At 40.2% G+C, this 242,007-nt stretch overlaps 12 protein-coding genes and 1 long non-coding RNA gene across 29 annotated transcripts; 6 read left to right on the forward strand and 7 right to left on the reverse strand.

Annotated features, from left to right (window-relative positions):
* Window positions 1–7,410: 7,410 nt before the first annotated feature.
* On the reverse strand, window positions 7,411–10,868 carry LOC146517524 (rho-related GTP-binding protein RhoU-like). 2 transcript variants are annotated; one of them, XM_085164386.1, is made up of 4 exons: window positions 9,459–10,868; window positions 9,158–9,216; window positions 8,983–9,012; window positions 7,411–8,109 (listed from the first exon to the last, which is right to left on the reverse strand). In XM_085164386.1, exons 1-4 carry the CDS (start codon window positions 9,727–9,729, stop codon window positions 7,618–7,620), a joined length of 852 nt encoding a protein of 283 aa, XP_085020512.1. In that variant the 5' UTR covers window positions 9,730–10,868; the 3' UTR covers window positions 7,411–7,617. The 2 variants fall into 2 exon arrangements, with proteins under 2 accessions (XP_085020512.1, XP_085020513.1); XM_085164387.1 differs by lacking the exon at window positions 8,983–9,012 and having other exon boundaries at window positions 9,459–10,867.
* A 13,557-nt stretch (window positions 10,869–24,425) lies between these two features.
* On the forward strand, window positions 24,426–30,844 carry dla (deltaA). The gene is made up of 11 exons (XM_085164346.1): window positions 24,426–25,175; window positions 25,320–25,622; window positions 25,897–25,957; window positions 26,051–26,308; window positions 27,207–27,267; window positions 27,372–27,502; window positions 28,070–28,239; window positions 28,497–28,713; window positions 28,803–29,571; window positions 29,661–29,769; window positions 29,868–30,844. Exons 1-11 carry the CDS (start codon window positions 25,107–25,109, stop codon window positions 29,871–29,873), a joined length of 2,154 nt encoding a protein of 717 aa, XP_085020472.1. The 5' UTR covers window positions 24,426–25,106; the 3' UTR covers window positions 29,874–30,844.
* A 4,853-nt stretch (window positions 30,845–35,697) lies between these two features.
* Window positions 35,698–48,699, reverse strand: zbtb45 (zinc finger and BTB domain containing 45). 2 transcript variants are annotated; one of them, XM_085164351.1, is made up of 6 exons: window positions 48,574–48,699; window positions 46,088–47,438; window positions 45,579–45,713; window positions 42,496–42,636; window positions 40,096–40,369; window positions 35,698–39,788 (listed from the first exon to the last, which is right to left on the reverse strand). In XM_085164351.1, exons 2-6 carry the CDS (start codon window positions 47,144–47,146, stop codon window positions 39,370–39,372), a joined length of 2,028 nt encoding a protein of 675 aa, XP_085020477.1. In that variant the 5' UTR covers window positions 47,147–47,438; window positions 48,574–48,699; the 3' UTR covers window positions 35,698–39,369. The 2 variants fall into 2 exon arrangements, with proteins under 2 accessions (XP_085020477.1, XP_085020478.1); XM_085164352.1 differs by having other exon boundaries at window positions 46,088–47,435; window positions 48,574–48,671.
* Window positions 48,700–51,687: 2,988 nt separating this feature from the next.
* LOC146517527 (hexokinase-1-like) lies at window positions 51,688–71,047 on the reverse strand. Of its 2 annotated transcripts, XM_085164337.1 has the most exons (19): window positions 70,852–71,047; window positions 70,651–70,746; window positions 68,290–68,452; window positions 65,360–65,508; window positions 64,325–64,444; window positions 63,942–64,037; window positions 63,751–63,850; window positions 63,128–63,311; window positions 62,615–62,770; window positions 62,290–62,523; window positions 61,622–61,926; window positions 60,114–60,262; window positions 59,722–59,841; window positions 59,408–59,503; window positions 57,307–57,406; window positions 56,861–57,044; window positions 55,194–55,349; window positions 53,688–53,921; window positions 51,688–52,915 (listed from the first exon to the last, which is right to left on the reverse strand). In XM_085164337.1, the coding sequence occupies exons 2-19, from the start codon at window positions 70,711–70,713 to the stop codon at window positions 52,765–52,767; spliced, it is 2,760 nt and encodes a 919-aa protein (XP_085020463.1). In that variant the 5' UTR covers window positions 70,714–70,746; window positions 70,852–71,047; the 3' UTR covers window positions 51,688–52,764. The 2 variants fall into 2 exon arrangements, with proteins under 2 accessions (XP_085020463.1, XP_085020462.1); XM_085164336.1 differs by having other exon boundaries at window positions 70,651–71,047.
* Window positions 71,048–79,077: 8,030 nt separating this feature from the next.
* On the forward strand, window positions 79,078–110,760 carry myom2a (myomesin 2a). Of its 9 annotated transcripts, XM_085164328.1 has the most exons (39): window positions 79,149–79,247; window positions 80,120–80,248; window positions 81,627–81,716; window positions 82,089–82,224; window positions 82,777–82,931; window positions 83,085–83,177; window positions 86,029–86,117; window positions 86,196–86,234; window positions 87,702–87,866; window positions 87,971–88,132; window positions 89,673–89,814; window positions 90,877–91,076; window positions 91,158–91,211; window positions 92,840–92,967; window positions 93,926–94,109; window positions 94,387–94,404; window positions 95,088–95,262; window positions 95,972–96,093; window positions 96,319–96,336; window positions 96,715–96,902; window positions 97,027–97,153; window positions 98,451–98,629; window positions 98,732–98,846; window positions 99,438–99,597; window positions 100,186–100,292; window positions 100,383–100,427; window positions 100,516–100,652; window positions 103,810–103,954; window positions 104,100–104,159; window positions 104,273–104,340; window positions 104,488–104,601; window positions 104,667–104,754; window positions 104,859–104,897; window positions 106,357–106,462; window positions 106,979–107,142; window positions 107,299–107,335; window positions 107,424–107,446; window positions 107,844–107,899; window positions 109,426–110,760. In XM_085164328.1, the coding sequence occupies exons 2-39, from the start codon at window positions 80,142–80,144 to the stop codon at window positions 109,930–109,932; spliced, it is 4,542 nt and encodes a 1,513-aa protein (XP_085020454.1). In that variant the 5' UTR covers window positions 79,149–79,247; window positions 80,120–80,141; the 3' UTR covers window positions 109,933–110,760. The 9 variants fall into 9 exon arrangements, with proteins under 9 accessions (XP_085020449.1, XP_085020450.1, XP_085020452.1 ...); XM_085164323.1 differs by lacking the exon at window positions 80,120–80,248 and having other exon boundaries at window positions 79,078–79,247; window positions 81,624–81,716; XM_085164324.1 differs by lacking the exon at window positions 80,120–80,248 and having other exon boundaries at window positions 79,078–79,247.
* On the reverse strand, window positions 92,382–241,752 carry LOC146517529 (uncharacterized). 2 transcript variants are annotated; one of them, XM_085164305.1, is made up of 6 exons: window positions 241,666–241,752; window positions 240,260–240,313; window positions 240,004–240,121; window positions 238,335–238,504; window positions 227,890–238,046; window positions 92,382–92,500 (listed from the first exon to the last, which is right to left on the reverse strand). In XM_085164305.1, exons 2-5 carry the CDS (start codon window positions 240,260–240,262, stop codon window positions 229,968–229,970), a joined length of 8,370 nt encoding a protein of 2,789 aa, XP_085020431.1. In that variant the 5' UTR covers window positions 240,263–240,313; window positions 241,666–241,752; the 3' UTR covers window positions 92,382–92,500; window positions 227,890–229,967. The 2 variants fall into 2 exon arrangements, with proteins under 2 accessions (XP_085020431.1, XP_085020432.1); XM_085164306.1 differs by lacking the exons at window positions 238,335–238,504; window positions 240,260–240,313; window positions 241,666–241,752 and having other exon boundaries at window positions 240,004–240,120.
* Window positions 110,875–136,950, forward strand: LOC146517530 (uncharacterized). Its single transcript, XM_085164334.1, has 5 exons — window positions 110,875–111,148; window positions 111,632–112,116; window positions 121,926–122,090; window positions 131,654–131,778; window positions 133,595–136,950. Exons 2-5 carry the CDS (start codon window positions 111,682–111,684, stop codon window positions 135,639–135,641), a joined length of 2,772 nt encoding a protein of 923 aa, XP_085020460.1. The 5' UTR covers window positions 110,875–111,148; window positions 111,632–111,681; the 3' UTR covers window positions 135,642–136,950.
* Window positions 141,840–153,275, reverse strand: lgsn (lengsin, lens protein with glutamine synthetase domain). 3 transcript variants are annotated; one of them, XM_085164349.1, is made up of 4 exons: window positions 152,949–153,275; window positions 144,599–145,283; window positions 143,787–143,953; window positions 141,840–143,225 (listed from the first exon to the last, which is right to left on the reverse strand). In XM_085164349.1, exons 2-4 carry the CDS (start codon window positions 145,239–145,241, stop codon window positions 142,032–142,034), a joined length of 2,004 nt encoding a protein of 667 aa, XP_085020475.1. In that variant the 5' UTR covers window positions 145,242–145,283; window positions 152,949–153,275; the 3' UTR covers window positions 141,840–142,031. The 3 variants fall into 3 exon arrangements, with proteins under 3 accessions (XP_085020475.1, XP_085020474.1, XP_085020473.1); XM_085164348.1 differs by lacking the exon at window positions 152,949–153,275 and adding an exon at window positions 145,528–145,809 and having other exon boundaries at window positions 144,599–145,303; XM_085164347.1 differs by lacking the exon at window positions 152,949–153,275 and adding an exon at window positions 145,528–145,806.
* LOC146517532 (uncharacterized) lies at window positions 153,351–155,407 on the forward strand. The gene is made up of 2 exons (XR_014874770.1): window positions 153,351–153,530; window positions 155,312–155,407. It is a non-coding gene; the product is annotated as an uncharacterized LOC146517532 (long non-coding RNA).
* ptp4a1 (protein tyrosine phosphatase 4A1) lies at window positions 155,877–159,614 on the forward strand. Of its 2 annotated transcripts, XR_014874766.1 has the most exons (6): window positions 155,877–156,011; window positions 156,658–156,750; window positions 157,414–157,544; window positions 158,166–158,240; window positions 158,422–158,510; window positions 159,268–159,393. XR_014874766.1 is itself a non-coding variant. In XM_085164389.1 (5 exons), exons 1-5 carry the CDS (start codon window positions 155,907–155,909, stop codon window positions 159,383–159,385), a joined length of 522 nt encoding a protein of 173 aa, XP_085020515.1. In that variant the 5' UTR covers window positions 155,877–155,906; the 3' UTR covers window positions 159,386–159,614. The 2 variants fall into 2 exon arrangements, 1 of the variants encoding a protein (XP_085020515.1); XM_085164389.1 differs by lacking the exon at window positions 158,422–158,510 and having other exon boundaries at window positions 159,268–159,614.
* Window positions 165,684–187,975, reverse strand: col9a1a (collagen, type IX, alpha 1a). Its single transcript, XM_085164350.1, has 32 exons — window positions 187,565–187,975; window positions 186,878–186,952; window positions 186,374–186,412; window positions 186,229–186,291; window positions 183,843–183,896; window positions 183,649–183,684; window positions 183,389–183,412; window positions 182,891–182,944; window positions 182,660–182,713; window positions 182,472–182,504; window positions 181,607–181,663; window positions 181,479–181,532; window positions 181,333–181,386; window positions 181,171–181,224; window positions 180,010–180,063; window positions 179,875–179,928; window positions 179,650–179,703; window positions 179,201–179,254; window positions 179,045–179,098; window positions 178,915–178,959; window positions 178,743–178,796; window positions 178,477–178,530; window positions 177,171–177,224; window positions 174,818–174,889; window positions 172,585–172,620; window positions 172,437–172,481; window positions 172,152–172,184; window positions 171,708–171,854; window positions 171,341–171,395; window positions 170,969–171,157; window positions 169,390–169,467; window positions 165,684–166,557 (listed from the first exon to the last, which is right to left on the reverse strand). Exons 1-32 carry the CDS (start codon window positions 187,637–187,639, stop codon window positions 166,352–166,354), a joined length of 2,064 nt encoding a protein of 687 aa, XP_085020476.1. The 5' UTR covers window positions 187,640–187,975; the 3' UTR covers window positions 165,684–166,351.
* Window positions 191,407–204,461, forward strand: hyls1 (HYLS1 centriolar and ciliogenesis associated). Of its 2 annotated transcripts, none has more exons than XM_085164358.1 (13): window positions 191,407–191,618; window positions 191,994–192,147; window positions 192,875–192,994; window positions 193,080–193,153; window positions 193,369–193,571; window positions 194,819–194,874; window positions 195,499–196,323; window positions 197,734–197,903; window positions 198,323–198,368; window positions 198,450–198,504; window positions 199,839–199,920; window positions 200,137–200,163; window positions 204,280–204,461. In XM_085164358.1, the coding sequence occupies exons 2-13, from the start codon at window positions 192,048–192,050 to the stop codon at window positions 204,403–204,405; spliced, it is 1,884 nt and encodes a 627-aa protein (XP_085020484.1). In that variant the 5' UTR covers window positions 191,407–191,618; window positions 191,994–192,047; the 3' UTR covers window positions 204,406–204,461. The 2 variants fall into 2 exon arrangements, with proteins under 2 accessions (XP_085020484.1, XP_085020483.1); XM_085164357.1 differs by having other exon boundaries at window positions 191,409–191,618; window positions 192,010–192,147.
* mrpl4 (mitochondrial ribosomal protein L4) lies at window positions 214,589–219,712 on the reverse strand. The gene is made up of 9 exons (XM_085164374.1): window positions 219,513–219,712; window positions 219,172–219,253; window positions 218,813–218,984; window positions 218,665–218,716; window positions 218,136–218,253; window positions 217,825–217,931; window positions 217,134–217,243; window positions 215,916–215,989; window positions 214,589–215,664 (listed from the first exon to the last, which is right to left on the reverse strand). Exons 1-9 carry the CDS (start codon window positions 219,558–219,560, stop codon window positions 215,519–215,521), a joined length of 909 nt encoding a protein of 302 aa, XP_085020500.1. The 5' UTR covers window positions 219,561–219,712; the 3' UTR covers window positions 214,589–215,518.
* Window positions 241,753–242,007: the final 255 nt, after the last annotated feature.

A 242,007-nucleotide genomic window follows, 5' to 3' on the forward strand; every position in this document is an offset into this window, starting at 1 on the left:
TAGATCTCCAAACACAAGACCTGACATGGAAAGCTGCCTGTGAGCTGCACTACAGTCAGCGGTTGGACATGCAGAAGTAAAATGATAAAACAAATCATCAGCTTGATCTTATAATGATATTTACCAGCATTAAACAGTATAAACTTGATTATAGTCTTCCCTTACGTAGCACACATTTGCAGCATTTTCAGCTGTCCTGGAATGAAACTGTTAAAATGCCAACAGTGAGTTGAAAATGAAGAAATACCTTAAGATCACTTCCTCTTTACAACATTTATTACAGTTATACTTTCAAAATTAAGTAACTGTCTGAGTTGAGGATTCTGTTTTGTATATTGTACAGTGTCACCCATCCAGACTTTGAAATCACAACATTTAGGAGGTTAGATGAGTGTATTTATAAAGTCCAGCTATCAGCTAAGTTCTAAAAAAATGCAGTTTACCAAAATTTTACATATGATGACTTTAAGATAACATGAACTCTTGCTTTTTATTCTGTGAACATCCATAAGTTCATCATTCATCACATATGAAACTCTTAAGTCATTGAATGTGTTTCAGTGTGAAATGTTAGCTGATTATACAAAAGTTTGAATTTTGCCTCCCCATCATTTGAGGTGTAGATTTAAAATGTAACTTTGGTTCTATATGTTTTGTATGACTCATGTTGTGTTAATGGTCCAGGTTCAAATTGAATACAGACAAGTAACAATTTGAAAAAATTTAAATCATAGACACACGTTATTAAAATATACTTATAAGATAAGCTATACTATGGGCAAATGGTTATACATGAAAATATAGAGATTTATTTTTTTAATAAAGTGCAGTGAGAGTGATAATGTATACACATGTATATTTTCACATGTATATTTTAATCGGAAACTTCCCCATCACTCTCTCAGGCGCTGCTGCTGCTCTGGTCATCACACTACTCTTTCTCTGGCTCTGAAGTAGGTGGGATGTTGTTTATTTGATTTCTCACCCAGATACATTTAAAGTCCACTGACGCTTAGTTGGCAGTATCATTCACAAGTTTAGAAATCCTAGTACAAATTGTGAAACTGATAAATTAGGACAGATTATAAGAACATGATCAGTGCACTTGCTACAAAAACATATTAGCCCAAAGTTTGTTAAAGACTCTAGCCTAAAACATAGGATTGACCATATCAGTGCATTGATTTAACTCTTTTTGAAAATCTTTAGCACAATGTAAGAAAAACACCATCAGCAAGGAAACTACAGAATTGACCTTACGACCTTAGAACTGAAGAAGCTTCTCGGATGAGAGGTGAAACGTCTTCAAGTAACTTAAAGAAGTCCAGATGCTTTTATTTGCAAGCTCCTTTGACTACGATGACCTGGATGACTGAGAACCTTCACAGAAATATTTGTGAGCAAAAAGCTTTTACATGAGAAGCTGGCTAGAATTTTAAGATTCTGCGAGAGCTGCATACAGATGAAACATGGCCTCATATCTAATGTTGACTTCTTTTGAATGTTTATCCTGACCTTATCTGGTATATTTATGTTACAGTTTATCTATGGGCTCAAATTGTGGTCATAAATATTTTGTACTTGTAAATCAGTTTTGTATGTGTAAAAATAATTTGTGTGTGGACTTAGCCAAAAAATACTTGAGAAAGTCTGCACTCAAGTTTCAAGTTACAAGTACGAAGTTTGACCCTATTTTTCTTCCTTTGATCTGATTGGCCAATGTCATGTCAATCACATGTCCAATCAGAGAACAGATGGGTTTGGCTGTCGGAGGGACGCTTTTTTGAACTGCAGGTCCTTGAAGGGAATAAATGCTCTTTTACATGCCACACACACTTTTGTCCACACACAAATCTTTTTTACGCACACAAATCTTTTTTACACATACAAAACTGATTTACAAGTACAAAATATTTATGACCACAATTTGAGCCCATATTTATCCTCACAACTTCACTTTTTTGTACATAAGGTAGGTTTAATAATTTAAACTGCAACAATAATGTTGTATAAAGTTTCTGTTAGCTTTAACCATTCCTCTTCTTCGTACTGTCCAGTCTTATGTCACTGGACACTTGCATGCTTAAAACATGAATCCTGTTTTTTGTTTAACATGTATTTTATTATCTACTCAGAAGGCCACTGAAACAACAATCAGAGGCTGCAGAGAGGCAAGACAAGAGAGCACAGGTGAGTCACGCTGTGTCACCCATCGGCTCAAACCCATCACACAGGCTGATTACAACAACTGTATCTATGGACACTTTGTTCACCCATATTATTCACCTCCACTTAATTAACAATGCTACTCACTGGAGCTTTCAAGTGTCAACACGACCCACGTGTCCATCAGACGGATGAGATTCATTACGCTGCTGTACAATTCGCTTCAACCCAGCCAGACTCTGTTAACTCCAACTTTAACCGAAGTCAGCGTGAGAGAGACCAGGATGAAAGTGTTGTATATTACACCACTAATGTCAGCAGTACTAGAAGGTGAGCAGCTCGTTACACAGGAGAACTGTTCTTAAAGTCAGACTATACTGTACCTCAAGTTTAACCTTTTAACATTTGTTCTGCAGTAGTTGTGTCGCTTTATTACTTCACATATCAAAACATCAAGCCTCTGTGGAGGAGGCCTCTGCACAGCACAGTAAACAAACATCTCAGAGTGTGAACACAGCCTGGATCTGCTGTGTGTTTCTTCGGGAGTTCCCGACCTGCGATGAATGTAACTCATCACCATGAGCATAAAGCTCATTTTAGAAAATTTTTTCAATCTAATTTGAACAAGCGTCTCATTTTATGTTTGTGTATTTTTATTGCTTTGTCATCACAGCTCATTAATAACTGACTGCTTTGCTGTAAGTACTGATCTACTTTGAAAGTTGTCTTTATACTTCCAGTGTGAATTTCTATTCCTTTATCTCACGAGCGGTCAGATTCTATTTTATTTAACTGTCATTGAAATATCTTCTTTAAAGTTGTCTTTTTATTGCTGCGATACAGAAAAAAAGAACGAACAAATTGTAGAATGGCCAGTTGAAAGAGGAGATTCAGGTTAGTGAGCTCTGGCGCCACCTTCAGCCCAAAACGCGTTGTCTCAGTGTAATGAAGGTCTTCTCCATTAGTTTATTAGTTTACAAGCTTACGGCTCAGACTGTCACAGGAAGTGATGAACACACACTGACAGTATTTTCAGAATTTTATGACGCAGGTGGATCTAGAGTTCAAACTTCTGCTTATACAGACTGCTTTTATCCTGGAGACATCATCTCCTTTGCTTTCACAGGATATGAGGATTACCGCTCTCCATCTGTGTGTGAGTTCACTTCACTGTGTCTCCAACAACACGTCAACAATGTGTGTTTGCAATGTGAGAGGTTCATGCTTTAAAGGCAGCCATTAATGCAGCAGCTAATTACACTTTGTACAAATGAAAGAGGAATCTTAACCTGCAAAGACACGACTTCTCTGTATATCATGAATGTTTTCACTACTGATGGAGTTTAAACTGGAAGACAAAATATCAAGTTGTTAAAGTTGAGCCAAATTATTATTAGAGCACATTTAAAATGATCAGGCTAGAGGCTACAATATAACTGATCGTGCTTCAATTACATCATCAATCTAAACATGTTTGCTCTAAATTCTCTGAAACCTCCTTTTTTTGCTGGTGAGTCCCTGCGAGGAGGCAGCAGAAGTAGCAGTGATGCAAACCCAGCTCTAAGCAGTGTAACTAAGGGAGGGTCAGCTGATCGAGCCCTAACCGGCTGCAGGAGAACGGTCTGCCTCCTGAATCCAAACTGGGAGCTGGTTCCACAGAAGAGCGGCCTGAACTGAAGGCTCTGCAGTTTGTTGCTTCATTCTCTGGTCAGTGTGTAACTCTGGGCCTTTGCACAAGATGTCGTCCCCCTTTTACTCACTCAACTAAACTTTAGTGAAGAACATCCAATTACTCTGACACCTGTTCAGTAGAGTCTCTTCATCTGCTGGCCTCCTCCTACTCATCCTCCTCTATAATCTATAGATGACGTCAGAACAATGTCTAATCAAATTAAAAGGATTTTGAAATGCATTTTCATAATTTTTATAAGTATTTGCAACAACAATCTTCTGTTTTACAGGTAAAGGAAGACAAAACAGAGATTATTTCAGCAAATTTCAAGGTTTCAAAGCACCAGATTCACTTCTTGTTGATGCTACTGACACTAAAACTGCTTGAGCACCTGAAACTTGGGTGTGATTTTAGATACTGGGCTTGACCTTGAAAAGCATATGTTCTTCAGGGCTGCCTTTTATCATTATTTCTAAAGTGTGCTGGTTCCAGTCTCGGACTTTTCAAACAAAAGGCATTCATTGTCAATGTCCAGGGTCATTTGACCCAGTGCTTTGAGTTCTTGTGTTTTGATGTTGTTTTGTATTATAGTTTACGTTCATTTTGTTAGTCATGAGTTTATTCAATATTTTTAATTGTCTCCCCATTAAGTTCTTGTCTATTAGTTTCCCCTTGTGTCTTTGTCCTCTGTGTCCCTCTCGGTGTGTTCAGTGTTTATGGGTCTGTCCTTGTGTCTTCTTTCCCTGCTCTGCTGCCATGTTCCTCTCTTTGCGTTTCATTCCCTGTTCGCCTCTTCTATCACGTTTTTCCATGTTTCCCCAGCACCTTATGTGTGTCTCGTTCTGTCTCTGTCTGCCTGCTTGCTCATTTAGTTTGTGTGTATTCCCAGTTTAGTTACTTTGTATTTTTGGTGTTCAGCAATAAAGGTGTTTTTTGAGTTCAGTCTGTCTCCGTGAGTCTGCCTTTGGGGTCCAGTTCATGACATGCATACATATTTTAGATTCTCTGTAATTCTCAATCTTGTTTTAAGCACATCTGTTCATGTTGTGGAAATATCCCATTTAAATGGATTAATTTGTTGCAAGCTATTACCCAACTTTGTGCCTGAGGTAAAACAAAAAATGAACTCAGAATCACAGTCCTTTAACTTCCACCACACTCTTATCAGACTTCAGACTTCACATCATATTAAGACAACATGTTATACCTCTAAAGAGTTATTTATATATGTGTGTGTGTGTGTGTGTGTGTGTGTGTGTGTGTGTGTGTATATATGTATATAACACCCAGCACGCCCCTGCGGGCAGTTTATCCTTCAAGCTCGGGTCCTCTACCAGAGGCCTGGTGTATATATATATATATATATATATATATATATATATATATATATATATATATATATATATATATATATATATATATATATTTGCAGAGAGAGAGAAAGAGAGAGATGTATATGTATAGCATCTTTTGATTGTTATTAACATGTTTGTTTTGGTGCCAAACAATGTCCAACATTGTCTTTCCCCTAATAAACATCACAGCCTGAAAAAGTTATCAAAGTTTTCAATCAGGATTATTTTTAAACCTAAACTTGATATTTCTGAAAGGCTTCTTCTTCTAACTGAAGCAGGAAGTTGTGTAAATTTTCAAATAGATTATGGGTAGCTCTCATACAGTCTGCTGAATCAGGACTATATGTTCTTCAGGGAAATCCTGAGGGGATGAGCATTAGCACCCAGATTTCCAGAGAGCAAATCACAACACCTGCCTGTAAAATCTCCCAAGCTGTTTGTGCCTCTGTGCTGGGGAATTTAGGCCAGGTCAGGTCAGGCTACCTGTTAAACTTCTGGTCACCATGCTGCCGAGTGGTGGAAATAAAAAGAAGGCAATAAACTAGTCGAATAAACATCTAGGTAACATATGCTAAAAATTTACTTTTATTTTACCGAATGATTAAAATAATAAATTTTGAATAGAATTGTATTAATCTGAGCTTTTTAGTCTTCTGGTTACATGCTACAATTTTCTAATAAAGTATATTTTTTCTTTAATTTTCTTTAGTATTCCTGTAGTTCCCACATTTCTGATCACTGGATTAATTATTTTTTATGAACTATAGCTGTATATTTATGAATATGTGTGCATGCATATATTTAACATTTACAATAGTAAACTTTGACTGACTGTCAGTTTTAGAGTTTAGGTTAAAAGTGGGTTAAAACTCCTGAAAATGAAAGTCAAAATGCATATTGTGTGTGTGCTGAGCAGTCTGTGTGTGTAAAGTGCTGTAAATGTTTTTCTTACTTACAGTTTGCACATGAGATTTTGCTAAACCAATGAAAGTGTACCAATCTGCTTTTCCTGCTTCTTGAGGTGTGAGAGAGGCGCGCCTTCATGTGAAGAGAAACAGGCTCCATATGCTGCTCTAATCCAGTCCAGGTGGTCCTGTCTGCTTCTATTAGAGGAGGCTGCCAGTGGGGGAGACTCCACCAGGCTCACAATGAATCCAAAGGCTGGCTTACCAGCTTACTAGGAGTTGCTCTCTGGCTGCCTGCTTTCAAAACCAACTTCTAAGGATAGAGATACTTTTTATCCATGTAGGTTCACCTTGTCAAGTGTTGAGTTGTAGAGTTTGTAGAGTTGCTTAGGTGGACCAAAGTGCTAAATACGCAATCAGCAACACTTAATTCAATCAACAATTAATGCTCTAATTTGATATTGAGCTTTCTGTTGAAAGATAAAAGTGCAAAAACAAATCATTCAAGTTTTGTCCTACGATTTCTAGTCCTTTATAAGTGACCTTTGTTTCGTTCTGTTGTTAAAAGAAATGATCTTGCACAGGTGTAATAAACTTTTATTCAAGGCTTCTGAGCATATTTCATGATCAGGAATGGCATTCAAATCAATACATATAAACACACAATAAATAATCTACAACTAACAAAGAGTATATAATGTTTGGGTGTAAAAGTGACAAACAAACCAAATACATTTATAATTTTTTTTACCCTTTAGATGAGTGAGGCTAATGAAATCAGGACTAAAATATGAACCCACAATCACAAATCTACCCTCAGATTCTGCTCGTTTCTCAGTCCACAAGTCAGGAAAAATGATTTAGAGTACAAATGATTCTTACATGCATCCTTCGTTCATTGTTTACAAAGTGCATTTCATATTAACTGTTCATTACTTTCATTATTTTATTAAATATCTTCGAGTCCTTGTTGTGTTTTAGGAACTTTTTGCACACTGAATGATCTGCTGAATATTTCTCCTTGCAACCACCTTCTTTTGTTGATGGCAATTATGTAGTTGATGGTTTAGTAACAGGACTCCAGTGCAGTGCTCCTGCAATGCAGTGCTGCACTTCAATAAATTGTCAAAAATCAACGCAGCACAAAAACATCTTTCCATAGCTGGATGATTGTACATGCATCAAGACTACAGGTACTACATTTCTACTACGTAATGCAGTTTACTAAAATCTGTCTTTATACTCTAGACACCTCATAAATGACAAGGACTCTTTACACTGACTGTGCAGCTCATTTTCTATGTACTCTAACATGCACTTATTCAATTGTTGGGGATCTATTAACATTTTTCTAGCAGAATTTTCCTGTCAGTTTGAGAGTTTTTAACTGCTATTTGAATTATTTCAGGAACTTGTTGTGTTGCTCTTTGTGTTGATAATGCCTACTCTACTGGCATTATCTGTCACCTGGTCAGCTCTGTAAAAGACAACATCACTCAGGTTTGTAATCAAACTGTGTTCATTTGAATTCACAGCTCTGCTCTCCCATCAGGCAGTTGATTTTCCTCCACCAGGTCTCTGAAAGGCTCTTGATCTTATCAGGGGTCTTCTTCCTGAGCGTTAGCCTCTTCTGCTGCTGGACGTTGTTGCTCTCTGTGTACTGGATGCTAGCTAAGATAGCCGAATCAAAAGTGTCCTTCAGGTTTTTCTGAGTCAGTGCTGAGCACTCTGCAAAACTCGCTGCCCCGAGCTCCTGGGCAAGCCGCTGGCCCTCCTCTGTGGACACTGGCTGCTGCTGGTTCTGTGCCAGGTGGATCAGTACTTGAACATCTTCTCTCAAGTCCAGCTGGGTGCCTACCAGGACCACGGGCATGCTGGGACAGTGCTGACGGATCTCGGGAAGCCATTTGGTAGTGAGGTTACGGAAAGAGCAGAGACGGACGACGCTGTAGCAGAGGAGGAAGACATCAGCATTTTTGTAGCACAAGGGCCGGAGGCTCTCCAACTTCCCCTGCGTGAATATGAAGACAAACCAGATTATAATCGAGCGGATTTGTTTTACAGACAGACAGGTGGCTTCATTCAGCGTTTGTGTCAGTTATTCCCACAAAATCAACATCAGCGGCGTATCTGTCTCGCCTCATTTGTGGCTCTCAGGTCCAAGCCTGCTGACTCCACTGAGGAGATATTCCTTATGGAATAATTATTCTTTTATAACCCTGTTACAGAAATATTATGATTGCTGGTTTTCACTCATAAAAGAAACACAGATAAAGTATAATATATAGAAATAAATAATATAGTTTATTTATTTACACTGATCAGAACTGAGCACAAGTACGGCTGCGAGCATGGCTAATTCCCAACTTGATTCTTTAATGAGTGTTTTCAGCAGCTTCTGTTATGCTGATGTTACTGCTATTGGTCTTCCTCATACAAGATTACATTTATGGGGCCATTGATCTGTACATCATTTACGGTGATAAGGACACTCTGCGTGGAAAAGGGTTTTGTTATAAGTTGGATAGCCCAACCCTATTATTTATTTTATAAAGAACAAAACAACCTGGGTGTAAATCTTTGTCCAATCTATCACTGATTAGTCTATTAGAGAAAGGATGAAGATAAGGACCAAAAACAAACAACTGAAATACAAACTCACTTATTCCTGCAGGGGGCGACATAAACTGGGGGCTTACAGGGACATACTTGGGATTGGTGGGCAACTCAAACTGAAGGGGTGATAAAGGATTTAAGTCCAGGACTTGCTTTTACCTCTGGACTTAAATCCTTGTGTACTCTGCAGGGGGCAGCCAGCACAAACAATAACTGCTAATTTTGGATCCAATGACTGACAACTACTCATCGATCACTGATGACTTACGTTAATCGATCCATCAAGCAGCCCCCATTTCTATCATGGCAACGCATTATAAGGAAGAGAGGAGTAAACTTAATTTACACCGCATGCATCAATATTTTGACTCCAGCTCTCCGATTCATCGTATTGATTGTTAGCTTTTTAAAATAAGAAACTAAAAAGAGAAGCCGATGCTCACCTGTCCAGCCATGTCACAGAGCTGCAGCCTCACCGGCTTTCCGTCAACCACAACCATCGCTGAGAAGATCAAAAGACAGCTTACAGTGTGTTTTGAGCTATGATGCTTTGCAGCTTCAGTGAGCTTTGCAGCAATAAACGCTTCTTGTGACCGAAAATGTGGATAAACGACTAACTAAGGTGTGTGTGTGTGTGTGTGTGTGTGTGTGTGTGTGTGTGTGTGTGTGTGTGTGTGTGTGTGTGTGTGTGTGTGTGTGTGTGTGTGTGTCGCTGGATCAGCTACATTAACGATCAAAATTTACCGGTAAAGTTGTCAAACGCTGTGGGGACATATTCTGTTGGGTATCCATTGGTGGTGTAGCTCACGATGAGGCTGGTCTTGCCCACCCCTCCGTCTCCAACCAGGACGCAGTGCACCTTGCGCTCGGGCGCGGAGCCGGAACGAAGGCGCTTCATGCTCAGGGGAAAGTCCCGGTTCTTCAGGCGCAGAGGCGGGACCGGGGGACAGTCCCCTCCGCACACCGGGTCCGACACATGGCGAGGCTTCTGCTTCCCAATATCCTGAGGGAGCATGGCTCTGCCTTTGCACAGAAGAAGATCCGAAGTTTTATGGCGGTTCAGATTAGTTGGATGCTTCCCGTTTGCTCCATTTTCCTGAACACTGTTTCTTCTGACTGGGCTTCTCTACTGCAAATCTAAAACGCTTAATGGTACTTCGGAGATTTGTGTTAACCATGTCAGGTATTTGGAGCAGGCAGTGGCACAGCCGTCGGGTTTCTCTGCTCAGCAGGAGCTCCTGATTGGCATTCTCCCTGCATCTGCTGTGGTCGTGTCTCCTATAAGAGGCTTACAGAGCTGAGCGCCATCTGAAGCTGCAGAGCTCTCCAAGTGAAATCAGCTAAGCTTACTGGAAACGTTTATCCCGCAGAGGAAAATACGGATTTGATTTCATTCCTATATACAAAAAAGAAAAAAAAAAGAAATCATCTTCGCAGATGGAGCGCCGTGAAACTCCTCTGCTGAATAAATGTTAATGTTGACGAAACATAATAACATACATAGCAACAAAAGATAAGTACAAATGCTGACTCACTGTTACTGTGACATCAGTTCATTTCTGCCAACCTGCTGCTTAGTGAAAATGAGAAAGAAGCGTTGCTATGCCCTCTGGTGGTTAAATCGTTTCAGCTGTGGAGACTGAAGCAAATCATTACTCACACAAGCTGTAGACTGCAGGTCTAATGCTTCAGCAGAGAAAGAGAGGGAAGGCTGAAAACATCAGAAGTGGAGAGAGGAGGCTGCATATCGTGGCGGGGAAAGCTGTTATAACAGCCTCAGTAAAAATCACAGTGACCATAAATATTATAAATATTCATAGTTATCTAATTCAGCATTTATTTAAAAAGGGAAATTGTCTCTGATGTGTGTGATCAAAGTAACATGAAAGTTTTGTGTTTTAAGGTCAAACCCTTGAGATTAGTTTCCAAATTAATTTGGATAAAAGTATGAAGCACTGGACCAGTAATAATAGTCTAAAAACAAATACGTTTTTCTCCTTTATGGAGTCAAACAGGGAACTTTAATTCTTGCAGATTATGATTGATTTTAAATATTATACTAGGATTACAGCTGCCCGATGAAATAAACTAACCTTGATTTATTCTGTCGTCACAGACGAGGTGAGAAACTGCTTCACTAAGCCCAGCCGGCACCTTTGTGTGAAGTGTGTGATTTCTGCACAGCAGTCTCCTGGAGAAATGTGTGGGAGGCAGAATGTGGGAGGCAGAATGTGTTGCCATGCATTTAACAGCAACAGCACCCCACAGAGTGAGAACAAGAATATATTTCTTAGGGACACGTTGCATGAAGTGTTCCTGTTTCTTTAATGGCAATCGGCATTGTTGAATTATTTGTCCAGAGGACGTCCTTTTACAATCTCTCTCCCAGCACAGAAATATCAGGTGTTTCTGTCTTTCTCTATATGCAAAGAAAACACTTTGTTTCCTATTTTTTTTCTCAAAGAAGCTGTGTTTTTATCAAAAATTCAAAAAGAAGAGCAAACTCCAAGAACTTAATACCTCAGGATAAGAAGATATTTCCAACCACTCCATGCATGAGCTGAGGAAGTGGAACCAGAAGGATGGTATTTATTAGAGACTATCAAGATGACGTCCTCCAGTTGTTCTTATTTCTGTTTGATATAAAGTTGTGAAGATGTGACACAAAATGTAAAATGCTTCAGAGCCATATTGACAGGTGGACTCCAAAAGGTAAACACTTATAAAAACAATCAAGCCACATGTTTATTTACAATTCAATCCAAAAAGGCGAATTTTCATCAATTTACTTTTATTTAATCTATTGTTTTACTTATTTTAATTTGTGTGTGTGTTTGATAATCTGCATAAAAATATGAATAATTGTAGGCAACAAAAGTGTGGAAGCAAAAGTTCTCATTTTCTACCCTTACAGAGGATTTCTGAACATAATGCAGTCTATAAACTGTGATCAAGTCATTACACCAAACCAGTTTTTTTTTTTTTAAATTGTCATCTGCAAAAGATATTAATGCTTTTAAAAAAGTTTGTCTTCAAAGTCAGACAATTCGTTGTCCTGAAGGCAGACGACACATTGCTAAGAAATCATCTTAAACCAGCGAAGGACACTGTTGCCTAAAAGGATTAACAAAGAGGAACGCACCACAGATCTACCAGCTCGGTGAATGGAGACGTGGGGCAGCGTCTGAAGCTGGCAGCGCACACACAAACACATAAATCTCATCAACACAGAGACACAATCGCACACACACACCTAACATACAAAGCTGCTATTCTACTCATGTACAAACAGTCTCCCCTACACCCTCCCCACCCTCCAACATCTGATAAACTAGACACCTAATCAGAATCTTTGGGGACCCCAGGCCTCCTTTTGGAGTATGCAGACCAAGCAAATACATTAACTCAATTTAGAGTTTGGGATTAAGGGCCCACCGCTCCCCCTTTATGAACACACACACACACAACATCCCTCCTCTTTCCCCTTACTCTGCCTTTCCTCGATCCCTCGTCTCTCTTTTTGATGGGATCAGCTGAGCGCTACATTCTCTTCTTCTCCTTCTTCTCTAGCAACGTCTCTCTCTCTCGCTCTCTCTTTCTATCTCTATCTGTCACACTCTCTCGCTCTCTCCCTCAGGGGACCGGGGTGCATGGACTCTATAGTTATGGGCCGGGGCCATCTGTCAGCGTGCACATTCACGCAGCCACCAGAAGGCCGCAACATGTGCAGATTTAAATGGAGAACCCAACTTTCCCAGGACACACAGTCCTGACCCCGGCAGCCGCTGCAGCTCCCCCTCCTCTTCATCCTCTCTCCCATCACCCCGTGCCTCCCTCCTCCTCCTGTTCTTTCCTCCATCCCACGTCCGGGACCACTATCCAGCATCCCTAAAATACAGACCCCACCCACCTGCCACACCCTCCTCCACCAACACCACCAAGAAATACTGTCTGCATTTGAATCAGTGAATTAAAGTCCCCCACCCAAAACCTCCTGGACCAATCAGGCCCCAACCCAACACACCCCAAATAAGTGTTTGCATGCATGTGTGTTTGTGTGTGTGCATTGTAATGGCTGAGCAGCATGCACAAGCACCTTCTTTACACATAATGATGGATTTCCACCTTACATAGCAGCTGATGGAGAAAGAGGGGAGGTTAAGGAGGAGGTGGGCGGAGGGTGGGGAGGGAAGGAAGGCAACACTGGTGGGTGTGTGAGAAAGGGAGCGATCAGCTGATTGGTAAAACTGATCATGGAGGAGAGGGAGAAAGGATGGAGGGGAGTGTTAGGCAGCAGTGTGTGTTGTTGGATGTGGGCGTGGGGGGCATGGGGTGGGAGGGTAACAGGATTGGTCTTGTCTGTGGGACCCATGGGGAGGACAATGGGAGCGGCGGGGGTAGGGCGAGTGTCACACGCTTTTGCTTTGTGGCACGGTCAACAGGCGTGTGCCACGGGTGTCGTCTCGCCTCCCCTTCGCCTGCTGTCCAACTCCTGGGGAAGCACCGGCAGCCATGAGAACCAGGGCCCCAGGGCCTTTAATGAGGGGCGTGCTGTTTCTTATCAAAGATGGACAAGCCATCATTACAATCATCATTAGAAGCTGCACAATGGAGCATACCTCCCTTAGCTATGGATGGGAAAATCCTCCAGCAGAGCAGAGGAACTGATGGCAGCAGTGGGGGGATGACATTTCTTTTTTAAGGGTACAAAAAGTGAGTGCGAATGTGTCGTTTTAATGAATTTTCAACAGTTTCTCCTGGTGAGGCAGCACAGCTCATTTTGCGCATCTCCATCATTTTTTTGTCAAGATAAATCGTTTCAAATAGATCAAACATGAGCGAGAAAGCCATCATCTGCCTTGTGCATAAAAATAATTTTGACTGAGAAACGCCTTAATGTTTTCACTTTTCAAAATGTTTGCTAATCATAAAACGAACTAATAAAATTAAGCAGAGTAAGAAGAAAGAATACATTGAACAATATCTCTGCTGGGGCTCTGATGTCGAATTTACATTTCACATTTACGATGATCAAAAAACTCCAGTGACCATGTTTATATTTTACTCAAAATGCAAGTGCATGCAGATGTTGAGATACTGTTTTATACTCTTTTTCATAGCAGTAAAAAAGAAACTTACAAAAAGAACAATTACACAGTTGCTTGCAATGATATTATATGTGCATTACTGCAAATTATAGAAATTTCTCTGTTGATCCAACATTTTGTGGAAGCTGCAGCAGTTATTGTGTCAGGGTTTTTGGATACATCTTTACCACAGGTCAGTCAAACAAGGCCAACAGGGTGAAATTGCTAAAATTCAGTTATATACATGAATTTCAGCCATTTAGACCACTCCTCCTGTTTTTTAAGCTTTATCTCGCTGGGTATGAAAAATCTGTCAATGACCATCTTCAGCTGTGTCCTGGACATTGGCTGGGCCACTCAAAACAGTTAGGTACTCACTGTGACTGGAAAGTCTGTGGCATTTCCTGTGCTGCATGCTTTAGCTCAGTGGTCCCCAACCCCCGGGCCACGGACCGGTCCGTGAGTCGCTTGGTATCGGGCCGCGAGAGTTGTGAAATGTATGGTTTTCAGGGTTTTTATAGGTTTTTAGCGTTATTTTGTTATCGTTTTTATCGTTAACTGGATTTTCCTGGGTCTTTTCACGTGTGTTATGAATAAATCTTTATTTTTTCGGTACCGGTACTAGTTTTATCTTGTTGTATTTATCCGCGACACCTTAAAGGTCGGTCCATGAAAATATTGTTGGGCATAAACCGGTCCGTGGCGCAAAAAAGGTTGGGAACTGCTGCTTTAGCTGATGGACAGGTGAAGTGTTGACATGGTCAACTTCCATTCAAGAGCTCATGTTACTCAAGGTTGGACTTAACATGTTGGGAAGATGTCTTGCTGACCATCTGCTATCAATCAGCACAGTTGCAGCATGAAAACCAAGAGGGTAGTACAATGTTTTCTAATTTTTGTAGTTCACTTTCTTTTCTGGCCAAAAAGGTTTTGCAACGTTGTAGGATTTTACAGAAAAGCAGGTTATTGTCTAGTGTTTGCCAGACACTATGCTTAAAGCCGAAGTAGCTCTATTTTTGACTTTCTTTTCATACTTGCAAGTATAAAAAAACAACTTTGAATTGACCATTTGGGGTCTCATCACATCCCTGATTAAGGACCTGCTTAATAAGACACAATAATAAGACACTTACAAATGTGGATTGCACAACACTGGACATTATATTCTTCATTTCCAGTTAATACTTGTACAGCTGCTGTTATTGTGTATATATATATATATTTATATTTCTTCATACATTCTTATATACTTCTATACTGTGTATTGTGTATTTTGTTGTACAGTTATTTTATTTTCAACTTTAATTTATATATTTTATCTTATTCTTTCCCAGTTAAATTTACCCTTCATTCTAATTTGTGTTGTACAGTTATTTCATTTTTAACTTTAATTTTTATATTTTATTTTATTTTATTTTATTCCTTCCTAGTTAAATTTACCCTTTTTAATTTTCATATTTATTTCCTATCTTATTCATAGCCTTTTCTGTTTTTTTCTTTAGGTCACGAGCAGTTGTCTAAACATTTCACTGCATATTGTACTGTCTATGACTGTGTATGTGACAAATAAAATTTGAATTTGAATTTAATAATTAATTGGCTGTGATAACCAACTCTCTGAAGAATCATAATATTTTTAAATTTCCCTCATTTTCCATATTTTAAAAGTACTGCTTTAAGCTTTAAAGATGGTTTTTATATAGTTTTATAAAGTTATTTTTATCCACAACTTACCACATTTTTATCATGGGTGATAATCAGAATTATGCCCTGACACAGAGTGTGTATTGTGGACTCTTCAAATCATTTCAGTTCAATTCAATGTAATCAATATAGTGCTAAATCATAGCACCAGTTCCCTTAAACTGCTTTATATTATAAGATAAAGACCCTACAATAATGCAGAGAAAGCCTCAGCAATCAGATAAACCCCTATGAATAAGCACTTGGTGACAGTGGAAAGGAAAAACTCCCTTTTGACAGGAAGAAACCGCCAGCAGAACCAGGCTCAGGGAGGGCCAGGCAGCTGTCACAGGGAGACACCAATCCCCGTGCTACAGATGAATCCTAGTCACAGATTACTGAAGTAACCTGTGAGCAAAAGCAAAATAAGACATTTCAGTTTACCCTATAAAATTACACTTACATTTGGGTCATGTGATTACATATATGGTCACAGGATTCTTGGAGTTTGTGTTTTGATACTTTAAAGACTGTGAATACCCACTCAATTCTGGTTTACTTTGCATTTTCAAGTGCTAAGTTGCACATGCCTGAGCTTTCAGAGAAACAACTAGATTACATAACACTAAGATACAAGGTGCAGTTCGTTATTTTGATAATACCGTATCATACAGTTAACTAGCAGTCATATAGCTGAACTTCATCTAAATGGTAGTTTAACCATTTAAAGCCTCAATCATGAGATGATTTTTTAACATAAAGTGTTTATTGATAATTTGATCTGATAATTATTAAAACATTTTAAAAAGTAGATATTAATTTGCATACATGAGCTTTAATTTGTACCATATTTGATACATCTATCACTGTTTCGTTTTTTTTGCATAAAAAATGTATTGTGCAAGTTTTTTAAGGGTTTTTTTTCAATGGAAAAAAATCACACTGATGATGTAGAAGTCTCAAAAACTGTATCTATCAAATATGATAAACACTAGGTGTTAAGGGGTTAACAGCGTAATCGCGGTGTAGTCTAGAGACTGTAGCTCTGAACTGACGGGGGTGGGTGTCAAATACGTAAAGAGACTAAGCCTTAGTTGATAAGATAAGTGTAATTACCTGACGAACGACTGATAAACTGTGCGGATTTTATGATTCCCGTCCAAAGGTTTAAATAAGGATCTGATTTTATACAACATGATACTCAAAGTGTCTCTTTCAGAGTGAAGAAAGTCCAGGCTGGGACTGTACCTTTAAAGTAAACAAAAAAGGAGCACGCTGAAGACTCAGAGGGAGCTTCAATCCCTGCATCATCTGCGGTAAGTTAAAAACGATCACACTAAATCTTTCGGTGTTTCTTTTCTCGGTTTCCGTCTCTCTGGGCGGCTGGCTGTCAGATTTGTCCAGGTTACCGTGTCATGCACTGTAGCCCACTTTTGAATTTGTCATCATTAATGTTTGTCCAAAGAATGTGTCGCTCCACTGTGGCCTTTCTCAAGTGTCTCCTTCAAATTCTTTTTAATGCTCTTCGCTGGCCTCTGGCCGCGACTGCAGGGAGCATTGTCATGTTGCTAAAGGTGGAGGCGATGTAGGGAGGAGGTGTGTGTGTGTGTGTGTGTGTGTGTGCGTGTGTGTGTGTGTGTGTGTGTGTGTGTGTGTGTGTGTGCGCGCGCGGAGGGTGAGGGGGGCATGACGCTGCAGCAGTGGCAGCTGGCGGCCCAGCTTGCAGGGGCCATCTCTTCACAATGGAGAGCCTTCCCTCGGGGGCCAGTGATTTAGGACAGGGCTCTCTGGACAGGCCCCTGAAGAGGGGAAGAGAGGACACTGGCTTTGGAGGAACACACTCGCCCTCTCTCTCTTTCTTTCCACCTCTACCTCCCCTCCTTTTTTGTGGCTTGTCCTCTAAAGCTTCCCTGCTGGTTCCTGTACAACCCCCCCCCCCCACACACACACACACACACACACACACATACACACTCTTGACACAATCCCATCATCCCACCATGGCTAAGCTCTCTCCTGGGACGAACAGGCAGGCCTCTGGACAGGGAGCATTCCTGAGGTGTAGCACACTAATGTTCACTGGACACAATAGGGGACGACAACAGGTGCGTGTGGATCCTCTGTCGTCCAGCGGCAGCTGAGAGATAGGAACACGGGGCTATTATGGCGCCATTATCCACTGCTGCTCTACCGGTGGGCTGTCGGAGCTCTTTTCTCCAACAAAAACAAGGCTTTTTATGTGTAACCTGGTCTTGTACCCACCCAGCTCCAACAAGCCTCTCTTTCATCCTACTACCCCAGCTAGCACCTGCCACCCTTACACTCTCCAAAAAAGCCTAACAGCCACTTAACCATATTCAGTTCACTCGAACCCCAGCTGCAAGAAGACCTAAGCTCACTTGTTTAAAACATCTACCACTTCACTCTGGAGCTGCAAAAATTGTCCAGACAGCCATCTCTGTACACCACCCGACTCCCCCTCTCTCTGCTCCCTCCCTCCTACATCCCTCTGAATTATGTTATGTCTCAAATGAGCAGTCATATAGCAGATTGTTTGGTGCACCCACTTGATATAACTGGTGACAATGCCTCTAACAAAACGAGTGTCCTGAGGGGATAGGCAGTATTTGGTTACTGCATCCCTGATCTCTGCCCCATTGTGGTGGGCTCTGGGTCCCATAGAAGGTTGAAAGGGGGTTTGAGGAGGGGGACATGTGCGCATATGTGAGCCCACAATGCAGGTGCCTACATCTGTTCATTTCTGGGCAGATGCTCGTGGTTGTAGAGATAGAGAGGGAGAGAGTTAGAGAGGGAGGGGAGATGGACTTCCTCCATTTACTCTCTCATCATTCACACTGGTGATTAAGCTTAAATGGAACAAAATAAGAGTAGACCTAAGAATGAAAAATGATGTGTTGCACCCCTTCTGGGGGAAAAAGAGAACTTTCAATGTTTGAATTTCATATACAACGCTGCTCAGATTGTTCTGGGTCTGTCTTTGTGTTTTGACCCAGGCACCAGTTCAGGGAATACTCAATGCTGTAGCTTAAAACAGTGTTTGATCATGCTTTGAGCTTTCTGGCAGCCATTTTTTGCTTTAAAATAGCAATTCCACCAGCAACAGTTGCCTCCTAATCCCATCAGAAAGGTGAAAAATGAAAGGAAGACAAGGCCACGGCCGTGCAGTAAATTCTGTGAGGCTGGTCTTTCTTAGTATAAAATGCTACCAACAAAGCTAGCATGTATTTGAACAGGTAATATATACAAAGCTCACAAATAGCATCATGTGATTGCTAACTAGCACTGAACACCAAGTACAGCTCTTGATTGATTTTGCAGATATTTGGTAAAAAAAAAATTTAAAAAAAGTCTTACAAATGAAACTGATCATGTGATCTTAAATAGGTGAAATTTAAGGGCATGTAGTATTTTACACTTTAATATTAATAACCATTGTTAATAAAGGGAAAAATAATTAGTTACTGTCAGCAAAGAATACATGTGTTCATCTTTACTAATATGTTAATAATTGGCTTGTAAACTTTCTAAACCCTTCACCTGGCATCACTGTAAAGCGGCAACTGATGTAAAAAAATTTTTTTAAATGATCTATAAGTGTCATTTGATTTAATATTATAAAGTTGCAAATGATGTTTGCAATAGCAGATTATCAGTCATTTCAAATGATAGGTTCGCCCCTGCTGTTAAGTGTTTAATGACTCTATCAAACAGTAAATAGTTCTCTTTCCAAACATGAACAAAACAGTCCACGTCGACTTGTTCCACTGCATCACAAATAAAAGCGGGTGGAATGAGGAAAAGGTTCAATTCAGGGTAACACAACAGGTCAAAAGCCAAAAATGGCATTAACATTTGGCAATCATTAACAAACACGTGATGTAGTATATGAAATGCTAGGCGTGTGACAATAGTTGTAGGACAACAGACGACTGGAGGAATCTTTGCTGGTCTAATGAGACTTGACTTCTGCTGTGACATTCAAAGGGTACTGTCAGAATTTGGCATAAACAACATGAAAGCATAGCTCCATCCTGCTTCGTATCAATGATTCAGGCTACTGGGAGCAGTGGCGTCTATCATGTGGCGGATATTTTCTTACCAAACTGCCAGACCATGTCCATCCCTTTATGACTACAGTGTACACGTCTTCTGACGGCTGCAAACGTTGCCAGTCGACCGTGTCACCGTGTTGCAAAGCTCAAATCATCTTAAAGTGGTTTCTTGAACGTGAAAATGAGTCGACAGTATTCAAACAGGCTCTGCAGTCACCAGGTCTCAATCCAACAGATCAACACTGGGATTTGGGTGGAACGGGAGATTTACATGACAGATGTGCAGCTGACGAATCTGCAGCAACTGTGTGATGTTATCATGTCAGCATGGACCAAATTCTCTGAGGAATATTTCAAGCAGCTTGTTGACTTTAGGCCTCAAAGAGTTTAGGCAGTTGTGTAGGCCGAAGGGGTGCAGCCCAGCAGCAGCAGCAGCTGATGAAGTGGCCACTAAGTACACTGTCTATCTCCCTTCTTTTATGATACTCTGAAAGTGCATATTGTTTCATAACACTTACGGTATAATTTGCATTTTCCAGTTGTTACTCACTCCAAATTCAGAACAATTAGGTGGGAAATTGCACTATATAAGTCACAAAGTCACATGAAGCCACTTAAATATAATTCACCCTATTTTCTTATTCACTACACTCCCATGTCAAACCACATTAAAACTAAAGCAGAGTTATAATCTATTTAAAAAGGTCTTACTTGCTTTTACCCATTAAGTGCTTTTAATTTTATTTTTTAACCCTACATCCATGTATGTATCCTCTTGACTGTGTATATTTTGTCTGTTTGTTATTTATTCCTGCTGTCCTGGTGGTATTTATATTTTATTCCTGCACGGTTGGTGTGGAGCACCCATAAGTTTGTTGTACATGTACAATAACAACAAAGGCCAATTTTACTCTATTCTACTATTCTGGTTGCTGTTGCACAAAAAATATTATAAAACAGGCTAAACTTTAATTCATTTTTCTATGTAAATTTGATCATTTTATCATTAACTTTTGACAACTATAAGTTTATATTTATTAAAGGTTTGTGATTGTTTAATCCTTCCTCTACTCGTCATTACGGTAGGACCGTGGGTGTGTGCATTAACATGAGTATATGTGTTGGGTAAACGTGTGGCGCACGGTATCAGTTGTGGATTTATCGATTTTATTCTTAGGGACCCGCGTGTGTTGTTGTGCGTCACCCCAGGGTGCGCAGCAGATGTGTTTTTATAAACACTGGCACGCGACTGGCCACGTACAGCTCGCTCTTTACCTCCCCCTTAGGTCCCCGATGCCTACACACACACACTTGCAGGCGCGTCTCCGGGCCTCCCACGTAATTACTGCCGCACTCTTCCCATAAACGTAAACTCAGCACGTCTCCACCAACAGCAAAGTATGCAAATGAGACAGCAGGCCGGACAGGGAGCCTCGAAGAGCCGTGGGAAGCCGTGCGGAGCCTCGCGGAACCCCGACAGGCCCTGGGGAAACGCGGGTCTGGCCTGTGGCCCCCTTTTCGAGCAGCTGGCCACAGTAATCTGATCTGGACACAAAGGAGCCTGTTGATCTCTGCGTCTGAGCAGGTAGAACAAGCGGACCTGAGCGAAGGCAGTCCAAGTCTCCTCAGAAATCCCAAGTCTCCAAAGAGCCTTAAAATGGTCCGAATATAATAACTGTTTAGCAAAACTAAATTCTGATGGGATGGTCTTCCAAACTGATTATAAAACACTGGTAAAGTCACACAAAGGAATTGTATTTCTCCATATTGTTGCTAAGGTGTTTTTCCCCCGTAAGCTATTACGCCTGGAGGAGGAATGCGTAATAGCATCTCTCACGAACGTGCCCATTCAAAACCTGCCATTTCCTTTAGGCTTTCAGCGCTTACACGGGTGGCCTCTATCCCCTCATCCTCCTCCTTCTCCTCCTTAGCGCCCCCCTCCCCCCCCCCCCCTCTCCTCTCAGCTGCATCCAGCAAGAGAACATTGATTCTGCACCTTTTCCTTTTCATTCGGGGTATTGAACCACCAACCGTAGCAGCATCATGTGTGCATCTTTGACTCCAGGTGGAGTCTGCAGTCATATTTTCTGCACTGATGAGATATTACTGTAAATAATCAGTTGATCATCACGCAGCATCACCCTCCCTTCTCCCCTTCCCCGATCACCGCCTCTTATGATCGATATCGTGTGATGCTCGCTGTGTTTACGTTCCCACGAGTGACCATGTGGTGTCTCCTCTTCTGGGACCAAGAAAGGAAAAAAAAACTCTCCTGCTTCCCCCTCGCCATATGGCCCCGGAGGGCCCATACCGTTACAGGTCCTTATACATGCTTCCAGTTGAGTGTAGATGGAGCCCAGTGGACAGAGGCACATAGAGATGTGCGCTTCAGGCCGGAGGAGGGAGGGAGGGAAGCAGGGAAATAAACGTCGTTTTCTGGATATGCAGGGGAGGGGGAAGTTAGTGGCAGATGGCTTGTAAGGGTCTGTCCGCGTCTGAAGGCGTGTCGTGGTCCTTCACTGAAGACCCCCTTCCTCCTTCCCCCCTGCATTCACAATCAATGGAAATTAAAGCGCAGAGAATGGATGAATAGTCAGACCCCGAGTCACCCTTTTTTGTTTGACGCAGCTACTGGTGGGCAGGAGTTAAACTACAGCAGCCCCCTACAGTAGCACTTTGGTTAAACAGCCAGAGCCCAGTCAGCACCATCTTTTCGATGGACAGTGTCCTAATTGTGTTCTCTGTTTTTTCTGTTTTATTTTTGGTTGTTGGTGGGGGGCGGTCTACTTTTCTGGTTTTGAGTGTAGAAACTCAGCACTTCACTCCAGGTGAAGTGCAGCACAGCAGCCAATGTATTAACAGTAAATGGCCCTTCAGTTAAAGTTTCTGATAAATATGACGGACATTATGGGGGTTCAATATAGCCTAAAAACGTGTCTGTGTAATTTTACCATGTCGGTACCAAAAGTTCAGTATTGCACCCAGATGCACCCTCCATTCCCCCACCCCAAGGACTGATGAAGTCTCCCCTATCCCTGAGTGTAATAGATGTTCTTGTCTCAACCGGCTTAATTGTGATGGTCATGGTTCAGCCGGAGTTTACTTTGAGAAAGAGTTGAGAGTTTAGGTTTATCAACAGAGGAAGACGTTTTGTTTGATTGTTGCCAATGAAATAATACGTAACACAGTTATGTGACGTATAAAGTGAAGGTAATTGTGGGGGAACGTAACACTTTTTCATGGGGAGGGCCCCTCTGACAGCCGGTGTGTAGGACGGACCGTGGCAGCAGGTAACGAAGTCGGAGAGAGGCGCCAGAAAACAATAGTCGTGACGTACATATCTCAACACAGTGACGCAATGTACGTGCATGGTGCGTTAGCCCGCGCGTGCAGTTCCAGTAGACCCTATTATACAGCAGAAAAATCACACATCTAATGAACAACCTAATTAAGCAACACCCCTCACCACACCCCCCGTCCTCCCACTCCTTATTCATATGCGCACCACATACGATTTTGGACGAAGAATAGTTTTCCCTTCTCATACACAGATCATATATATATGTTCTCATATATATATATATATATATATATACATATATAAAGTTGTGTATATATATATATATATACCAATATATATATATATATATATACCAATATATATACCAATATATATATATGTATATATATATATATATATATATATATATATATATATATATATATATATATATATACACATATATAAAGTTGTATATATATATATATACCAATATATATATATATATATATATATATATATATATATATATATATATATATATATATATATATATATACATGAAGTCTGTGTGTGAGGTTGTGTACGCGCCCAGGGAGAGTATTGTGTGTTAGATGTGTGCGCGCACGCTCAGCCAAGTGAGGCGTACACGCGCTGTTATTGAGGAGAAGAGAGCAGGTGCTGGTCGAATTACCATACAGCTGAGGGGGGAGAGAGAGAGAGCAAACTTATTCCTCCACCACACACAACAACAAAAGTTCCCCCTTATGTTGGCCACGCGAGCGACTACGGTGCGCGCGCGCCTCTGTGCACGCACACACACTGCCACCTATAAGCGCGCAAACACGGTCTCTTTTTTTCATCCTAGTGCGAAGAAAGAGAAGAAGGCGAGAGCAAAATAGAAAAGCAGGAGTCCAGCCCCTCATGTCGTTTACCTCATTGCGCAGCTCTGCCAAGGAATGTTTTCTTCGGTCTTTTCAGTCAATTCAAAGCATCAAATTCTTCCCACAGATACAAATACCAAAATTTAGAGCGTGTGTGTATGCTGAGAAAGAAGGGGAGAAGGAAGAGAAAAGGGGGGGAGGTGGGCTGAAAAACAATTAACTGAGTCAGAGTTTGACCAGGAAACGCTTTTTCTTTCTTTTTGGGGGAGATTTTTGAATCAGCTTCACACTGTTAATTGGCACTGCATCCAAAACATCTTAGGACGCCCACAACAAAGGAGCTGGTGCAGTGATGCAACAGCTGGATGGATCAATTCAGCCGCATGCCGTCCACAGCCCAGGGGGAAATCTGGCAGCTGTACGATGCTGAAAACTCTTAAAAGGTGTATAGAACATATCCATGTTACCACTTTAACACCTTTAGTTTGTCTTTCATGTATAGGAGAGGGTCTGTGATGTCAAAAGACCAACAACCAAAAGTCAGCCCAATTCTTTTTCTTCTTCTTATGTCTTCTTAACCGCTTGACTGTTAAGTTTTCCTGTTTAGTGTTAGCAGAAAACATGTTTTAATTAATCTTGTCTCCCGTCTTGTCCTGTAGGAGTCTTACAGAAGTTTTCACTTCTTAAATACTTCCACACAAGCTTATTTGAGCTCGGGTATTAACACTGTATGAGGGGTTACAGGAGGAATAAGGAGGATGGTGGTGGGGTACTTGTATGGGATCCCATTGTAGAGAGCCAAGCCAGATTGGGAGGTGTAGTCGGGCAGCAGGAGGAGGGGGTCCATTTGCATGCTATTACCATAGCATGTGTCAGGCCGTATATAACAGGCTGCAGGCGGCCTTGGCTGTAGACAGACGCACAGTTCACAGTGAGGAAAGACATCAGGCAGTAGAAAGAAGCATGTTGGACCAGTGACAAATCTGTCCTTGGGTTAGACCAAGACCTTCACACACAAAACAAAAAAAGCTTCGCCCTAACATTCTTGCTGTAACAAACAAGGAACACTTCGCTTTTTCCTCTTTACGCACTGGATTATAACTGAACTTTGAGGACTGCTTTTCTTTTTCAACACAGCGCAGAAGTTTACTCCATTTGTTTTTGTGATTTTATTTTTTAAGGTTTCGGATTTATCCTTTGTCTTTTTGTGCCTCGGGACATGAGTGAAAACGGCGTGGCTGATATCCACAGCAGTTGATGAGAAAACCCTGTGAGGCGACAGAAACGTGCTCAATGTATCTTCCTCAGACGGACTGAACAGGAGGAGGCACCCTGACGACAAGCCGAGCCCCAAGACTTTTTACTCTATTTATTTACTATTTATTATGTATTTATTTAATATGGGGCGCGTCATCCTGCTGACTCTTGCCGTCATGTCCATGTTGCTGTGCCAGGTAAGCTTCTAAATCAAACATTTTCCCTCCAAACAATGAACCATCACCCTCCCCTGCCTCCCCTGCCCTCCCATCACAACACGCACTCTCACACAAGCGGTACTATGTGTGCACTTGATGATAATAAGCCGCTTTCCTCCGCAGGGGTTTTGCTCGGGAGTTTTTGAGCTGAAGTTGCAGGAGTTTCTGAACAAGAAGGGAGTACAAGGCAACAAAAACTGCTGTAAAGGAGGTCTGGCTTCGTCTTTCCAGCAGCAGTGCGAGTGTAAGACCTTCTTCAGGATCTGTCTCAAGCACTATCAACCCAACGCTTCCCCAGAGCCCCCGTGCACCTACGGCGGCGCTGTGACACCCGTCCTTGGCTCCAATTCATTCCAGGTCCCAGATGTCATCCCGGAGAGTTCGTTCACCAACCCCATCAGGATTAACTTCGGCTTCACGTGGCCGGTAAATACAACCATTCATGTAGAGTAGGAGTTAAGGCTGAGAAATCGCGCCAATTCTTGTAAATGCGTGCGTGAAAAGAGCACCTTTTTCCCTGCGCACAACTTGAAGGCTCAGAGAGCACACAAAGTTTACAGGTATTCAGTTTCATCGGATCAGGTTAGGCAGTTTGCATTCAGCACATTGAGTGTATGGCACAATCGCCTCGGGCCTTTACTTGATGTTATCGCCACATCTCCGCTGGCCACCTGTCTCATGAAGCCATTTGTGTTCCCAGGGGACCTTCTCGCTGATCATTGAAGCATTACACGCCGATTCCAAAGACGACCTCTCCACGGGTAGGAACTAAATCTCCTATTTCAGTGTTGTTGTTGTTTTCACATTTACACACTTTCTCCTCCTCATCTTGTACTTCTACATGCACATTTCAGAGAACCCAGACCGGGTTATCAGCACCATGACCACCCAGAGGCATCTGACTGTGGGAGAGGAATGGTCCCAGGACCTGCACACCGGGGGAAGGACCGAGCTCAAGTACTCCTATCGATTCGTGTGCGACGAGCACTACTACGGGGACGGCTGTTCAGTGTTCTGCCGGCCGAGAGACGACGCCTTCGGCCACTTCACCTGTGGAGAGCGCGGGGAGATTGTGTGCGACGCCGGGTGGAAGGGGCAGTACTGCACTGAACGTGAGCTGCAGAGATTTTTCCCGTTATAGAATAAAATATTTTGATTAGACGAGAGACAAAAAACACAGAAAGGAAAAAGAAAAAAGTTAGAGGTAAAGAAATCGTTTAAAAAGGAGAGATTTAAAACTAATTTGAATGTTTTTTTAGTGAAGGTAAAGTTCAAAAAGTTTTTATTTCCATGTATCTATAGTCAAGTTCTCTGAGTGCCGTTAGAAGGCAATTTAGGGCGTAAACACCACGCGCACCCCCTCCTCTCTCCTACCCCCCCCCCTCACACACACACACACACACATACACACACACATACACACACGACCACTTGATTTATTCTAAGGAAAGTTTTTGAGAATAATCTCACGCGTGCCATAAATTTACATGCTACCTTCCGATTCGTTACTCTCGAAGTGGGCCGGTCGGTGATTGGCTGAGTTGGGGGAGGTATTGTTTGAAGTGGGCAGCTGCCGGCAGAGAGGAGACAATGGAGCAGCTGTCGCGCACTGGCAACACACTCGCCAGCTGTCCACTCTTATCTACCCCAATCCGAGACATTAAGGGGAGTATGTGTGTGTATGTGTGTGTGTGTACACACACAGAATGAATAAAAGAGTTCTGACCCGCAGTGAAGAAGAAAAAAAAAAGAGGGTGGTGGGCTGAGGGCCTCTGTGTGTGTGAGTGCGTGTGTGCACTCTGGGGCACACACGCATGCACACACTCCCTCCTTTGTCTCTGCACTATGTTAAGCAGAAAAATCTTCCACGATGACAAGCTAATGGGTTCAGAATCCACTGCTTTACTTCATTTTAATCACTTTCTTTGGATTTTTTCATCTTTAAAAGCAAATCTTAAAAACAAGTTGCCTCAATGTTTCTAAAAAGCAAACTCTTGTTTTCCTGTACAGCGATTTGTCTGCCAGGATGTGATGAAGAGCACGGGTTCTGCGAGAAACCCGGGGAGTGCAAGTAAGTTTTCTCCACAAGTTCACTGGGGCATTAATTAATTAGTGGATTGCGTGAAGTAATGCGAGTGGAGTGACCGGTGTTCCCTCCTAATTGGACAACAACAGGTGCAGAGTGGGATTCAAAGGGCGCTACTGCGATGAGTGCATTCGTTACCCGGGCTGCCTCCATGGGACCTGCCAGCAGCCCTGGCAGTGCAACTGCCAGGAGGGCTGGGGTGGACTCTTCTGCAACCAAGGTAAGGAAAGAGTCTGGGAAGTAGGGACAGAGAGAGAAGTGGTTTTGTTGGATGAAGGAAGCCACAACACGTAGGGTAAAGCAACAATTGCTTAGACGTTTTCCAGATATCTAGGCTGCATCACAATTTAAAAAAACAAACAAATAAAAAAAACTATTTGAAATGTATTTGAAACGTGCAGCTTAGACGTAGATTTCATGAACAGGAAGATAACAAATTAATGCTTAAACAACTTACAAATGCCCTGCTTATTTGGTGGAAAGGTGACAAAATGTGGACAACTTGTTCTTGAAGGTTTTCCATCACTGGTTTGTCATTTATTCAAACCACAAACTTGGTTTCAAACAAGCCAGTAAAAAGGTAGACTGAAGCGAAAGAGCATCAGCACTCCAGCAACAGAGCAGCAGTTGTTTCAGCAAAGACAGGAGGCAAGGAAACAAAAAACCACTGGCAGAAGAGAAACAGTCAAGTGTGCCTGAGGACAAAAGCGCATACTGTCGCCGCTGCTTCTGTCCCGCCATGTGTTGTGCTCTGGCTAATCCACATGTGCTGCTGTGTTTTTTCCAGATCTCAACTACTGCACTCACCACAAGCCCTGCATGAATGGAGCCACTTGTAGCAACACTGGCCAGGGCAGCTACACCTGTTCCTGCAGGCCTGGCTTCACTGGGGCCAGCTGTGAGATTCGGGTCAACGAATGTGCTGGAAACCCCTGCCGCAATGGAGGAAGCTGCACTGTGAGTGCTCGTGGGTCTTCTTAAATGAACTTGGAATAAGAATAGAGACATCTTGTTAACTGCGGCTCAGCACTAGCGATGCCTGAATGCATCAGCCTTCATTCCTTCTCATCTATCTTTTCTGTTTTCGATCATTCTTCAATTCATATTAAACCTAAAAAAAAAATCAAGACATACAGCATGCAGCAAGCTGGAAATGCTGCAGATGCAGCACCACACAGATCTTGATGTCAAGTCTGTTCTATTTTTTCCCACAGGATTTGGAAAACACATATACCTGCACTTGCCCTCACGGTTTCTATGGCAACAACTGCGAGCTAAGCGCCATGACGTGTGCTGATGGGCCTTGCTCCAATGGAGGCCGCTGTACTGACAACCCTGACGGAGGCTACTTCTGCCAGTGCCCCACGGGGTATGCAGGGTTCAACTGTGAGAAGAAGATTGACCACTGCACCTCCAGCCCCTGCTCCAATGGTAAGTACAAACAGAATAAGGGTTTGGTCTTTGAGATGCTCGGTCTGCACGAACTGAACACTCATTCATGACTTCATCTCTATTCTCAGGTGCACGCTGTGTGGATCTCGTGAACTCCTACTTGTGTCAGTGTCCAGACGGCTTCACCGGCCAGAACTGTGACCACACCGGTGATGAGTGTTCGTTGTATCCTTGCCAGAATGGTGGCACGTGCCAGGAAGGTCCTGATGGCTACACCTGCACTTGTCCCCCGGGATACACGGGTCGCAACTGCAGCTCCCCGATCAGCCGCTGCGAGCACAACCCCTGCCACAACGGTGCCACCTGCCACGAGAGAAACAACCGTTATGTCTGCGCCTGTGCTCATGGATACGGTGGCAGAAACTGTCAGTTCTTGCTTCCAGAGCACGCTGCCATCCGGGGGTCAGAAGTTCCCTGGATGGCCATTGGTTCCGGGGTGGTTCTGGTGCTGCTGCTATTGGCAGGCTCTGCTGTTCTGGTTGGCTTTTTCCAATCAAAAGTCCAGCATGCCGGCCAAGTAGAAACTGTAGGCGAAGCAGAGACAATAAATAACCTTACTAACAACTGTCACCGTAGTGACAGGGACCTGGCCATCAGTGTGATGCCGATGCCAGGTGTCAAAAACATCAACAAGAAGATGGACTTCTGCAGCGGGGACCCCGATGAAGGATCTCCACCAGGGAGGAGCAGCTACAAGAGCCGCCATCTGCCTGCAGATTACAAGCTCGTACACGAGGTCAACTATGAGCAGGCGGCCAAGGAGGCCATGCTGGAGGCGGCCTGCGAGGACAAGGACTCATTTGAGTTTGAGGAGAAGCGCAGCAAACGTTTAAAAAGGTAAATAACTGACGCTATAAACGTCTGTCAAACACAAAATCAGAGTGTGGATGTCCACAAATCTAACGTGTTTTCTCACCTTCCTACAGCGATGCATCAGAAAAGAAAGCCCCAGAAATGTCTGCATGTGCGGACACCAAGTACAAATCTGTGTTTGTGATGTCAGAGGAGAAGGACGAATGTATAATTGCAACTGAGGTGAGTTCTTGTTTGTTGAGAGATACGATTTCTGCGGTCATTTGGAATTTAAAAGAACAAAAACTAAAAATCTCTGTCTTTTTGGTGTGTTTCCCCAGGTGTAAGAAGCCACCAATGGGCTGCCCGTTGTTCATTTACTCTATAGGAGAGTTTTTATGCTCCTTCAGATGCTGCTCTAAACCTAGGGGGAGGTGTCCCGCCTTGAGACTGCTGCTGATACGTTTAACTGATATTCAGAGTGAGCTGGTTCTCTACTGGAAACTAAGCGCAGGCAGTGGCGGCCTGTGGGATTAGAACTGGCAGGGTAAAAAAAAAAAAGTTTACAGTTCAAAGTAAACTGCTTCTTAGCTTTCTGTTCTGCCTGTTAACAGGGAGTGGGGTTTTTGTAAAAAATAAGAAAAAAGAAGAAGAAAAAAAAAGAAAATATAAATGAACGCTGTCCCGTAGCGATGATATACGAGTTTTGTTTTGCAACATTTGCACCCAGGCCTTTTCTCTAACCCACACGCCGTTGCTGAGCGCAGGAACTGCATCAAACGGTGGATGTTTGGCCATACTGGCCTGTTCTTCACGAGGCTGTTCTCGTGGGCTGTGCGCCCATCACTACACCTGTGAAGACTGTATGTATACTTGATCACTGTGTTAACTGAAGTGCATTTTCTTCCCTAAGCCCTCCAAACCATTTTATGACATAGTATTGTTCAGTTCTTTTCTTCTTCGGGATATGAAAACTTTGTGTCGGTTAAAAGAAAAAGAAAGTTGCTTTTTGATACTGATTTTTGTAAAATAAAGAAAGAAAAAAAAACAAGTTATGATTTAAAATTATGATTTAATTTAAGTTAATTTAATGATTTTGTGTTGTTTTTTATTTTGTATTATATACTTGTGATGTTTGTTATGATTATTTAAGTTGCTTTTTTTTAATGATATTTGCAAAGGCACTTCAGGTCAATGGGATGGTTTTTCTTTGTTTTGTTTTTTTTAAGAAAATGTTATTTAAGAGGGATTGTACTGTACAAATTGTTATGTTACCCTTTCCTTTACCGTATTTGAATGAAGGAATTAGCCAAGACTATTTTTCCAAATAAATATTGCTAAATGTGAACATTTGATTGCGTCCAACTTTTGTTTTGTCCATCTGCAAGCACTCTGAAAAACACTTCTTTAGGGGTCTGTGAGCAAAGTTAATCAGTAACATCTGTTGTCTTCCCCTGGCGACCCCATAGTGGGCTTTTCTATGCCGACACTGTTGGCTACTGCCAGAAGTTGAAAGTGTCTCCCTGGAGACGAGAGAGGGGGCCCTATTCATAAAAAACAATACCCCTACGCTAGATTTACCACTCCTGTTTCTCCTCCTAAAGACCAGGTCAGGTAATTCATGGCTCCGATATTCGCCTACTGGACCACTTTAGGTTTGGTTTTCAAACCTTGACTTCCTGTTGCCAGAGAAAAAGCTATTAAAAAAACAAACAAACAGCAAAGTTTGGTCACATCTGAACATAAAAGTCATACAGTATAAAATCAGTTCCTCAGAGTTCTCTTTCTTAATTGCCCCACAAAGATACAGATTGTGTTTGGACACAATAACTGTAAATCATCAGGCCGGTAGAGTTTGTCCTTTGGAGGGGTTTATAAACCCACGGCCTTATGGGAACAGACTTCAGCAGACAATGATGGAATTGACAATGGGGCACACAAAAGGCCACCCTTGGGAGAACCTGCGTGTCCCTCGGCATGCTGGGAGAAAGAGAGTAACAGGAACAGATGTTGTTGAGTAACAGATGCCTTCTGGCCAGAGTTCAGCCACAACCAGCCAGACCTTCAAAGGCCGGGAGCAGCAGTAAAAGGAAAAAAAAAAAGATTATCTATGGGCCTTCAACAAACAACAGCTTTTGCATTGTCTTCCTTTCTGATAAATTTGTTGGGATTTTTGAGAAATGGTCGACACAAGAGAGAACCTAAGATGACTTTTGTGCACAGTGAGGGATACAAAGACACTACAGCACTCAATCAGCAGCCTGAGAAATTCAGCGTTTTCATATTTAGCTTCAGCTATGTAAAACTCGCAGAGCAAGAGTGATAAAGCCTTATAAAAAAGAAACAATTTAAACTAAAAACACGTTTTTAAACTGAGCAAACACAGTGATACACCAGTGTCTTTCTGAAGACATACTTATTATTATTTATCCCCTGCTGAATATGTAAATTTGCCCACTTCCAAAGACATGAACAGTCTCTAGCTTTTATGACAGTTTCATTTTAATGGAGACAGAATATCGACCAAATTACATAAAAGCTTTAAATTGATTTTCTATAAACTGATGTCTTGACACTGGCAGCTCCATAGTCTTAACGTGATTCTTCTTTAGCCACTCCTTTGTTGCTTTGGGTCATTGTTATGGTTGAAGACTCATCCACAACCCACCTTCAGTGTTCTGACTGAGAGAAGGAGCTTCTCATCCAAGACCTTATGGCACATGGCCCCATCCATTGGCTCTTTGATACTGTGAAGTCATCCTGTGTCCTTAGCAGAAAAATAGCCCCACTTCTTCCAGTTTCATGCTTAATGGTGGGGATGGTGGGTTTTTTTTTGGATCATACTCAGCATTCCTCTCCACCACAAACACAGCTGGTCCAGTTAAACTAAAGAGTCTTGGTTTTAGTGGACCAGAACACTTTCTCCCAAGTCTTTTTTGACAATTTTCACCTTTGCACAAAGCTTCATGCTGACGCTCATTTAGCCCTTTCTCGTCTTGTACAGGTCTACAGTCTTGTCCCTGACATCATCTGACAGCTCTTTGGTCTTGCCCATGGTGGTGGACTGGAAGAAACTGACTCTGTTGACAGGTGTGTTTTATACACATAAAGAGCCGAAATCAGGGGTGCCTATAATTAATGGTTTAATTGCAATCCCTGCACACAGGCAATCTGTGGGACCCATAATTCCGGCTTGGTTGAAAGGAATCAAATACTTTTTTCACTCGATAACATGCAAATCAGTGAATATCTTTTCTGTAATGTGTTTTCTCCCCTAAATGTTTGGTTGATATTCAGTCTCTCTCCGTTAAAATAAAATGACCTTAAGAATTAAAGACTTACAAAATTACAAACTCTGAAAACGAATCTCAGATTTGAGGACAAAAACCGATATGGCCATCAGTGAATGTACTGTTATTAGCTGATACACTTACATTTGATAAAAGGTTCACGGTTGCTTTATTTATACCCGAAGGTAAATTTGCTTTACAGAAAAATTATAGCCATTCGGCATCCCTTCACAAGCTTTGTGTATCCCTAAAAACAGGCTTTTAACCTCATTTCCAGCTCCATATTTTAATTCTCGAGCACTTCTGGAGTAGAGCTGTGCGACATAATGACAATAAATATATAGTTGTGATCAGAGGTTTATATACACACACCATGGGAATGAAAGTCATGGTAGTTTAAGATTTTTAATGATTTCTTAGAATTGTTGTTTTTCCTGAAATGACTGTACAGCACACATCTTTAATGACTTTAATAAAGAATAATTCAGTGCAGAAGTTTGAATTTATTTGGGATTCTCTCTAAAGGTAGGGTCAAAAGTATCCATACAAGCTCAAATATGTGCAGACACCCCGACTAATATTTAGTAAAATGTCATTTCACTGAAAAGGATTCAACTGAAGTTCTTTGAGTGCTGAGATAGAATAGAAAAGCACTAATAGAACCAGTTACCATTTGCCTGCTTTATTCATGTGTTTTTGTTCCTGTTGGAGCACTCGGCTGTGGTGTTTCAAAGTTCATAAACCAAATAAATACCAACTGATAAAACATAATCTGTCAAGTGTAACAGTTGTAGGAAATCTTTCATGCTATGAGGGTGGGTTTATTTAAGCAAAAGCACAATTCTATGTTTTGCTTCCAACGAGTCAGACTTTCTTGCAGTTTTAACTTTGCGTTGAGCTGAAGTTCACTAGACTTTCAAAATGTTCTTCTTTGGACATTGGCTGATTATGCACCTGATCGTTTTTAGAGAGCTGCATTTTTGATATGTTCACCACTTCACACCTGACAAGTGTTTCATTTTAAATGATATCTTTAGTTTGTTACTAGCGGCAAAAACAAAAATAATCTTCCCAATTCTAAAGTCGAAAAAAAAAAGTTAAAGATAACAGTTGTGTTATCTTATGGAACAAATTTGAAATATATTTATATTGAAGTATATATGAAGGAAGGCAGCACGGTGGTTAGCATTGTTGCCGCACAGCAAGAAGGTCCTGAGTTCAATTCCACCATCAGGCCGGGGTCTTTCTGTGTGGAGTTTGCATGTTCTCCCCATGTTTGTGTGGGTTCCCTCCGGGTACTCCGGCTTCCTCCCACCGTCCAAAGACATGCAGCTTGTGGGGACAGGTTAATTGGATAATCCAAATTGCCACTAGGTGTGAATGTGCGAGTGTGAATGGTTGTCTGTCCCTGTGTGTTGGCCCTGCAACAGACTGGCGACCTGTCCAGGGTGTACCCCGCCTCTCGCCCTATGACAGCTGGGATAGGCTCCAACGCCCCCCGCGACCCTGAAAAGGATAGAAAAAAAAAAAAAGCGGAAGCGAATGGAATGGATATATGAAGGATGCCCCGACAGGGAAAATTGACTCTTCAGCCACTTCTGTTCAGCTCCGATAAAATCCAAGCAGGGAGGGGCGGGACGTTGTTTTTTGATGGGTACACCATGTGGCCAATCACGAATCAAAGAAAGCAAGCGGTACAGGCCAAGTACACCGAGCGATAGAGAGACGAGGAGCCGGATTTAAGTCCAAGCATGTCGGGTGAAAGGAAGAAATGAGCGAGAACAGAAAAGCAGCACCAACTGGCTCCATTTTAGTGATATTAGAAACTAAAGATGAGTGTGAATTTGTAAAATGAAAATATGCTTCAGAGCAGGGTCAACAAGAAGAAACTTGCACAGATGTTTAAGAACCATTCACCAGCCTGTGCAGCCTGAGGAGAGCTTACCCTCTCTCCTCCAGCTGCCATCCACTGGCCCTGGAAAAGTGTCCTGTTGGACTCTGCAGCATCCGCCTTCTTTCAAAAAACTTCTGAAAAATCAAACCAAGACATGTACATTTATTCCAAAACAAATGACCCCAGCCAAACGTGTTGACGAGGAGCTGGCTGACATGATGTTTAGTTATTTATTTGTTAAGAACAAAAGATTTCAAAGTTTTGTCCAGGACTTAAGCTCCATGTATATTCTTCGAAGCAGCAGTAAGTGCATAAAAATACGTCACAATGAATAAAGCAAGCAAGCAATTCACAGTTGCTAAATTAGGCTAAAACTGAAGATACAGAGTGATACTCAATGAAGAGCCAGGACACCATCGTCCCATTCCACCATCGAGGGGCGGGGGTCACAAAATACCAAGAGATAGCTGTGCTTTCACAATAATGGCCTCTAATGATCTCAGCACCTGAATGTACAATGTCTGATCAGGGACAGTTTATAAATATATTAAATATATGTCTTTATATATTCTTTAACGTTAATAGTTTATCATGTTTACACAAACTGATTTTTAATTTCATATGATTGTTGGGTTTTTCTCTGGATCTATGAAGCGCCTTGAGGCGACTTTGTTGTGATTTGGCGCTATATAAATAAAGTTGAATTGAATTAATTGGAGATTTGAATGGAAGAAGAGTTTTGCATGTACGGGTTGTATGATTTACACTGTGTGATGAGCAGCGCTGGATACCTGGGTAAAAATACCAACATCAAACGGCAGCTTTGATGCCTCGTGTTTCAAAGAGAACTGAGGGCGTGTGCAAAATAAGAATTGTATATCTGAATTTGCCCACAAGACATGCGCAGAAACAAACACACATTTAGGGTTAAAAAAAGAAGGAGTTAAAAAATAAGTTATTTTTAAGAAATTGAGATCCACAAAGAGCAGCTGGCCCAGAGCCATAGAAGACTTTTTATTTGGAGAAAGAAATCTTTGAAATCACTCATTTTTAAAATTCAATTAATTCATCGAGTACGACATCTAAGTTCTCAGAAAAAGTTAAAATCATGCCTTTAGTCTTTTTATACATAAAAGATGTAGTTTTACAATGACAAGTAACTTTTTTTTTTTTATAAAATGACTTTTTCTTCTTCTGACATATTTAGCTTCTGTTAAAGAAATAATGTAGAAAAAACAATTATCATCCCTCTCAATAAAACAAAAGTACAGAAAACAAAAAAGGCATAACACAGTACGATACAATGCGCTGACATGGCTTCAAAGCACACATAATACAGTACTGTACAAGGGTCCGCCTCAGACAAAATGCACCAAAACCACTTTCACTGCTGAGGATTGATCAAACCTCAGAAACAGCTCAATACTGCTTATTTACCAAACCCAGACCACAGCGTGGTGTTGGCATCTATCAAATGAGGTAAAGATTTCCAAAAAAGCACCAATGTTTTGGCGTTAACATTTATACACACACACATATATATATATATATATGTATGTATATAGCTTATAACCAACAGGCAGTTGGAGGAGTTTCAGTCCAGCATCTCTTCTTCTATCCACAACACTGGAGAAACTAAGTACAGAGTCTGCAAATTCACTTGCAATGTTCAGAAGCCAATGAACACATGCTGCCAGGACTGTTCTGTGTAAATAAGCAGTCGTTTTCCACATTTACGTGGGACATTTAATGTCAATATTTATAGTGAAGCCCAGGCAGAAAGGATCCAAATCTGTATCTTTGCTGGATTCACTTTTTTAAAAGACGTCTACATTAAAGAGATTTTTTTAAATGTCAAATTATCTAATCACTTGCAAAGTTCTCAAGCTCAAAATGTCTCACTTTTGAGAGGTTCACTTATAAAATCATGCCAATTAGAAGGCTCTTACAAAGCTTAAGTAAACTACTGAATATCATATAATGCTTCAGCTAACAAACATTGAGGAAAATGAGCAAAAAGCAGGAACACATAAGGTCTTTTTATGTACCTTTAAGGTACTGAAAAAGAAAAAAACAATCTCAGGCCAAATATTTTAGGGGACAGCAACATTAGGTCTAAGTAACATGATGTGCAAACTTAACTGTGCATAGAGATCAAATCCTAATAAATATTAATGTGATAATTAATATTATCACTAGTTCGACTTGGTCAAAACTTGAAGGGGTGATTGTACAGTTTTATGATTAATTTAGTCTTACTAAAACATCAAAAGTTGGTTTTTTTTTTTGTTGTTTTTTGTTTTTATAGTGCTGTAAGAAAAGCTTTTATTTTTTAAGCAACAAACACTTCCCATTTATTATCAACCAGAGCCCCAAAAGACAAACAAAACCAAACACTTAATAAAAATCCTGATAATAGTCACTGATTTGTCATTGATATTCATCCAAGTTTAACTTCCTCTGAATGGCTCTTTCGCTTTTAGGTTGTTTTTTTTTTCTGCCTTATTTTTGCATCAAAGAATCACATGAGCGACAAATAACAAACTGAGCGTTATAGTGATGTACAGGAATTTTACACATAAGTACTTTAGCAAGCTTTTAAAAAGTATATGGATCTATCTTAGCTTTAGTTTTCACTGTTTCTTCGTTTGATGTAGCTTAAAAGATGTGAAGCATAATGCCTGTCTTTGGACCACCGAGGTAATTGTAGGTGTGTGTGTGTGTGTGTGTCTGTGTGTAAAACATGCTGAAATGTTTAGCAAACATTTCAAATGAGTAACTAGTGTCCCTCTGAGCCATCGGGGGCTCGTTCTGGTTCGAGGTATATGATCCTGGTGCCGACCGGTGGCGCCTGTGGAAAATGTTACAAAGCGGTCTGATGGATGATGGTGAATTTCATTCACACTGCTGTGCATCGTGCAACCCGCCTCTTCCTCCCTCCCCCATTCCCTGCTGTATTCTCACTCTTCTCAGACTATTTTCCTTCTTCCTCGATTCATTCATCAGCACGCTTCTTTGTCTTCAAAGGTTGCTCCTGAATAGTGCCGGGCTCCATTCACATTCAATTCAATTAACTCAGTAAGTGTATTCTTTTTTTTCAAGTTTAAATACGCAAAACTCAAAACAGGGTGAAAAAAAAGAGGTGCTGAGGGTGTTTTTAAAGTAAAAGGCAAGCAAAACGTTTTGCTAAAGAGAATGCGCCCATGTGTACGTTACTCCTGAGAACTGATGTGAGAACCATAAACTTCAGCTGCTGAACAACACGTAATCAACACTTATTTCTTTATTTTTAAATCAACGTCAGTGCTCTTAAGTTGTTTAAATTATTATTTTTTCCTATTATTGTCCAACTTGATCTAAAGTAATGCACTAAGCCAAACCATAAATGTAGAAGTTCCAGGTAAAAATTATTCTATATAAAACTATATAGAAAGTCAGTGTTGGCTTTGATGAAAACAAACAAACAAAAACATTACCACCACAAAAGGTAGTTAAACAGCAGAGAAAGAAGTGATAATTCTCTGAATATTGCTTGCAAATAACTTTAACTGTTCCTTGCAAGTACTGTTATACATGCTAGCATAGCTAAATGTGGCTAATGCTATCATTAGCTTTTAATATTAAACAAATAGCTAATGGAATTGAGAAAACTTTTAAATGATTTAAAACAAATAAGAAAAAAAGACAAAACTGAGACTGTATTTATCTGTTAGCTTCTATGCTAAAGTGCTAGCTAAACCTCTACTAGCCGTCTGCATTGGGTTAGCTTCTCCTACTCTGCGCTCACATGTAGCACATTCACTGTTTTCTAACAATTTATTACTTTAATTTTTCCCTTTTCTGTAATATTGACTTTATAGCGGCACATTTAAATACTAAATTAAAAAAAAACCCTCAAGCACTTTTCCAATCTGCTGCTTCAAAGATTCTACGTATAGAATCATCCTCATTGGACGACCACATTGGGTTATGGTTACATGCTTACGATTTGGTAATTTGCATGAACTGACACAAACTTCATTTAAATGAATTGAAAGTGAATGGAACCTGGTAAACTCACCGACCGACCTATCCTTCCCTGTTTCCCTAACTTGCATCTCCTTAAAACTCCAAATGTTAGTCCACTCCCACCCTCACCTCCACTTAGAAAAAAAAAAAAAAAGAAACGCTACAACTTTCCTTAGCCTCACCCACTCCCAAACCCTGTTCAGTTTTCCTAACCTCTTTGGTGACTCTCTGGTCTTTTCAAAACAGGGCTCCTACACAAGTCTCAGTTATTACAAAAAAGAAGAAACATGGCTATTCAACAAGGCATGATTATTGTGACATTGCTCTATAAGCTTATGGTTAGTCCTCACAGGAACTGATGTGACAACACGAATTACAGCTACGACTAGGTCAAATGGGTTTCTAGAAAAGGACTTTTTTTCCAGCCAGATTTTCCCATAATATCTGTGCTATTCAAAAATACCCTTAAGAGTACTTTTTTTTTTCTTAAAAGGCGTTCCAGTCCTGTGTAGGAGCCCTGACTGAAAATGGTATTAAGCTAAAATGGCGCTCTTTCCATCAGAACAAAAGATCAACAAGGCTGTTAGGAGCAAATTGTTGATTCAAGGAATGGGATCATAACCCTCCCCCCCCTTCCTTCCCCCCCTCTCTCTAGGTGGAGGAAGCTCCGTGGCTCTGCATGTTGGCCATACTGCCAACCATGCCAGCCGCGCCAGCCATACCTGAGTGCCCTCCCATAGCTGGAGGGCTGTGCTTGGTAGGTGAGGTCATGTCGGCTCCACGCCCCTGGCCTTGACCTGGGGTCTGCGGGGCGTGGTGGGCGTGCTGCAGGGCATGGCGCTCCAGCAAGGTACGGTGAGTAAAGGCCCGGTGGCACACGTTGCACTGGAAGGTGCGCTCGGCACGGTGGGTGCGCATGTGCACATTTAGCGAGCTTTTCTGGGTGAAACGCTTGCCGCACATGGTGCACTGGAAGGCCCTGACACCAGTGTGCACCACCATGTGTTTGAGGAGGTAGTCCCGCAGGGAGAAGGAGCGCCAGCAGATGGAGCACTGATGAGGTTTCTGACCTATGGAGCCAGGCATGTGCAGAAGCTTATAAAACCATCCCCAACAACAGTCTTGCCAATACGAGTGAATCATTTTCTGTTTGCCTTTTGTTCATATAAAAATACTTATTTTACAGTTCTTTTAATACGATACAAAGAAGTCTGGGATAGAAACATGTCTATTCATCCGAGAGATTATCCTGAAATACAAGTCTCTACCTTTATGCCTCAATGGCAGGTGATAATGAGGTGAATACTGCATACGTAACTATGCAATTAATCTTTGTCCTATACATGCAGCTGATCAATTACTGTGACGTGAACGTACCAGAGTGGATGAACATGTGCTTGCTGTAGTTCTTCCTGGAACGTAAAGATTTGCCACAGTGCGTGCAGTCGAACGAGGTCTCAGATCCCTGGGAGGAAGGTGAGGGCCCTGCGGAGCAGGAAGAGGTGGAGGGTGGCGGAGCTGGGGTCATTGTTGCTGGGGGTGGAGCCTGCTGACTGGGCTCTGTCCCCGCCATGGTGTCAATCCCACCCATGGGCCCGCCCACATAGAACGGAGCTGGCTGCGACTGGCTCACTGGGTACTGGAACAGAAGCTGTGAAGGAACATGATACAGACCATTTGCTCTGGATGAACATTTCCGAACACAATCGATAATATTTAGAACTAGTCAACTACATATACCCCTGATAAAAACAATAGCTGGTTCATTTCAATAATGACGACCATCCTACCAAGCGCGGCAGGACAAAAACAGATCTAAACAAAATAACAGCAGGTTTTACACATGTGCTTCTCTCTGGACACCGTGCACTAGAGAGGAACAGTCAGCTGAAACAGAATCAGTGTTGATTTGCCGAGCAGAAAACATCGGACAACTCAGGTGGAGCACAGGATCGACTACTATCTAACCCAGCGGTCTCCAACCTTTTTTGCGCCACGGACCGGTTTATGCCCGACAATATTTTCACGGACCGGCCTTTAAGGTGTCGCGGATAAATACAACAAAATAAAACTAGTACTGGTACCGAAAAAAAGAAGATTTATTCATAACACACGTGAAAAGACCCAGGAAAACCGAGTAAACGATCAAAACGATAACAAAATAACGCTGAAAACCGATAAAAACCCTGAAAACGATACATTTCACACCTGAGCCTCAACTCTCGCGGCCCGGTACCAAATGACTCACGGACCGGTACCGGTCCGAGGCCGGGGGGTTGGGGACCGCTGATCTAACCCACAAAAAGGTTAGATAGTGTGAATGCGCATTTTTTTCTTATTTGTTTATTTCCCCTTTTAAAACCTCTGTAAGTCACGTTTGCATGACTCATTTGAAACTACTCCTCCCCAGATATTGCACCTGGGAAGCTCCACTCCTATACACATGCAATAAATCCATCTTCAAAAATAACCGTGTCCACGCCATCCAGCCACAAAACACACCATGCCTCTTTAGAAAACACACCGTCATTTTTTAAATGCCTAAAGAGAGCGTTGTGCTAGCACAGACCATCAGTAAATATGGTACAAATCGTTTGACAGGTGTGCGTTTCCATTTGCCAATTTAAGGAGCTGACATGTGACTGAACCCATCATCATCAGAATTTTGAGAAGGTCTGATTTGAGCATATATATGTAGAAATGGTACGTTACAGTCTGGTATGTCATGCTGTTTCATAAATAATAAAAAAATCATTGTCTATGCAGGCCATTTCTGCATTTTCATTTTCAAAGTCAGCACACCCGTCAATCAAAGTGTGTAGGCTGAAGCTTGAAAAAGATATACAGCCCATCACACTAAATTGAAGCTTTTATTTGTGTTTCTGTTGTTCTGTGTTGGTTGAGTATGTGTGTGTGTTTTTTCTTAGTGCTGCATTGCATTAAAATCGACTCTCCGTCAATCATCTCACTTCCTGTCTCAATGCAAACATCATTTAATAAGATTAGTGCTTCACATTTAAGGCGCTTCAATTTTCACAATTCAATTATTTTGTAACTTTTGCAATTACAATAATGTATTTATATATGAAATGTGGAGGAGCCATTATTATTTTCATTCACAATTAAGTCGCTCATTATTTCCTCATTTAACTGCATAATTGTTTACTCAGAAAACGGTGAATAGATTCATTCTAGGTTTGCACTCATTTTGTTTTTAGTTCTAACATAAACACAAAAGGTGTTTCGTTAGAATCAAGAATAAAAACATTTATACGTTTTTTCTGAATACATGCACATTCCAGTGAAAATGAAAGGTGCACTCAGGGCTTCATTCGTGATGTTAGTAAGGTAAGGCTTAACAACTTGCACATATAGTGTATTATCTTACTTTTTTTTCATTGATTGTACTTTTTGTATTTCCTTCTTATATCTGTACCTGAGCTGAGCTGATGCAAAAATTTCCCCGTTGTGGGATCAATAAAGTCTTATCTTATCTTATATAAAACATGTTCCCCACTAGAGAATATAACACACTTTTTAAAAATGCTGTAAATAAAACAATTAGTGCATGTCCAGCCAATTTTAAGCTGAAACTCTTGACCACAACCTGCTCTTGACCAGGTTATGAGTTGAGTATAAGTTGCCATGGTTATTAAGCCAGGTAAAAAAAGCTACTTTGGCGATACAGAAAGCTCTGACTTTGAGCTCGACAGAGCTCACTAATCCATTAATCTTACTTCCTAGTACACCCCTCATGAATTTGACTGAAGCACTGACCTGGTTGTTGATGGCCTGGGTGGTTGGAGGTGGAGTCAGTGGTTTATTGACCCTTCCTCTGGGGTTAAAAGCCATGGCTTGAGGGGGCTCACTCTGGGGCCAAAAGCTCTCTGAAAACACACCCTGCTCATCATAGAAATCCTGAAACACAAAAACAAACATAGATTAAAAAAGAAACTAAAACAAACAAAAGAACCAGCTAAAAAAAGACTATTTAACATGAGAAATTTTGCTTGTTTTGCCATCAGTTCAAGGGTCGGATGGTTCACATCTCTGCAGCTCTGCAGACAGCACATATCATCAAAGGAATGTAAAAGCAAACCTAAAATTAGACTTTTGGTCATCTATATGGGCATATAGTTCAAGTAAAAGACATTCCCTTATGCCATTGCTTTGAAGGAAACAAGATTATCTTTTTCATGTAACACACATTACGCAACGAAAAGACTTTCTGTGTAGGCAAACTACATCCCTCATTACCTAAATATACAGCCAGTTTTCTTTATATTGTTTATAAGTCTACCATGTTACAGCTGCAGGCGAGCAGATGCTGACACGATATCGTACATCGCAGTCCAACCAGTCATAGAATGACTGTCAGCAGCAGTTTCACTGGAAGTAGTTAGACCTGGCTGGGAAGATGATCCACCTCAATGTAAAGAAGCACGAAATGCCCACATGAGTGATACCAACAGTAACTTTCTGTTTGTCTGAGAGGCTGATCGAGTTTCACATGCTACTTAGGTCGTCTGGTATCTTCTTATCTGTGTTGATACACGTTGTGTGATGATGCAATAGTGTCGTGCATTACAGTTTCCAGTAACTAGTGCCAAATGTTTAAACCAAAAATGTCAATGCTGGGACTTCAATGATTTGCACTTGCAGCCCATAATTTCATTGTACATGTGAGTGCTATTCTAGTCTGTTTGTCCCGGCCATAATTTTCTTAAAGTGGAAAATACCCAAACTTTAGTTACTAAATCTGAGTAATAATAATAGAAATAACATAGTGGAATATATGTTTTGCTTTTACGAGAGTCAGACATGTGTATGGATTTGGGGTGGACTGAACAGAAGAGCATGCAGAGCTGTTAACAACCTGAGTGCATCCTGTAAAGGTACCATAGCACACACAGTGAGGGTAACGCGGTAGACAGAGAAGTCAAACATTAACACTACTTCTAGTAGAGGTGGGAATCACCATACATCCCACAATACAATATTATCACAATACTTAATGCACAATACGATATTATTGCAATTTTTAAAAATATTTTGCGATTTTCAGATTCTGTACATAAAGGTAAACTTTATTAATTTTATCTAATATCAAAGTCTCACACTCAGTCTTTCTCTCATTTCAGTTTTATTGTTGACAAACTGAACGGTTTGTATTACAGTCTAGTCCAACTTAACTGAATCAACCATCTGGTACAATTATAGCTATTCTGAACTATGCAATTTATGAAAACTATGCAGCCCCTTCAGCAACTGAAGAATTTGAAAGTAAATTAAAACAAAATATAATTTTACATTAAATAAAAAAGTTTTAAACTTAATTAAAATAAAACATGTCTTAAATTAAAATAAGTAAACTGTCATGTTTATTGCTGCCATAAAAAAGTTAAACACATTTGGACAGTGAAGGAATGTCAGGATTCTTGCTCAGAAAAAGGATCAACATGCTCTGAAGTCAGAGCACAAAAACCTTTTTTGTAACAAAATATCGATTTCTGCTGTCCCTGTATCGATACATTATTAGCAAACAAAATATCACCATACTACACAGTATCGATTTTTTCCCCACCCCTAACTTCTAGTAAAAGGAAGTGAAGAACTGTACTAGCACTAGTACTGCTAACCTACTTAAAACAGATAGTCTTACACATACTGGAAGTTCTTCAAGAAACTCCACTACACAGGCTTTATTTACGTCCTTGCAGAGAACATGCCCATCTGCAGATTTTTATCACAGAATTTGAGATATCGGACCAAGACGACCTTTGAATATATTTGATATATAGTTGATTTTTCTTAAAAATGTGGGATCAGACATCATTTACAACTGATGACTAGCAATAACACCTCCAGGTGGCGTGTGGCCAACTGAAGCATTTTTGCACACATTCTAGGGCTGTGGCCAAATATTCTACTATTCAGATATTTGTTCATTGGGTATGCATGTATATCTCAGCTTGCTAACCACATCTATCGCACTCACTGCAGTTATCGTCATGCTTTGGTTCCCGTTATTGTTGCAGAAATTTAACCACTTTCCACACTCATATTTTTATCCTCCTGCTTTGCAACAACATCTTGCTCGAATGGAACAGGAACAGCTCTCTCGCTCTGCTCTGTTCACTGGGTGAGCGAGCAGGGAGCGTTCAGAGTGGCAGGGAGCAGCGGTGCACTGTGCAAGAGGAAAAAAGTAGGAGAGCTTCTCCAGATTCAAACTTTCTCTCTGAGCGCTCATCTTACATGTAAACACGGCTACAATCACAGCAGAGCAATTGCCTTTTAACCGTCATAGACACGAGGAGGACAAATAAGAAAAATAATGTCTGCAGGGATGAAAGCAAGAGCCCGTTTCACACATTGCTCAAAGACAAGATTACATTATTCAAGGAATGTTGGGTTAAGTGACGATCACATGCTGTGACTAAACTGAGTAGATGATCTCCAAACGTGACAATCTGCAGCAAAACTGACAAGCAGGGCTGAATCTTTCTGACTGTGTGGCAGATGTTCCTTGTGTAGACTGCAGGGTACAGCAGGCTGCGGCATAAATCTGCTCCACCACGTTTTCCCGTCTACTTATTTCAGGACTTCTGGTACAAATGCTGAGTTCAAATGTACTACAATAAGGCCTTTCTAAGGCAAAACGGAAGATAATGTACCTAAATATTTCTCTAAAAAAAAAATCAAAGACCATCACTTCACAACTGCAATATGTGTAATATTCTGAATGCCATGCTTCTCCTTGCATAGTAGATAAATTATTGAAACATTCAGCGCAGGTGAGCCGGGTTTTTTTCTTTCTTCATTTTAGTTTTTTTTTTTTATTCACTTCTGAGTTAACATACCTGTCCAAAGCTTGCCATGGATTCCTGGGAGCCCTCCTGCTCTTGATCTCGTCTCCCATCCTCCAAGGCATAGACAGTCCCATCTGCATCCTGTACACTTTCATCCTTCACCACTACTCCCTCTCCTCCCAGCACCTAGGGAGAAAAAAAAAGACAGGTCCATTTCAATTTCAAGTAGTAAAGAAATACCTTTAGATCAGTATTGGAGCTAAAAAGCAACAAAAAGTCTATAAGAGCAACCAATGCCCCAGCTACAGCCCCTTCAAGCAGGTTCTGATAAGTTGAATAACCTACAGTCAATATGCAGAAGTCCATAGATTATCAACAAGGCAATTACTGCTGAAGTTTAGGCGAGAGATCCAACTGTGAAAAGTGCAGAAACATCTCAGCGATATACGCCAATGCAGTGTGAGAAGAGGGAAAAGCATAAAAAGAAAGAAAACGAAAACGTTGCAGCTCTGCATGCCTGAAAACTGTAACCATAGCAACCATTCCCCTTATCCCCCTACCTGGAGTCTTAGCGGCTGCCTCTGCTTGCGGCTGTGGCTCGCCCCCCTGTCTCTATCTCCATCTCTTCCCCTGTCTCTCCCATCCAAGTCCTCCTCTTCGCTGTATCGGTCTATCCCCACAAGGTCATCAGAGAGGTCAGTTGTGTTGCCGCGGAGGCTGTCCCTGCCAATGCTGTCCACACTGGCCACGCCGGAACTGCAGCCCGCTGAGAGGTTCCCTGTGCTACTTGTGCTGCCTCCATTGGCCGTCTGTGCCAACAGGTCTCGGAGCTTGTACCTTACGTCCTGAGTACAGCTTGAGCTCTGCTTCATGAGGACTGCACCTCCCCCGGTGCCCATCGCGTCACCACCACACATGGCACCGGGGCCCATGTCTCCAAGTGCCATCAGGCTTACAGTGTTAGCTTGATCCATTGGGCCTGGGCCGCTCTCACTGACGCTAACGTTGGCACCCCCTAACCCACCGGCCATGTTACCACCTCCACATTCAGCCATGAAATTAGAGAAGTTGGCGTAACCCCCACCCGCACTAACAGAACAGCTTCCACTGCTGCCACTCTCTCTCCCTTTCCCCCCGCCACGCTCCTCTTGTTTAGGGAGGACCCCTCCAAGCATTCCTCCTCCAGCAGCAGCAGCTGCGGCGGCCGCTGCTGCTGCACTTGCTGCCCCTGCCGCCGCCTTCCTCTGAGAGATGATCTGAGTGCACTCATCAATGACCGTCTTAATTTGCAGGATGCTGGCAGCAGTGAGGATGCACAGGGCCTGTGACTGCAGCACCACCAGCGAGCCACTGTACATGAAGTCCACAAGCTGCTTCACGGTTTCAGCGGGCACCAGCGGCGGAACAGAGATTTCAGAATGACCGAGCAGCAACTTGTCCTGGAAGAAGGGGCTACCGGCTGCCAGAACGCAGGCGTGGGCACGCAGGGAGGCATCATGTATTCGCACGGTCACATCGCAGAAGAGGCCCTCACGCCGTTGTGTGCGAAGGGCTTCCAGCACTGATTGGCTGGAGTTGTGGAGGTGGATGTAGTGCACGGTCTCTGTGCCGGACACCATGGCAGGAGGAGGCGAGTCACTGGGAACCGGATGGGAGTGGGGGTGGGGGAGGGGGGGTAGGTGTCTGGGGTTTTGCGTCAGCTTGAGGGATAAGGAGGACAGGGAGGGAAATGGATACAGTGCATGGGCCACGGTGGGGCCGTGTCCTCTCAAACAGTCATGAGTCTGATGAATGTTTACAAACTGCTTCTCTGATATGCCTAAAAGGTATGAGGAGCTGCCTTCGATGTCCTGAGTGTGGGCAATGTCAAGTGGCTGTTTCCACCAGAACGTTAACCTCTGTTAAAACCTGCTGAAATAAACCATAACAAAAACAATTATACACTAAGCACTTATAAAGTTTTCAGTAGTGCAAAAACACTACTGTGTTTATATATACATATATACATAATATATGTATGTCAAAAATGTTAATTTATTCAATTGCAACTCAAATATAAAAAACACATTACTTGTCTTTACATTAGATTAATCAAAATTAACATTCTTTGTTTGGGGGTTGAACAAAGAGGAAACATGAAATGTTTTCCTAAAAGTCATGAATGGAATGCCCATTTTTCTTATTTTCTAAAAACTTTGCAGATATTAATAAGAATTTCATGATTTAAAATAAATCATTCACAAATTATACTAATAATCCTCAACTCTAGCCCTTAATTATATTGTTCTCAGTGACTCGTTTCGTGTTGGAACTAGTTAATCCAGCCGTAACGAAAGGTGGCTGAGTAACAATTGAGCAGCTAATAATCCATCATCAAATTAGTCGCGTGCATCATCTGGCACACCTGTTTTGGTCAACCGACAGCACGTGCCGTGCGCGAGTCCAATGGTTCCCCGGGTCAGTATATGTGGCTATCTTGCACAGTAGGTGGCCGGTAATGCAACATCAGAGTTAATTACACCGTTGATTGAGCTAAACAGGCGCAGGAATAGCGAGGCAATATGGGTGGATAATTAATAGCACTTGTTATCTAAATGTGTAACTAATAGCTCGATTAAATTGATGACTGACCAGCTAACGTTTCCTCCAGCTACAAGCGAGCAGGTTAACAGCGGCGAGCTAACGTTAACTACCGTTAGCTGTTGATATTAGCCGCTCGAGTCCCACACGGAAATCTGCACAATTTTATACGTGCAAAAAAAGCTTCGACGCCCAATAAAACACAAAAGTGGAGCACTGAATATAACAGCAGCTGGCAACGTTTCTAGCATAACATATAAGCAGCAATCAAATCTCGCCCCCACGCTCAAATAGAATGCTAACCTGGCTAGTTTACTAGCTTGCGTTAGCTAGCGAAAAATTAGTAAAGTTAGCATGTCAGCAGCTAACGGGCTACCACCCTTTTCTGCACAAAGCTTCTTAAGGCTATACCTACGTGTTTTACTGTGACACTGTCATTGCATGATATTTAATCACGACTACTTACAATGAAAAATACAGTGACAGTTCGGTTCTTGGTAGTTTCAGGCAGATGGATGCAGCAGGAAGCCCTCAAATAACGCACCCAACCTGATGAGAGCTGGTAACAAACACACATGCACGCAGTTGCACACACACGCATACACACACATAAAGAAAGGACAGAAAGGGATGTGGAGTTTCTCTTGTATAACGCAAGCTACACGAGCGGCAACTGCTAATGTACATGCACCACTTCTATGATATTAATTATAGGCTTGTGCATCTAAAAATGTAGGACAAATACCTGCAGACAAAGTCCAGATACAAGAGGGTCTTCAACATACCTGTACACGCCTAAATAGCTTCGAGGAAATGCAAACACTCAATTGTTTAAACTCTTTAATTTTTTCCAAGCTTGTCATATGGCAAAAGAGGAAACTAATGCAAAATATTAAATGAATTATATTCGGCAAGCACAACAATAGCAACAATATAATACAGACAAATATACAAATCGCAGGAGGATAGATTTTCAAGTTAACTTTTATAGTAAGTTGTTTAAATATTGCGATTTCTTACAGTATCTATGAGCATGTATCTGAGGGCATTTGTACAACAAGAATTCCACTTACCTGACTTAATCCCAGTAAGAAAGGCAACATGCTTGTTGAAGTTGGTGGGGCAAGATTCTTAGATCAGCCTTAATGCAGTGCTGCATGCTCAAGAATGTTCGTCATGCAGTAAATGCTTGCATGAAATGGGAGGAAAAAAAGATCAGTATCTGAACCTTTCTCTGGGTTTAAAAGCCATGTGGGTACCAGGTTCCAGTTGAGAAGTCCTAACCCTTCCCAATCACATTACATTGGCCTTGATGACAATGAGGTCAAGGAAAGGTGTAAAGGAGAGTTTATATAAGACAGAACAGCCAGTGGGACAATAGTTCAGCCCCCACCACCACCTAATCATGAGTGGCAAACTTGAATACAAAATGATGATATAATGTAATAAATATGTGCTATATATTAGACATATAATCAAAAAATTGTGGTGTGAAAAAAAAAATTCACAAATACTCATAGGTTGTGAGACACCTTAAAAATGCTATAGATGACAGATAAAAGGTCAGCGACAGATTGTCTCCATGTAGCGCATTATTTTGAACTTGTCTGTACCCTTCCGGATTTTTGCCCATGATATCTATAAACCATCACAAGTTATCTGATGTAAAGGAACTCTTTGTGCCTTTTTAAAATAAACAAACCATGATTCTGAAAGGCAAACTATAGAATTTCATGAGAAAGTGGTGGTATTATTAAATGTCTAGAATAGAATAGAATAGAATAGAATTCAACTTCATTGTCATTGCACATGTCACAGGTACAAGGCAACAAAATGCAGTTTGCATCCATCCAGAAGTGCTTTAGCCATGCTATACATATATTACAAATATATATTAGCAATAATATAGATATGTGAGTATATTACAGAAATGGGTCTATTATGGTATGTTATAATGTACACGGTATGAAGTATGTTATGAATATGCTATTACTATAAGTATGTACAGGCTGTAGTGAGTACAAGCTATGTACAGGATATAAATATGAAAAACTATACAGAAATATGAGATATACAGTTATACAGAAATGTGAACTATGCAGGTAATAAACAGTTGTAGACTTAAAAATTATCGTATGTACAGAATAATTATTTACACAGAACTATACAGTAGTGCAGTTAAGATAAGTGAGATATGTGGATAATTTCTACAGAGGCTATAAAGTGCTAGTGGTTGTGAGTGGTGGTTCAGTCCATGTTATTATTGTTTGTTTGAGGGTACAGTTGTCCATTGTGTGTGTAGGTGGTTGTGGGTGTGTGTATGTCCAGTCCATGAGTTTAACATGGGTCAAATGTCAGGAGGCAGAGTTCAGGAGTCTGACAGCTGTGGGGAAGAAGCTGTTCCGGTACCTGGTGGTCTTAGTCCGGAGGCTCCTGTAGCGCCTCCCAGAGGGCAGGAGGGTGAAGAGTCCATGTGATGGGTGACTGGGGTCTTTGATGATTTTCCCCGCCCTTTTCAGACACCACTTCCCGTAGATGTCCTTTATGGCAGGAAGTGGTGCTCCGATGATGCGCTGGGCAGTTTTCACAACCCTCTGCAACGCCTTCCGGTCCGAGGCAGAGCAGTTCCCGTACCAGACTGTTATACAGTTGGTCAGGATGCTCTCGATGGTGCAGCAATAGAAGTTCACCAGGATGTCCGAGGACAGGTGGTTCTTCCTCAGAGTCCTCAAGAAGAAGAGGCGCTGGTGAGCCTTCTTGACCAGCTTGGAGCAGTTGGTCGTCCAGATGAGATCCTCGGAGATGTGGACTCCCAGGAAGCTGCTCACACGCTCCACAGCCGTCCCCTTAATGTGGATGGGTGGATGTGGGTCAGCATTCCTCCTGTAGTCCACGATGAGCTCCTTGGTCTCCTCCCCGTAGGCGGCCTCATCGTTGTCACTGATGAGGCCAATCACCGTGGTGTCATCTGCAAACTTAATGATGGTGTTAGAACCATCGGCAGGTCTGCAGTCATGGGTGAAGAGGGAGTAGAGGAAAGGGCTCATCACACAGCCTTGTGGTACACCGGTGTTCATTGTGATTGTAGATGAGCAGCGGTTATCCAGCCGGACATGTTGGGGGCGGTTGGTCAGGAAGTCCAGTAACCATTTGCAGACGAGGGAAATGATGCCCAGGTCTGTCAGTTTCCTGATGAGTTGTGAGGGGTGGATTGTATTGAATGCTGAACTGAGGTCTATAAATAGCATTCTGGTGTAGGTGTTGTTGTTGTCCAATTGTGAGAGGACAGAGTGCAGTGCGATGGAGACTGCATCCTCTGTGCTCCTGTTCTGGCGGTATGCGAATTGGTGGGGGTCCAGGGTGGGGGGGAGACAGGATTTAAAGTGTGCTAGGACCAGCTGCTCTAAGCACATCTAGTCAATATAGTTGATAATTACCAAGCTATGGCACAGGCACAGCCCTTCCTTTGTATCAGATGAATGGTGAACTTAATGCACTTTTTATGTGTCAGCTTGTTACCAACTTCACCATCTGCATTTCAAGTTCTGCCCCGCTTGACAGCTAAAGAATGAGACACAGGTTTTACTCCACAACAAAATATAATTTAATGAATTTGCTTTTTACTGCGTCGATCACAAATCTATAATGATGTTTAAAAAAAAAATAGAGCAAAAGAAAGAAAATGATCCGGTAACCTCCTTTGTGTTGATGTAAGGCATGCAGTCTCCATAGAGCTTTGGACATTGAAGCTACAGGTCATACAGTAAGACACACTGACACTCAGCTACAAATACACACAAAAGCGCTCATTATGTCCACTCTTCTTGGGGCCCAATAAACATTTATTGTTTGCACATACAATGAGTAGAAGTGGTATAAATCACAACACCAAAAGTTTAATAGTTTACGAATAGCAATAGGATGGGCTAACACATCTCTGGGGCTTTTTCTACCATGTCCGCTCTTGAGGAATAAATGGTATGGTGATGCAGGAATATTTGAATATGTGAATTACACTGACAGTTACACAGAAAGGGGCTAGTAGCCAAACACGTTGTGTGAGCGTGTAGCACACAAAATGAGGGAGATTTTAACAGCCGTGACTCTTGCATTCAAACCTTTGCGACGAGCCCTTTTGGAACTGGTTTTTCTCAACCAAAGGAGCCTTTAAAAACAATCGGCTTCATTCAGCTTCAAGAAGGTCCTTCATATGGGAAGTTACATTGACGTGTTGCTGCTGTAACTTTCATATAAAAACATTTACTTGTGTCTATGGTGCAAAAATCTTGATGACCTCTGGGATTCAAATTGGCCCGAGCTATATAAATACAATTATATATCTGGCTTCATATAAAAATAAAACTAGTAGTACAGAAATATTGCACACCTAAGGAGTTTAGATTTGTCAGGTTCTTGACAAGCTATTGAGGAAAATGTACAAACACGGAAATAATAAACCATCTGGTGCAGTATAAATAAATATTTAGATACTGAGTTTTAATTCTCTGCATGCAGTATATCTCTCTGGCTGTAGGTGGACCAAGTCGGGCACAGGTGGAGTCACGGCTGCCAAGGGGAAATGGATGTAGGCTGTGCGGTGCGTGAAGGTCATGGTGGAGCAGCAGGTAGTTCTTGTGGACAATTGGGACAGAGCTGCTCAGTGTTGCTGGGCATCCAGCTCCCTCTGGCGGCAGCCCACGGCAGTGATGAGGGCAGCTCCCTTACCGCTGCCGTCCTCAGACAGCAGGAAGTTGACATCACATTTGGGGGCGAGTTCCTTCACAGTTTGTTGGAAGATCCGAGAAAAACTGAAGAAAAGAGAGCAAGAGGAAGTGGTTATGAGGCAGCTTGCTACTGAACTTGAAATGACGGTTGCTTTCCAGCATAGGTGACAGACACACATATTATTCAAACTTTACAACTAGAAGCAGCACAGAGTTGTGTGAGGAGGTTCATTCGGGCCTATCGAGATGGTGTGGACTGGGAGGTAAAAGAGGTCCTCTGGATTTTTATTGGTGCAGTTATCTCCTAATAAGAGTCCCCCAGTAGTCCCCTCGACAAACAACCAAATGAAGATGTTAGCCTTGAGGTACTTTTTCAGAAAATAATCTTTTATATAAAAAACTGGTACAGTTGTAATTCGTCCTCACAAAGAATCACAAGTGGTAGCAGATCAAAGTGTTTTAAGGCTAAGAAATGTAGACAGATTGTACATTTAGTTGATTTATAACATACTAATACTTGGCTATTTATGGGTTGTAGTATGTTTATTACAGTTTCTGCTGTTTTTATTCTGGACATCTGCAAACGTACAATTTGCTTTATCTTTTCAATGTCTAACATGCATTATTTAATGTCAAAAAAGACCAGTATATTTGTTGAATATAGGTCCTTCAGCACTTTTTGAATGTTTTTCCATCCTAGTGACTGAATAAATAATTCAGTGCTACTGTAAGGCCAGTGAGTTTGGTAATCTTGGGTAATTCTTTGCAGACTGATGAAATACAGTAACATTTTAAAATGAACGGGTCTCCTTTCACACAAACATGCCCTCTATTGTGTTCCTATCCCAGCTCTTACTGTGGGTGCAGCTTGTAGAGTGTGCCATCCACGCCCACTGTAACATCCAGGTGGTCCAGTCCTCTGTTCTCACGGATCTTGTCCACCACTGCAGCCATTCCAGCTCCGCACAGTTGAGCTGCTCGGCGGGACACTGTGCCGCACACCTCCTTGACGATAATACTGTCATCACAGGTGCTGTCGAGCCCCAGCTGCTGCAGGATCGCTCTGACCTGCAGCAAGGCCAGACGATCGCTGTGGTGGGAGGGGGGAGAGTCAGAGGTCAGCCAACAGCAGGAAAGTCATTGGATACCTCACAGCTGTTCCCAGAGACTAAGGTAGGCTTAAACAGCACATAAGCTCAAGTGCTCACATCCCCCTTCCTTTATCATTCCTAGGTGTGGTGACTCATTAAAAACTGCTTTTTGGTGAATACTTCAGCTTAATCCCATGTTTTCATGCTGGCATACTATTAATTTCCCAGCATTTTGCATGTTTAAGCCACAGGCTTTATATAAACACAGATACTTTACAGTACTACTAACTCTTTCTAGCCTTCTGGTATTCACCATTTTCTTCTTAACTTCAGTTTTCATTTATTTTGCTACAGTATGAAAATTAGTCTGCATCAGACAAATTACTTTTTTAACCTCTGCATGGTTATGCAGGTATTCTGTAGGGGCAGAATATTAAAAACTGTCCCACACAATAATATTGTAAGTAAAAAACTAAGTACAAAATAAGTGCATTTTTTGTCTGAGGTTGATTATAGACTACTTCTTATGTGCTATTAGCTTTTTCTGATATTCTGATGTTCTAAATTCATAAGATAGATAATATATAATATTCTGTAAATGTCAGTGGAAGCCTATGTGTGCTAGGAGGTGTATAAAGCAAACAGTGTTCTGTGTAAAATTATATAAGTTATATAATTTAATTTTATACTTTTGTAGTTATTAAATACAAAATACTTCTGGTGCTAAACTTTTATTTGAATTAACTTGTTGATGTTTGATAAGAGTGGTAAATGTAAATGTACCGAATTCACTTTTCTGTCTCCTGGCTTGACATCTGTGCGCAACTTTGTAAACTTTACACATTTGTCAGAATATCCATGTCATAGCATAGATCACCTAGAGCATAACAGGTGGCTGCATTCAGTAACAGTTCTACGAGAGAAGAAACTGATCTTTTTTTATTTAAGCAACTGATCCCTCTAATGTTGAAAATCAGTCCAAACCGGCAATGGTTGAAGACTGTAACCACAACTTATGTGCTCTTTATCTTCTATTAGTGCAACTTATGAGTAATTGAAGAAATTGAATGTTATGTTTGAATTGAATGCTCAAAAACATAGTTGGGGTGAATTTCACCTTTAAATAGGACAGACTATTTTGTAGACGCCACAATTCTGTAACATCTGCTCCTGGATAAACAGTTTGTATATAATGATTGTTTGATAGCATTAAAACAGCCCTAACCCATAATTACAAAAAAAATTATGTTAGTGTGAAACGATTCACTCACCTTTCTATCTGTGACAGAAACTTTGTCTCAAAGATGCCCCTGGTTTTAAGTGTCTCTGAGATTTGTCCCCGGAACAGGAAGCCACGCTTGGTCAGATCAATCAAAATCTGCCGTACAATCTCACCAAGATACATTCCACTGCACATCTTCTCATATCTGTGATGCAAAAGAATTAACACAGCTGTGTCAGTAAGCTGTAAAGATGCTCTATTAACTAGAGATACCATTTGTTTTCTTTTTTTCCTTTTAAATATATTTTTCTGTTTGCTCTTTGATTCAGTATTACTGAACAGGCCAAGATGTTGAGGGGGAGAGTATCCGGTCGTTAAGTGATGACGTGACGAATCCTACTTCCGGGCCTAAAGTAGTCTGCGTTTAATATGGCTTTTGTGTTGTTAACATGTTTAATGTTTTGTATTTTCTATCTTTCTAAAGCTCCTAAAACAGTCAGTGATCACTGTTGACCTCCCTCGGCTTTTATTACCGCTAATCATTTATTTAAGCTCAGTTTTTAAAACCTTAGGATGTAACTACAGCCCAGCCCATGCAGCAGTATATGAATGACTAACCTCGTATTGTGGATGGATTATCTCAGTTGTTCTCCTGGCTGAAGTTTGGTCCTTTTACAGCATCCTGCCATGCGATTACATTTGTTCCTGACCACCGAGAACACTCACGTTAACTTTTATCGAGTGGAAAAAAAGTTAGCTTGTTTCTATTATGCTAACATAGCTGTGTCGCTAGCGGTCAGGTAGCACATCATTATATACCAGCTAGCCAAACTTCAGTAACCCTACAAACGTCACTGCTGTTTAGTTTTCTGTCTTCATTTATGTTGGAAGTGATAACAGAGCTGTACGTTTTAATTTGTTTCCAAAACCCCGCAGTCAGGACATGCTATATTGTATTTAGATAGAAGCTAGCGAGCTAACTTCCTGCTAACTTCTAACTCCGTTAAATGTCATAAATTCCGTTTTCATGGATGCCTGGATGTTAAACTCAATTGTTACTGTCAGGGGTCGCGGAGTGGAGGCGAGGAAGAAGGAACCCAAACGCAGGACTCGCAGGTAGGTGAAGCCGGGTGATTTATTGTCGATGGGGTGAACACACAGAACAGAGGTAGGAAATGGCTGGCTGGCTGGACGACTGACTAACTGACTGAATGAATGAAGGACGGACTGAATGGCTGACTGAACACAGGCGGAAACAACAACATAACATCAATGACACGACAAAGAACGAGTAGAAACAGAAGACTTAAATACACAGACTGATGAGGATGATAATGAGAGACCGGTGAGTACACAGCTGAACATAATCTGGCTAATGGCACGAGACGAGCTGACACAGGAACAAACAGGAAGTGAAACAGGCAGTGGCAAAATAAACTGAACATGAACAAAACGGAAAGCACTGGGTCGATGACCCAGGAACCCTGACAGTTACACCTGGTAGAGCAGAACGCTGATCATTTTATTAAAGATGAAAGACTTTAGACAGTTTTTCAACTCTCAGTAATGCCATAGTGATCGTTTCATATATGGACCTGCAGCGGAGTTTAGGCCCAGACACGGCTAGTGACGTCAGACTTAACGACCGGATAGCACTGTGGCAGGTGTTGCTATTTTGTTATTTGTGAAATAGTTGGGTACTAGCAGCATCCTAACCTTTGTTTGCCTTCGTTGAGTGAGTTCTCATCCACTGCCTGGTCGTATGTTGTCCTGATGTCATCCAGACAGCCATTGTCTCCAAATGCCCCCCACTCCATATTGACACACATCCGACCCTCAGTACCCGGCACTATCTCAATGTTCTTCATTTCTTCCATATAACAAGCATTGCTGCCCGTTCCTGAGTGTATACACAGCCAGGGCTGTTACATCTGAAAAGAACTACCAAATTTCTTTTTTGTTTTTGAAAAAACAAATCTTTTCTAACTGTAGATTAGTATTGGGCTAAGGTGCACAATAACACAAAAGTAGTTTTGCTTAATAAAAATAAATACTTAAACATATCATTTTGTTGTATGAATATTTACTTACATTTTTCATACATAAACCTTGCAAGATAATTGTAGAAAAGATATTTTTGCTATAGGTTGTGTGTCACTCACCTGCGATCAGTCCCACCTCACATGTGGGCTCCTCATATGCACAGGTCATCATCGTCCCCACTGTGTCATTCACTATGGCAACCACATCCAGCTCAAACTCCTACAAACATCACAAGAACTATTGTTTACACATCAAAGTACAACAATATTACATGCACGTATAATGCAGTAAGAACTTGTGTATGCTTCCCATGTTATAGACAAATTTCAATTCAAAAAATCAGTCGTGCAAAAAATCAGTCGTGTCCAGAATGCCCCGAATATATTCATTACATTTTTAATTCACATACTCATGATACTGAAGTGTTTACTTATATTAATAGCCATATAGATTTTTTTCCCTGCAGTCTAAAGAAAAGCAGGTAGTTACTGTTGCATAAGACTTTTCCAAGATGATGTTAAAGCAGCGTTAAGTCCATGTTTTTCACTAAACATTGCTGGATGGTTGTTTTGACAGATGAATCAATATCACACCTGGCAACATCTTAAATGCCACACTGAGCACAATGCGGTTCACCCACACTCCTAGACAGGCGAAACAACAAAATACACAAGCAGTTTCAAAGAGCTGTAAGGCTCAGGAGCTCTGGCAGACCTCTGCTCTTAGCTGCATGTCCTCTGGGTGTTATTGCATGCTATAAGGACAATAAACAGGTCCGGGCTCGCACCGCTTTACCTGTTAGTTAATGATTTACCTTTGGTTAATACTTACTGGATTCTCCATCTAAAAAAATAAAATTAATATGTGAAACTGAAAAGTGGCAACATGTGGATATTAGGAATTTTCTAGATATAACAGTGACACTCAGCTGTATTCATAAAAATGTCATTTATTAGAGAGAGTAATTAGTCATATTTGTTGTATATGCTTACTGTTCTGTTGTAGGTTTATACAGTATGAGGTGGGGTTAAGGGTGTTTATGCTGAAACTGCAAAATTGCAGTTCACAGGAAAGATGCCTATATGCTGGGATTAGCAGCTATGTGGTCATGTGACGTGGTTGGTGAGTGAATATATGATGCACGATCTGATATCCTCGTGTTGGTGTTGTTCCCAGATCATCATACTAAAGGTTGTTCCAGGATCAACATTGCAAGTGACCAATCAGAATGTTGTGATGTCATACTTTTGCGACTTCGGGAAAAACCGGCATAAAACAAAAAACTGTACTTAAGCTGCGAGAAACCGCCTTTGTCCGCCGATCAACGGACCCTAACCCTAACCCTGACCCTAACCCTTTAATAAACGCTAAGCAGAATTGATATTGTCCTTGCAACATTGGAATTTCATAAATGCACAAATGGGTTGGTGCGCAAAACAATAACGTCACAATAATGTGATTGGTCACTTGCAATGTTGAACCTGGAACAACATTTTCATGATGATCTGGGAACAACACCAACACGAAGATATCAGATCATCCATATATGATGTGCAATCTTCTTTACTGTAAGGTTTTTAATGAGGTGGTCTGTTAGGTTACATATCCAGATTCTTTCCCTTCCTTATTCTGTAACGTTTTCATGAAACAAAGTTTAAATTATGAGATTTTAAACGACCAAAATAACAAAAGTTCTCTAAATAGTGGGTCGATAAGTGAATATAAAAAAAAACAGTTAAGCTCTAAAATAGCTGAATTTCATTATTTAAAAGACACTGATTAGAGGGGCTCGTTGAAGGCAAGCATTTATTAGCTCAGAGTGCTGTCAGTCAGAACCTGGACGGCACTTTTAAAGAAGCAACAATCTGAGCGACAAACTGTGACATTATACAGGATGCAAAGGTGCAGCTTACACAAAGCCTTTTTTATCTCACCAAATATCCCATACAAAGACTATTGTTTTGCTGTTCTTTGTAACAATAACCAAGCAGCAGTCAGAGGTATAAAATATACATTTATGACTATTAAATTTGGGATCATTTTAACAATACTGAATGAAACCATTTTACTGGTTTTAGGGTATTTGAACACATTTTGACTAAATTATGCATATTTTTTTAGTTGCAAACTTTTCACAATAATGGCATCTTTGGGCTTTCTGTCAAATCCAGTGGATTAACTAGTGTTCGTGTTGTTGTGACTAAACTGGTCTGTGATTACCTCTTTCCTTTTGATTGCTTCCCGAAGAAGCTCCACTACATCTTCACCCTCACAGTCTGTGGCCTTGAAGCCTTTGGTCCATGTTACAAGGATGCCCTGAAGATAACAAAACAATAAGTAATGATTTAAAATAGAATAATGTTTAATTTGACTGAATAACATTTCACAATTCTCTAAACATGACAGAAAAACGACTTATTAACTAAGTATGTGTCCATTACGTGTGTACAATACGCTTTGCCTTCTTGGTAATTTGGTTGTAGCTGGATTGATAGCAGCGTAAAGTTTTTGCTTTGAGGAAAAAGGGAACATACTGCATCCAGGCTGGTCTGATGGCAGGGGAACGAAAAAGTGAAACCCAGTGGGAGTCGAGCGCTTTTCATTCCCATGTAGTCCAGGAAATCAGAGATGCAGTGCACAATGTGATCAAAAAGCTGGAAAGAGACATCATATAGAAAGAAAAGGTCAGGACTGCTAATGGCTTTTGGTGTTTTTTTTCATGAGAGTTACAAAGATTCTTTATGGCACCGATGCAGGTTTGGATTTGGATCGTTGCATGTTTCAAATGTAGAAATTAAGATGGAAAAGAGAAGAAATTGCTTTAAATGTTTAATCTGTTTTCATGGAATAAGCAGTTTTTAAAGACTGAGAATTATTTAAACATGATTATTGTTCCTGTTTCCTGCAACAAATACGCAAAACTGACCTCTTCCCCTGTGCCCTGCATGACTTCTATGGGAATGGCATAGATTTTGTTATGCATCTCCACTGATCGTCTTTTCCCACTGCGAATCTTGACCAGAAGCACGCGGAAGTTTGTTCCTCCAAGGTCCAGAGCAAGGAAATCACCATTTTCTGTTAAAAAAAGCCAAAGAAATTAGCATGAGAAGGCACAAAACATATTTCTACAACCTCTGAATAAGTTTTATCTGTTGTACTGGTTATAATTTAGAATAAATATTGTTCTCTCTATGGTTAAAAAACTTGAAAATAGCAATTATATTTGACTGCCAGGTACAGAGAATTAGGGACAAAATATAAGGCACAGAATTATTGGCTTTTAAATCTTAAAGTATTTGTCTAAATGTTAACCTTCATGTATTAATCGCCATTAGGCATCACAGATAAGTAGTGCTAGTTTATCAAGGTGAGGCCAACGTTTACTCGTGTGTGCTTCTGTGTCTGGTAATTCACCTATTTTCAGAAAACCTTTTGGAAGAAACACGTAGATCTAGGAAACGTCAGCTGTGTCTTCAGTCAGCATAGCATAAACTAACCATTTGTACTGTTACTGGTTATTGGATTGTGAAAATCCTTTCATGCAGATCCATAAAGTCCACCTCACGCACTACCTAAGTAGATACATAATTAAAAGCAGTGCTTGTGCTGGGTAAACATGTCCAGCTGTTGGGTTTTTAAATATCTGAAGCCTGTTGTTTGACTCCTTGTGCCGTGAACTTGACTCGTGCTTTTTGTGTTAGCACAAGCGCTGCTTTCATTATTACCAAAAACCAAACATATAGTGACTGATTGTTTCATGATACATTATGTAGTTTAGTAGTTACTTTGAGATGACATATAGACTCGCTTTAATTATTGATAATGCTGTTTTTATTGTGGTAAATAATGCAACTGTTTGTTTCACCAAATACTGATATTGTATTTTACAAACACGTAATAATTTTACCTGATGCAATGGTGGCCTTCTTACAGGTAATACACTCCCGAGTATAACACATGGTTTCACTATAGACCACACGAAACAGTATCCAAGGATATTGATATTTCAATCTGCATTACTTTCCTTTGGCCTTCATATATAGGGCGACCATAGTTGGGAGTTCGCCTTGTGATCGGAAGGTCGCCGGTTCGAGCCCCGGCTCGGACAGTCTCGGTCGTTGTGTCCTTGGGCAAGACACTTCACCTACCGCCTACTGGTGTTGGCCAGAAGGGCCGATGGCGCTATATGGCAGCCTCACTTCTGCCCCAGGGCAGCTGTGGCTACAACTGTAGCTGCCTCCACCAGTGTGTGATTGGGTGGATGACTGGGTGTGTAAAGCGCCTTGGGGTCCCTAGGCGGGACTAGTAAAAGCGCTATACAAATACAGGCCGTTTACCATTTACCATTACATAGACAGGCGTGAATGATAGTTGAGATTGACTTGGACCTGAGCTGACAAAAAAACAAATCTATGTATGTCTCATTTTGATTACCTGTTCCGTCCGGTGTGCTTCGAACAAAGGTGGGCAACATTTTGACCGTAGCGTCCTTGTGGCTGTCCTTCTTCAGGCCTCTTTCGATCTCCACCTTCATCCTTTTCTTTACCTCTAACAGCTGATTTTTGCTCAACCGGAATTCTGCCAAAGTCTGCTGAATGTGGCGCGCCTGCTCGGTTAAACGGTATGCCACTGCTGTCACCATGGCTGCTCCTTTCCCACTCCCGCTTTCGGACAGCAGGAAACGGACATCCGAGTCTGGGACTAAGCGACGCACAGTTTTGTGCAGACGACGGGCATATCTGTTCAGAGAGCAAAAGAATTCCTCGTGAGGAAAAACAGAGTCTTCAAGTGAGTATTAGAATGTGTCAGAATCTATTTTTCATCAGAATTATGTATTCAGACTGCAGAAATATATAAAATACTACACAATTACAGGATAACTGTGACTTAGGATTTTAGAAATTTACAATTCAGCAGATCTGAACTTCCACACAGACCAAAACCTGGAGTTTTTCATTTAGGACTGAATCTGAAGCCACTCAAAGAATTATCTGGCGTACATCCTTTCTATGCTGCATAGGTCTCTTTGGAGTACATAATATCCAAACTAAACGTGCGTCTCTGGAAAGCGCCCTTTAGTCCCCATTTTATGGCCTACTCACTGAGGGTGCATCTTGTACAGAGAGCCATCAATGCCGACGGTGGTACGAAGCCGCACAACTCCTTTATTCTCTTTTAGGCGACATAGAATGGCTCCCAGACTTGCAGATATTAGATTAGCTGAGCGGAAGGATACGATGGTGCACACGTGCTGCACAGCCAGACAGTCTTCTTCTGAGGGCTCCACTCCGAGCCTTGTCAGGATTTCCATGCACTTCTTCAGTCCTTCCTTAGTCCTAAAATTACAAGTATTGTACATTAAAAAGGTCTTAACTCCTCTGTTGAAGAATGGAAGTGGAAAAACTATTTTATTCCTTCATGTCTCACTTTTCAATTGCAGATACATGTTTCGTCTCAATCTTTCCTCTCGTCAGGAGCTCGGGGGTTATTCGTCCCTCAAACAGCAGCCCCTCTTTGGCCATCTTGACCAGGATGAGTCGTACCAGTTCTCCCATGTACATGCCACTGGCCATCTTTTCAAACCTAATCAGAAAGAAACACAACAGTGTTTTCATATAAGGTATCACAGCTACAATTTCTATTCGTCTAATTTACAGTCCACTGCAGACTAGAAGGGACAAAGCTATTTTATCTATAGTGGTGTGTGTACAGTAACTTCACAATGTGTAACAACAAAGAGAACTAGTCCCAAAGAAGTGAAGCATACTGGTATACTTTTGTGTATTATATGCAGTTCGTTTACTGTTTGGCTGCACAGCTTAAAAAACTAACTTGCATTGTACTTATCGTAGTCTACAGTAAGTAAACTTACTGAGAGATATTTAAACTTTCAAAACCTTCCTTTAGTTTAAAAAAAAAGAAAAAAGAAAGGAATCTTACAATTGTTTTCCTGGGTTGATCGATCCTCTGTCAATCTCACGGTCAAACTCTGTGCGGATGTCCTCTAGGGACCCATTATCCCCGAAAGCACCCCATTCAGTGTTGATGCACATCCGGCCTTCATCTCCTTCCACCAGGTCAATGTGACGCAGTTCCTCCATGTAGCAGGCATTTGTTCCCGTTCCTGAAAGGATGCACAACTGACATAACTCTTATTTCACTTCAAAGCAGAATGCAGTGTGCTATTTAGCTCTAATATTTGGCGCCCCCACATGTAGAACTGTGTACATGCTTCTGTACAGTGCTCTGGACCTCGTGTGATTTTTGCCCAAGCTTGGACGAGAGACTTTTGCCCTTCTGGGTTAGAACTTTAATATAAAAATGTATTCTCAACATCCTGGGATGTTTTGAAGTACTGTTAAAGTACACTTGGTTACTAAAACTTGTTGGCTTTAAGGTGCTAAATACCTTTTCTAAAGCCTGGGGAAAGGATCTATTTGTTTAAAAGGGGCATATCAAATCATGTGAAATACAAGATGTGTTTTTCCCCCTACTTTAAAAGTGTCATTGGCTCAGGCATTTGTATTTGCCTAATGCAGTGGTAAAAATCCATTTGTTTTTACCTATAATGATTCCCACTTCACAGCGCTGATCGTCAAATCCACAAGTCATCATAGTGCCAGTGGTGTCATTCACCACTGCCATGATGTCTGCTTGATAGTCCTGGGAAAACAAGGTTATGTTTAACTCAAAAGAGCCATCTGGCAGATGTCTTATCCATGTTTGCAAATGAAATCCACAGACAAAAACCTACCCCTCGTTTCTTGATAGCTTTGTTTAGAAGCTTCACAACGTCCATGCCTTCTACACCACTGGCTTTAAACTTCTTTGTCCATGTTAATAAGACAGCCTGAAAAACAAGACTAACTTTAATTTACTATAAGACAGGCGAAGACAATCTCAAATATATGTCCATCGCTATTTCAGTCACGGCATCACCAAACACGTTATCTATAATATATTAACACAATAATACAATAAAATATAATGCATTGATGAATTTACACTGTTACATTCTATGGGCTTTATTGAGCTATTGATCTAAAACTATTAACAAAAGAAACAAGCCACACATGTTGAGGTTGTAGTGATGACGTGTTTAATGGTACAGTTGTCCTTTAAACTGGACGTGTTTACCTCATCTAGTTTGGTTTGGGCACACGGGAAAGAGAACGTGAATCCCACAGGAAGTTTTTTATCCTTGATTTTTTGTTTCTCCATGAAGTCACCGAGGCAATCTGCAACATGGTCAAAGAGCTGCAGACACACAAAAAAGACAGAATTTCAAGGTGATGTAACTACATTTTGGCGCAAATGTAACATTTTCTTTATCATTTTAAGTTAATGCATCCTTAAAGTACAATTTCCAGTTTACATAAATATCCCTGAAACTTAGAAAATGCTTCAACAAATATGTAAAGAACATAAAAGATTCTGCAGACAGTTAAAAGCCTTTCTGTAAAGCATCAGAAATCATCATGAGATCCTGGAAAGAGCTGATATCTACCCATATTGACATGACTTGTGACTTAGCATGTTTTTAAACTATTATTTTATTTAATTTTTTCTTATTAGTCATTTTATTCATTGTATACTTGCATGGAATTATTATTTTTTAAATCATACCAATGAAGACTGTTCACAGAGTTGTATATTATACAATAAGTCACAATCTAAATGCACGTCTTTGTTAACAAACCTGTGTTATATCACATTACATTTCTTCTGACCAGCTGTCCGTTCAGCATTTCACTAAACAGCATCTGTCTTGTTCTGTCTGTGTAAGTCATGGCCTAAACCAATCACACCGCCTCAGACAGTCTTTCATGTTTTGGTTATCATGTTACAACACGGCCGCCAGCTGTCTACAAGTCCTTTGTTGGCCAGCGTAGGTTCTGACGTTGCTCTTATTATTCCCAAGTGTTACAAAGATCATTTTACACAAACTGAATGTTGAGTCGGCCTTAATATAACTGCTTTGTGTGGTGTGTAGACAGTAATAATGAATATTCTTAATTAAGTGTGATTACGATACATCGGTGTGACAAGGATTACAGCACGAGAACAACATGTCTGATTGCTTCTTAGCTATGTTTTCACAGAGGCTCAATAAGAAGAATACAACAAGAATGTTTAGTGCATTTAAAATGGTAGAAGTATATTTTTGGTTACCTGTGCCCCACTCCCATGGGTAATGTCATCAGGGGTCTCGTAGATCTGGCTCTCCATCTGAACTGGTTGCTTCTTGTCTTGAGTTACTTTGACACGCAGGATCCGAAAGTTCGACCCTCCAAGGTCCAGAGCTATGAAGTCCCCCTTTTCTGTCAGGTTGAGAGTGTGGTCACACATTAGAGTCTTTTTGAGTTTTGTGATTTTTTTTTCAATTGCAATTCATGACAGACAGTTGCAACTAGTCCTTCCTCTGGTGTATTCCAACCACACACACACACACAAAAACCAGAAGATTTTCCCCATATTATGTCTATTTTGGATCTTACCTGAATACCCGACGTCAACTCATAGATGGTCCAAAGACTGTACGTAGGGCTACCAGGGTCAAATGTTAGTTTTGGGTAGATTTATGTTTTGCATTGTTGTTTTTTGACAGTTTTTACGAGCAAAGGAAGTGAAAATGTGTTTCTTTTTTAAGAAATGTAATATAATATTCTAATTTTAATTTAGGGCAGATTATAAATTAATGAATGTTTGATACTTTATTAAAGCTGTCACTGCTAATTCTCTCTAAGGCCATCAGTATTCCCAAGCTTGGCATGTCACCAAAAGAGAAAAGGAGCTTTACAGGCATCCACCACAAAGCACATGCTGTAGTAGTAGCATCAACAAAAGACAATGTTTGGAATTATGACTCCCCTCTTGGCCAAAAGTACAAAGATCTATATCAACATTTCTCAACAAAGACACGAGGAACACATCCTCAGGTTTATTTTCCATACTCCCTACTTATGGTTGGAATGCTGCCTGTCCTTAGAATCAAATATATAAAGAAACCCACCGAATAAAATTAAAAAAAGAAAGAAAGAAAAGCATAATGTCAACAAAAAGCCTCTCTGATTAAAAAATGTGAAGTTTGTTCTGAAATGAATACATAGACCTATATGCGCAATATTACAGGTAATTACATTCATTTATTCTTCTTGAAATCTGTTTTCAAGAGTTTTAACCTTTAAGTTAAGAAGTTCAGCTGCCCTCCAACAAAACACTGTTGATTGATACAGTCGTGCCATGACTGTAACGTTTGCTGCCTTGAGCTATTAATCCTCTTGACCTGACTGGAATGAGATGTGTGTCTGAGCTGGACATACAAGTGTTAGTGATTTGCTGCAGAGCATTTGCTCTTTTATAACCCATGTCGTTGTATATTCTCAGTGCTAGCATGCAAATGCGTTGATGCTGTTTCGTTTAATTAATGCAAAAATTCTTAACTAAGCTCGTCAAAACTAGTGTTGTAATCTAATCACTGATAAAAGAAGGCTTTATCTGTGGCATGGCTGGTGTCTGTAGTACTGGCAAAAAAAAGAAACATAATATGGTCTACAGTTTTTAAATTATTATTATTTTTTGAGAGATTTGACTCTATTTGATTCTATCTGCCATTTGATTCTAAAATACATTTTAATTATTCCCATAAATGCGTTTTAGTAATAAGATATGTCCGCTCTGTCATTACCACTGCAGTCATGCTTAATTTGAGTCATGAGTCAATAAATTCTGTTGAGGTATTTCTACTAATATCTCAGAGTGAAAACAGAATCTGTGAGATTTAGGATGAAGATCCTAAGCTGGTCTGTCTACATTTGTATCTCTCGTTAGGTTTTACACCAAGTCTAATCTTATTACACAGTAAAGATTACAGTCTGAGCTGTTCATTTGTGAATTTCCTTTCCAGAGGAAAAAGTCAAGACAGAGGAATGGGATTGATTTTCACTTATCTCTCTTATCACGACAACCAACCTTGCCAACATGTTTGTCACTACTGTCATTATATGGATTTAAAATGTTTTATTTATTTTTTGCCATCACCATAGCTTCAACTTCGCACTTTGCTTCATCCCTGTCACCTCATGTTGAAACCCTAGGCTATATATAGTGCGAGAAGGCAGGAATGTCCGGCTGCCTTGTTCTGACATCAGTCTGCGGGAAAACTAAGATATACCTGAAGTATATTTCTGCATTTTTGTTTCTCATTTTTCGACTTGAATACAAGAATAAAACCAAAAACAGCAGAAGGACATTCAAATATTTAGTCATCAATTCTACTTTTTGAGGTTTGTTTCCCAGTAAATGATCTTTTATAATCTGTAATAATCTGCCTGTCAAAGTATCCTGAATATTCATTCTGTTCCTCTATTATTTTATCAGTATAGCCCCAAAATATAAGAAAAGTAACATCTTAAACTAGTTGCATGGTCTTACTAAAGGCCTTTTGCTGGTTACAGGCCAGTCCTCAGACTAGTAAAGATAAATATTTGACACAAAGATATGATTGGATTAGATGAAGATCCTGTTTCAGTTAAATTAAATGTAACATTAGGAGGTTTTCTTCTGCTTGTGCGTTACACTGAGCGATGAGGCTGTTTGGACTGTTTGGCCTCAGGCCTAAAACAATAGTAATCTATTTAGCTTGAACCCAGAGCACAAACACAAAGAGGCTTATGTGACAATTTTAACATCAGCACATTCTTCACAGTCAGATAGAAACAAACACATCCTTCAACAAGTATGGATGAAATTTTGTCACCAGTGTGTGAATAGGAGGTATTAATGCTGCTGCTTCTTCTGCAAAATAGTGGAAATGCTCCTTTATTTTTGAACCATTTTGACTTCTAAAATGCAGAATTATTTTTGAGCTTTCGGATATTTTTTATATTGTTAAAATATTATTACAAATTTTTAAGCATTTTTAAGCTTTAAAGGCTTAAACCCATGTGTTTGACTCATTAAATGAACTGCCAATGACTGAGCATTTGGGGGCACTGTTGGGCACTTACACAATTAATAATTAATAATAATATTTTTGAGCTGATCAGAGCACTTTTCTCAATAATCTGTGATTTCTGTGAGACTCTTAATACACACTCTACCTGATCCATCAGGAATGGACCTGACGAACGTGGGCAGCATCTTCACGGTGGCGGTGGGGTTGGTGTCACGTTCGAGCCCATTCTCCATTTCCCTGCGGAACCTGTTCATGATGTCCTTAAGCGTCTCATCGGAGAACCGCATGGAGTACAGGTACTTATCGATCTGAAGAATAGGTGCACAGAAAAGTTGTTAGGGAAGTTTTATGCTTGCTAAACATCTGTGAGACACTAATGTTTTGCAAGCTGAGCACATATCAATTAACATGAATCAAACACATGTAAACACTGCCTACTAGTATTGTCGTGGTTTAAACACAACAATGGGGGTTTCCTGGGAGGGATTTTATAATGGATTTGTGTCATTTGAATTAGTTAACGGCATGGCAGGAGTTCTAGGACATTTAAATTATCAACAAAACATTTTTTAATAATAGCTACATTATATGGTTATATCACAGTTAACACATCTAATGAATGAAATGCTTGTTGGGAGGATTTACAGAGGACAGTTTTTGTTATTGTTATATAATCACAGTGCATGCCATGGGGCACCCCGCACGCCTGAAACCTGCTCTGTGCCACGAGACAGTCCACACATTTGTTACCCATCGAGCTACTCGTTGTTTGTCTATATATACTTTATAAAGTAACATACTGATTTTTTTCATGGCCAATCTTCTTAACGTTGTATGTAAATGCAGTTAATTCGTATAGTTATTCACTCTTAGTTTTCCTGACACTTATAATATGGCATCTATTATCAGTCTCTTTCTTATGTTATTTAACTGCATCTGTGTGATGCCTTCTTTTGTCATGTTTTTGTATCAAGATTTTTCAGAATTCTTACGGATTTAAATTAAATTTTGTTTGTTTGCCTGATCCTTTGATTGATTGATTGAATCTTTATTTTGAACATGTTAAAAAAAGTACAACAACATAGAATTAAAAGAGACAAATAAACAAAGCAAAACAAAAAGAAAACGAGCAACCACAACTACAAATAACTTTCATGTTCAAAAAGGAGCAGGAAGAAGCATGAGCTTATTTAATCCCACCCCTTTTCCACTATCTAGTAATCTATAGACTACAGAAATACCTCCTTGCAATTACATTATATGTCACGTGTATTTTTTTTTAATTATTATTCTTTTTTTTCTTTTTTTTATATATATACATATATGTTTCTTTCTATCCATACATACATATATACACATACACACATATACACATTTTCAATAACCCCATTAACACCTCAAAGGATACACAACCTACAAATATATATATACCCATACCAACATACCCGTGCACCCGCACACACATGAAAATATTAGACAAGAACACCCGATCAAATCTCTACCTCTTCCCTGTACCCTGTAAAAATGGTTAATCAAAGAATACTGGTAACACCAAAGGTCTACACACTAAGGCTACCCAGCTACTACAACACTTGGATAACAGATAGTAAATCTAGCTGCCACTAAATTTGACTCCTTATCTTGATATGGTTACAGTGTCGGTGTCCCCTGCAGGATGTGCATGGTTTAAGAGCTTTCATCCTTTCAAGGATTGCTTTTACCCCAGTAGTTCCAGTAACCTACTTCAGCAGAGGCACGTGTTGCTACTGCACTGTGATATCACACATGACGTCGTGAGTATTTGACCCCACCCCCACTTACACGGACTGCCCTCACCCGTATCCCCTATTCCCTGGGGTTATCTTACCAGTTTGTTCAGTCACTAATTCGCTCTGAACACAGAGTCAGTTTATATGGGCAGCCAGAAGCTGTAATCAGGCTCAGATTTCACTGATGGCTAAAAAATTGAAATGTGTTTTCACGATGGACTAAAAGAGGAATGAAATTAAGAAGGCAACAGTGCAATGGGATAGAACATCTGTGAAACAGTAAAAATGAATGACTGGGGGAAAAAAAGACGCTGACAGTCGGGGACAAAATCGTGGATCTTGGAGATCTTGACTTTTGCCAACAACCCTTCATAGACACCTGTCTGCTTCAGATGCCATAGCAACCAGTGCTCCGGAAAAGCTCAGTGATGGAGGTCTGTCTGCATTTCACCACGATCAATCACCACAGCCCTGCTCAAGGACATCTGTGTCAAATACTGCTAACAAACTGAAAATGCACCACATCAATATTAAGCATCGTGCTGGCTTTCTCCTCCCGTAACTCCCAAATGGTGCATCCTCTTCTCCCAACACGATAAACCCCACAGATTCGATCCCAGCATGCAGCCACTGTTCGCCGGTGTCTGTGGGTATACACTAGGCTGCTGTGATATAACAAAGCTCTGAAGTCTAATATTAAAGGACCACCATAACAGTTTAAAGCTGCTATCGCTCACCTTTTTGAGTTGATCATCCTTCAACTCGGTGAAGTAGTAGGCCAGAAGCTGAGCCGCTATCATCCTGTCTGCGTGTCCTTCGGGAGCTGTCACTTACTACGAGGTGGTTTGACAGTGAAGAAGAAGGGAAAAGAAGATTGTTCAGTTTCCCCTCACGCTGATCCCGCTCTATCCTGAAGTAGAAGCAGAAGCAGGCCTTACCTGAGCACTGTGTCAAGGCAAGGTTAAAAGGAAAAAGTCTGGTGAAACAAACGTGCAGCAGTGGCCCTGCCTGCTAGTCTGCGACAGGCACACACACATACACACACAAACACACACACAGGCTGGGTTTGGCCGTGCCTCCTCCCTCTGAGCTGCTAGCTCCCTGTTAGCTCTGAGGAGATGTAACAGCTCGGCACAGGAATGGTGGTTCTGTTTTGTCCTGCCCCCACTGAGCACTCCCATTGGCTGAACCCAGGACATGAAAGCAAAGGAAAGCGGGGGGAGCAAATCGGAGGAGGGGGCAACAGGGGAGCGCAAATGGGAGTGGGGGCACGGGAGTTGTGAGTTGAATGAGGAAGCGGCTTACGCACGATAACCGGCCACTCTCCTCCATAGACTTCCCCGAGTTTGCACGTCTCCATGTTTCCACGGCTACAGGAGGTGGACGTGCAGAGAGGCAGGGCAGCCACATGATGATGTCACTACTGCAATACACTGAGCATCAGTGCAGGCTGAAGCACATCACATCCAAGCATCTTCTCATAGCTCCAACATGCAGCAGCACCGTTGGAGAGTCAGACCTGTGACTGATGGCTTCTTATCTCTGCAGCACACACCCCACCCACTGCAACACGGAAGCTAGAGATATAGCTTTAAAGCTAAGTGTCATTCCTGACCTTGAAAGGACATTTCTTAATGGAAGGCAACCTGCAAACATTATGTACCTATAAATCCACTAATCAGTGTTTATTTAAAAAACAACAACTAAAAACAAAAAGTAACAAAGAATATAAAAAGTCGACTCATTCAAAGACAAGAAGTAAAAACATTAATTAGTCACATTAATTGATATTTTGAAAATGTGTTTTATATTTTTTAAAAATCTATTCTTATATGGGCTTAAAATGTGTCTTTAGCTACAGCCAGCACATGTTTCGAGCCCCCACCCCTCTTTGACTGCCGATGAGGCTTCAGCATTGCTATACATAGTCAGGGACAGCTCCTCTGCCCCCTGTGGCTCTATTACGTCACCACGCTCTGCGTAAAAGGAACCATGTCTCCTGACTCAGTGACGTCTGAAGCTTGTGACGTCTTTATTATCCCCCCACCCCACCCCCACCCCCCTTTAACCGTTGTGATTTAGGACTTCCCTCTTTGATTTTCCTCTAGTCTACACACAGCCCCCCTCCTCTCGTGTTCCATCTTTAGCAGCCTGCAACCAAAAGAATGGTTTCCCGGTGCCGCCTTTCCCCACTGTGAAACACAAGCTCAGAAAGGAGAGAGGAAAAAGGGGGAGGGCTTAGTATTCATTCACTCCCCTCTGAGGAAGACTATCTGGCCTGGTGTCATGGCTGCTTCAGGGTGACCTTTCCTGGTGACCTAAATGTTGTGCTCGTTATAATGAAGTAACGCATGCTTAAGCAGGACAGTTTCTTTATGTAACCACATGTTTATTTGAATATTAAGGACTCTATTTTCCTCAACACGCGACCCTTTTAATATGTTATGCTTTGTTTGTTTATCAGTTTACTTAAACTTTGCTGTTACTGAAGTTGAGAGTTCATCATTCATCCATGAATCCATTTTGCCTGCTGCAGTATATATGTGCTTGTTGTTTGTAAAGGCACACAAGATTCCTGTCTGTCAGAGGAATATCCTTTGGGAAGCTTAAATGTCCTCAGTAAATCTGTTATAGAAATAGTCCCGTTAGATTTGACTATTTCCTGCATATCAAGGAGCAAACTGGCCAGATTGTGGTGTTACAGTGAAGGTTAGCATGTTTTTCAGGTTGGCACGTTTTTTCTCTTTCAAATTTTAAAGGAAAAAAGAGAAATAAATAGAAGAGACTTGACGTAATCCAAGGTATCTGCAATTTTCTTGTTAAGATGTCCTGCTTGGAACCAAGTTCGAACATCTACTGGGACCAAGACCACATATACTGAAATTTCTAGAGGTGTTTAGTTTATTATAAGTTCTCATCAAATAAAAGCAAAATAAATAAATAAAATCTCTGCAGCCTTCATGCATCATAAAGTCATTGAATCTATTGGCACTTATGTAGTCTAAATATTCTGCAGACATGAGGCATCTCAAATGTCTGAACTTCATGCTTGTCACATTATCATGCTCCAATAATCTCTTTTACTCCCAGTACAAACATGCTATGTAGTGGGGCCAGAGAGGGGAACGAGACTGGAATCCAACAGGAGACCTAAAGTCAAAGACAATAAAACAGATAAACTGTTATTGCAATTGTGCAAAAGAAAACAAACACATTGTTTCACAGTGTGAACTCAAAAAAATGTCTCACATTTAGTGCATATAGTCAGTGTTAGTTAGGTTTTACTTGATGATGATGATCTTTGTAGCCTTAATCTTTATTACAAAAGGTTAAACTTGAACTAAACTACACTTTGGTTGAAAGCACACTATCCTTCTAGTTCAGATGGAGATCCATCCATCTATCCATCTTCTTCTGCTTCTCCTTCCAGGTCACAGGGATAATAAGTTAGGGCATTACTTATACTACACCACAGACATCACAGATCCGCTCCAGTTCGCCTAGCGACCCAACAGACCCACTGAGGACGCCATCGCCCACGTCCTGCACACCACCCTCAGCCACGTGGACAAGAAACAGGGTAACTATGTGAGATTGCTGTTTGTTGATTACAGTTCAGCGTTTAACACAATAGTGCCCTGCAGACTGTTCACAAAGCTGAGGGATCTGGGACTCAACAGCCGTCTGTGTGCATGGGTGTTGGACTTCCTCACTGGCAGAACTCAGGTGGTGAGGGTGGGTAGATGCGTCTCTAACAGCATCACCATCAACACAGGAGCACCTCAGCGATGTGTCCTCTTGCCACTGCTCTACTCCCTCTACACTTCAGACTGTGTGGCCACCCACGGCTCCAACACCATTGTGAAGTTTGCTGACGACACAGTGGTGCTGGGCGCCATCTCCAACAACGATGAGGCGCCTACATGGACGAAGTGAAGAATCTGGCATCATGGTGCCAGGACAACCACCTCCAGCTGAACGTCGGCAAGACCAAGGAGCTGGTGGTGGACTTCAGAAGGAGTCAGCACAGAGACTACAAGCCCATTATCATCAATGGAGCTCCAGTGGAGCGGGTGCAGTCCTTCAAGTATCTTGGTGTCCACGTCTCCTCAGACCTGACATGGTCTGCCCACATTCAGGTCCAGACCAAAAAGGCTAGGCAGCGCCTGTACCACCTACGACAACTGAGGAAGTTCAGGGTCTCTCCAAAGATCCTCAGGATTTTCTATACAGGCGCTGTGGAGAGCATCCTCACACAGAACATCACATCGTGGTTTGGGAACAGCTGTGTGAAGGACCAAAAAGTTCTCCAGAGAGTGATCCGTACAGCAGAACGCTGCTGCAGGATTGCTCTCCCCCCGCTTCAGGTCACCTACACCACGAGATGCCGGACTAGAGCAGCGCAGATACTGAAGGACCCGTCCCATCCTGGCAACAAACTGTTCCAACTTCTGCAATTCGGTAGAAGGCTCCACATCATCCGGGCAAGGACAGAGAGACTCAAGAGGAGCTTCTATCCCCGAGCCATCCGGGCCCTAAACACACACACCCGCCCTCTCACATCATCTATAATTGACTGAGACACCCTAACCCCCCCATTTTTGCACATGTCGAGGAGCGTGTCAGGTTACATTTCACTGTGTGTTATACTTGTATAACTATGCATGTGACAAATAAAGAACCTTGAACCTTATACTAAATCATACTGTACAGGCTGACGGTTATACTGGGCAGGAGGGTAAGTGTCCTCTGAAAATGAGTTTTGCTCTGGTGAGACATGAAGTACTTTCAATCTCATTCAGAGAGGGTAAAGAACATCCTGTGGTCTTTTCAGCTGACCTTATCACCCTCTGCAGTCTTTCTTTGTCAGCCACTGTAAAGCCGGCGGGCCACACGCTATCGCACACTAATGGCACATGACAGTCCACACTCGAGTGTAGAGCAGTAGAAGGTCACCAGCAGCTTGTCCTCCAGTTTATTCATCTTTAAAACCCTCGAAAGGTGGAGGCACTGCCGAGCCTTTATCACCACAGATGTTGTTAACTGACCACTAAAGATCTTCAGAGACGTGTTCCTAGGAATTTAAAGGTGGCATCTAAAAATATAAAAAAGAGCTGAGGAGAAGTACCTGCAAAAAATATATAATATATAAAAATATAGTCTATATACATTACAGTATATAGTAAAAACGTTTGCACTTTATTCAGTTCTTAAGGCTGAAAGTTTTGGTGTGCTGCCTCGAATCATATTGTAATACTGTTTTGAAGACTGAAAGTATGAGTGTGAAAAGATACTATTGCAGATGGACATCAGGTGGCAGCATTGAACAGAGAGTCACACCAAACTGAGCCCATGTCTTCACCGTTGTGGATTTCTGGCTCCATCTCACTATATCCCAGCATCCTCCTTGGTCACATCAACAAAGTAGGACAAGCATGCCCTCCTTCACTATATCCATGAACTTCCTCTGTGCTCTATGTTCAACATACTTTGTCCAGTAATTTTACTGTCCTTCCTCTGCACAATTGATTGATTGATTGATTGGTAATTAATTTCAACATGTAAACAATATACAAGTACATTTAGAAAAGAAAATAAGAAAGAAAAAAAATACTGTACAAATTACATACAAAAAACCCCATTCTGATTAATTTACATGTTGAAAGGGAGTGGGAAGAAGTAAACACTTATTTAATCCCACCCCTTTGCCATAAATTATCAGTTAATATTTAGTCAGCTTCCTTACTGATATAATTTGTAATAAAAATAGTGAACAGATTTCTGATATACTATATACTATAATATCACATCATGAGTTTTTTTTTTGTTTGTTTGTTTGTTTTTTAAATAGAGACATTCACTTAATTTAAATATTTTCCTTTTCTTTATAGTTCGAGAAGATCATATTTTTATAACTCTTTTTGAACAGTTTTATGTTTGGACATTGCTGTACTTCCATATTCAGACTGTTCCATAGTTTCACTCCATGAACAGAAACACAAAAGCCTTTTCTTGTAGTACGTACCTTCATTGTTTTGAAGTTACAAAAACCCCTTAAATTATAACTTCCTTCTTTCAAAAAAAACATACTCTGAATATTACCTGGCAGTTCTTTATTTTTTGCTTTGAATAGAATTCAATTCAGTTTTATTTATACAGCCAAAACACAACAACAGTTGCCTCAAGGTGATTTATATTGTAAAGGTGGACCCTACAATAATACATACAAGGAAAAACCCAACAATCATATGACCCCCTATGAGCAAGCACTTTGGTGACAGTGGGAAGGAAAAACTCCCTTTTAACAGGAAGAAACCTGCAGCAGAACCAGGCTCAGGGAGGGGCGGGGCCATCTGCTGCAACCGGTTTGGGAAAGATGTACTCTATCTAATTCTGTCCCTCCTGGTCACACCCAATGAAAATCATAGCATATCTGTACACAGCCAATTTAGATGTATGGATTGTTTTGTAAATGATGGATCACTCACCTCTCTTAACATGACTGGTACATGTTAAGAGAGGTACAGTCTAATGATTTGATCGCACTCTGTTCTGCGGAGGGTCTCAGTCATCCAGATAATGGTAGTCTTAAGAAAAAGAAAGGCAACGGGACTTGTGGAGAGACGCAGGCATAGGAGGTGGTCCTGAGAGTCACTGACCTACTATTGATCATATGAGTCATTGCATGAGCTAAAGTGTGGACATGATTATTGCAACACGTTCTCACTCCCAAAGCGTAACATTTCACGCTAGGTGACAAATCGTCAACATATTACGTTTTCGGCTACCCACCACGTTCCTAAATGACGACCTCGGAAAAATGAGGAAATATGAGAACTGTATGGACTCAATCTACACATGTTCACTCTTTTTCTTCAAATCACTTAGAAACACGCTATTTAACATCATTAAAGTCCTGGTTAAGATCAGGAAAAAGGTTATGGTTAGGGCTAGGGATAAGGTTAGGTTTAGGGCTGGAATACAGGGCTGGAACGTCTATTCCCGCGGGAGCATCATTGCACTGGATTTCAGCCATAACCCGCCGCGTACCATAAGAACGCCGAAGGTCTCCTTTTGCGTTCCTCAGGAACGCCGCGGGATGTGACAAAACGTCGGCATGTTACGCCTCAGGAGTGAGAACGGGCTGATTATTGAGGTCTTTATTGTGACCGGGGGGTTAAGGGTGAAACCTCTGTGAAACCTTTTCCCAACCCATCATGTGACCTATTGAGGTACTGGGAAGGGATCTCAAGACTACATTGTAGGCAGTTGATAGCTGGTGTTGTAAGCCATCACCTCTGTCCAAAGATGGTTGTTAACAGCGGACAGTGATGGTCTCCTTTACTTTTCTTTCAAACCATCCGTCTTCTCAGTCCAAAATGTGAACATCCTCAGAAGAGTGTCCTTTAGGAGCAGTTGTACAGCATCCGCATGAGCCGTTTTTGTCTAAGGGTGTAGTGCGCTCAGATGTCATGCTTGGAGAAAGTTCTGAATGAGTTTCTCTGAATAACCTTATGCAAACCTTCTCCTTTGTTGGTGTTTGACCTTCTTTCCCGTGTAACATCAAGAATGATCAATCGCACAGCCTTTGTTTCGGTTTGCATGTATGAATTGATTGTAACGTAACTGTTGTCTTTGTGTAAAGGTGGGAGATGGCTGACTTTTTTGAGTCAGTTCTTCAGGACAATTGCTAAGCTCAGTATTTCTTATATAGTCATTGTTTCTAGAAGTTACATCTTTTTTCTCTGCATTGTTCTGATTTCTTATATAGCAAACACTGCGGGTTTTAATTAAATGAGATGATGTCTTTCAAATGCCCAAGGAGGACATCCAATACAGGTTTTGAGAGTTTGATGAGTTTGCATTGGTTTTTAAGAATATACTGCTATATACTGTATTGTAAAAGTGAGCAAAGATGTCAGTGAAAATATTTTAAACATAAAATCAGTAACGTTTTAACAACTACAGGTCAAAGGGGAAAAATTTAAGACTTTATATCTCTTTTTAGTTCGCTGTGATCTTGACTGCCATTAACTCTGTTCTATAAGATATACAATACAATACAACTTTATTTGAATAGCACATTTAAAAGACCAGTGGTACACCAAAGTGCTTTACAATAAAAACAGGAAAATTAAGACAATAAATAAAAGACTATTAACAAGGTACCACATATGTCATCAGGTTAAGGGCACTAATTATACAACAATAAAAGGGAATATAAGAACAAAGTTACTAAGAACAGATATAGCTAAAAGATAAAGTACATAAATAAGAAATTGAACCAAACATAAAACAGGGACGCTAACTAGATGGAAAAGCTATGTTGAATAAATGAGTTTTTAAACGGGATTTAAAAGATAAAACGGAGGCTGACGCACGGATAGCGATAGGAAGGTTGTTCCACAGATTCAGTGCAACCAGGGCAAAAGCACGGTCACCCCTAGATTTAAGTCTAGATCCAGGCTGAGCCAGGAGTAATTGGGCTGAAGACCTGAGGGCTCGCCCAGGGACATATAGACTAAGAAGATCTGCAAGATAACGAGGGGCTAAATTATTTATAATTTATAATATTTCCATGTATATTCTGTTATTTATAATAGACTTGTTTGAATAAAAATAGCTGCAGTGGCTCGTGTACAGTAAGAAGTAGAGGTATCACTGTAACCGAGGACTTGCTGGTAAAAATAGCTTGACCGTTGCCTGCAAGTGTTGAGCCAAGGAGGACAGGCTGTCTCGAGAAACCTAAAAAGGTCTCATAATGCTTTGAGCGTCAGGATCTGCCAGAAATGACTGAAAACTTCTTCCAGACTCTTGCACAGATCAATATTTTTGATGGTTAAAGGGGAGATCCTTCAGACCTCATACTTTTAGAAAAACTGTTAGACTTACCGACAATAATAAGAAGAGAGGCACTCTGGTATTTCAGAGCTATTTTTCTGATTTTCAAAATGAACCTTTGTGTGGAACAATTTCTAAACCCTGTCACCATTTACTGTTTCACTGTTCCAACTCTTTCTCATCTTTAATATTCAATTAAAAATATATATATATAAAAACGTTTCCCGTATTATAAAGACAGGATAAAACTTGCCTCCAGAATAATTCATTAAACCTTGTGGTACAGGTGCACACTCTTCATCTACAAAGTGCAGAATGAGAAGGAAATTTGGGGGTAAATGCTATATATAGTTTTAAGTGCATCCATACATGGGGTGGAAGGGGAACAGCATTCCTCCAGTGAGAGGGTAATATTTTTGTTGCCATCAGCAAGTGCTTCCCAAGCGGCATCAGGCTGGTCTGCCACCTCTTTGCGCTGTTTAAATTTCTTGGGGTAAGTCTCTTTTGTTAATATTTGCTAGCTGGTGTGCTAATTTTATTTTAGAAAGAACTTTTTTCAAAATGAGCTTCACATTAGGAAGAGGATTTATCTGCTGCCAATCCTGGGGCAGGTGAAATGTGTTGCATAAATAAATGGCAGCAGATAATCTGTCTCCTGTGTGGGGGAAAAATGAAGCAGCGGTCTGTAATCTCCCTGAGCTGTACCTCCTTTCATACCAGGGTATTAAGAGGTTGCTGACCCTCTTTTCTTAATTTGCGTCAGCCAAAAAAGGACGATATTGTGCTGAAATAATTATTTATACAGAACGGAAGCACAATTAGCCTGCAGCAGAGTGTGGATATGACAGCTGGCTTAGATCTAAGTCTTGTTCCTGTACAGTCTGATCACTCTGATTTCCTGCGCAATCGCTTTAATTAAATAGTGTGAGGACTGTGCTCTTCTGGTAATCACACTGTTTCCTTCATTTCTCCAATAATGGAATAGGCAGACTGGTGAAAGCTATTCATAGCTGAGCTGTGTGAGGCTGTTAGAGGAAGCGGTTGAAGTGCTGAGCTCGAGCAAAAAGTTGGAACTGCCACGCTGTCTCGTAAATGTTTGCCTTTAAACATTGTTTAGGTCTATTAGAGATTCGGGTGGGGGTATTTTTGTCATGTGTTGTATAAATCCTACAACAGAACAGCAGAAACTGCACCGGTTAACCTTTGCACACTGTTGATTTCAGAGATGACAGCACATCTAATACTTTAAACGTACATCACAGAATGATTGCAGTAACAGTGGTGGTAAAGAAAATACTGTTATTGAGATTTCTAACATGGCTAACACATGTTTGGTCTCCCCCTCCCACTGGTACTCTTGACCAGGACTCCTTGAAGTGTTCCAGTCATGGCTTCCAAAGTCATACCTTGGTATAAGAAGAAGCATGTGAGCCAAGTCAAAACTGATTATGCTTATCATCACACTAAACACGTTTCCAAGCAGCACACAGAAAGGTATGACAGTGACATTTACCTGCTGCTTTGAGTAGCACAGCTCTTGCTGCTTTGCGACGTAGAACAAAAAAACACACACGGGGGTGTTGCTGAGGAGCAGCTGCGCTAGTGGGTGTGTCTGCTTCCTAGCTGGCAGCTTATTTGTCATGTCAAATAATGATTTTCATGAACAAATCAGCCAGTCACAGAGTGGTACATGCTAACTGACTGAATACCCAGATGTTAGTTCTGTTTATCGTTTTCCACAGGAACATATTTTCATCCCTCTTTATTATAGCTTCAGTTTGTTTCTTTGTAAAACCTCAAAGTATCACCAGTGATTCTAAACCTCTTTGTCTATGTGAGCTCCAGAACCTCTGAGAGCTGAACCCAAGTCGGGATTTCAGGAAGTGCTATTGCTTCTGTTGCTCTGCAGCTTCTGCCAACAGATCTTATAGTTCAGGCCAATGAAAGCCATGTATGCATTTGTCTTTGTTGCTATAGCATGCTTTTTAAAAAGGTTTTCTGGCCCTTACAGCTGTGCTGTGCAGTATAGTCATACTTAACATGATATTATACATGCTGAAGATTGGCTTTTTCGTCACTAGTGGTGAGGTAATAAACTGAGCGCCTACAAGCCAAGTTCTGATCTCCCAGTGATCTGGTAGGAAACTGCAGCTGTCTAATAGCAGATGACTAATGTCACCACTTGAACCTGACCTACATCTGAGGCTACTAACTATACACAGTTGTGCTAGTACTGAAGAAGTTTCTCTCAAAGTGGTGGTTGGTCTTTATACACAGAATGTCAATTTTCTGGTTATTTTGTAAAAATAATTTTCTGGATAAAATCATAGTTTGTTGTGCAAGTGACACTAGCCACTGTCAGATTTTTCACAATAGTGGTTGTGGTATGCATGTAGAGAATAATATCCATCAATCAGTTTTCTTAACCCCAGCTAATTTTGAGAAAAAGACAAAGTACATAAACAGATTTAATCCCTCTGTGGCGTTTACAATACATTCAATTCAATTCAATTCAATTTTATTTATATAGCGCCAAATCACAACAAAAGTCGCCTCAAGGCGCTTCATAGATACAGAGAAAAACCCAACAATCATATGACCCCCTATGAGCAAGCACTTTGGCGACAGTGGGAAGGAAAAACTCCCTTTTAACAGGAAGAAACCTCCGCTCAAAAATCAGGCAGATATGCTGGGAAGTCTTGTAACTGCATGTTTGTAACTGTTAGTTATTGTTTACTGCGAGTGTTTGTGTTTTTATGTATGTGTATGTTCAGAAGACAAACTCAGCTTAGCTGCTAAATTAAAACCTGAGAATTTTTTATGCAGAGAACTTGCTTTCTGATTTTTAATGATGTGTTTTCCTCAACAGCAGATCAAGCTCTAAATCGGTGAGCCAGGCACAGGCCCAGGCCACGGAGGCTATGGCAGAACAAGCCTATACCGTGCCGGTGTTCCGGCAGAGGTGAGTCTGCTCTGGCTCGCAGCTATTTCAGTCGCAAGGTAACATGCAACTACATTTTCTACTGGCTGACCCCTGTAACCACAGCACATTTCTTTAGTATAACTGGTTAATTATTCAATGATTACCGTTTAAATTACGAAACAATTGCACAGTCTTACTATCCTATAGACTCATAACACTGACTCCCTGCCCTCAAGGTTAGTTTTATCCTGTGTTATGCATGATATGCTCAATGCATCGGTTTCAGGTTGTATCATACAATTATTTTAGGGTAACGGTTCAGCTTGTAGGTAAATACGTAACAAACGTATAGCTAACAATGATGCTAAAGTCAATCTTAGTCAAAGATTAATCTGATGTATGCATTGTTAGGACTTCTGGGGAGACTGAGGAGTACCAGAGAGTAAGCAAAAATGTTGGGAAAGGACTGGCTGTTATTCAGGAGGAGCTTCATAGGATGAGGATCGCTACTAAGGCCCAAGTGGAAAGTCTTGAAATTCAGAAAGAGGTTAGTAACCATCTGCTAAACAACTCGAGGTGACACTATAGTTCCTTTGTTGGTTTGTTTTTCTGGTGTTTTATCACATATATGTGGAACAAGTTTAAAAGTCTGTGGAAATGTTATGTGTACGCTTTAATGTCTTTAATCTGTCTCTGTTACAATCACTATTAAAATTATATCAATTTGTAATCATGAGGACAGCAAAACAGCAGATCTAGAGTCTCTAAATGTAATCTAAATCATTCAGCTGGGCATTTCTATGAAATCTGAGCCCAATGGTCTTATTGCATCAGTGAACTGTTGGTCAAATCAGTCTCGGTCTCTTTTAAAGGAATAAACCAACTTTTTTAGGAGTTTTAACAATATGATCACTAACATCTGCTGGCCTCGTGTTCCTTCATTGGTTTTGGCAGGTTTCAGATTTGCTGTTAGCTAAGAATTGTTGACAAAGATAACATGTTGTACTAAAGTGCTCATGTAATCTCTGCCCTATAGAGATAATGCATAAAAATGTCATTTTCATAAATACATTAACTTGATGCGGTTGACTCTCTCCAGGTTAAGGGGATGATGAGAAAGAGAGTGCATCTGTTGGAGGAAATCCCCAAATTGCCAGACTTCTTGGTGGCCTTACGGCCGCACACTGTGTGGGAGAAGACTCCCGTCAAGCTGTTCTGCACCGTCGAAGGAAATCCAAGGCCCATCGTCAAATGGTCAGTATACTGCCATCGCACACACGGTTATTAAATGTGACTCTAGCTTTAAGGTAATACCATTATAAGCTTTTCTGATTTATTACACTATTGAAATATTTTAGGACTGTAGAATATCACTGTGGTGTGAAACTGATTCAGATTCATTGGCAGGTATAAAGATGGAGTGCCAGTAGATCCACTGAGTGCCCCGGGAAAGTACAAGATTGAGAATAAATATGGAGTCCATAGTTTGATTGTTAGCAGGTATGTATTATCTACAACTCTCAGCAGTTAGACATAAATGATTTTATTAAACGGAGTTTTATAACATGGAAGCTGCAGCCTTTGATTTTCTTTTTACCTGAAATGAGGTAAAAAGAAAAAAGTCATGTTGTTCAGTAAATTAGAGAAGTAAAATGTTTTAGTGAAATTAAAATGAAGTTATTAATTACTGATATGTGTTGGTAATGCATTAGCATCTCTGAAATATTCATACAAATTTAGTAAAGACTTCCACTATCAGTGAGCTAACTTTTTCCAGGTGCGGGTCGATTGTCCGTTTTATATCTCAGAATCCTCTGACAATGTTTTGAGCCACAGTGTGGTAGTAACCATGTGTGCTAGCTACTAGTTACTGTCGTCATTGTCATCTTTTTGTGCATGTGGTGGTCAGCATTAAACTGTAAAAATTCAATTCAATTCAATTCAATTTTATTTATATAGTGCCAAATCACAACAAAAGTCGCCTCAAGGCGCTTCATAGATACAGAGAAAAACCCAACAATCATATGACCCCCTATGAGCAGCACTTTGGCGACAGTGGGAAGGAAAAACTCCCTTTTAACAGGAAGAAACCTCCGGCAGAACCAGGCTCAGGGAGGGGCGGGGCCATCTGCTGCGACCGGTTGGGGTGAGAGAAGGAAGACAGGATAAAGACATGCTGTGGAAGAGAGACAGAGGTTAATAACAGATATGATTCAATACAGAGAGGTCTATTAACACATAGTGAGTGAGAAAGGTGACTGGAAAGGAAAAACTCAATGCATCATGGGAATCCCCCGGCAGCCTACGTCTATTGCAGCATAACTAAGGGAGGATTCAGGGTCACCTGGTCCAGCCCTAACTATATGCTTTAGCAAAAAGGAAAGTTTTAAGCCTAATCTTCCTAACAGTGAAGTGTATCATCAATAACATATAAAAATTATTTAAATAAAAAAATGTAAAATTGTTAAAATGTAGTTATTCTGTAGACTATAGAATAAGACTGTAAATGTACAGTGATGAGGTAAAAGCCAATATATTGTTTCCTTAGACTAAGAAGCCTAAACTAATGTTAGAGCAACAGGAAGTGATATAATACAATCTTGAATATATTATACAGTACTGTGCAAATGTCTTCAGCCACTTTATATTCTTTATAGTTTACAGAGTCAGACTTTCTTTCTTCTCTCACTCATTTTCAGTCATATGTGACTTTAAGCTCACAATTCTTTGTTTGTTTGTTGTTCCGCTTAACACTGACCTACAAATCATTCAAGCACAAAAAAGCATCACCTAACACTGTGTGTCTACACATAACAGATAAATTGCACCAACAAGATGCCCAAAGAGTTATTAACTGTTGTCATATTGCTGCAATGTTGGCAATATGTCCTTAAAAATCTGGGAAAAGTAGACAAGTGGAGGACAAAAGAAATGTCTGACATTACAAAACATCTACAGCAGTTGAAGATTATCTGAAAGTCACGCCCAGTAAAAATCAATTAAAACTGTGACACAGGACCTGAGAGATCTGGCTCTACTATTCAACAAAGCCTCAGCCTAAATGGTCTAAGATGAATGGTGGCTGCCAAGAAGCCGTTCGAAAGGAAGTGAAACAGGGAGAAAAGGCTGAGGTGGTGTATAAACTGCACAAGAACTGCAATGAAAATCAGTATAACCTGCTCTGATTGGCCAGTGAATCCAAATAGGACATTTTTGGTTCAAATGATCATCAGTCTATAGCTGTCTATAAAGCATGTTATCGTTTGAGGCTGCAGTTCAACCATTTTGCCTCGTGTGCTGTATTTCCCTGTATGTTTACACGTTTCTATAAATCTCTGCATCTGCTTCCGATTCTCCAAAACGTAAAGAAGTGAGGGTTGTTTAAGACTTTAATGAATTTATCAACTGAGTGAAAATTTCTAGCATTTAAGCAACAAAAGGGCTTCCAGCTCCAGCTTTCAGGATTTAGTTTTTCTTCCAACGGCGCAAACTGAAATTGCTCCCTGCATGGATTATATATGCTTTGGGGGTTTTGTAAACTTTTTTCATTTTAAATTAAAAAAATGTCCCATTAAAAGTTTAGTGTAAATATGTTTTATGGGGTTTGTTGAAAAGACAATATTTTTATATAGTCAAGCAATTTTTCTAGTTGCTGTATTATAACCAACCAAACTGAAAGGAAAGCATAGAAACAAACTGGGAAAGACTGAACGCCTGTCACTCACGCTCAGCGTAGATGTTTACACTTACAGGACTTTTATTTTGTTAGCACATTATATCGATATCTTGACATTATCTGACAGTCGGCTGGAGAGTTAGAGGGGAGATTGCTAAATTGAGGGTGAGGCTGCAGCCTGCTTCTTTTCGTCATCTTCAAGACCCCTCAGCTGTTCATGTCGGAGTGCTGACCTTTGCGTCATTCGAGCCATGAATTCCTCTGACTGCGCTCCGCTTCTCTCTGTCCCTCCCTCTCTCTGAGAATTGGAATATCTCTGGACGTCGTTGCATTGAAGGTCACTGAGAACATCGTAGTTTATTTGCCAAACTTCTTCAGAATCAGTCATTTTTACATTCTTTATGCAAAAAGCACCAAGTGACAAGAAGGATGCATCTATGTCCGACACAGCTGGGAAAATGGATCTTTTAAAATAGTTCAGCTCAGGCTGAAGGTCAAATTTCTTCCTTCTATTCTAACCTTAGACTCTTCTTGAGTCTCAACACAATTGCTTGCATTTTACCTTCTATTAGCCTGAATAGAAAACATGTTCTTCAAACCAAACGGCATCAAATCAAATATAAATGTTGATATACTGCAATCAGTGACTTGTTCCTACTCTGGCTGACCTTGTAGGTGTGTTGTGAGTGATACTGCTGAGTACAGTGCTGTGGCAACCAACCAGCATGGCACAGCTACCAGCAAAGCTAAAATTATTGTGAAGAGTAAGTCTCCCTCTTTCTTAAAGACATTGCTCACCTCTCATGTCTTTCTCTGTAAACATAAACGTCTTTTCTTCACAGGACCAGCTGGAGCCGGAGAGTCCTGCCACCTTGGTTTAGGTGAGAGCATAAAGGGAGTTAGTAAGACTGGGGAGTCACGCCCAGACACAAGCTCATGGAATCATGACACTTCAAATAGCAGCGCTATGAGAGGCCTGATAAGAAGTGGAAACTGATGGCAAGCTGTTCCTGTCCCGTGACTCCCTCTGAAGAAAAACAAAACACAGATCTGTCTTTGGTTGAGCAGCAAGCGATCGAAACATTTATGTACATGTTGGGAGTCCAGAAAATACTAACCTCCACAAGACTTCATTTTGACTAAAAACACCAGACATCTCCTTTGGATTACCTTATTTAAGATTTATTGTATACATTGTTGAAATGAAAAAACGCATGCTGTTCACTCCTTATGGACACATTTTTTAAAAATTCCAGAGAAATAACTGTGACTACAAATTGTTTCTACTTTCTTAATGTTACTGGATATGCTGATTGTACTTGAAAGCTCTTAAACCAAGTCCACGTTTAAAGTGAAACACTCATCACACATCACTTTGTGGAAATCACAGCCTGTGGTTGCCAAAGCAAGGGACAGTGTCACAAAATTTCCTTCAAATCATTGACGTCTAAGATAGCAAATCTCAGACCTCATTTTGGCTCCTGGACACGTTTACTGAATTTTGATGCTTTTGAATGACAAGATCATAGAGTTATTGTCACAGTCTGGCGAGGGCAGACTGTAGGGGTTGACAAAAGGACCCAAAACGCAGACTCCAAGGAACAGGGAACAGAACTTGAAATGCTAACAAAAAGCGAGCCGCTTAATATGGCTGGTAAAAAAGGTACAAACAAAGGGCAAACTGAAGCAAAATTAACACAAACCTAAACTGGGAAATCTAAACAAACAATAAGAAAAACCTAGACAAGAAACTTGGAAGCGAAGCGAAGCGAAGCGAAGCGAAGCGAAGCATAGCATAGCATAGCATAGCATAGGAAACATGGCGTGGACAACAGACGACCTGACCATGACACATTGAAAACAGAGGACTTAAATACACAGGAGGTGATTAGGGGAAGTGGGAACACATGGAGGAACAGCTGACTGACATGAGCCTAATGACAGGACAAGGGAAGTGAAACTAAATACAATGAACAAAGAACACACGATTCCTTCAAAATAAAACAGGAAACATGAGACAGACATGATAATACAAACTTGATAACATAAGACACGCAGCATGAAACACAAAGGGTGAGGGAAACTTAAATACAGGGGAAGAAAACACAAGGAGTCTAATAACCAAATGAACTTCACTAATCTAATGAACTTAAACATAAACAACATCCAAATAAACTAAAACTTAAAACGCTGGGTTAACAGACCCAGGAACATGACAGATATATTGAAAAAAATGTCAGATTTATGTTCATAAATCCATTGTGGTTCTACATGATCATGATCTCCACATATCCACAGAATACGATTATTATCTGATTGCTAATGATGTTGCAAATCTTGTCCTCCAGTGCCTCATCTGACTGAGATCCATCCCAGTAAGCTGGATGTCAGCCTGCTTGACCGGTTCCCAGTGTCTTTTGGTGTGGAGGGCAACTCCATCAGACTGGTGTGTACAATGGTGGTGGTCCCCGATCTCCCCAACATACCACCCATCGCCCAGTGGTACAGAGATGGTCAGACCTTCTTTCATTCTTTCATTATGTTTGTGTGTGGCACTGTCGGTTGACTGTGGAGTTTGGTCACTTCTCATTGTGTCCTCTATCTTGTATTCTAAAAGATAAACTGCTGAAACCAAGTAAACTGGTGGAGATGTCAGTGGGTGGAGGTGCTGCCTCTCTCACGCTACCTCACCTGGCCAAGGATGATGAGGGCCTCTACACGCTTCGGATCTTCACAAAGGACGGCACTGCTGAGCATAGCGCCTACCTGTTTGTCTCAGGTAGGACACAGTCCTAACACCACGTGATCACAGAGAAGATAAGATAAGATAAGATAAAACTTTATTAATCCCTCGGGAGGGTTCCTCTGGGAAATTTGGTTTCCAAAAGCACAGCACCGACAGAAGTTACAGAGTTACAGAATATTATATATATATATATATATACATACACACACACACATATATAAATACAGAGACATATATAAATAAAATATACAAAGGGGATAAATAGAATAAATAGGAATAAAAATAAAAATACAAGTGGATTGAGTGACTTTGAAAGAACAAATCAGAAATCGCTGTTTAGAATAAAAAGAGAAATGGCAAAATTTTTAAAAAGCCATGAATGAGCAAAAGGGTTAGAATAGCACAAACCTTAGAAACTTTAAACTTACCACTTATAACTTACCTTACTTAAAATACCCAACTATAATCTGGTTAATATATATGATAGTCTGATTATGTGTAGTGCATAAATAACTTGCTTTGAACTAATAATAGATACAAGAAAAATAAAAATGAAAATACGTAACACTGTTGAACCTTCCTCTGAGGCATGTGAGAAATTTCTTTGTGGAACAGGTGAATAATGCCAGGGCTCAGATGTCACCACGTCTGCTCTCGACACCTCAGTCACTGTTCCTTGCTCTGCTGCTTTTGGCCAGTTTGAGCCTGTAACTTTCTTTTTATTGTATGAGGTTGTTGGTCATCTGAAGCCCACAGATTTCCCTGCTGATGTTGTTCCACCTTGATTATTTAAAGAGGTCATTTCTACTCTTCCATCTGTCCTCGATAGCAGTTTTTCATCTGGTATTTTTCCCAAACCTTTTAAGCATGCTACAGTATTTTATCAAATTTTAGGGCTATTTCCAAGCTTTTCTTTTTCTCTGACGTTCTGGAGAAAATTGCTTATAGTCAGCTAAAAAACCTTTTTAGATGAAAATAGTGACCTTGAGATTTTTCAGTCTGGTTTTAAATCTCTGCTTGGCACAGAATCTGTTTTGCCTTGGGTTGTTAATGCCATCCTCCTGGCTAAAGGTATTTAGGGGAATGCTCTGCGTGGTTTAGGTCTTACCTGGCTGAGAGAACATTTTGTGTAAGTCCTCAGCTCTGGTCTCATGTGGGGTACCACAGAGATCAATACTTGGACCTCTGCTTTTATCTTCTGCCCCTTGGCTGTACTTTTAGAAGCCTCTCCTGTTGCTAGGCAGATGAGACGCAGGTTTATACGCCCCTAACAAAGAAAAATAACTACACTATGCAAATGGTGGTAAACGATGTGTCTTGTGTCTTGAGCAAGTGAAAGCTTGGTTGGCAAAATGAAATGTTTTATTAGTTAGAAGTTAAATTAAGAGTTCCTAATCTTTTCTATACTCACAGCAGTACATAGATTTAAAACAGGTGTTATTGACTCCTTACTTCCTGTTACCACACATTAGGCATAGTATGCAAATAAGCGGTGGAGCCATAATAGTTGTGTCTATCACCATTCGTCTTCCATTCTTCCTCCCCAACATACCCGTGTTTCTTTATTCCCTAGATGCTGCTCCCTCTGCACCCGGAGCCCCCGGCGCACCAATGAGCGTAAAGGCCTATGACATCAATTCGGACTATGTCCTAGTTGCCTGGAAACCCCCAAACACTGTCAACGAGAAACCCATCACTGGATACTTTGTGGATCGGTCAGTTTTAATCTTGAGAAGGCTTCCAGCTCTCTTTAAATAGACCACAGTTGGCACACTGACATGAGTACAGTGGAATTATACTGCACTTAATGCCAAGGAAGTGAGTCATAGTTATTAGAGCTGCACTCCTTAGAAGATTTTCTAAATTAAATGTATCTTTTCACACCAAATGCCAGATATGATTTGCATATTTTCATGGTTACATAAAGTGCATATAAGACTTATTTTATTAACAGTGGAACATTAAAAATGTATTTAATAATGTTTATATTTTAAACAGATGTTTAAAGTGGGAAAATGAACCATTTTAAGAAAAACAATTTACCTTATTTTGGATTTGATGGCAGCAACACATCTATGAAAAAACCGTTGGTGCAGGGCCATGTTTACCGCTGACTACATCCCCTCTTTTAACAACCAGATGGTTACAGCGGAGGGTTGGGAGATCAGTTTTGCCCTATTTTTGCCTGCTGTATGATCTTCTATGTCAACGGTCCCCAACCTTTTTTGCGCCACGGACCGGTTTATGCCCGACAATATTTTCACGGACCGGCCTTTAAGGTGTCGCGGATAAATACAACAAAATAAAACTAGTACCGGTACCAAAAAAAATAAAATTTATTCATAACACACGTGAAAAGACCAAGGAAAACCGAGTAAACGATAAAAACGATAACAAAATAACGCTGAAAACCAATAAAAACCCTGAAAACTATACATTTCACACCTGAGCCTCAACTCTCGCGGCCCGGTACCAAACGACTCACGGTACCGGTCCGAGGCCCGGGGGTTGGGGACCGCTGTTCTATGTCATCTTTTTCATTTCATGATGCACCAAATGTTTTCAACTGGTGAAAGGTCTGGACTGCAGTTTTCTTTAAACAAAAATACTTGCAAGTGCAGCCCTTCTCACCAGTTTATTAGGATACTTTAACTTCTCAGCTTCTCAAAATTGCCTCATAACAAATATAACATGTCATTCTGAAGAACTCTCTTATAAAAAGAGATTAAATTCCTGATAATGGAGAGTTTATTTGCCGTAAATGATCCATTTCACAGGTGTGAAGCTGGCACTGACACTTGGGTGCAGTGCAACGACGCCCCAGTGAAGATCTGCAAATACCCAGTACATGGCTTAAGGGTTGGCCACTCCTACTACTTCCGGGTCAGAGCCGTGAACAGCAGTGGCATCAGCAGGCCCTCACGCAAGTCAGACAAAGTGACGGCCCTGGACGCTGCAGAGAGTGAGAGACTGCAAGGTACAGATGAAGGTAAATACAAACACAGGACAGCAGGAAGCCAGCGTTTTCTGACCGATCTGTTGTCATTTCCTGCAACAGTGATTAAAATTGAAGGGAAATACGACATAGTGATAAAGGATGATGACCTGGAAGGTATAGTGGTTACACACTAGTCTGGTTTCACAGTTTTTGTTTCCCCTATCTTTAAGCCACCACCTCACGATCTCACTAAATACTAACATCTGTCCCTCTTTCCAAACCCCATCAGCACCATCGTGAGATCATTTTACATTTTATGGGGATGTTTGCTTAAAAAGGCATCTTCCCTGATCAAACTCTCACTGACGTTTGTTTGCTGTTCTGTTTTCTGTTCCACTATCAGTGAATTTTCTTTCCATTTATACCTGTTTATTGGACATGATCATTATTCCAGTAACAAATGAGTGCTGCATGATTAAATTAGTTACTATTACAGGAATATGTTTTCATCTTAAGGTGCGGCATTTGAATTCTGACCTTTACATTCGTATCTTTTTCAACAAAGGAAACATGAGAAGGAAAAACATTTTAATGCTGATCTTAGAACTAATCTGTCATCAAGGTTTTTTTTTAAACAACACAGGAAAACTGTTTTCCAGAGTCTTCCCAGCTTAACTTTTGTGGTGCAGTCTTTGATCTAATCGAACTTTTTCCATTCACACTTTAACTGAAACGTTTTTCTCTTTAAATTGTGTCCACTTGATATAATATACTACTTTAACAAAAACGTATAACAGATAAAAAACTAATTTTAGAAACTAATAGAAAATATCAAAAATATTACATATTTGTATAATATCACAATCAAGGCTATTGTAGAAGTCCCACATTTCACAAGTCCTTTTAGTTCATATTTCTATGTTTTTCAATCTGAAATATGATATTGGGGGTTTTTATCTAATGGCTAACTGCTGGATATGAAACTTGTAGTTAAACAAAACTAAAATATTGTGTGTTTTGTGAGCATTGAGCCACCAAACCACATACGAGGCTGTGGCAGCTCTAGTGTAGCACTTGGATATGTAATTATTGTTGAATGCTACCAAAAATAATTATTTAATCTTTAATAAAATTCCACCAATGTTATTGTCCTGCTGATCAGCACTTTTACAATTTAACAAGCTTTGAGAAAAAGGCAGGACTTAGTTGTGTTTGTTTTCATCACTTATAAGTAAAATTCTATGAAAATGCATTATTGAAGTCCATATAGTGGTGAATATTTAATCTCCTCTCTGCCTTTGAAAGCAAGCTCAAATGTAACATTAGAAGCATTGTAAAAGTCACTGTAAATGGCCTGTATTTGTATAGCGCTTTACACACCCAGTCATTCACACATTCACACACTGGTGATGGCAGCTACATTGTAGCCACAGCCACCCTGGGGCGCACTGACAGAGGTGAGGCTGCCGGACACTGGCGCCACCGGGCCCTCTGACCACCACCAGTAGGCAACGGGTGAAGTGTCTTGCCCAAGGACACAATGACCGAGACTGTCCAAGCCGGGGCTCGAACCAGCAACCTTCCGATTACAAGGCGAACTCCCAACTCTTGAGCCACGATCGCCCAGCTTTACACTACAATCAGTCATCCACCCATTCACACACACATTCACACACTGGTGATGGCAGCTACATTGTAGCCACAGATAAAAACCTGAGTACAAAAAGTGAATAATGTGGGACTTCTGCAGTGGCTGCTGTTCTGTGTACGTTATGCCTCAACACTGTTCACTCCCAATCTAGGCTACGTAACTATTCCAGGTGAACCCACAGATGTGCATGCATCTGAAATTTTCAAATCATATGTCGTGCTGAGCTGGAAGCCTCCTAGCCCCCGTGGACGAGCTCCACTGTGGTACGTCATCGAGAAGGTGTGTGCTGCTTCACTTTTGCCCATCACTTGCTCTCAGTTTAGCCGATTTAACCTTGGTACTGTAGCTGAGGGATAAACAAGACAGTCACATTTAAATGTCCTCTCAAGTTTTACTTAAATGGCAGCACTACACACAAATGAAGCTGTATTACGTTTGGGTTGCGTGAAACTTCAATACCTTTTTTTTTAAATTTCACACAGAGAACTCTACACTAGCATATCTCCAGATTTCAGTTTGATACATTTTTGAACTTCTGATCTCATCTTTAGAGAAGCTTCCGTGGGTTTAAACAGGGTTTTGCTACCCAGTGTAAATATGGAACAATGGATTTACTGCAACCAGTTTAGAGTCACATGACATGTTTTAATGCATATAATCGCAAGGATGTAAACATAGCTGTGAGCTTATAATATATTGCAAACAAATTCATATAGTAGCCATACTGAATGCTTATACAAGAAGTTCAAATGTAATATAAATTTGTGTGATAGTAGCTATATATTGAGATGCTAGATTTCAAGTTGTCTGAAATCTTATTTATTACATCTTGCATCTGATGTATTGTGTTTTTATAGTATTTTTAATGCCACACATTAAGCAAGCCAGTCAAGTTGTAAACAGTCTTGCTAAAAATGTTGACATTTAAACAATATGTTTAATATATTTCCTGAAAAAGTGAGAGAATGTTTTCATCATGTTTAGCATTGCCCCCGGTTCAGTTACATGTCAATAGCAGAATTCACACAAAGATTGGTTTTATTTTTAACCCTTTTGGCACACACAAACATACACTTTGTTATTTATGATTCTCATATCTTAAATTGTTTAATTAATTTAATAAAAGTGAGATTTAACTTTGTAAAACACAGTATAAAAGCTGCTCTTTTTGTCTGTGCCACATCACATATGGCTATACCTTCTCATTTCCCCCCCCCTCCCTGACTTTCCCACACAGTGCTTAGCAGGCACTGGAGACTGGCAGCGGATCAACACAACAGTCAAACTGCACTCCCCTCGTTACCCAGTTTTTGATTTGCAAGACGGGAAAAAGTACCAGTTCCGAGTGTATTCGGTCAACATGTATGGCTCCAGCGAGGCCTCTGCGCCCTCTGAGCCCATCCAAAAGGTTGATGAAGATGGTAAGAGCCAGGATCAGTGCAGACTTAAAGACACGTGATTATATATCCAGCAAAGCACAAAAACCTGTGAAGAAATGCTGAATCGTCAAATTTTGTAATTTATTCGAATTATAGATATTAAAGGTCCAGATGGGAAGGTCACTAAAACAACTTTTTTTGTGTGTTTGTCTACCTTAAGCAAAGTGTTTTAATGCATACGTGTAAATGTGTCCACAAAAACAAATGCATGAAAAGCCCAAATACAGTTTATTTCATAGTGATTGACTGTGTTTTGCAGGTACTGAACTTCCAATTGGTATGTACAGAAAAATATCAAACACACTTTAAAAGCACTTTTTTCACACTGCTGTAAGTTCACTCTTTCACTCTCTGGTCTGTGTGTGTTTGTTCTCACTATAAGTGATGAACTGGAGCACTTGGGGATGGCTTAGTAGGCTGTTATATTACAGGGTAACGAGAGGTCGATAAAGGAAAATGGGATTATTCTGGGCTCTCGTGCCTAAATTCAAATTAAATCCCGGAAACACTCCTCTGTCAGTGTTCTGCTTAAACATCCTGTTCTGCAAAAAGGCATGGCAAAGCCATTCCATGGAAACTTAAAAACAAGTCCTCTGTGCTGTGTTTAATCACTGTGTTTGTGCACACAATATACAGGAACACAGCACAAATATTGAATGCATGCATGTTTTTTGAGTAGCAGTAACCTGCAGACAAGTATGTGGAAGTCAAAGCTTCAGTGAGTATTATTTACAGCTAATTGTCATGATTTCTGTTCTGTAAGAAAGTAAATTGTTAGTAACTGATACATTATTTAGTCATTTGAATAAAATGTTGTTTAATACAGAAAAAAATATTTACAACTGGTTTGATGTCCGAGGAATCATTCTGTCCTTTTTTCCACTTTAACACTTTCAGCTTTGTATATTTTTGGTAATTAATTAATATTACATGTATATATGTTTTTTCTTTGCCGCACAGGCGTCCCCTCTGCTCCGGGCCTTGTTGTTGCTACTAGGAACACCAAGTCATCTGTGTTTGTGCAGTGGGAGGCCCCCAAACACCTGAAACACCTCATGGGATATTACATCGACGGCCGTGTCGTTGGAGCCAAGGAGTGGTTTGCATGCAACCATAAACCCTTCAAACATACCAGGTAAGAGGGACAAAAATGTTACACGATGGTCAGCCTTTTGAACAAGAAGGAAAAAAAAGAATTTAATGAATATAAATAAAGTGTCTCCTCTAAAGGAGTGTTACACAGGAGTGCAGTAACTCCACAGCACACAGAGAGCTCAGTCTGAGAGTCCCTGAGCAACGTGTCAGGTTTAATGTAAGGCAAAGGCAGGTTGTGGAGTCATGGATAAATGATGATCCATCCATCCATTCGCTTCCACTTATCCTTTTCAGGGTCGCGGGGGGCGCTGGAGCCTATCCCAGCTGTCATAGGGCGAGAGGCGGGGTACACCCTGGACAGGTCGCCAGTCTGTCGCAATGATGATGATTTCAACAATTTTCTAGCTTGTTTTATACTTTATTCTGCAGTATTCCCAATATTAGCCGACTTTCTCAAATCTGAAGATAAACTCACGATGGTTGGAAAATAGTTTAGCCAGAATAACAATATGTACATAAAAATATCCGATGTGGGCAGTGGTTTAGCTCAATAGGTGAGCAGGCGACCACGCGCCCCGTGACCAGATGAAGCGAGCGGGCTTTGAGTCCGAGCTGTGGCCCTTTGCCGTGTGTCTTCCCCTCTCTCACTCTCTCCCCACTTTCCTGTCCATCTTTCACTGTCACTGTTCAATAAAGACTTTAAGAGGTTTTATATGTATTTGATTTTAATAATGAGTGTGTGCGTGCAGGTTTGTGGTGCACGGCCTGATCCCGGGGGAGACCTATGTGTTCCGTGTCCAAGCCGTCAACCTCTTCGGCCTCAGCGAGGAGTCACAGGAGTCCTCTCCCATTGCCGTGGAGCCTGCGCTCGGTAAGAGTATCATCAAGTTCATGATTGCGATTTATATGCTGCCTCTGAAAAGTTCAAACGCTCTTTGAAACTGTCGTTTTTTTCCAAAGAAATGTACATTTCTTTGGAAAAATAGAGGAATACATTGGAGAATGTATAATTTAAGAGAAATGGTGTTTCTTAAGATTACCGGAGTCCTTGAACCAACGTGATGCTCAGTGTGATTCATTTCATTATTCTGTGCAGGCAAGGGGGCTGAGTATGGTATGTATTCAATAGCTGTGTTTACTTTTGCCCCCCCCCCCCCCTTACTCACCCACAGCTTTCTCTTTATCCACCTTTCACTTTACATTATTGTGTTTTGATCACACAAGGCGTATTTTTAACAGGACTCTACAAAACACTTCACACTTCAAAGTCTGACAGTTACTCAGCACAAGAGTTGAAAACTTTACGATAAAACGTTGCAGTAGCTGCTCAGCGAAGCGTGAGAAAGTGCATGACAGGCTCACACGCAGCCGATCACAGTCATCGTTTCCTAGATTGATTAAAAAATGTTGAACTTTGAAAGACGTTATGTAAGATGATGTCATACAAAGTTTAAATATGAAGCTTCATTAAATGTGAAACTTTGTAATTCAGCAACTCCCAGCTCTCCCTTTGGGATCACCATGCTGAGTTCTGATGGTTCCTCCATAACTGTGGCCTGGAAGAGTCCCAAACACTGTGGTGGCTCCAAGGTTAACGCTTACTACATTGATAAGCGGGACGCTGACACTTTAGTCTGGAAGGAGGTCAACCTAAACGCTGTCACAGAAAGAATGTGCACTGTGAGTAATCAGACACAAGATTAAGTTTTTCTTGTACTTGATAAAGCTAAATTTGATTAATTTACTCACTTTATTATTACTACTTTATTCATTCATTTGATGATTGTGCCACACGTTATTTTAGGTGGAACATCTGAAGGAGGGAACTTTTTACGAGTTCAGGGTCACAGCTGGTAACATGGCTGGTGTTGGTCTACCATCTGCTGCCAGCATTCCAATGAAATGTGAAGCTTGGACTATGGAAGAGCCAGGTACGGGATTGTCCATGTGACTTTATTCTGTAGAGTTATCTCTGCATCTCACAGTGAGTATGGCGGCTGTTGTTTTGACAGAGGCAAATTCACCAAAGTGCCTGTTGAACTGCTGCAAATGTAGCTATAAAATGAGCATCCAAGGCTTTTAAAACGTATTAAAGGCAGTGTTGGTCAAGTTACTTGAATAAAGTAATCAGTAACTAATTACTGATTACTTCCCCCAAAAAAGTAATCCCGTTACTTTACTGATTACTTATTTTCAAAAGTAATTAATTACTTAGTTACTTAGTTACTTTTTAAAAACACGATTTACAACCTGAATAGGTGATAAATAGATCTTTCAGCCCAATTCTACTTTTTCTACATAATCCATCATACAAAATGTAATCAAATGGAAAAGTCCCTTTTTAAAACTTGTTTTATTAGTTTTAATCTTTTAACTTTATGCATCAAGCAAAAATTTAATTATATGCAACATTCTCTGACTGGAAGAAATTTGTTTAATATCTAAACCTATTTTCTGCACATTCCAGCACATAAAATATATATTTTTTTGTGTTTACACTCACTCTTTCAAATAGATGCAAGTAAAACACAGCAGAAAATAAATAAAGTCAAAGACTAGCGCTCCTTTTGCTCTATTTTCACCTGTAAAGCAGGAGTGGGGAAGGCAGAGGTTTTAGGTGTGCCGCAGCGGTCAGTGGAAGAATCCGCGAGTTTCTCTGTGAATTTCCCATTACGTCGTAGCTACTCGGAGCTTGCTTGGAAGTTTAGGTGTTTTTTTCGCTGTAAAAAGAAGTTTTCTTCCCACGCACAACGGACACTAATGTTTTTGTCACTTTTTATGGAATCAAACTCAAAGTAAGGTCAGTACTTCCACGCTTTAAACGCTGCACGCTCATACTCTCTCTGCACTCGATATATTATCCATTATCCACTCGCTTACGTCACTGTCATGAGACATTCTCGCAAAAAAATCACGGTTTTAGTAACACAGTAACGCAGCGTTCCTACGGGAAAGTAACGGTAATCTAATTACCGTTTTTGCAATAGGAATCCCTTACTTTACTCGTTACTTGAAAAAAGTAATCAGATTACAGTAACGCGTTACTGCCCATCTCTGATTAAAGGTTAAAAAAACATTTGAATTCAAGCCCAAAAAAAATAAATAAATAAATAAAAATAAAAAACGTAACCGATAAAAATGTCAGTTTCGTTGCGTTGACTCCAGTTCAACTGCAGCTCGTGCGTCGTGTGTTCTTTCTGGCACTGATGATGTTTCTGTAAATTCAAGGCCCAGCCTATGACTTGAGCTTCAGTGAGGTCAGAAGCCACTCTCTGGTCATCCTGTGGAGGGCTCCCATTTATACTGGAGCAGGTGCTGTCACTGGATACTTTGTGGACATGGCTAAGAAGGGCTCATCAGAGTTCGTCACTGTGAATCAGGAAGCTGTGAGCCACCGTTACCTGCAGGTAGCAAATCTGGTGCATCATGCATGTTCCAACAAATGGCCAACCCTCTTTCCACACCCAAGTCACACTCTCCATGTGATGATATTTCCCTGGTTTTCGTAGGTGACCGGACTGCAGGAAGGTGAAAGCTATGTGTTCAGAGTCCGTGCTGTCAATGCACACGGTGTTGGAAAACCTTCCCAGTTGTCAGAGCCGGTCTGTGCTAAAGCTATTCCAGGTGATGCAAACAAACTGAACGTGTGCAGCCAGCTCTGCACTTTATCCTTTATATTGGCAAAACATTCAGAGACATGTGAGACGACAGCATGATAATTGTCTTTTATTAAGATACTTAGACATCGTATGAGCAGACATAAAACACAAAACCACTGATAATTACAGTTAAGCATTTTTAAGTAGAGAACTTTAGCATTCACTAGAGATATCAAATTTCATATATAAATGAAAACTGTGTGGTATCACAGTATTTTGAGAATTTCTCTCACACAGTCGAAACATAGAGGCTGCAGTGCTTTCATGTAGTTTACTTTTTTCATTTCCACAGACACACAGCAATGCTTTCTTCCTTACTTTGTAATATTTGACATATCATTGAAAAGATGCGTACACACTTTGGAAGGTGAATCTCTTTGATCACTTCTCCCTGCAAACACATGCAAATTACTGCAACGCAAATTGAATTTGTTCATATCATGATTATCAGTTTAATTTATGACACTAACACAGATTATCTGACAGCTCAGTTTTATGACAGCGAGTATTTTATTTTTGTTATTACTCACTGGAGAGTTTCACGTGTAATTTGCAGGCACTAAGGAGATTGTGGCTGGTGTGGATGAGGAGACTGGAGATGTCTTCCTGTCTCTTGAGGCCTGTGAGATCTGCGAGACGTCCAAGTTTGTGTGGTCGAAGAACTACAAACCCATCGGTGACTGTCCCAGAGTGGCTGTCACAGCTAAAGGCAGAACGTAAGCTTGATCTTTGAGCTTTGACTTTGTTCTGTGTCCTTCGTTTGTGACGGCGGGACGAATCTAATGAATCATTCAGTAAATACACCAGCGCAAACATTGAGCTTCTCCCTCGGGGCCTGAACTAGTTTCCTTTGTCATCTTGCTTCGGTGAACTCAAAATGAAAACATGAAACACAGCCGGATCAAGTTTTTATGTTTCCATTCAAAAATCTAATGGTTCATTCAAGTGTTTTCTAAAAAAGCTCATTATTGGCCACTTTTTTGTATTTTTAGCTGGCAAACAAGTCACAGGTGATTGTATGGCCTTAGCATTTAATGGGAATTTACTGATTTAAGTTTAAAGTAAAAAAAAAAAGTTGGACCAAAATGTACCAGAATATTTTTAACAAGAGTATGAGGAAATCGTGAGGACTATACCATTAGGATATGTAACATGACACTGTAACAAACCCACTGTTTTAAATAACAGCAAATTTGAATTACAGTGACTTGTGAAATAATTTTTATGTTTGACATCCTGTTGAATCCCAGTTGAAAACTCCTTTAAATGTCCTGATTGTAATGGATGTTACCTTTATTTCACAGGTCCAGACTTACTTTCACTAACCCTGATAAAGATGATTTGGGCAAATACTCTGTCGTCGTCACTGACACAGATGGAGTCTCTGCCAGCCATACTCTCACTGAGGATGGTCAGTCATGTCTACAAGTTGCTCTAAATGTCTTCTCGCTCTGAATTGTTTCTTTATGAGTATATTTGTTTTCTTGAATCTTTCCTGCAGCCCTGAACACTATGTTGGAGCTCAGCTATGCCATCAGACATCCGAGTGAGTGTTGTGCCTCACCATCAAACCCAGTTACATCCAGTTTGTTTCCTACTAAAGACTAATTTTTAAATGTTTTTTTCTTTTTCAGTTGTTCCTCTGAAACATGGTCTGAACTATGAGGTTCTGGAGAAAGGACACGTGCGATTCTGGTTGCAGGCAGTCAAACTTTCACCATCTGTGTCCTACAGATTCATTGTCAACGACAAAGAAGTCACGAGTGGGGAGGTAAGGTGTCGACCTTTCAGAAATGAGTGAGTGTGAAATTTAATTATGAGTGAGTTGAAAGTCTTCTCTTCTGTGTCTCTTCAGTCCTAATAGAAAAATACAATCACACGTCTTGAATTCTTGATTCTGTTCATCTGGACGCAGCGTTCTCAGTGGGAGAAGCGTTTCGTCAGTCATCCCACTGTCATTTCTCCCACCGAAAACGCTACATCCAGATGAACAGAATCAACTTTTGGGGATTTTCTTACCTGAGTGATTGAACATTCCCACACATCGAGATATTTTGAACTCTTGCTTTTAGGACATTGAACTCTTATTAGTCATTAAGCATCCTCTATTTTGATTTTAGTTGTTTGATTTTGATTGTTTAGAGTTTAGTTGATAACTTTCATGATTTTATTCTTTTAGTAATGTCTCCATGTTTAGTCTTAAGTTCTTACTATCTTTGCAATATGGTTTCTGTTAATCTTTAATATTTTTTATGTTTCTGACACTTTGTGTAGCCTCTAGCCTTCCCAGTGTCTGTGTGTATCTGGTCAGGTTGTCTCCTCTGTTAGGTGTTCTCTGTTTGGGTTACTTCATGTTTTATTTTGATAGTCATTTATGTCTCGTGTTGTATTTTGTTTCACTTCCCCTGTATTATTGTCTTTGATTGGTTTCAGCTGTTTTCTGTTACCCAGGTGTTTTCACTCATCCCTGATTGCCCTCTGTGTCTGCATGTAACTGGTAAATGGTTCTTATATAGTGCATTTCTATTGTACCTGAGCACTCGAAACGCTTTCTACAGCATGTCTAATTCACTTATTCACACACACATTTATACACGCACTACATCTAAGTGCTTTTTCTCTGACATTCACAATTCACGCATCGAGAGCAGCTTAAGGTTCCACATCTTTGGCGTGGAGACTAGAACGGCCACGGATCGATTAGTGGATGACCTGTTCATGAGCTACAGCCGCCCCGTGTGTATTTAAAGGCTACGTCCACACATACACGGGTATTTTTGAAAACGAAGATTTTCCATTTTTGTTTATAAAAAAAAAATCCCATCCACACATAAAAGCCAAAAACGAAGGAAAACGCTGCTAGGAACACGCCAAAGCAGCAGGTGGCGCTATATTCCTATCCGTGTAGAAATGTTGGCCAATCAGAAGTCTAGAAGCCTCGGTGGGAAATAGTAAACAAAGATGGCGCATAGAAGCAGAACTGAGTCGTATGTGTGGAGGGACAGTAAGTGTGTGTGTATATGTAAGCATTTAACCCTTTAAAACCGGTCAGAGCGGGCACGCTCTGTTTTGCGTAACTATTTTTAAATCCCGGTAGCTCTGCAACCCTGTAAGCTAGCGCATTAATTTTTTTTGCATATGAAACCGGAGGAGTTGTACTTACATCTTATGCCATCAGCTTGTCCTCGGTCACAGTTTCCTTCCACATATAGCTTTGCAAAAACTGCATAAAAAGCGCTTGCAGCAACAAAAACATAATATTCCAGAAACACACTTTGCCGATCCAATCAGCTGTTTGTAACACTTCCTACATTGGAATAGACATCAGTGCGAACTTTCGCACGGCCGCCATTACTTGCCCGAAACTGGAAGTGACGTCATTTCGCGGAAATGTAGTTTTTTTTACCATCAGGGCCTCATGAGCCTATACTGGTGTTTTTTAAAAGTTATGTTTGACTTTATGACTTTCTGTGTCGTTTCTGGGATGCTAAGGACTCAAATTGCACTGCTGGAAATAGTTTATTTTGATGCATATGCTGCTTTTTTGCAAATTTGCATCATAATATTTATTTTCGTTTTTCCTGCAGTATATAAAAATTGGTGTATTTCAAAAATAAAACTATGAAGACACTCAAAATAAATTTCCTGTGGTGGGAAACTATTTTGTGCAACTTTTTTGTATTTACAGTTTTGAGGGATAAGCCTCTTAAATTTCTCTAACTAGAAATATATGTTAAAAAAACAAAAACGATTTTCAATTTTTTTGTAGTTTATTGCACTTTTTGGCAATTTATGTGATTACTATGCACTTAATGCAGACATATTATTAAAATTTAGGCTGTAATAGTTGAATTGATGTATAACAACTTGAAATGCTCTCAAAAATGGCACTACAGCATGTAAAAATATAATATAAGCTCTGGCAGACTTGGTTCTATGGTAGGTCTTAAAGGGTTAAACACTGCAGAGAGTAAAATTAACAGCAACAGTAATTTGTCTACGTCCGCCATTGTAGAAATTCATTTCACCGAAACAATAACGTGGCGCACAGTGTGACGTCAAAAAATGCGCACACCTTTGACGCTGCGTTTTCTCCATTTACCTCGTCCACACCTAAACGCAAAAACTGAATTTTCAAAAGTATCCACCCTGGCCGGAGTTTTTAAAAATCTCTGTTTTCAGTGACCGAAAACGCCGTTTACGTGTGGACGAAAGGTGCAAAAAAATCGGCGTTTTCAAAAATACCCGGGTACGTGGTACGGGCCTTAGTTTGGGTGTGTTCCTTGTCATGTCATACTTCCCTTTCTGTTTCCTGGAATGTTTCTTCTGGTTTCCTGGATTTAGTTACTTTGCATCTTGTATTATTTAACTTCAGTTTGCATCTAACTTGGATTTCATCGGCTAAATCAGCAGCTGGCCTTTTGTTTCATCGAGTCTACATCTGAAGTTTGCGTTTTGGACTTTCATTCTACACATTACATGACATAAATATGAAGTTGAGGACTTAAGAGTAAAACTTTGGAGCCCAGCTTTGGTTCACATCTTTCTTGAACTGATATGATCTCAAACAGCATTCAGTCAGAAAAAAAAAACAACCAGACAAACACACAAACATCATTCTTGCCAAGCAGTCGGCTCAGGGTCACTTCATTTTTATTCTTTAGTTTCATTCAAAATAAAATGTTTCCACATGATAATATGACTACTAGGAAAAGTAAAGTTTAGCTAAATATGTAAAGGAACCCATATGTTACTTGAACAAAGACAAGGAAACTTTACAAATCTTTTATTATATTATTCTAGTAGTTTCTTAAAAGCAGAACAGATAGTGTAAAGTAGTCTTTCCTTTTTTACAAATGAGTGGTAAAAGTAGTTAAACACATAGAAATTCTCATAGTTTAATATTGTCATCATTTTATTCCTCTTAGGGACAGAAGATCAGTCACGATGTGGCCACTGGAATCATCCAGATGACAGTGGATCTTTTCACCAGAGCCAATGAGGGCACATATACTGTTCAGATCCATGATGGCAAGGCCAAAACCCAGAGCTCCCTGGTCCTGGTCGGAGATGGTGAGAGTTTCCCATCTCTCACATAGAAGTCCATATAACTCGTGTGGGAATACTGCTTTGGAAACTTTTGTAAAAACCTCTGTTTCTCTGATTGCACCAACCAGCACAGCGAGCATTTCATCTGTGTCTGTTTTTACTCATTTAGTGTTCAAGGCTGCTCTGAAGGAGGCTGAGTTTCAGAGGAAAGAGCACATTAGGAAGCAAGGTAGGAATATTTTTGATGACTTAAAAAAAACCCTTTGGCACAAGCAAGTTTGAGCAAGTTTGTGCGGCCTTAATTTATGTCATTCACGTGGTTCTTTGTTCTTGTCCTTGTAGGCGCACATTTCTCTGAGTATCTGTATTTTACTGTCACCGAGGATTGCACTGTTATGCTCGTCTGCAAGGTAACAAAACCACGTAATTATGTAGGATTTCCTGTAACTCTGAACCACATGTCAGATGTGCTTTCCACATGTTTATTGATTCTGTTTCACTTCTTATTGCTTTGCTTTCTTGTAAAAACAAAACCCTTTAATCTTTGTACTTGTCAGGTGGCTAATGTGAAGAAGGAGTCAACTTTACACTGGTACAAAGACGATGAGGAGATTGTTCCAGATACTCCCCCCAATGTCATGTCTGGATCCTGTGCTCTTCCCCTCCCAATGGTAACATCTGCACAATCCACGCTGAAAAATATAATGCAATATAAAATAACCTTGTTTTTATTCAGTTCTCCAGAAAAGATCAAGGTGTTTACAAGGCAGTAGTCGGTGACGACAGAGGAAAGGACACATCTGTGTTTGACATTTCAGGCAAAGGTACATTTTTAGTGTTGTGATGGGTCAGCTATTAGCTCTTGTTATTGTCATATTAGGTTCCTGTACCGTATTCATTGTGTCGTTTTTCCCACTTTGATTTCCAGTGTTTGATGACATCATCAATGCCATCGCCCAGATTGCTGGTAGGTTGGATCAGCTAACTTACACAGCATCTCAAACTGTTAAAATGTCTTTGCTGCATAGGCCAGTATATATATATATATATGTGTATATATTAGGGGTGCAACGATACACAAAATTCACGGTTCGGTTCGGTTCGATACTTTGGTGTCACGGTTCGATATTTTTTCGATACAAAAAATGTTCATGCTTTTTTAATTTGTTATTTATTAAAATTATAAATATATATTTTAACTCAAAAGTACAGTTTTTAAATTTAATGTTGCTGAAACAACAAAGTAATAAAAAAATAAATCTTATCTGATTGAGAAATCACTCATCTTTGGAAAAGAGAGTTTATTACAGAGAAATGGCTCTTTCCAAAATAAAAGCTATACTATAAGCTTCTTCTGGGCTATATTCTCAGCAGCATATTAAACATATCAGGTCCCCATAAGGAGAATCATGTGCTAACGGCTGTCTAAATGACTCGGGTAAAGTTTGTAGCATGCTGCTTGTTGTTTTTCTCTGCTTCCACTTGTCTTTGCACTAGGATGATGTCGGAGTAAATGTGCAGTCATATTCATTGTGTTCCCACTAGTGCTGTCAGCGTTAATCTTGTTGAAATGACGTTAACGCCACAACACGGCAAATCTCCGTTAACGAGCTACGGTGGATGTGCGTGGGGCTGGACGGCGTCAACACGTTAACGAGCTAACTGCGCTAACGCACTAGTTCCCACCCATGTAATTGAGCATTGCTGGCACATCCAACATACTGTCTTACTTTTGTCCATGACACGCTTACCTTCAGGGTCATACGTCACATGAAGACCAAAATAGTTCCAAACGCCAGATCTGATTGAGGGTGGGGGAGGTTCAATTTGCCATGTTGCAACGAGCTTAGCTTCTGTCTTGCTAGCTTGCGCTGCGCTCAGTGGATTTGCGCTCGACAGTGCAGCCTAGGCGGAGTAGTCAAACGCAGATCCACTGAGCTCTCAACACAGACAGCATCGTCAGAAGAAAAGTTGATAAAATAAATTAAAAATTTTGTATTGTTCGATACATATGCGTACCGAACCGAAAGCACTGTATCAAACGGTTCAATATCGATACGAGTATCGTTGCACCCCTAATACATACATACATACATATATATATATATATATATATATATATATATATATATATATGTACTAGAAGTGCCTTTCTTAAGAAAAGTCCAGTGGAAAAGCTGCACCAAAGTCAGCTGCAACAGTACTGCTGCAGTTTGATGCTGACAGAGCTGGAAACTGGTTCAGAAGGATAAAATACGTGTACATGTTAACCTGGAAACAATTATGAGAACCACAGCTTTTCTCTAAATACACAAATTTACATTAAGTCTGCTTTGGCTAAGAGACGAGGCTGTGATGACCTTCTGAAGTCATTTCCCTGTTGTTGGTGCCTGTGCGTTTCTTGGTGGTTGTCTTTGTGTCTTTAGGTGCATCTGCTTCTGAGCTGGTGTTGCAGTGTACTCCAGAGGGCATCAGACTGCAGTGCTACATGAACTACTATACAGAGGAGATGAAAACCGTCTGGAAGCACAAGTACAGTTGTGAATTTAAATATTTTAGATTATTCAAATTTCTCTTTTTAGTTGATCATTTTAAGGTTTAGCTATTTTACTTTTTGAGATATTTTGTTTTACTGTTTATATGGAACAAAAGTTCACTATTCACAGACACTTATAGGCAGTCTGTGAGCTTACCCAGGCTGCTGCATGTAAGACAGCATTGAATCATAACATCTTTTGAAACAAATTTTCTATGAAACACTTCAAACACAGATGTTTTGAGTAGTTCTGTGGGCGGCTCAGTTAGCAAAAGGAGATGTCATGCAAATGTGTCACTTGTGGGGGTTGTTTGTGTCCAACTTTGATCAGGAGTGTTTAATATTGTAGAAAAGCACTGCGAGTTTTTAAAGGGGTGTAAAAGCACACAGACATTATGCCTTAGAGTCACTATATCTCACATTTGAAAGCAGCCTACGAAATGTCTGTGTTTGTTTTTTCACTCTGTATGAGTTAATAACTAAGTTTTGAGATCCATGATGTAAACCCGCAGGGAGAGTAAGATTGCCTCCTCTGAGAAGATGAGGATTGGCGGTACAGCTGAGATGGCCTGGATGCAGATCTGTGATCCGTCCGATAAGGAGAAGGGTCATTACTCCATGGAGATCTCAGATGGCGTCAAGACCCACACCCGGACTTTTGACCTCTCTGGACAAGGTAAAAACCTGCATCTGTGCCACCATTTGTTTTCATTACAGTTTTTCTCTTTTGCTGTGATTGTCTCATTTATTTGTCTATTTATTTTGGAGTTTCTAAGATGTGAAACCTTTTGTCTTTGAAAAATTGACTCCATTGTAATCATTTGTTTTGTAGCATATACAGATGCCTATGAGGAGTACCTAAGACTTAAGTAAGTGTTTTGGTGTCACAAGTTTGTAGACATGCGGTTTTAATCATGTCAAATTTTAATCAAATCGAATTTCCTCTTTGTCTTTTAGGGCGGCTGCATTCGCTGAGAAGAGTGAGTATTTCACAACTTGTATTGAGACTGTTTGAGAGAGATTCCTCATGTATCTTTCAATAAAGGTACATTGATTAATTATTTTTTAAGCTGTTTATACTAAGCGCACATCTTACAAGGACGAAAAATTGATAATCACGAGTGCCCTCGACAGCTCTTTAAGCATTCTGAACATTTTCACAGGAATTTGTGGGCAAGGTATTTTATTCTAAAGGCAAAGTAGAAATGAATGTCTTACTCATTCTTCCTCTTCCTTCCCCTGAACATCTCAGACTTGATCTACTAGTGCACAATAACAACACTACACAATAAATGTAAAAAGACAGATTGCTGTAGTTTTAAGATCTGTGATTTCTAAGTCTGGGAGTGAAAAGTGACTTTTTCTTTTTCTGTTCAGACCGTGGTAGAGTGGTTGGTGGTCTACCTGATGTGGTCACCATTATGGAGGAGAAGGTAAACATTTTCTCGGCAATCAACGTGTCTTTTTACAGAGGGAGAAAAGACGCGTTGTGGAAGATGATGCTTGAGTAATGATTAAATGCAGAGTGGTGGATAAACACAGAGAGCGGAAAGAGCTGAATGACGAAAAAGCACTCAGCAGCTCAGACCTGTTACACCCAGTGTTGGTCAAGTTACTTGAAAAAAGTAATCAGTAACTAATTACTGATTACTTCCCCAAAAAAGGATTCCTGTTACTTTACTGATTACTTATTTTCAAAAGTAATTAATTACTTAGTTACTTGGTTACTTTTTAAAAACACGATTTACAACCTGAATAGGTGATAAAGTGATAGATCTTTCAGCCCAATTCTACTTTTTCTACATAATCCATCATACAAAATTTAATCAAATGGAAAAGTCTCTTTTTAAAACTTGTTTTATTAGTTTTAATCTTTTAACTTTATGCATCAAGCAAAAATTAAATTATATGCAACATTCTCTGACTGGAAGAAATTTGTTTAATATTTAAACCTATTTTCTGCACATTCCAGCACATAAAATAAAATATTTTTTGTGTGTTTACACTCACTCTTTCAAATAGATGCAAGTAAAACACAGCAGAAAATAAATAAAGTCAAAGACTAGGGTCCTGTTGCTCTATTTTCACCTGTAAAGCAGGTAGGCGGAGGTTTACCCTGGTGCAGGTGTGCCACAGCGGTCAGTGGAAGAATCCGTGAGTTTCTCTGTGAATTTCCCATTACGTCGTAGCTACTCGGTGCTTGCTTGGAAGTTTAGGGGTTTGTTTCGCTGTAAAAAGAAGTTTTCTTCCCACGCAGTGAACAGTAGACACTAATGTTTTTGTCACTTTTTATGGAATCAAACTCAAAGTAAGGTCAGTACTTCCACGCTTTAAACGCTGCACGCTCATACTCTCTCCGCACTTGATATATGGTCCATTGTTGATCTGCACACAGCTGTTGTCACGAACGTCGCACTCGCTTACGTCACTGTCATGAGACATTCTCGCAAAAAAATCACGGTTTTAGTAACGCAGTAACGCAGCGTTCCTACGGGAAAGTAACGGTAATCTAATTACCGTTTTTGCAATAGTAATCCCTTACTTTACTCGTTACTTGAAAAAAGTAATCGGATTACAGTAACGCGTTACTGCCCATCTCTGGTTACACCATAGTCTGAGATGTACTGTTGCGTACAGTATTGACAAAACACTTCTGTGGATGGCTTTTGTTCAGATGTCATATGAACAGATGCCTCAGTTCATATTTAGTCTGCAGTTTAAGGTTCATTCTAAAAACGTTTATAAAGAAATGCCAACTTCAACTTCAAATTGTGGGTCAGAGTTAATAATAAATAAATACTATAATGTCTGACCTCATAATGTCAAGTGATTACAACAATTTTCATTAGTTTAATAAACACATGAATAAATAAATCTTTGTGTAAGAATGTAACAAACCTAAAATATGAATCGTATTCTGTGAATATTTTGATTTGAGTTGACTGTTGGTCCTTTCTAGTCCCTGAGCCTCACCTGCACCGTGTGGGGCGAGCCTACTCCTGAGGTCACCTGGTTCAAGAACGAGCAGGAAGTCGCTTCCACTGAGCACACCAGGGTCACGTTTGACGGTGGCAAGTTTGCCAGCCTCGTCATTAACAAAGTCACCCCCGAAGACTCCGGAAAGTACAGCATCAATGTACGGAACAAGTACGGTGGTGAGTTCGTGGAAATCACTGTCAGCGTCTACAGGCACGGAGAGAAGATCCCCGAGCCCAAACTGGGGCAGCCCAAAGCAGCCGCCACCACGCCTGCGCAGCCAAAGTCCCCAGCTCCCCCTTCTAAGACCCCAACCCCCACCCCTTCTAAAACCCAGACCCCAGCGCCATCCATGAAGAGCCCAACTCCAGCCTCCACCCCAATCCCCAAGTCTCCAACCCCTGCCCCGAAGTCTCCTACTCCACCACGCAGCGTTAAGTCTCCAACCCCACCCAGATTCATGAAGTCTCCAACTCCACCCAGGAAGTAGAATGCGGTGGTGACGCCTGAGGGGGGTTAATGTTCGCTGTTAGCAACACTGATTTATAAGCATGAGTGTGAAACAATGAGCTCTTACTTTAAAGTTTATTTAGATTTAGATAACGTCAAAGTCCCACTTCGAAAACTGCTGCTTACTCCGGACTACACCTCACAGTCATGTTGGGCCATCATACGTCTTTAAAGTGGTTCGTTTTAACACAAGAAAAACACTGAGAAACATAAAATGTCCGTGTATATTCATTACAAAGTTTTAAAAGCTGCACCTTCCACTATGCAATGACAGTGAAATGCCTGCAACAGATTGTGGATGTCAAAGGATATTTATGCTCTATTACAACTTGGGTATTAGTGACACAAAAAAGCAAGTCAGTGAACTGTCTTACAAAGAGATGAGCAGAGTTTTAGAGGACAAAATTAAAGGAAATAGTAAATATTTTAGGTTTAAGCTCCAGTTTCAGTGCTTTAATCTTAATCTTCTCTGTTACTGAGTTTCCCTACCTTTAGCACTTATGTCAAAGAGTGTGATATTACACAAAACAACGCAAATAATATCAAAAACTACAAAAATAAGATCCAAGTTGTAATACACCAGTATCAAAGTGGATGAGCTGGGAGTCAGCAGGTACAGACGTGGGTGAAAATGTGCAAATACCAGGTTACTGTGTTTGTGCTCCAGCCATTCTTCTCCCAGGGTTAGTTTGTCTGAGAACACAAACATTCACCTTGTCTCTGTAGCTGAGAGGCTCTTCTGTCTGTGACACATCATGTCTTCCTCCCCAGTGCTTTGTGATGGGAATAAACTTTACTTCTCAACCTACTTTTCTTGTCTTTGTCAGTAATCACTGCTACACCTCACCCTAGAAGAGGTAACACAAATCCTTCGGCTACAGTTAATGAAGCCAAAAGTAAAAATGTGCACTTGTAGCCAGACTCCAAGGGACTGCAGCCAACCTGCCTCTGAAAGCCAGGTGAGCTGAGGTGGGTGGGGTTTGTTACTGTAGCTGTCAGCCGAGCAAACAGAGCAGGTACAACAGGCTATTCGTTTGTACAGAGTTCACGAATCCACACCTTTAGCACTTACCGGCTTATGCTGGAGAGAGGACCGACACCAGGACTGACAGAAGGTTTTAACTTTTTAAGCTGGTTTAAAGTTTCTCGCCTCTGATTAATCAGGAAGACCAGGATACTTTTTTGCCAGTTATGAAGTAAGTCTCTTTGTTTATGTCGCTGAAAGTGTGTTGAATTCCTCACAATTTACAGTAGTTACTGAAGAAGTAAACACATGCCTCATATTGTTTACGTGTTTGTGCTGAACCACATGTACCTTTTTGGTTCCCTAAGAGCTTACAGGAGAAACATTTCTCGTATGACACCATGGTAATAAAATTATCTGCATGTCTAAGTTTGTTTAAGACAACTAAATGCACTGAAAATAAAAATCGTCTTACATTTTCCTGTGATTGGCTGGAAAAGTTTGTTCCAAAGCTCTGTAGTGTTATGTAAAAATTGTATGTTGACAGTTGTCTCATGTTTGTCCTGTTCATGTTTAATGATTAGTTAAAGATTACAAATGTTAAAGTCATACACATAATATTTTTTTCCTAATTATCTCTTTTTTGACATTCAGCTGTAAAATGCAAGTTTAACTCCGTGAACCCTGTAACAGCATCGTGTGTGTCACATTTAAGGTAAAGAAGAAGTCTGCTGCACACAGAGACTCAGAGGGGTTCTCGCATCCATGGAGTCCAATCTGTCACGCCTGTCTTCACTTGAAGAGGACTGTCCAGGTTACATTCAGCCACACTATAAAGAATCCTATCGTCTAGCCATTTATGCCCTGCTATGTGGCGGCAAAGAAGCCTATGACGAGTTCCTTCGAGCTGAGCAGATCAACCACTTCCTTTCAGAGGAAGAGACTGTGTTCATTTTGGAAAATGCAGAGTTACCGGTTGTGGAGGATGATTCAGACGGGAGACGCAGCACAGACGAAGTCAGACCCTCCACCTATTTCCCAATTGAGTCGGAAGAGGTGGTGCCAGACTTGGATTTGGGCTGGCCAGAGGTCGCGCTGGAGGGTGTAGAGACCAGCATTAGCCTGCTGTTTCACCCACCCAGACAGAACACACCAACGATTAAAGAGGTGGTTCGGAAGCAGATTCAGGCTGCGGTGAAGGTGAGGCCTCAGCACAGAAATGCTCCTGGGCCAGTGCCAGAAAATAACGCCCCGTCTATCAGGTGGAGGAATCAACAAAGACAATAGTTTATCAATAGTACAAATTCCTAGTGAAAGGTGTAGTTTTGCGTAGGCATATAAACGCATATAAATGCATAGTTCTCTGCATTTACAGGAGACTGCAGGGAAGGGCTAAACATACATTAACCCACACAATCAGCTGACTACACCAGTTCAAATGTTTGAAGCAGTTAACTACTATGGCAACTGAACTTTTGTTATCATGAAAATCACTCATTACTGTGCAGCTTTTTGCTTTGTGACGTGTGAGGCAGGCGAGTGGCCCGTCTGAATTCATGTAGGCTGCACCAACTTTGGCAGGTTTCAGAGAAAAAGTATTTAGCGATTCAACTGTCAGGGACCAAGCAGTAAAACATAAAGGACACAGGTGTTTTAATTCAAAAAGGGGGTTTTATTGACCCAAAAATATGAAAATATATTTAACAAAAAAACTTAAACAGGCAGACCAATAAAAGAGGTCAACTCAATAGACTAAACTCAAGATAATAATTAACAAAACCTCAAACAACCATATGATAAACTGACCTGCTGAAATGACACAGGGGGAACTTAAATACTGGTTTAGCTAAACCAAATGACACACACGGGGGAAAACAAGATGGCTGCCATATAACCAACTAATACAAAACAATTAAACAAACATGAAACACCCCCAGGCAATGAAGCATGTGGTGCAATCCAATTAGGCTGTCAGTGGTACTTCAGCTCTCCCAGCCCTTTGCCAGACAGGAGGAGACGCCAACCCCCAGGTAACTCAAAGAAAGAAAGATGTATTAATATAACATAAAACAGAACTTTGACCTTGCAAGGTTAATATGTGTGCACGCCATATAAACATTGGAAGGTGTGATTGAAAAATAAATACATTTAATACAGAAACAATATTGAACAATAAGTAGAATATTTTAAAGTAGTGACTGTAAATTAAACTAAGGTGAATCAACGGGTGGTGAGGTGTGGAGCTTACCATGTGTGGCATGCCATCACATCAACATTCACAGAAATATTGTTGCAGCAATGTTCTTTAAAGCTGTAGCTATCATGAAGCGGTAACAGTGACGTCAACCTGGTGGAAATTTGTATTTATGCTTAAAATGCATTTCATGACTAGAAATATTACTAATATTATATTAGAGCAGCAAGTCACTGCAGTTTTCCATTTCCTATTTTTTCCCCAGGAACCTGCTTCATGAAGCTTTTTCATCTTGTACTTCCTTTGCAGTTATCTGCAGTAGAAAGAGTAGAAAACGAGTGCTGTTGCACTGCTTTTGCAATTTGTTGCTGTATGTTTAATCTAGTCTTCACATCGCTGTCTTTTAATGAGATGAATTCTCTTGTAGGATCCCGTGGAATTTTCCTTTTTATTTAAACCTATAATATTAAACTTAATGATTACCTTTAAGTCATTTAAAAAGTGCTCATTATAATTTAGAAATAAGTAAATATAGTAATGAGCAGTGTTGGTCAAGTTACTTGAAAAAAGTAATCAGTTACTAATTACTGATTACTTCCCCAAAAAAGTAATCCCGTTACTTTACTGATTACTTATTTTCAAAAGTAATTAATTACTTAGTTACGTAGTTACTTTTTAAAAACACAATTTACAACCTGAATAGGTGATAAAGTGATAGATCTTTCAGCCCAATTCTACTTTTTCTGCATAATCCATCATACAAAATTTAATCAAATGGAAAAGTTTCTTTTTAAAACTTGTTTTATTAGTTTTAATCTTTTAACTTTATGCATCAAGCAAAAATTTAATTATATTTAACATTCTCTGACTGGAAGAAATTTGTTTAACATTTAAACCTATTTTCTGCACATTCCAGCACATAATTTTTGTGTGTGTGTTTACACTCAGTCTTTCAAGTAGATGCAAGTAAAACACAGCAGAAAATAAATAAAGTCAAAGACTAGCGGTCCTATTGCTCTATTTTCACCTGTAAAGCAGGAGTGGGGTAGGCGGAGGTTTACCCTGGTGCAGGTGTGCCGCAGCGGTCAGTGGAAGAATCCGCGAGTTTCTCTGTGAATTTCCCATTAAGTCGTAGCTACTCGGTGCTTGCTCGGAAGTTTAGGGGTTTTTTCGCTGTAAAAAGAAGTTTTCCTCCCACGCGCAACAGACACTAATGTTTTTGTCACTTTTTATGGAATCAAACTCAAAGTAAGGTCAGTACTTCCACGCTTTAAACGCTGCAGGCTCATACTCTCACTCGATATATTATCCATTGTTGATCTGCACACAGCTGTTTTCACTAATGTTGCACATGCTTACGTCACTGTCATGAGACATTTTGCAAAAAAAATGTCGGTTTTAGTAACGCAGTAACACAGCGTTCCTACGGGAAAGTAACGGTAATCTACCGTTTTTGCAATAGTAATCCCTTACTTTACTCGTTACTTGAAAAAAGTAATCGGATTACAGTAACGCGCCCATCTCTCAACAGTTGGGAGCAACAGTTGTTTTTGTAAGATCATTGCTGATTGCTGATCATTTCCTCCCTGGGATCGTGTTCTCACCCCCTCAATGCGCCAAAACAGCAAACTGTTCAAACATCTGCTGTTATAGAGGTACTCACATTTGCTGATGATCTTATAGTAACAGAACCTGTTAATTATCCTCCACATTTCTATGGAAGCAAAAAGGATGTAAAACAAATTAGTCAGTATTCTTATGCTTTAGATTCTGCTTCTGCATTTTAGCTTAATTTTTGTTAAATAAATAATGAAACTGCACTCAAAAAAATGTGTTGTTGGATGAACACAATTTAATCATGGCACCCAATTTGCACACGATTTAACCAAGTACAATAAACCATTTTCAATCATGTCAAACCAACACATTTAGCATTTGGCGGTTTAATGTAATCAGATTACGTTGGATCAACATAGTATACTTACATTGATTTGAAGTGATTTATTTAAGTATGTAGAGTGAAATTTGTTTTAATTCATTCTACACACATTAAAAAGTTTAGGAAAACACAATTAAATCTTGTTGTTTCAACAACTACTTTGTTAATCAAGGCAACTACTGCAAGTCTTGCTTAATAAACCAATATGGGGGGTTGATGATTTCACTCATTTCAATCGAATTATTTCAATTAGATTTGTTTACATTTGTTACACATTTAGAAACCCACTAGTTTACAAAAAAAAGTCACAATCAGATAATGATAACATTAACTTTATTAACTGGATTTAGTGGACAATATAAAAGCTTACCATTTTTGTACACCTGCAAGCATTATGCCACTTCAAAAGGTATAACGTTAGAATACTTATTTACATTGGTAATATGTTGGAACCAAAGCTTCCACAACTAAAAACAGATGCAAAATTTGCTAAATATTTCAACTGTATTTTAAAAAATTAAACTAAAAGATAAAAATACATCTCCCACTTGGCAAGTTAAAACATGTGACAAAATAGAATTACTATTGTGTGAATTTGGAAAAAAAAAAAAAAAAATTAGAAATAATTTGGGGGCAATACAACAACAACAAAAAATCCATAGGTAAAAAATAATAATAATAATAAAAAAAATATAGGAATTAAAAAAAAATTAGGAAGTAAAACGAAAATAGAAACAGAAGGCTTAACATCAAATTAAATGACAGATGACATTTTTTTTCAAATGCAATTAATTATTTGAAATGAAAATCTATATTTGTTTGGTGTATCTCATTGTAATAATTATTAGTTTGACCAATTTTTATATTTCTGTATTTATTTTTTAATTTTTGTTGCAGTCCTCCACAGCTACCAATATAGTTTTGCTGTGTTTATTAAAACATGCTAGCAAGCAAAATGGACACAATAATACAGTGAACTTAACAGGTGGCAGTGGTCTTAAACTTTACAGGCCCTTGACACAACATAGTAACAGTGCAGCTAAAAACAACAATGAACATTTCTTTGGGAAAACCCCTCAATGCAGTTTCTGTAAAATGGTAACTTTGTTCTACAAAGGAGAAGAAAACAAAAAAAAGAGGGGGGCACTAAAGCACTCCATTGGAGTGCTTTAGCGCCCCCCTCTTTTTTTTTTTCTTCATTCAACACATGACAGCATTATGGTATGTGTCAATTAGTACCTATACTACAAAGTCAAAATTAAATGAAAAATAATTAACAGAACAGTACTTCTGTCAGTACTTCTGATCCATTTTGAGCCATCTATATAAGGACAAACAAAAATCATCTGCAGTGCTGTATAAAAGGTGAATTGCCCAACAGAGAGAATCCAAAAACTTTAAAATATTTTTTAAATAATAGAAAAAAATATAAACAACTCAAATATTAACATTATATATTGGAAATCACCATTGCACCAATGAACCATTCAAGACCTATCAATCATTTTCAAGTGCTCTCACCCCATAAGCTTGTTTTTCAGAAACTGTGCCTTTGAAGAGAGCTTTTGTCCATCAAGATTTAAAAGTATCTTCTGGAGGACTTCAAAGGTGCATTTAAGTTCTGGTGGGTAGCTCAGGTTCAAACAGTATACGAGTCCAAACAACAGAGCCCATGCTTGTGCAATGTTACCCAAATCAGTGTTAGCCTCCACACCCTCAATCAGGACACCAACGTCCTCTGGGTCATCTTCAGGTTCAGCACCCTCCTTCTGGATGACGTACACCCCCATCACAGTTTGCTCCATGCAGCTTTTTGCCTCGCTGTCCGTATCCTACATGAACAAATATAAGACAACAAAGTAAAATTTAAGAGATTGTTTAAACAACTGTTTCTATGCTGTTCATAAAATCCAAGTAGTCAAAGTAATAAACAGAAAATTACACCACTAAAGTAGTTGTTAGTAATTACTCCAATACATAAATTATAAAATACACCTCTCATGTCAAAAGAGGTGGCATAATTGACCTCTCACCAGCCCCTCCCCCAAAAGGGCCATTGTCCAATTACACATTATAGCAACCATTACTGTGTCTGACAAACATTAACCTCAAGCAAGATGGAGAAGCAGTGTGCCCACCGATACCCCGAGAGATTGTGTCTGGAGGAGTTGTGTTCTTTCCATTCACAAAGTCAAAAACAACGTGAATGGATTAAACAGTGTGGATGGCCCCACTCCCAGGTAAATGTACCAAACATTATGAAGCATGTCTGCTCGCACATTTGGGTACCCATTGGTGCGCAGAGGAAACCATTTGTTTGTCGGACATAGCAAGAGTAACTTAGGGGGACAGGACTCGAGAAAAGGCTAACTCAGCTGCTAAAATAAAACAGGTATAGAAGTGTTAGTACTAAACAGCTCAAAGTTCATAGACATTTCTATTTACAAATACTGATGACCATAGCAATGAAAAAACAACAGGACTTGTTTTAATCCAAGTGCAGATTCAAAAGCAATATTGTCTTGATGCATGTTAAATGCATTGTATGTTTGTGTATCAAGTTTAACTACGGTATGCATAAATTTCTTTCCTTCCAATACCAAATTCCATAAATTCTTTATTGCAACGCTTAATACTGTTTGGTATTCAAGACATCCTTTCCCCAATACCAGGTGTCTTGTTGCTAATCTCAAAATTTTAATTTTAACGATTTGCATTTGAGGCAACGTCACAATTTGTATGGTAAATAAAATGGTAAATGGCCTGCATTTATATAGCGCCTTACTAGTCCCTAAGGACCCCAAAGCGCTTTACATATCCAGTCATCCACCCATTCACACACACATTCACACACTGGTGATGGCAAGCTACATTGTAGCCACAGCCGCCCTGGGGCGCACTGACAGAGGCGAGGCTACCGGACACTGGCGCCACCGGGCCCTCTGACCACCACCAGTAGGCAATGGGTGAAGTGTCTTGCCCAAGGACACAACGGCCGAGACTGTCCAAGCCGGGGCTCGAACCGGCAACCTTCCGATTACAAGGCGAACTCCCAACTCTCCATTTGTTAAGCCGAAACAAAATTGACAACTTCATCTCCAAATAAAAGTTATTTTTGCTGCCTATGACAAAATCTACTCAATCCTAATACAAACCTTGGAGATGGCAAGCATGAGACCTCTTATTTTCTTTCCAGGTGTCCCTCCTTTGCTCAGAAAGATTTCCATTAAGCGTGGCGCGTATTGGTCAAGCTCGGCAAAGAAAGTAGATAGCAGAGGCTTTCTGGTGATTCGCAGAAACTCCTTGTCAATCTGCAATAGAAAATAAATACATTGATTAAAAACTCAACTGTATATTTCACTAACTTCACATCTAAGCTGACTAAAGCTGCTTTTAGAAGACCATGCAGACATCAGTGCTGTCTGTGTAGAACATGAATCAGTCTGTGTCAGATCCTGAATTTAAAATTTCCACTGAAGTCACAGGTAAGAGGCAAATGGAACCAAGATCTAGGCCATTTGCTTTTTGAAGTTTGCAAAGACTGCTAAATTGTGCCACATAGTACGCTGGTCTAAACAGATTTTTCAGGTTTATTTTTAGTATGTTATTTGCAATTGGTGTTTGTTCTGGGAAAGATATTGCAGACTGAGCAATAATGCATTTCTAATGGGGGCCTTTCTTAAATGTACTGGTCCCAGTAACAAAGGCGCTTGTCGACTCAGAAATCGAGGGAAAACCAACAACACAACCGGCAGAACATTATGTTATTTACACGGGTGCACATACGTGGTCCGCATGTGCGCATTCGCTGTCAAAATAAAAGACGCGCACCAGATAAGAAGTTGCAACGCGCATTTGCGTCCATATAAAAGGCACTGTTTTTGTCCGCTAGAGTGGGATTTTCACAGCACATTCTGCACCACATCTCTGTGCGTTCATCATTTGTTTGAAGCCAGCTCACCTCCTGCAACCACTTTTCTGAGAATACGCGCTTCTTTTGTGGTTTGGACTCCTGACATTTCTTTGGAGGTGGAGGAACAACAAAGTAATTGCTTAAAGGAGCTTCTTCGACATCTTTAAGAGTTCTAAACAAATGTCTGTCCTCCTCCAGAAAATCTTATGTACGCAAACACGTGTTGCAACTTCTTATCTTGTGCGCGTTTTTTATTTTGACAGTGAATGCGCACCTGCGGACCACTTATGTGCACCCCTGGTTATATAGCTTGTCATATTGCAGCCACAGAAATTCTTTTGTCCATGAAACCATTAAGCTGCACTTTCTTTTTGCCTTATAGTCTGATTTGTAATAATTTTTCCGTTTTGTGGTAAGATTTTCTTTGGCTGTCACTTCTGCACCCTGACCTGTCTTATTTGGCTCAGCAGAACTAAAATATATATCCTGCTGCTTTTACACACACACTCACATAACGCTCAGCGATTCTCTGTGCGATCAACCTCTCACATGTTTAAGCTTGCTGCGGGAGACTTCACTTGTCATGTTTGCATAGTAAGCTAACAATTGATAAGACTATGTCAGAGGAATTGGTGCGCAAATTATCATCACTCACCAATCAGTGCTGTCGCTCTCTATACACAGTTCACGCGATTGCAAAGTGAAAGCAAAAAACAAGCGCAAATTCAAACGCGATTTCAATATGTCACATATTGACAGTGGCTCACCGATGCCAATGACATAATTACCCAGCTACATTTCCGAAAGAATGCAAAAGCATTGACATATATTTTTCCTTCCTATGACAGCCCGACGGGCAGGGCAGAGATAGATTTTGGTGGCCCGACTGGAAAAATCGCTAGCCCCGGGATGTCGGGCTAGCGATTTTGCGAGCCCTGTACAGTGTTTCAATTTTTTTTACCTACTACTCTCCCTGATGGAACAACGCTTGCACTGCCACATACAAGTCACTGAAAGAAAAAAAGAGAAGCAGTTTTAAGGATGGTTTTATTGACCACCTTTTTTTTTACTTTGATTAAATCATAAAACTATCATAAAAATATATGATGGTAAAAACTTACCATGTATTAAAGAGGAGGCACAAACAATCAGAAAAGGGGTCAACTTTCTTTGTGGTGTTACTATGGTAAAGAAAACAGACAAAAAAATTTATAAAAACTCCACAGTGGATTTTTTTTTACTTTGTTGCAAATGTATAAAAAAATACAAATACATATAAATACCTCTTGCAATATAAAATTCACAGATAAATATCCAATCTGTTGCCAAATGTAATAGCAGTGTTTCACACTATGCAATAAAGATGCTGGTAGTTGCGGTAAAGGTCCGACAGGCAATTTTCATAACTATCCGCCATTGCCTTTTCCTCTGACCTCGTGTTTATGCTCTTTTCCCCATGCACTAGCGTTTAAGTCAATTCAAAGGATGCAGTCCCTGAATTTGGACACAGCTAATATTTAGCAACTCGCGCATGCTAGTTTAACTTGCATTACTGCAAGAGGCCGAATGCTTAAAAAAAAGGAGAGAGAATGAAAGAAGAAATGCAAATGATAATAAAAAAAAAAAGTGAAGAAAGACCATGTCTTGCAATAACCGTCATTTAAAACCAAAGTGAATGCTAACAGAGCTAGGTAAAAGTTCAATGAGACAACCATACAACTTTAGCTAACTTCATTTACTTTGAAATTGAATTTCAAACGTGTTAAATATTGAATTAAACACATTAATAACCGCTAAAAACACTATAAGACTAACTGCAAAAACGGGTAACAAAAAAAAGAATGAAATGGAAATGCTAATAATAATATAAATATAGCCGGAGCGGATTAGAAATCAGGTATTAGACGGTACCGATTGGCACCGTCTAATACCCGATTTTCACTGTATTTGCTCCACTCCCGCTGTCTAATGACAAATTACACATTTGGAATTAAAAACATTGTTAAACAATTAACGGACGGAACAACTTTGTTTGACTAAGATAGTTTCAGTTATTTATTACTTACCTGTATTGTGGAAGATCCCGCAGAGAGAAACGGCAGTTCACTGAACACATATAACTTTCTCCGCGTTCCCGCCTCTTCACTTCTGGGAAGTTTGAGCATGCGCACTAGGCATCGGTTTTAGAGTTGTTGATTTTAAATAATTACATTTAATTGAACTGAAGAATGCAAATCTAGTTCATTAAACTTTTTGTTATTTTATGTTAAACCAACAACTGATAATGATTTAAAAACCTAAACTCAATATGTTCATGTTAAATAGACAAATGTATATTGAATAAATCAAACAACTGCCTTAGTTGACTTTTTTGAGTGTGTGCAAAATGTCACAGATTAACCAACATGAGGTTGCATTTGCCTAATTCTAAGACCTGCTAAGGACCAGATGATTTTTTTTTATTATGGCCCAGTACATATACTCTAAAAATAAAAGATTTTTTTTCACATAACTGCATATATACAGTTGGCAGTTACTTCTCTTTGCATGCATTGGAAGTAATGACATTATTTGTGTTGCATAAAAGATTATTTCAAGTTAAGAAGGTGTTTTGTATGGAACGCCAGGACTGCCATAATGAATTAATTAAATGTGTCAATAACTAATTAATTAAATGTGTCAGTAATTAATTAAAATGTGAAATACACAAATAATTAATTAAATGTGTCAATAATTAATTAATTACATGTGTCATAACTATTTTTTTAATTAATTATTGCCACATTTAATTAATTATTTAATGGTGTATTTAATTAATTCATTATGGCAGTCCTGGCGTTCCATAGTTTTGCACAATGATACAGTTAATTTTGTGTGGAAAGTCATCTCTACTATACATTTTTGACTTAATAATTTGTATTTTGTCAAAATTGAAAACATTTCCACGTCTAATGTGCTTCCAGCTTATTGCCATTGTAATGGATGTCTTCACTGATGGCGACATTTTCAAAGAACTCATCAATGCGACACAGAGGGGAGTGGTGGTCTACATCCTTCTGGATGATTCCCACGTCAAGAGCTTCCTCAAAATGGCACACGACATGGAGATTAATATTCAAGAGCTCAAGGTGAGAAACACGGCACCGTGAAATACAAGGTTTAAAGGGCGACAGTATCAGATGGGTATGTTTTATCACCATGCTGAGATATTATTGTACTTGTTGAGGCCATGAACTACAAAAAATAAAAATCATCAGGAAAAAAATGTATTATCTTCCACTAGACTTATGTGATTATCTGGATTTCACAGTGGAGACACAACAGGCCTATTCTTATGTTTTCCACTTCTGGTAAACATGCTCTTCTGCACTTCTTGCCAAATGTAATTTTCCTGTTCCCATGCATAGTATACACGTTAGCATTTTAAACAATGTTTATCTTGCAAAATATTTGAAAACTGTCAACTCCATTGTGTGGTGGCTTTAGTAGCACAGTGGCTGATAGTGAACAACAGCCACATACCAAACTAAGACAGGTAGAGTCATATAGAGCTGGGCATTTATTTAACCCTGTAGCTCTAAGTCATACGCAGTTCGGCAGTGAGTGTGTGTGAGGGGTGGGGGGATACTCAAAGCCATAATTGGGCCCACACACGCCTGTTGACCTGTTAAACATCATCTGACATAATCTAACATTTGCATTCCCCCAGTGCTTCCCGTGAGGCTTCACAACCTTTCTTCTGTTGGCAAAAGAGCATTTAAAATATTACGTTTGACATTTTCTCCACACCCTGATGGAAATGCAGTCATTTACCAACATTTCCCTGCTGTGTCTCTACCTGCCATTTTCACACAACTGCAGCAACCGCAGGACAGATCTGTCAGCGTGGCTGGATTTTCCTGTTAAACAGCATTAGATGATGTTTCCACTGTCTAAACAAAGAGTCATCAGCGTTGAACGCAGTGACGGCTTCACGATCTCTTTGCAGCGTGCCTGGCCATTAGCAACATCAAAAAAACAGCCTGAGGAAAACTCACACAGGTTTGATCATGTAGAGTTTGACGAAGGGTGTGCGTGCTTTCATGTGTTTGTGTAAAGCTAGTAGTAATGGAAACTCAGGGGAAAAGTGTTTCAATTAAGTTAACATTTAGGCTGTTTGCACCTGATGACTGAAACAACCCTGAACTCATGTTTCATGCTCTGAGTTTGAGTTTTTGAGTTTCATTTTTGAGTGTTGAAGGCCCTGATGTGTTGAGCAGTGAGACGTGGGAATCATTTAGTTTTAAAAGATGTGGCACACAGTTCTTTCACGCAGTAAAGAAGTTACATTCAGATAAATCAAGATGAACGAATATTAGATTTACTTGCAACATTTAATGTGGTGCCTTTGTGCACTTTTCATTTAAGTAAAGAGTTCAAATTATGTACTTATTACTGAAATGATAATCAAAGCGCTCCTTTTTTGGAAACAGGCTAACATCATATTCCTGTTAACAAACTAGCTAATGTAAGTTGCCAAACTTGTTAGCCCAAAACAAAACTAACACAACCAATAACACAAAAGCTGAATTACTTCCACGTAATTCTTTTAGAAGAAAGTATGTCCAGCACATGCTTGAATTATTTCTAAACTGGCAAAATCACATTCCTGTTTCTTGTGTAATGTCTTTGAAAAACAATGCATGTTCAAAGATCGTACTATCTACTATGAAACAGTGTTAACCTGAAAATCTCCTTGCAGTTAAGCTCGTAAGACTTGATGTTAGAATCCCTGATAATCAGCACTGGTAGGGTTGCCAACTCCCTGAGAAATAAATAAGGGACACCTCGTGGCCAGGGCCGGGCGACCCAGTTGTCTTCACCCTTCCCAGTGTGGTGAATTTTTTAGCTCTTTTTTTGTGTGTGAAATTATTTTTTTTAACCATTTGACTTGAATTTGATTTAAGTAGATGCGTATTCTTTGTGATATCAACACATGGGAAACAAAAATCATTTAGCCATTTATTTTTAGCTCAAAATGACAACATTAACACAATAAAACAGGTCTCTTTCTTAAACAGAAGCCTGTCATGCTTAACTTTTGATAATAAAAGTAAATCTTTCTTTAAAAGAACTCTGTCCTGCTTAACTTAAAATTATATAAATTAATAGAAAACAATAGAAAGAAAAATATTCTTGTAACAGTGCACATTTAGTGCATTTAGTGCAATTGGCTTCAGCAGAGGCATTATTTCAGCTTTTGCTCCCGTTTGTAAACCCACTTGTTCCCATGATTACGCGTCATAACTCATCATCATTATTCATCTATGTATTACTTTTATGTATTACTCATCTATTTGTTGTAATCATCTATCCTTGCAGTTGTTTATTACACAAAATAAATTATATTATCACACTTCTGGCCACATAGCGCTGATATTCACTGCACATGCCCATTTTAACCTTAACCAGAGGGTTTAAAAACAAACAAACCAGTGTTTACCATATCTGGTTCTGCCGTGGCCTGGTAGACAAAAATTGGTTAAGGGTTCCCCGAGCTTTCACGCCCCTCATGTTCTTCATGTGCCCACCATTAGAAGCACGCCTATGGAAAAAGTGCGCCGGCACACAGTGCAGTGCGCTTTATAGATGTTATCGTGCACTTTTCCAGCCAGGTGTTTTCCTTTTCCCATTCTTCCCTGCACTTTTGCAGCCTTTTTTTCTTTCTCTGAGAGGAACAAACATTGCTGGTCTAATGCCGGGCTCACACTGTGCGATTTTTGGCCCATTTTGAGCCGATTTTTGAGTCGTGCGACCAATTTGGTGATCGGCCCGATTTTGGCCTTCATCGTGCATCGTGTAGTATACGTGGGGTAACGAGAAGCGATTAACACCTCACGACCAGCTCCCGATCATCAATCGCTCGTGAGGGTGTCACCGCAGCCGCTCACACTGCTCACGCGCAAACACGTAAACGTCGGTGAAAAAGACGGAGCAGCACGGCTGTGCAGCGTGTGATCTGGACTCAAGCGATGGAGGCACAACTTGTAGAACTTTGGAAAGCTCATCCGAGCCTTTTCGATGTGGCATCACCAAATTATCACGACCACAACAACCGTGAAAATAGTTGGATTTACATTGCTGCTCAATCACAGCTGCCTGATCATGTTTGTCATTAGTAATTTAGCAAAGTTGATGGTGGTGTGTGTCTGTGTGAGTGAAAGACAAAGAGGGAGAGCGAGCGACAGATTTTCTGTTATAACCTTCATTTTATGGAGGCACAGTGTGACTCAGGTCGCATCAGAGCATCGGGCGGTATAGTGTGAGACCTGCATCGTGACCTACGAACTTATAACCCATGCGAGCCAATCGTGCAGTTTGAAAATCGCAGTGTTTGCCCAGCTTCAGGTGTACTGTCGTCTGAGACTTGCACCGCAGTGTCGGCGTTTGTTTCCCTGTTGGCCATGCTTTTTGTTGTGGTCATCTGTTGTCTTCCGGTATTTTCTCCGCAAGCGACCTTTCCTCAACCAATGAGATGAGCGGTAATCTGAATTGTCATACTCGAATTGTCATAAGTGTGCTGTCAGCTCACTGGTCACAAAGCAGGGGCGGGGCTGGGAATTATGTTTTCAAACAAAGCGTTAATTACATTAAAACTTATAGACTACTTTTGATTCTCACTGTATTACGGGACAAAGTGCGTCCCTTAATAGCTCAATACGGGACGTGTACTTTTGTTTCTAAATACGGGACGATTCCGTTTTTTAAGGGACGGTTGGCAACCCTAAGCACTGGTGTCCTGTGGTCAGGAGGGAGGGGTACAAACTTTATCTGCTTTGAATGCACAGATTTGAATGTTCTTGTCATGGTCCTGGGTCGGTGACCCAGTGTTTTTTGGTTATGTACTTTTATTTTTGATAGTTTTGTATTTTCTAGGGTTTAGTGGTGTTCCCTCTGTTTGGTGTCTTCCCTGCTTGTGCATTCCCTTAGTGTAGTAGGTCTCTGTGTTTTGTCTGCGTCTCTGAGTCTGTGTCATTATGTGTATGTGTTTCCTGTTTTACTTTGAAGGGCTCTGTCAGCGTGTTCTGTTTACGTTTCCCCTGCCTCGTCAGTTGTCATGTCTTCCAGGTGTGTTCCCCTCCTGTTTCCCAGGATTGTGTGTATTTATAGGCTGTATCCCAATTCAGGGTCTGCAGCCTTAAAGTACGCAGCCTTAACGGTCCACAAGGGCCGCGTACTTAAAGACCGCTAAGGCCGGAAGTGCGAGGCTTGTGAAATGGGACGGTCTAGCCCATAGCTGGACTGGCCATCGGGCATACCGGGCATTTGCCCGGTGGGCCGCTGCCGATTTTTTGTTTTTATGGGCCGATCGATTTTTTTTTTTTTTTTGGAAGGGTATAAATAATGAAAGGTGTTGGATTGGCCAATTGGTCATGATCGACTCTGGGCTGGACCAATTACAGCCGAGGAGGTCGGATGCACCCACCCCCTTGTTTAGCAATCTTATAGACGAACTAAGGAAAATGGAGAACAAAAAAAAGGAAAGGAGGTGCAGAAAAAATTAGGGCCACAAAGAAACAAGCCCTTCAGGCAGACGCTGCCAAATGTGTAAAAATAACTGAATTGTTTGGTGGTAGCTATGGCATAGCTTCCACAGATTTAGCAACATCAGCAAGTGGTGGAGGCCAGCAGGTGGATAAGGGAAAGGGGAGGCAAGAGGAGGAGAGACCCGAGGCGGCCGCCGGCTATTGCAGTTAATAATACAACAGCTTCTTGCCATTTTTTGTGTTTCTTTTTATCGCTGTGTAACTGAGTTCAATTGAAAGCCTGCGTGCGCTAGTACCTCTTGCCACAAGTTCCCAGAATTCTTTGCGGTTTTACCCCTGAATGACGTCACATTTTTGGTGGGCCGGTCTCTAGTCAAAATGCCCGGGCCGATTTTTTGTCCCAGTCCAGCCCTGGTCTAGCCTCCGTCGCGCTGCCCAGGTTGCCTAGCAACCATGATACTTTTTTTTTTTTTTTTTTTTTTTTTTTTTTTTTTTTCGCCTGTCCCATTTGGTTCTTTCCAACAAGGATACCCAATGGATTTATTTTGCCAAATGGATCATCATGGCATTGCCGTATTGGTCCATTTGATCGACCTTTGTTTTTATTATTTATTTTATTTTCAGTTGTTACAGACGGGACAGACATGAGTGAGGGATAGGAAAGGGAGAAAGAAAGAGGAAGGAAAAGAAAAACAGAAGGGGAGAGGGACAGTGAGAAAGGGGGGAAGAAAAAATATCTCCGGGATCACCTGTTGAGAGAAAAAGAATAGAAAACAAGCAAAAAAAAAAACAAAACAATGCAACATACTATACACAACACCATCGCATTAATCTAGCTAAGTGTAAACAGCAGTAAATACTAAATATTGAATGTTGTTGTGCAGCACGCAGGACAGACAGCGCACAATGTGCTTTGAAGTAGCAGCCAAGAAAGGTGTGATTTAAGTCTACGAATAGTGAACACCCATGTGCACACCTGTGTGGATCGGCGCGCTTGTATTCAAATGGTTTCCCCATGTAATGGTCTGCTAGAGGATGTAGAGAGCCATAGCCCCGTCCCCCAGGGCATGAAGCAGGCATGGAGGAGATCCAGGCCCCAGACATCCAGAGGCCCCAGAGTGCAAGAGCCCAAGGAGGACCACCGGAGGGGCATCCGTGCCACCTTCATGGGAAGGGCTGAGGATCCCCAGATGAGGGGTCACCCAGTAGCCACCGGGCAGAAGCTAGAGGGGGCTGCACCGGCGTGCCCGCCGGCTCTGCCGGCAGCCAGCTGTGCCAGAGTGAACCGAGCCGCAGGCACAGAGGCCGGAGGCCCGAGGGCCCCCCGCGCCCCGGAAGAGGCCTGACCGAGCAGCAGGCGCCAGGCCCCGCCAAGTAGTCACCGGGAGTGAGCTGGTACATACCTGAGCGCCCAGCCCCGGACACCAAGAACCACCAACGCACCGACCCCTGAGGGCATCAACCATGATACTAACAGCTGGAAACGTTTCATACAGCTTTGTTTGACAGAAATGAAGGAGAAAATCTTTTGTTCATTTGTTTGTTTGTTTCTACATGAGCTTTGATCATTCTCTGATTAAGCTCAGCTATTGAACGGCGTATATTTTAAAGTAAAGGCTTTAAAACCAAGTTAGTACAAACGTCACTAATGTCATAACTTTGCCGACATGTGGCCAACAGGAATGTTTTAATGTTCTTCGTTATTAAACATTTGAAGTCACACGAAGTCTACACCGCCACATCCTTAAAATTCAGGGAAATGAAGGACGCATTTGAGGGCCGCATTTCGAGCAGCCTTCGAATTTGGACAGCCTTCATCGCGTCGCTGTGACGTAATCGGCCTTAAAATGCGGCCTTTAAGGCTGCAGACCCTGAATTGGGATACAGCCATAGTGTGTGTTACCTCGTTGCTGGTTCGTCTGTGTTATTCCCCTCCATTTTCCTGTGTATTCTGGCTGCATTACTCTCCCTGCATCTCCGTTTCATGTCTCAAGGTTTTAAGGTTTCAGGTTTGTTTTTGCGTAGCTTTTCCCAGTTCAGTTTACTCTTAGGTTTTGGTTTTTGTCCACCTCATCTCCGTTTGTGTCACCCTTTGGTTAATAAACCTCGCTCACCACTTAAGCAGTGCATCTTGGGTCCATTTATATTCACACACGGCCCGCCTCGGCACCCCGTGACAGATCTGCTGGAAACAGATGAGAACAGTTGAAGAAATATTGACAGACATCAGTCACGACTTACAGAGACTGTGCACCGTTTCCACAATAACAAACCCTGGATTACAAATGACATAAAAGCACTCATCAACCAGAAAAGGGTAGCTTTTAGAGATGGTGACAAAGAATGGCTCAAACAGATGCAACATGAGCTGAAGAAGAGACTGAACACAGCAGAAATGTAGTAGATAGTAGACTGGTGGTGGTCAGAGGGCCCGGTGGCACCTGTGTCCGGCAGCCTCGCCTCTGTCAGTGCGCCCCAGGGCAGCTGTGGCTACAATGTAGCTTGCCATCGCCAGTGTGTGAATGTGAGTGTGAATGGGTGAATGACTGAATGTAGTGTAAAGCGCTTTGGGGTCCTTAAGGACTAGAAAAGCGCTATAGAAATGCAGGCCATTTACCAGGCCAGATAAAGAAGACAGAAAGGAAGCTAGAATACAGCAACATCTGTGAGGTGTGCAAAGGAGTGAATGCTATGTCAGGCTAAACAAAAAGAAAAGACACTTATGGGTGATGTGGAAAGAGCTGATGCGCTCAAGCAGTTCTTTAGTCCTTCAACTGTATGGTCACACTCACTCCCACTGCTTCTCCTTCACTGTAACTCCGTCTGCTCCTGCACAAGCTCCCCCTTTCTCCTTTCATTTCTAATATGGCAGCTACTTCCCCTCTCACACCTGTGCCTTCATCAGTTAGTACAAACGTCACTAACAATATTACGTGCTGCACAATAATGTTTAATATTGAGTATCTACTGTTATATTCCCATATATCATCGTGATGTTGTTTATTGTATTGCTCTCGTTTTCTTCTGCTTGTTTTCTTTTGTCTTTCTCAACAGGTGATCCAGGTGATTGATATTTGTATTTTTTTGTCTGCTTATTTAGTTGTTTTTTGGTTTTTTTGCCCTTTAACCCCGTCCCTCTTCTCTTCCCTCTTCGTTTTTCCCCCTCTTCTTTTCTCCCTTTTCTTTTCCTCATTCAAGTCTGTCCTGTATCTAGTAAGTGAAAATAAAAAATAAATAAAATAAACAATAAAAGGTGAATCAACTAGACCATCATAGCAAGGCTGGGATGGTCCATTTGGTAAAGTAAATCCGTTGGGCATCTTTCTTCGCCCTTAGACAATAATTCTGATGGCAAAAGAACCAAACGGGACAGGCAAAAAGAAAAAAGAAAAAAAAACGTCACTAATGTCATAACTTTGCCGACATGTGGCCAACAGTAATGTTTTAATGTTCTTCGTTATTAAACATTTGCACATAAATAAGTGACATAATATTCAGTACTTAAAGTTTACTCTTCGGGCGCCCCTCATCTGCCGTTTTTTTTTTTCGGCAAAATTATCCACACCCACTGCCGCGCTATGCATTCTGGGATATGTTGGGCCACGAAGTCTACACCGCCACGTCCTTAAAATTCAGGGAAATTAAGGACGCATTTGAGGGCCGCTTTTCGAGCAGCCTTCGAATTGGGACAGCCTTCGTCACGTCGCGGTGACGTAATCGGCCTTAAAATGCGGCCTTTAAGGCTGCAGACCCTGAATTGGGATACAGCCTATGATAGCCCAGATGGTGAGTGTCCAAGGCTGCTCAATGATTGTGCTGCCCAACTGTGTCAACCTCTCCACAGGATTTTTAATCTGAGTCTACTGCCAGGACTGTGGAAAACATCCTTTATTGTTCCAAAAATAAAACGTCTTGCTGAACTAAATGACTTTAAACCAGTGGCCCTTATAAAGCACATCATGAAAACATTGGAACAGCTGATTCTACACCAAGACAAACTTGCTTAAAACTGCAGACAGGAATCTGAACACAGGGATCTTGTAAAAGCCTTCAGCCACTGGTGTCACAAAACCTACCTCATGCCGAACACCTCTGAACACTGAGGAGGCAGCAACAGAAGGATCAGTAAATTTATTCTCACCCTGGGGCAGGGATAGCTCAGTAGGTAGAGTGGTTGCCCCATGATCGGAAGATCGGGGGTTCGACTCCACTGAACAGCTACCCTGAGATACCCCTGAGCAAGGTACCGTCCCTGCACGCTGCTCCCCGGGCGCTGCATTGGTGGCTGCCCACTGCTTCACTGGGTGAATGGGGAGTAATTTCCCTATGGGGACTTACACATTATACATTATTATTATTGTTGTCAGGGTCATCAGGTAGCCACCCTTGTTGGATGCTCATGCTTTTGAGAAACCTGGTTGCACCAGCTACATCATTTTGTTTTGGCTGCTATGTCTGCATAATTGAGCCTTTTGAATTGTATATGCTGCCTCCCATAGTACCATTATCTCCACAGTGTACAGGCGCTTCTGCACGGTGGACCACCTGATGATGTCTGGCCTGAGGATACTTGGAGTAAAGTGACTTTCTGCAACTTGTAGCCACAGGCAGTATCCACAGTAGCTTTCAATCTTGCAGATAAGATTTAGGGGGGAATTACTTTTCCAGATTTGGGTAGCTTTTTGTCCACTGATAAGTGAAATCATGGTTTAAAAGCTGTGTTTTGTATTTGCTCTTGTCTTTGCAAAACTAAATAAATAAATAAGAAATCAGGAACAAGGAAATGTTTTGTCACTGTATCGTTTGACCTGATTAAGCCTCCTTGGCTAGTTTTGCAGCCAGTGAGGATGTTTTTACCGTATCATGATGTTTACACATTCACCAAAAAAGGAAAAGATCACTGATTTTATCAAAGATAAACACATAAATCCCTTTGGTGTTGCATTACGATGAGCATCTGGTATAAAAACTCTCTGAAATTAAACACATGGAGCTTTGTTGTGATCTGTTGTGAATAAGTAGGTTCTTCTATCATTGCATGATAATGCATTTTACAAATAGAGATTGCTTAATGAATTCTCAAATAAGCATTACATATATTACTTGTAGGTGAAATGAAATTGATTTATTTTTGGCCTTAATTCTCATTTTTATTTTTCCATCAGAATCTTTGTGTTCGGACGGTTCAGGGGCCTGAGTATCAGTGTCGCTCGGGGTTTAAGTTTCATGGAGGTTTGGAACAGAAGTTTATACTTGTGGACTGCAGGACAGTTATGTATGGGACATACAGGTGAGTCTGTGCTGTTCAAAAGTATTCTGTGATTAAACTGAAATAGAGGCGTGGCCTAGCTCTACTTGGCAGCTTTGCTAACTTTAAGTGAACCTTAAAGCAATTTCATGTAAACTCACTGTGCTACTCTGGTATTTTTAAAAATAAAAATTGGTGAACTAGGAAGAAAAAAAATAGGATTAGCTGCCTTCCTTCACCACTTAGACTGGCTTTCTTCTGGTGGGTCAAATAGCCATTGTGGTGAGAATAAGGCACGGCGGGACCACGGAGTATCATTCAGAGCCATCTTTATTTGCTGTGTCCCATTTCAGGGTCTGCACGCTTGAAGTACGCGCACTACGCGTACTACGTTCGGTGCGTACTATAAGTACGAGAAGTGAGGAAGTGAGAGGCTTGTGAAATGGGACGGTCTAGCCTTCGTCGCGCTGTTCAGGCTGCCTAGCAACCATGATACTAACCGTGAGAAACGCGAGATTGTGTGACATAAATGAAGGAGAAAAAAAATGTTTTGTTGGTCATTCATTTTTGTCATGACATCACTTTGATTAGTTGAGTGTCTGAGGCTGAGACCACAGGACTGTAAAACATGATTGTTGGGCTTCATTTCGGTACTGAACAGTCATTTAAGACTAGCTAGTAAATAATAATTAGCTGTTGTTGTTCATGAGACTAAAATCATCTCACTGTGGTAATGTAAATATAATATGGCCAATATTATAGTATTGAGAGAGAGAGAGAGGCTGAAAGTACAAACATCACTAGTGTCACATAACTTTGCCGACATGTGGCCAACAGCAATGTTTTAATGTTCTTTGTTATTAAACATTCACACATAAATAAGTGACGTCATATTCAGTATTTACTTTTGACAGTTCACTCTTGGCCGCTCCCTTCCGCCGTATTTTGCGGCAAAATTATTCACACCCACCACCGCGCTATGAATTGTGGGATATATGGGACCACGAAGCGTGCACCGGACCACGCTTGATATTTGGGGAAATCGACGGCGCATTTGGAGTATGCATTTGAAGTACACTTCGAATTGGGACAGCCGTCGTCGTGTGGCGGTGACGTAATCGCACTTAAAATGCGTACTTCAAGCGTGCAGACCCTGAATTGGGACACAGCGATAGACATCTCACCACAACACAAACCCCCAACCCCTGAGTCTTCGTGTTTTTAACTTGGCGGGCGTGATTAAGGATGCAGCGCAGGTGCGTCCGCCCTCCCTGCACGCCACTGCAGGCCACGCCCCACCACAGCCATATTAGGAATATTCTGTCTCACTTTTATCATATCGAGCAAGCGTGTGTTTAGAGCAGTCTGCAGCCTGAGCTCGTGGCTCACGGAGATTAGTTACATTACTCGAAACTTTCACTACTGAAACAGTAAAAATAAGAGAGAAAAAAAAGTTTTAAAAAAAGACAAAGCCCAGAGCGAGTTCTAAGACAAACTTAACAAATCTTCCAAGTCAGCAAAACTAGTTTATCTGTTTGAGAACACACAGAGCTGAGGTAAGAAGAACACTTGATAAATGCAGTGGCCTGTGGGCAGTTGCAGGCACCAGAAACACATAAACTTTCACATAAAGTTCAAACATCATATGATTTAAATTTTAGTCCAATGCTCTGCTACTATAGCTTGTGTTGTGTTGGACGTGTTTCCTGGTTGGCCCTTATTTCCACTGTTATGTTTCAGTTGTGGATTAAGCACATTAAACTTTAGATAATTAAGATATGCATGACTTTATTATTAATAATGTTTAAAAATTTGTGCATCATTATGATCTGTGCTGGTTCTCCAATTTCTTTTTCAGCTACACATGGACTTTTGAGAAGATCAACCTCAGTATGGTCCTGGTTGTCACAGGCCAACTGGTTTCCACTTATGATGAAGAGTTCAGAAGACTCTACGCTTGCTCCACAACTTCTTCAGTCTTGCTTAACGGGAGGCCACCTGTTCTGTACCTTAAAGATACTTTGGCTCTGGCGAGCCCAAACTCCAGCCAGCTTTCTCTTAATATGATTCACAGGAGATCCAGGGTGACGCACGTGGGGAGAAGTGCTCAGGACAACAGGTTCAACAATTCTGGCACAATGACCAGAGGCTTGAGTGTCCAGGATAGGCTCCATCAGTATGACTATACTGAAATGGGGAACCTAGTGAAAGGACACAGTTATGGGGGCGAGCTGCAAAAGGTAAACTCCATGACTCGGCTAAGGATGGGAACTAAAGACATTGGAGTCCCTGGGAGAAGTGGATCTAAACCGAGGGGAGGTGGGGAGGTGCTTCTAACAAACCGGATGTCGCACCATCACCTCCGGCACCAGACACGTTACGGTGCGGACCAGAACCTGATACCATTCAACTCAGAAACATCACTCCACCGCTGGAAGATAGATTCTTATCTTAATGAGAATGAGATGCATCCAGGTGCGTCATGTGATGCGATCTCACCTGTGACATCTCCATATAGCAGCTACACAGGCTTAAATGATTATCAGTCACAGCTCCTTCACAGCAGGTCGAGAGACATTAAGTCCAGAATGGAAGAAACACGGCAAAAAAGGTTCAGTTTGCAGGACTATATCAATTTCAAGCAAAGCCACGAGTCTTTGAGGTCCATGTATCTGAATGCGGAAACATCCAAACTGATGTCTTCGTTAAGAGGCCTGGATGTAAGGCAGAGTATCACAGAATCGGAGCTAGCGGCACAAGAAAGCTGCAGCCAGGAAAACAGGGAGCTCAAGAAGCGAGGTAGCAAAAGAGAGCCAGTGCTCGCTGATGGACATCGTTCTGCCTCTCACCATGATGTGGTTTCAGATGGAAAAACAATGCAGACATACGATTGCCGTGAGCCTCTATCCAAGACAAGATCAGCTGCTGATTTAGACCAGAAAACGAGTGACGCACCACTCAAGCCTTCTCATTTAGAGTCCAGCAGTGTTAGCATTCAGCATCCGAGAGCAATGGAATCTTTGACCGAGGTCCCTGAAGAAAAAGACAGTTCCCACACTCACGTAGACCCAGCACTTAAAGTCAGACGTGAGATTTGCAAAGATGAGGAGGTTGTTCCTAAGAAGTCTGCAAAATCTCCAGAAAAAGAAATTCAGGATCAAGCCACAGGAAAGCATTATAGGGTGGCCAAAAGCACAGGCTCGGGTGATTCAAGGCAAGGAAAGAAATCTGAAACTTCTCTGGAAGTCTTCAATCCATCTACAGGACCTCAGCGGGCAGTGGAAGATAAGGGCAGACACACAGAAAAAGGGGAAACACAGCCAGAAGATGCAGCGCTGCAGAGAAAACATTCTATGAAAATGAAAGTGCCTACATCAGATGAAAAGAAAACTTCCAAAAATGAAAATAAGTCTCTCCAAAGAAGGACCTCAGGAGTAAGCCAGCCACTGAAGGCTGCCCATTCCCTGGCACCTGACGCAGTGCACACAACAAAAAGCCAGTCACTGAGCATGCCCAGTTTGCAGAGCTCCCTTACTAGTCCGTCAGAGACAGAAAAGACTAAATCTCCACTGTCAAGATTTTCTCCTCAGCGTCTGAGCAAAAAGAGGATGGCCCTTGCAGCAGAGCAAGACTCAAAGGGCACTCCGGGTGACGAAAGAGAGACTTTATATCAGAGACCAAAAGACAAAGCCTACAGTCGGTACGAGTTTTTGCTTAGCAACGAAAATCTACGTCTGGATAAGTCAAAGAAGAAGGCAAATTCATATTCGTCAGACAAAGAGAGAATCTCTGCCTTGCAAAGGCGCGAGTCTGCCCGTCCAGTGAGTCAGACACAGAGCAGCACTGATAACAAACTGGAGCGATTCATGCAGCGAGTTGGAAATCTAATAAACAAGAACAAGTAGCGAGGGCACAGAAGAAGGCCAACATGGTCAGAAATGAAGGCAAAGTTCATGCATATTACATGTTTTGTTTATGCAGCTTTTTTTCATGCCTAGACAAACGGTTTCTTTACACCACAGCAGTATGCTCCACCTTTTTTATTTTGTCGTCACTGATGCCAGTAACAAGGCTTGATAAATCGGTATTTGCAGTTAAAGTCTGAGCTGTATCTTACTGGGGAGGAGGAGTTAAGGCAACCGGGGAGAATCTGACAGTAGCACTTCAGGACATTCAGCAATGTTTGATTCAGTAAGCTAAATTATGATGATACGGCATGTCTTATGCAAAATATATTTGTTCTTTTAGTTTACCTAAAGGATCAGTCTGATGAGAGCATCTTTCATGCTGTGACAACACCAACACCTCTGTTGTTGTTCGGTATTGTTGTGAAATAACTATGTTTAAATAAAACCACACCAGTAAGGCCCACTGTTATAACCTGTACCTGAGGTTTTCTAAACAAACATACACTGGTTTACTCTAATACAGTAATGCATACATTCATCTGCCACTGAATATATTTCTTCTTGTTTCAGAAACAGTACTGAAACAAAGGGTGGATGTAGCTCAGGAGGCAGAGCAGGTCATCCACTAGCTGAAAGGGTGTTGGTTTGATCCGTGTGTCAAAGTATCCTCAGGCAAAATACTCACCCCTAAGTTGCTCTACGATGGATTCACGGGAGGATGAATGTGTGTGAATCACAGTAGAAAAAAGTGCTTGTGTGAATGAGACGTGTTGTGTAAAAGCACTTTGAGATCTTCAGTAGTGTAAAAAAGTGCTACATAAGAACCAGTTCATTCTCTGAAAATGTTCAGAGCTGCTGGAAATTACTGAAAAGTGTTCAATTAATAAACATATTTGGGGTTTTTTGCTTCTTATATAGGCAGCACGGTGGCACGGTGGTTAGCACTGTTGCAGCACAGCAAGAAGGTCCTGAGTTCAATTCCACCATCAGGCTGGAGTCTTTCTGTGTGGAGTTTGCATGTTCTCCCCGTGTTTGCGTGGGTTCCCTCCGGGTACTCCGGCTTCCTCCCACCGTCCAAAGACATGCAGCTTGTGGGGATAGGTCAATTGGATAATCCAAATTGCCACTAGGTGTGACTGTGAGTGTGAATGGTTGTCTGTCCCTGTGTGTTGGCCCTGCGACAGACTGGCGACCTGTCCAGGGTGCACCCCGCCTCTCGCCCTATGACAGCTGGGATAGGCTCCAGCGACCCTGAAAAAGGATAAGCGGAAGTGAATGGATGGATGCTTCTTATATAAACATACATTTTATAGACAAAAGCCTTGAATCTATGTGTTTTCAGTCCCATTGTTACAGGTGTATAAAATCAAACACACTGTCATACAGTCTGCCTTCACAAACAACATGTCTGTGAACTGTATCCCCTCCTGGATCTTCTGCGATCAACTGTAAGTGTTATTATTGCAAAGTGGAAGTCATTGTCAGCCACACCCACAGTGCTGATGAGTGCTGAGACCTATAGAGCGTAAAAGTTGCTAATGTTCTGCTGACTCTCTACTCTAAAACTAAAACTGCATGCCAGGAGCTCTATGGTGTGGGTTTCTATTGATAACCAGCTCCTGTAGATGTAACGTGTAGATAGCTCACTAGCTACTTTTGTCCATATGGTGTATGAAGACTGAAATTGTGGAGCAAAGCGTTGGTGGATTTGGTGGTTTTTTTGTGCAACATGTCACAAAAAACGCCAAAAATATGTCACATGTCTTATCACTTAATGTATCATATAATGTATCATTCATGAAGCATATTGATATGTAATGTTTTTAAAATATGGATGATGCTGTACATTTTCTCAGTGTATTTTGATGAGTTTAGCAACGTTGTTCCAAACATGAAAGCATTCACACTGGACTTCTATCAGATATTTTATCATAAAGTGTCTGTGAACACTAAACTGCTTTCTAAGTCTCTGTGGAAGATATCTGCTGCATAGTCATCAGTGTTACTCTTCTTCACATCAGTTCTACAAAGCTTTTTAGGTTAAACAGAGACACAGTTACACGCCTGCTTTATAAGCTCCCTCTACAGATCGCCATCTTGGTGTTGTTCTTTATAACCTGTTAGGTTTTGCACTTCCTGCTTTATTTCGTGAGCTGCTTTGCTTTTACTTTTGCTTCCTTGCCTCATCTTCTGCTGTCTCTGTGTGTCCTTTGTCAGTGTGCCTATTCCCTTAAACCCCAGTGATAGTAGCTCTAGTGTATTTGTTTAGGTTTCAGCAGTTTTCAGTGTTTCCCTTCTGGATTTATGATTTACTTTTTGTATTATTGCAAAAAACCAATAAGCAGTTCACTTCAAATTCACTGCTGTCTACCTGAGAGTCTACATTTTGCTCCTGTGCACAACATTCAGCCTGCATATCTTACATGCCATGTAATGCACAAGACCATAGTTGTAGCTATGTTTGATGATGATGATGATGTCATAACTTTGCAAGACAATGATGAGTGGTGGCTTTTATCAAGTCAAAGATTTAGCTGAGCAGCTGATTCACACTGAGGCCACAGAAAAAATAAGACGTCTATCAAATTGCAGCCAAGCTAGGGACCCCAAGACGGTAACGTGCTTATTACACACCAGAAAACTAAATTGTTGCAATTTTCTCAACTGCTTGGGCTCCACTCCTAAATAATAGCTGAATTTGTCAAAATAATCTGAAATTCTTCATTACTTTTTGGTTCTTCTGCACAAAGTAAAACATTTCTAATTCTTGTTTTGCAAATGTTTTAGCACAGATGGGCAAAGGACTCTGCTTGCTGCATATGTCTTTGTCTTTAAAACACATTATCAGTTGAATAGTTTAACTCTCTAAAATATACTTTAATTTCATGTGTAATATTTGTCACATGTCAAAGAAAATCTTTACAAATTCAAAATCCCTCTAATCTTTCTATGCACAATAAACTTTGGATATGTATATTGTAAAGCATATTTTTAAAGCCTGAGCACTGGTGGATCAAAAATAAATCTATAACACAACATTAACATGGAGGAACTGCTCATACAAACATTGTGTAGCCTGTGAAATATGCATAGAGGATGTGTGGCAGTAAATAAAGGTGTCACGGTCCTGGGTCGGTTCGACCCAGCATTTTGAGTTTCTTATGTTTTGGTTTATTTTTGCATTATGGATTAGTTTTTATTCTCTGGTGATACTGTTTTGATTATAATTATATTCTGATTCTTTAGTTATCCGATGATGTTGATGATGATGACGATTATTTCTGGTTTAGGTTTTGTTATCTTGCCCTCATGTTTGGTTTAGGTTGCCTGTGCTTATTCTTCTCTGCCCGTGTGTCCCTCTGTCTGTCCATGACGTCATTCTGCCTGTTTACGAGTCTGTGTCTCTGTCTGTCGTGTGCTTCCTGTTTTATTTTGTAGGTCTGTGTCCTATGTCAGTGCGTTCAGCTTTGCGCTCTCCCTGTCTCGTCAGTGTAATCAGCGTCAGCCGTGTCTCCCAGCTGTTTCCTCTTCGCTCCGTTCACCTCTCGTATTTAGTGTCTGTGTCTTCCCCTACTCGGTGTCGCGTCGTTAACGTCTGTTCACCCTCAACTTGCTGTGTGTTTGTAATGTCCAGTCCTCCAGCACCTCGGTTTAGAGTTTTGTTTTGCTTTTGTAAGTCTTATTTTGTGAATCATTCCTCCAGCAATAAAGCTGTGTTTTCAGTTTATTCACGTCTCCCTGAGTCCTGCAATGTTACAAGGTAATCTTGTGTTACCTTGTAAGAGAACATCAGGTGGGAAGTCAGAGAAAATCTGTGACCAAATAGACAGTGACTCAGCCCTTCTGTGCTATTGCACTGTAGCACTCTATTGCAGATAATAGGCCTGCTTTGGTTTGATACTTCGGGTATGGATAATGTGCATGCACATTGAAGTAATGTGTCAGTTTTCTGGTTACTGCTTGACTGTAAAGTGTGATCACTGAAGGAAAAGTGCATTTTTCCTTTCAATTCATGCAAATTAAATCCCACTTTTGCTTTACAAATTAGAATGTAAAACTTTCTGCCCTTGAAATCAGCATCTGATAATTAGTTACTTTCAGCAAAAATTTCTGACACAACTTCACCTACTTCCAAGGGGCATGGAGAGGATGATAGAATTCCCAAGAACTCCAGCAACACTTAAGGGAAGATGAACAATAATTGACCAACACGCTTCGGCTTGTGGCCTTCATCAGGGTCATAGTAAAACATTGTAGAAAATTGCTTAAATACAAGACAGGAAACAGAAAAAAAATTCAAATTAACCAATCACGCATGTGTTATTTTGAGACAGGTGGGGATTATGTCGTGTCCCCCCCATCCTCATCATTAATGATCTAGTCCAGTATTTACTTGGGCGTGACTTAACCAATTAACCAATGCCTACCTGTTATATCAGAATCAGAATCAGAATACTTTATTAATCCCGAAGGAAATCAGGGTTACAGCAGGCAGCACGCTAATGGCGCATGCGCACTTACAAAGGATCCTTCTGACCAACTTTACACAAACATCACATTGGGGAGACATGTCAGAAAGGTCGGCTGATGGGAAAAAACAACGAAAATACATAACATGAGGTAAGAGGAGGAGAAAAAAAACTCCACTCACACTGAGCTCCTAGTGGGAGAACAGTTTGATAACAGAAAAAACACCTCAGCACAAAAAGCACATGACTATCAATACACCATAGAAACACAAGACAAGCAACAGGGGCGGGTAAAGGGTAAGAGAGAGCCGGTGTAGACAGGGCATCCGGTCCTGCAGCATGTCTGCGCTGGTCCAGCCGACTGCCATCTTCCCCGGTAGGGCACAAGCATCGAAGGCGTTTGGAAAGGGAGGGGGGATCAGTGTGTGCATATCAGTGTATGTGTGTGTGTGTGTCAGCTGATCTATAATTAGTTACTTTGACAGACAGTAGTAGTCAGTTGTCTTCACCACCACTTCGCTGTCATTAAAGCATTTCTACACCTACTGTCAGCCAGACAAAATAGTTTGGTTTTACACAATGTTAAGACAACTTTTGACTTTGTTGACTTTCATTTACACAATGTTTCTGACACACACACTGGGGTGAGCAAGCTTTGCATTTAACCGATGGTCTACTGCGACATGTATGAGCAGTTTAAAGAACTGCAACTTCAGTGCTAAGAGCTTCAAAAATAATGTGCCAAAGTAAGTGAGGCAGAAATATAAATGGATGCACAATGGAGAGAACTTTAGCTTTCTACAGTGAACATGGCAATGTTTTGGCAATGACCCTATACTTGACCCTGTGTTCAAGATCAAATCCTTCTAACTTGTCATGGGCTGGGTCGTGTGACCCAGTGTTTGAGTTTTATGTGTTTTTGTATCCATTTTTGATCTAGTTAATTTCTTAGTTGTTTCTGTCATCTCCCCCTGTACTCAGTCTCCCTGATTCGTGCGTCTACCTGTCATGTTTCATGTCTGTGTGGTTATGTTAAGTTCATGTCATGATTTATCTTCATGTCTCTGGGTTTCCTGTTTTATTTTGAAAGAGTCTGGTGTTCTTTGTTCACTGCATTTAGGTTTACTCTCCCTGTAATTATGTTTCATTCTAGTCAGCTGTGTCCTCATGTGTCTCCACTTCCCCTGATCACCTCATGTGTGTATTTAGTCCTCAGTCTTGCTGTGTTCGGTGTCGCGTCGTCTGTGTTCTCACCTCCATGTTTTCACGGTCAGTCTTTGCAGTGATCATCATCTCTGAGTCTTCTTAGTTTGTCACAGTATTAGTTTTCCCAGTTTAGTTATAGTCTAGTTTAGTCACGCTATCCCTGCTTTGTTTGTACACTTTGTCTTCAGCCACAATAAAGGCTCGCTTTCTGTTAAGTTCACTCCCGTCTACTCACTTGTGTACGCACCTGGGTCCATCACACACACCACCGCATGGCCTGTCTCCGCAGACCGTGACATAACTAATATGCACTAAAAACAATTGACATTATTACTAAACCCTAAACCTATCCCTAGGTCTAGGGTTTAGGTTTGGAATGATCACCAAGGTTTAGTGCTACTATGCCATTATATTGACACCATTCAGAGTAGGAGCAGACTGCATTGTTCTTGGCATTAACAACCAGAACAGTGTTTTTCTGTGTGCATACAACAACAAAATAACTCAACAAACAAATAGCACAATACTGCTGTTTATTTGGGGGGTTTAATGCCTTTATTTTGAAGTAATATCTTCTAAAATATCTAGAGTGTGTCTAATAATAATGTATCAACATTGTATAAAATAAAATTGTGTACATTCAAGCAGATTCACATGCTTTTAGTTGTTTGGCAGGAGGAGGTGTGTTTTGTATAAAGTAAATTCAGGGTTTCTATATGAAATACTCAAAGCACTTGTTCCTCTCATCATCCATTTCCTGGGTCTCAATCTCAAACTTCTTCATGGCAATGAAATACTGAATAAACGGCTCCCCGAGGGCACTGCGGATGACGTGATCCTCCCCCAGCGCCTCCAGAGCTTCGTCAAGCTTTACTGGAATGGTGAACTCCCTCTGTTGGCTAGGGGCTTTGTTAAGGCTGCTTTCAACATTCAGGTTTCTTCTGATACCATCCAGTCCTGCAGCCACTGTAGCTGCAAGAACAATGTAAGGGTTGGCCATGGCTGAGCCCAGCTTGTTGTCAATGTGCGTCTCCCTCCCGCCGTGACACTTGATGTTGAAGGAGCTGCTGTTATCATTGCTGCCACAAGTGGCATACAGCAACCGCTTGGGATCTTTGATGGTTTTGGCAATGTGACTTCTGCAACCCAGGCCGGGTGACATCAAACAGCTCAGGGCAGCAGAGTGGGTCAGGAGGCCTGCCAACCATTTTCTACCAATCTCAGACACCTCGCCTGCTTTCTCTCCACTGTGGAAAAGACTCCGTCGCCCATTAGCATCCCACAGGCTATGAGAGAGCACCCCAGCGTTGTATAGACCATCGTCAGTAAAAAAGCTGGCAATGTAGCTGTGTTTGCGAGCCATTTCTTTGATGCCGGTGCGGAAGGTGAAGGCGCTATCAGCGGCAGCAATCCCAAACTCTGGCCTCAGGATGATCTCCATCTGCCCAGGGCCACTTGCAGAAGCAATGCTGTCTATGTCAGCCCCCATGCAGTACATGCTGTCCACTAGCTGCTGGAAGAAAGGCAGGTCATGGTTGCTGAGCAGGGTTGTGGCAGGAAACAGGAGTGTCTTTGGTCCAATCCGGTCCGGCGCTCCGAGTACACAACATTCATAGGTGAAGGATGAGTGCAGGGAGAAACCCAGGCTTTGGAGCTGACCGAGAAGCTGCTTGGCAATGAGGCGAGGCGAAGTGCGAAGGGGGCTTCCGGTCACCGTGCATGGGTCGCATATGACCCGTGCTGTTTGTTCAGCCCAGGGTAGGACCCTAAAAGTCGAAAGGTCGGGGATCAGAAGGACATCACTACTGAAGTTGGCAGTGTTTGCATTGTCCACTTCACTGCTTTGTGGGCTCAGGGTTAGCTCCAAATAGCTTCTTGGCATTGGTACCCCATATAGTGCTTTCTCCTGTGAGTGAAACATATGCATTAAAGCACCTCTCACCTTTCGTTAGAAGGGATAGATAGATAGATAGATAGATAGATAGATAGATAGATGGGTAGATGGGTAGATGATAGATAGATGGGTAGATGATAGATAGGTAGATTGGTAGATAGATAGATGATAGATAGATAGATAGGTAGATGGGTAGCTAGCTAGCTAGCTAGCTAGATAGATAGATTGATAGATAGATAGATAGATAGATAGATAGATGGGTAGATGGGTAGATGATAGATAGATGGGTAGATGATAGATAGGTAGATTGGTAGATAGATAGATAGATAGATAGATAGATAGATGGGTAGATGATAGATAGGTAGATTGGTAGATAGATAGATGATAGATAGATAGATAGATAGATAGATAGATGGGTAGATGATAGATAGGTAGATTGGTAGATAGATAGATGATAGATAGATAGATAGATAGGTAGATGGGTAGCTAGCTAGCTAGATAGATAGATAGATAGATAGGTAGATAGATAGATGGGTAGATAGATAGATAGATAGATAGATAGATGTGCATTACATGGAAGAAGCGAACAGGTACTGTCTTGGACCTTGACACCCCATGGAGGTCAGTGGCTTCAAAGCGGACGAAGTTGATATTGTCGCGTGCTATTTGTTGTTTAATTTGCTCCATGGCTGCAATGAACCTCTGGTTCCCAGAGATCTCAATAGTGTCTTTTCCGTTATCTGCAGGAAACAGTTTGAAATATTTGCAAAAACATTTGAGAATCTTTCATTTTAAATATAAAGTGTCACACTTTTGAAAGAAAAAAACACATGTTGTTTTTTTAAGTCAGAGATTTCATAATCAAGTTCAAGTAGCATCATCAGGACCACCCTAGACAAGCCACAATTATCAGTGGCAAACAGTGACAGCTTGTCCACAGGCAGCACAGTCAGGTGGATATTACAGCATAAAACACCTCACTGTTAGTCACTGAATGTAATACAATGAGCAGAGAAAACCAAATCCCACCAAAGAAATCCTTAAGCTAGACTTCATATATCTACTGTTGTCCCAGATTCTTTTAAATGTAGAATAATGAGAGTTTATTACAACACTAATTTGTTTATTTTGATTAAATTACCTTTAAGAAGGGTTTAAATCATATGAACTTTCCAAAAACAAAAATGTGTCCATTTTTATATTCAACACAATGAGAAATATTCAGTATTCAGCTTTTATGAGCGAGTAATTTCTAATCATTTTCCGTTAGCAGAAAGGTATCATTCCAAGTCTAATTATTTGCCAAATATATACTTTTTCAACATAAAGTATATCTTCCTTTCTATCAAGAACAGCGTAACTAAATCTAATCAAACTTCACCAACCTGTATGAGAACCTCCAGTCTCTCCCCAGGAGCCACCACTCACATATGTGTGGGTCCTGACTTCAGGCTGCCTATTTGTGTTGGCACTGAACCTGAACGAGCTGGATGAATCCATGGTGGAAGGCAGCTGAATAGATGTGCTATCTCTGGATCTGGGCCCCCTTCTGGAAGCATCAGAGTGTGGTTTGAAGGTGCTGAACCCCCTGTGAGAGTTTCCATCATCCTGCCGTCCGTCCATCCCTCCACCACTAGTGCTGCTTCCGTGGAGATACGTGTAGGGACTCCCTGGTTTCCCCTCATGTCTTTCCCGGATACTGAGCAGGGGACTGACCCTCAGGATGGTCTTCAGCTCTTCCATGGTCTGCCTTGGAACAGCCATTTTATCATAGGACAACCTGGTTTGACATGATGCCTCTGTGGTCCAGTCGTCCCCAGCGTCAGCTTCATCCACAGAGGGATCATCAACTTGCTCTGGGGGCTGGTGAGGCAGAGGGCCAATGGAGATAACTGTGGGAGTGTTGGGAGTTACTGGTGTACCGACGGGACCGTGGATGATGGATGGGCCACCTCCTCTGCTATTCCAATCCATCGGAGGCACATACTTCCCAGTCACCCTGACTCCTTTCTTGCTGCCTAGACTCATCCTGGTGCCATCTATTTGGTCGTTGCTTCTATTTCGACCTTCCTGGAAAACAAACAATGGCTCTGTCAGAATAATGGTAAGAGAAGGTCAAGTTATGCATGAAAAATATTACCAAGAAGTGTAAGCAATCAAATCTGAAATCATATTGAATGAAAAAAGACTTCTAAATTAAAAATACAATACTCCAGGTATTTAAAAAAAAAAGTGAAGTAATATATCTGAAAACCCTACAAATGGACGTTGCTCAATTAAATTCAAATCCAAAATGTAAATGTCAAGTTGTTACCTTGAAATCTTCAGAGTCATTCATTTCGTTTTTTGTACTCATGTACTGGGATTTGGATATTGATAGCCCCCCCTGTGAAAGAGCTTCACTCGCACATTAATTTTTATAGACAATTGGTACAATGATGACGGATTAGAAAATTCTTTCTGCCCCACAAAACAGCCACGAGAATCCAGCTGGAAACTGACATCAGCCGGCCACTGGTGGACACTGAAGCACTGCTGCTTTGAGCTCATTGGTTGTTTCCGAGAACAATTCAGTGGCGCTTTTGTGTCACCGCAGAGTAAAACTGCAGAGCTCAGCAGTTCTGTGTGTGTTTCCAGAAAGATATGGGAAAAGTATTTATTCCACACAGTTATAGAGAGCAGACAATAGCAGCTGATACTGACAGTCTAAGCATTTAAGAACTGCTACAGGGCAGCGCGACACCAGCAACATAATTTTCTTAAGTACTCAATAATAAATGGTGCCACTTTCTAATGTGTTTTATATTTAAATGCAGTACCACAATATCTAAGAGTACTATTAAAACAATTGTAAAAGTGGTACTAAATTATAATTTAAAAATAAACCACAAGCCTAAATCATTACAGCCATTAATTTCAACTTACTAAAGCAGATAAAACATGTGGATCAGCTGGCTAATACGCATTCTGGGGGTTTTCAGTGAATCACAAAACAATCTTTCTTATTTTCCATTCCACGTTTTAAGACAAAAATCTTGTCTTTAAACTGCTCAAAAATGTTCAACGTTGTACCACTTTATGTCTAGATCAAGTACCACCTACTGCATGTGATACACTTGTTACTGCTGATACAGCCAAGTCAAGGGATGTGTTACATTTATTTAATTCATAACTTTATTGAAATATGACCAAAAAAATCATGATGAGTATGTTAAGCTTTTTTATGCAGTTGTTTTTTATCCTTTCAATATAAGTTAACCTGTCATTCCAAACAGCGGGTAGTCAAAACTGTGCCTATATTAAGTATTTTTATTTTTTGTCATTTACATTTACATTATTATTATTTTTATAACAGTAAAAAGTTCATGTGGAGTCTGAAATAAAAAAAAATAGCAACATATTTTTTAGCTCTTTGGCAACAGCAGGAAGGAAAAACTCCCTTTTAACAGGAAGAAACCCGGCTCAGGGAGGGGCGGGGACATCTGCTGTGACCGGTTGGGAGAGAGAAGGAAGACAGGATAAAAGACAGGCTGTGGAAGAGAGACAGAGGTTAATAACAAGTATGATTCAATACAGAGAGGTCTGTTAACACATAGTGAGTGAGAAAGGTGACTGGAAAGGAAAAACTCAATGCATCATGGGAATCCCCCGGCAGCCTACGTCTATTGCAGCATAACTAAGGGAGGATTCAGGGTCACCTGGTCCAGCCCTAACTATATGCTTTAGCAAAAAGGAAAGTTTGAAGCCTAATCTTAAAAGTAGAGATAGTGTCTGTCTCCCGAATCCAAACTGGAAGCTGGTTCCATAGAAGAGGGGCCTGAAAACTGAAGGCTCTCCCTCCCATTCTACTTTTAAATACTCTAGGAACAACAAGTAAGCCTGCAATACAATAGTGAAGTGCTCTAATGGGGTGATACGGTACTATAAGGTCATTAAGATAAGATGGAGCAGGATTTTGAATTCAATTCTGGATTTAACAGGAAGCCAATGAAGGGAAGCCAAAACAGGAGAAATCTGCTCTCTCTTTCTAGTCCCTGTCTGTACTCTTTCTGCAGCATTTTGGATTAACTGAAGGCTTTTACGCGAGTTTTTTGGACATCCTGATAATAATGAATTGCAGTAGTCCAGCCTGGAAGTAATAAATGCATGAACGAGTTTTTCAGCGTCACTCTGAGACAGGATATTTCTAATTTTAGAGATGTTGCGCAAATGGAAGAACACAGTCTTACATATTTGTTTAATATGTGCGTTGAAGGACATGTCCTGGTCAAAAATGACTCCAAGGTTCGTCACAGTGTTACTGGAGGCCAAGGTAATGCCATCCAGAGTAAGAATCTGCTTAGATACCATATTTCTAAGATTTTCGGGGCCGAGTACAATAACCTCAGTTTTATCTGAATTAAGGAGCAGAAAGTTAGTGGCCATCCAAGTCTTTATGTCTTTAAGACATTCCTGCAGTTTAACTAATTGGTGTGTGTTGTCTAGCTTCATTGATAAATAAAGTTGGGTGTTATTTACATAGCAGTGAAAATGTATGCTATATCTTCTGATGATGCTGCCTAAGGCTCAGAGTCGGGCAGCTCAGCGTTGCTGAAAAACTGTACTTCAGTGCGATTATCTAAAAATGGGGTACATCCCAGATCCGGTCCTGTCTGGACCCATGACATATTCATATATGTCATATATACCCTATTCTTTGTTTCTTCCTTTCTGGAACTCTTCCCACATATGTGGCTTTTGTTTTTTGTTTTTCTTTTGTTTTTGTTTTTGTTTTTTTTTTTGGGGGGGGGGGGGGTTGTTTTTTTGTTTTGTTTTTTCTGTCTGTTCGTTTGTTTCTTTATGCTGCACTGTTGTTATCGTAAACTTAAAACTAAAAATTTTTTTTTTAAAAGATACTGCCTAAGGGAAGCACCTATAATGTAAACAGAATTGGTCCTAGCACGGAACCCTGTGGAACTCCATAATTAACCTTCTGTGTGAAGAGGACTGTTAGGTTTTGCATTGTTGGTTGTCATTTATGCTTAGAAATATCTACTTATGTATGCTTAGAGTTTTATAAATAGTTGTAGATTGGTAGAGGTTTGATCCTTAATAGTCTGCAAACTTTGTGTGCATTCCAGAGCACTCTGGGAGCATGGGAGAGGTCGTACCTTGTCTTATTGGTTTATGGTAGGATAAACGTAGCTATATCTGTTTTTGAACTGCTGGACTTCCAGACCAGCAGGTTTAGGGAAGTCTTTATGGGGTCATACTCTGACACCCCCCCCCCCCCACACACACACACACACACACAGGCAAGGTACTCTTTGTTTGTATGTAGACGTCGTATGTTAATATGTTAATGAATCTATGCATATTCATGTAACCTCAATAAAAGAGCGGTGTTACGGGGGAGCAGGCGAGAGCAACTGGGGTCAAGCGAAGGAATGCCGTTTGTCCGATTCTCTCTCGAAATATTAATGAACGAGTGACTCGATGATACCTTAATCAATGCTGGGCTACGATGAAGTCATCATGATCAGGATTTTTTCAACTGTTTTTCTATTTTTTGTTACCTGCACACTTCTGTTTAAAACAATGTTAGCCATGGTTCACTGTGACACATCACAATGTAGTATAATGATTAGAAGTGGAAATTTGCAATCAAACCAAAGCCTATAATATTAAACACAAACAGACACACATATTTCCAGGGGTAGAACCTTCTATTATTCTTACCATACTAACAAGCCAATTTCTTTTTAAAGTCTGAAAGGTTGTATAAGTGGATTGAAAAATGTATGATGGAAAATATTTTTACAATTAAAATGACACAGCAGCACGTATAAATATACTGCTGGAGTCATGAATGACCCTATTCAATGGCTTAAAGGAAAGGTTCTGTTTTTTACAAGGAACTTTGCGACAATTTCAAAGGACAAAAATATGTAATTTGGTACTAATTAAAGAGAAAATATAAAGAGAAAATATGCATTTTCTTTCCCATTTAAATATTATTATTTGCTTATTACTAACATTTTGATCCTTCATGTACATTATGTGTTATGTTTTCAGAACATGCTAAATACTGACATATTGCTGCCAGCTTCCAGTTTATTCAAGTAATTAACGGGAATCCATATCATGTATAGTTAATCTGTCTTTTAATTTACTTGCTGAAAAATAAGTCAAAACTAAAGTTACCTAAAATAAGATATACAGTGGGGCAAAAAAGTATTTAGTCAGCCACCGACTGTGCAAGTTCCCCCACTTAAAATGATGACAGAGGTCAGTAATTTGCACCAGAGGTACACTTCAACTGTGAGAGACAGAATGTGAAAAAAAAATCCATGAATTCACATGGTAGGATTTGTAACGAATTTATTTGTAAATCAGGGTGGAAAATAAGTATTTGGTCACCTCAAACAAGGAAAATCCCTGGCTCTCACAGACCTGTAACGTCTTCTGTAAGAAGCTTTTCTGTCCCCCACTCGTTACCTGTATGAATGGCACCTGTTTGACCTCATCATCTGTATAAAAGACACCTGTCCACAGCCTCAACCAGTCAGACTCCAAACTCCGCCATGGCCAAGACCAAAGAGCTTTCGAAGGACACCAGGAAAAGAATTGTAGACCTGCACCAGACTGGGAAGAGTGAATCTACAATAGGCAAGCAGCTTGGTGTGAAAAAATCAACTGTGGGAGCAATCATCAGAAAATGGAAGACATACAAGACCACTGATAATCTCCCTCGATCTGGGGCTCCACGCAAGATCTCATCCCGTGGGGTCAAAATGATCATGAGAACGGTGAGCAAAGATCCCAGAACCACACGGGGGGCCCTGGTGAATGACCTGCAGAGAGCTGGGACCAAAGTAACAAAGGTCACCATCAGTAACACACTACAACGGCAGGGAATCAAATCCCGCAGTGCCAGACGTGTTCCGCTGCTGAAGCCAGTGCATGTCCAGGCCCGTCTGAAGTTTGCCAGAGAGCACATGGATGATACAGCAGAGGATTGGGAGAATGTCATGTGGTCAGATGAAACCAAAGTAGAACTTTTTGGTATAAACTCAACTCGTCGTGTTTGGAGGAAGAAGAATACTGAGTTGCATCCCAAGAACACCATACCTACTGTGAAGCATGGGGGTGGAAACATCATGCTATGGGGCTGTTTTTCTGCCAAGGGGACAGGACGACTGATCCGTGTTAAGGACAGAATGAATGGGGCCAAGTATCGTGAGATTTTGAGCCAAAACCTCCTTCCGTCAGTGAGAACTTTGAAGATGAAACGAGGCTGGGTCTTCCAACATGACAATGATCCAAAACACACCGCCCGGGCAACAAAGGAGTGGCTCCGTAAGAAGCATTTGAAAGTCCTGGAGTGGCCTAGCCAGTCTCCAGACCTCAACCCCATAGAAAATCTGTGGCGGGAGTTGAAAGTCCGTGTTGCTCGGCGACAGCCCCAAAACATCACTGCTCTTGAGAAGATCTGCATGGAGGAATGGGCCAAAATACCAGCTACTGTGTGTGCAAACCTGGTAAAGACCTATAGTAAACGTTTGACCTCTGTTATTGCCAACAAAGGTTATGTTACAAAGTATTGAGTTGTATTTTTGTTATTGACCAAATACTTATTTTCCACCCTGATTTACAAATAAATTCTTTACAAATCCTACCATGTGAATTCATGGATTTTTTTTTTTTTTTCTTCACATTCTGTCTCTCACAGTTGAAGTGTACCTCTGGTGCAAATTACTGACCTCTGTCATCATTTTAAGTGGGGGAACTTGCACAATCGGTGGCTGACTAAATACTTTTTTGCCCCACTGTATACTATGAGGGTAAATCAATAATAAATTACTTTTTAACCAATTTCATAAACCATCTTAAAAGAAGGTTTGTTCAGTATATGTTTAGTAGGGATTATTGTACCTGTTGTAGTTATTCGGTCATTCTGGTGCTCCTCTTACTCAATGCTGATGACTCAGAATTAGATCCTGATGACTTAAGAATTACTCATCAAATAGTATGACTCAGTGGCTCTAGAGATCAGCTTCACATCCTCTCAGCATTAAGTTTAATGCACATGTTAATGATCTGGCTTTTGTTCTTAAACAGGGAATTTATAAAAGATTAAGAAATAACTACTTTGATCAAAGCTTTTGTACAGATGCATGCAAATCAAGAGTAAAGCAAAAAGAGAAGAAAATCATGTGGTTTAACGTCTATGTAGACAGATTAAACTTTACCTGTGGACATTCCAAGACACCATCCAGTGAATACAAAGCAGATTTGATCAATATGACAAGGTTGGTGGTGAATCCACAATACATTTAATTCTCAATTTATTTTTCCTTGATCATTTTATTTAAAAAATTAAACAAAAGTCCTTCATATTTTTACAGTTTTCAAATTTTTAAAGCAATAATATTATTATATTGAAATCCAAAAACCATTTCCAAGTTGGCTTTTCAGTGAAATCCAAAGTACTGTGATGTGTGGGAAAAATGTAACCCATGAAAGTGAAAAAGAAGGCAACATCTTCATAAACTTAAAGGAGTCTAGTAGCCTTCTTTTAATTTCTTAAAACTACCACTGGATCACTAGAAATTCTACTCATAAAAATCTTGAATCTTAAAAAGAAGGTGACTGGACTACTTTTGAGTTTTTTGAAGACTTTCACCTCACACCTAACAGGCTTCTTGAGGTCTAAACATATCCAACATACCTATGATGAACCATATCAGTGAGAAAGGGCAGCCCTGGCTGAGTCCAACGGCCACAAGTTGAGTCTGAGCTATTGGTGGCAATGCAAACCAATCACTATAGTTGTATAGAGTGTGAATAGGCCAAGTATCCCATGCTCCAGAAGGACTTCCCACCAGGGCACTTTGAGGGATGTAGTCAAATACCTTCTCCGTGTACGCCATTATAGCGTATTGGTTATGTTGTCAGCAGTGGCTGTTTCTTTGCACGTTGAACTTGATGTTCCTGTAGACTATCACATAGATTTAATTTAACAGAATATTTAATACAGCTGCCATAAGGCAAGAGGCAGGGATAACACAGAGAGACAGACATACATCAGCACTCATATTCATTTCTACGGACAATTTAGAATCCACAGTTAACCTAACCCCTCTGACTGCATGTCTCGAGATTGTGGGAGGAAGGCAGACTACCCAATGAGAACCTACACAGACACGGGGAGAACATGCAAACTCCACACAAAAAGGCCCTGATGTTGGATTGAAAACCAAGATTTTTTTTGCTGTGAAGAAACAGTGCTATCCACGGTTCCACCTTGCTGTCCCTTTACTATCTAAGATTTATACACAGTCACACTCCGATGAACACATAGTGAGCTACTCAGGGTTCAATATCTTGCCTAGTATCTGGAATAGTAGCATACTGGAGCAGCCAGAGATCAAACCAACAACCTTCCAATTAGTAGATGACCTGTTCTACCACCCTGTAAATATGATGGTTGATTTGAACCCAGGACCTTCTTATTGTGAGCCAAAAGAGCTAACCACTGCACCATGGTGTTATCCCATTTGTGATTCAAAGCAGAGTAAAAAAGCTTTAAAACTCAGAAATTATTTGGGAATTTTCCTTTCCATTTCAAGTTATGAAATGTATCTACACAAAGGTCTGTTCACATGAAGTCAAAAGAACCACACGTATAATTCTATGGTGTCGTGATTTCTGGCATCCTCTGAAGGACGAATTAGGCCACAGTCACCAACTGACCTTTGCAGCCTGAAGACAGAGAGATGTCTGGACATAACACTACACATTTTCAGGGTGGGGTTTCAAGAGACCAGTCAAGCTAAAGGCAAAAGGAAAGAAAGACAAAGGGTTAAGGAAGTTCGGTTTAGCTTCGAAATAAAGCTCTGTAAACAAGTGAATGGGACATGATGCGTGAGCATTCATCGAGACATTTACACATTGGGACGTTTTAAACATTTCATTATTTAAGATTTTGAATATTTTTGTTGTATGCTTACATAGTGTATATTCCTACAAAAGTATACATTTAATTCAGCTACCAGAAACCTTTAGTAAAAACTAAAGGTACATAACTTACAACTAAAGGTGTATATTTAATACTGAACAGTGTTTTATAGTGAAAGTCCTGACAGGAAATGACGTTAGTATCTCGGGCTCTCGCGCTCTCTCTCTCTAGCTCTTTCCCGGCAGATCAGGAGACTTCGGCTCCGCTCGGAGAAACAGCACAGGACTTTATGGTGGAAAACCGTTTCATAGTTTTACCTTTTTCTAGGGACCGGCTGTATGATTAAGCTACAATCTTCAATGAGTAAGCATATCCCAGTAAGTAACCTGTTTTTCGTGGCTGCCATTTTGTTTCTCGGTTTCGTCTCCTAGGCTCCTCTTGTAAATCAGTACGTTACGGTGAACTGTTACCAGCTGGCCTTCACGTTGCTTCGATGAAATCACGGCCTGCTCGATAAAAACCCAGTTCAATATTTCCACAGTGCTATTGCCTAACGTTGCCTTTCTCATTTAACTGTAACGAAAATTCACAGAACATGGATTTGGCCGTGTTATTTGAGTGCAATCTTAGAGCTGCCTGGTGATCGTCACGATTAGGAAGCGGCTGACGGATGCGCAGCTCGGGCTGGTCCCGGCTCTTCACTCGGAGTTTTTGCCGTCTAAAATCGACGCATATTTATTTGAAATAAACGAAACACGTAAATGACGTGTCGTTAGTGGTTTGCGAGACTGGCTACCTGCCCGGTGTCTGGGTCGGGCGTCTTTTTGTCACCTCAGAGCAACGTGCAGTCTGTCACAGCTCCCGACGGCGCCTATAGGCCTCTAATGTTATATGATGGCGCCCGGTCTATCCTCACACAAAGGACACTTTACAGCCTTGTAATGCAATGCAGAGGCATGTCTGCTATTTAAGCCACTTCTGCTTTGCTTCACGTCTCTCTTATATTTACAAATCACTGTCCTTTTAATCAGGCAGTGGCTTTTAAGTGCTTGGTAATATTTCTAAGTAAATGCTGCTTTTCGGCCGGAAAATAGCAGATTAACAAAGCATGCTTGACCGGCTTAGATTTTACTATTTCTACAATAAGCTGAAGAAAACCTTTCCAGTAAGCCAGCGCTCAGGTATCGAGCTTCTGTGAGGAGTAAAGGGCAGAAGCATTAGGGAGGAAATGGCAGAGAAAGCATTTGTGAGTCAGATTTCTGACGATCATAACAGCGTGTATGTTAAAGCCCCGCTGAAGGCCCCACGGTGAGCTCAGCCTTCGCACACAGACACGACCTGGATGTCAGAAATGACACGTTATATATTTATTTCTGCTGTACAGCGGCAGCACTGCACTGATTTTATGTACTGGCAGGTACAGTCTGCTCTGCTGTGTTAATCATCGTGTTATCTGAAACACCACTTTCTCTGCATGGGAATCAAACCCCAGACACTCTGGTGTCTTTAGTCTCCAAACAATGTTAATGTGGCTGCTGACATACTTGAGTGTGAAACTTGGCATCATTTAAAAAAAAAAAGAGTAGCTCAGAAAGGCTGCGGTTTGTTTCAGGGTAGCTAATGTAAAGAAAATTACACTGTGGGATTCGATTACTGTCATTACACCCTAAATCTGTGTTTCTAGCCGGACTCTGTGCTGTTGTCTGAAGGTAATTCTAAAATTCAAATGAGGAAACTTGTTTTATTCTTTTAAAAATAAATGGATCACGACTTTACTGAAAATCTCTCACTTGTTTCACGGCTGCTTTGTCTATACTTTGGCCCTGTGCTTCCTCTACGATATAATCCCTTTGTCTTTTACTCTGATGGAGTGGTATGTTTGACGAGGGGCTTATGGATATGTGTTGGGGATTAGAGTTGTCACAATATCAGATTTTCCATTTCATGATTATTGTGCCTTAGGAAAAAAGAAAAGAGGCACAGTTTCCATATAGAATGTGAATAAAAACTGTTTCTCAGTAAAAGTTTGTCTTTTTTTGGCAAATTAATTGAACTACACTGCGAACGGTTGCCTGTGCTTTTTGTGTTCTTTAAAGGTGTTTTAAAAAAAATAAAAATTAAGCTTTTCTTCCCTCCTGCCCCCCTCTGTGTCCTGCAGCAGTTCTGTGGTGTTCTGGGTCACACATTTATGGAGTTTCTGAAGGGCAGTGGGGACTACTGCCAGGCTCAGCACGCTGCCTATGCAGACGAGTGAACAGCCAAACTCGCCATCGATCCGACGCACTTGAGCCACAGGAGGGACCCCGGAAAGTTGGCAGGACCGGGACTCCTCCCAGAACCAGCGATAACTCGGCCTGGATGGGGTAACTCCACCTGCTGCACACTGCCCTCGTCGGCTTCCGCCTGGCCAGAATCAAGGTGGAACCAGCCTTGGTTTTTTTTTTCTTCCTTTTCTTTTGTTTTATTCCAAAGGAGAGGGTTTGAGTTACTTCTCCAATTGTCCGCCCTTCCCGGCTGCCAACTTCCCAAATTTGCCTGTTACTGTTCTTTTTGGGGGCGTTGTTTTTATTTTGTTTTGACACTTAGCCTTGCCAACCTCGAAGAAGACTGGAGGATTTTTTTCTTTCAGAGTTCCTCAAAACTTGTTGGACATTTGTTTGACATTCCCTCCGAGTTTAACTGTTTACATTAGTGTTTACTCTGTGGAAGACATTTTAGTTTTGTTATACATTTTTTTTTCTCGCATTGTCACGATGGCTCGAATGAACAGACCAGCCCCTGTGGAGATTACCTACAAAAACATGCGGTTCCTCATTACCCACAATCCCACCAACGCCACCCTGAACAAGTTCATAGAGGTGAGCCAAATTGTGGTCAAGTGTTTACATATTACAGAGTGTATATTACTCGAAGCCCACATTGGAGAAGCACGTAACCGGTGATTGCATATCGAGAAATATTTTGGAAACGACCACAGTTTAAAATCTTTCCTGGAAATGTTTCAGCCAATGAAAGCAATGACTACAGAATCGTTTTAGATTACAGGAATTGCCGTATGTAGGTGTATTACTGCCAGTGTGCTTTAGAGGGTTGGGCAATCGGACAAAATCGGTGACTAAAATCAATTGATTCCTTTAACAGTTGGCTTTTTTCAATTGCACATTACAAAAGAGCTACCAGACAGTACCTCCTTCCTTTAAAAGGGAAATACACACGAGAACAGATTAGCCGCTTATGTCAACCAAAGGCAGTGGGGATGTCACTAAAATAGTCATGGGCGAAGCTATCTAGCTTAACTTATCAACTCTTTAGTCAAGCGAATGATCTAAAAACTGATGATATGACGAATATCACTAACTGACATGAGCTAGTGTTTGCATACATCAGCAACTTCACTTCTTTTTGTTGGAATTTTAACGCGTCGTCCAACCTTAGTATCCTGAGGTAGCTTTAACAGTATTGTTTGCCTCTTTCGCTCATAAATCCTGTGACATGTGATTACAGGAGTTGAAAAAATATGGAGTCACCACGGTTGTGAGAGTTTGTGAGGCCACCTATGATGCCACCCTGGTGGTGAAAGAGGGAATCCAGGTTCTGGTGAGTTCACGCTTCTGACTTCATCATGGTAAATGGTAAATGGACTGGTTCTTATATAGCGCTTTTCTACTCTTTCTGAGCACTCAAAGCGCTGTACACAACTTGTACATTAACCCATTCACACCCATTCGCACAAGCACATCTTTCTAAGTGCTTTCTAAGTAACATTCACACACACATTCATACTCCGATGGATGCATCGGAGAGCAATTTGGGGTTAGTATCTTGCCCAAGGATATTTGGCATGCAGACTGGGGAAGCCAGGGATCGAACCACCAACCTTCCGATCAGTAGATGACCTGCTCTACCACCTGAGCTACAGCCACCCACAATCATGACTCCTAATGTTTCAAATTAAAACAAATGTTTTTTTTTCCATTGCTCTGGGTTTTTTCCCCCAGTATACCAGGCTATTGTTTTGTTTTTTTATACTGGTTTTTATTCTGTAACAGATTTAGTTTTTTTTTGGGGGGGGGGGGGGGGGGGGTTCCCTCCAACTGAAGGTTCAGATTGTGCAGGAAGACAAGCTCCACAGGTGTCCTTGCTGCTGCAACAACATTTTTCTTTCCCCGCAGCTCAGCCTTCTCACTTCTTTTGTTTTGGTTTCCAAGGAACGGAGGCCGCCGACATCATTTCCTTTTTTCTTCTCTCTTCTTTCTGCAGGATTGGCCGTTCGACGATGGAGCTCCTCCCTCCAATCAGATCGTGGATGATTGGCTGAACCTGCTGAAGCTGAAGTTCAGGGAGGAGCCCGGCTGCTGCATCGCTGTGCACTGTGTAGCAGGGCTGGGGAGGTAAGCAGTCACTGACACAAAGATTCAAGTTGTTATATTTTACGTATGATAGTGAAATGTGGCTCTTGCTTCTGTTTGTATTCTGATACAGAAGCAGTCGGTGCTAAAACAGTTATTTGATGATCCCTATTTTCTCATTGTTTTTATTTTGCACATAAGCTTTTATTTTAGGGGATTTTCTCTAACAAAACAGTTTGAATCCATTAAATAACGTTTCCCCCATTATCTGACTTTTAAATGATTAATCCACCAATCTAAAGAATAACTGCAGAGCTACAACCTGAGCTATCATAGTGAAAACTATCATATAGGAATAACATCCTTGTTATCAGTTGTGGTTTGAAAAACAAACCAAGAAGATCTTAAGCAGAGACGCAGTCATTTGCATTTTCTTTGATCCTGCTGTACATGACTCACAGTATCACCCACATTTTGTCCCAAGCGTGTGCTTCCTTAGTACAGACAACCTGCCAGGTCCTGTCTCTGTCCTGTTTGCTTTAATCTGATCTATGAGGAAGCCATGTTTGTTTGTTTTGTTTTTGTAATTGGAGCAAAACACTATTTTGCATGTTAGTTTTAACGAACATTCCTGGTACCGTCTGTTCCCTTTCTTTTTCACAGAGCTCCTGTTCTGGTGGCACTCGCTTTGATTGAATGTGGGATGAAGTATGAAGATGCTGTCCAGTTCATTCGACAGTAAGTAAAAATCATTTGGCAGGAAATGATTAAAGAAGCTACTTTTTTTTTTTTTTTGATGAATTGAGGTTTTTTATTATAAAACCATTAAAATATCTGATAGTTCATTGCATTTGTAAGGCTCTCTGGTGGCCAGACTTTGGCATTAACTTTGAGAAAATCCTTGATTTTTGTCTTGCAGTAACCTGATACTTTGATACGTAAAGCAGGGAGGCCTGAGTCATATCTATAAATAGCAGAGATGTCAGAGAGTGAGATAAGGATGATTCAGTAGGTGTGCTTTAAAGTATGTGTCATCACTTGAAATATTTATAGAGCGCTTGGCAGTCAGCTTTCTTTTTTTCCAAAGAGTAATCAATAAAATGAGGGAAAGCTCAGCAATTTGAGGCTGTAATTGAAAATGTTTACATATTATTAATATGGATAAAATCCTCTTTTTTTCTTTTTAAATAAACAGTTAATAATAGGACTTTAATTATTTAAAGTTTATTTTAAAATCCTCAACAAGCCAAAGAATCGTTTTCATGCTGAATGTAAAAATCATACATTTTGCCATGAATCTTCATATACAACAGAGTTAGTTGACTATTTCTGTAAATGTAATAGTACAGGGGAGCCACTTTGCTCTTTTCCAACCCAGCATTTATATTCTTGCACTCTATCACAGTACCTTGTTATTCAGAGTACTGGTCCTTAATACAGCATTTTAATTCCTTTCCTTTTCCCTTTAACCAATCATCTGATTGGTTGCCCCTCACACACAAAGGTTAGAACAGTTAGTGGGTGGAGCTTCTTTGCTTACAGTCACAGATCTGTGGCTGAGCTTTCCTCTCTAACATCAGACAAAGCCATCATAGAAAAGCCTGTAAGTACGGTCCACAAAAGCTGAGCGTTTGACTCACAGGGGTTAGACTGCTTATATGCACACTGACATGAATTATTTAAACGTTGGGCATGTTTAATATATTACAATATCCATGGTAGCAATATATATTATGGATTTACAAATTTCTACACTTGCTTTCAGGAAGCGCAGAGGAGCATTCAACAGCAAGCAGCTGATCTACCTGGAGAAATATCGTCCAAAGATGCGCCTGCGTTTCAAAGATTCTAACGGCCATCGCAATAACTGCTGCATCCAATAGAGCCAAACATTGAGCCACGCCAACCCCTCCCCAACCTACCCTCCAACACAGAAGAGTTTAATTAAACCTTGCTAGCTTATAACCTGGCAGGCTTCCTTTTTTTCTTTCTTTTCTTTTGTTTTTCTTCATTGTGTTGAAGTATTTTAATTTGGAAAACCATGCTTGGTAAATGAAATTTCCCCCTCCCTTTCTAGTTTCAAAATTAAATGTCAAAAAAAATGAAAAACAAGAGTTGTGTGAACAGAGTTTTTTCTTCATGTGCCCAGAAAAAAAAATAGGAAGAGTCGTGTATCATTGTAAGATGTTGGATTAACTGTTTTCTGCAAATGCATCCCAAAGATTTGGATTGGCCCGTGCATTCACATTGCCTGAGAATGTGTTCAAAAAAAAAAAAAAAATAGGAAAAAGAAATGTTTTCTTGATGTGAACAATTATGTGTACCCTGTTCAATTTTAGGATTCAGTTTCAAGACTGACTAGAAAGAGGTATGCCTTTCTTCAAATCAGATGGATCATCCATAAATGCCTTACAATCGGAAGTGGAACAAAGGCAATCGAGCGGGAGTCGGCTCCTGTTGGCATTTGGAAAAGGTGTTTCATTTTTCTACTTGGAACAAAAAAAACCCTAAACTGTTGCCTTTGTCTTGTGCAGGAAGTCTTACACACACTTATGCCCTTTCAGTAACTATTTTTTATTATAAATGCTTAACTGTTGCAATATTTGTCAATTGAAAGTCTAGGAACTTTTTAGTCTTTATCAGACCTTCTGTTTACTTATTAACTGCCATGTTAAAATAAAAATGTGATCTTTTTCATTTTTCCTTTTTTTTCTTTTTGTTTAGTTTTGTTTGTGTGTGTGCGCTTCAAACTGGACTTCCAACATCTGCAATATTTTGTATGCCTTTTTATTTGATGTCCATAACTTAAGACTTGGATACTTGATGATTTTATGTATTTGAAAATGTGTACTATTATTATTAGGTTGGCTATTTATACTATCAATGGATGTGTGATTTAGTACAGTGAGCAAAAAAGTTTTACCTGTTCACCAACTTGTGAGAGTACATTAAATGATACACTGAAAAAAAGATGTTGGTCTTTTTTTCCCCATTTTCTCAAGAGAAGAAAAATGCAGGAGGGGTTTGAGCAAAATAGGACTGATAAATACTTCTTAACCCTTTAAGACCTACCATAGAACCAAGTCCGCCAGAGCTTATATTATATTTTTACATGCTGTAGTGCCATTTTTGGGAGCATTTCAAGTTGCTATACATCAAAACAACCATTATAGCCCAGATTTTAATAATATGTCTGCATTAAGTGCATAGTAATTACATATATTGCAAAAAAGTGCAATAAACTACAAAAAAATTGAAAATCGTTTTTGCTTTTTTAACTTATATTTCTAGTTAGAGAAATTTAAGAGGCTTATCCCTCAAAACTGTAAATACAAAAAAGTTGCACAAAATAGTTTCCCACCACAGGAAATTTATTTTAAGTGTCTTCATAGTTTTATTTTTGAAATACACCAATTTTTATATACTGCAGGAAAAACTAAAGTAAATATTATACTGCAAATTTGCAAAAAAAAAGCAGCATATGCATTAAAATAAACTATTTCCAGCAGTGCAATATGAGTCCTAAGCATCCCAGAAATGACACAGAAAGTCATAAAGTCAAACATAACTTTTAAAAAACACCAGTCTAGGCTCATGAGGCCCTGATGGTAAAAAAAAACTACATTTCCGCGAAAATGACGTCACTTCCGGTTTCGGGCAGGTAATGGCGGACATGCAAAAGTTCACGCTGCCGTCTATTCCAAGGCAGGAATTGTTATGAACTGCTGATCGGATCGGCAAAGACCTCATGTCCAATCAACTGAATTTACCACAGGTGGATTCCAGTCAAGTTGTAGAAACATCTGCCAAAGATCCGTGGAAACTATTTACACTGGCCACTTTGTTAATTATACCTTGCTGCAAGCGCTTTCTATGCAGTTTTTGCAAAGCTATATGTGGAAGGAAACTGTGACCTAGAACAAGCTGATGGCATAAGATGTAAGTACAACTCCTCCGGTTTCATATGCAAAAAAAATTATTGCACTAGCTTACGTGGTTGCAGAGCTACCAGGATTTAAGAATAGTTACGCAAAACAGAGCGTGCCGCTCTGACCTGCTTTAAAGGGTTAATAAAAAAATGTTGCAGATGTAGCGCTAAAAGACTTTCTTGAAAAAGGCATGGTATTTAGCTGTTTGTTTGAATAGCGGCTCTTTCTCAAACCTTTCATCGTAAAACATCTGCATTTTTAGCATTTACATCACCAATAGTCCAGTAAACCAGTTTACATTTTAATCATTGCAAAGACTCAAATTTAGCTAATTTGTGGCCCAATATGAGTTGACAGTTACATTTGTTTCAGTTTAGTCTCTGAAATAAAATATTCAGTCCCATGATTAATTCAACGCCCTGCTAGGGCCATAACACTGGGTGACTGGCTCCAATGAGTCCTGTTGGTTCAAACTTCTTCCATTTACTGACGATGGAGGCCATCGTGCTCATTTGGACCTTCAGTGCTTAAGGAATTTTTCGGTATCCTTCCCAATATCTGAACCACAATGCAATCCTGTCTCTGAGATTTACAGACAATGCTTTGGACTTCATGACTTGGTTCATGCACCGCCAACAATAGGACCGTATTTGTCATGTCCAATCAACTGAATTTACCACAGGTGGATTCCAGTCAAGTTGTAGAAACATCTGCCAAAGATCCGTGGAAACTGTTTACACTGGCCACTTTGTTAATTATACCTTACTATTACCAGGTTCGACCTTACCTGCCCCAATTCTGACACAGGTCAAACAAGATGCTGAAAACATTCAGCGGAAACTTTGATTCATATTGGTGTGATGAACATCTTTATATTATAGTCTTCAAAATAGCCACCTTTTGCTTTGATTACTGCTTTGCACACTCTTGGCATTCTCTCGATGAGCTTCATGAGGTCGTCACCTGAAATGGTTTTCCAACAGTCTTGAAGGAGTTCGCAGAGATGCTGAGCACTTGTTGGCCCTTTTGCCTTCACTCTGCATCCATTTCTTCCAAAATCGTCTGGATTGGGTTTAGGTCAGGTGACTGTGGAGACCAGGCCATCTGACGCAGCACACCATCACTCTCCTTCTCCCTCCCCTACACAGCCTGGAGGTGTGTTCGGGGTCATTGTCCTGATGAAAAATAAATGATGGTCAAACTAAACACAAACAGGATTGGATGGGATGTCACTGCAGGATGTTGTGGTAGCCATGCTGGTTCAGTGTGCCTTCAGTTTGAATAAATCCCCAACAGTGTCACCATCACACCTCCTCAGCCATGCTCCACAGTGAGAACCATGCATGTAGAGACCATCCATTCACCTTTTCTGCATCGCACAAAGACACGGCAGGTCGACCAAAGATCTCAAATTGGACTCATCAGACCAAAGCACAGATTTCCACTGGTCTAATGTCCACTCCTTGTGTTTTTCGTCCCAAACAAATCTCTTCTGCTTGTTGTTTTTCCTCCGTAGTGGTTTCTTAGCAGTTATTTGACCATAAAGGCCTAATTCACACAGTCTGCTCTGTACAGTTGATGTAGAGATGTGTCTGCTACTGGAACTGTGTGGCATTTATCTGGGCTCTGATCTGAGGGGATGTTAACTTGCAATTTCTGAGGCTGGTGACTTTGATGAATTTATCCTCAGCAGCATGTGAGCCAGCTTTGACAGAGCGCTCGATGGTTTTTGCAACTGCACATTCAAAGTTTTAGCAGTTTTACCTACTGACTGACATTCAGTTCTTATAGTAATGATGGACTGTTGTTTCTCTTTAACTAGCTGATTTGTTCTTGCCATAATGTGAATTTTAAGAGTGGGGTCCCAACCCCACTAAGAAGGCAAGAAACTCAACAAATGAACCCTGACAAGGGTTTGCAGCGCTGTCAACAAAGCGAAGGGTGGCTACTTTCAGGAATCTAAAATATAGAACATATTTAGAGTTATTTGTCATTTTGTCTTTGCTACATAAATACAGATATATATTACATTTATATCTGGATTTATCCGCCATATATTCAATGTCTTCAGTTTCTATCTACAGTGTAGAAAGTAAAAATAAAGAAAAAACATGAAATGAGAAGGTGTGTCCAAACTTTTGACTGATAGTGTAGATCATTAAAGCCTGAAATATTAATGCATGGTAGGATGAATCCATGTCTTCATATTGTTTATGTTAAATTCTGTGACCCATCTGGATGTCACAGTAAAATTCATCACTCATCAGACCAGGCAACATGATTCTGATCTTTTATTCTTCAGTTTGGGGGAGTCCACATGAATTTTAGCCTCAGTTTCCTGTTCTTGGCTGACACGCGTGGCACTCAACGTGATCTTCTGTTGCTGGAGCCCATATGCTTCAATATTTACAAAAGCTGTAACATTCGAGTTAGTGTCTTACTATTAGTTCAATGCAATCGGGCCCAATCTCCCCTGACCTCTGACACCAACAAGGCATTTCTATTCATGGAACTGCTGATTACTGGATATTTTCCTTTTTAGACAATTGTCTGAATGCTTGTGTGGGAAAATCCCAGTAGATCAGCAGTTTCTGAATTAATTAGGGCAGCGTGTCTGGCACCAACAACCAATACACATGAAAGTCACTCGAATCACCTGTTTTCTTCATTCTGATGCGCCGTTTGAACGTCAGCAGGTTGTCTACATGCCTAAATGCAATGAGTTGCTGCCATTTAAGTGGCTGATTAGATATTTTTGTCAAAGCTTTGAAAATGAGCCTGTAGCGGTCCGCTACAACCTCTGGTGTACGTTTTGGAATAACTTTGAGAAAGGGTATTCAAAACGGGGGAGGACACAGTGAATTTCAAGTATACGCAGTATACAGAGATGGGCAGTAACGTGTAATCTGATTACTTTTTTCAAGTAACGAGTAAAGTAGGGGATTACTATTGCAAAACAGTAATTAGATTGCAGTTACTTTCCCGTAAGCATGTTGCGTTACTGTGTTACTAAACCGTGATTTTGTTTGTGAGAGTGTCTCACGACAGTGCCGTGGCAACAGACGTGTGTAGATCAATGGATAATGTGGAGTGCAGGAGAGAGTCTATCCATGCTGCATTTAAAGTTTGGAAGTACTGACATTACTTTGAGTTTGTTTCCGTAAAAAGTGACACAAACATTAGCGTTCGCTGTTCACTCTGCGTGGGAAGAAAACTTCTTTCTACAGCAAAAAATTAAACTTCAAATCTGAGCGAGCACCGAGCAAAAATTCTAAAAGAAACCCCCAAATCCTCTCGCTGACATGACCTCTGCAGCACCGGGCAAACCTCCACATGCCCCACTCCTGCTAAACAGGTGACAATAGCTTTAAGAGCGACAGGACTTGGTGCCACTGAGTCTTTGATTTCATTTATTTATTTTTGCTGCGTTTTACTTGCATCTATTTGAAAGAGTGTAAACACAGAACATTATTTTATTTTGTATGCTGGAATATGCAGAAAAGTCGGTTTAAATGTTAAACAAATGTCTTCAAGTCAGAGAATATTGCATATAATTTAATTTTTGCTTGATGCATAAAGTTAAAAGATTAAAACTAATCAAACAAGTTTTAAAAAGAGACTTTTTCAATTTTATATCCAAAAAAACAGATTTGGGTCTATTGCTTTATTACAAATTCAGGTTGTGTATCCTGTTTTTAATAAGTAACTAAGTAATAAAGTAACTAATTACTTTTGAAAATAAGTAATCAGTGAAGTAACAGGATTACTTTTTGGAGAAGTAATCAGTAATTAGTAACTAATGACTTTTTTCAAGTAACTTGACCAACACTGGCAGTGTACGCAACTGTTTATATTCAGTTAAAGGAAGTCAAAGGATTAAAGAAAATTAAAACCTACCAAAATAGTTTGGTTTGCACTGGTTTCAGTAAATGAAGATAAAAGTAAAATAAAAAATAGGTGAAAGCTTCGCAGAGACTTTTCCACCTAAAATTTTAATGAAATATTTGAAATTTTTTAGTGAGGAAACAGGATGCAATATCAATGACACTGTAAAAGCACTCATTTTAGTAAGCATGGTTAAGCGCGTCTTCATGAGATCGGCTTTCTGATACTTTTTAATCCTTTTGTCTGAATTTGGTGTGTTTTAAAGTAACAAACAGCTTTGAGTTTTTCATCGTAGTGATTCAAATTTACATTTTGTTTTAAGTGCACTTCATTTTTATTTACTTGCTCATACAAAACATGCCAGGGGTTATCAAAATGTTTTTATTTCCCTCCTTTGTACAACTTGAAGATGTCACGTCGAACCTTGATATAATAAATAAGAAGTCATATAAAACTGCCAGAGAGGTTTTCAAACATGGCCAACCTCTAATCAAAACCACACAGAGACAGAAATGATCAAACATTCTCCTACATTAAGAGCAAAAAGCACAAGTGGGGATTTAAGTGGACAACCAACAAAGATACTCACAAACTAATGTATGTTTTTCATCAGTATAATTTGCATATTGACACATTTACATAAACACACAGAAAATATTGCCGTGTTGTTTGAATGGGGCTAGAAGGTTTGCAGAGGGAGCTTTTAATTTCTCAAAAATAAACCCTCCTTTTACTTTTACAGTACAGAGATGGCAAAGTTGAGGTAAAAAGATTTTTTTTTGTCATATAAAGGAGTTTCAAAAGCTGATGGGTGTTTTTCAGTGTCCACCCTAATATGACTTTATAACCACAAAGATGGCTTAAAAACAAATCTAGTTCCAAATCAGCTGACTACATTTAAAAACACAACAACACACTCACACATACACACACACACACACCAAGCTTCAAAACTCAAATGGACACATTTTCTACAGAGTTCTAGTTTCTCCTCCACTCTGTCAGCTTTCCGCCCAATGCAGCTGTGGTCCCTCCTCACATCTCAGTGGGACCTTTCATGCTGGAGTCCTTTGCCGAAACCGGTGATGCCACCATGGGAAGGATGCACTGCGACGGCTCACAGTAACTGTTCAAACCAGGAGGACCAGGAGGTCCGGGAACACCAGCTGTACCAGCAACCCCACGAGGTCCCCTCTCTCCGTCACGACCGTCTCTGCCGTAAGCTGGTCGACCAGGATTGCCTGCAAACAGAATGACAGAGGATCAGAAGTTAAACATCCACGTGTTTCTGTAATCATCCTATAGACTACATTGATGCAGCCCCTGGACCTGACTCTTTACACTGCACTGTGATATTGCTATGCCCACCTTCTTTCTATGACTGGTTGTCAATAAATTCACTCTATTTTACAAGATCGTGGGTTTAGTTGTGTTTACTAAGCACTAATTTACAAATTTTTGCAATACAGTCCAGGAAGATTATCCATAAACCTTTAGTTAGTATGTCAAATGTAATGATTGCACAAGAGCAGTGCAAAGAAAAACACAAAATATGAGGAAATATAAATATATCCAAAAGTTTCCCATGTTCAGTTTGCATAGAATATCTGCCTTTGTCAACTATGTGGAAAACCTTAGGCCAAGTATCCAGTCGTAGTCAAGTGCTGTGAATTTTTGCAGCTTCTCATTACACTTAAAATGTGTCATGTTTGGCACTGCTGGTATTAAAACTCATGTATCCGATGAATATCAACAAGTTACTAGACCCTGGGCATCTAGAAAGTTCTAAACATGATGTGTTAAAGCACTTCTGTAATAATTAACATCATTATTTGCAGAGTAAAGTACACGACTACAAAAATGAAATGAACAATTTTTAATCACTATAACAATCAAGTCAGTTAAACTTGTGGTCATTGATCTGGTCAGTTTAGCAGCAGAGGGGGTTGTCTGTCAATAAGCTTCAGCTGCTTTTGTGTTTGTGAAATTAACAACAGGGGAACTAGAGGGGCAACAATGAAACAACCACCAAAACAGGAATGGTTTTGAAGGTGCAGGACACTGGCATTTCTTTTCTTCACTTGTTTTGCATACAGCTAGGGGCACTGTCACTATGCTAATAGAGCCCAGTTGGCATTTGGCATACACTACCAGATTTGGCAGATCTGCTGGTGTCCTGTGCTTTTCACAGATAAGAGTAGGTTCACGCTGAGCACACGTGAGAGAGATGAAAGGATCTGGAGAAGGTGTGGAAAACATTATTCTCCCTGTAACATCATTCAGCATGGTTTGGTCTGAAAAGGCACACACACCCTAGAGAGGCTAGGCAACAGCACCCTTGGACCAACTGTCGGACCCTATGCTGGTGCAGCGGGTCCTGAGTTCCTCCTGATGTATGACAATGCCCAACCTCATCTGACAAAACTTTGCAGGAAATTTCTGGAGAATGAACAAATTGATACCATTGACTGACTACACGCTCACCTGACCTAAAGCCAATAGAACATCTTTGGGACGTCATGTTTCGATCCATCTGACACCACGATGTTATATAGAGAATGTCCAGGAGCTCAGTGATGCCCTTCTTCTCATCTGGGAGAAGATCCCCAGGACATCGTCTATCAGGCCTGCGTGGCGTGCACAGCAGGCATGCACATGGGAGTCGTACAAACTACTGATTACTATTTTGAGTTGTTCAAATAAAATTTACACAAAATGGTCCAGCCTGCCACATCATTTTTACACTTTTTTTCTTCTGCACTCATTCCCGTCAAGCGATGGGATCCTTTAACACATTACCCAGTTTATATCAGTATAAATGTCCAGCATGATTTTTTCCCCATTAAGATCTGATGTGTTTTCAAAGTCTTCCTTTGAACAGTTGTTTTGAGAAGTGTACTTATTCTCATAAATATAAACTATTTAACTGTTTTTATTTAATGTGCACCCTTTCTTTGAATTGCAGAGCTTTCCATGCCTCTAATTAAAAAACAATTTTTGCAATGACTGAATGCAGCATTCACGGTGTTAAAATTATAATATTATTAACCTATAAAATTTTATGCACTCGTGAGGACAGAAAAGGATGTTTTTGCTGTTAATTAATATAAAAGGTTTTATGTAATTGAGCTCAGATCTGTGTTTTTTTTTTGTCCACCATTATTGTTCATCCAAACGGCATTTTTCTTTTGGACAATATTACATAATATTTTTTTTTATTTATTTATTTAAGACAGTGCATGTTAATGAACATAAATGTAAAAAAAAAAATTACATGAATGTAAACATGCCAGATTATAGCCAAAGGCTAATTTCCATCTGTTGTCCTTAAACATAAAAAATAGACATAATAATTCATAAAAATTCATCATTCATTCATAATAAAAACTCCATCACCAAACTTACACATACACACCGTTCTGTTCCCAAATAAAACATTAAAACTATACAACTCATACATGATCACACACTTGATTTGTCCATAACCAGTTTTTAACCTGTGCCTTAAACAAATTGAATGTCGAGCATTCTCTAATGGGTTGAGGAAGACTGTTCCACAGATGGCCACCCTGGACAGAGAGGACGTTCTGCCCAAATGCTGTCCGTCTGTGGGGTATAAACAAGTCTCCTCGGATTGTAGCTCGAGCGGTCCTGTCTGAGCTTTCTTTATGCCTAATGAACTGCTTTAGTGGTGGTGGAGCAAGGGAGTGTAAGAATTTATAAATTAGACACACTCTTTTAAGTTTCACTAAGTTATTGAAGTTCAGTAATTTATGTTTTTTTAACACATGACAGTGGTGGTGGGAAGTCGGTTTTTTGTCAAGTAGTTTTAAACTTCTTTTATAAATGTTTTCAATAGTTTTAAGTGTTGTTGGACAAGCAAGTGACCAGGACGTCAAACAATAGTCCATATGAGAGATGATCATTGAGTAAAAATAAGTTTTTGCAACATTCATATTTAAATTATTACGTATATGATTAAAATTTCGATTATTAAATTTAGATTTATTCACTACCTGATGCTTGACTGAGACATTTAGTTCATTTATTCTATGAACAGCTATCTCAATTACCTGGTAAACCAGGTCCACCTGGTTCTCCTTTGGGTCCTGTCGTTATGGGTCCCCTGTCCCCTTTATCACCCTGGTCACCTGTGGGGAGGAGAAGTAATTATCACCAATGGGAAACACATAATTAAAGTTACTATATTTAGCTGTGTTTAGCACGAGGTTCAAACTCAGGCTTCACACCACATCTGGTCCCTCATTCAGATGATTTATCCCTGAGGAGCTACGGGTCAAAACAACATGAATATAAATGACTGTCAGTTAATTTCGATAATCCCACAGGCTTGCAGTTTACAGTCGTTTGCTTTTATTTTTCTGATTCAGTAATAGTAATCCTCCTGATAAGCTCCAGATTTCCTCTGTCTAAATTACAAATACATCATAGCTGTGTATGTCAATACTAGAGTTAAGCACGAAAGATTTAATTTTGAGTTTGCATGTGATTCCATGTTTGGTTTAACCTCTCCTGTTTTCATATATATGCACCTGAAATGCACACCTCTGTCAGTGGTTTCCCATTATTTTTGAACCGATCTACAGGTGGCAGTAATGCACCAAGAAACTCAGTGATGCACCAAAAAAAGGCAGAGAATAAGAAATGTGCTATCATATAGGGCTGGGTATCTCACTGATTTCTAGAATCGTGAGATACCCAGATGTTTCGATTTCTAGAATCGAAACATCAAAAACAAAAGAAAACCATTAATCAACACATGAACGTTACCTCTGAAGTTACAGTGGTTTTATTAGAGACACGGCTAAGCGTTTTGCATTTTGCATAATTTTAAAAAGTTTAAATTTGTTCAGTATTGAACGGCAGAAATTAGGTTTTCTTTTCACAAGTATGTAAATGGGAAAAAAACAGCCGCCGACAGCGCTGTAAACAACGGGAGACTTGTGCGTAACAAGCAAGCGAATAATGAAGAAAACAGTACAGAGAGAGAGAGAGAGAGAGAGAGCTGTGGTCGAAGCAAAACAGTAAAAGTAAGAAGGAATTCATGACAATGTTTATGTGAAGCGTAGTTTGGATCTTCTTTTGCTGCTGCTTCAGTCAGTTTTATTTTTATTGTTTGAAGAGAGATAAAACTAACAGCTTTAGAATCGGTGCAAAAAGGGCGTAAACACAAAGCGCGGAGCCGCCGACAGATCAGAATTGGCGAGCTGTCGGCTTTCAGCCCCGACTGTGAGAAAGGCGACATCTCACTGATTCTGATCCGTCGGCGGGTCCGCGCTGTGTGTTTACGTCTTTGTGCAGAATCCGTGTTCCTGCTCTCATTTACTGTTTTAGCTGTTTGGTGGTTGTTGAAATTTTGTGAGATTTCACCAGAGATTCTGGCATTTTGGGCAAAATAAATTTATATTAAAAAAATCGATTCAGGATTTTAATGAATCGATTTCACGTTATCCAAGCCAGAATCGATTTTAATCGATAAATCGATTATAAAAACCCACCCTACTATTATATGCTTGTTAGCAGTGACTTATCACCAACTGAAGTCAGACAGTTTTGCGCTCTTTGTGCTCACTGGACTTGCACATTAGTTGCGCTACTCCAACAATCTTCAACTGCCAATATAAAGCTCACCCTTAGGTCCTTTGATTCCCATGAGTCCAGGTGGCCCTTTCAGACCAGGCAGACCTCTTGATCCGGTGTGACCTGGGAAACCATTCTCTCCTGTGGGGCCTGGAGGTCCAGGTGGGCCTGGAGGACCGGGCATCCCACCAATACCTGACTCAGGCCTGGTCAAGCTAGCTGCTAGCTGGGCAAACTGATCTGTGACCCAGGAGAATTTTCTTTTTTAATTTTCTGTGTTAATCAGCGGATATATAGATGTAAAATAACAAACATTTTGTGTTTGCCACAGATTGGTTTGAAAAGCTCTTTTATCCAAATGACTGTAAAGCACACTGTCTTCAGTAACTACACCTAGTGGTAACCAGCCGATAGAACGCTTACCTTGCATTACCCTCATGCAGACTTGTTTGATGTGTGTATCTGTTGGTGATTTTCCCTGAACAAACAGATCGTTGATAGCGATGAGTGATGGTTAATGAGGAAATTCTGGTGTTCTCAAGGTGTTTCTTGAGAAGATTGGATATTTATAGTCTCATTAAACATTCTACAAAAATACTGAACAAGTATTTTCCATTGAATACTAATAATAAACACTGGATGTATCATATTCCCTTTCTCCAACAATCCATTTATTGAAAATTCAAAATAACAAGCATTGTATTCCAGTTGAGCGAACATACTGTTCAATAATCAACCATGATTCAACAGAGAGTTGTAACAGAACAGTACAGAGATAAAAATTTCTCACCGCTGGTCCCTGTATTCCCGGCAGGCCAGGCACCCCCATGTCCCCCTGCATGCCACGGGGTCCTGGTTGGCCCAACTTGCCCTCTTTACCTGGCAGTCCTCGGCTGCCCTCTGGTCCTTTATTTCCCGTCTCTCCTGGTGGGCCTAACTACAAAAAATAGCAGCAAACAGATGACTTCAACAGAAAAAAGGGAAGAGAAGTGGGAATCTGTGGAGTAAGATGGAAAACACTGGACAGAATAATACAGGTGCGTAAATTTTTGATCAATCTAAAAATTTAGGTGGGTTCTCATTTTTAAGAACGTATAAACCATAATCGTCAGCGAATATTTCACTTTACGCGTAAGGAAGCTAGCATATATGAAAGTTTACCTTTTTGAACTAAGTTATGGGGAAAAAATCTGCAATATTTAAGGATAGGATACACTTGGTTAGATGAACATACCGATCCTTTCTCTCCAGATTCTCCTGGTTCACCCTGAAAAAAAGGAAGCAGGCGTAAATAACTACATGCATGCAGAAACATCCAAAGATATTTCTACCAGATACGTATCATATTTTATTATTCTGCAAAGCTGTGTCACTTTGTCACAAAGGAGCATTCCCCACAACAGATTTTGCAAACTCAAGTGATTCTTGACACTGTTAACAACCACATCCTTCTTAATAGCATCACTGCGAGCATGTCTGTTTTCGAACTTCTTGGTACTTTCAGTAGTCGATAACTCACCACATCTCCTCTCTCTCCTGCTGTTCCCTCAGCTCCTGGAAGTCCCTAAAAATATTAAAATGTGCAGATTATTAGCTCAAATCCCACTCTGTGATCTGTCTAATAATAATGATAATGATATTACAGTTTAATAAATAAATAAAAATACCTGGTCTCCCTTTGGACCATCAAGACCGACTGCACCCTGAGAAAAACAAAAAAAGCAAGATAATTATTTTTGGTAGTATGATAGTATTAACTGGAAATAAATAAATTTAGTGCACCAATACCCACAATAATCCAATTTGCTAATCTAGATCTGATCCAGACTTCATTCATCTGATTGAAGCTGCCTGAGTCAAAAAAAGATATGATTTAAATGGACCTGCATTAGGACAGTGTGGGACATTAGATCAATTATTTATTAGTCTAAGGAGCTTGGAAAGAAAAGCGTCTGGACTTTTTGTCTGGATCAGTTATTTATTATTTTTCAATGAATTTTTAATAGAATTGTCATTTTAGTGTGGTAACCCATTCTGACAAATGTATTTGGAAAGCTAATCTGAAGCCATCTATCAGTTGTATGTGCAGTATTTCCTGACTGGCGCCTGATACTGGTCGTCTGCAGAGTCACAACAACACTCCATCAGCCTTTTTTCAACTCAGGGGTAAAAACACACAATTGCTCCTGCTATAAAGTTTTATACAAAACTTCATCCAATTCACCTACTTAGTTCCAGTTACACCAGAAAGCCTGCAAACAATAGAATTAAGGATTTGTCTGGGAAGGTTCTCAGTGATCCAGGTCATCGTAGTCTAAGGAGCTTGGAAAGAAACGTGTCTGGACTTCTTTAGGTTTCCGTGGAGACGTTTCACCTCACATCCGAGAAGCTTCTTCAGCTCTAAGAGCAATTGGTGGAGAGTCCCAGATTTTAAGCCCTATGGGAGTGTCCCCCAACAGGGCCATGGACCCCCTATTGATCCCCTACCTAATCACACAAGCCAAGGTTTCGGGTGGTTAATACACACTGTAAACATTCTCTATGTTTACAGTGTGTATTAACACTTTGTATATTCTCCGCACACCCTCCAACCCACCCCACCCCCGCAAGTGATCAGCTGATCTGACTTCCTCTCTGCTCTACAGGTCTGAACACGAACTGAGCAGAGTGAAAATGTCTTGTTGGGTTTGCACGCACCTTTAAAGAGGATCATTTATATCTGTTTGCTTCTTTTGATATCAGCAGATCTCAACCATATCCCCACACAAATTCAATTCCCATATTGTTCAACAAAAATAACATTAGTGTGCAACTTAATAAGTAGAGTGAGGTAGTGCTGTGAGCCACGGTACATGTGACTCCTTATTAGGGATGGGTACCGGTGTCCGGTGCCATGATGGCACCGGTTCTGACATCAACGGTAGTAACCAGACCGAAAAGCAGCGCACATTTCGGTGCTTCATTTCGGTGCTTTTTTTTCCTGAGCTGTGACACACTTTGAATTCTAGCCAATCATTTTACGTTTCCGAGGATAGTAGGCGGGCCCAGGTACGTACGTACTTTTAGAGCAGAGCTACAGATTAAAAATGCCCAAGACGAAGCAGTCAAAAGTCTGGCTGTACTTCACAGCAAAAGATGCAAACTCAGCAGCTGCAACAAGTGCTTTAAGGTGATACTGTGATACTGTCAAAGGAGGTAACACCTCAAATCCGATGAAACACCTGGCGACGCATAGCGTTTTTTTTTTTAAAGCAGAAAAATGCGCCGTATTTGATAGTTTGCTGCGAGACCTCACACCGAGCGCATCTCCTGCGGGTGTGGTGGTGACGGATGATGATGGCAGCAGCAGCCGTTCTTCTCTGCGTGAGTAGCTTCATGATGTTCGTGTGTAATTTACGTTCAGTAGGCTAACCACGTTATTACATTAATGCATGTAAGGTGAACTAGCAAACATCATCATAGCTACATGCGGCTGTCTTCTTGTTTGATGGCAGATACTCCCTTCACCCTGGCCAAAAAGGCTAAAATGACTAAAGAAAAAGTGGAAAACAGTTAAACATGAGAGGTTTTTGGACAAAGTTTGTTTTTGTTTAAGCACTGCTTCCAGCCAAGAGTGATACCATATATGCCCTATAGCTGCAGAAAAGGCTAACATTGTTATCTTTTTACAAAAAAACAGCTGAACATGAGAGGTTTTTGGACCAATTTTGTGTTCTCCATTCTTTAAGCACCGGTTTGAGCACCGTTTAAGCACCGGCACCGTTTCAAAAGTACCAGTTTGGCACCGGTATCGGATAAAACCTAAACGATACCCATCCCTACTCCTTATTTTGGACTGTTGCATTCACATGACTTTTAAATCAGATCTGTTTTTGTCTTGTTTCATTTTGTGTCTCTTACCCTGTCTCCTTTCTGACCACGGAAACCAGCAGGGCCAGGGAGTCCGGGTAGGCCTGGATTTCCTTTGCTCCCCTATTTTTTTTTTAAAATAGCCACACACAGAAATAACCTGCTTTTAACATATAATACACACACATTCAGAATCACAACACAGAACACACTGTGTGAAGCCTAGAGCAGGTACCATACCACCCCCAACTTAATCTAACCATATCTACAGGGAAAAAAACATTTCCAGCTTTACATCATTCTGAACCACAGGCTGGACCCACCGGCACCCCAAGCATCCACCCTCCCTTGGATGTGTTAGGGGATAACATGTGGGGATGTGGGCATTCCTGGGGAACAGAGATTTCTTTCAGGGTTTCTCAGGTTATTTTCCTGCCCTGAATCCCCCCTGAGCTGCAGAAAAAATAAAAGTCTGTAACACAAGAGACCATTCATGCCCACTCACCAGTGGATTAGAGACTTAACTGCAGGGACAGGCGTTCATAAAGACCTTCAGCTCTTTATTAAAAGCACAAAAACATGACTCTGCTTTCCTGCAATGAATATCTGAGCAGATACAAGGTTTTTCTTTACCGGATTATTCTCGTGTCGAATAATACTTTCAGGATGGATTGTATTTATGAACACTGTGTCTGCTTGGCTTTCAGTTTCGAGGCGCTCATTTCTTACTGATTTTTGCTCTCCCAGTAACAAGCAAAAAAGACCAGCGTGTACTTTTCTCAAGGCCCATCAGACCTTGGAAATTACTGCGTTCTACTTTTTTACCTTTTTTGCCTGTTTGAAGTTATCGTTATCTGAACATTTCCTCTCTGTACAGCGTCTCCTGTTTCTTTTCCCACAACAGCACTATCATAATCCTGTTGTTTTTCACTCAGACGGACTCGGTTCTAACAAAAAGCATTGCTTTTAACCCAGATTTGTTGATTTGTCTGTCTTCCAGCAGGAGATTTCAGGAACTGTGCATTTCAATTAAATACAATTTTTCTACCCTTTCATGATCTAAATCAGAGTTTTATTTTCCCACTAAATAATTAACATAAATAAATTCTTCTGTGGACATTCAGCTCAGATCCTTAAATCGTGTTGATGTGTCAGTATACTGCCAGCATAATAAAAGTATAGATACCTGTTGATGTCCTTTTTACATGTATTATTAAAGCCTTTCCAGTCTATACAACCCTTGTGTTTTCCATCAGTATTAGGACCAAAACAATATGTCAGCAGCTGCAGCTTATTGCAGATATATTGAGATATTTTATGTCTGGCTACTGTATTTTGACACTCCAGAATGTTTTCAGATTGTTACTTTTTGTTCAAATCTTGTGACAAAACAAAACAAAAGAGAGAAAATGAAAATGAAAACTATACACACACACACACACATATATATATATACATATATATATATATATATATATATATGTATGCAGTGGTGAAGCAGCCCTGGATTGTCAACATAAGACTTTCACTTCATGTAGCTCAGGGTTTTGTGTTGAGACCACACTGAGAAGTGGACTATACGTAGGTTAAAACTATATTTCTATCATCTATCTAATGTTTATTTAATATGGATGAACTTCTGATGCCTTTCACCTAAAAAATATTTGTACAAAATTTCAAGTTAGTTGTGATGTTGGGCGGCTCACCTGAAAAATCGACTATATTTTGTTGTGAGTTGCCTAATTTTGAAGATATCCGCAGTAAAGATATCCTAATACATCTGAAAAAATCTACAGCAAAATGTCTTTATAGAAACCAAAATCTACAAATCTGTTTGTGAGCTCTTTGGACTGTTTTTTTTCCTGTCTGAATCCACCAACCCAAAGGAGCATTAGCAGGAAGCTAATGATACAGCTCAGTTTTCATGAAGTCAGACGGTTGCTTTCTTGTGTTCAGTGATGTTCACTAAGAGATAAAATAGTTTTCACTCCAAAAAATCTAGATGAATAACTAGCGCTACGTGCAAAAAAAGTATATGTACCATCAAGATTTCTGATGATTTTCTGTTATTGTCACATATATCTCAGATTTCGGACTAAACTAAAAGCCTTTACTCAGAGTGTGACTGTTGCACTGGGAACTACTGTAAATGAACGCAACAAAGATCACGGAAGTTACAGTAAAACCAGGACTGGCCAGAACCTCAGCAAGCAAGCAATATTGATTTTAGCACATTTCCCAGACAGGACTCTTTGCAGAAAATAAAATCTCAAACAAAATTTTTGAATATCTTACATTTAAGAAGAATCTTACTTGTGTTACTGTGTTAAATTCTTTTTCTCCCATATTTTTTTTCAAAACATAATGTCCCCAAGAGAAAAGACGGCTTTCCCTCAGGTCTTACCCTGGCTCCTAATAATCCCGGGGGCCCATCGGGTCCTGTTTCTCCTCGTCCACCCTAAAACACAGAAGAGCTATGGTCACATCTGGAAATACAGACAGAAGTGAGTCAAAAGGCAAGTGAAATAAACAAAAAGACATTTTCATGCAGTTTGGTAACTTGTCATGTTTGATATACTGTATGTGATTATATTTTTAGGTCAACTGTCCTGTAGCTATTACAGGGAATCTTTTATATCCTTATCGTTTACAGCTCATTATTTTTATAGTTGAACGAGTCACCGTATATAAACATCCGTATTTATCATATATCCCAGTCAATCCTCTGGGTTTGACTGGGATATTTGACTTTTGGCTAACAGATGGTACGCTCTCCTTCTGATTATAAATCTATAAATGCATTTCTTCTCTACATGACTGTTTGCTCTCAATTTTTCTTTCAAGAAATATCATTTAATCAAGTTTGAGGCAGCGGACTTTGCATCTGTTTGTGTATGTTCTGAATGGAGACCAGCATAGGTGCACTGTTTCCCCTCTCATCTCATTTATCATCCTGCTGAAGTTACTGTTAAGATAAGATAAGATAAGATAAGATAAGATAAGATAACCTTTATTAGTCCCACACATGGGAGATTTGTTTTGTCACAGCAGAAAGTGGACAGTGCGAAAGTTATATAGCAAAAATTAGAATACAATATGAATGATATACTGTGCACAACTGTACACAATAGAATAGAATGAAATAAAATACTATATACAGTAGAATAAAATAGAATAAAATATACAATAGGATAAAAATAGAATACAAATTCTATATACAACTGAGTAAAAATACAACTTTGTCAGAAAAGAGTATTGCACTTAGTCTTATTGCACATGTGTGTGTTTGATCAGCTGCCTCTCATCTCTTTAATCTTACTCTACTGAGGAAGATGAACAGTTACTTACATCATGGAGTTTCCTTTACTCTGTAACAGTTAGCTTCCTCTGTTCATATTGATCAGATTTACAGAGGCTATAATACTAAAGCTTCTAACATAAAATAACAAGGCTCAACCAATTTCTTTAGAAGTGTTTGCACCGTGCCCTGCAAGTAGGCCATGTAGGCAAAGCTAACAGGTGACTGCTTGTGGCTGTTGTGTTTAGCCCACAGGAAGCTGGAAGTCAGGACTTAGATGAGAAAAATATTAGATATTGGGGCATCATGAATGGCTGGAAGCAAACGGGAGGGGATCTTCCGGTTTACGGAGGGAAAACAACTATTTTGGAGGTTCAAGTGAAAACCAAGTACATGAATTTCAGAGACTTACTGGTCCTCCTCTGAGCCCAATGGGTCCCACCTCTCCTTGATCACCACGTTCACCCTAGTGAACAAAATATCAGACAAGATAATCATCAGAGCTCCAAAAGGCAAGAATGTTTGTCATCTACTCATAGTAAAAGTTATCTGACTAATCCATTAGTTGGTACCTTTAACCTGGTAAGGTACAGTAGTTTGTGCTTTTACATGCGTCTATTGAGACTTTTGCTTAACAATTTAATGAACCTGATGCATCTCGCCTTGCTTCAAACTTACTTGTTTCCCTGGAGACCCCATCAGACCAACAACTCCTGGATCGCCTGTGTTACCCTGGTGACACAGAGAGACAAACAGAACATCATTGGCTCATCTTACTGTGGAACTTCTGTCTTTTTGCAGACATACTTTTGTTTTTCACGAGGTGTTGGTACAGAAGCATTGATCATACCTTTGCACCTCCGTGTCCTTTTTGACCATAAGCTCCCGGCAAACCCTACATGAAGAAAATTCTAATAAGTGAAAATATCTGGGTCAAGAAAAGATGTTAATGAGGAATCAGGCTGTCAGACGTCACTTACAGGAAGTCCCTGTGGGCCAGCATCACCTGGAGCCCCATTTTTTCCTGGAAGACCCTAAAAATAAAAACAGTTGAACTGCTAAACACCTTTATTGTTATTGTATTATTGTTGCTAAAAGTAATTCCTTATTAATTAGATATTCATTAAAACAGTTACCTTGGACCCTGGCAGTCCAGGAATTCCTTCACGACCATCTGGACCAGGAAGGCCCTGTTGGCGAGATAAGAGGGATCTCATTACAAAGCTTATTTCATACAGATACATTTAAATCAAAGTTCCACAGTAAGAAAAAGAGGAACATGTTGTATTTGGTAGAGAAGGAATATGTGTTAAAGCTATTTAAACCCAATACGGTCAGCCATGATAGCTAAACAGTACAATAAGAGTGTTATTGCGATTAAATTCTGAATTCTAGCAAGAAAAGACGCAGGAAAACTCGTCCATAGAAAACAGGTGGGAAAGGAGGATAACAATATGAATTCAACAGACAATGGTCGGATGGCTTTAGAAGTAGAAAACAACAGAAAAGCAGGTCAGAAAGAAGACAGAAGAAACGATTCATTGACTGATTGATTCTAGCATGTATAAGACATATCTGTGCTCACAGGGTCTCCTTTTGGCCCAGGAACTCCTCTGATTCCTGGTGGACCTCGGTCCCCCTATGAAATAACAAACTGCAATTAACTGCAAACAAATTCACATGATGACAGGCCTAAGTTCATTTCATGCTAAGTTCATACTGGGTGATGTATTTCAACTGGAAACAGAGAGTTAAAAGAAAACTTGGGCTGATGCTAAATTTCTTTCTTTTTTTTTATTTGTGATCTTACCAGCACTCCTTTTGGGCCGTTCTCACCAATGGGTCCTCTCTGACCTGGATCCCCCTAAAAATGGTCAGTTTTCATCAGGATTTTATCCGAGTAACACAGAGGACCGTGCAGAGATAATAGTAAGCTTCCACTCACCGGACCTCCCTGGATTCCACGAGGGCCTATGCCGCCCGGGTTTCCACGAGGTCCCTGTTTATAGTAACGGAAAAATGGACATAAGTCAAATTAAGTTAATACATTTTTTTTCTATTAATAGTATACATGATTCACTTTCCAGTGCACGTCTTAGATCATGAAATTACTGCGTTTTGGGTCTTTTAGGCTGTATTGGATAGAGACCGTGTAGAAAGACAGGGAAGTGGGGAAAGACTGCAGCAAAGGGCCGGGGGTTGGACATGAACCCAGGGCTACTGCTTTCCTGGAGTCATGACCATATGACTCCAGTTTTAACCAAGTTACACTGGCTCCCTGTGAAATTTCGCATTGATTTAAAATTCTTTTATCCACTTATAAAATCTTAAATAACACTGCCCCTAGCTATTTAACAGATCTTCTTCATTTGTATAATCCTATAAAAGCACTAAGATCTTCTAACCAGATGCTCTTAATGCAACCTAAGTCTAGGTTGAAAACCAGAGGCAACCTTTGCTATTGCAGCTCCTAGACTGTGGAACAACCTCCCTATTGCCATTCGCTCTTCTGAGACTGTTCAGTCTTTTAAATCTCGTTTAAAGACCCATCTTTTTACTCTGGCTTTGATGTAAGATAGTTTGATTATCATTTGGTTGATTTCTATGTTTGTCTCGTCTTGCGTTGTATTTGTCTTATTTTATTTTTTATTTTATTTTTTATTTTTAATTTGTGAAGCACTTTGATCAAAACTGTTGTTTTTAAATGTGCTATATAAATAAATTTTGATTTAATTTTTTTTTTTTTGATTGATTCCATCCATATGGCATATGAGTGCCTGTATATCCCACTGAGCTAAATCAACACCATTACTGAGCTTTATTACTAATGTTTTTTGGGAGAACATGCACTCTCCTCACAGAAACTCAGGGCCTTTTCTCTTGAGGCAGCAGTGCTAACCACTGTGCTGCCCCTTTTCATATAATAGTTTGTAAATACGTCTGTAGCTATGGACTACAATAAGCAACTTGCACAAACTTCCTTACGGGTATTTTTTTTTTTTTTTACATTGGACTGTCCCTTAATATATGCCCTGTTGGCTCAAACTATACTGTTTACGTTTACAAATACAATCCATGAAACTGTATGCAGTGTGCGTCCTCTCACCCTGTCACCTTTAGAGCCCATTATTCCTGGGAGGCCTCTTGATCCAGCTGAGCCCTAGAATTACTCAGCAGATAGAGGAGTGTTAATATGTTTGACTGCATGGAGCAATTTCTGTATGCATTCGGATTTTTAGGGTCACAAGAGAATGATGAAATAGTTTACTGGTAGTCCTTGAGATCCAACTTCACCAGCCAGTCCCTGTTCACCCTCATCTCCCTGAGAAATGAACGTCCCAGAAATGTCACGATTTGATATCAATGCTTAATTTTTTTCATGTAGTGAAAACTAAGATGTTAGCATAAGGTTACCTTGTGTCCTTGTCTTCCCGGCTCACCTGATTCACCTTTAACCCCTTTGTGACCCTGTAAACAGAAACTAATTGTTAGAAGTTATCAACAAAAAGCTAATTAAATATGCTAATAATTGATCAACTTACTTTCATGCCTGGGAGGCCAGAATATCCAGTAATACCTAAGGGGCAGGCAGTGGGACACTGGAAAATACAACAGCCTATTTGAGGTCATGGAAACGCCCTGCCACCAGGGGGCTCCACTGACAGCTAAAACAACGCTGTAATCTCACAGTCAAGATAATCAGCTTTTAAGATAAGATAATACTTTATTCTAGATTTGGGAAGGTCTTTTATTTACGGAGCCCCGCAGGGGACATGGGAGAAAAAAAAATTAAGACGGACTTTTGCGAGATCTCGCAAAACTAACAACTAACTAGTTGTAATATTACTCTCTGTAGTTGTAATATTACTCTTTCTGGGTCACAAAATACACTTTTAAGATATTTTGAGGCGTGAATGTGGTTGCGTAAACGTCAGATACCTGCTCGGTTTACAAGACGTCACATATTTGCAAAAGTGCTCCGACGTTTTCGGAGATCTGACACCCACTAGCTCGAAGGTAACGGGAGGTCGAGACCTACTACAGCCGGGAGGAACACCGCTTTCCCGGCACATCGTGCCTCGACCTCCCGGTCGGCTTCGAGCTGGTGGCCTCCGAAGAATGCGGCTAAAACTTTTGCGAGATCCCGAGTTTGTTTTGCGAGATCTTGCAAAAGATATTGTCTTAATTTTTTTTTTCTCCCATGTCCCCTGCGGGGCTCCGTATTTATTACAAAAGTTAAGATAAGAATATTAATAATATTTTGAAATTAACAAAGAAATGATAATTTTCCCGCTAATCACATCATTAAGTCTATTCATGTTCTGTTCTTAGTACGTTTCCCTCGTCTGTAAGCCAAATGTAAAATTGTGGTTTTACAAACAAATAGTTGCAGGTTTATCTACTTACCAGGTCTTTGCCTTCATAGACAGCCGGAGGCCCCTAGAAAAAAGTGCCGGAGCTTAAATCATCTTATTTTTATTTTCAATACAGACCTCATCTATACATTAAAATAAATTACCACATCTTTAACCTTTATTATCTTTTTTTTCCTGATGATGTTCATTAGCAGTGTACACAGAAACTGGGATACTTACTCTTGGACCACGAGGACCAGGAAGACCAACTTGACCTCTTCTCCCTCTTGCTCCCTGCAGCAGATAGATGTGTTTTTATTAATCAGTTGTGTAGTCACCAGCAGGACATGTTTTGTGATGATTGTTGACTTTGTTTGTACTGAAGGTTTTGGCTCCTTCAAAGATAAAAAACTTTTTATTCTACAAAAGCTAAGAAATTGTATTTAGGCAATTTATGATTTATATACTCACAGGGGGTCCTACTTTTCCCAGTTCCCCTGGTAGCCCATCGGAACCAGGAATACCCTGTTAAAAAATACAGCAAAGTAGCATAAACTGTTGTAAATGAGCTCTACTTCCACCTGTGCAACACTGAGCAGTTTTTAACAGAAGAACTGATCAATTCTAACAAAAACACGCCAAAATATTAGCCACAATAATAATTTAAACGCTCCCATTTGTGGAAATGACATTAACAAGACGATCAGATATTTATTATTTATCAAAGGAAGCCTTGCTTCAAAAAACATTGAACATTAGATTAACGTTAGATCTTTTCACCATACTCTGCCCAAAGAATAATATTGTATAAGAGCCCTGGAACTACAGAACAGCCTGTAAATGTGTTACAAAGTAACCACTCAGCTGCTGGTAACCACAAATCGGCAAACACTGATTTGTTTGTTTGTTTGTTTAATGTACATACTTATGCAAACCTGAAAAGGACTTAGAAATCAGCAGTGTACTCACATCAAGTCCACCAGGTCCTGCGCCCTGTGGGAGACAAGTCCTAAATTACAATGTGTCAAACTGAGAGTAAGAAATAATTACAAAGTTGCAAAAATTCTGGCTGGCTTTATTCGTTTTAGTCAAATTGTCTCAATGCACTTTTTAAAACTAGGTTGTACAAGATATAATAGGTAATAACTAAAATGAAGAAAGAGGTAAAATTTGCATTGAAAAGAAGCTAATATATATAAATCAATACATATTTGAATATCTGTACTTACAGGCTCTCCAAGGGGCCCACGTGCTCCAGATTCCCCCTGAAAACCAGCAAGAACAGAAATGTTATTTCACACGAGGACAGAGTACAGTATACTTGCAGATACGTGGTGCTACTCTATACTGTAGTGTGAAAAAACTGATTTAGAGATCTGAGCAACATGACTAACTGAGAAATATGTTGAGACAATAAACTTACTTTTGAGCCTTTTGGGCCCACGAGGCCTGGATCCCCAGGAGGTCCCACAGGTCCCTGTGGACATGAAACAAAGTACATTCAAATCTTGGCATGCAATAATGATATTTTAAATATATATTGCACTCTAGCTGCCATACCATTTCTTTCTTTTCCTATTGTTGTTTGGTTTGATTTCTGTGAGCGTGTGTGTGTATGTGTGTGTCTCACAGTATAGGACTGAGGTCAGAGAATTTATAGGTGGACTTGTGTAATAATAATAATAATGGATTGCATTTATATAGCGCTTTTCGAGACCCTCAAAGCGCTTTACAATGCCACCATTCATTCACTCTCACAGTCACACACTGGTGAAGGCAGCTACAGTTGTAGCCACAGCTGCCCTGGGGCAGACTGACAGAAGCGAGGCTGCCATATCGCGCCATCGGCCCCTCTGGCCGTCACCAGTAGGCGGTAGGTGAAGTGTCTTGCCCAAGGACACAACGACCGAGACTGGCCGAGCTGGGGCTCGAACCAGCAACCTTCCGATCACAAGACGAACTGACAACTCCTGAGCCACGATGTAAAGTGAAATTGTAACTTTCTGTATCCAATAATATACACTTTACTTTTTCTTATACACTTTACAAAAGCTCTGGAGGTCTCCTGTCATATCAGGCACCAAGACCTTAACAGCAGATCCCTTAAATGCTGGATGTTGGAAGTTGTAGCCTATGTGAATCACATTTGTTTTTCCAGTACATCCCATAGTTGCTTGCTCAGGCTAAAGTCCAGTCAACCCTGTGAATCCTCTTATGTTCCTAAGACTATTCTTGGAGAATTGTTCCAATATGTCAGGATGCATTAATATCCTGAAATAGGCCAATGATGTGCTTTGAAGTGATGGGTTTAGATTGCAGTAATGATTAGGTTAGTATCAAAGTAACATTCACATGAAAGACAGGACCTAAGGTAGCGCTGCAGAATGAGCATTCTGACAGTTCAATGACCACACAACACAGCATGCTGTGATGCCCTTTGTGTCCTGGCAATGTCACTTTGCATGCAACAAAGGGTGCTCAAGTAGGGATTGGACAAGGGTTTGCCTCACTTAGAAGCCCAGAATAAATAATGAGCTGGCCAAAGCAGGAGACAGAAACTCATCACACTTCATGAAGGCAGCAAAGAGCGGATTACCGGTAGTTAGAGCTATAATGAAAAGATCAGGGGGATGGCACCCTGAGATGAACTGCGAGAAGCAGACGATAAATAACATTGACAAAAAGAGAAAAGAAATGTTAAATATATGTGTAAGCCATTCATGGGATATACAATCAAGATACAAGATCCTTGGGGATAGCATAAGGGCTCTGATCATAGTGGCAAGAACCACCGATAAGCACCAAGGCAGAAAGCTATCACAGCCATCAGAAGCCATGTTGCAGGTTGGTCAAAGATGGCACCGAGACAGTCCGGCTCAGAGCAGCAGGAGCCTGGAGACTGACGAGTACCACAGGCTGAAGGAACAGCTAGAAATCACGAGGGATGATTGCTCCAGATTATGACACATGAGCCTGAAATAAGTCTGATATCGGGTTGAGGGTTTTTACATTCTTTAGCTCTTCCGCTGACTGCCTTCCTTATTAACAACATTCAAAACACTCCCCACTTGGTCAAAGGCAAAGGTTAAGAAATAAAATGTGTCAACACATTCAGTCTGTGACAAAGGGGTCCTTCTGTCTCAAAGCTGAAGGTCACAATCTCAGCAAATTTCCATTTCGTATTGTATTATAGTCTATATTCTGCTATAAGTAAAGGAAATTGGTGTAACTTCTGTTTTTAATTAATCACAGAGTGGTTGTGCAGGCTTGCTAAAAGAATTCAGTACATATAAAACTCTGAGTCTGTCAGTCTGTTCTCTGTACCAGCACCACAGAGGACAGAAAACACACTGTGACCATTCTGCACCATCTTTCCCAGCGTACAGCCTTCAGTCAGCCATCTCTGGGCAGCTGATTTCCCTGAACTCCTTGAGTAGTGCACAAAAAGACCCCTGTTTCTGTCAGTACGCTATTTGAGACTCAACCCTAAATAAACAGATTGATTTATTCAAGGGACGTTTCTTTTTCCTCTACACTTTTGCTCAGCTGGGGCCAATACAAACTGCTCCTACAGCAGCAGATCTGAATGTCTTAAGTCATGTGGCTCAGATCTTACGGACACTTAATACATTATCGCATTGGAGAATTTAAGACCTACTGGATCAGGTTAGCTGGTGAATTCAGAACTTAATAAAGTCTTTTATTTTGGTTTGGACTATAGAGACCACACGGCGAATGATTAAGCTATAAAACATGACTGCTGGACAAACACTTTACCAGTTTGTGTGTTGACATGTTGTCTTACTTACATCTGCCCCTGGGATGCCTGGAGCTCCAGGAGTCCCATCTTTGCCATTCTCTCCGTCAGCTCCCTGGAAGCAGAAGATTCAGCATTACTGATTTTATTAATCTTAGACTTCTGCGTGTGAGAAGAGAAACCAAAAACGGACTCACTGGTGCACCAGTCACTGTAGAGTCTTCTCCTCTGTCGCCCTGAAGACACATGAAGGAGATGATCCAATGAAAACTAAACATTCATCATACATAGAACTTTTTGTTTCATTGTCATTTATAAGGTGATCGATAAATGGCTCAATGCAATCATGATACCATCAAATGATTTCATTAAATGTGGATTTGAAAGACTGTCTTAAACTTTTTGAGCCCATAGCAGGCCAGCATCCAAATGAAAAGGCAGACTTTCAGTGCACAATGTATGGCACACTTTAGATTAAGACTAGACTAGATTTAGACTTTCTCTTTTTCTGTAGGGCAGTTCTTCTGAAAAAGGTCAACAAGCCCTGCATAAATACAACTATACCATGATTTAGACAGAGAGACAGACAGAGCTTTGTTATTGTCGGAGAACATCAGCTACTGTTTGGTTTCACTGTTCACTGAGCTGATTAATCCTGGAATAAAATTCAGTACAAAAGAAGAACCAAAAAGCAGACTCACATCAATACCGTCCACTCCGGGCACTCCAGCTATCCCGGGTGGCCCTGGAGGGCCTCTGGGACCGACTGGGCCTCTCTGTAAAACAAACACAGAAATCACTTTTTTTTAACTGAAATCCATCTCCAAATACCAAGCAGTGCTGCTGCTGCTGCTAGTGTGAAGGTAAGCTCACACAGAGTCCCATTGTCTGCGTGATGTGAGTGGCTAGGTCACAGAACCAGGTTTCCTATTATTCCACCTAAGTAACCGCATGTGCTCAGATTACTGCTGCCCTCTGGACTTCACTGGTGCCAGTTGCGATCACTGGGATGAACTGACTTTAGAAAAACCTAATCAAAAACACTGAAATCATTCATTTAATCATCAATACAGCATGTTAAAGTACAGTAGCCTTAAAGTACCGTGCATTTTGCAGTAACTGCATTAGGGTAGTTACGTTTCCACCTAAAGTTAGAGCACAGAGTTAAAGAAGAATATTTAACTCATAATGAGATTACTTAAAGTGCTACACAAGTATATGAAATACAGCCGAGTAAAAACTACAGTTAGAAAGTGTGCTCCTTTCTGAGTCGTAAATACCTATAAAATATACCACATCAGCTCTGCCACATGAACACATAGGACATTAGGACTTTAAAAACGTTTGCAGTTCAGAGAAGAGAAAAAAAACCTACGCTTATCTCTCACCTGAGCGGAGCAAATAAACACAATTTGCAGTAAAAGCACCAACAAAGATTCCCGACAGATTCTTGGCGGAGCCATGATCTTCCTACGGACCGAGGAAGACACTGAAAGTCCCTTTTTTGCAGATCAAATGGGGCTCTCAGACAGTCCACCTGTCAGCGTCCCCCCTGACTGAAACCCCACCGCCTGTTGGAAGGGGAGGATGTTAGAAAGTCCTGATTATTTCTGAGAGGCTGAGGCCGGCCGGAGGAGGAGGAGGAGGGGTTCCCTGCACACACAGGGTGGGACGTACTTCCCTTTACTTGTAAAGGTTAAGCTGAATGTTTAATACACACACAAACTAACTGTGACATTACTTTGGTTCTTATCAGTAAATTGCTACATAAAACATAACAGCATTCTGTAAAGAAAGATGCTTTCATTCCACTTTTAATAGCAAAGATTTCAAAACTCAAGGTTTACCTTTTAGTCTTCTGTGGGGCCTTCAACATCAACTTATGGTCCAACTCTGCTAACAGAAGCACTAAATGAACTATGGTGGTACAGCTTTAAATGATAGATGTGGGGCCTTTACATGTTTGTGCCCAACAACACCATTTATTTGTATTGTACTTCAATTTATTTTTCAATTCAATATTCATACAGCACCAACAACAGTCACGTCAAAGTACTTTATATTGTCAGGTAAACCCTACAATAATATATAAAGAGAAAAACTCAACAATCATGACCCCCTTTGAGAAAGCACAACAGTGGGAAGGAAAAACTCCCTTTTAACAGGAAGAAACCTCTGGAAGAACCAGGCTCAGGGAGGGGCGGGGCCATCTGCTGCAACTGGTTGGGGTGAGAGAAGGAAGACAGGATAGAAGACATGCTGTGGAAGAGAGACAGAGATTAATAACAAGTATGATTCAATGCTGAGAGGGTGTATTATGACATAGTGAGTGAGAAAGGTGACTGAAGAAGAAACACTCAATGCATTTACTTAATGTATGTATAGTGGGGCAAAAAAGTATTTAGTCAGCCACCGATTGTGCAAGTTCCCCCACTTAAAATGATGACAGAGGTCAGTAATTTGCACCAGAGGTACACTTCAACTGTGAGAGACAGAATGTGAAAAAAAAATCCATGAATTCACATGGTAGGATTTGTAAAGAATTTATTCATAAATCAGGGTGGAAAATAAGTATTTGGTCACCTCAAACAAGGAAAATCCCTGGCTCTCACAGACCTGTAACGTCTTCTGTAAGAAGCTTTTCTGTCCCCCACTCGTTACCTGTATGAATGGCACCTGTTTGACCTCATCATCTGTATAAAAGACACCTGTCCACAGCCTCAACCAGTCAGACTCCAAACGCCGCCATGGCCAAGACCAAAGAGCTTTCGAAGGACACCAGGAAAAGAATTGTAGACCTGCACCAGACTGGGAAGAGTGAATCTACAATAGGCAAGCAGCTTGGTGTGAAAAAATCAACTGTGGGAGCAATCATCAGAAAATGGAAGACATACAAGACCACTGATAATCTCCCTCGATCTGGGGCTCCACGCAAGATCTCATCCCGTGGGGTCAAAATGATCATGAGAACGGTGAGCAAAGATCCCAGAACCACACGGGGGGACCTGGTGAATGACCTGCAGAGAGCTGGGACCAAAGTAACAAAGGTCACCATCAGTAACACACTACAACGGCAGGGAATCAAATCCCGCAGTGCCAGACGTGTTCCGCTGCTGAAGCCAGTGCATGTCCAGGCCCGTCTGAAGTTTGCCAGAGAGCACATGGATGATACAGCAGAGGATTGGGAGAATGTCATGTGGTCAGATGAAACCAAAGTAGAACTTTTTGGTATAAACTCAACTCGTCGTGTTTGGAGGAAGAAGAATACTGAGTTGCATCCCAAGAACACCATACCTACTGTGAAGCATGGGGGTGGAAACATCATGCTGTGGGGCTGTTTTTCTGCCAAGGGGACAGGACGACTGATCCGTGTTAAGGACAGAATGAATGGGGCCAAGTATCGTGAGATTTTGAGCCAAAACCTCCTTCCATCAGTGAGAACTTTGAAGATGAAACGAGGCTGGGTCTTCCAACATGACAATGATCCAAAACACACCGCCCGGGCAACAAAGGAGTGGCTCCGTAAGAAGCATTTGAAAGTCCTGGAGTGGCCTAGCCAGTCTCCAGACCTCAACCCCATAGAAAATCTGTGGCGGGAGTTGAAAGTCCGTGTTGCTCGGCGACAGCCCCAAAACATCACTGCTCTTGAGAAGATCTGCATGGAGGAATGGGCCAAAATACCAGCTACTGTGTGTGCAAACCTGGTAAAGACCTATAGTAAACGTTTGACCTCTGTTATTGCCAACAAAGGTTATGTTACAAAGTATTGAGTTGTATTTTTGTTATTGACCAAATACTTATTTTCCACCCTGATTTACGAATAAATTCTTTACAAATCCTACCATGTGAATTCATGGATTTTTTTTTTTTTTTCACATTCTGTCTCTCACAGTTGAAGTGTACCTCTGGTGCAAATTACTGACCTCTGTCATCATTTTAAGTGGGGGAACTTGCACAATCGGTGGCTGACTAAATACTTTTTTGCCCCACTGTAATTCACTCACTTACTGAATGTCATCCTTGTATATATTCACTTACTGTTTATTAAGTTCTCTTTTTGCACAGTCAAGGAGCTTTTCAGGACACATTTCACTACGTGTTGTTCTCGTATAACTATGCATGTGACAAATAAAGAATCTTCAATCTTGACTCTTGAAATGGAAGAAAGCAGCCCTACATATTTGTTTAATATGTGCATTTAAGATGGAAAGTCTCAGATTTCAATCCCCTATCCATCCATTCGCTTCCGCTTATCCTTTTCAGGGTCGCGGGGGGCGCTGGAGCCTATCCCAGCTGTCATAGGGCGAGAGGCGTGGTACACCCTGGACAGGTTGCCAGTCTGTCTCAGGGCTAACACACAGACAACCATTTGTGCTCACATTCACTCCCACATTCACACCTATGGGCAATTTGGATTATCCAATTAACCTATCCCCACAAGCTGCATGTCTTTGGACGGTGGGAGGAAGCCGGAGTACCCGGAGGGAATCCACGCAAACACGGGGAGAACATGCAAACTCCACACAGAAAGACCCCGGCCTGATGTTGGAATTGAACTCAGGCCCTTCTTGCTGTGCGGCAACAGTGCTAACCACCGTGCCACCGTGCTGCTACCACGTGCCACTAACTAACCATTAATTAGTGGGGTTAAGTTAACTGGTGATTCTAATTTCTCCATAGGTGTACATGTGAGTGCATATGGCTGTCTGTCTCTCTGTGTTTGTCCTGCGACAGACTGATGTTCTGTACAGGAAGCAGGAAACTGCCTCTCACCCTATAGCACTTGGGATATGCTCCAGCAGCCCTGCAACCCTCATAAAGATAAGCATAAGAAAATGGCTCAATGGACGGATGGTAAATGTTCAGTTCTAATGTCAATCCATCATGTTTCTTTAATTACATCATCTAAAGAAATAATTTTCAGTATATTACAATTATATTAGTATACTATATTACTGATGTGCAAATGTCTTTGCTTAGTATTTGATGAAAACGTCAACATTGATAAACTAGATTGAATATCCAATTTTAACTAAAAACTACAGCAATATACTACCTCAAAATCAGTTTATGGTATTTTTAAAGCAACTTTAACATTTTCCTCTCACAGTGTTACACACACCGTGCCCTGTTGTTCCTATCTGGGAGGATAATTAATGTGATTTAAGAGATTTATTATCGTCGTTGTACTTTTCCAGTCCAGTTGGAGGTGGTAATGTGTCGACTCGTCAATCGCTAAATAGTACAACGAAGAAGAAAAAGACCGGATGTTTATGTCAATGACGTTAGCAGGCGTCATTTTCAAAGCTCTTTACGGCCGTTGTCTTGGTGCTGAGTGTTTAACTCTGTACAAACAATAAAGCGCAGCTACTACTTCGATAAACTACACCGGTAACATTAGCAGGATGGGTTCACGCTAACACCCAACCGGCTTGTGTGAAGGTGAGAACGGACGAGTTAAAATTAGTTAACATCGTTTCTCTTTATGTCTGGTTGGGAACGGCTAGCCAAGCTTGCTAACAGCTGTTATACAATCAGTTTTGAATTGTTGTTAGGACAGTAGGAAATCAACGCAGATGTTAGACTTATTTATTTGCTCTTGGTGTATTTGATATTTGTTATAGAGTATCTACAGACTGTTTGTTAAAATTGCAACTGAGCTAGTAATCATACCAAAAGTGTGTCTCATTGTCCAACACTGTGATAAAAGTGCGTAAAACGTGTTTGAAAAGCTTTACATGTATCAAAAGAACATTTTGTTTATGACATAACATCTTGCATCCTGCATATCTGGTTTTGTCTTTGTGTTTGATATAGATTTTTTTTCATGTAGGACTGTTTTCATATCAGTGACTGGAAGCTGGAAATATTATGGACAGCCTGGATTTCTCAGAGGAGGAAATTCAAGAACAGTTAGCCCTCCTTGGCTACAAAAACATACCAAAGCACAGGCTGCGTGAATTTAAACAAGGTTAAACATATACATACCAACCCTTCTTAAACCTCCCAACTCACATTGCCATATTGTTTTGCAGTTTAATATATTTATTGTGCACTGATTATTTAAAATTTTAATTCTAAGAATTGATCTCTTGTTTTTCTTAATTTTCTGTCATATACTCATATTAAACATAAAAGTTTAAAATAATGAGCTCAGTAATTTTCTATCATATATTAAACATAATCAAAGTTTCAAAAAATGAGCTCAGTAATTTTCTATCACATATTAAACATAATCAGAGTTTCCAAAAATGAGCTCAGTAAGTATTCTCTGCGAGTAAAAAGCTCAGACTTTAGGAGTTTCAAAGAGTTGAGTAATTGGGTTGTTTTTTGGGGGAGGGGGTGTAACTTGTCTTAGATAATGGATTTCCCTTATGTGGTTATGTCAGGAGTACAACTCTAGTTATGGGCACACGTGTTGTTCAAACCATCAGTTTCTGAGGCGCAGTTAATCAGAGGAAAGTTAGCCTAAAGAGAGATGAAATTAAACAGTTGTTTCACACTATAGATGAACTGAGGGGCTGCACAGAAGCACAGTATAACATAGTTAAGGATTATTTTGAACCGTGAATTATGCAGAGCTACTCTGGTAGAGTGTAATAATAGAAATAGATGTGGAGATGACAGACATTACAGGAAATGATTGCAGACATGTAAATCAGTAAATATTGAGGAAAAACTGTCATTTTTGTGATTAGATCTGGATGAGCTGATTCGACGAGGGGAGTGGAAAGGCCTTTCCTCATCAAATGAGATGAATGCCAAATCTCCGGCAACTACACCTCAGCCAAGTCCCCCTGCCTATACCAAAGAAAAGGGTCAGAGCACTCACTTTGTGATTTTGAGTATTTCACTTTTATAACACTTAATAACATCTAACTTGAGCTCTGGTTTTCTCCACAGTTAGTCCACACTGCTTTAAAGGCACTAGTGAAGCATTCTTCCTACATGCAGGCAGTACAGACCATGCCAGAAAGGTAAGCATTAATGACTCATAACATACAAGATATGTTTTTATATTATATTCATTTATTCTTGCATTCATTGCTCTATTGAGCCAAATGCTGTTAATGTGTTGCCACATAAAATCATGTCATGAGTGGCACTACTTTGATTGGGCAACAAACATAGTCTTAATTGTAATGGTGTCAGGCATGTGCAATAAATTAAAAGCATGTAATGTCACACCCAGACGCTCATCAACTGTTATAACGGAGACTATGACTCGTACGCTCAACACTCGGTGGCCCAGAAGCTCAAGCTCCCTCCAGGTGCTCCAAGCAGGCTTCAGGTGGAGCAGGATCTTGAGGATACCATCCACTCACCTCTGACAGATAGCTACACATCTACCCCAGACACCCAGGGGAGACACTTCATCAAGAGAAAAGTTCTGAGGTAGTTTTACGAATCGTGTGCTAATTTTTTCATTTGTTTGTCCAGAGTTAGTTTTAGTTTTATTTGTCTTTCCAACTAGCAGCAGCTGGATTTTTCTTTGTATTAATAAAAAAAGCTCGTAAAGTGTAGGATTTTATGCATTTCTAGGAAACAGCTTTCCAGATACAATTTTGTTCTGATTACCAAAGAACAAGTTTGTTTGTTTATTTTTGTTTGTAAATCTCATGTTATTCTGCTCTGTAACCACTAATGGCTTACGAGTGAAAGAGTCTATGGGTTTATGGGCCTATGTGCTTACTGTCTGGATTAGTCTGTTTTACTTTTTTACAGTTTATTTAAACTGTAAACTTTATTTACAGTTTAGCCCAAGATTTTAAATAAATATGAAATAAAACCCGTGTTTTTCATCATCTCTGACACCGATCTCCAATTTATATCGCAGGTCGATATTCAAATTTAAGTTGTTGTTTTTATCATTGACATATTCTTCTCTTTTTATATCATTTCTTCATTGGCTAACACTAGGGCTGCTCGATTATGGCAAAACTGATAATCACGATTATTTTCACTGAAATTGAGATCTCGATTATTTGACGATATTTATTTAACAATAACAATGTGTTGAATAATGACTTTAAAGATTGTCAAAAAATAATATAAAATAGTGTGCAAATACTGATAACAGTGCAAATGTTTGCAATATAAAAAATAAATGAAAAATGTAAACATCTATGTTTAGTGAACTTTGCAGTGTTGCTCTGTGGTGCAGCTACGACACTGTAGCAAAGTTTACACACTGTGTCTACTTGATCCACGTCTGACTCCGTGAACCCATAATGTTTCCACACCACTGAAGTTTTTTTTACCTCTCTTTTCAACCAACAGCAGTCACTCTCCTCTCCAAATAACTTCTGCTTAGCTTTCCGAGCTTTCCGAGCTTCCCTCGGGTCCTCTTAATTGTTGTGACACGTGTTCGAAATGCAGAGAGGTGCGCTCGATTTGCCACACGGAGCAGCGAGAGTAAAGCACAAGGGAGGGGCTAATAATCGGCTCAGTCATTTTTAATGATCGTTGAAAGCCCAGATTGTAATCGAGATTAAAATTCGATTAATTGAGCAGCCCTAGCTAACACTAACAGGGAATTTGTGGCACATCTGGAACAAGTCAACTTATTGTGGAGAGATGACTTGTTCCAGATGTGCCAAATGGAAAAGGTCTTCAACTCTAATTATGCTCCCCCCCCTCAGGAAACACAAAGGACAGTCACTTGTCTGTGATGAATCAGTCTACAGTGAAGACTCAGGTAACAAAAACTAATGGACAAAGATCTGTAATATCTTCTGATCATCTGCTTTAAGGTTTATTGTTCTAAAATAATAAGTAATAATGTTTGATTTTATGTTTTCACAAAGCTGTAATGTACAATTGATGTGTACTATTAATCAAATTGGGATCTTTTTTTAGGTAGCTTTACTATAACTAGATTAGAATAAAAAAAAAAGGTAAACTGAAGTGCAGAAATAATTTCAAGAAGAAAATTAAAGAATAAATTGACTGAGTACTGCTGAAGATATCCAGTTTGTATTTATGGATCACAACAAGTTTTATCCGAAGTTTCATGTTTATAGTTGAACCCTGGCCTTCCATGTCTCACAATAACAAACAACTATTGAAACAAGCAGCATTAAAGAGTAAACGCAGCAGTGTAATTCCTTTTGGTCAGCAGCAGTGGGCGCTGTTCCAGTTTTTGAGGCTTCAGCTAATCCTCTTAGCTACTTCCTTAAGTCCTGTGCCTTCTCAGATCACACACTCCATACACCTCAGTTGTAGTGCAAACTCAACATGTACAAAATGTGCAGCACTCAGTCAGACGAAGAGAGTGAAGATGACAAGAATTCCCTTTCCTCCTCATTTTGGTCTGATGGAGATGAGGAGAAAGAAGAAGAGGATGAGATTGAGCGAATGACTGACTCTAAACCAGCCACCGATGCAGAAGATTTACTTCAGGGGGCTTCAGAGGAGGTAAAGAGTGGGTTGAACAACCAGAGCAACTTCAGCAAGGAAAGTTTGGATAAGACAAGTAACGATGAGGAGGAGGAAGAAGAAAGGTGTAGTAGCAGTCCAGATAGTCTCGCACCAAGTCTGATGACCTCTGGCTACGGGACCTACAAACCAGAGGGGCAGGAGGGAGCAGAGTACAGAGATGACCACACCATAACAGAGTTTGATCAGGATAGTCGGGGGGATCTGTCTGAGATGAGAGAGGACGAAGAGGACAGTCGGTCACTCAGCAGCTTTGGCGACTTTCTTATTGAACCTACACATAAGCCAGACTTCAATGAACTGTCTGTGTTAGAGGTCAGCAAGAATTTTGATGATGTGGCGTGCTGTAGAGAAATCATCCACATCACAGAAGTGCATTCGGAACAGAAGAAAAAGCAGGCAGGTGAGGAGGAGTGCGATCTACATGCGGCATCTGAAAAGAAAGCACCAAAAGAACAGCATCGCACTGTTCAGGCTGAAGACATGTTCCTGCTGGACAAGAAGCAAAAACAAGAAATAGAGGTGCACGACCTTCATGGGTTCAATGATGTCAAGAAAGACGTCGGAGGAAACGTGGAGGGTGGAGATCCAGACGAGTCTTCGAGCAACAAAGACATCAAGTTTATTGACTCCAGAGTGAACATTAGCTCGGCCATGATGTATGACAACATGTGTGCAGAGTGGGACGGAAACCTCAGACAGGACAGGGGTAAATGTTTTCCAGCTTCTAAATCAGCACGTCATGATACTTGTTACTGCAAGGAGTTTTTTTTTTTTGCTGTTTGGTCAGAGGCTCAGAAATGATTCAATTCAATTTCTTTATTGTCCCACAAGGGGAAATTAGTTTAGCAGCAGGATAAAAATAAACAGAACAATACTATAAAATAATAATATCAATAATAATGATAGAAAGTTCAAGGACAATTATTTGCCATTAAGGAGACAAGACGCAGTAGGGATAAAAGAGACCTGGAGTCTTTTAGTCCTCCTCGGAGGTACTCTGAAACGGCGGCCAGAAGGCAACAACTCAAACTCACTGTGAAGTGGATGGTTCACACAATTAATAATAGAATGAGCCTTTCTAAGCACATTTCTATTGTAAATGGCCAAAAGTCCATCTTGCCAGCGCCCTGAAATTTTGCTAGCAGTTTTTACCAGAAGTCCCAACCGATTCTTATTCTTCACCGTCAGGTTACCAAACCAGGCAGCGATACAAAAAGACATCACAGATTCGATAAAACTTCTATAAAACAAGGACAACATCTCAGATGAGACATTAAAAGATCTCATTTCCCTTAAAAAGAACTGTCTTTGTTGAACTTTTTTAGTTGTGGCATCAGCATGAGATTCTGATGAGCTACATGTTTTTGGGCATTTAGCCATAAAAAGGTCAGCTTTGAATAATAAATTACATCCCAGTTTGGACATTTAAAAAAGGTTATTGGATTTATATTCAGAAAAATAAATCCATGTTGTATGAAAACAATTTTTCAAAGAGTTACATTTCTTGATATAAGATGTCCATTTTTAATGCAGGTATTAAATTCCAACATCACATTAATTGTAAATTGACTTCTCAATTAGTGTTGATATGAAAAGTTTAAAAGGTGGGCTGTTTTCCCTTATTTTCTAACATACATATGTACTATTACAAAATAAATACTTCTATTAAACATGGTCCAGTGTTTTAAATAATGAGGTGTGCATGTGTGTTAGTAATCGATGTGAGACTTCTCGCTGATCTAAATGCTCATTTTAAGTTTTTTTCAGCCCTTTGAGGGGCAGCCAATCAGGAGAATGTTGTCTTGGAGCCGCTTATAGGAAGAGGAACTAAAATGTCATCCTGTCAGACAGTAGATGAACCTTGAAGCAGAACCAAGGCTCACTATCAAATAAAAAAGGATTATTTTGAACTGTGGCAAAAATATTGAGCTGGATATTTGCTAATTTTAGCAGGAAAAGTTTAATATTTCTACATGTATTAACACAGACTTTGATACTCTCTTCAAAGTAGCCAAGAATCCAAATATGGAGTTGGAAATGAGCAAACTATGTCTCTTTTAAAGTAGCTGAGAGTGAAGTGTTGGGTTTGCTGATGGTTAGTGATTTGTGTTTGCAGGTACAGCGAGCTGTCTGGAGGAAAGACTGGCTCAACTTCATTTAGCCACATCACCTGAGCAGGAGTCACCTGAGTCAGACAACGAAGACCTGGATGATCAGAGCGACACTCAGACGTCTGAGAGTGAAAGAGTGTCTTTAAGCGCTTTTGAATCGTACATGAAAAGCATGGTGGGTAATGTAGTCTCTTAAGATTTAAGAAATTTAATAGAGTTCAAAGTGTGTCTTCTGTCCTATCTTGCTCCTCTTCTGCCAACTGGCAAGGGGGGATAGCTGCCCTTCCCTTAGCCTGGTTCTGCCAGATGTTTCATCCTGTTAAAAGGATTTTTTTCTTTCCCTCTGTCACCAAGTGCTTGCTCATAAAGGGGTCATTTGATTGTTGCTGTTCCCTCTCTATGGGTTTACCCTGTTGTGGGGTCTTAGTTTACAATACAAAGTGCCTTGAGGAGACTGATGTTGCGATTTTATGCAATATTATATCTATAGCTATATTATATTAATAAAACTAACACATTTCCTTGTCTTAATAACAGTTGAAGATGTAATGTCTTGTTTTTTTTCTTCTGTTTCTTTCTTTGTGGGGGAAGCAGACTCGAACTAAGAGTGATGTTGATATAAGGCCCAAACCAAAGTCCTGTAAGCTGGCAATAAAGCACAATATAAAGATTTTTCTTTCTCTGACTTTTGGATAATTTCTCACATGGATTTTCATTTCAGTCATCCGGCCAGTGATGAGTCAACAGACCATAAAGAAGACCGACCCAGTAGCCAAGTAAGTTACAAAATGCAGTGGTTAAAAAATGAACAGGACTGCCACTTCTGTTTGAGACTCACACCTGAAATAATGTGGAATTATGAGTCTAGAGGCTCCTGATAGGTTTCTTAATAGATTTATTTTCCATTAGAAGACTCATGTGCAGCGCCTTAATGCTTCCATACAGCCTTTCAGTACTTCCTATAACTTGTGTTAGTGTAAGTTAGACAGTAATTATGCCAAATAAAGGACAGTAATTTTAACCCTTTAAAACCGGTCAGAGCAGGCACAGTTTTGCGCAACTACTTTTAAATCCTTGTAGAACTGCAACCACGTGAGCTAGCGCAATAATTTTTTTTGCATATGAAACCGGAGGAGTTGTACTTACATCTTATGCCATCAGCTTTTCCTAGGTCACGGTTTCCTTCCACATATAGCTTTGCAAAAACTGCATAAAAAGCACTTGCAACAACAAAAACATAATATTCCAGAAACACGCTTTGCCGATCTGATCAGCTGTTCATAACACTTCCTAGTTAGAATAGACGTCAGCGTGAACTAGCGCATGTCCGCCATTACCTGGCCGGAACCGGAAGTGACGTCATTTTCGCTGAAATGTAGTTTGTTTTTTTTACCATCAGGGCCTCATGAGCCTATACCATTGGCTGTTTTCTACAGTCAATGGCCTATACTGGTGTTTTTAACAGTTATGTTTGACTTTATGACTTTCTGTGTTGTTTCTGGGATGCTTAGAACTAAAATTGCACTGCTGGAAATAGTTTATTTTGATGCATATGCTGCTTTTTTGCAAATTTGCATTATAATATTTATTTTCGTTTTTCCTGCAGTATATAAAAATTGGTGTATTTCAAAAATAAAACTATGAAGACACTCAAAATAAATTTCCTGTGGTGGGAAACTATTTTGTGCAACTTTTTTGTATTTACAGTTTTGAGGGATAAGCCTCTTAAATTTCTCTAACTAGAAGTATATGTTAAAAAAACAAAAACAATTTTCAATTTTTCTGTAGTTTATTGCAATTTATGTAATTTCTATGCACTTAATGCAGACATATTATTAAAATTTGGGCTATAATAGTTGTATTAATGTATAGCAACTTGAAATGCTCCCAAAAATGGCACTACAGCATGTAAAAATATAATATAAGCTCTGGCGGGCTTGGTTCTATGGTAGGTCTTAAAGGGTTAATTGATTACCCTCATGTTGTATAACAGTTCTGTAACATTCTGTTTGTACCTTAATACAGCAGCAGTCTGGAAGAATCACACCCATCAGGTTCACATTGATGCGATGGTTACATGTTTGCTCACTGGGTTTTCTTATGTCTGCAGGTATTTCCAGTACAAGCAGCTCTGGGAGATGTTCAAACTTTCAGGAGAGAAGGACAGGAGGGCACTGCGCTCAGAGATTAAGGTAGAAAATATAACTTCAATAGGCAAGTGTTAGCACTCCTCACATAGATGTTCAACCATCTTTGTTTTCATACTTGTGGGATGAGACATGACGTTATTACACCGTCGCTTTTCTCAGTAATAGAATGATCTGACTTATAAACTTCCTGTTTTGTTTCATTGTCCTGGGCTGCAATGTTTATTGGAAGTACTTATGAGTGTATGTTTTTCTTTTCAGCAACGGCTCACATATCAGCCTCCACCAGTAAGTATTTCTCCAGATTTCTTTTTTCTATTTCTCATTTGTCCTTTTGTACACAAGTTGTGTGAATACAAACTTTGGATAATCTCTCTCAAAACATAAAATATATGGTATACCATACCATAAAATAAATTATGGTAAAAATAATAATATTAATAATAATAATAATAATAATAATACATTTTATTTAAAAGATAGCGCCTTTCAAAGCACCCAAGGACACTGTACAACAAATAAAAACACAAAAACTGGAAATATACACAAAAATAAGAATAACAGATAAAAGTTAAGAGCATACAGAGGTTTAAACATAAGCAATTTTAAACAGATGTGTTTTGAGGGTGGACTTAAGAAGAGGGAATGAACTAATATTTCTGAGGTCAGGGGTCGAGGGGCAGAGCAACTAAAAGCCCCGCCCCCCATTGTAATCAGACGAGCGGAAGGAACAGAGAGAGAAAGAGAAGATGAAGATCTGAGGCACCGGGATGGGAAGTTCATCTGTACTAAATCAGAGAGAGAGAATGAAGAGCCTTAAATGTATAAAGAATTATTTTAAAATGGATGCGAAATTTAACCGGGAGCCAGTGAAGCTGCTTCAGGATTGGGGAGATGTGGTGGGTAGAGGAAGTCCTAGTAATAATACGGGCAGCAGAGTTCTGGACACGTTGGAGCTTGTTAATGGATTTTTGTGTAAGGCCAAATAGTAGTGAGTTACAGTAATCAATTCAAGAGATAACAAGATTATGGACGAGAATGGCAGTGGCATGAAGAGTGAGGAAAGGGCGGAGGCGATTGATGTTACGGCGTTGAAAATATGCTGCACATGTGACATTATTGATATGTGAATTAAAAGATAATGTGCTATCGAGAATGACACCCAAGCTTTTCACAGAGGGAGAGATAGGGACCAGCGAATTATTGATAGTGAGAGAGAAATTGTTAATTCTGGATAGCAATCGTTTAGTGCCGACCAGGAGAAGTTCTGATTTATTGCTGTTGAGTTTAAGGAAGTTGGAGGAGAACCAGGAATTGAGTTCAGCTAAGCAGAGGGTAAGGGAGGGTGGAAGAAGAGTAGAATCGGGTTTGGTAGAGAGGTAAAGCTGGATGTCATCGGCATAGCAGTGGAACTGAATATTATATTTACGAAAAATATGTCAGAGAGGAAGAAGTAGATAGAGGAGAAGGCTGAGAAGTGAAGGATTTTAATTGAATGAACTGAGTGCGGTCAGACAGGTACGATTTGAACCAGGCTAATGGAGTATGAGAGAGACCAATAGAAGCTAATCTGAGAATGGGATGAGAGATGGTGTCAAAGGCTGCACTCAGATCAAGGAGAATAAGGATGGAGAGGAGACCAGAATCAGCTGCCATAAGAAGATCATTTGTTATTTTTATGAGAGCAGTTTCGGTGCTATGCAGAGGACGGAAACCAGACTGGAACTGTTCGTAAAGGTTATTATCAGTGAGGTGTAGATAGACTTGAGAAGCAACTATTTTTTTCAAGAATTTTTGAGAGGAATGGTAGATTGGAGATAGGACTGAAATTATTAAAGTTGGGATCTAGACCTGTTTTTTTCAGGATTGGGGTAATGGCGGTAACTTTGAAAGAAGCAGGAACAGTTCCAGTGGTGAGTGAAGAGTGAATAATAGCAGATATGAGGGGAAGGAGAGGGGGTAAACAGGCTTTGACAAGGACAGTGGGGATAGGATCAAACTGGCAGGTAGAAGGTTTTGATTTGTGGATGAGATCAGCAATATCAATTAAAGACAGAAGTTGAAAAACAGAGAGGAAGTGAGAAGGGGGTGGAATTACGACAGAGGAGCTACATTGAGCATTAGGGACCAAGTCTAGGTGTATTTTATGAATTTTTTCAGTGAAGAATAGCTTTAGAGCGTCGCAGAAGTTCGATGAATAGAGATGAGCGGGCAGAGAATCAGGTGGCCTGTTAAAGGAGTTGAATAATGAGAATAGGGTCTTGGTGGAGTTCTCACTTGAACAGACAATGGTAGAATAATAGGCAGATTTAGTTTGACTGATACATTCCTGATAAAACAGAACATGGTTATTAAACATATCCTTATGAATAGTAAGGCCAGTTTTCTTATAGAGACGTTCAAGCCGTCGGCCTTTAGCTTTCAATAGTCGGAGTTCTGGTGTGTACCAGGGTGCAGAGCGAGAAAAGAGTACAGTTCTGGTTTTTTGTGGAGCAAGAGAATTCAAAATACTACTGAGGCTATGATTATAATAAAATACTAGATCGTCTTGAATAGCCAAGATGTTAAGAGACAAGCAGCTAGAGAGAGCAGAAGAAAGGATATCAAGATTTATATTCTTGATATTCCGGAAAGAAATAATACGGTGTAAACAAACCCTGGGGGGGTGGAGTCATTGAGTTGCGAAAAGTCATTGGGCTGTTGCCATGTCTCAGTCAAGCAGAAAAAATCAAACTTACGGTCTGTTAGGAGATCCTGGATGAGATGTCCTTTGTTCGTAAGCGAACGGATATTAAGCAGGGCGAAGTTGACGGAAGTACTGTCGGACTGGATGAGAGTGTTGGCCGACCTGGGCAGGTTAGCCAAAACATTGTGGTCAACAGACCTGCCGGGTTTCCGTTGACAGAGACCAGAGGTGGACCAGAAGGACTGAATTGGCTTGGAATTATCCTGACGGAAATACCGACGGGAGCCCCGATGTACGTACTTTCGGCGAGGGAGGAAGGCAATGTCCATGTGGAGATGAAGAGCAGCCAGCGGTGGAGCAGCCAGGGAGATGCGGAGCTGGAGGAGCTCATCAGCTGTATACTGATGGATCCCAGTGCCAAGTCGGTAGATCGATGACATAAAGATCCAGACCCACACAGACAGTGCATAGATCCTGAGAGGCCACATCACGGACAGGAACAACTGGACAAAGACAGAGACACCGGTGGGCCGTAGAGACAGGAACAGGACAGGAATCCGGTAGCGACAGAGGTAGCGATGACTGGCGGCAGCAAGTCGCGCCAGCGTTCACTCAACCGGAAGGTTAAAATGTATCAGAGGAAAAATAAAAATAAATGAAAAACATGAAATGAGAAGGTGTGTCCAACCTTTTGACTGGTAGTGTACATCTATCTCATGGACGAATTTGTAAGAAATTACAGTGCAATGACCTGCAGCTCTTTATTTCAGATTTTGTCTGAAACAAAAGTTTATTGTTTTATCTCCGTCCTGTAAAATCTTAAACCTCTGTGGTTGGATCTTATCTTCGGATCTTTACACATTCTGCAAATATTTTCCAAGAACACAATGGGCAGCTGTTTATAGGAGAGTGTGGATGTTCTGAGACGTGTTAAAGGGTAAATAAAGGTAGCACTGTGTTCAGAGTAAGATTTCTATTTGAATCTCTTTGACCACTTGTAACAAACACAACAGTCAAATGCCAAACAGAGCTAAAATTTCCTTTAACTTGATGTATATAACTTGATTCAAAACTATTAATAAATTAGCGCCAAGTTATCTTAGTGAACTTCTCAAATCACATACTCCTGCTAGAACACTCAGATCTGCCGCTCAACTACTTCTGACCCAACCCAGATCTCGGCTGAAGTCCGGGGTGACCGTGCGTTTGCTCTGGCTGCCCCGGTACTGTGGAATACCCTTCCTCTCGACCTCCGCGCATCTGATTCCATTGCACTGTTCAAATCACGACTAAAAACCCACTTATTCAATCTTGCCTTTCCCTCTAGTTAATATTTCTTTTATGATTTTATATTATGCACTTTTATGCTCATTTAAATTCTTGTTTGCTCTGTACCTGTTGCTTTCATATGTATCAGTGACAGCTACCTGCTTGCATACTTAGTACTTGCTTTGGTCCTATTTCTATTATCCTCCTCCTATTCTCTATCTTACTTGTTAAGCACCTTGGCATACCCTTGGTTTTTAAGTGTGCTTTATAAATAAAGTTTATTATTGATGTGTAAAGAACTGAGATCGAAAATCTACACAAAACGTCTCTCAACTGTTTAAGTGGCTTACATATCTGAGCCTGCTGTTGCATAGATCACAGTTGGAGACTCAGAACATCCGAAAGTGATCAGCTTTAGTGGTTAAACAGTTTATCCCTCGTCTTTGCAGCCTAAACCTCGGAGAGTTTACGTACCCAACACCTACATCGTGCCAACAGAGAAGAAACGGTCAGCGCTTCGCTGGAAGATCAGGAATGATTTGGCCAGTGGTCTCCTTCCATACAAATGTAGCTAATGATTACACTCTGCATGTTGTTTTTACACATTTCTATTAAACTTTTGCATTTTTTTATCATTGCATTGGAGTTATTTATTATTGACTTTCTTGTTACAAAAAATAAAAACAAAGAAAATGTGACTCACTTAACTCAGTTAATATGTTACAAGTCACTCTTTAAGGAAAGTCAGAGTAGGGTAGTTTAAACGGGTAGAGAGGCGTGTAACGTTCATCGTGCCAGAAACTTAACAGTTTCCAAAGTGAGGACGATGGCTTCATGTTTCAGCATGCTGTGGACTTTCAGACCTGAGAGAGAAAATATGACAAACTGTGTGAGTTTTAAAGAAGAGATTTGTTACATATAACACTTAAAACCCTGAGCTTTTTAACAACTGTTTAATTAAACTGGCATGTTAGAGGTCCATAGACACAGAGCTGCAAAGACATTAATGCATGAAATATTGTTTGAAAGCATGAACAGCAATAATACATTTTACCATTAATCCAGACCTTCCCAAAGTGTGGGGCCCGCCCCCTAGGGGGGCGCAGAGCCATTGCGGGGGGATGGGGGATGAAAAGGGGAAAAAAAACGAAAACAACGCTTGGACACTGCTAGCATGGGGCGCCTACACAAACGCAAAGCAGGAGATGAAGCATCGCTGAATATGTTTCCAAACCAACTTCATTCTAAGCCAAAGACTAGAAAATATGGTGAAGCAAATCTTCCCTTTGGTTTCACCTGCACAAGTGCCGAGGTAGGTCTCCCTGCAGAATTGGTTTTCTCTTCATCGGGAGCAGCGCTGGGCTGTTTAAATCATGGACAAACAGTATCACAAACACTTGTTGTAATGACTAACTACTCCTGACATTTTGGAGATGTTAGCTCTTTATACAGTAAAGTTACAGTGGGATACAAATAATATCAGGCTGATCCTGCCATGATTTGTTCCCCCTGTCTAAATCACGGACAAACAGTATCCCACAGTTATTTATGTTTTTAGACCCATTTTGCACAGAGAGGCATTTTTTTAGAAAAATGTATTGATAGCAATGTTGAATATTATTACACAGGAAAAAAACAACTACATGTAAAATAATCACACCGTGACGCCTCAGCCTTTGTAAATAGAGGGACAGTAACTGCGTGTTTATATGTAAGCGTGTAAAACCTGAAGATAGACAAAATACTGTTAATCTGACTATCTGCCATTCTGCAATTCCTCTCATGTAAGCAATAACGTGGTGCACAGCTGACGTGAAAAAAGGCACATACCATAAACGTTACGTGAAGAACTCTGTATTCCTCGTTCACACGTAAACGCAAAAAATGAGTTTTAAAAAATCTCAGTTTTCGGTGATTTGAAACGCCGTTTACGTGTGGACGAAACAACTGCGTTTTCAAACATACCCGTGTAGGTGCGGACGTAGCGTAAAAGTTTATTTTCTTACTAGCTGCAGATTACTTGTATTTGCGTAATTGTTTACTAAATGTTTGAGGTGTGAAATAAACCGCAATTGAGCAAATATGGGTGTGTGAGGTTGGAGGATGTGTTAGTGCAGAAGTTAGTGCTTCATAAGGTCCAGCGTGTTTTCCATATGTGGTTAGATGTACTGATGTGCTTGTGTCATGTGCGTTAGATGTGAGTTGTCATGTGTCCATCTCCTTTCTCGGCTCGTGTATTGTTTTCTGCCGTCTTCCAGTGCAGACCAGAGCCGTTGTCAGTAGTAAGACGCCAGTTTCCACCTGAGAACACTTCATGCTTAAGGTTGGTCACACCCAATGTATCAGTGAGCCTAAAGTTGGTCAGTGGCTGGAGAGAATGAGAGAGCGAGCTGAGCTCAATCAGCACTCCTCCCTCACCACTGAACCCACTGACACCAGTGAGATACCCCTTACACTTGTGAATCTCTAGTGGTCTGGGCTTCAAGCTCCACTTCCTTGCAGTGGCTCTGATGAATCCAAAATAGTCTCTCTGCAATTCTACAGGCTTGAGCAACCTTAAGCTTAATCTCACATCATAACTGACTGAGGTGCCTCTTCATATTAATATTATGTCATTATTAATGTTATTATCTTTTTATATAACAGCAATGGTACATTACAATATTTTATTAGTATATTACAATATACTAATATACTACTTATATACAATAGACTATTATAATATTTTATTTATATTTCATTTTGTATCCATCAAGGGCTTCGGGTGATCTGCAGTTTCACCCTTTCCCAAGCTGGAGACATTTTCCTTTTCACATAAATCACTCCATTGTCATGGAACTCCCAGTTATTCCTCAACTTCAAGCTTTAAGTGTGTTAACTTCACACTATTCTAACACTTATGAAAGTAGCAAGCTGATTTTCATTGCATATGTTTGTGTTCTTAGCCAGGTTTAATCAATGTCTGTGCATTAATCTTCATGAGCTCTCTTGTATAAGGTTAATGCATTTTCTGTTTGTGTGTGTGATTTTGTATATGTTTCTTTTTGCAGTGTTTCAGACTCCTTCACAGTTTTCCCACTTAATCAGCCAGTTTTCTCTTCCCCAAGGTTGCTAACCCAAATTTTGATTTCCCACCTTAAATAACAGCATTTGTTGTCTTCAGCCAGGAGTGAGAGCTCTCATGCCAGAATCAGTGACACCAGTGAGGTTCACCTATAACTTTCTCCCGACCGCTGCATGTGGAAAATTGGTCCAGGTCTGCTTTGCGTCTGAAAATAACAAAACTGAGACATTTTCATTATCATCATCAGTGCTTAACCGACCCACTTCTCTCCCTCCGGCCAGAAATACCAATTTATGTCATGTATATAAGTGTAAGCGTGTCTTCATTGCATTTATGTTATGTGTTCATATTAATGTTGAGTGTAAGCTGTTTCTTCATTGCAAATGTATTTTATAATCAGGTTTAATTCATGCATCTTTGCACTGAGCTGTGGATTCAAACTGTCTCACTTCTGATTCTTTCCAAAAATAATTTCACATGTAACAATTTGTGTATGTGTGTTTTCTATTCATTAAATAATTGTTAGTTAGTTCCTCTCATTATTTTTACCTTCTTTTTTTTTTTTACCTCTTTGTTGTGATGTGGTGGACAATTCTAAACCTCCACGAATTCAGGCACCATTGTCAATCCAATCATATCCTGTACTCTCTCACTCAAACTCATCCAGGCTTGACCTCTCACTGGTCCCCGTCCCTCTCTTCTCACAGTGTCCTGTTTGGCCTTTAAATCTCCAGCAAACACAGTCCCAACTCAGCTGTTTCTTCTTCTCTGTTTCTTCTCTCTTGATCTTTTCAGTCTTCTCTTTCAGGATTACTCCAAGCATGGCAAATCTGAAAATCAGTGTCCAGTGCTTTCCCACAGTTATTTATCCCACTGTTCTTACCAGCCTGTAATTCACAGTGCATGTTGCATCACGTGCTTCCTTACATGGTGCTGCTGGAGTCGTCAGTGTTATAGTTCAGTTGCACTGTCTTTTTGCCTGCTGTTAATTCTTCAAGTACACGGTGTTCTGTCTGTCTTCATCAGGAGATTGTCCTTTAAGCTTCTTCTCAGGATTGGGACAGAATGAGAGGTCGAGCTGTAAAAATGTTTAAGCCAAAGACTGACCTGTTTTCATCCCAATTCTGTTAATCTATCCTTTTGTCGCTGTACTCATGTTTTCAGGTTGAGAAGAGTCCACCTGTATTGACACACTAAAACATGTGATTAATATCCTTTTTTATTACTTTTTCTTAAGACAATCCTTCTAAGTCTCTCTCCCTTGTCTCACACTACACATCAGCCAGTTTCCTTTTATGGGCATGCAAAGTTCCTGTCACACACACTACTTCCTGTCACACACACAGCCACACAGACTCATATTTTCTGTTTCTCTCCTTCCTGTTTCTTCAGGCTAATCAAACTCTTATTTTTTTGTATTTACAGTCTATAAACCCTCTGTAATTCTGCTAAGTCTTGATCTAAAAACAATGCACCCTTATTTCACGCACACACACTTTTAAATATACTAAGTTCTTTGGTTTTGCAAGCATTCACATCAGTCTTTAGCATACTTAGCAGATCTCTTTCAGACCTCAGGACAATTAACAGTTTTTGTTGTTTGTTTTTCCACACACATCACCATTCTTTAGGTCAGTTTTGTAGCATCACCCACACAATAGTTTCCTCAGCATTTTGCATCCTTCCCTAAACTTCGTCGTCCCACACACACTTTTCTCTCAGACTTCCTCTGTTCACACACTCTGCTATGAACCCGTGTAGTGTGATTATTACTTATTTATTATTTAGTACGACTCGCACAGAATCATTCAAACCCAGTACTCACAACATTCACACACTTAGAATCCCTCAAAATACACTTTCCTAAGAGTATTTTTATCAGACATGCTTTTCAGAATCAGAAAGAGCAAGTGAAAGAAAAACAATTGAAACCTCTAATAATTCTCACAGCACACACAAAAATGGAAAAAATAAAGCACACCAGCATTTATTGCTGAAGAGAGGTTACTATTGAAAGGAATATATTGGTCTTAGGTATGTACAGTGCACACAATCTACAGGGTGGGCCATTTATATGGATACACCATAATAAAATGGGAATGGTTGGTGATATTAAAGTCATGTTTATGGCACATTAGTATATGTGAGGGGGCAAACTCCTCAAGATGGGTGGTGACCATGGTGGCCATTTAAAAGTTGGCCATCTTGGATACAACTTTTGTTTTTTCAATAGGAAGAGGGCCATGTGACACATCAAACTTATTGGTAATGTCACAAGAAAAACAATGGTGTGCTTGGTTTCAACGTAATTTTATTCTTTCATGAGTTATTTACAAGTTTCTCTTTGTTCACAGCCATTGACATGTCGAAGAGGTTAACACGTGAGGAGCGGATCGAAACTGTGTTGATATCTGGTGAACGCAGTAACCGGGTCATTGCAGCAGATTTCAATGCAAGACCCCCTACGAGATCACCCATCTCCCATGCTACAGTTAGCAAACTGCTTGCTAAGTTTCGTGAAACTGGTTCAGCGTTGGATTTGCCAAAATGTGGACGCAAGAAAACTGTCACTAATGAAGAAACATCAGTGGCTGTCCTAGCTTCATTCAGCAAGAGCCCACAGCATAGCACTCGCCGCATGTCACTGCAGAGTGGCATTAGTCGAACATCCCTTTGGCGGATATTAGCTACTCACAAATGGCACCTTTACAAACTCCAGCTACTGCAGCATCTCAACGAGGATGACCCAGATCGGTGCACAGAATTTGCAGAATGGGCAAAACAAAAGTTGGAACAGGACCCTCAGTTCACACAGAAGATTTTGTTCAGTGATGAGGCAAACTTTTATGCGAATGGTGAAGTTAACAAACAAAACCACCGCTACTGGTCTGACACTAACCCACATTGGATGGATCCCTCCAAGACTGTTGGAACAACAAAAGTGATGGTTTGGTGTGGTATATGGAGTACAACGATAGTGGGTCCATTCTTCATCAATGGTAAACTCAAGGCCACTGGATATTTGAAATTGCCACATTTCAAATATCTGTGCTGGTGGCTGAGGCCAACTACAACACACCAGGGACTGTGTTGGTGGCTGACGCTGTCTAAAACACACTAAGGCTTGTGCTGCTAGAAAAAACCAATTGAGCCACACGAGGCCCTCTGCTGCTGGCTGAGGCCAACTGCAACACACCAGGGCCTGTGCTGCTTGATGAGGCTATCTACAACACACAAGGGATGAAGTACGGAGGAAGTCCAAAGAGGCCACGGTCTACAAAGAACTGAACATAAAATTTAAAGAGGACTTCTCCAAAGAAGACCGCGAAGCTCAGATCAAGCTGTGGCCCAAGATACAGGAAGCACGAAACAACGGCAGAAGAGCATTCCTGACGGAGGGTTATGCTATAATAGATGGTAAAAGAATCGATCCATGTGATACATTTGAAAATGTGACTACAAGTTAACTACGAAAAAGAAAAATATCAGAGGGTCATAAAGCAATGTTTTAGCGATATGTTGAGCAATAGGGAGTTATAATTGCTACTTATAAAAGGGGTTTTTTACTTTGATAATGTGTCCGAGTACTGTTATAATGACATATGTAGGATACTAGGCTTATTCCTGCTTGAAGCATTCTTTTTCTTCTCGTATGTGCAATAAGAAGCTGGTATTGTTCATGTTTTGCATTTTGTTATCTTCCTTTCTTCACCTTTTATATGGCTGTTCTAATAAGTTTTTTAAATGTTCGAGGCTTAAAAAACAATGCAAAATGTAAGGCCATGTTTTTGTTTTGCAAAGAAGTCACGCCAAACATTTTGTTTTTACAAGAAACACTGTCATGATCCTGGGTGTTACCCAGTGTTACATTTAAATTCTAGTGTATTCAGTTTTACTTCCCCCTGTCTCGTTAGCCCTAATTTCTCCCAGCTGTGTCTTCCTCCTGTTTTCCATTCCCTGATTACGCCTCTGTGTATATAAGTCCCGTGTTTGCCTTTGCTCTCTGTCATGTCGTTGATGTCTGCTACCCTCTACATGCTGTGTGTTTGTTGTGTTCCAGTGTTCCAGCTCCTCTGTTATGAGTTTTGTTTTGCTTTTTTGAGGTTTTTTTTTTATGAGGAGGTTATTCCCGCAATAAAAGCTGCGTTGCTGGTTTAGTCCAACAAATAAAAACACGTTCGAGACGAGATTAATGACTTGTCTCCCAAATAATAACAACTTCTTACTAAATGTGAAACCAATCAACCCCACTTACTGATCACTGTCTAATAAGTCTCTCGTTATCTTTACGTAAACAACAAAGGTCTGAAAACATATGGAAATGTAAAAATAGTTTATTACAGAACAAGGACTTCTGTACACAAGTTTTAAAAATTCAGCTAGATAATAATCATATATTGATGTCTAATGTCAGCAAATGGGAATGGTTTAAATATAGTGTTAAACAAGTAGCTATAGAAACTGGAAAGAAATTATCTGCCCTACGCATACTTCAACAGAAAAAGCTAAATGAACAAATACATTTGTTATGTGGTAAACCTGATATAACTGCAGAAGAGTCAGAAAGTTTACAATCTCTACAAAGAACTAGACGATGTGTACCTGGATAAGGCTAAAGGAGCATATGTGAGGTCTAAAGCCAAGTGGATTGAACATGAGGGAAAAATTCATCTTATTTCTATAGTCTAGAGAAACATAGACAAACAAAGAAAAAAATAACCAAATTGAGTAAGAATGGCACGATGATAGGTGACCCAAACCAAATAAGTAAAGAAATTAACACATTTTATAGAATACACTGTGATGGCTGCATGCAACCACACGATTGAGATACTTAGGTATTATTCATTTGGTCTTTTGTCTTATGTTTACGTTATGCTCTAAAGCTTCTGTGATCATAAGTTAATTAATTTGATATTTTGAGTTTAACTGTAATGCATGACAGCACTAAGCTATAGCCCAAATGGTGGCATAGACTTTGCTTTGCATTGTTTGTTATTTTATATAGGTATGTTATATTGATTATATTTCTGCTCTTTCTGAGTTACCTGACCTCCGCTCCAGTCCTTCCTGGTTTGGCTGAAAGAGGAGGCTGAGGGTGGAGCTGGTTTAAATGCAGAAGCCAATAAAGTGGACTGGACCATCTATTGTGATCATGCAGGGGGAATGGGGTTCTTCTTGAATGATGGTTAGCTGTTATCTCTTTAGTTTTCACCTTTGGTGTATATAATGGTTTATTCATTTGCTATATAACTGGAGCTGTTTCTCATTTGCGCAGGTCAGTTTGTTGAGTTATGTTTTTGTTAAGTGACTTTTGAGTAGCGTTCTGTTAAGGTAACCTCTTTTATGGGCCCAATTGGTTCTTAAAAACTTTATTTTTGTTATTTTGAATTTTTGTAATCATCTTGTCCTTTTTGGGGGTATAATAAACCCCATTTTTTTGAAGATTACATTTGTGCCTGTGTGTTCCTGGCTGCTTGGATCATGACATACACAAAAACCAGCTAAAAAAGTTGGAAGTGGATGATAAAATATTGTTAGAAGATTTGACTATATCTGGAATAGAAATGTCCCTAAAACAAATGAAAAATGGGAAATCGTCTGGAATAGACGGCCTAACGATTACATTTTATAAGACATTAAAGATTTGTTACTTAAAGCCTTTCGGAGTGTTTAAATCATGAAGAATTATCTCCAACAATGAAAACAGGGCTAATCACTTTATTGCCCAAACCAAACAAAAATTTACTAGCGCTAGACAACTGGAGACCCATAACACTTTTATGTAACGATTATAAATTACTAGCCTTAGTATATGCTAACAGGATTAAGATTGTCCTAACAAAACTAATTGACGAGTGTCGCTCCGCGTTTATTAAAGGTAGGCAGATTATAATAACATAATAATAACATAAGATTAATATGATAGGCCACCGATCCTTTATAAATTCAGAAAGTTTAATATTATTTATTGACTTTTTTAAAGCATTTGATTCAATAGACCATGATTTTTTATTTAGATCTTTAGAAATTTTTGGATTTGTAAACAAATTTTGCAAAGTTATCAAACTGTTCTACAAGCAGATCTATAGTTATGTTTTTCTAAACCCAGGCATAACACCTAGAATAGATGTATTCTGTGGAATTTGGCAGGGTTGCCCAATTTCTCCAAATTTTTTTATTCTCTGCACTCAATTAATGGCCTACCTCATTGTGAACCATTCAGACCTTAAAGGAATAAATATATTTGATATAGAGGGTGTTCTTAATGGGGGTTGAATCTCTTGCGCTTCTCAGTTTGTGGAGGAAGTAGAGTCGCTGTTGGTCTTCTCCATATTCAGGGGCAGGTTGTTGTTGCTGCACCACTCTGCCAGATGGTTAACTTCACCCCTGTAGTAGGCCGCATCATTGTTGCTGATGTGACCTGCCACAGTTGTTTCGTCTGCAAACTTGATGAAAGGTTTGGAGCTGTGTGATGGTGTGCAGTCGTGGGTCAGCAGAGTTGAAGAGAAGGGGACTCAACACAACATCCTTGAAGAGCCTCCACATTCAGTGTTCTTGGGCTGAAGGTGTTGCTGCCGACCCGTACTGTCTGCTGTCTTCCTGTCAGGAAATCCAGCAGCCAGTTACACAGCCAGGTGCTGATCCCCAGCAGATCCCGTTTGTGAATGAGTTACTGGGTAATGATGGTGTTGAATGCTGAGCTGAAGTCTATGAACAGCTTTCTAACGTATGAGTCTCTATTGTCCAGATGTGTGAGGGCTGAGTGAAGGGCAGTAGAAATTGCATCATCGGTTGAGTGTTTTGACCAGTATGCAAACCCAAATGGATCCAGGTTGGGGGAAGGAGATAATTTGATTTGATGCATGACTAACCGTTCCAAGCACTTCATAATGATGGCGGTGCAACCGGACGGTAGTCCTTAAAGCAGGAGGTAGATGACTTCTTGGGTACAGTAATGATGGTGGAGGCTTCGATGCATGTGAGAACGACAGCTTGACCCTAATGATGTGTTAAAGATGTCTGTGAAGACATTTGTGAGTTCCACAGCATAGTCCATCAGAGCTTGTCCAAGGATGTTATCATGACCTGGAGCTTTGCGTGTATTGATTTTGGCAAGGGATCGCCACACACTGTCTGGGGATTGTGTCACCACGGCCTGCAGAGTGTGCTTGTAGTCTGTGATGGTTTGTATTCCTTGTCACTGCCTCTGAGTATCTCTGCTGTCGCTGAAGCTTTGCAAAATCCTCATGGAGTACTGCCTTTTTGTCTCTGATGCCACGGGACAGGTTTGCCCTTGCTGTTCTTAGGCTCTCCTAATCCCTGGCTCTGAAGGCTGCATATCATAAATTAAAAAAACAAAGACGGTGTGTCCAAACGTTTGACTGGTAGTGTACATCTATCTTATGAATTAATTTGTAAGAAATAAAAAATATGCAATGCCCCCAGTGCAATGACCTGCAGCTCTTTATTTCAGATTTTGTCTGAAACAAGAGTTAATTGCTTTATGTCCGTCCTTTAAAGTCTTAACCCTCTGTGGTTGGATCTTACCTTTGAATCTTTACACATTCTGCAAATATTTTCCAAGAACACAATGGGCAGCTGTTTATAGGGGAATGTGGTCTAACGCAGTATAGTTGTTATTATTATCACTTGTCACATCCTGTTTCTGAAAGTTAAAAAAATAACATTCATATAAGAAATAAAATTGTCTTGTGTCAACTGTATATAGTGTTAAATAGGCATATACCAGCGGTCCCCAATGCCTGGGCCACGGACCAGTACTGGGCCCGAGAGTTGAGGCTCGGGAGTGAAATGTATGGTTTTCAGGGTTTTTATCATTAACTCTGTTTCCCTGGGTCTTTACCGGTGTTGTAGTTGTGTGTCTTATTTTGAAAGAACTATTTACGCATTACCATAGCGACCAGTGAGCATTAAGCGGCAGAGACGAGGATGTTACTCTCAATGTTGTTGGTGCATTTCAGGAGGATGTTGCTAATAAAGTTACACAATTACACAGCAAATTCACGTTTATTATTATATTTACAAAATAACCAGTTTTTGTCTTGGTCATATCATTTTATTTTGTTGTATTAACTGCGACACCTTAAAGGCCGGCCCGTGAAAATATTGTCTGACATTAAACTGGTACGTGGCACAAAAAAGATTGGGGAACGCTGGCCTATACTACTGTACTTCAGTGTTGGTCATAAGGGTGATACTTAAAGAGCCATATATTTTATGAGGTGGTACTCATAGTGAAAAGTTTGAGAACCACTGGCATAGATCACAGTTCATGTCTCAAAACATTCCAAACCTGATCAGCTTTAGTGGTTAAACAGTTTATCCCTCGTCTTTGCAGCCTAAACCTCAGAGTTTACGTGCCTAACGCCCACATCGTGCCAACAGAAAGAAACGGTCAGCTCTTCGCTGGAAGATCAGGAATGATTTGGCCAGTGGTCTCCTTCCATACAAATTCAGCTAATGATTACACTCTGCATGTTGTTTTTACATATTTTTATTAAACTTTTGTATTTTTTATTATTCGAGTTATGACTCTCTTGTTACAAACAATAAAAACAAAGATAATGTGACTTATGTTAATACATTACAGGCAATCTGTTTTAAGGAAAGTCAGAGTAGGGTAGTTTAAACGGGTAGAGAGGCGTGTAACGCTCATCGTGCCAGAGCAGCTTATCCTCCAGAAACTTAACAGTTTCCAAAGTGAGGACGATGGCTTCATGTTTCAGCATGCTGTGGACATTCAGACCTGAGAGAGAAAATATGACAAACTGTGTGAGTTTTAAAGAAGAGATTTGTTACATATAACACTTAAAACCCTGAGCTTTTTAACAACTGTTTAATTAAACTGGCATGTTAGAGGTCCATAGACACAGTGCTGCAAAGACATCAATGCATGAAATATTGTTTGAAAGCATGAACAGAAATAATACATTTTACCATCAATTAATCTGTTAAAACTGAGTTAAGAGAGACAAAAATCACTGAGTGTGAACTCACCGATTGCTGGAATGACGTTCACTGTCTTCAAGTTTGCCGTGGCCTGAAGGATGTTTTCAGGAAAGTCTTCACCTCTGAAAGCAACAACAAAAACGTTGCTTTCAGAGGTGGGCGTCCAGTGGTGGAGATTCAAACAGATTTGAAAGTAGGGATGGGTATTGATAAGATTTTCACGATTCCGATTCCATTTTCGATTCTTTATTGATTCTCTTATCGATTCTTTTTAAAAGAGGAGAACACTAAGGTCAACTAGCTTAGAACTTTGTTTTATATCTTCTCTTTGAACAAGATTTTTTCAAGAAATTTTGGAGTAAAGTGGCCTTACAAACCCAACAGTGAGATCTTAAGAGATCCACAGCCTACAGCTCTTCAATGGGGTGTCACAGGGTCCCCGGGGAAAAAAATTGTAAATGTAAAATAATAAAATAAATAAATATTCTTCTGTAGCAATTACACAAGAATATCCAGTAATGTCCCTGCCTACAATTAAACACATTCACTTACTGAAAATCGGGGCATCTGCTGTGGCAAATGGCTGCAAGCCTTTGACCACAAACTGAGTCACTGCTCGGTGACATTCGTCTATCCTGGCCTGAAAGGAGACGCTACCGGTAGACTGCAGCGACAACTGCCAGCGAGCGCCAGCCAGACTCTGTCTGTCTCTCTCATCATGGTCACCTAAATGCACAGTAATGGCAGGTTTTGTAATAAGGCAGATCGCGCTAACATAATATACACTGTTAGTTGATTATTTACCTGCCACATTAACGGGAGAGGACGTGCAAATGTTACCGCTGCTGCTGGGTTGAGATTCACGAGTCCGGAGCGGAATTAAAAACACGACATTCATTTAAGGTCATCGCGTGTTTTGTGAGCAAATGCTTTTGCATATTCGTAGTGTTTCCTTCCTTAAATGAAATATCCACTTTTCAAGTATTGCAAGTTGCCCTGTTGTCATCCGTTCTCGTAAAGCAAAACCAAACTTTTGAGCGTTTGAGCCGCTTAGGCGCCGTGTTTCCTGCCAGGTAAATGACGCTCCGCAACATGGTGACGTCATTCGGGGCGACTAGAATTGATAAGGGAATCGTTTGCAAAAATGGCAAACAATTCCAAGGAATTGAAACAGTGGGAACCGGTTCTCAACAAGAACCGGTTTTCGATACCCATCCCTATTTGAAAGTTGATCATTTGTACAGATGTGCTGCTAAAGATACTCACACATCCACTATTAACACAGACTCTCCCCAGTGTCTGTGTCTGATGAGGTCAAGCAGGTACTGAGAGTCTGGTGTGGGGATGTTCAGGGAGTCCACAATGTGAAGATCATCCTGTGTCAGCAAGCAGTTCAAAAGGGGGGAAAGTATTCAGCTGTCAAGAAATATTACGGATACGTAATAATGTAGTTAAACTCATCATGTATCCTATTCTCACATTTGTTATGTGCTCTAATTATAGTGTCACAGATAAAGAAAGGATTTTCTTTCTTTCTTTTGAACACTTACAAGTTCGTCAGTGTCACCGATCTGCTACAAACCAAATACTCTCAAGAAATGATATGAGAACATAAAGGGTGAAGAAATTCTCCATTTAAAACAAGTGGATTTACCTCCTCCCCTCTTTGAGCCAACTTTCTTCTAAGTGGCTAACCACTGCAAACAAAGGGTCTGAACAATAGGTGGGTGTGGCTTCTGTATTCACATGTGTGAGATATCTGTACGGGTTATCGCCTCTGTGACATCATAACAACAGCAATAAGCGCTTGAGATAAGTGGGTGACAAAAACAGCTGCTTGTGGACACCGTCATATGTCACTGTATGTTTTTACAACTCTTATTACAGATGTTATGAGCCTCTAACATCACTAGCATCTGTATTTGCTCTTCAGGTGAAACAAAGGGGTTTCTCTTACCTGAGCCATCTTGGAGCTCAGCGCCACTTTGAGTCCTTGCACTCGGACTTTCATGGGTAACATGTAGTAGTAACTGGTGGGACCTCTGGGTCCATGAGACACTCCACCTGAATGAAACACAGAACCAGTCAGACCATACTGGCCTCCAGCATGGGAATCCTTCCAGATCAACTCCACTGAAGGGTGATCGTGTTTCTGGGAGTCATGACACAGAGACGAGCACACGCTGGACTATGAAACAGGTGTTCATTCAACAGCAGACAGGGAAAAAATGAAAACAGAAGTTTTACAATAAGATCAAAAAGAGGCACCTCCTCTCCATATGGGTGATCGGATGCTTCCATGCCGAGCTCGTCCACTTCCTTTCTGTTTCCAGGGTTTCCTGCCTCCACCGCTGACCTCTGACCTGACTTTAGTGTGGGCATGACTCTGAGATGTGAAGACAGCCATTAGTCTACTTATCATTTTATTTATCAGCCGCAATAAAGCTCAAACTTTTCTGCATTTGATCGTCTTCCTCTGTCATATATGCACTGTTACGTATTCCTAATGTGGTCATTTCAGACACAGAGCTCTGTCTGAGCTGAAGTTTCTCCTGCCTGCTGTTCAAAACACTTCTTTGCAAGCAACAGCCAATCAGAAGTTCTAATTTTACTGTTGTCTACTCTCCACGGATGTGAACTGTAAAAGTATCAAATTAAATTTAAATGTAATAGCATAATCTTAGCTCAATGTAGCAACACATGATGAATAAAATGTTCCTAAGCTTAAAGTGCTTGATTATGTGATATATATTACAAAAAACTCAAATTCAATTGACATTTTTAAATAGTAACTTACAATCCTTTTGTAATTTCTCTGCCATGTTTCAACACTGTGTAGAATATCAAGCCTGAGGAATGACAACAAAGATTAACTTGCACATTTCAGTAGGTGCTGCGAAATGTGTAGAATTGAATGGAAAGACTGTCAATAGTAGCTTGGTTACCTCGGACGAACTGCAAACACATCAGGGTGAAGTTGAGCCACACCCAACGGCTCGCTGTCCTGTCTCTCCAGAGACTCCACCCAGGTCTGCACAGGGGTCAAGTGAGCAGGAACTGCAGCATCACACTTCCTCAGAGGAGGCAGAGAGGAGTCTGCAGGAGGTGGTGGACGCCCTGCAGGAGGGTATAAAGCAGCAGTCAGTGAGGAAGATTTTCATGTATCCCACCCACAATGATATCAGTGTTATCAGGAAAATCACAATATTTGGCTTTTGGAGGACAAACAATAACACAGAATAAATCTGATTTAAAATCCATTTCCAAACATTACATTTATCTATCAAGTACACAAGCTTCATACTTAATCTGTCAGGATCCACGAGGTTGGTGGGCAGCAGTAAGTTTGGAGGCAGAGCGCTCTCATTAGAGAACGAGGAAGCGAACTGAGGAGGGAGAGAAAAACTTGAGGATGAACAAAAAACACTAAAAACAAAGACAAACAGGTATTATATTCATCTTATACACACACATACTCAGATATAATGCTGCACTATAGACGCTTTTTTTTCTATAGCTAAAGAAATTACATAACAGCAAAAATGGCTCCAGATTATTATTGCTACCATTTGGACAGAACGCTGTTATCTGCCTTTGGGTGATGTGTGTGATGTGCGCGGTTGTGGTATGTTTTTCGTCACTCACCCTTTTAGCGACTCCTCTGCCACGAAATATGAAGGAAAATCGAAGCATTTCGGCTATTTTCTGTTTGTTCTACAAGCTTACACTGTTAAACTGCTCTTAAATAATTTGAAAACAACATGATAAGGGGGATGACAGGCTGCATCAAAGGTCGAGGACGCTTTTCCGTGTCGCGTGCTTGTGGCGCGTCTTGATGACATCACTCAAGTAAAGCGGCACCATCTATTGGTTGGACGCAATAACTGTAGACTGTTTTCTACAGTCATTGGTTGGACGTGGTTAAAGTGACAAAAAAGCTTTTTTTTCACCATCCAACTTCAAAACAAAGAAAAAAGTTAGACAATAACTGATAATCGATCAACATCTCCAGACAAAACAAACAAGAAAATAATTTTAAAAGACAATACTTATGTCTTTTTAAATTTTATATATATAGATACACTAAAAAGTTTTAGAACACCCCATTTTTTTCAGCTAATTGAAAATGATGCAGTTTAGTGTCTCATAGCACTCTGAAATGAAAGCAAACAATTGGAGTTACAAAAAAAAAGGAGAAAGAAATCATGGAAACAATTTATATAGCAAATGTATTCCTAACTTTTGACTCATCATAGCCACTTTTGGCAAAAATAACAGCTGAACACACCCTTTGCATTCTTTCAACAATAGAAATGAAATATTCTTGAGAGAGAGTTCTTCCCATCTGTTGCAGAAGTTTCCATAAATGTGTGGCACCTGTAGGTTGCTTTGCTTTCACTCTTCAGTCCAGTTCATCCTAAACTAGCTTGATGGGGTTTAGCTCTGGAGACTGCGCTGGCCACTTCATGGTTTCATACCATCTTGTTCTTTTTTCCTGGTGTAGTTCTGGAATAGCTTGGACTTGTATTTTGGGTCATTATCTAGCTGTAGGATGAACCCCTGACCCACTAGGCAGGTACATACCAAAGGGTATTGCATGGCTCAGAAGAATGCTGTGGTACTGGTTTTGGTTCATGGGGCCTCTCACTCTGTATAAGTCACTAACCCTGGATCCAGCAAAACAGCTACAGACCATCACACTTCTTCCTCCTGTTTTTTTTTCTTCTTTTTTTTCTTTTTGGCCTTTTTCAGCTTTATTTGATAGACACAGTGAAGAAAGAATAGGGAAGCAAGGAAAGAGAGAAGACATGCAGCAAAGGTCCACGGGTCAGATTCAAAACCGGGCCAGCTGCTGTCAGATGCATGGCATGTGGTCGCCCGCTCAACACACTGAGCTAAACTGGCGCCCACTTCAACCTCCACGGTTGAAAGTTGATGCCACACACTGTGGAAGCATCCTTGAAACTGAGACTTGTTTACTACGACCACTATTAAGCTGTGGTTGAGCTTGAGTTTTCCTGTGAGCCATGGAAGCTGTTATTTCTCAGAAACCTCTGATTCAGTTGTGGCTTTGGGTCTGCCAGACCTCTTCCTGTCAGAGTTTGCCCCAGGTTCTGAGTGCCTTTTGATGGTGAAGGAAATTGTACTCACTGACACCTTGACTTTCTTTCTTTCTGTTTTTGTTTTTTGGCAGCAGAGAAGTATTCTGTCGACTCTGTTTTCAAGATAACATTCCACTTGTTCCAAAACAAAATAGGTTTCTTGAAATCACGACAAAGTAGGTTTACCAGGATTCCTGCTTAATTATGCTGTGCGACTGGTTAGAGTTGATCCAGCTTGGCAAGCAGTTCCGTTTACACAATAACAGGAGAAAAATCACAATAGCAGGAGCTTTTTATTGTAAGGTAAAGATCCAACAGACCCTACATACTGTGCAAAGTAGGAGATAAAGTTAGAAAATATAACTTCAATGTTGGCACTCCGCGCACAGATGTTCAGCCATCTTTGTTTTCATTGTAGTGGGATGAGACAGTCAGTTTCTCAGTAATAGAATCATCTGAGTTATAAACTTCCTGTTTTTCATTGTACTGGGCAGCAATGTTTGGTGGAAGAACTTATGACTGTATGTATTTTTTCAGGAATGGCTTGCATACGAGCCTCCACCAGTAAGTATTTCTCCAGATTTTTTTTCCATTAGTCATTTGTCCTTTGGTATTGACACAGTCAAACTATCTCAACTGGGTTTAGGTCAGGTGACTGTGGAGGCCAGGCCATCTGACGGAGCACTCCATCACTCTCCTTCTTGGTCAAATAGTCCTTAAACACACTTCCAGCCTGGAAGTGTGTTTGGGGTCATTGTGCTGTTGAAAAATAAATGAGTTTTCCAGCAACCATTAACAAAAGACCAACAGCTAGCCATTTTAGGAGTATTACCAAATGGTTTAGCAGGAAACAATAAAAAGTATCTTTTAAGAATCTTGCTTACAGCAGCACTAAAGTGTATTACTATTAAATGGCTGAATCTTGACCCACCTTCATATAGTATGTGGATTGATAAAGTAAGAGAAATTTACCAGATGGAGGAAATAACATATGCTCTGCAGATTCAGAGAGAATTGTTTACTGAGTGTTGGCGACCCATACATGCTTTACTGTTTCAATAATTTTGCATAGGTCTGTTTCGTTTTGTTCATTTATGGCTAGATTTGTCACATGTTATTTAATATTACATAAAGTTTTTGTTTTGTTTTCTTTTTGTTTTTGTTGTTGTCTGTTTGTTTGTTTGCTTGCTTGGGTTTTGTTTTGCTTTCCAGTTTTGTTTTGTGCTTCCTAATTGCAGTTCTTATTTTAATCTACATTTCTGCATTGCGGTTCCTGTAACTGTCCTACTTGTGAACATTGACAATGTTGTAAATTATAATAAAAATTGAGTTAAAAAAAAAATAAAAATAAATGAGTAAGTCTTTTCCCAGATATTTTTTTTCCATTAGTCATTTGTCCTACCAAATGGTTTGTCTTTATTTTCATGATTATTTACATTGTAGATTCTCAATGAAAGAATCAAAACTATGAATGAACACGTGGAACTATGTAGTAAACGAAAAACGTATTTATATTATAGAGTCTTCAAAATAGCCACCCTTTGCTTTGATTACTGCTTTCCACACTCTTGGCATTCTCTCGATGAGCTTCATGAGGTCGTCACCTGAAATGGTTTTCAGTCTTGAAGGAGTTGCCAGAGATGCTGAGCACTTGTTGGCCCTTTTGCCTTCACTCTGCTGTCCATCTCTTCCAAAACTGACCTTGTGAACAAGGCACCATGGCAACCATTTCAGGTGACTACATTTTTAGTTAAAAGATCAGAGAGGTATGACGGAGCTAATCAATTTAGAGACCATAACATCTTAAAATCAAATGTACTGGAAGCCAGTTTAAATGAGCCAAGACTGGGGAAATATTGCCATGTTTATGTGTCCCTGTCAAGAGTCGGGAACAAGCTGAACAAGCTGAAGACGAGAGAGCAGAGCCTAGCTGATGCCAAAATAAAGATTATTACAGTAGTCAAGCCTGGGTGAAATAAATGCATGGATCACTTTCTCAAACAGCAAAATATTCTTTGTTTTTGCAAGGGCCCTGAGCTGGAAGAAGCTTGCTTTTACAGTAGAATTTATTTGTTTCTCAAATGAAAAACTGCCATCAAAGAACACTCCCAGATTTTTTGCAAAGGGAATTCTGGACTTTTCCAGAGGGCCAAGGTCACCCTTAAAAATAAACGAGGGTCAGAGAGTCCAAATAGTACAATCTCATTTAGATTCAAAACGTTTAATGCAAACCATGGTTTAATGTCATCAAGGCAGTCTAGTAAAACTTTTATAGAGTCTGTAAAATCCTTTTTAAGAGGAAAGTAGATTTGAGAATTATTGGCATAACAGTGGAATGAGATTCCATATTTTCTGAAAATAGAGCCTAATGGGAGCATGTAAAGGGAAAAAAGTACTAGGCCCAGGATAGATCCTTGAGGGACCCCACATGGAAGGCGGTGGATGTGGTTGAAGAGCCACCAAAACTGACAGAAAATTTTCTATTAGTTAAATAGGATCTAAACCATTCAAGTGCTGTTATTTTAATACCCACACACTCTCCAGTCTTGATAAGAGAATCACATGATCCACTGACTCAAATGCCGCACTCAGATCTAAAAGCACTTAATTGGCAGCATTACCAGAGTCAGAAATTAATAAAAGATATTTAATAACTTTTAAAAGCACAGTTTCAGTGCTATGTAGCGCTTTGAAACCAGGTGGAAATGTTTCTGAGATGTCATTAATTTCCAGAAAAACCTGGAGCTGAGGGAAGACAATTTTTCCAGGATTTTGGACATGAAGGGGAGTTTAGTGATTAGTCTAAAATTTGAGAGAAGTGTTGTATCAATATTTGTTTTGGGTTTTTTTGAGAAATGGGTGCACTACGGCATGCGTAAGATTAGCTGGGATGGTTCCCATTAGAAGAGAGGTATTAATAATGGTTAAAACATTAGGTCCAATAATGTCAAAGACTTCTTTGTGAAAAGGCGTGAGGGGATAATGTTAAGGTGAAACACAGAAGGCTTAAGATGGGAGACTATTTCAGCCAGAGTACACAGAGAAACAGGCTCAAAGTGATCAAACACAACTGAGGAAATAGGGGGAACAGAGGGATCATAAGCTGGAGGAGTGATGTGAGACCTGATAGTAGCAACCTTATCGACAAAAAAACGTAAAAGGTTTTCACAGGTGGCTGGAGACCCTGGTAAGTGTGTGGTGGGTGGAGGGTTGATTGCAAAATTAGTGGTCTTGAATAAGACACGGGGCCTGTAGCTGTTATTAGAGATGATATCTGACAAATACTTTCTTTATTTTTACAGGGCTTCCCTTAACATATCAAAGGAAATCTGGAGTTTATCTTTTTTCCATTTTTTTTTTCAGAGTGACATTGTTTAACCCGGGATCAGTTTTAGGTCTAGCACACTAAGTTTTTTTAAAAGGAGTAACAAATTAAGCACATTTGAACAAGCAGCATTGAACAATGTGAGCAGATGATCAGCACGTGGCTTAAGGAAGTAATTGTCCAAGGAAGGGGCGCCAATATTCTGATAAACAGCAGAGAAATGTCAAGCAGTAGCAGGAGCGATGATGTGGAAATCACGCACAGGCAAAAGAGGTTTAACTGGAGGACATGGTGCCGAAATTTGGATTATAACAGGCATGTGATTAGAAAAGTTGAGCTTGCAAATTGGAATGTCACATAGCTGCAGACCACAAGATAAAACTAGATCCAAAGTATGTCCACGCTCATGGGTGAACAAGATTAAAACAGTCAATAAGATTCAGGAAGTCTTTCATAAGAGGCTTTTGGTAGCAGCAAACATGAATATTCAACGCTTCGCTAGAAGAGCAGGAATGATTTGGCCAGTGGTCTCATTCCATACAAATTCAGCTAATGATTACACTCTGCATGCTGTTTTTACATACTTTTATTAAACTTTTCAATTCTTTATCATTCAAGTTATTTATTAATGACTTTCTTGTTACAAAAAATAAAAACAAAGAAAATGTGACTCACTTAAGTCAGTTAGTACATTACAGGTCATTTATTTTAAGGAAAGTCAGAGTAGGTTAGTTTAAATGGGTAGAGAGGCGTGTAACGCTCATCGCGCCACTTAACCGGTTCCAAAGTGAGGACGATGGCTTCATGTTTCAGCATGCTGTGGACATTCACACCTGAGAGAGAAAATATGACAAACAAACTGTGTGAGTTTTACAGAAGAGATTTGTTACATATAACACTTAAAACCCTGAGCTTTTTAAGAACATCTCCCCTTCTAGAAGATGCATGCTTAAATGAAGATGAATGAAGATCAATAAAGGTTTTGTGAAAATGACTACTGAGTTCCGGTGCCGTCTCTAGATGCCCGAGGAATAAAAAGAACCGGGGTGAAACTGATTTCGCAACACAAGTCAAAGTTTTCTCTTCACGATTGAAACTGAGACTTGCTCACTACGAACACTATTAAGTTGTTCTTTCAGCTTGAGTTGTGCCATTGATCATGCAAGTTGTTAATTCTTAGAAACCTTTGATTCAGTTGTGGCTTTGGGTCTGACAGACCTCTTCCTGTCCGAGTTTACACCACTTTCTGAGTGCCTTTTGATGTTACAGGAAACTGTACTTACTGACACCTTGACTTTCTTTGCAATTTCTCTGTAGGAAACACCTACATTTTTAAGTGTTATGATGGTCTGTCTCTCTTCCATTGTTAATTAACTTTTTCTTGTAATTTTTACAGCAACATTACTTTCTGCAGCACAATACTGTTCAACAACTTGAATCGCAGTAAATAACAGGAAAATTTGTTCTAAAACTTTTGACCGGTAATGTATAAATTCATTGTTAGTATCTGTTTTTGTTTTTTGGAAGTAGAGAAGTGCTCTGTTGATTCTTGCCTGTTTTTAAGGCCAGATTGTTCCAAAACAAAATAGGTTTCTTGAAATGATGACATAATAGGTTTATTGAGATTCCTGCTTAAGTTTGCTGTGAGACTGTTTAGAGTTGATCTAAGTTGGCAAGAAGTTCAGTTTACACAATTACAGGAAACACATCACAATAACAGGAGCTTTTTATTGTAAGGTAAAGATCACACAGACCCTACATTTACATTAAATATCTAATAGTGTTTTACATGATGAAGATAATATGTTGGAAATATACTTTAAATTTTCTCAATGAACACACAAACGCAAAGATGTTTTTCACACTTGAGTAACCTTGAATTGCTGCCTATATATCAGTGCTGCAGCTACAGTACTGTGCAAAGTACTGCTCCTGCTAGGAAAATACTACTTTACGGGGACAGTGATTAATTGGAAGATGTGCTAACATGGAAAAACTGTTTGTACAGTTCTAAGACACTCGAAAGTCCGAATTTGTTATGAGCAACTTTGCTTATAACAAATTCTGACTTTCAGTGTATTATTCTTCAATACACATTATTCTTCTTGTAATTTCTTTAAAGTATTCTTCAGGCCTAGTTCCCCAGGCTTCCTCACGGACATTCAAAGTTCTTGTTTAGTTGCTGGCTGCCTTTTATTCCATCTCTGTCAAAATGATCCGGCACTACTACAGTCATTTTGAGGCTGAAATGAAGCCCCAAACCATAACAGTCTCCACCTAGCATTAAAGACAGCTGTGGGCAGTCTGTTGTACCGCTTTCATCCATGCATATTACCAGTTTAGATTAGAGATAGATTAGATTAAACTTTATTAATCCCTCGGGTGGGTTCCTCTGGGAAATTCAGTTTCCAGCAGCACAGCACCGACAGAAGTTGCATGTTATAGATACAATAAAGAGGAATGAGAGTACGGATATAAGCAGAAATATACCATATATACATATATACACATATATAACTACAGAATATATAATATGGATAAATAGGATTGCACATTTGAGTGAGTCTATCCGGTTGTTAAGTCTGACGTCACTAGCCGTGTCTGGGCTTAAACTCCGCTGCAGGTCCATATATGAAACGATCACTATGGCATTACTGAGAGTTGAAAAACTGTCTAAAGTCTTTCATCTTTAATAAAATGATCAGTGTTCTGCTCTACCAGGTGTAACAATTGAGTTTAACATCCAGGCATCCATGAAAACGGAATTAATGACATTTAACGGAGTTAGAAGTTAGCAGGAAGTTAGCTCGCTAGCTTCTATCTAAATACAATATAGCATGTCCTGACTGTGGGGTTTTGGAAACAAATTAAAACGTACACCTCTGTTATCACTTCCAACATAAATGAAGACAGAAAACTAAACAGAAGTGACGTTTGTAGGGTTACTGAAGTTTGGCTAGCTGGTATATAATGATGTGCTACGTGACCGCTAGCGACACATCTATGTTAGCATAATATAAACAAGCTAACTTTTTTTCCACTCGATAAAAGTTAACGTGAGTGTTCTCGGTGGTCAGGAACAAATGTAATCGCATGGCAGGATGCTGTAAAAGGACCATACTTCAGCCAGGAGAACAACTGAGATAATCCATCCACAATACGAGGTTAGTCATTCATATACTGCTGCATGGGCTGGGCTGTAGTTACATCCTAAGGTTTTAAAAACTGAGCTTAAATAAATGATTAGTGGTAATAAAAGCCGAGGGAGGTCAACAGTGATCACTGACTGTTTTAGGAGCTTTTTGAGATTAGATAGAAGAAAATACAAAACATTAAACATGTTAACAACACAAAAGCCATATTAAACGCAGACTACTTTAGGCCCGGAAGTAGGATTCGTCAAGTCATCACTTAACAACCGGATTGCACAGTGATTATTGCACAGTCTAAGAAAAAATAGAATAAGAAATATAGAAAAGAAGAAATGTAGAAATAAGAAATGTAGAAAATAAGAAAAAATATTGCAAATATTGCACAGTGAAAAAAAGCACTACAGCTCAGCTGTTCCCACCCTCCTTTGTCCTCCTGTCTCCACTCAGTGTTGCCAACTCCTCAGTAAGGAAAATCGCTATTGGCTGTCCTAAAAGTCGCTAGAAGTCGCCAAATGACGTCATCACCTAATTTGCATAATTTGTCATGCTAATGTAATTGTAACCTACGTTGTTGGAGAGAGAAATAACATCATGGAAGAGACATAAAGTGAGTAAAAAACGTCCTAAATGCATTTAGAGTTTATTTAGAACTACAAATTAAATTTCTTTTAGCAATTATTGTTTTTTAATGTCACAATTCCAACCCTGCTCCTTTATCCGGGCTTGGACCGGCAAAAGTGACCCGAAGTAGGCACTCTGGTGGAGTTAATTTGTATGTGAAAGTGTGTGTTTATAAGTAGTTTTAAACCTTGTGATCCACAAAACAGCCTAACAGTAAAGGAAGAACTGACTGCGTTACAGTCAGTGCTGGAGCAGAGGCTTCGCTCATGCGCGATTCATTTGCAGTTTGGATGCACAGGTGTGAACGTCTCCTGCCCTGATAGCAGCTGGGGGAGGACTATCCTCCGCCCGTGAGCGCTTTGGCACGGATGAGGCGCCCACGGCTGCACCGCTGCTTGTTGAGAGTAAGAGCGATATGCGTTTTCACGTCAAAAAGTCGTCCTAAATAAGTCCAATAATACCAGAAAAAGTCGCCAGATTTGTCGCTAGTCGCTTTTTAGAAAAAAAGTCGCTAAGGGGGTCTGAAAACTCGCTAAATATAGCGACAAAGTCGCTAAGTTGGCAACACTGTCTCCCCTCCCTCTCCCCTCCAGTGAGGAGTTAAACAGTTTGATGGCATGTGGGACAAAGGAGTTTTTAAGTCTGTTGGTTCTTGACTTTGGGAGAAGCAACCTGTTGCTGAACAGGCTCCTCTGATTATTTACGACAGTGTGCAGAGGATGCTCAGCATTGTCCATAATGTCCAGCAGTTTCTTTAGTGTCCTTTTCTCTGCCACTGTCACCAGAGTATCCAGCTTCATGCAGACCACAGAGCCAGCCTTCCTGATCAGTTTTTCCAGCCTGGATGAGTCCTTCTCTGCTGTGCTGCTCACCACAGCATAGAAAAGTACTCCTGCAACCACCGACTAGTAAAACATCCTCAGGAGCTTCCTGTAGATGTTAAAAGGCCTCAGTCTCCTGAGGAAGTACAGTCTGCTTTGGCCTTTTTTATACAGGTCCTGCGTGTTGCATGACCAGTCCAATTTGTTGTCCACCCACAGCCCGAGGTACTTGTATATGTTGACCACCTCCACCTCCTCTCCCTCTATCTGAACTGGGTGGACCTGGTCTGGACTTCCCGAACCCCATAACCAGTTCCTTGGTCTTTGAGGTGTTGAGTTGCAGGTGGTTTGTGTGACTCCATGTGACAAATTTCCTCACCAGACTCCTGTACTCCTCTACCTGATCATTGGTTTGAACTAATTCACTCTGTAAGACCTTTTGTCACTAAGGATATGATTTTAAGATACTGTTCACCATTCTTGTTTTGTACAGTATTGTAACAACATGAATTCTTTAATATGAAAGAAAGTTCCATAATTACTCTAAAATATTGGAAGCAAAAATTTGGTTGAAATAAGAATGGTTTTTAATAAACTCCACTATATACACACATGTATAATAGACACAATGAACATCCACAAGAACCAGAATGATAATATATATATACACAACTTTTTTAATACTGTACAATTCAACTGATAGTATTTAAAAATATAGTATCTAAAGAAAACATTCTTTAATATATAGTATCTAAAGTATTCATTTAATCTTGTAAAAGTACCCTATAGGACCCCACAAGTCCACATATTTCCTTTATTCCTTTAATATAATAGTTAGAGAAAATGTAAATAATAACTGTTAAAAAATATAAAAACATTTATGATACAAAAAGTAGTTCTACTACATTTAATAAAATAAGTGCAATAATACTGCACTGTAATCTAGGTAACATCATTGCAAAGCCACAATATATATATATATATATATATATATATATATACACACACACACACACACACACATAAAACATATAACTACAGTACAAAAAGCACACTAAAAATGGAAACACAAGTCCAAGCTATACAAGGTTGGAGAAAAAGAACGTTGACCCTCTTAGGTCATGTTCATTGGGAACTTCAAGGTCCAAGTTTCCTGGATGAAAGTCAAGCCCTCCAAGTGTGTTATGTTTACGATTTGGCATCTTTTGATTTCGTGCTTGATTGGGAAAAACAGTCACATAGTATCCATCTGAAGTGTTAGATGCTCTCATTCTGGAATCTGGAGAAAATTGTGGCAAACGTGTATTGTGTCTGATATGGCCAGATGGGATTCTTCTGGGGTCCCTCATGCCAGTGTTAACTCCAGATGGGGAGATTGCGTGTCCATGGCTGTGTGGAGCCTGGAGATTAAGGTTGGAACCTCTAGCTCTAAGCACATGATGTTTTCCTGTAAAGTCGTCAATATTGAGATCTGAATGATTTAAATCAATATGTTGGTCAAAAACGCCATCCATTCCAGGGAAGCTGGATCTTACTTTGGTTCTATGGGACCTTCTATCAGTATTACGAAGTCTGATATCACCATTTATGTCCAGGTCAGGACGTTTCATGGTCAGATTTGACATATCTTGTGTGTGATGTTTATGTGAAGGTGTTCGAAAATACAATGAAGGATCATCAATACTAAGACCTGGAGATCTCAGATGCTGCTGTGGAGGGTGCATTGCAACTTTGGGTATGTTCATGTTCATGTTTGGAGCACTAACCCTTGGGCTTGATATATGTCCCTTCATCTGGGGTTGTTTCATATTCAGTTTTGCATTTGGAGGATTCATATAAAGATTTGTTGGTCTCAAAGCTCCACCAAAGTCAATATCAGATGCTTGATGTAAATCTGGGCTTCTAAAGTGAGGCGGCTTGAAATATGGTTGTTTTAATTTTCTGTCTAAATTAAGATCAGCATGAGGGCCGTGGATGTTTCCTAAGGGAATATTTGTGTCAACATCTGGACCTCTTATGCCTCTTAACTGAGGGCCATTAAAGTCCATCCCAGGTTGTCCCATGTTACCATTAATCCCTACATCAGGGTGTTTTGTATTGAACTTGGGACTCTTGAAATTGGCATCAGGTAAATTGAAATCTGACATACTAACGCCAGGTCCAGAAAGTCTCATATGTGGTGTTTTTGCCTGTGGTCCAGAGATACTGAGATCTGGTGTATTTAAACTTGGGATTTTAAATTTTCCTTTTGCACCAGTAACATCTAAAGTTGCCTCAGGCAAACCAATGTCAACATCTGCAGTGTCCATTTCCAAGTTGGGAGCTTTGAGATCCATGTTTGGTAAGTCTACCTTAGTCACATCAAGTCCACCTTTCATCTTTGGAGCTTTGAGATTCAGATCTGGAGTTTTTAGATTTGAATTTAATTTCAAATTTGGGCCTTTTGGTACTTTAGCTCTGACATCTGGTGAATTGAGGTCAACCTTTGGGAGATCTGTTTTTGGTGCAGAAAATCCCAAATGTGGTGTTTTAAATTTCCCTGAAGGGCTACCAAAGTCAACATCAGGAAATTCAAAGCTATTTTTAGAACCTTTAAAGTCTATATTTGATGAAGGTAGATTAGGTGCATCAAATCCACCTTTCACTTTTGGACCCTTGACTTTCAAATTTTGTTCAAAGTCTGGCCCATCAAATTTCGGTCGAGAAAATCCCACATCAGGTAATTTTAAATTTGGAGATTTTAACTTTCCTGATGGGCTACCAAAATCAACATCAGGCATTTCTAAGCCAATTTTGGAACCTCTGAAATTGGCATTTGGTGCCCTGAGGTCAATGTTGGAGCCGTCAAAAGTGCCATCAAACTCAGGTCCTTTAAGATTTGGTAGATTACTCTTAGACATTTTCAGTTTTGGCATTTTCAGCTTCCCTTTTGGTGTGCCAGTGTTGATATCTGGAGTGTTCATATCTAATTTGGGAGCTTTAAGATCCATGTCTGGTAAGTCCAAATCAGGGGCATCAATTCCACCCTTTATCTTTGGAGCTTTTAGATTGAGATCTGGTGACTTCAGATCTGTGTTTAGGTCCAAATTTGGTCCTTTAGGCAGGGTCCCTGACAGATTAAATTTAGGCATTTTTAACTTCCCAGAAGGAGCATTAACATCCCAATCTGGACCATCAAGTTTTGGCGTTTTAACTTTAGCTGATGGCAAGTCGAAGTTGGCATTTGGTTTATCCATTTTCAGCTTTGGGGCTTTGAGGTCAATGTTTGGCATGTTTATGTCAGGTGCATTTATTCCACCACTGAAATTGGGACCAGAGATATCTAGGTCAGGTGTTTTAAGGTCCAAGTTAGGGCCTTCTAACTTTGGACCAGAAAGTCCTAAATCAGGCAGATGCAGGTTTGGCTTTTTAAACTTACCAGATGGACCAGAAAGATCTAGATCAAGATCTGCTTTAGGACCTTTGAGGTTGACATTGGGTGTATTTATGTTTGGACCATCCAAGTTGCCATCAATTTCAGGACCTTTAAGGCTTGGAAGGTTGAATTTAGGCATTTTCAATTTGGGGAATTTCAGCTTCCCTTTTGGTGAGCCAATGTTGACATCTGGAGTGTTCATATCTAATTTGGGAGCTTTAAGATCCATGTCTGGTAAGTCCAAATCAGGTGCATCAATTCCACCCTTTATCTTTGGAGCTTTTAGATTGAGATCTGGTGACTTCAGATCTGTGTTTAGGTCCAAATTTGGTCCTTTAGGCAGGGTCCCTGACAGATTAAATTTAGGCATTTTTAAATTCCCAGAAGGAGCATTAACATCCCAATCTGGACCATCAAGTTTTGGCATTTTAACTTTACCTGATGGCAAGTCCAAGTTGGCATTTGGTTTATCCATTTTCAGCTTTGGGGCTTTGAGGTCAATGTTTGGCATGTTTATGTCAGGTGCATTTATTCCACCACTGAAATTGGGACCAGAGATATCTAGGTCAGGTGTTTTAAGGTCCAAGTTAGGGCCTTCTAACTTTGGACCAGAAAACCCAAAATCAGGCAGATTCAGGTTTGGCTTTTTAAACTTACCAGATGGACCAGAAATATCTAGATCAAGATCCGCTTTAGGACCTTTGAGGTTGACATTGGGTGTTTTTATGTTTGGACCTTCCAAGTTGCCATCAATTTCAGGACCTTTAAGGCTTGGAAGGTTGAATTTGGGCATTTTCATTTTGGGGAATTTCAGCTTCCCTTTTGGTGAGCCAATGTTGACATCTGGAGTGTTCATATCTAATTTGGGAGCTTTAAGATCCATGTCTGGTAAGTCCAAATCAGGTGCATCAATTCCACCCTTTATCTTTGGAGCTTTTAGATTGAGATCTGGTGACTTCAGATCTGTGTTTAGATCCAAATTTGGTCCTTTAGGCAGTGTCCCTGACAGATTAAATTTAGGCATTTTTAATTTCCCAGAAGGAGCATTAACATCCCAATCTGGACCATGAAGTTTTGGCATTTTAACTTTACCTGATGGCAAGTCCAAGTTGGCATTTGGTTTATCCATTTTCAGCTTTGGGGCTTTGAGGTCAATGTTTGGCATGTTTATGTCAGGTGCATTTATTCCACCACTGAAATTGGGACCAGAGATATCTAGGTCAGGTGTTTTAAGGTCCAAGTTAGGGCCTTCTAACTTTGGACCAGAAAGTCCTAAATCAGGCAGATTCAGGTTTGGCTTTTTAAACTTACCAGATGGACCAGAAATATCTAGATCAAGATCCGCTTTAGGACCTTTGAGGCTGACATTGGGTGTATTTATGTTTGGACCTTCCAAGTTGCCATCAATTTCAGGACCTTTAAGGCTTGGAAGGTTGAATTTGGGCATTTTCATTTTGGGGAATTTCAGCTTCCCTTTTGGTGAGCCAATGTTGACATCTGGAGTGTTCATATCTAATTTGGGAGCTTTAAGATCCATGTCTGGTAAGTCCAAATCAGGTGCATCAATTCCACCCTTTATCTTTGGAGCTTTTAGATTGAGATCTGGTGACTTCAGATCTGTGTTTAGGTCCAAATTTGGTCCTTTAGGCAGGGTCCCTGACAGATTAAATTTAGGCATTTTTAATTTCCCAGAAGGAGCATTAACATCCCAATCTGGACCATGAAGTTCTGGCATTTTAACTTTACCTGATGGCAAGTCTAAGTTGGCATTTGGTTTATCCATTTTCAGCTTTGGGGCTTTGAGGTCAATGTTTGGCATGTTTATGTCAGGTGCATTTATTCCACCACTGAAATTGGGACCAGAGATATCTAGGTCAGGTGTTTTAAGGTCCAAGTTAGGGCCTTCTAACTTTGGACCAGAAAGCCCAAAATCAGGCAGATTCAGGTTTGGCTTTTTAAACTTACCAGATGGACCAGAAATATCTAGATCAAGATCCGCTTTAGGACCTTTGAGGTTGACGTTGGGTGCATTTATGTCCACATCTGGACCATCCAAGTTGCCATCAATTTCAGGACTTTTAAGGCTTGGAAGTTTGAATTTAGGCATTTTGATTTTTGGGAATTTCAGCTTCCCTTTTGGTGAGCCAATGTTGACATCTGGAGTGTTCATATCTAATTTGGGAGCTTTAAGATCCATGTCTGGTAAGTCCAAATCATGGGCATCAATTCCACCCTTTATCTTTGGAGCTTTTAGATTGAGATCTGGTGACTTCAGATCTGTGTTTAGGTCCAAATTTGGTCCTTTAGGCAGTGTCCCTGACAGATTAAATTTAGGCATTTTTAGTTTCCCAGAAGGAGCATTAACATCCCAATCTGGACCATGAAGTTCTGGCATTTTAACTTTACCTGATGGCAAGTCCAAGTTGGCATTTGGTTTATCCATTTTCAGCTTTGGGGCTTTGAGGTCAATGTCTGGCATGTTTATGTCAGGTGCATTTATTCCACCACTGAAATTGGGACCAGAGATATCTAGGTCAGGTGTTTTAAGGTCCAAGTTAGGGCCTTCTAACTTTGGACCAGAAAGTCCTAAATCAGGCAGATGCAGGTTTGGCTTTTTAAACTTGCCAGATGGACCAGAAATATCTAGATCAAGATCCGCTTTAGGACCTTTGAGGTTGACATTGGGTGTATTTATGTTTGGACCTTCCAAGTTGCCATCAATTTCAGGACCTTTAAGGCTTGGAAGGTTGAATTTAGGCATTTTCAATTTGGGGAATTTCAGCTTCCCTTTTGGTGAGCCAATGTTGACATCTGGAGTGTTCATATCTAATTTGGGAGCTTTAAGATCCATGTCTGGTAAGTCCAAATCAGGTGCATCAATTCCACCCTTTATCTTTGGAGCTTTTAGATTGAGATCTGGTGACTTCAGATCTGTGTTTAGGTCCAAATTTGGTCCTTTAGGCAGGGTCCCTGACAGATTAAATTTAGGCATTTTTAATTTCCCAGAAGGAGCATTAACATCCCAATCTGGACCATCAAGTTTTGGCATTTTAACTTTACCTGATGGCAAGTCCAAGTTAGCATTTGGTTTATCCATTTTCAGCTTTGGGGCTTTGAGGTCAATGTTTGGCATGTTTATGTCAGGTGCATTTATTCCACCACTGAAATTGGGACCAGAGATATCTAGGTCAGGTGTTTTAAGGTCCAAGTTAGGGCCTTCTAACTTTGGACCAGAAAGCCCAAAATCAGGCAGATTCAGGTTTGGCTTTTTAAACTTACCAGATGGACCAGAAATATCTAGATCAAGATCCGCTTTTGGAGCTTTGAGGTTGACGTTGGGTGCATTTATGTCCACATCTGGACCATCCAAGTTGCCATCAATTTCAGGACTTTTAAGGCTTGGAAGTTTGAATTTAGGCATTTTGATTTTTGGGAATTTCAGCTTCCCTTTTGGTGAGCCAATGTTGACATCTGGAGTGTTCATATCTAATTTGGGAGCTTTAAGATCCATGTCTGGTAAGTCCAAATCATGGGCATCAATTCCACCCTTTATCTTTGGAGCTTTTAGATTGAGATCTGGTGACTTCAGATCTGTGTTTAGGTCCAAATTTGGTCCTTTAGGCAGTGTCCCTGACAGATTAAATTTAGGCATTTTTAGTTTCCCAGAAGGAGCATTAACATCCCAATCTGGACCATGAAGTTCTGGCATTTTAACTTTACCTGATGGCAAGTCCAAGTTGGCATTTGGTTTATCCATTTTCAGCTTTGGGGCTTTGAGGTCAATGTCTGGCATGTTTATGTCAGGTGCATTTATTCCACCACTGAAATTGGGACCAGAGATATCTAGGTCAGGTGTTTTAAGGTCCAAGTTAGGGCCTTCTAACTTTGGACCAGAAAGTCCTAAATCAGGCAGATGCAGGTTTGGCTTTTTAAACTTGCCAGATGGACCAGAAATATCTAGATCAAGATCTGCTTTGGGAGTTTTGAGGTTGACATTGGGTGTATTTATGTCTGGACCATCCAAGTTGCCATTAATTCCAGGACCTTTAAGGCTTGGAAGGTTGAATTTAGGCATTTTCATTTTGGGGAATTTCAGCTTCCCTTTTGGTGAGCCAATGTTGACACCTGGAGTGTTCATATCTAATTTGGGAGCATTAAGATCCATGTCTGGTAAGTCCAAATCAGGGGCATCAATTCCACCCTTTATCTTTGGAGCTTTTGGATTAAGATCTGGGGAATTCAGATCTGCGTTCAGGTCTAAATTTGGTCCTTCAGGCAGTGTCCCTGACAGATTAAATTTAGGCATTTTTAATTTCCCAGAAGGAGCATTAACATCCCAATCTGGACCATGAAGTTCTGGCATTTTGAGATCGCCTGATGGAAAGTCTAAGTTGGCTTTTGGTGCATTAATTTTTAGTTTTTGTGCTTTGAGGTCAACATTTGGCACATTTATGTCAGGTGCATTTAGTTTTAAATTTGGCCCTTTAGGCAGTGTACCTGAAAGCTGTCCATCGGGTCCATCCAAGTCTCCATTCAAACCAGGAACCTGAATGACTGGTAAGCCAAATTTGGGCATTCTAAACGTTGGAGCCCTGTATTTTCCAGATGAACCTTTAATACTAACTGATGGAGCATCAGTGGCCCAATTTTCACCCTTAAGGTCAGCTTTGGGAATGTTTGCATCAGGTGCAGACATGCCACCTTTTAGTTTTGATGTTTTCAATCTTAGGTCAGGTGTTTTAACATCAGCGTCACTTTTGAGCATGCCAGATTGAGCGTCCAAATCTAAATCAGGAGATTTAAGAGAAATCCTTGGTTTCTTGTGTGACATCTTGATTTCACCTAAAGGCATGTCAGTGTCTGTCCCAATGATATCTGGTTTTGATACATTAATACCCAACATTCCTTGCTCTGAATCAGGTGATATCCCAGACAGCCTAAGCTTGGGTGATTTTACATAACTGGAAGAATCATCTAAATTTAGATCTGGGTTTTTCAGTCTCTTGGAATACTTTAGACTGAGTTTCCCTGGTGTGTCTTCATGCTTAACATCACATTCTGGACCACTAAAAGAAGTTCCTGAGAGGCCCAGATCTGGCAGTTTAAATGTAGGCATTTTGAATTCCTGGTTTCTTCCTTCAATGGCCACTTTGGGAACGCTGGAATTAACAGATGGACCACAGAAACTTCTGCCATCAAGGTCTATCCCCATTTCAGGGGTAGTAATGTTTGAACCTTTTAGGCCTACATCTACTTCTGGAACTTCAAGTCCAATTTGAGGATTTTCAAGATTTCGCATTGCATTGTCAAATGATGGGTGGTCAGTATTTTGTAATTGCATACAAGATGTAGTGCTGACATTTGGATCTTCTGGTAAGTCTAGATCTGGACATCTGGCACCGATTTTGAATCTTGGAACCTGAGCTTCACTTAGATTAGTCCCATTCAAGCCAAGACCTAGCGGTGGAAGATTCAGATTGCTGCCATCTGTTAAGCTTCCCTCATAAGAGTGTGAATCAGCATTAGCATCTGTGATTAAAGTCTTGGATTTCAGAAGTCCAAAGTCAACTCCAAGGCGAGGCAGCCCCATGTCATTTCTTTGGTTGGCCTTGGATGAGCTTTGTACAGGTGGTTTGGCAGTAAACTCCCCATTCGCGTAGCCCCCTTCAAGACTGGGTACATCATCCATCAAAAACCTCTTGATTTTGGTGTTGTACAGTTTGCTGTAGGAATCCGTCAACATCTAGAAACAGTGAGAAGTTGGTGATTGGAATGCAACTATAATATGAGAGTTTGTGTTATAACAGATGGGAGATAATTATTAATTATCAATTGTCATCATCATCATCACTATTTAATTTGAGTACCAAAATCTCTTGTTTTGTTTTTTTGCATCCATCCAGCATTAAATGTATCTGCATCAGAAAATTTAAACAATTGTGAACTGTGTTCCACTGTTGCATAAACATACTGAAACTAATATAATTACTAATCCTTTATTTTTAATTGATATTATCTGCATTTAACCTACAGCCTCAGGCCCCTTGATACACTGGTCCAGATCGTCAAGGCTCTTGCTCCGGTTGCTTCGAGTGAGGACTTGAATTTTATCATCAAATGGCTCCATCAGCTTCAGTACTTTTAACACCTCTTCTTTGGACAGTTGATCAAAATTGATTGTTGCCCCCAGAATTTCATCCCCTGAAAAAGACAAATAAAGTTCTTGCACAAAAAAATACCTTGTTCGAGAACATGCTTGACTGTCTGCAAATAATACTGTATATCCTTCAAGGGCAGTTTTAGTACTTTAAACATGGCCTGATCTTGACCTAGAACAGCGGTCAGCAACCTTTAACACCCAAAGAGCCATTTAGACCCAGTTTCCAAAGAAAAGAAAACACTGGGAGCCGCAAATACTTTTTGACATCTAAAATGAAGATAACACTGTTATTGTTTTTTACCTTTATGCTTTGTATAAACACCTAAAGTGTTTTGGTCATGAAATCCATGAAGTGCTACAGAGAAAATTACATTTTATTTATGTAATGAACACATTTTGAACTTTTAAAAAATATAACAAAAAGGAAATACCCTGTTGAAGGTCTATTTTAAATGAATTAAAAAGCTGAACTTAAATTATTCATATACTAAACAAAAACTGTAGTGAGCCGTCATCCTTATATCACCTTTGGGATTTCGCAGCCTGTAGCGGAGCCTTGACCTGAATTTTAAAAATAATTGGAAAAAAAATCACTTAACTGCCTCAAAAAGGGAAAATAAATATTTGCAAAATATCTGCATAAATATTTATTTTACGTGGTTAATGTGTGTGGCAGGGCGTAGTCTGCAGTGCCGCTGCAGGGGAGGTGGACACACCTGAGCGGCTTCCACAATCAAGCCTCGCTTGTTTAAAGTCTGTGCTCTCTGCTGTTGTGTTGGTATGTGTCGGGCTGTGAGCTGGAAAGCTACAGCCGGCTGTATGCGTACAGCAACCATGTGTGAAAAGTGGTCAATAAAGCAAAAAGCATGTACATGCAAACATCGTCGGGTCTGCCGTTGTATGTTTACAATGGGACTTCAGGTCCAGACCGTCTGCGCACAGCGTCTGCAAATCGGGGCTGTACGAAGTCACTTCATCTTTACGCAGGACTGTAAGCTGTCCTCTTTGAGGCGTGAGCGGCATTTGTTTTTACCATAGCTCATGGTGGAGAATAGCTGCTCACATATGTGGATCCGAAGATCCATAATTGGCCTGCCTGGGGTTGAAAGTTTCCATAAACGCACGGTATTCCTGCTGGTATGGTTTACGCGAGTGTGACGCTTATTTTGAGCAACAAAAAATAATAGCATATCATTTTATTTTTATATTTCAAGATCACAATAATCTTCCAATTTAGAACTACAAGTTAAAAAAGAACAAACACAAATAAAATACATTTCAGTTAAATACTTATAATTTTTTTCCAAACCACGTGGAGCCGCAGTATAAATACTAAAGAGCCACATGTTGCCGACCCCTGACCTGGAAGATCAGGCCTCCTATAACGATTTAATATATAGTGGTAAAACAGCACTTAAATGTACAATAGTTTCCTTGAATTTAAGGTGTGTTCTTTTTAGGAACAACTATTTTATTTCTTGTTTTCAAAAAGTCAAAAACAATATGAAGAGAAGTTTTAATAGCATGTCAAGATTCATACCTTCCTTTAGTCCTTTGCCGGATGAGTCATTGTTGATACTGGAAATGACCACCCCTCCCTCCTCTAACTGCTCCAAGGTCAGGGCTTCAGAGAGGCTTCTTCCCCTGCGATGTGAAAGCTGCAAGTAAAAGCAACATTTTTGTAAACTGAACAGAAGAATTACTCCTCTAAAGTAGACAATTTAAAACAAAACTATTCAATTCTGTATATATGAGCATTTTAGGAAGAATTAAAACAACATGTAAACGTTTCATACCATGACTCTTGTGGTTTTCTCACTATTGCACTGAGAAATCCAGGTTGACTAAGCCTGTAAAAGAACAAATAATATACAGTTAACAGACTTTGATTAACAGATTAAGAGAGCAAGTAAAACAAATGGCAAACTGTTCATGTATTTCCCTTAAAGTAAAGTAGAGCATTAAACCAGTCAGCTACAACATTAAAATGGAATAAATTCAGCCCCTCTAAAAGATTTTTACTATACATACTAAATGTAAAAAATCTTAAGGCTTTGAGGAAGACTGTATCCATTTTTGTACATACTGTACTGTACTGTATGTGCTTAGAGAAGTGGCACCCAGGTCAGCAGATGCATCTTTCAGGTATTCAAACTATGGCTTTGAAACTGTTAGCTCATCATTAAGGAAAACCTAGAACAGGTTTTTCAAGACTGTTGTTTTCTTTTTGCAAGCACACAAAGCCCAAGCAGCCACACCCACTGCTTCCTAACACAATGACACAAGAACACAGAAAGGCCTCCTGTGAATCCAACACAGTATGATCTATGGGTTTTTATAATTCCACACATTAATAGAAAATGTGAAATAAATGTCCACACAAATGTCTCCGCAACCTCAGTGTACTATTGCTGAACAGCAACAACATAAAGAGTGATCAGGCAACAGGTATTACATGGACATGTCAATAATTATCTCAGGACTGTTACAATACATAAAATGTTAAAACAACATGATAGTTGGCACTTTTTCACTTTAAGTGAAATCATATTAAGGTACAATAATATACATAATTTATGTTTGTATGATGTTTAAATTGAAAATAAATTAGCAAAAAAGTAACAATTAGACATGTGAACAACTCCAATCAAACATCTCCTCATGAGAATTTTATCCTTCGCTAGCATGAAAAGACGAAACTTTCAGCATTTAGCAGGTATCATGCACAACTTCAAATGGCATTTGATTAAAGGACGCCATTGATATACTATTCAGTTACATATTAAACATTTTACAAGTAAGCCAAAGTGCACATGCCTTTGTTGAGTCCCAAATAGAAGAATGAACTACAGTGCATTTAACAATCCTCAGATAACGTATAATTTCTAATTATAAAAAAGTGAAAACATCAAGATGCAGAACAATGATGACCAGACACGTTCTTTCAGAAAAAAAAAAAACATTTTGTGAGGTTTTTTTTTCTTGAGAGGTTTATTGAAAGATTGACTAATGTCATAAAGAAAAGTAATGCCTCTCAAAAGAAAAAAAGATGCTTGTTTAGCTGCAAAAATAAAATAAACCTGAAGACAGACTGAATGTTATATGGTGAAATGGTGCCAGGTGAAAAGCTGAAATGCAACCCACTATCACCACGACGCATGAAACCTGCTAGTGAAAAGTAAATTTAAGAAACTGAGCTTACCTCAGCATGCATGTGCCTGCTGTGGTGTTGGAGTCGTGTCGTAAAGTTTCCCCACAGAGTCACCAGTCGCTGCTATTTCCACTGTGAGAATGAGGATATACAGAGCAGTCAGGTGGACATATACTCAACCTGAAGCAGCCAAACAGGTTCCACTTTAAAGAGCCATTAACTGTCAACAGACACAGACATGCGTTTTTGCATCATACGCCCTCATGAAACTTTCACACACCTTGACTACCACATGCCTGTGGCTCGCTGCATATAAACACAAATACACACGACAACAGACAAGAGTAACACTTCAGTGTCTGACCCACGTGTCTGTCACACAGCTGCACATTT

The sequence above is a fragment of the Neolamprologus multifasciatus genome, chromosome 6 (genome assembly GCF_963576455.1).
Source record: "Neolamprologus multifasciatus chromosome 6, fNeoMul1.2, whole genome shotgun sequence".
In the NCBI taxonomy this organism is placed as follows: Eukaryota; Metazoa; Chordata; class Actinopteri; order Cichliformes; family Cichlidae; genus Neolamprologus; species Neolamprologus multifasciatus.

Bases quoted from the DNA above. Each gene is read 5' to 3' on its own strand.
- myom2a (XM_085164323.1), top strand. From the start codon at position 79,093: ATGCTATATATAGTTTTAAGTGCATCCATACATGGGGTGGAAGGGGAA. The intron at 100,653-103,809 runs GTAAGGTGTCGA...TATTCCTCTTAG, and splicing joins AAGAAGTCACGAGTGGGGAG to GGACAGAAGATCAGTCACGA. The intron at 106,463-106,978 runs GTACAGTTGTGA...GTAAACCCGCAG, and splicing joins AAAACCGTCTGGAAGCACAA to GGAGAGTAAGATTGCCTCCT.
- zbtb45 (XM_085164351.1), bottom strand. From the start codon at position 47,146: ATGGTGTCCGGCACAGAGACCGTGCACTACATCCACCTCCACAACTCC. The intron at 45,714-46,087 runs GTAGGGGGATAA...TTTTCTCCCTAG, and splicing joins GGCAGCCGCTAAGACTCCAG to GTGCTGGGAGGAGAGGGAGT. The intron at 40,370-42,495 runs GTCAGTGCTTCA...GTTCCTTCACAG, and splicing joins CCCAGGCCATCAACAACCAG to CTTCTGTTCCAGTACCCAGT.
- LOC146517530 (XM_085164334.1), top strand. From the start codon at position 111,682: ATGGAGTCCAATCTGTCACGCCTGTCTTCACTTGAAGAGGACTGTCCA. The intron at 112,117-121,925 runs GTGAGGCCTCAG...ATGTGCTTCCAG, and splicing joins AGATTCAGGCTGCGGTGAAG to CTTATTGCCATTGTAATGGA. The intron at 122,091-131,653 runs GTGAGAAACACG...TTTTTCCATCAG, and splicing joins TTAATATTCAAGAGCTCAAG to AATCTTTGTGTTCGGACGGT.
- dla (XM_085164346.1), top strand. From the start codon at position 25,107: ATGTATTTATTTAATATGGGGCGCGTCATCCTGCTGACTCTTGCCGTC. The intron at 26,309-27,206 runs GTGAGCTGCAGA...TTTCCTGTACAG, and splicing joins GGGGCAGTACTGCACTGAAC to CGATTTGTCTGCCAGGATGT. The intron at 28,714-28,802 runs GTAAGTACAAAC...CTCTATTCTCAG, and splicing joins CTCCAGCCCCTGCTCCAATG to GTGCACGCTGTGTGGATCTC.
- LOC146517529 (XM_085164305.1), bottom strand. The intron at 238,505-240,003 runs GTATGAATCTTG...TGTCTTTTTCAG, and splicing joins CGGCAAAGGACTAAAGGAAG to GGGATGAAATTCTGGGGGCA. The intron at 238,047-238,334 runs GTAGGTTAAATG...CACTGTTTCTAG, and splicing joins GTATCAAGGGGCCTGAGGCT to ATGTTGACGGATTCCTACAG.
- LOC146517524 (XM_085164386.1), bottom strand. From the start codon at position 9,729: ATGCTCCCTCAGGATATTGGGAAGCAGAAGCCTCGCCATGTGTCGGAC. The intron at 9,013-9,157 runs GTGAGCATCGGC...TTGCCATGATAG, and splicing joins TCTGTGACATGGCTGGACAG to AAATGGGGGCTGCTTGATGG. The intron at 8,110-8,982 runs GTAAGTCATCAG...ATATTCACGCAG, and splicing joins TGCTTGATGGATCGATTAAC to GGGAAGTTGGAGAGCCTCCG.
- col9a1a (XM_085164350.1), bottom strand. From the start codon at position 187,639: ATGGCTCCGCCAAGAATCTGTCGGGAATCTTTGTTGGTGCTTTTACTG. The intron at 186,953-187,564 runs GTGAGAGATAAG...TTTGTTTTACAG, and splicing joins TGTTTATTTGCTCCGCTCAG to AGAGGCCCAGTCGGTCCCAG. The intron at 180,064-181,170 runs GTGAGAGGACGC...TACTATAAACAG, and splicing joins TGGGCTCTAAAGGTGACAGG to GGACCTCGTGGAAACCCGGG.
- lgsn (XM_085164347.1), bottom strand. From the start codon at position 145,569: ATGAGTACAAAAAACGAAATGAATGACTCTGAAGATTTCAAG. The intron at 143,954-144,598 runs GTTGGTGAAGTT...TGTTTCCTGCAG, and splicing joins GACTGGAGGTTCTCATACAG to ATAACGGAAAAGACACTATT. The intron at 143,226-143,786 runs GTAATGCACATC...TTTCACTCACAG, and splicing joins TACCTGTTCGCTTCTTCCAT to GAGAAAGCACTATATGGGGT.
- LOC146517527 (XM_085164337.1), bottom strand. From the start codon at position 70,713: ATGATAGCGGCTCAGCTTCTGGCCTACTACTTCACCGAGTTGAAGGAT. The intron at 59,842-60,113 runs GTCAGTTTTGCG...GTCTCTTTCCAG, and splicing joins TGCAGGGCACAGGGGAAGAG to CTTTTTGATCACATTGTGCA. The intron at 55,350-56,860 runs GTTAGGATGCTG...TTTGCATCACAG, and splicing joins CTCAACGAAGGCAAACAAAG to ATATGAGAAGATGTGCAGTG.
- mrpl4 (XM_085164374.1), bottom strand. From the start codon at position 219,560: ATGCTTCGATTTTCCTTCATATTTCGTGGCAGAGGAGTCGCTAAAAGG. The intron at 215,990-217,133 runs GTGAGTATCTTT...TGTTGCTTTCAG, and splicing joins TCTGTGTTAATAGTGGATGT to AGGTGAAGACTTTCCTGAAA. The intron at 215,665-215,915 runs GTGAGTTCACAC...TTTCTCTCTCAG, and splicing joins GAACGTCATTCCAGCAATCG to GTCTGAATGTCCACAGCATG.
- hyls1 (XM_085164358.1), top strand. From the start codon at position 192,048: ATGGACAGCCTGGATTTCTCAGAGGAGGAAATTCAAGAACAGTTAGCC. The intron at 192,148-192,874 runs GTTAAACATATA...TTTTGTGATTAG, and splicing joins GCTGCGTGAATTTAAACAAG to ATCTGGATGAGCTGATTCGA. The intron at 196,324-197,733 runs GTAAATGTTTTC...TTGTGTTTGCAG, and splicing joins AAACCTCAGACAGGACAGGG to GTACAGCGAGCTGTCTGGAG.
- ptp4a1 (XM_085164389.1), top strand. From the start codon at position 155,907: ATGGCTCGAATGAACAGACCAGCCCCTGTGGAGATTACCTACAAAAAC. The intron at 157,545-158,165 runs GTAAGCAGTCAC...TCTTTTTCACAG, and splicing joins TGTGTAGCAGGGCTGGGGAG to AGCTCCTGTTCTGGTGGCAC. The intron at 158,241-159,267 runs GTAAGTAAAAAT...ACTTGCTTTCAG, and splicing joins GCTGTCCAGTTCATTCGACA to GAAGCGCAGAGGAGCATTCA.